Source organism: Gobio gobio (genome assembly GCF_949357685.1).
Source record: "Gobio gobio genome assembly, chromosome: 7".
Lineage (NCBI taxonomy): Eukaryota > Metazoa > Chordata > Actinopteri > Cypriniformes > Gobionidae > Gobio > Gobio gobio.
In genome coordinates this window covers 12,504,210-12,747,170 of record NC_137103.1, presented here as the reverse complement: position 1 = coordinate 12,747,170, position 242,961 = coordinate 12,504,210, and the positions used below count along the sequence as shown (strand labels likewise).

General features: G+C 38.7%; 1 protein-coding gene across 2 annotated transcripts; it reads left to right on the top strand.

The window, feature by feature from the left end:
* The first annotated feature begins 29,202 nt into the window (after positions 1 to 29,202).
* Positions 29,203 to 241,253, top strand: myo3b (myosin IIIB). 2 transcript variants are annotated; one of them, XM_079822057.1, is made up of 37 exons: positions 29,209 to 29,436; positions 31,807 to 31,990; positions 32,397 to 32,417; positions 33,850 to 33,984; positions 39,012 to 39,116; positions 39,341 to 39,440; positions 42,169 to 42,245; positions 47,380 to 47,525; positions 72,935 to 73,000; positions 80,316 to 80,471; positions 89,480 to 89,564; positions 89,849 to 89,965; positions 90,127 to 90,231; positions 91,574 to 91,657; positions 91,878 to 92,080; positions 92,435 to 92,533; positions 92,653 to 92,767; positions 93,630 to 93,756; positions 93,933 to 94,143; positions 96,523 to 96,670; positions 100,568 to 100,721; positions 100,998 to 101,086; positions 103,260 to 103,389; positions 142,951 to 143,030; positions 143,407 to 143,427; positions 149,324 to 149,401; positions 151,937 to 152,142; positions 161,873 to 161,984; positions 163,075 to 163,237; positions 164,602 to 164,682; positions 172,364 to 172,415; positions 180,917 to 180,968; positions 183,186 to 183,291; positions 216,203 to 216,303; positions 216,767 to 216,813; positions 218,332 to 218,519; positions 240,823 to 241,253. In XM_079822057.1, exons 1-36 carry the CDS (start codon positions 29,408 to 29,410, stop codon positions 218,477 to 218,479), a joined length of 3,933 nt encoding a protein of 1,310 aa, XP_079678183.1. In that variant the 5' UTR covers positions 29,209 to 29,407; the 3' UTR covers positions 218,480 to 218,519; positions 240,823 to 241,253. The 2 variants fall into 2 exon arrangements, with proteins under 2 accessions (XP_079678184.1, XP_079678183.1); XM_079822058.1 differs by lacking the exon at positions 32,397 to 32,417 and having other exon boundaries at positions 29,203 to 29,436.
* The last annotated feature ends 1,708 nt before the right edge of the window (positions 241,254 to 242,961 follow it).

Genomic DNA, 242,961 nt, shown 5'->3' with positions numbered 1-242,961 from the left:
CGGGATGTCATGTGCATGCAAATCCACACGATTTAATAATTTGTTCCCTTTATTCATAGATCGTGTGCACGATTTGGCATATTGCGGGAATTAATTAGTAAATCGTGCACATAATTTAGCCTACTATTTTTTCCTGCATGTCATGTGTGGGCTCTGTATGAATGAAATGTCGACCCAGGACGAGCTATAGTGCGAATCTTTGGTGGTGTTGATGGACTCGATCTACTCCATCTGTGTTTGATCATTGCTCTGAATCTGGATGTAGTCTTTGACAAAGCTTTTTGCTCAGAAGGTTTTTTTTTTTTTATGAAACTTACCCATATTCAAGTGTTGATAAAAAAAGGGGAAAAAAAGAATGAATGAATGATTTTTTAAAGCAGATTCTCTGTTCTTTAATTTGATATATTGCATGTTCAGATATTCATACAACAAAATATTCTGGGGGCCATGATGTTTTTGTGACGATCAAAAAAGCCTGGTGAGGAAAGAGTTAATAGACCAATTTAAATACGTTATAAACCGTTTAATGCACAAGTCAGTTGAATCTCTATATTATTGCGCTGTTTTCATTGAAGCGCGCACACACAGCGAGCGAAGATCGCGGTTGCGCGCACACACATTCAGGAACACCGAAACTTGTTCTTAAGCAGGGCTGGACTGGTAATCTGGCGTAACGGGCATTTTGCCGGTGGGCCGACGCACTTTGGGGCCGATACAAGGTTATTTATTTATTTAATTTTTTGCCACGGACTGGCCCGTCATGTAGGGACAGCGGCCCATTGGTTTGTCTTCTGAATTGACAGGCCAAAGCGAGAGAGACCCTACTGAGAGACCTTCCCTCCTCCATAGACTGTGTCCATATTCGGCGCTGTTTAAAAATGTGGGCGCATGAAACTGCAAAAGGGGAATATCCGCGCAACAGCGCTGCCGAACGTGCGCTGCGTTTGTGCTGCTCTATGAAGTGATGAACCGGCACTTTGACTCCGAATGTTGTTTTATACAATCGTGTGATATGGGAACATTAAAGGTTCTGTGGTGAATCAGCTGAAAACAGCCGCGGCCATGTAAATACATCACGAGGTAAATTGGAAAACAGCAATACACACAACTACAAACTTGTCACTCTAGCACAACCAAATTCAATAGTTTATTATTATTTATTTATTTTCGAAACCATATACCTATGGTAATGAGGAGCATGATTTTACCTGTTGACTAGGCCTACCATGCCCATACCATACCATACCATACCATGCCCATGAAACTGACCTACAGTTAAAATGTCATTACACTCTAAAAAAAAGGTTCTATATGGCACCAAAAATGGTTCTTGGCTCGTAATGATAGGGGAACCTTTTTTAGTGCTATATAGCACCAATTTTGGTGCTTCAGTGGTTCTTCAGCGGTTCTTCAGAGGTTCTTCACCGGTTCTTTGACGTAGGTGCTATATAGCACCTCTGAAGAACCACTGAAGCACCAAAATTGGTGCTATATAGCACTAAAAAAGGTTCCCCTATCATTACGAGCCAAGAACCATTTTTTGTGCCATATAGAACCTTTTTTTTTAGAGTGTAGGGTAATTAAATTATAATTCAACAAAACCGCTTTAAAGCCTGGATCCCATGCATTAAAGGGATAGTTCACCCAAAAATGAAAATTGTCATAATTTACTCACCCTCAAGTTGTTCCAAACCTGTATGAGTTTCTTTGTTCTGCTGAACACAAAAGAAGATATTTTGAAGAATGTTTGTAACCAAGCAGATAGAGCAACTATTGACTACCATAGTAGGGAAAAAAATACTATGGTAGTCAATAGTTGCTCTATCTGCTTTGTTACAAACATTCTTCAAAATATCTTCTTTTATGTTTCACGGAAGAGAGAAAGTCATACAGGTTTGGAACGACATGAGAGTGAGTAAATGATGACAGATTTAAAAAGCAGTAAATTCACTTTAATGTATCCTAGCTCAAAATCAGTGGTTTACTGATTAATCATCAGAGACATAAATCACCCTGCAAACTCTCACTTCACCCTGCTGCCATCTGGTAAGCGCTTCCGTAGCCTGATGGCAAAGACTGAAAGACTCAGGAGGAGTTTCTTCCCCCAGGCCATCAGACTCCTGAACTCAGTCACGTGACTTCACTTCACCCCGCACACGCATAAACATCCAGTTTATACATTAACATTCACATACTGCCATTGCACTGCACTTTACGTTCCTATTGTTACTGTGTAACAACCTGTAATAAACCTGTTTGCACATCATACTCCTGTTTGCACATTATACTCCGATTTGCAATTATACCTATTGCATGCACATCATACTTCTCTATATAAATATATATATATATATATATTATGTTAACCACTTATTTTTAAGTCTACAGTTTATCTCACTTATCATATCCACTTACTTTATATTTTTATTTATTTTTTTATTTTTATCTTATTTCCTATTTTTATCTTACTTGATTTATTTATAACTCTACTTATGTTAATACTTTTTATTCTAATTTTATTCTATTTCTATTTTAATTTCCCTTGTGTTCTTGTAACTGTTATTTGCACTGTCCATGGAGCGGACCTGTTTACATTTCACTGCCAGTTGTATATTGTGTATATAACTGTGTATGTGACAAATAAAACTCTTGAATCTTGAATCTGTCAAGTACATTTTTGTGTGACAAAAGTGCAATATTACGTTTGTTATCTGCATTTGCAGTAAATTCGATAATATCCATCATTAGTTGTCCCTGTCCTAGATTTATTTATTTACTCAAATTTAAGGCCCTAACCTCAGTTAAAACATTCAAGAGGAACTCATGGGCCGGATGGGCTGGGTTTGCCAGGGCTGAATTTTAGCCCCAGTCCAGCCCTGTTCTTAAGGCTGCCCCGCGATTTTTTTTGTATTACAATAGATTCGCTACTGGATCACTACATTATATTTCTCAGCAGGGAGGGGTTTACATCGCTATTTTGAAGTAATAAACGCACATCTTCATTGTAAGAGAGATGCTGAAAAGACGCAGGTAAGAATCTCTCTCTCTCATTCAAATAAATGCTGTAATTCCTTCATTTAAATAAATGTAACCGTTAATTGTACGCACGACTTTATCTCACTCTGTGCCTGATTCAAAGTGAACATGAATGCTAGATCTAACCAGCCGTAATAACTGACGAAAATAACTCAGTTTTACCCTTCCGGTCAAATATTGCGCTGCAAACATCAACAATAGCTTTACGTTTTCAATATTGACAAATGGCCATGGTATAAGCAGGCTAGCTGTGCATTAAACGATTTGATTTAGGCTTCGAAGTCGACTTCGAAGATGGCAAAGCGTTTGGGGTGAGTACAAATCAATCAAATGTCACTGATATTCATCGCCTGGCCTGTTGCCTGCCTTAAAGTATAGAGTATAGGGCAGCTCAGTGGATAGCCCTTCACCTCACAGCAAGAAACTCCTCAGTTTGGTCCTTGCTGAGCCATTAGGCCTTTCTAAAATTGACCTATGAGAGGGTCTGTGGCTCTGACCATTGGAGAAAGCTTTAAAGAAATTTCTAGGTAAAATCTAAGTTCCCAACGAAAGTATTGTTTAGTGTAAAACATGTTGAACGTTTGCAAACAGGCTGTCAATTCATTAAATGTTAAGCTATTTATTCTCTCACAAAAGCTGTTTATTCAGTGTAGTGAAGCCTCTCCTCCATTGACATCCATTCAAAAATAGGCCTCTTACTCCTTCCCTGCGCACCGCGGAGTGTTAGCTTTAGTTCACCAAAAAATGAAAATTAAGTCATCATTTACTCACCCTAATGCCCTTTTTTCTTTGTTGTATGCCCTTCTTTTCCCAAAGCCTATCGCAATGGTTCCCAAACTGGCGGCGCTATTAAAAGGGGGCCGTGGCAAAGGCTAAGGGATGGTGTATAGTCAGCAGATTATGCAACCAACCAAAAAAAAACAAACTCAAGATATAAGATTCCACTGCGAAAAGTGAAAGTATTGTAGAGTGTGACAAAATAAAAGGGGAGGGTCTCGACGAAATCTGAATGCAAGAGGTCACAGGAAAAGCATTTGAAGCACATGATGCCAGGTGTAAAGGATAATGCATCTTGGCTGACCATCAAAAAATCTTAATACTAGGTGGCACCTGTAAAAGTATATTTGCCATATTGTAAAAGTCTGGTTGCAAAGCCTACGCCGAAATTGCGACTGATTTACCAAAGAATCCACAGTGAAATGTACCGAATACAAATAAATAGGGTAAACGTACCTATTAAGCTCACCTAAATCTACATTGAGACGTTTTAGTGCACAGGGTATTAATGTTAAAATAAAATATTAATCTCTCACTCAATAACATTTTGACAAAAGCATTTAAATTAAGATATACACCATTAAATGCAAAAAGTCTGGCTGTCATCAGGGCTCGACATTAAGTTGGTTCAAGTAAATCTGTCACTTACTTGTCCGAGCAAAAAGTTTGCTTGTCCTTTTTTTTTTTCTTTTTTTGTGTGTGTGTGTGTGTAAATATAATTTATTCTGAAGCAATATTCTCACCAGTGTTCAATCAGCTTTGACATTTTTAAATCTGCATATTTGTGATATTTTTACCTTTATAAAGTGTAACCCCCCCCCCCCCATAATCTTATTAAATATAGGCTATGCTTCAGCTTTCATTTTATTTTTAATTTGATCTAGAAATTAAATTAGAATAAGACACTCTAGGGCTTTTTCCAATCAAATTAAATAATTTACACACACACACACAAAAAAATACAACTGCTTTAAAGGGGTGATGAACTGAGAAATCAACTTTCCCTTGAGCGTTTGATATATAAGGTTATGGTAATACAAGTTGTTATTTAGTTTTTTTTGGCGCACCAAAAATATTCTCGTCGCTTTATAATATTAATATTGAACCACTGTACTCACATGAACTGATTTAAATATGTTATTAGTACATTAATGTATCTTGAGAGAGGAAATGTCATTGCTGGCTATGCAGGCCTCACTGAGCCTTCAGATTTCAACACAAATATCTTAACTTGTGTTTTGAAGATGAACGGAGGTCTGACGGGTGTGGGACGGCATGAGGGTGAGGAATAAATTACAGTATTTTCATTTTTGGGTGAACTAACCCTTTCATTTAAGTACAGTTACTTCCGATGTAATTCCATTAAATACTGTATAGACCAACAATTCTGTGTAAAACAAATGTAATGTAACCTTCTCCCTTTAAAAAGTTCAAGTTCAAGAATAATTTATGCAATTTTATATGATTTATTTGAAAGAATTATTAAAGAATTAAAAGAGTTCCACGTCTATCTTTGAATTGTTCAACTGGTCGAAGTTATATGGGTAGTTGGTTAGTAATCTAATTACACTGTTGAAGATGTAATTTGTTTTAGAGAAACTTACCAAACACTGTGCATAAATTATGTTATGTTTTAAATATAACAGTTCTAATGTTGAAATCTTAATTGATTGAGAAAAAAAAGAAAGAAATATAGGCTCATTTTTAAATATTAATCTAAAAGCAGGGAACTCAATTTATTTCTACTATCTCTCAGTTTAATATTGGAGGAGTGTTTGGGAAACTCGTTTGGAAACAGTATTTCATTAGTTGCCACCAGTGTGAATGTGTGTGTGTTTGCTGCTTCTGGAGCTGCTCAGATGGTTGAGCTCACTATTTTGCCATCATAGTGGAGATTTCGTTCTGTCCGCTGTAAACTGCTGCTCTGACTCGGGTTTGCTGTTGGTGTGTTAGGAGTGAACAGATCGAAATACTTTCGAGACTTCTCTGCAGATATCGACGACAAATACTGAATTTACTTGCAGCGTTCAGTGTCCATAATGGCTCTGTTCAGCAGTGTATTGAGGCAACTATATGAGCGTTTCGCTCACTTCTTGCTCAGAAGGGAGACGCCTCAGAGAGCACAGCAGTGTGAGAAACCTCCAGAGCAGTGTGAGGCCTTCGACTACACCGCCAATGACAGGAAGCGCAGGAAGAGACGCCGCAAGGTACCTGAGAAGTACCCGCTCGGAGAGAGAGGAGACGTGCACCGTCTGGAAAAGTTGATGGAGGGAGGAAGTGAGCTTAGAGGAGCTGGAGAAAAGAAAAGGAAGAAGAGAAAACGGAAGGAACGAAAGATCACTTCTTGTGGAGGTCAAACCACAAGACCACTACAGTCAGATCTTCCTTCTTAAAGCCAATAGAGGGAGATCTACCAATGCTTCCAAGTGTCTCCGGATACCTCGCTCTACCAGCCGCTCACTTCAAACCCCTGCCTCCAGTGACCAAACCTGTGCATCCTCAGAAACCAGATCCAGCTCCTGAGGACGTGTTATACCTGCCATGTTCTTCACTTCAAGTGGATCCTCCATGTCTCGATGAAGATGTTTCCTCTTCATCCCATGTGCTTCCATTGGTGGTTCCTCCATGCCCCACTCCAGCACCCGATGAACTGTTTTCCATCCGATGCTCTTCAGCCCAAGTGCGTCATCCCAAAGGACTTCCTCCGAGCCCCACTCCTGCACCTGATGAAGTTGTTGCTCTGCGACGTCCTCCCAGCCGGAAGCCTCAGCCGCTCACTTCTTCCCTGGTTGAGCCACCTCCACAACTCATGCTGATTGACATAGAGGATGAGGAGAGCGAGTACGTGGAGTACACAGGGAAGACCATCCGGGCCAGTGACTTCCTCGAGTCTGAACGCCCCCAAACGCCAGAGGCTGAAATCAAACCGAAAAAGATGTTTGCTTGGTTGGAGGAGGACAGCGAGGTGCAGGATGAAGCGTGGGCAAGGGAAGTGGTGGAGGTCCAGGCTAGGGATGGCGAAAACTAAACATTTTCTTGACCGACCACCGAGCCTCATTAGCCGGTTGAAACCGGTTAACCGATTAGTTTAAAATATGCTGCGCTATTTGAAATAACAGCCGCGAGCCGCGCCTGCAATTTCGCAACTCTGTCGCATCTCTCTGCCGCTCTGCCTCCCGCTCTCAGCACCAAGCTTCAGCCACGCCCTCCATCAAGCGTTGACGCCGGAGCCCCGTGTGAATGCGGCGTCACACACACACTGTCCCGGCGCCGCCGCCTCCCTTCCACTCACGTCACTTTTTTAAAATCCCCTACAGTGCGAAACATGAGTCCCGCAAACGCGGTGCAGAGGAGCTTGTTTGTAATCGGAGGACAAATGGCTCCTTAGTTTCGAAATGGTTTGGGTACAAGGTGATCGCATTGAAAATAAAGGCATTTGTCTAGCGTTAGAAGCTCATTTGAAACATTGCCACGGCTCATTTAAGAAAATGACAGTTCCGAAGAGACTCCGCTTTAGTTCGAGGTAGTGCTAACAATAATAAAGAAAGATGATGATCAACACCTTATGTGTTACCACTGAAATGTAGAAGTAATATATTTCCAAATGTAAGCCCATCTTATGCGGAATGTTGTCTAATAGACTGCAACACGATAAAACCAATGGATAAAACAGGCACCTTCAGAAAGCGTAAAAGACGCACCGGCCAAGGCAGGTCTAACTCACTGTGTGCCTTCTAATTAAGCACTGTATCACACAAGTTGCAACTTACATCTGTGTCATTCTTTTTGGTGAAACGGTCCCACACACTACTTTTCTTTGCACGCTTCATACTGTCGTCTGCCCTGGCTCTAACCTCGCCTGTTTACTTTTTGCAAACCTTGTGAGCGTGCAAACCCAAACGCTGTGACCTCGCGCCAAATGTTTTTATTGGTTTATTAAGTACAAGCAGGCGAGTTATGAAAAATTGAGTGTGAGGGATTTGTTCACTTCACACAAAAAGATTTTGAAATGAGATGGCTAACTGTAGTAGCGTTTAGTCCACTGTCTATAATAGCCTAATTTAGAGATCACTTCTTTTTTTTTTAACCGACAACTGACAACTTTGATCGGTTAACGTTGATACGGTCAACCATCGGTCAAACGGTCATCGGTTAACATCCCTAGTCCAGGCATTTGAGGAAGAGGAAAGTGACCCCAGCGAAATGGGAGACTCCAAGCCCATACAAGGCCATTGGGATGATGCCTCTCAGATCGATGAGCTCTTCTTTGCAGCCTCTCCTGGCGGTCCCAAGAACGAGACCCAGCACAATGTGAACATCCAGAAAAAGTGCAAAAGAAAAGTGCCACTTGTTCTGTTCACCTTGGCAGAGGAGAAGGCCAAGAAAAAGCAGGAGAAGAAAATAATCAAGGAGAAGGAGCGAAGAGAAGAAGAGTTGCAGCTTGAACTCTACATGAACGACCCGAAACTGAAGCACTTGTGGATCAACAAGCACAACCACAACTACAGCTCCTCCTAATGCAGATCTTCGTCCCTCTTCACCTTTAACCTGTGTAAATAAAAAAGTCTGCATACTAAAAGTTGAAAGATCCATGACTCTTCCTGACTATTAAAACAAAAAACACGTGTAGGCCTATATGAAGTGAATCAATTTGAAGTCATTTGAATAACTGAGCAGCAGGAAGTGAATCATTCAGTGCAGTTCACAGCAGTGAAGTTTCTTAAGTTTCTTAAGTCTCAAGTCTCATCAACTTCAAGTGATCATAAATCCATTTGAGAAAGTAAATACATTTAATTTGTCTAAACAAAGGAGGACTAATAAAACTTTACATCAAAGTCACTGCCTTAATGATTTAAACCCTTCATTCAATCGATTCGTTCAAATAAAATAAAAAATGTAACTTAGCAAACGGCTGTATTTATGAATGGATAGCCTAACGGCCCGTTCTGGATGTGAAATTGTCCCTGCATAATAAAACGTGCATGTTTTCCTTCTAAAATGTTCCATATACACCCAAAACAATCTTTGTGTAGGCTATAGGCTACACAATTACAAAAAAGGACAACATTTTCTGTTGAACAAAAATCACAGGAATAATCAATATTTAATGATATCTCTTTTGGCATATAGAGCAAAGACATTCCATTCCCATTAGCAATGCAAATAAAATAATTGAGTCAGACGACACACACACTCATATATCTGTAGCCAGGGCCGTTTTTAGCCATTTTGACGCCCTAGGCGAAATCCTTATTGGCACCCCCCAGCCAGATCTTAAAAAGCAACATGGTATCACAGGTATTAATTTTAATCTTTATTAAAATACACACATACCATTTTGGAACTGTAATCCTTATTAACAAATACAATTTGGAAACTACGTATAACAGCTTGACCAGTCACATGAAAGTAACAAGAATAAATATTGATTCAGTGCGGTCAATAAACTTTTATTTCTAAAGACTTTTTAACACTGAAAATGGAAAGCATTTTAAATATCCACAATAAATGAACAAAACAACCAAAACAAAAAAAGCAATGGACTCTCAGTCTGTTAACAAAAAAAATGCACTTGAATAAACAGCTGGAAAACTGCAGCGGATGATTGTGTTTTAGATAGCGCTGGGAATCGATTAAAAAAATTTAACTATATAATCACATTTTTTTCTGTAATTAATCACGATTAATACATTTTTAATGTTTTGATATTGTAATAATTTCAGTTACTCTCCAAATTAATGTAGAAACAATTTATTGACAGCATATTTTAAATGTGTTGTATTGTCATATTTTTATGAATGAAGGCCAGTATCACTGATGTCTCTATGAAACATTAATGACGTTACATTACAGTATAACTGAAAGCTACCAATTTCAACATTTATTAGGCTTGAAAAAAAACAACTTTTAATTTAAGTGAACTTAAAACAATCTTTACATAAACCCAAAATAATAAATGTTATATTTACCTGTGGCCTTCCCTGTTAGACATATACAGAAATGTAATAGTTATCAAACACCTTTCTTAACTGCATAAATAATCAATGAAATATAGATTAGGTTCCCGTTGTTCTTTGATGGACATTAATTACAGACATCATCAGTGCTCCTGTCACTTTAAGATCAGCCGCTGACGAACATGATGCGGATCTGACGCGCTGTCCCGCGCATCTCATTTCCTCACAACTCTTTAAGTTAATTTAAGACGTTATTTAACTAATTTAAGACTCCTAATATGAGAATACTCAAAATTCTCTGTGTTGTTGTTATTGTTTGTTCATGAGCAAAAGAGAACTCGATGTGAGCAGAAGACTGACGCGAGTCTGTCTGTGCGTCGAGTGTGTGTGTGTGTGTGTGTGTGTGTGTGTGTGTGTGTGTGTGTGTGTGTGTGTGTCAGAGTGTCCCTCGATTAGCTGACATGAGACGCAGCCACACAGACAGGACACACACACACACGCACACACACAGACAGGACATTGACATACAGCGCGTTCTCTTGTGTCTTGTCGCGCTTAGAAGCATTGACATGTATAAGAGTGTGATCATATAATGTAACGCTCTGCAAAAATAGATTTAAAAACGGACACTGGAAGTTATCGCGGCCGCAAAAATTATCGAGCTAATTTTTTTTTGTGCGATTAATTGATTTATTGACTATCGCGACAGGCCTATCTATACTATGTTGCTAAAACTATCTTTTGGATTGAACTGTAATTATTTCCCACATCCAGGTTCCAGGTTATAATATGCAAAAGTCTAAACATATAATATATTAATTTTGCAGTAAGAAGTTATACTTATCGAAAATAAAGGCTTAAACATCTACATAAAAAAAAAGCACATTTAAGGGGCTCCTCTTTTGGTGAAAGTTTTCAGACGGCTTTCAAAATGGCCACCAGACAGTGAACACATGAAAACCCATATCTCAGTGTGCGATGGTCTGATTAGCTTGAAATTACAGGAGGTATATAGTAGCAAACACATCAATTGGTTAAAACATCAAGAAGGATGATAAATATTTTTTTTCTTTTATAATCTGAGCTCAAAGATAGCAGTGTGCTTAATGGGTACTTGAGCTTAATAGGTACGTTTACCCTAATGCTCAACTGAGACATTCACATTGTTGAAAATCAATAAATAACCACATTCCTAGCATTAGGATCCTTTGGAAGGTAATGTTATCTGTAGTCCGTCCTGTCTCGCTCTTCTCTCCTCATCATCTCACTAACACTCCAGTGGGCGGAGCCAAAGTTGCAATGATCGTTGATCTTCTTCTGCAGAGGCGGTCTTTCACCGATCTATTCCACAAACGAGTCGTTCTCTGGACTTGGTTACAATAAAAGCTGTTCTTGGACTAACAAGGAAGTTTTCAGTTATGAAACTTACAGAATATTCGTATAATATGATAACCTCTTATATCTCAGAAGCTCAAGGAAAATTTGATTTCCAGTTTATGACCCCTTTAAAATAGAATCAATTTCAAAAGTGTATCAGCAGTTATTTTGCTGGGGTTTGGTAACTGACCGCATCCTATTAATGAGAGTCTTGTCTTTTCTCACGAGGGTTAATTGTGGTCACTAGAGACTCGAGTTTATCTAGGCCGAGAGAGAACATAATGACCTTTTTCTGTACCAATTAGTCACAGCAGATATGGTGAACTCTGTGACATTTTAAGTTTTGCTGATTTATTGTTTGCTAAAGCTAAACGCATTTTCTCGTATATGCTATAGCTGATCACACATTCAAAACGCTCTTCGATTCACTGCATTAGTCTCACAGTTTGCTTAATGAATGCGTAATGGCTCAATCTTTGGTGATGATGTTGTGCTGCAGCCCAGAAACCAAACCCCTGTAAACATGTTTGTGCGCTGAATGGAAAGTGGGTTGGCAACACAATAGCTGCCTGGACGGCACACTGACCAATACACCGCCTACATTTGGCATGACATCATAGTGTTTGGCAAACTGGATTAGTCTGGACTTGCAGTTTCTGTTTATGCAGGTTTTATCCAAAAATGCTTTGTAATGGATGCAGTGAATATTTTGATGCCGCATCTGCAGTAGGTATTATTATCATCTGACGTAGTTTATCATTATTATTATTATTAGGACCATTGAGTTGTTTTTGCATTTTGACCTTAATTTCATGACAATTAAGTCCAGAATTCTGAATCGCGTTTAAAATGCTATTTACAGTATATTAATATTATTTAAATCATCACACATCTTTTTGTAAGTATAGAGTGTTATATTGCACCGTGCTTGAGCGGTCAGGTGTGCTGGGATTGGTCATATGTACACGCTGCTTCCTCTCTGAAACGCTCACACAGGAACTGATCAAATTCTAGTGAATTATTAACCTCAGGAGAGCTAGATAGGTTTGAAAATCACTTCGGGTATGTCAGGAGCCAGCTATGGCAGGTAGGTCTTCTCTAAATGATTATTTTAGCTTGTCGAATAATAATTATAATGGGAAAACAAAGCCTTTAGTGCAGTGCAAGGCCACAAAGTGAGACAAACATGACTTCAGGTGATGTGCTGAGTGATCCAGTGAGCTGTGATAGGTTATTTGAGAGTCCACAGAACAGCATCTAGAAAACCTGAGCTAGTGTGCACTGAACAGAAGCTTTTCTTCAGACTAATTATTCAATATCTTTACAGGAAATGCCAATGGAAGAACCGATGCGGTCCAAAGCAGGTAAGAAACAAAAACAAAAACGCATTATTTCATGTGAATAAAGGGAAAACTCATATTATTGCTTCATATTTGTTAGTCTTCAAAAATAATGTATCTAAAATGATTGATTAGGAAATATATTATAAATCATTACATAATTTACATGTAATTAAGTCTAAATGTTTATTGCATCAGATGTGTGATAAGTTCCCCTTGATGCCATTTAGACATTTTTATCTTCCAAATACTATTTCTGTTCATCATGTTTCCAAACTTACCCAAAAAGTTATCTGGTTAAAAATATTTGTTCCTCTTATATTGGCTCACCCTGCCAAAATGTAGTTTATTACTATGGGGAGGTGAATAGAAATGACGGTAACACTTTACATTAAGTAAAAGTCCCTTTGTAAAGGGTTTATAAAGGTGTTTGTTAATGACTAATAACTCATTTACAAATGCATTATAAATCATTGATAAGCAGTTATAACTGCATGAATAAAAAGGGTGACTTTAACACAATAACTGCAAAATAGTGAGCCTTTTTTAACTTGCATGTTATAAATACTTAATAAATGTATTTATTCACACTTATTTAACTCAATACCAGATTTCTGATTTATTTCATGATGCAGCAAAAATAGACTATGATAGTGAGACTGAAGGGTGTTGTATTTGTGGTTTTCTCATTGATATCTCATGACTGACACTTTTCTTGAAATGTTCCTTACCAGAGGTTACTGTCTTACCCATGATATTCCACAAAAGGCTCATGATGCCTATCCACAGCAGTGTATAAAACTGAATTTTTGTTTATCAAGATGAAATGATCAAACTTAATTTTGAAAAAACACAAGAGAACAACGATAACTTGATGAGATATTAATAATGAACATTTCAATTCCAATATTAGTTAATTGTGAACCTTAATGTAGGGTGGACACTTGCGGAGTTACAAACATTTATAACCTGTGAAAGTGAACCTTAATGTAAAGTGGAAACCTGTGAATCTGTTCACTTCAGGAATCAGGAATATGGTTTTGAGTTGAACAAGTGTGAATAAATACATTTATTAAGTATTTATAACATGCGAGTAAAAAAAGGCTCACTATTTGGCAGGTATTGTGTTAAAGTCACCCTTTTTATTCATGCAGTTATAACTGCTTATCAACGCATGCATTTGTAAATGAGTTATTAGTCATTAACAAACACCTTTATAAACCCTTTACAAAGGGAACCTTAATGTAAAGTGTTACTGAAATGCCTTTTGACTGACCTGATGCATATAATTCCATCTGTGTGTCAAGAAGACTCCTGTCTTCAGGAGTGAAATGTACGGTCTGATGAGTGCATGTCCAGTTAAAGCTCATGATGAGCGTGTGTGTGTGTGTGTGTGTGTGTGTATGTGTGTGTTTTACCCTGTGCCCAGAGGGCTGGATAACTCTGAGGAAACACAGAGGCCAGAGTTGTATCATCTCCATGGCAGGATATGGTGAGAGAGAGAGACTGGGGTTCCTCACTGTGCTGATGATGTTTAACATGCATCACACACAGCTGAAGAACATGCATCTCTGCACTGTACCAGAAATGTGCTTGTCAGTGGTTGCTTCCAATTCTCTGGTTTGCGTTGGCATTGGTAATCACATTCAGCTAGCATCATTTTTCATCAACCAAAAAAATCAAGAGATGTTTTCTTGAGCTAAGTTTCATCCTCCTTTGGTGTAATGCCTGATCAGAAGTGTCTGTAACCTACAGTCATAATTAAACAACACCCTGCTAAAATAAAATAAAATAAAGCCGCTTTAATTTCTAGTGGCTGGTCTCCCTGTTCCGCAGGCTAACTGCAAACACACAGTAAGAGTTAGGGTTATTATTATTATTTAATGCCATAGCTAATTTAGCTATTGAAGCAAACATGGATGCACATTTTGAAAATGCACATGTCAATAGAATGGTATGATACAGTATACGTACTATATGTCATAGTTTGTGTGGATGTTGAATAGGCCATTATTATTACTATACATGTTCTTTTTTATAGTAATTATACTATGTTTATATGTCCCATGACATGAAAATGTTCACTTTATGAGTTTTTTTTAACCTGTGTTCATTAATGCCTGATCTGTGATCAGTGATTTCTGACGTGTAGCTAATCATTCAAGTTCACACAGACTTTCTTTCTAAATCGTTTAATACTATTAATGCATCAGTGAATCAAGCCAGTGACTAAACCATCAACTTCACATTGTTTCTCTTAGTAGCATGAAACAAATCTGTTATTTAAACTGTGATTAAACTACTGAGAGCGATCAAAGAACACTCTCTTTATAATGTTTGGAGCTGTCAATCACCCGTCGCGAGTGTATCTGCACACTTTCCCAAACTACCGTTATAATGAATTACACTGTTATGCTGCACAATGAAGCTCTTACTGTATTCATATCGACGTCGTGTTTGCTGTTAGTTGTGGTGAAAGCATTTTGTGAGAGAAATAGTGTTACAATGACGAGACTATCTGACTATCTGTCTGACTCCATACTCATCACTGCAGCCTTTCATGTGATGGGAAAAGATCTCAAAATAATACTATAATCAACACTTTCACCATTCGTTAATCTCGACGGCTGTAATAAAAAGCGTTTCCACTGAAGTCTCACAGCAGACACGCCCCTTCAAACAGAGCATTCAAGCCAGAGGCTAAAATCAGGAAAGAAAAATGCCTTTTATTTCTAAATTATGACATTTCATGATGTAAAAATCATACTAACAAAATAAGTACACCTCAGGAAACATTATAAAATAATAAAAAAATCCACAATATCTTCACATAGAAAACATGTATTTTCTGTTCTGTTTTGTTTCCCCTGTTCTCATTCATTATTTGTTCCCTTGGTTTCTGATTAGTTTCACACCTGATCCCTGTTCTGTCGATCACATGAAAAGCGGTGAAAAAAATTTATGTTGTGGCCACGAAATCGTGTGCACAATATAATAATTGGTTTCCTTGTTTTACTAAATTGTGCGCAATATATTAGTCGTTCCCTTGTTTTAGTTCAATCAAATCGAGGGCAAATTAGTGCAACGTGGCCATGATTCACTAAATCAATGGAACAAAATATTATATCATGCACCCGATTTAATAAAACTATTATATTCTGCACAAAATTTAGTAAAACGAGGGAACAAATTATGTGCATGAGGGAATTCATTATTATATCATGTGCATGATTTAGTAAAACAAGGGAATTAATTATTATATTGTGTGGCCGATTTACTTAAAGCTGCTGTCCGTAACTTTTTTGTGTTCAAGATTTACAAAAAATGATAATGTTCTTCCGCAAGACGCTTGCAGTTCTGTTTATTAACCGCTAGAGCGCTAAACTTTACAGGCTGCAGCTCTAAAAAGAGGGGACGAATTATTATATTGTGGCCGATTAAAAAAAATAATTTATCAAATGATTATTACAACTTTAGAGTTATCTTTTTAATAGTTATCTTCCTTGGTGTGAATGGGTCTTAAGAAGAAAGGCATAATATATGCGTCCATCAAGCTTTGTGCAGTGGTGTGATGGTTCATGGTCTCAGTACGGGTCGATCTGTCAGTGGTCAGGCAGAAAGTGAGAGGTCATGCTTCTAAATCCAGCGTTTACCGGTGGACGGCACAGTCTGTCACGTTCCCTTAACGGGATTACAGCGGACAGGAGTCTGCTCCTCTGCCCTGAATGAAGTCAGGCCTCAGTGACTGTGTGAGAGGGCGGGAGAGAATAAGATTATCTTGTAAGACCTTCTTTCTCTCCGCCTGTGCTGCCAACTCTAATTTCACTTACACGCTCACCTGACCAGTTCAGCCACGCTTCTCTAGAAACCAAGTTGTTCAACTGAGAGCTATGCTCAGTATTCCTCCTTGTTCATTTCTGGGTTGTGTGGTGTTGTTGTGTTGCAGTGTGTGTGGCGCTGGCATGGTAATGTAAACCCGTGGTGTGTGTGTGGTGTCTGCTTCGCTCCACCGCAGGTTTCCCACACTGAGAGAGAGTGACAGGCCGTTGTTATGCGGTTGCTAAGGTGTTGTTGTGAGTGTTTTTAGTTGCTAGGGTATCCTAAGTGGTTGCTATGACAGTGCTCAGTGAGTGTTATGGAAAAGTAATAAACTTCTGGCTATTTTAAATATATATTTAAATGAAACTGAAAGTTATTGCTCAAGTTAACCCTGTAAAGCCTGGCATATGAAATAAGAGATTTTTTATGGACTAGTTTATTGAACCTTTAGACAAAATATGAAAGAAATTCTTGAAAGAAGATTGCATATGTGTTTTATGTTTTTTATTATATTTGGCTTTTATGGCTCATATAGTATGATATAGGAGAATATGGAGCTCATACTTGAGGATGGAAAAATAAAATTTAATCAAAGGCACAAACTGAGCAAAGGTATCTAATTTTTGGTGAAGATGCTGAAATTTATATGGTCAAAAAAAGATGATAGCTTGTTATAATCTAAATCAATTAGATATTTTTATGTCACTACTTACATGAAATGCATATACAGTCAAACCAAAATATATTCAGACACCCTCAACATTTTCTCACATTATCACAGTTTATTCTCTATAGTTTAGAAAATGGTCATAAAATATGACAAGATTTCAGAGTTAAACTGTCAGGATAAATGTATCTTGATAATGTCAGATAACTTTGATAGAGAGGTATGTAATGGATTACAATCAACCAATCAGCTGTCAGCTTTAAGTACACAATTCGATGATACCAATTCAGGCCAACCAATGACCAAGCAATGCTTCATTTTGTTCAGTCTGTGGTGTGAAAATTCACATTAGCAATTAAAGAAAAAACACTTCAGCAAAATATGCTCAGGTCAAAGTGTCGAATAATTTTGATCCCAAATTTGTATCAATTTTACTGATAGTCACTGTATGAATAATTTGTGGGTATAATATGTCACAGTTTACTTTATTTTGCTATCCTCACTTACATAAATGAACTATAGTGTCCTGCACACACTAGTAAAATAATATATCTGGTGTCTGAATAATTATTGGTTTGACTGTAAATATTAGTTGTCTCTCCATATCTCCAAATAATCTTAATAAGATGATATTTCAATGCTTAGTTTTAAAATCAAAGCTCTGTAGTTTTTATTGTGGGGGCAAAACATATAATGCAATGTAATATAACGATGAATGAGAGATGAACAAATAACCGTTCCTCAAAAGCCTGATGGATCATATTTCATACTCACATTTGAACATGATTAAAAAATACAATGTTTGGATAATCAAGTAAATCTAAGCTGCTTTAGTACAGTAGGTGTTTGAAATGGAAGTAATTTGACTTTATTTATACATTTAAGTACTGAGTAATAATAATAAACTACATGTACTTACTATAGGGTTAGGATTTTGGTTTGGTTTAGGGTTGGTTACATGTAATTATGCATAATTTATGTATATGTAACAACAACACATGTTAACAGTTATTCTTATATTTTCTCAAGGCATGTGAACCATGACCTGAAAGGGGGGGGGGCATTTACTTGTACTCATATGACAGAAGGGATGTAGAAGATTGTGTACAACAGGTTTTTGTCATGTTTATAGCAATTTAGAGGCCTCAGAAAAAAGAAAAAAAAAATAGCACACTCTAAAAAATGCTGGGTTAAAAACAACCCAAGTTGGGTTGAAAATGGACAAACCCAGTGATTGTGTTGTTTTAACCCAGTGGTTGGGTTAAATGTTTGCCCAACCTGCTGGGTAGTTTTACTTAACTCAACTATTGTTTAAAAATGACTATATTGCTTGCTTAAAATAAACCCAAATTTTGTTGGGAATTAACATTTTTTGTTGTGTAAACAATAAATAAATTAACATTTATAAAAAGTTTCATAAATAACAATTAAACAATAAAACATTTTCTAATTGCTTATTATATGTTGACCTTTTGATTATTATTTTAATTTCCAACCTGCAGTCAAACCAACAAATATTCAGACACCAGCTTTTCTTTTTTCTTTTTTACTAGTGTGTGCAGGACACTATAGTTAATTTATGTAAGTGATGGCAGCAAAATAAAGTAAACTTTGACATATTATTGTCACAGTTATGTTTTGTTTTCATGGACATTCAGTTTGTTTTCATTAGTCACATGTCTTTCTTTGTTCGATTTTCCCACCGCTCCTTTGTTACCATGGTCACGTAATTATGGCTGCGTCCGAAACCTGGAAAATGCTGCTTTCGGAGGACACATTTAATAATCGAATTAAATCTAATGTTAGCTTCACTTCCTGTCTTCATCTGATCGAGTTTTGAAGGCAGCATTTATGTAATCCTGTGCTTTCCATTCTGTAACAGTTGAGCTGGGGAAAAAAGATGGCGTCCGAAAGTTGCATTTGCTGGTCAGTTTGTGTGTAAATGTAAGTTTTTACCAACTTCTGATGTCATTTCTAGCGAGAAATTACTAATGTAGTAATTTAATATTTGTTTAGTTCTCACCAAAGCTCTCTCTATTTTGCTGTAGATCATTAAACGGTTACACTGCCTAAGAAGTCTGTCCGAAATTAGTTTTGTGAGGTGCCTTCATGCACAAACGCTCCCTTAAAAGCCATTGTCTGATAAGGCAGCGAGGCAACAAGTCACTGCAGCCTATGAGTTTGTTCTGTTCAGCTGCGTTTCATGAATTGGTCTCTTTTGTGTTTGCTATAGAAGTTCTACCCTCACATTCAGGGCCCGTCTTGCCTGGTTAAAACCAGACCATTCTCAGTAGTAACTGAGTTATGGTCTGGCAAAGCTTCATAGACAAATCATTTCCAAAGGGGCGTCACCAACGGGCGTCGCTCAAATGCCTCTCGGCGCAATTGGATAGACCTAAAACCAATCAGAGCGATGAGGGAGATGACGTATGCAGAGCGACGGAGAAACATCTGACTGGCCGTTTCTCAATATGCGTTCTTGTCTGTACTTGTGTTCTCAAATAGGAAATGTCCCCGGTTTCCATTTCAGAAATCTTTTTCAGAATCTGGTCACCTTACCTAAACCACATTTTAATGTTTAATATATTATTTTTAAAATGTAAACGAAAAGAGGCAGGGTATTTTATACTTCGTTTTATTATAAATATATAAGATAATCAGTGTAGGCCTAGCTACGCGTTGCCTGAACCACATTCGTGTGGCTATTATTATTATTATGTTTAATTTGTATTTTTTTATGAAATGAGGCAGTGGTGTTTTATGACATATTTACGCGAACTTACCAAGTTTGACTCCGGAGAACGAACTCCCGAGGACGGGAGGACACTAGTCCGCCTACTATGCTCTTGACAGTATCACTCAGTATATATTTGTATATGTAGTGCAGGCAATGCATATCTTCAATGCATGTTTATAACAAAACGAAATATAAAAAACCCAGCCTCTTTTCGTTTACATTTAAAAAAACACACACACATAATATAGGCTATGATTATCACTGTAATAAATTAAATATGACACAAAACACAACCCAGTCTCTTTTTGTTAAATGTCAGTTTATGTGTGATCATCAATAGCAATTATAAAAGTATAAGTAAAAGGTATAAGAAGCTATACAATAAAGTCAGCGCTAGGAGACTACAACGGTAAAGTTTAATATCTTAAAAATATAAAGTTATGAAACTTCACTTGCCCTCAGACAAAACGATCTGTCTAGGAACAAATTATAGATTAATGAGAGCAAAGATCAGCCGTTAGATCTACACAAGACGAGACGGTTTAACCACTACAGAGACATCAGAGCCAGCAGCAGACGGCAGAAGGACTGGCCGAGGAAAGGCGCCTCTCGTGGGCTCAATGATCGATTGAGCGCCGCTGAACCACTGGAACTCACAACTCCGAAAACGGCAGATCAAATTTTTAAAAAAGGCGCTCTCTTTATAAATAAACCACAGATTTGAGCTTTAAACAACTTAATTCACTCCTGAAAAGGACTTAAAACTATATTTTGTAAAACATTAACACTACCAGAGGGCTCTCGCTAAGACCCATTCGTTTAGCCACCAAAGGGCCAAGCTGGTTTCAGACTTTTGCCGAATCCAGTCGGTAAGACAGCGATAACATCTTTTTTAGATATAAAGGCTTCGAGTGTTGTTCTTTGCTCGGGTTTTAACGAAAAGGAGAAGTTTAAATCGCTTAAAACAGACGTGATAGCTGATTCGAACGAGTGATGCTCCACAGCAGCGGCAAATCTGCTTCAACGTCGCTGCGCTGTCGTCATCGTGTAAAGCCCGCCCCAACGTTTCTAATTGGTGCCGCGATTTCTAGGGTTTAGAAATGGGTTTGAATGGACTCTTTGCCAGACTACTTGCAGAGCAAATCTAAATTTGCCGGAAGTTGTCTGGGTTTTCCCAGGCTAGGGCCCGTCCACATGGAGACTCATTTAGCTGTAGGCCTATACTTAAAGATTTTGTATCGTATCTGTAACGTACTGCTCCGAGACACGAAGGTTGAGAATCCAAATGCAGCTTTAATGAAGGGTAATCCACAATCATAATCAAATCAGGCAAAAGGTCATACACAGGCAAGCAGTCCAAACAGGCAAACAAGGCAGGAGAGACAGGCAAAAGGGTAATCCACGGAACAGGCAAGTAATCCAAGACCAAGGGCCCTATTTTAACGATCTGAAACGCAAGTGTCAAAGCGCGAAGCGCAAGTAACTTTGTGGGCGGGTCTCGGCGCTGTTGCTATTGTCCCGGCGGGATAAATGGCTCTTGTGCCCGGCGCAAATCTAAAATGGGTTGGTCTGAAGTAGCTTCATTATTCATAGGTGTGGTTTGGGCGTAACGTGAATAAACCAATCAGAGCGTCATCCAACATTCCCTTTAAAAGCAGGTGCGCAAGTTCCATTATGGATTGCTATTATTATGGCGTATTTACCAGGCGCACGCCAGGAGCGGTTCACAGCCGAGGAGACTGATGTTCTTGTAAGAGCAGTGAAAGACAGAGAAGTGAAGTTGTAATGTTGTACATTATGGTAAAGGTGATTTCACAGTCTTTTTTTTTTTCAGTCTTTCAGTTTTTCAGTCGATTTTTTTTCCTGGTTCTTGATGGACAAACCAATTTGTCAGATGTCCTTATATACATATATGTCTTGCCACTATTGGGCAAACAGGTCTTATCCTTAATTATTACAATTAGCCTGAATCATTTGTAAGCTAGATTTATGCCTATTTTTTCACATCTTCGTGGCACACCACAATGATTTCCGTCATCTCATGTGTTAATATTTTATTAGTGGAACAATTTATGATTTGCAAAAATAACTGTTGCATCTGTGTAGATTACATGAGCAAAGTGTATGCGCGTTGTGCACGCTATACATTATGGTCAAGCATGCGCCCTTAAAATAGCATAATGAACAACGCGCAACGAGCCACTGACTTTAGACTAGGTTTTTTCTGGTCAGTGGCGCAATTGTTTAATGGAACAGCAAAATAGCACCAGGGATTGTTTGCGCCGGAACACGCCTCCTTTTTTGCGCTGAACCGCCCAGGTAGCGCAAGTTCATTCACTAGTTTAGCGACGTGCTTCTGTGGAGGGAAAAGCGCGCTTTGCGCGGGTGCAAAATAGGAATGACACATGCGTCGGTGTACAAAGTCAATTGCGCTGGGTGCAAGATAGGGCCCCAAGAGACAAGAAACCAGGGAGAATCTCAGAAATGCAGTGTTACAACAAACAAGACTTAGCAGTGAATGACAGAGTGACCATGGTATATATAGGCAGAGGTAATGAGACACAGGTGCAAACAATGAGTGATGATAAGTCCCAGCAAAGGATTATGGGTAATGTAGTCTTTGATGGAATGACAGTCCGGGTTGGAGTGCCCTTTGGTGGTGATCACGGGCACTCACACTGGTGAATTGTGACTATCAGTGTTTCGTCCAGACGGATCCAGCATTTTGGGACCCTGAAACCGGTATTTTTTTAAAACCAGGTCCCAAAGTGGATACGTCTGAAACCGACACCCTTGCGTTTTCGTTTGTACAACCAATTCGTATACGATGATGTCAACACCCCACGTCTCGCGCACGCTCCAAGTCTCCTTCTCCATTTTTAGAGTATTTCTGTGGCAGATTTAGAGCGCCACACACTGGTCTGGGATGTATACTACATCGTTTTGAGTTGGTTTCAGTGGTTTCGTGTGTACGCAGATATTTCTTGAGACGAGGGGGAAAAAAATGGATTGGATATGGAAAGCTCGTGGCCTTATTCTCTGTTCGGTCACGGTCACATGTGTGTTGCACAAGGTTACCTGCCTTGGAATCTACTTGACATTAAACTTCATTGAGAACTTTATTAATCTGTCTTCGTCTGTCTGCCTGTGTGACAATTATACCCACAAATTCTTCATACAGTGACTTCCAGTAAAATTGATACAAATTTGGGATCCAAATTATTCCGTCACTTTGACCTGAGCATGTTTTGCTTTAGTGTTTTTTTCTTTAATTGCTAATGTGACTTTTCACACCACAGACTGAACAAAACTAAGCATTGCTTAGTCATTGGCTGACCTGAATTGGTTTTATCTAATTGTGTACTTAAAGCTGACAGCTGATTGGTTGAATGTAATCCATTACATACCTCTCTATCAAAGTTATCTGACATTATCAAGAGACATTTATCCTGACAGTTTAACTCTGAAATCTTGTCATATTTTATAACCATTTTCTAAACTATAGAGAATAAACTGTGATAATGTGAGAAAACGTTGAAGGTGTCTGAATACATTTTGGTTTGGTTCATCTTAAGCCAGCCATATAGTCATTTTTAAAACTGCCCAGCACATTGTGCAAACATTTAACCCAATTTCCATTATCCATTTTCAACCCAGCATTCTTTAGAGTGTAGGCTTCAAAGGGTTAAATGACTAGGCTGTGTATTGTGAATACAGAATGTGATCTGTGTGTATTGGACAGATGTTTAACTGACACGTGCTCTAGCAGAGAATGAGAGACAGCGCTCTGTTAGCCTTCACTCAACTATTGTACTTGCTTGTTGTTTTCACTCAGGTCCTGCTTCACTGGCCTCCCGTTCCAATGAGAATACGAGCCATAGCAACACAGTCTCTGTTTATGACTGCAGAGTCACTGTCGTCCTGTCATTACCGTCTCAGATCTCGCGTTTTTCACTGGAACTAACATTGTTATATTGATACCTTTTAATGCATGTTTTTGTTTGTTTTCTGTGACCAGCTTTTATATTTCTGAACCCGTATATGCTGCTTTATATCAACAATGAATGGGTTCTGTCTTATAGTTTATGGCTCATACAATCCTTCGATATTAAAATAATCACAAGCCATCCCCTGTTACACGTGAACACGTAAAGTATCAAAACATTATGGGAGTTGTTCGAGTCACATGACAATTCACAAACAGTTCCCTCCCACCCATGTGCGCCTGTGTAACTGTATTGTACTGTAACTTACTGTCTTCCATATAAAGCTCTTTTATGAATAGATCCATCTGGCTGATGAATATTTAAAACAAGATCATATTACACATTACAACCTAATGAATAATTCACAGAGGCTGATTAGAATGATTTAGGCTTGTAGCATTGACCTCACAAACATTTCAGCAACTTGTTAGGAAGGTCTATCAAATTGAGGTATGTTCTCTGTTCATTTTTAATGTGTTTTTGGTGCTTTTTTCAGATGTATTACTCATAATTAAGACAGTTTAAGCTATCATCAAGGTTCTATCCTTGGAATTTAATTTCCACAGTTCCTAAAAGAGAAAACTTGTTGGAATTGCTTGTTTTATGATATGCCGTCATATTTGTGCTCTTTTATGCTGGATTTGAATATGATATCTGAGGGGATAGTTATATTTATGGCTATGTTTCAAAGTTTTGCATGATTAGGCTCTGCAGTGTCATGAACTGAACTGGTGATGGATTTTATTTTCTCTTTAGTTTGATTGAAAATGTAAAACTTGTGATCTTTAAATATGGAATATAAGTATTGATACGCTGTTATTGAATGATCTGGAGAATATATTAGTTGAGCTGAGTTGTGGCTTTCTATAAGTTACCCTGTCTCTCCGTGTGTGTGTGGGGGGTGAGGTGTGTAGAGGTGAGGGAGTGTCGGAGACGGTGAAAGTTAATATGGAAAAGAGCAGATCAGATGATACCTACAGGCAATTCAACTCCACTACACTGACAGATGCTTCAGTGACTCAAAACACATTTGGGCGGCATTAATAAACCATCCATGCTGTCTTACACACAGCAGAGACAAACAGCAAGTGACACACTCTCAATGCTGAGGGCTGTTGTGTGTTTCTGGTCAGACCTAGGACGTTTCTAGATAAAACCTCAAAGCAGCATTTAAGGAATTATGGGATGTGAGATTTAATTCGACACCTTAGTGTGTTTTCTGTTGCATTGTAACAAGTCTTTCTTTCAATTCATGAGTGTGAATGTGAATTGAACATTTGACAGGATGTTGAATTAGAATTTGAATTGAAGTACACTCCCCTAAAGGATTATTAGGAACACATACTAATACTGTGCTTGCCTTGACCCCCTTTCGCCTTCAGAACTGCCTTAATTCTACGTGGCATTGATTCAACAAGGTGCTGAAAGCATTCTTTAGAAATGTTGGCCCATATTGATAGGATAGCATCTTGCAGTTGATGGAGATTTGTGGGATGCACATCCAGGGCACGAAGCTCCCGTTCCACCACATCCCAAAGATGCTCTATTGGATTGAGATCTGGTGACTGTGGGGGCCATTTTAGTTCAGTGAACTCATTGTCATGATCAAGAAACCAATTTGAAATGATTGGAGCTTTGTGACATGGTGCATTATCCTGCTGGAAGTAGCCATCAGAGGATGGGGACATGGTGCTCATAAAGGGATGGACATGGTCAGAAACAATGCTCAGGTAGGCCGTGGCATTTAAACGATGCCCAATTGGCACTAAGGGGCCTAAAGTGTGCCAAGAAAACATCCCCCACACCATTACACCACCACCACCAGCCTGCACAGTGGTAACAAGGCATGATGGATCCATGTTCTCATTCTGTTTACGCCAAATTCTGACTCTACCATCTGAATGTCTCAGCAGAAATCGAGACCAGGCAACATTTTTCCAGTCTTCAACTGTCCAATTTTGGTGAGCTTGTGCAAATTGTAGCCTCTTTTTCCTATTTGTAGTGGAGATGAGTGGTACCCGGTGGGGTCTTCTGCTGTTGTAGCCCATCCGCCTCAAGGTTGTGTGTGTTGTGGCTCCACAAATGCTTTGCTGCATACCTCGGTTGTAACGAGTGGTTATTTCAGTCAAAGTTGCTCTTCTATCAGCTTGAATCAGTCGGCCCATTCTCCTCTGACCTCTAGCATCAACAAGGCATTTTCGCCCACAGGACTGCCGCATACTGGATGTTTTTCCCTTTTCACACCATTCTTTGTAAACCCTAGAAATGGTTGTGTGTGAAAATCCTGAGTTTAACTGAGTAACTGAGTAACTGAGCAGATTGTGAAATACTCAGACCGGCCCGTCTGGCACCAACAACCATGCCACGCTCAAAATTGCTTAAATCACCTTTCTTTCCCATTCTGACATTCAGTTTGGAGTTCAGGAGATTGTCTTGACCAGGACCACACCCCTAAATGCATTGAAGCAACTGCCATGTGATTGGTTGATTAGATAATTGCATTAATGAGAAATTGAACAGGTGTTCCTAATAATCCTTTAGGTGAGTGTATATTATAATTCAATTAAATTGAATTTGGGGTAAATTAAAGCATTCATGGAAAACAAAACATAATTTAACAACATTTAAAAACATAATTTATTCAATCTAAATGAGCTTAGTCAAGTCACATGTATTCATATACTGCTAATCGATGCGTTTGTGTAAGAAAAATATTCATATTTAAAACTTTATCAAATAAACTTTCGACCGTGTTGAATGTTGAAAGTGAAACTCAAGATGTGTTCGTGACGTCATGACGAGCGGACCTGGTCGCGTTAGTCTTTCGATCGGCAGGGGAACTTTCAACAATTTTTACATAAATTGAACAGGGAAGACGGTCGTCGAAAGTTTACTTGATAAAGTTTTAAATATGGATATTTTTCTTACACAAACGCATCGCTTCGCTTCAGAAGGCCTTTATTAACACCCCAGAGCCGCGTGGAACACGTTATTTGATGGACAGATGCACTTTTTATGGACTTCAAAAACAGAGCAACTATGAATCAAATTCTAATGCTTGGATAAACCTGGACTTTTGTAATATAACTCTGATTTTATTCGTCTGAAAGAAGAATGTCATATACACCTAGGATGACTTGAGGGTGAGTAAATTATGGGCTAATTTTCATTTTTGGGTGAACTATCCCTTTAAGACAGCTCAAACATGCATTTAGTCTGGGACTAACTTAAGCCTTGTCTGTGAAACCGGGGGAAACTGTTTCTATAAATGCATTGATTATCTATTTTTTTAATTAAAAACCATATGTGAATCGTCACTGGTCTCACAATTATCACTGGTCTCTTATGATTATTATATCAATGATTCGATTCAGGACGATGTGTTGCAATATTACTGCACATGGCTACATTTTAGTCAATGGACACAAGCAGTCAGATATAGTATGAACTCCCTTTTTATTTTATCTGCTCCATGAAAGTACTCTTCCTGAGTGTCGCAAACATCAAACACAACTTCCCAGACAACAACATAGTGTCAGCCCAGATTAGACCCACATCTGGTACGTGTTGAATCCACAGCCCAGCCGACACTATGTTGCTTTCTGGGTTAAGTCTGAACCCTGCAGACGACAGGACCATTTAGAAATAACAAACACTAGTAAATACTAAAAGCACATGCAGCCTCGCACACACACACACACACACACACACACACACACACACACACACACACACACACACACACACACACACACACACACACACACACACACACACACACACACACACACACACACACACACACACACACACGTGTATGCTTGCACACACGCTCAAACACTGTAAATGTCAATAAAATAGTGGGTGCATTTTTTATTATTCGCTTTAATGCTTCGCCTCCCTCTGTGATTTTACGCAAACGCGAGATTTGTGTACGTGACGAATGACGTCAGAGAAACGTCAGTAGGCTATAATCGATCCGATTAATTAGGAATGGGAGAAAGTGCAACACCCAATATGGCGGATAAGCCCCGCCTTCTAAATGAAAGAGCCAATCGTTGATTAGTAAAGTCATCGCGTCACTGCAGCTGCAGTTAGAAGATTTGGTTGCTATAGAAACAGGCAATGAGGTATGATTTTGCAGGTCCAGGTTGAAAAATGCAGTTTTTTGTCATGGTTCGGGCATTTAGGAACACAATTTATGAGACCGTTGTTGTCAGATTTCATTGGTGATTTCAAATATGACATTTAATCGTACGCTTGACGAACAGTTTCCCCATTCAAAGAGATCGGAGCTGTACTTGCATGCCCGAGAGGTGTTTCAAAGATGGCCGCCGAGTGAAATGACTTGTCTTAAAGGGACTTTGTTATAGTCTGTTACTGCATCGATGCAAAATCGACCACCACCCCTACTGTTTATACCTCAGTTCAAATTCACTTCAAATTAAGCAAATGTAATTTTCTATTTAATATTGAATGGTGCACTACCACATTATAGTATTAAGAGTATTATAAGCTGTTCTGGTTTCCTTGGGTGGTCTGTCAAATGTGTGTTTCATCCTAAAAAAAAAAAAAGGACATCAGTCAAAATTCAGCTGTGTTCTCTACCTCTCCAGAAAATAGATGAGGGGTATGAAATATCCATCTCACACGGCGCAGTCAAAGCATCCATCGGTCTAATCTCTCATGCTATTCATAATTCTGTGTGTGCAAGGCTCAGAGCCCCCACGGGCAGAACACCATTTACCTTTTCCACTTCAACGTGACCTCAAAATAAACGCTTCCCTCCCTCAGTCTGCATGAGTGGCAAAATTCATCACATGGATCTGATATATTAGACTCGGTGGAGCCATTACCATTTATTTAAAAAATCTTGTAAAGGTGAATATGAAATGCAAGCATGCAAAAGTGAAACTGTCTTCCGCAGTGTGATGGTCTAGGTACTTCAGTTTTTACCAGACATAGCCTTTTATTACAAAGGAATGAGGTGGTTGGGAGATTATTGAGACTCGTTATATGAGCAGAACACCATTTAATATTGACAATTACATTATTTTGATGAGGTGTCATAATTAAACTTAACAGCAACCATAATGTTGATATGGGCACATTCATTAAAAATAAGTCCGAAATAAAGTGCAAACCTCTGCTGTTCTAAGCACCTCTGGACTATTTTCTGATTTGCCGTTATGCTTTACCATTTAAAGTCAGTATTTCAGCACTCATCCATTCCATTGTTTTAAACTAAACTGGGAATCAGAGCACATTTTGTGCCTCGTTTATCATCGCCCTGTAGTGACGACAGACATCGGTCCACTGGTATTGCAGTCCCTGTCTGTGGTATCTCTCTCCATACCTCTCTAGATTGCGTTCAGGGATGTAATCAGGAGGGAAAGTTTTGGACATCTCGACTCTAAATGATAAATGAGAGAGCGGTAGTCCTGAGCTACATGACGGAGTTAATCTCTGTTAAATCCAATCATGGTGAGCTGATTGTGACTTCTTAGAGTGCAGTGACGGGAAAGTGGTATCTGAATCCATCAACGAATGCTCCCAGGCGCCAGCCAAACACGCAACTCGCTTGCTTAGAAAATAATTATAGACCTATTTTTCTTTTCTTTTACATTTTTGTTTTCCATCTGGCTGGAGTGCTATGATGGCATTTTGTACTCCTGAGACTATTTGTGGGTTAAGTGTTTGTTGTTAAGGGGATGAGTCAAACAGAGGTCTTGTTCTCCATGTAAGTACTTACACTATTGTGACCGTAATGTTGTTTTAAAACTATCTGCCCTGATGCACTATCCAGAGCAGTGAACTAAAGCTGATTATGAATATCGTTTTCACAGTCTTGATTTGTTTGTGTGTTTTGATCCTATCTGTCAGATCATTACCCCACTGTGTTTGTCTAACTGAGTACTCAAACAAAATGATCTAGCACTAATGGTGTACCACAAGGCTCAGTCTTAGGTCCTTTTTGATTGTTGCTTTGCTCTATGTGATATATTGTTACAAAATATAGCATTAGCTTTCTTTCTAATGCAGAGGACGTACAGACCTGTTATGGCAGTTCTCAATCTGGTATTTAATGCAATTTATTTAGAGTTGTATTTCTCCAAAATCAAGTATAAGATAATATGTGATTGTCATAATTAGCCATGTGTTATCAAAGCGTTCCCCAACCTGATGTGAGCCCTTAGCCTGTTTAACTTAAGCAGACACGTTTTTATTAGATTACCTAGTGTTCACATACTTCCAAAAAGTCTTCATTTACAACTGTGTAAAGTTTGGATACATAGAACAATAGTATCGTTAACAATCGTTCATAAAATTATGAAACGACATAAAGGATAAGAATTGTAGTGACCACAAAAACAAAACTGTCTTATATTTCTTCAAATCAAATTTTAAGCATTTAATGGACAAAAAAAATATTATAATTCTGTCATCATATATTCTTATACCCACACGTTGTTCCGAAACCTGAATGATTTCCCCCCCACCAAATACAAGAGGAATGATTGGCAGGATGTTCTCGCTCTCAGGCTGTCAAGCTTCAGAAAAGACTAAAATCTGGTCTTTCTTTTTAAATTTATAATCTTCCCTTTCTTTTTTGTGCTATTATGAATATGCGCATATTCAAATGTGGCACATTACATGTGGTTTCAAGGCACATGTTTTGCATGCTGATGCCAAACCTGGTGTGACACGTTTTGATGTGTGATATTTCAATATACTGTATGTGAACGTAAGTGAGATCTGAGCCCTCACTGTAAAAAAATGTTGTGCTATTTACTTTAAAAAAATATGGTAAAATATTACACATAATATTTTTGAGTAGGCTTGTTTTTAATGGAATCTACCTGAATAAAGCATGTAAAATCTCCTTAATTCATAAATAAATCATTTAGTTTATGAAACAATTAATTTAATATTTTTAGTGAAATGTGCTTATTTATTTTAAGTTGACTTTAAAATAAAGGGTATAAATTAGAGTGAATGGTAATGACCTGGAAATGATATTTGATTTTGAGTTATGTTATACAATTAATAGACTGAATGCCGCTAGCACAACACAAGCAGAAACAAACGTGTTGCTGCACTGGCATTAGCAAAGTTTTGCTCATTGAACAAAGCAACATGCTCTATAATATTAGTTTACTTGCTGTTATCCACAACCAAACCATAAGCTCTACTTTTCTGCACAATGGTAACGGTCAAAACTTCAACATAAAGAAACTCAAGGTTCAAAAATAACTGAACATTAAACATTAACAGATGTTTCCCTTCACTCAAAAACACATAAAATAACACTTAATTTCAAAATTAACTCTCCATTTCCAGCCATACGCAAAGCATGCTGGGAACTAACAATGGTGTCTCTAAATAAAACTGCACAATTGAGCTAATTCTCTGAAAATAAATAGGTAGCATTTTCCCCTTAATTTTATCAGCTTAATCGGTTCCTCAATTCAAGCCTCAAAATTGTTTAAATTTCCTTTAAAAAAGGAAAATGTATCTCTTGGTTTCATTAGTGAAATGTAATCAATATTTTCAAATATTATTTAGTGAAAATCACAAGACCCATGATTATTTTTTTTACAGTGCTGCAGCAGAGGAGATTGTGTGACTAATGAATTTCAAACTTTTCCTCACGGAGATCTATTTTATGACTTCAGAAGATTTGAAACATTACACACAATTCTTCATGTTTGTGGTGGCCAATTTCTTACCATACATTGTATGAAAAAGAACAGTGAACATTAAATGTGTTTTTAACTATATGCTAAATCATGACAGAGTTTTTATTTTGTGGTGCACTATTATCAGCATAAAGGTGCTGTAGCGTGTGAAATTTCGAGGGCAAAAAAGTCTATTGTCAATAACATAGCAAGCAAATTTGTGTGACCGACCTGAACTCGTTGCAAAATCTGCAGACATCCTTCCCCCTCTGGCAGAATTCCCAATTATATGAATCACTATTGAAATGACTTGATTTCGACCATGAAAATGTACCGAACAATGGTAAATGTATCCGTTCCTACATGTATAAAAAATGTGAAGAAATGTAATTAAATCTTTGCTTTGAATTACTGTTACTTGTAATGTTCAGGAGGTCTCTCTATGGACTGTATCCCTACAAGTCAAGCATGATCGGTTTAGAATCGCTGGCAGATCCGTCTTCTGAGTGGGACATCATGGAAACAATTGGGAAAGGAACCTATGGCAAGGTCTACAAAGTCATCAATAAGAAAAATGGAAGTCAAGCAGCTGTGAAAATTTTGGACCCCATTAATGTAAGTCATTTTTGGGCTTTCTGAGATTTTCTTCAGTTGTGGCATCTGTGTTTAGTGGAATGCAATAGTGTCCCCTTCCTGATGTGAGCACATGGAAACTGTTATTTCCATGAACTGTACTCTGTTTTCCTTGTGCCTGTCTTCTGAGCGTCTTAAACCTTAATTTTTACGGACTAGACCCAATAGATTCAAAAGGGGGCAGTGTGGCATTACTATTCAGTAATGGATCAGAAACATGTGCAGAAAATGTACTGTGAACATATGTAATTTGCATGTCAAATGAATTTATTTTAGCATGTAAGACTCCATTTTTATATATTTTTTTACGATGATTTGAAAATAAAACAAAAACAGAAAAAAATCTTTAAAGGCATTTCTTCTCCTCTCGTCCTCTGGCTTGTCTCAGAATTCCAGTCACACTAACAGAGTAAGTAGATGTTCTTCCTAAGTTTCCCCCACAGATGTTTTCTTATTATAGCGCTATTGATTTTTTTGCAAAACTACTCAGGATGTTTTATTTTTATGCCTAACCCTGATATTCCCCATGTAGTGTGATGCCATTAGTGCTGCTTGATCCCCCATAACCCCCTGCTGCACAGCGCATGCATGGCTGCCTTCACTGTACCCATCAAAAACCCTGCTGGCCATACAAGCACATGCACGTTTATACACCTTTTTCATTGTTATCATCTATTCTGACACATTTTCTTTGTATATGGTAGCTTTTTTTTTAATCAGCAGCAATTTTTCAATCATTTCTAGCTTCAGTTAAGGACAGTTGTCCATGATCTCATAAGAACACCATGTCATTACACTCAACAAATGCAAATTATATACAACCCCAAATCAGAAAAAGTTGGGACAGTATGGAAAACGCAAAAAAAAATTTTTTACTTTGACTTGTATTTCATTGCAGACAATATGAACACAAAATATTTCATGTTTTGTCTGGTCAACTTCATGTCATTTGTAAATATGCATCCTTTCCTGTCATTCAGACCTGCAACACATTTCAAAAAAAGTTGGGACAGGAGCAATTTAGGGCTAGTAATGAGGTAAAATGGTTAAATAATGATGTGATTTGAAACAGGTGATGTCAACAGGTGATTGTAATTATGATTTGGTACAAAAGCAACATCCAAGAAATGTCTAATCCTTTAGGAGCAAAGATGGGCCGAGGATCGCCAGTTTGCCAACAAATACGTGAGAAAATTATTGAAATGTTTAAAAACAATGTTCCCCAAAGAAAGATAGGAAGAGATTTGGATATTTCACATTCAACAGTGCATAACATAATTAAAAGATTCAAGGAATCTGGAGGAATTTCAGTGCGTAAAGGACAAGGGCGCAAGCCTAAGCTGAACAACCGTGATCTCCGATCCCTCAGGCGGCACTGCATCAAGAACGAAGAGCCCGTACTGTTGCCCACCTTAAGACTTGTTTGCAGGAAGAATGGGACAAAATTACACCTGAAACACTTCATCACTTGGTGTCTTCAGTCCCTAAACGTCTTTTAAGTGTTGTGAAAAGGAATGGCAACATTACAAAGTGGTAAATGCTTTACTGTCCCAACTTTTTTTGAAATGTGTTGCTGGTCTGAATGACAGGAAAGGATGCATATTTACAAATGACATGAAGTTGACCAGACAAAACATGAAATATTTTGTGTTCATATTGTCTGCAATGAAATACAAGTCAAAGTAAATTTAGAAATCACTTCTTTTTTTATTTTTTTAATTTGCGTTTTCCATACTGTCCCAACCTTTTCTGATTTGGGGTTGTAGATCCCCCACAAACCAGGGCTCTGTTCTGTGTACTAACATATATGATTAATGTGATTGTGCTAATGGTTATATCAGGATGTGGATGAGGAAATTGAAGCGGAGTACAACATCCTGCGCTCGCTGTCCAACCATCCCAATGTGGTGAAGTTCTTTGGCATGTTCTACAAAGCAGATGAGCTCTCTGGAGGGCAGCTTTGGCTTGTTTTGGAGGTACATTTCTTTATCAGAGATGGTTTGCATTTTATTTGCGTTGTCCACAGGAAATAGTTTCTAGGGCTCTGTTTACACCTGGTATTAAGATGCGGTTTGGTCAATCGGACCACAGTTAAACGAGGGGGACATAACCGTTTACACCTGGTGTTTTAGTCTCTTTTGTCCACTTTCGACCACTTCTGTCCTGATTTATTCAAGGGCGGGTAAATGTATAGGTTTTTGAAATCTTTCAATCTAATGGGCAAAAAGCTTACGCAATTTACGTAAGAACGCAAAAGTATACGACGGAAAAACATTCGGAGAGCAGCAGCTTTAGTTTCTGCTCTGACCAGCTGAACGCTGTGAGTGTGTGTTAGAAATCCGGAATGGTGAGAGAACATTGAGCTTGGTACGTTTTTCATCTTCAAACCAAACTTGGGTCTTCAGCCGACAAAGTTTAAATCCCGTCTGGCTAGCGCGCTTCCCATAATGTTTCTGCATTAGGTCAGTAGGCGGAGAGCAGGCGGCCTTTGTGCATTCGACCACATAAGGGTGTTTACGCTATGGAAGCAATCCAGTCGAATGTGTTTCCGACTACCTCTGGAAGTGGTCGATTGTGGACAAGCTCAAGTTTTAAGCTCAAGTGTCGTCCACTTGTGATCCAATCGACCAAAATACGAGGTGTAAACAGGGCCTAGGAGGTTCCCATGAAAGTGGCATTGTGAGTATCCGCTTGTTAAGTCGTGAGGCATCTTTCTGATATTACAGTTTATGGGTGCAAGCCTTTACTACAACCTCAACAGACGTTTTTGAGTACTATTCATTTAGAGCACACATTTAAGCTTTTAAACTCACTTTGTGCACCACAATCTCCAGGCTCACGGTGTCCCAGACGCCAGTATCTTAATGATTCAGAAAAAAATCAATCACTGTCTGGCTAACCAAGATTTCATTAAAGAGATGAAGGTTACAGGATTTTTTGATAGTCCTACAGTACAACGTGAGTGTATATTAGCACAGTTTGTTGTTTGCTTTTGGGATCTGAAGGAGCTTTTGGGCCAGGAAACAGTGATTGTTGACGTCAGACTTGAACAACTGAATTAAAGTAACATATTCCTCAAATCTGATGTTGTGGATATTGAGTTTTGTCAGTTTGACAAACAAAGTTGATTCTCATTTTATTTTCTGTTTATTCTCAAATTTAGGTTGCATTTAGTAGAGCATTTAGTTGCATTTAAAGACTTTCTTTTGAACAAAGGAACACAAAATGGATGGACTCACTTTAAGTGTCTTTAACCCTCTAAAGCCTGACATATGAAATAATTGTCAAAAAACGCTATATTTTTTGGCTCATGAAGAATATAAATATAGAAGAATATAGAGCTCATTCTCGAGGAGGAAAAAAACACCTACATTTTTTTCAGAGGCCCAAACTGCAGTTTAGGGCAGTTTCTGATATTTGTGGCCAAAAAGTTTAAATATTAACTTTTTAAATATATATATTTGTATTACTAGAATATTACTATCACTCTATATCTACTAATAATATGTCTTAGTAAGATGATATTTAAGTGTTTATGCATTTTATGATCCAAGCTCTAGGTTTTTTATTATTATGGGAGGTAAATGTATATAATGAAATGCAATACAATGATGATCGAGTGATGAACAAATAAACGTTCCCCAAAAGCCTGAGTATTATATTTGACACTCATACTCACAAAAATGATGTATGGATAATCAAGTAAACCTAAGTTGATTCAGTCCATTGTTCATCTCGAAATATTACTAACAATATAAAAGCTAATTTTACATTTAGTTTATGAACATTTTTAAAGATTTCACAGACAAGTTTTCACAGTACAAAGGATGTCCTAAAAGTGGACACATTTATAATTATACTAAAGCCCTTTTACATTCTAAAAAAGTATAAATGATCAGTCGGATTACTTAGTTGCTAAATTTTGATCATGTTGATAATTTAGAGGCTTGGAAATTTGGCTTGGGGTAACTATTATGTACTAACATTCAATTAATAATTATTTGATGCCACACTCTTATTATATACATACATTTTTTACATTGTACTAATATTTAAAAAAAATGGGTAACACTTTATTTTACAGTGTCCTTGTTGAATATATATAGTGCATGTACTTGTCATAGTAATAACAGTAAATTATGCCAAATTACATGCAACTGACCCTCAAACAAACCCTAATCCAACCTAACCCTATAGTAAGTAGTAGTACATCTTGTTAATTAATATTACTCAGTATTTAAATATATAATTACACTGTAACACTAGCCACGTTTCCATTACCCTTCAAATTGCGCAAATTGAAATTGCAAATTGAAAACAAGCCCAATGGAAACGCGTCAATTTCACAAAAACTCCCATATATCGCAAAAAGTTTTTATGCTCACATGAGGTGGTTTTTCAGGCAATTCGAAAAAAGGAAATTTTCGCGAAACTGCAATGGAAATAGTTTTTTCACATTTACAGGTCACCTGGTACGGTGACACATTGCTGCGACATAGGGCCTAACATTTTTTCCCCACTCAAGTATGTCGTAATAACGAGATGCTACGTTGTTAAAACGACATTTATTTTCTCCTAATAAGGACAGTGGTGTAATTTTAACCTAGTAATGGCGGACCCCGGTGCAGCTACAAATATCATAACTATCTATAGGCCTACTGTAATATGACATGTATTCAAGAAATGTATTAAAAAGAGAAGGACGCTATAGTTTCAGCCTTACTCAAAGACAGCGGAAACAGGCCAGTTACGCACGTCAATCCATTCCCTACGATCTTGGTTTGCTTCTTATTTATTAAATATACAGGTAAATAGTTGATTAAACATTGATCAAAATTCAAATACAATTTATACAAAACAAAATACATTTTAAAGAAAGACTTTCTAGAAAACTCAACGAAGTGCTCAAAATCATGTCTGACTCCACTTCATGTCCCCAGACAAATGCGCATCTGATTATGTCGCCTTACTCATGGTGCTCACTTTTCATAATCAACATATGAAATAAAAAAAAACATAGCCTAACTTTGAAACTAAATAGGCTAGGTTTTCTTTAACCCTCTATCCGGCGAAGGCGTCGGCGCCTTCTGATGGATTTTTTTCCCTTTATGACAGCGGAAACAACTCACAATACTTTTTACAATCTTTTTTAGCCATACAGATTAGTGCAAGACATAATTATTAAAAATAAACGGTCTACTTTTATTTGTGTACACTGTTGGGAACTCTTTTCCTCCTCGAAGAAGAGACCAGGAGACTTGGAAATAACTTCAGCAGGATTCTTTATTGAGAACTTGCGCTGTCTTTCGGCTGTGGTCGTCAAGTCTGACCAAGGGAGCTGTACAGTGGTATTTTATAGTTATTCAGTGGGCAGTCCTTAAAGGTGTTGACCTTACACACAGTAGGGGAGGAGACTATCTAAACAAAGCAAGGACCAGTTCTAATCCAATCAGTATAACAGTGCCATTCAAGTACATAGATGATAATCCAATCACTCAGGGGCTCCAAGAGCCATTAATCACAATAACAACAAAAGCCGTGGATTCAGGGAACAGATTGTTTTGCACTCCTCTCCAAACGCTGTCTTCATTTCAAAAATGTATTTTGTTCATTAAATGCAAAGTTTTTCATTTCAAAAGCATTTCTAAATTCAGTTTATATCTCCAACAAATGAAATTCCAAGCCAAGATAACGAAGTGGTAAAAAAAACTTTGAGTTACCACCATGCAAATTCAAACATTTCGCTCTTCTCTATATGTGGCAGCAATGCGTCACAATAACCTGGCGTACGTAAAAGTCGATAACTTGTGACAGATGGCGCAGTGTTTGGACAGAAGACGAGTTCTTTATTAAACTCATAAAAAACAATAGAATAGAAAATGCCACAATTTATCAAGACCTTGAAGCAGATAAGCGAGAGAAACACCCAGAGATACCTCATATGTGCCGCTCAAGTATAAGGTGATTTCCTTGCCATTAATGCTTGGATAAAGCACCTACGTCTCCTTCCATTAAAAACAATGGCGGTTGGTGCCAGGGAAATACATAAACCTAACAACATACATGGCATCATTTTTGGAATGACTTATCATGAGAGGAAAAAAAATAGTTTTAGTCGCATAACATCAGTTAATAGAAACGCCGTCATTTCGCAATATTTTTTTATCGACTTTTAGAAAATATTGCAAAAGTTTTGCGTAAATCTGTAATGGAAACGCAGCTACTGACACCTTAAAATAAAGTGTAACCAAAAAATGCCTGCATGTACTTATATCTGTAATTAATTTCTGTAATTACATCTATAATTACACGGTTGACCTTTCATTACCCATTAACCCATACCACCAAAACAGTCATAACCTTACCCGTATCCACCTCAATAGGAGCAAATGTGTTTAAAGGAGTTAAAGACATTTAATATAAAAAGTGGGACCAAATGTAGTCCCTATGCTTTGTGCACTACATTCCAAGTAAAAGTGCTAATTAGTGGAAAGTTCTCCAATGGAAGTTATTTACTACAGATCTTTTGTTCGCTCCCAAATCTCATTTAAGTATGCAGTTAGACTTAATGTTAACAAAACCTATTTAAAGCTATGAAGAATGGTAAGATTTTCACTAAATAACAGATTGGATCTCGTGAGGCCCTGGTCACTGCATGTTTTCACTGTATGGAAAAGTGCAGCACAAACATTCTTCTAAATATTTTGTTTTGTGTTCTACAAAAGAAAGAAAGTAATATGTTAGGAATGACTTATGTTGCTAAATAAAAGATGACAGAGTTTTGTTATTTAACGTGTGCATCCATGATGTGTCATTTGCCAAGATTAATATAAACACTGTCTTGTGTGTTTTGTTAGCATATGAATCATAAAAAGTGCTGAAGTCTTACTAATGTAGTTCCTGTTGTTTGGTTGCCCTTTTCTCTATAACTGCATTAATCAATTTTTTTCTTTCTCCTTTTCCTCATTACTTTCCCTCTCTGTCTGGTGTTTCTCTCTGTTAGTTGTGTAATGGGGGTTCAGTAACGGAGCTGATAAAGGGTTTGCTGATGAGGGAAAAATGTCTTGAGGAGCCCATCATCTCCTACATCCTGTATGGAGCACTTCTGGTGAGACACACACACACACACACTGAAGTAATCTGCTCACCCCAGCACAGGGAACGCTGTCTCAGCGCTCTGACCATGCCAGAGTAGTTATTTTGGGCCGTGATAGTGAGGAGAGACAGAGGGTGTCCAGCTGTAGACTTTACGGGCTGATCAGAGGCCGTCTGGCCTTCAGGCCCAACTTACTGACTTAAACTGGCTGAAAGTTTCTCTTGCTTTTTTCTCAGGGTCTCCAGCATCTTCACAACAACAGAATAATCCACCGTGATGTGAAGGGCAACAACATCCTCCTCACCACAGACGGTGGAGTCAAACTGGTGGACTTTGGTAATGGCTACTGATGTTTCCCTGCAGAGAGGAGGATTTTATTATAGAAAAAGGATTTTATTTTAAATTATAGATTTCTGTATACACTTTCCTTTCCATACTCCAACTGTACATACACAGATCAGGCATAACATTATGTTCCTAATATTTAGTTGGACTCCACTAGACCCCTGAAGGTGTGCTGTTGGTATCAGGCACCAAGATGTTACCAGGAACACCCCACACGAGCTGCAGTTTTGGAGATGCTCTGACCCAGTCGTCTAGCTATCACAATTTGGCCCTTGTCAAACTCGCTTAAATCCTTACGCTTGCCTATTTTTCCTGCTTCTAACACATCAACTTTGAGGAAAATTTGTTTTATTCACTTCACCTAGGTCATAATTTTGTGCCTGATCGGTGTATAGTGACCATGTTTGTCAAGCTCCAAAATGGACCACATACTAGTTTGGAATGACATTAATTGTAAATAATGACAAAATGTGTTATTTTGGTCATTCTGTTTGTTTTAATGGGACACTGAAAAGACATTTAAACCAAAGTAAATAATTTATTTATGGTCATAAACATCTTAAATATGTTTGGTTCATCTTTCACCAATTTAGAACAGCTTATATTCAAAGATAGCTTTAACATGCTCTTGATGGGCAATGGTGTCTATTAATGTCTAACGTCAGGTGAAAAATAATGGAAATATGGATATATTCTTAAAAATAATATATGTTAGTGTACTCTCCTTAAGTGGCCTTTTATTTCAGTAGTTTTTTTTTTTTTTAAATATAGCTACTTTTAAGACTTGGTTGCTGAACCAGTTTAGCTGTTTTTCTTTAGTTTTTTCGGAGTGTCTGTTCATAGAGTGCCGAAGTCATGACGTCACTTTGTAGGCCAAAATGCGGAAGTGAGTTAGCATTTTAGCCCTTCCGGTTCCCTCGCCCTAAAGTCTATGGGTTTTTTTAATGGGTTTTTGCTAAATCGCCTGAAATAAGGTCTGTGGTTAACAAAGCCTCTAAATATTTTCACGTTTTGATCTATGACATAAAACACATTAGTTAAAACCTGCTTGTGATTTTTTTTCAACTTTATTGTGTCTTAAAAACGGTGGTTGCTAACAAGTTGCTAAAAGGGACTACATCCTTTGGCGGGGACTTTAGACGTCATCGTGACAAACAGGCAATCTCTCACTAGCCCGCGTTTCAGCCTAAGAATGAAGAACTTATGTGGCGTGAATAAATCGCGCTATTCGCGCAAAGTTGGATGCTTGAACATTTGGAGTTTACTCTCTTCACATGTTCGTCTCGTTGAGAAATGGCTGACATGGGCTGTGTTTACACGTCTTTTTGTGTCAAAATCTACTGTTAATGTGTGACAAAACGTAGTTTTAAGACTTTTTCAGTCGATAATGTAGTTGTTTAAAGCTCAAATCTGTGGTTTATTTAAAAGAACGTGTAAGGGTCATAACTCTTTGTTGAACACAGATCTTATTTTTTGCAATTTTCCAAAAGTCTTTTCGATCGTGGGAACCCATGCGCCGCTAACTTCCGGGTTGGCCTACAAAGTGACGTCATAACTTTGGCACTCTATACTAAGTGCAAATAGCCCACCTTGTTGGCAGAGGCTATTTACATTAACTCCGCCCACTGACGTCTGGTTGGACCAGACAAAATGGAAGATGCTTGATTGTCAACAGTAGCAATAGGGTAATGCACGGGACAGAACGTTTTGATGTAAATCGACCCGAGTTTGAATCCGCCTTCTGCCGAACTCGCTCTACTCCCTTTTCCCATCACATATCAGATCAGAAAGGCATTTACTTTCAAAAAAAATGAAGAACATTTTCAAAAAGTGGAAATAAACGTGTGTTTAATAATATAGTGTTTATTGGTTAGGGGTAGGTGTAGGGAGGGCTTTATTGTCCCAATAGCGGGGCATCCATTTAATAATCGTATTAAATATAATCTTTTATACTCTGTTACTCTGTTGCATACCATTTAATGTACAACAACACTATTTGAAGTGCAAATAGTATCTGCCACTATTTATAAGTATAGCATCTAACTACAATTTACGCTTTCTTCCGCTGCCTTTTTTCTCCAGTGCTGAGTGTAAAACATCAAATATATTTGATTTACTGCATCAGTTTATTTGCAATTAATTTGTTGACCATACATGAGATATAAATTATATTATTATTATTATACAGATACACATTATATATTATTATTGCAGGCATAATAAAACGAACAGTATGCTAATGCTCTACCTCGAGCAAATTAAACGCTACTAAATTGAGGTGGAGCCGCTCTGGCGTCTGTGTGCTTATCAAACGCACCCTCACACATCACATGAATGGGGTTAAATGATGTCTGGCATGGAAAGTGTGTGTGAGGGGGAGAGGGGGGCATGTGGGGCCATTGATTCTCGTCTGCCTGAGGCGTGTTTGTCCCGTGTGCATGTGAGAAAGAAGTGGATCCCTGCTGGGAAGCAAAATGCCCTCATCACGTAATGCTGATTAATGCTAATGTCACGTCAGATTATTTGCCACCTCCTAAATGTCTGAATCCTTCAGTGTTATTCGGTCCTACTTGAGAAATATTTGTACAGTTATTGCTGTGTGTTATCACAGACGTTCACAAATTTCAGTTAAAAAAATCACATTCAATAAAAAATAATAACCTTATGAAAAGTGAGATGAACTATGATTCTGACACATGAGGTCTCTGATCCCTTGCAGGTGTCTCCGCTCAGTTGACGAGTGCCCGTCTACGGCGAAACACATCAGTGGGAACTCCTTTCTGGATGGCTCCTGAGGTCTGTTCTTTTATAAAATACTACCTTACTTTATTTCTGATCACTTTATTTCTAAATCTTGCTAGTCAACATCCGTCTCTTCCTATGATACAGTACAAAACCTTTTATTCTTAAAGCAACACAACACTTTTTTTGAAAATAGGCTCATTTTCCAGCTACCCTAGAGTTAAAGAGTTGAGTTTTGCCGTTTTTTAATCCATTCAGCCGATCTCTGGCTCTGGCGGTAGCACTTTTAGCATAGCTTAGCATAGATCATTGAATCTGATTAGACCGTTAGCATCTCGCTCAAAAATGACCAAAGACTTTTAATATTTTTCCTATTTATAACTTGACTCTTCTGTAGTTATATCGTGTACTAAGACCGACGGAAAATGAAAAGTTGTGATTTTCTAGACCGATATGGCTAGGAACTATACTCTCATTCCTGCGCACTAATGAAGGAGCTTTGAGCCGTCCCATGGGTGTAGCGGCGCAATGATATTACACAGCACCTGAAAATAGCATCTAACTTCCGTCAACATAACCAACATGACAACCAGTTTGCACTGAGAGCGTGCTGGGGACTATTTTCAGATGCTGTGTAATATCATTGCACCGCTGCACCCATGGGACGGCAGCAAGGTTTTTTTTTTTTTTTTGAGCGAGATGCTAACGGTCTAATCAGATTCAATGATCTATGCTAAGCTATGCTAAAAGTGCAACCGCCAGACCCGGAGATCGGCTGAATGGATTCGAAAACGGTAAAACTCAACTGTTTAACTCTATGGGAGTTGGAAAATGAGCCTATTTTCAAAAAATTTGGTTTGTTCCTTAAAGGGATAGTTCAGCCAGAAATGAAAGTTCTGTTATAATAGGACTTTATTACACTACCACGTTTGAAAAGCATAAGCCTCAAGTTGTAACGTAAAATATGTTCCACTGTAGCTTGTATAAATGGCAGAACCCATGGCACAGGATTATGATTTATTGATGTACAGTTCATCACAGATTCTTCACAGTTAACAATCTTTTACCGGGTATGATGAAAAAAAGAATATGGTGTCACGTTATTCTGGCTGTAGCATGTATGCTGCTTTCTGTGTCATTATGATTTTGTTTCAGTCAGTTGGTCTGTGTTCATGTTCATGAGTTAATTCCCTGATTTAGTTCATTATCCCGTTCAGCCGTTGTCTAGTTAATGATCTCATTTGTTCCCTTTGTTTGTCTCATGCATTTAAACCCTGAGTTCTCCCTTAGGGGCCGTTTACACAGAACCATTTTCAACTAAAAACGGAAAACTTTATATGCGTTCGTTTACACAACAACTGTGTTTTGGGTGTCTGAAAATGCTAGTTTTAACGTTGCAAGTTTAAACGATACTGTTATCTTCTCCATGTAAGCAACAAAATGCACGTCTATTACACTGAGGGCCCTATCATACACCCGGTGCAATGCGGCGCCAGGCACAACAAGTGTTTTTTGCTGGTTTCAGCCCGACGCAGTTCTCATTTTCACGTCCAGCGCCACGTTGTTTAAATAGCAAATGCATTCGCGCCCATCTGTTCACCCATGGGCGTGCTGGTCTGAAAATGAGGTGTGTTCAGGAGCATTGTTGGCGCTTTGCTATTTTGAGGAACTGAAAACGACTGCGCCATTTTTCTGTTGTTAAACTAGCAAAAGTGGATTCGGACACGCCCTAAGTGCGCCTGCGCCATGATAACTCTATACAGTATCAATTTGTATATATTGATATGTTCAGCTTTACCCACATTCGCCTGGCGAAGATATGAAAATATATTAAGATATTTTAAACATTTACATCATGATTTTCTGTAAAACTGCTTTGAAACAATGTGTATTGTGAAAAGCCCTACAAATAAATTTGATTAAAAAAATATATTTTATTTCTAATAGATACTTTTGTGTATAGTTTTATTTACTCTACTGAATGAAACAATCTGGGATCCTTTAACCTGTGAGTAGATTCAGTACAGCTTTATAAAAAGTATTTTAATGCCGAGTGTGTTTTTGTGTATGTATTAGTGAGCTGTCACGGTGAGCTGTGTGTGTGTGTGTGTGTGTGTGTGCGTGGGTCGTGTGAAGGTTAATAGCTGAGCGCCTCTCTGTGAGAGTGAAATAAAGAGAGGTGATGGGGCCAGTGGGGGAGGCCCCTCAGGGCCAATTAAAATACAGTCTAAATTAAACGCTCAGCAATATATGCCGATTGGCCACAGTGTGTCTGACAAACTGATTTAATGCTGGAAAACAACATACATTAATTGTTGTAATTATTAAGCAAGGCAAGGAAAGTTTATTTATATAGCACATTTCATACACAATGGTAATTCAAAGTGCTTTACATAGAAAATGTATTAAAATAATGATAAAATAATCACAACATATGCATAAGAAATAAAAATCCTGAATCACTAAATTCGGGGCACCTCTGTCTGGTATGGGAGAGATTGAGAGTATTACAGTCCAGAAATGATTTAACATCACAAATACTGGTTAACTGGAGCTGAAATAAAAGTAGTTTCATTTAGAAAAGTATTTGGCTAAATTGACATGGATATGCTGGGTAAATGAGCAGAAATTAAAGAGCTTATTAAATCAATTGAACCATATTATAACAAAACTGATATGAATCCCTCTAATAGACCATAGTCAGAGCAGAGCCATATTTAACTTCTGACAGGAATGAAAACGAGGCTGTGAGGGATAGAAGGACAGTGTGTTCGATGGATTGTACTGTTGTTTAACAGCGTACCAGTTGTTGAGCTGACAAAACGTATTTTCCCAGACAAAAAAACCCTCCACAAAGCAGTTTTGTGAGTTGGGATGCATTATACTGCGCGTGCCATCGTACAGAATATAAACCTATCCCTTACAGCCTGATTAAAGGGATAGTTCACCCAAAAATGAAAATTAGCCCATGATTTACTCACCTTCAAGTCATCCTTCTTTCAGACGAACACAATCAGAGTTATATTAGAAATGTCCTGGCTCTTCCAAGCTTTATAATGGCAGTGACAAGGGTTCAAGGGTCAAGGGTTACTCTTTCACCGTAAGTCAACGTGTGTACCGCTGACTGCTGGAATTCGAAGCTAGTTATTTTAGTCCATAAAGTTATGGATAAATATGGATATTTTTGCACAAACGCACCACTTCGCTTCAGAAGGCCCGGAGCTGTGTGGAGCAGTTTTATGATGGATAGATGCACTTTTATGATGGATAGATGCACTTTTATGATGGATAGATGCACTTTTATGATGGATATATGGATGGATGCACTTTTATGGTGGATAGATGGACTTTTATGATGGATGGATGCACTTTTATGATGGATAGATGGACTTTTGTGATGGATAGATGCACTTTTATGGTGGATAGATGCACTTTTATGATGGATGGATGCACTTTTATGATGGATAGATGGACTTTTGTGATGGATAGATGCACTTTTATGATGGATGGATGCACTTTTATGATGGATGGATGCACTTTTATGGTGGATAGATGCACTTTTATGATGGATGGATGCACTTTTATGATGGATAGATGGACTTTTGTGATGGATAGATGCACTTTTATGATGGATGGATGCACTTTTATGATGGATAGATGCACTTTTATGATGGATGGATGCACTTTTATGATGGATAGATGCACTTTTATGATGGATGGATGCACTTTTATGATGGATAGATGGAAGGATGCACTTTTATGGTGGATAGATGCACTTTTATGATGGATGGATGCACTTTTATGATGGATAGACGCACTTTTATGATGGATAGATGCACTTTTATGATGGATAGACGCACTCTTATGATGGATGAATGCACTTTTATGATGGATAGACGCACTTTTATGATGGATGGATGCACTTTTATGATGGATAGATGGATGGATGCACTTTTATGAAGGATAGATGGATGGATGCACTTTTATGGTGGATGGATGCACTTTTATGATGGATAGATGCACTTTTATGATGGATAGATGCACTTTTATGATGGATGGATGCACTTTTATGATGGATAGATGCACTTTTATGATGGATAGATGCACTTTTATGATGGATAGATGGAAGGATGCACTTTTATGGTGGATAGATGCACTTTTATGATGGATAGACGCACTTTTATGATGGATAGATGCACTTTTATGATGGATAGATGCACTTTTATGATGGATAGATGGATGGATGCTCTTTTATGATGGATAGATGCACTTTTATGATGGATGGATGCACTTTTATGATGGATAGATGCACTTTTATGATGGATGGATGGACTTTTATGATGGATAGATGCACTTTTATGATGGATAGATGCACTTTTATGATGGATGGATGGACTTTTATGATGGATAGATGCACTTTTATGATGGATGGATGCACTTTTATGATGGATGAATGCACTTTTATGATGGATAGACGCACTTTTATGATGGATGGATGCACTTTTATGATGGAGAGATGCACTTTTATGATGGATAGACGCACTTTTATGATGGATGGATGCACTTTTATGATGGATGGATGCACTTTTATGATGGAGAGATGCACTTTTATGATGGATAGATGCACTTTTATGATGGATGGATGCACTTGTATGAAGAATGTCAAATAAACCTAGGATGACTTGAAGGAGAGTAAATCATGGGCTAATTAACATTTTTGGGTGAACTAACCCTTTAAGGTCTATACGTAAATTAACTTTAGTTAGAATTCGAGGCCATTTAATTAAAAAAAGTTCTCAATTATGTTTCTTGTAGGTGTCAGATATTTCTGCTAAAATTCCTTTGGGGATATAAAAATAGACAAATTAATCAATAGTTGACATGCAGCAGGAGTATAAAATTAATGTAGATTGCATAACTCGTAATTAGAATTAGATAAGACATTTTTGAGTTTATATTAAGCTTGCTGGCTGTTGATTAGTGTCTTGAGAAATCTGAGCACAGTTGAGATCTCTTCTGAAACTCTAGAGGAGACACATATGGTCTTTTCCCCATTTATACTAACTACTGTCTCTGAGAAATACAGTAATTGAGACATTAAATATCTTATTTGTGAGCTTGGTTTCCTATGCAGAGTGATCATCATGGTTTGTGTGTGTGATGCCACTGTGTTTCTCACTCTGTGCAGGTGATAGCGTGTGAACAGCAGTATGACTACTCGTATGATGCCCGCTGTGATGTGTGGTCTCTGGGCATCACTGCCATAGAGCTGGCAGACGGAGATCCACCGCTGGCAGAGATGCACCCGGTCAAAGCGCTCTTCAAAATACCACGGTAAGAGACACCAGGGGGAGCTCTACTCACACAGCACTCACAAAGGACTAGGAAACGTGAGGACATAGAGAGGGATAGAGATGGACAGGAGAGATTGAGGAAAAGTGGAAAATAGGAGTGAAAGTAGCGTGAAAGAAAGAGGGACCAAAAGGAAATCCCCCAGCATTCTCATGCATATTGACGTCACGCACTGTCAGCAGATTGCAGAAATTAAAACCAATTAAAAACACTTATAGGAGAGTAAACTCAAATTCAAAGAAAGATGTTGGTTTTGTTTGGAACTGTAAAAACATGCTTATATTCACTGCAGGTTCTAGCTGAAATGAACACTAGAGGCAGTAAAACACCAACTACTTGCCTTTTGCCCTCTATCTTTTCTCACAAATTATAATTACGGGGGCAGATTATAGATTTTATGACCCATCACACCCATAGTGTGTGATTTGGTGTGTAAACTAAAATATTTTGAGATTTGCATCACATAACCAGCTTCATATGTGTGGCTTTTCTGATATAGTGAACTTGCTCGGTAGCTCACCTTTTACAGCATTACACTCGAGTCCTGTGGATCACGAGTCTCCACAGAAAAGACTTGTAGATGTTGCTCAAATGCTTTGGTTAGTAGATTTTGAATCTGACATTTTGTTAAATTGGCATGAAACAGAAGTTGCAATAGTCTTTTCTTCCCTTTTGTGATGTATATTCAAGTGAAACGGCTTCTCGTTTCATTTTCATTTCATTTATTTATAAAGCACAAATAAACACATCAAAAGTTGACCACTGTGCTGTACAGAGAAAATAATAAAAGACACAGTAATAATAAAAAAGAAGCACATCACTAAATTCTTGATTTAAAAAAAGACTTGATTTTGTCCATCGGGAATTGATTGGATCGTTGGATGGTTGTGGTTTGCTATTGCTGCGATCTCATGAGAGTGACAGGTTGTCCCGCCCTGGCTCCAGTAAACATGTCATCAGAGAAGAGAAGAGATGTTGTTGCAAGAGGGAGTGAATTTAGACATACTACTCTTTTCACATACTGTTTATCACCTACTTTTTGGATGCAGCCTGGTTGATTTTGCTACTGCACCTTTAAAGGGGTCATGAATTGAGAAATCAACTTTCCCTTGATAATACAAGAATATCCTGTAAGTTTCAGAGCTGAAAGCGAATGTTCTTTCCCTGTGACGTCAGAGAGCAGTGACACGCCGCCTCAAGATGAACACCTAATTCTGTAGCCCCGCCCACTGACTCGTGCCTGAGAGATGGAATAGATAAATAACATAGGCCTAAACCGGATCGAACTTCCAAGCAATACACATGCTGCATAAACTTCATTCAGATTCCAATATTAGGAATACATGGATGATCTTATCTATCGTATCTATTTGCGCTGTTGCTTGTAGTTTGGTTATCTGTTGTTATTTTCTTTATTTTTATTAGTGATGCACCGAAATGAAAATTCTGGGCCGAAACCGAAAATTTAGGATGCACTTGGCCGAAAACCGAGACTGAAGCTGAAAATGGCTTCTTTTAAAAATGTATAAAAATATATTTATATTTAAAAAAAAAAAAAAAAAAAATATATATATATATATATATATGGATCTGAAATGAAAACATCACGAACCAATAGAATAATCAAACTTTTATTAAGTTACATAACAAAACCTAAAATATTTTTAACAATAAATATAAATAATAATACCAAATAATATTATTCTTCAAATGTTATGTTCCATCATATAAAATAGTTTTTTAACAGTTGTGCAAAAAAGATCCACAATTATCTGAATAACTGCACACAAAATCACAGAATAGTTTTCATTAAGAACATGAGATGCTGCACTGAATCTCTCACTGTCTGTCACTGTTCTCCGGGAAAAATGGCATTTGTGGGGTAAAATGTGTGTTTTTTTGGCAGGGTTGCCTGCTAAAATTCGCATTCCAGGGTCTAAATATCACATAATTGGGGTCGCTTCAACCTGCGGACATGGAAAAACATCCCGCGGGAAAACCGCGGATGTGGCAACACTGCTTGAGGCAGATAAATACCTGCGTGCAATCCGCGCAAGCAATGGAAAGCGGCCTTCGTTTGCGCGCCAGTAGTCAAGGGGATTGTCGCTTCTGGCAATGGGTAGTTCAGCTGATACGTCTCTATTTGTTCTCATACCGCTGACATGCTTAATCTTTGATAGGCAGACGCGTCGCGTGATAACCGCTCGAACGTGAGTGAAACCTAAGCGCTTGTGCGCGGATGGGAGGGGCGGGTGACATTCATTTTCGGTTTACGTTTTCGGCTTTTTTTTTTATTTCGGCCCGAAACAGATAATGCCATTTTCGGCCGAACATTTCCGGTGGCCAAAATTTCGGTGCAGCCCTAATTTTTATATAATTATCACATACCGAACCGTACCGAAGCCGTGACCCTAAAATCGTGATGATAACCAAACCATGAGTAATTTGAACCGTTACACCCCTAGTGAATAGATGTGGATCAAGCGGCAACCTCCCCCAGATTCTCTTGAAGTCAATACAGAAGTGACTTAAACTGCAATTCATCGACTGGCCGCTAGAGATCTCATTGAGCGCCATGTTAAAATACCCAACTTTACAGCAGAAAAAAAAAACATGTTTACAGTCTGGTACAAATTGTGCTTTTGGTCTATACGGCTGATTTTGCCCTTCATGACAACTGTGATGAACATTTACATTATATAAAGTCTTAAAGTTCTGCATAATTAAGGGCGTGGCCATTTCGAGTGACAGGTGGATTGCCGTTTGTCTGCTGTCTGTTACTCATCACGTCACCTCAGCTCCACCCACGTTCCGCCTCTTTGCCCATTTTCTGTTATCCGGGAGTGACCCGCGTTTACAAGATGGCAACGGCCGACTTTGAGGCTTCAAAATGCTCTTCAGATCCCTATGGGTGACGTCACGGACACTAAGTCCATATTTTGTTACAGTCTATGGTGTGGATGTGGGGTCAATGAGCTGGTTGTGCTGTTATTGACACGTGCTGTGAACATTTATTTCTGTGATTATTTTTAGTATATGGTCTGTCTTGACAAGCTGGAGCTTTGCATAATGAATGTTATGAATGTGTGAAAACAAATCGTGTTTTCCATGATATGAGCTGTCATATTTTGTGCTTTATTCCATGGACTATTCCACTGTGCACTTCGTCATGCCTGGCTATATCCCAATTCACACTCATGTAGCTTTACTGTTTTATTGTCACCGTGTCATAATAGTCTGATTAATGATAAGCTTTGATGAGAATCTGACCTTCTGTCATCTCTGTGATCACACTATTACCTATAAACTATGTCCTTTGACTGCAGTTTTAATTTGTGGTTAGCCCCCCTCCCTTCCCCATTGTCTTTTAGATGAGGCTGACAGTCATGTTATCTGCCCTGCTCCAGGTCTGCAGAGGATGGGCCACTCGCTGTCAGGACACTGGTAGTGTCACACATACCTATGACACTGACACTACAGCGGTTAGCTCAGTTTTACAGAGAGGCAACTCATTGAAATGCAATACTAGCATGCTGCTTACTGCGCATTATGCAGGACATCCTGATAACTGCCTATTTTTCTAAAAAGGTCACACTTTATATTAGGTGTGCTTGCGTCAAAAATACGTACAACATACTGTTTTGATGTTGTATTGTAAAACTCTTTTGCTGCTGTTGAGGTGGATACGGGTAAGATTAGGGCAGGTTTGGTGGTATGGGTAGGTTTAAGGGTGGGTTAAGGTGTTTGGGAAGGTCATCAGTGTAATTATAGATGAAACTAGAGGCTAAAGTTTGAGAACAAACTTTGATATTGTCTTGTGAAGCCTGAATGGGCAGCCTGACGTCTGTTTGGTGTTCTGGAGCTGGCCCTTCCACACTGCAAAAAATACTTTTCTTAAGTTGCATTTTTGCCTTGTTTCCTGTTTAAATATCAAAAAATTCTTAAAGCAAGATGCATTTACCAGATCAGTAAAATGACATAAGATATTTTTATTTGTTTTATGGAAAATTAAACCAAAACAGAGTGAATTTTTGCTTAAAACAAGCTAAATGATCTGCCAATGGGGTAAGAAAAATAATCTTGATTCTGATTTAAATCTTGTTTATTGTTTCTGTCCCAAACAAACATTTTATTCTTACCCCATTTGCATATAATTTCTCTTGATTTGAGTAAAAACTCCCCCCCCACAGAAATCAAGAAAAAATATCTTATGTAATCTTTTGTGATCTAGTGAAATCATCTTGATTTAAGAATTTTTAGATATTTGGACTGGAAACAAGTCAAAAATACTTATTTTGTAGACTTATTTTTTGACCCATGCTATATTGTATTGTAATAAATAAGCTTGTTATAACAGCTAAATTATACATACAAGTTAAAGTTCACAATAAGCAAAGTACAAGCAATAGCACAAATAAATCAGGTTTGTACGTGTCCAGGTGCAGAAATGTTTTGCCCAAATGTCAACCTCAAAATTTGGGGCGGTAAATAATGGCACAAACACCAGTACATTGACGAGCGCAAACCTTGGTAAATCACTTTGCATAATTCATTTAAATACTCTCCTCCCATAAATTTTACATCTGAAAGGGAAACTCCTACAAATGCGTGTGCAATGAGGCCAGACACAAAACCCTGTCCACGTCTTTTCAGGCAAATTTGTGTCTTTAGTAAATCCTGACAGTAGTTTTTGCCAAAAGAGGGTTTGTGCTGGCATAGCGCAATATCATATTCATATCTCTGTGTTTTTTGGTTGAATGGTGATACACTGTAAAAATATACAGGTATTTTCTATGTTTTTCTATTTGGATAAAAAAAAAACAAATCTGTATTTATTTGAATAATAATTTATTTGATTTCATGATGTCCTTAAAACAATGCTGATATTGAAGGCTATAAACAAATACAGTGAATGTAATGTAGGCTATTAAATATATTATGTGCAAAAAGGGGGTTAAAATCACATTACATTCTAACATTTCAATCTAAAAATAATTCACAAAAAATAAAAAAAACAAAAGCATTTTAGCCTACATTTGATTTCCCCATTATAATGGTCACTTTCATAAAAATATACTTCCTTGTAGGTTTAAAATTCCACATATGGAACAACAAACAACATATCCAACAACAAATATTTTACAAATAATTCTATTTTAGTCAGAATTATTGCGTTCCTATTCTATTGAGCTCCTTCTGTTTCACGGAAGCCGGAATTTTAGCGGAGATTCACATGCAGAAGGCTCGTCCGCTCCGCACAGCAAAATGGACGTATTTGCCTGACTTTCTAACATTTACAGATGGAGAATATACCTGTGAAATGTAAGTTATGCACTGAGGAAAGCCCCACATTTCAAACGCATTAAACACAGCAAACATTTATCTGTCTGTCAGCACAAGTAGGCTATTTCTCAGAGCATGTGACAGGACAAGCTGATTTAAACTATACGTGTTAACTATATCTTACCAGTTATTTTGAAGCCCTTAATATAAAGCTTGTGTCATGTTGAGGACAAGTTGTATCATGCACTTTCCCTGCATCAGCTCGTTCTGCGTCCTCCGCTATTTTTCAGATGCTTGCCGCATTCCATATAGTTTCTAAATATATATATATATCGATATATCGTACAAACTCGATATACCGCCCAGCCCTAATCTGGCCCAAAACATGCAATATTATTAATATTACAGCCTGCGCTGCAAACGGGGCTGAAGACACACATCATCAAAGTCAGCCAACACAAACCTGTTTCTTGATTTGAAATATCACCCATTAGAACATGCAGAAACTAAGAAATTAATTGAGATATGTATTTTGTTAAGGAAAAATGACTATAAAAGTGTGAAGAATTTAAAAACGGGAAGCGTTTGTCATGTTCTGACAATAAAGAGTAGTTTAAAACCACAATAAACGGTCTGGTTTCTACAACTTTTTGCCTTTAAACTTGAAAGAAATAAAGATTTGACATGTATCATGATAATTATCAATATCGACTGATTTTATAGTAATATTTATTTTTGCCCATATCACCCAGCTATACCCAGAAACATTTTCACTCAGAAATTGCTGGTAAATTTCTCAAATAAATGACAAGTAACACATTGAATTAAACATCAAATTTTGAAGACTGAAATTGTATTTTCTTGTAAAATATACTCCAATAATCTTTGTTTAATTTACAACTTTGAAAAAAATTTTTTTACACTGTACTCAGACATTCTTTCTCATTTAATTGAATATAATTTATATATTATAAGGTACATTTTCAAGTGCAAGTGCACCATTGAATCCCACTGTATGTTTTTAAATACTGAGAATTTAAAGATTTGTGTGTTTGTACCGGTGTTGTGGCTGTGCTTTAATGCCGCTTGAGGTTTCGATTATGAATGCTGGATATGAGAAATGATAATGTTAGAATACTGTGCTTTTGCCTTTGCAGGCCCATTTGTCATATAGTTTATGCCTCGGTGCAATAATCATGTAGAGTATCTACACCGTCATGACGTGCTTTAAAATGATGTGCTCCCTCTGCTTTTTCACCCAGCTGTCTCCCCCCTCTACGGCTTGCCTCTACCTTCCTTTTCTTTATTTTATTTTTTTTTCAAATGAAATTAGATATTTGGACCATGGTGCATAAATCAGATGCGCGGGACCTTTAGCACGGCAGTGGGTGAATAAATCAGTGTTTCGTGTGTGTACTGGGGCGTGAAATGATTCTGTTAACATGTCATCTGTCCGGGGCGGCGTTCCCACCATCCGCCCGGTCTCAGACGGAGAGATTACGAGGGGGCGTGGAGCGATCAGAGCCTTTCAGTGCCAAATGTTTGACTCTTGATGAAGGGCATCAGGGGCTGAATAGCGGCTCAAACACAAGGCTGCACAATCTCCAACCTGAATATGATTATTGGAGCTCAAGCTAACATGTTTTTCTCACTGACTCCTGGGTTTTTAATTAAGGGTAAATCATTTATATTTACTGAAAATCTTCAAAGCCTGAGCTAGCTGTGGTGTAAAATGGACTGTATTATTTAATCCACTGCTCCGAATAGAGTTAAAGGCTCATGCTTAGCAATGACAGATTTTATTTTGATCAGCTGAAATGTGTATTTCAATTCTATCTTTTAGGTGCACTCACATTAGTGATATTTCAGCGAGGGGGAAAAAAGGTCCATTGTCAATAGAGATGTAGCACAGCTCATGCAGAAGTTACTTTCAATCCAAGACCAGCATACATTGGGCCCTATATACACCCGGCGCTAGGGTTGGGTATCGTTTGAATTTTAACAATTCCAATTCTGCTTATCGATACCGATTCTTATCGATTCCTAATTTCGATTCTAATAGGTTAAAAAAAAAAACTTTGATATCATTCACATTTATTATTAGGCTATTATTGCAAAAATCCCAAAAATGTATCTTGTCAGAATAAGTGTCTACTTTTGAATAGGACGCATTTCTGTAGCTTATTACAGCTCAGACAACATATACTTAAATGTTTATCACTTTTAGCAGTGTTTTATGTTACTTCAAAGTGTTTCCTGTAAATTTACACCAAAGTTGTGCATTTAGAGACCACTGTATGTGGTTACGGGAAGCTTTTCAATTTGGGTAGGCCAAATCCAGGCGGAAATAGTCCCAGAGTAATTTAGTGTAAATAAGTTACTTTGTGTAAAACAAATGCCAAAGTGATGCATGTCCCCAGAAAGTAGAGACTCCAAGCTTTCAACTGGTACCACATTTGAGGTCTGAGCTCCTCCACAAAATGTAAAGTATATACTTGATGATGTCATTCCGGACTCTGTGTACAAGGTCTGCAGAGTTTAAGAGGTTAAAGTTATGGAGTAACAGGATAAAAGTTAATCTTAATCTTAAATATAAATTAAATCCAGTATCAAAATGATGGTTTAAATGTAAACCTGCTTATTTTTAAACAAGGTTTAAAGTTTGGTGCAACAGAATTATTAGTTAAACCTTGATTTAATCTAGATTTAAGATTAATCTTTGTTGGTGCAACCCACCCTTAGTCTTGAAAGTGTACTCTCTTTAAGTACATGTAAGTGACCTTTCATTTCATGAATATTATATTATTCGCAAGTACAGTTTTTTAACATACTTTGAAGATTTTAGGCACACTACAACTACACATTCAATACAATTAAATGGACTCCTTTTTCACAAGGGTAGTCACATAGATTTTCAGCTCAGGTAACGAATGGGAATGTTAATGGATAGCTTTCTCTGTGTATTATAGACTCATTGGCCCCTAGCAGACCTCTTAACTAGCTCAACCATTACTAACAAGCATAAAACATCCTGGACAGGGACAGCATGGGAATTCACATTAGTCTCAATTTTGTCTATTTTTACCACAGTGGCAAATCAGTGGCAGTGTAGCATGTACATTTGAAACGTAAAAAAGACAATGTACAGTATATCACTCTTTAAGATTGTACGTCTAGTTTCTGTGTTTAGCTGGTGGCAGGACTTTGCCTTAATTTCCAATTATTCAATCAGTATGGCCCGGCCACTGGGAGGTTGAGAAATTGTGGAGTCTTTTGTATGTGGCAGATTAGTATTGACAAAATGTCTGCCATGTCATATATCACCAGAAACCGGTGCGGCCTCAGAGCTTGTGTTGGAGTCATGTTTGTGTGTCCATCTGAGGCTGATTTTACCTACTGCAGTGACATTAGATGACTCTAAGTCAACATTTATAGGACATGCAAATAGGTGTAGCGACTATGAGTCAGATAAAATAATAACTCGTAAGCACATAACACAAGAACAGTTATCTTTGAATACAAACGGAACTTTATTGATTACTCTAACCCATCAAACTAATATCTAACATAAACACACGCACTCGCACATTCACACACGTTGCAGAAAGGAAGAAGGTGAGGAAAAGAATACGTTTTAAGAGAGAGAAAATATGAAATCCCAAGCAATATATGCATTTATGACACATGACCTGAAGAAACCATTGATCAGTAATTTAACCTCCTATCATTTCTTAGGCAGGGTTATTACTTGGGATGCACCGAATCCAGATTTTTGGGGTTCGGCCGAATACCGAATCCACTGGTTAAGATTCGGCCGAATCCGAAACCGAATACCGAATCCTACTCCCATCCGCAGTCCATTATCACAGTAAACACATTAATGAAGTTAACAACGTCCACAGCAGTGTAGGGATGCTATTTACCATTAGCCTGACTGTTTTGGTCAAGTTTACTAAAGTAAATATTGTCGCTATTTCATGATGGTTTATTGAAAAATTACCCCGAGTCGTCCTCTGTCGTTTCAAAGAACAACCCAACGGAGAGCCATCGTGATGCCACGCCCCCGTTGCGAGTCTGTTGTGTGCGACACACACTAATCCTCTTCTATAGTATTAGTTAAACTAAAAACTTAGCAGGGATTGCTCTGTAAATTAAATTGAGAATGTAACTAATGCATATAGCCTATGCTATTTTAAATACTGTAGTCTATGCCAGATATATAGCCTACATTTTGAAATCATTTGAGGCTGAAACATCCATTAGCATGCGTGTTTATTTTAGCACTTCCGTCAGTGAAACAACACAGCCTATAAAACAAAAACGATTTTCAGTAAATAATGGTAACCTCAAGAATATATGAAAATGAAATATTAGTTAGAAAAATATTTGATTCATACTATTTCCCCGCAAAGATGCGTCATATAGGCCTACCGCTCTGCGCTTTGAGAGGAATGGGACACTGAATAGATACCTTCTTGAATATCTTCGTCTTCATGTGTTCTACTGATGTTGCAAAGCAACACTTGTTGTAAAAGGTCTGAAGAGCGGGTTTTATTTTCCACAGGGTCAAGACATTTAGGCAATGTTTGATTATTCACTGCCAGAGAAAACGAAACTAAAATCACCGGCGTGTGTTTTTTATACTTTCCCATAGTAAAGGATGTGAATAGTTATAATATAGGCTACTTAATTATAAGCAAACGAAAGGAAGAAACGTTTATAATCCCCTGCGAACAGGTCCGACGTGAGTGAAGAGTTGGGAAAAGAAACGAGATGTCCATTGGGATAAAATGGACTGGGCCTATTGTTCAAATTCACGGAAAATCGAGTGACCATATCCAGATTGCAAAACAGAATGAAAAAGTGCTCTCTGACCATTATTCCCTTTCTAGGCTAAACAAAGCTTTGTGCTTCACTCCTGTGGTAATATTCACGTGAAACAGCATTCACATACAAAACACTGGGTTAGTAAAATAACGAAGTTATTTTTTTTCAAGTAGAAAATAGTATTTATGTAAAGAGATAGGCTATATTCAAATAAAAAGAGCTCAACTCTTAAGTGGAAGGAACCTATTTTTTCCCCCTCACGTGCAACCTAGCGGATGAATCATTATTTGGGTTAGTAAAAATAACGAAATGATGGTTTTAAGAGAATAGTATTTATGTAAAGAAAAGAAATATAGTATATTATCTACCTATTTACCTAATTCCGGTTCTTCAAAGCTAACGGATTCAGTGTATTTTCGTTTTGTCATCTTAATTTGGTAATTATTTAAGTGAAAATTATTTAGTGTAGGCCTATATATTTTATTAATTTTATTTATATTTTATCTGATCTAGATCTATAGGCTGTTTGCATGGTAAAATAAAATACATTTTGGCTGCTGTCTGTAGATTCCTTCATGCACAACTCGTATTCTCTCAGATGTTTCATATGCAAATGTTTTAACAGCGGCTGTTGTTTAGGGTCCTTGTCATCTCGAGACAAATCGCAAATTGAACGCGTAGCTCAACTTGAATCGCCTTCTTTTGACTTAAAGTATACTGCCACGTTTTCTGTTCATGAGTTCCATTTTCACTTTCAACAGCGGCGTCATTACGTTCGACCAGCGGGGCGCGCATAGTGCAAGCCTAGGGTTCGGGTTCGGTGGAAATAAATTCTGAGGTTGGCAGAAACCGAACCCAGTCAAAAAGCCCAATATTCGGCCGAATCCGAACCCGAACCCTGGATTCGGTGCATCCCTAATTATTACATTTGATCTAATGCACCAGTTCAGCTCGGAATCTAGAGGTATTACTTGCGTTTGTGTGTCGTCTCAGGCAGGGGATTCTCTTTCCCCGCTGGAGAGGGGTTTTCCCGGGTCTTTGATTCGCTGATGGTTTGTCGTGTCTTTTGATCGATGTCTTGGGAAGCCAATCACGTGGCGTGTTGGCGGCTGGATGGAAGTCTTGTGGGCATTGTTTGAAGTTGAAGCGCGCTTTTGGAGACTCGTTGAGAAACTTTTGCGGCAAAACTTAACAGAACCCGAGACTTAATGGAAAGAAAATAAACTTTAAGTAAAAGAAAGGAAAGTGAGAGAAGAGCAGATGGCCTGAATGAAATCGTTGTTTAACCCATTTTCTCTGATCTTGGTCTGCCACGATCGTCAGATCGTCTCCTGGGAGCTCTCCGTTCAGAACTCAACTCTGGTCAAACTGCTAGGACTCAACTCATCTCTGAACTGCGAACTGGCTGCGAACTGGCTCAAACTGGCTGCGAACAGCTCAAACTGCTGGCTCTGAACCACTGTGAACAGACACTCTTCGTCTGTGATCTGAGATTAAAACTCAAATATTTGCCTATCCCCTGGATGGGTTCTGGCCAATTAGGGTTCAGGAGTGACTGTGTCTCCACACCTCCCATAAAATTGGGTTATCTATGGTAATTTAGTTTCCTGCTCTTAAGCAGAGAGTAAATTTAGACCTAATTTCTTACTATAAGGACATGATCCATTCTATAAAGATTTCATTCAGCTCATCTGTTGGATTATACCCATACGAACAAAAAGATATCAAACACGGTGCCTTTTCATCCACTCATTCAATAGTTACATAATTCCATGAATTGGGAGTGATATACATGCATAATAGTCACGTGTATCAGTTGTAAACACACTAACAAGCTATGTCGAAGGCTATTTGAATGAAAGTCCAATAATCAGTGATTTGATGCACTCCATATTTAACAGTTTCTGTGAGTTTGCTTGGAGTTTTAGCTGTGTCACGTGGAGTTCATTTACTGGTCATTGAAAAGACAGAGATCTGGTTTGTTTCTTTGTCTTGTGATCACAACAAGTCTTTTGTCCTCTTTGTCTAAGTTTTGGTCAAAAGTCCATAGGCAATCGAGTAATTATTATCTAAAACTAGTAGCTCTGGGCAGAATGGAGCCTCCATCTCTGGTGATAGATGGTCGATTTCCTGGGGTCTGGAGCTGAATTGGCTTTGTAAAGGGGATGTTCATTTGATCGAATCATTTGGAAGATTCATTCATCTATATGTCTGCGCCCAAAATTTCTACATAGGGCTGGGCCATATGGGCAAAAAATCTTGATAAAAAAAATGTCATATCAGTCAATATCGATAATTATCACGATAAATGTCAAATATTTCTTTCTTTCAAATTTAAAGGCAGATTTTTGCTCCTAAGTGAAAGTTGTAGAAACCAGACTGTTACTTGTGGTTTTAAACTCTTTACTGTCAGAACATGACAAACACTTTGCGCTTTTGAATTCCTTACACTTTTCCAGTAATTTTTCCTTAACAAAATAAATATCTTGATAGAAAAAATAATGTCTTAGTTTCTGCATGTGTTAACGGGTGATATTGTTTCATGAAACAGGTTTATGTTGCCTGACTTTGGCATATACAGTGGGGAGAACAAGTATTTGATACACTGCCGATTTTGCAGGTTTGCCCACTTACAAAGCATGTAGAAGTCTGTAATTTTTATCATAGGTACAACTTCAACTGTGAGTGACGGAATCTAAAACAAAAATCCAGAAAATCACATTGTATAATTTTTAAGTAATTAATTTGCATTTTATTGCATGGCATAAGTATTTGATACATCACAAAAGCAGAACTTAATATTTGGTACAGAAACATTTGTTTGCAATTTCAGAGATCATATGTTTCCTGTAGTTCTTGAGCAGGTTTGCACACACTGCAGCAGGGATTTTGGCCCACTCCTCCATACAGACCTTCTCCAGATCCTTCAGGTTTTGGGGCTGTCGCTGGGCAATACGGACTTTCAGCTCCCTCCAAAGATTCTCTATTGGGTTTAGGTCTGGAGACTGGCTAGGCCACTCCAGAACCTTGATATGCTTCTTACAGAGCCACTCCTTGGTTATCCTGGCTGTGTGCTTCGGGTCATTGTCATGTTGGAAGACCCAGCCGCGACCCATCTTCAATGCTCTAACTGAGGGAAATCTCGCAATACATGGCCCCGGTCATCCTCTCCTTAATACAGTGCAGTCGCCCTGTCCCATGTGCAGAAAAACACCCCCAAAGCATGATGTTACCACCCCCATGCTTCACAGTAGGGATGGTGTTCTTGGGATGGTACTCATCATTCTTCTTCCTCCAAACACGTTTAGTGGAATTATGACCAAAAAGTTCTATTTTGGTCTCATCTGACCACATGACTTTCTCCCATGACTCCTCTGGATCATCCAAATGGTCATTGGCAAACTTAAGACGGGCCTGGACATGTGCTGGTTTAAGCAGGGGAACCTTCCGTGCCATGCATGATTTCAAACCATGACATCTTGAGTGTATTACCAACAGTAACCTTGGAAACGGTGGTCCCAGCTCTTTTCAGGTCATTGACCAGCTCCTCTCGTGTAGTTCTGGGTGGATTTCTCACCTTTCTTAGGATCATTGAGACCCCACGAGGTGAGATCTTGCATGGAGCCCCAGTCCGAGGGAGATTGACAGTCATGTTTAGCTTCTTCCATTTTCTAATGATTGCTCCAACAGTGGACCTTTTTTCACCACGCTGCTTGGCAATTTCCCCGTGGCCCTTTCCAGCCTTGTGGAGGTGTACAATTTTGTCTCTAGTGTCTTTGGACAGCTCTTTGGTCTTGGCCATGTTAGTAGTTGGATTCTTACTGATTGTATGGGGTGGACAGGTGTCTTTATGCAGCTAACGACCTCAAACAGGTGCATCTAATTTAGGATAATAAATGGAGTGGAGGTGGACATTTTAAAGGCAGACTAACAGGTCTTTGAGGGTCAGAATTCTAGCTGATAGACAGGTGTTCAAATACTTCTTTGCAGATGTATCATACAAATTAATAATTAAAATCATACATTGTGATTTCTGGATTTTTTTTTTTTAGATTATGTCTCTCACAGTGGACATGCACCTACGATGACAATTTCAGACCCCTCCATGATTTCTAATTCGGAGAACTTGCAAAATAGCAGGGTGTTCAAATACTTATTTTCCTCACTGTATATCGATCCTAGATGCCTCATTCTACTGACCCGTGTAGGCGCTAATGAGGCATCTACGTATACGTCTATGACCACGCTCGTATTTTGACCAAAAGGTTGACAACAAGGTCTCTCGCTCCCCCTCCCTCTCTCTCTCTCTCTCTCTCTCTCTCTTTCTCTCTCTCTTTCTCTCTCTTTCTCTCTCTTGCTCGCTCGCTCTAGATCCCGGGAGATTTTAACTAATTTGCGGGCATCAGGGAGCCACTATCAATTTGCGGGAGACTCACAGAACTTCCTGGGTTCAGTACGAATACATGTACCGTTACACCCCTACTATTTAATCAAATGTCAAGGAAGGAAAAAAATTTTTTGGGACATAAGATGAAGTGAGAGCTGGGCCGGGGCAGCAGGAGGCAGGGCGAGTTCGGTTCGACATGCGAGTATCGCGGTTCGAACCGTGGGTGGTATATCGCATTTTTTCTGGTTCGATTTGAATCCATTTATATTTAGTCATTTCCCTTCAAATTTTTTGTTGTTATCCAGAAGAATGTTTTTTTGTTGAAAATGTGATCATTTGCGATAAAACTAAATAAATATCACAATGCAAAAATAAAATCTTAATGGTTCTAAAAATAAGCTTCTCTATGGGAGCTTGTTTCCAAACAATTTAAAAGATAATAACTTTTCTTGAGTTTATATCTCACAATTCTGACTTTATAAGGTAATTGCGACTTTTTATCTCTCTTTACATATAAACTTGCAATTGCAAGAAAAAAATCAGAATTGTGAGATAAAGTCGCAATTACCTTTGATATTTTTTATTCAGTGGTGGAAACAAGCTTCCATTTTTCTCTAATCACTCAAAGAATAATTTATTTCCTCCCAATTTTGGTAATATGACCTCGGCATGTTCCTGACAGGTTTTATGAGATTCACACTTATGTATATTAATCTATCTATCCCTCCCTCCCTCCCTCTGTTTGTGTCTAGCTTGTCATCTACAGCGTAACAAACTGATGTTGTGCGCAACATGGCTGACAGCGTGACTGTTTACCAGTCAGAGTTTAGTGGCTCCGCGGCTAGATTAGAATAAACCTAGCGTGTTTACATCCTGTTTGCATGTGCTCACAAACACCCAATGAGGGTGAATACCACGGCAGAATTTACCCAGCACAATAGGAGCGCCATCAGCGACATTGCCTTGACTTTGTTATGTATAAGCAGCTCTCTACAGCACTGCAACATCAAGGCGAGCGTGTGGCTGCAGGCACGCATTATATTTTGCATTGAAGGAGTCGGTTATTTTCCTTTGATGTGTTCTTCAGAGAGGACGGCCTGTCTGAATATCTATCAAAGCACCCAGTGACTTAGAGCAGCGCAGAATGACAGATTACCGTGGAGAAGAAAAAAAGAAAACTGTGTTTAACGGGGTTTGGTTTATATGCCTAATGCTTTGTTCTTGGTGATAGCTTCTGATGAAAGACATAGAAGATGTGTTTTTAAGGAGTATGCCTGTCCTTCGACCTGCACTGCTCTTTACGTCTATTTGAGACTTCAGTCAAGCCAAAACTAGATTAAGAGTCATTGAGAGAGAAAAAAACTGAGATCCTGAAGCAGAAGTAGAGGGAATATACATAAAAAGATGAGAGTGCCACATTCATATTTGCCTAAAAACAGCCCATCAAGCAATAAGACACTGCAGACAGGGCTGAATTGTGAATTTAATCATATTGCTATTCCTCTTCCTGTCCATTTCAGAGCTTTTACTGGGAAATGAGTATTGGCCATTTATTTTGCTGTCACCTGTGTAGATTCTTACAACATGGTATTACTTTAGACTTTAGAAGCTTCATTCATCAAGGTCAAAAGTAAAAGGAATCTCACATGGTTCCTGGGCCATAACCACCATAGATAGGGTTCTGTTGTGTATTTTAATGACTTTTCCATGATCTTTGGACAGTTTATTTTTGTCACATTGAATGAGGATTTTTACTAATTATTTAACTGTGCATTTTTGAGGTTGAACACCAGAGAGTGCCTCTTCATCTTACAATGTTTTGTAATTGCTCTGCATTGTAAGAATGCTGTCCCAATAAGCCTTTATTCCCGCTCTAACTGCATTATATAAATATGTGTGTGTGTGTGTGTGTGTGTGTGTGTGTATGTATACATATGTGTGTGTGTGTGTGTGTGTGTGTGTGTGTGTGTGTGTGTATGTATACATATGTGTGTGTGTGTGTGTGTGTGTGTGTATGTATACATATATGTGTATGAATGTATGTGTGTGTATGTATATAACAGACAAGCTAGTAAGAACCGTGAATTTAAACTTCACTTCCCTGGCTTCAAGCGGCGCATTAGTAACTAACACTAGACACTAGCGTCCTTGTTAGCATGTCTGCCTTCCATGCTGGAGACCTGGGCTTGAATCCTACTCGGAATGGGTAGAGTGGGAAAATTTGTGTTTCTCAGGGAACCCAAAACATTTGTGAGAGAATGCAAAAATTGAGAATGCATTTTTTGTCCCATTTCATATTATTTTTCCTTCACCATGTCCCTTTAAGGGCTTTGTACATTCAACAGCTGATGTGTGCCATTTTTCTTTGCTCTTTGCTTTAAAAGAGTTTTCTCTTGTTGAGTAAAATGTTTTGATTGCAATCTTGTTCTGCTGTCATTGTTTTCCTTAGATTTGCTTCTCAGTTCCATGCAATTTTAAGCTTTTCTCGGTCCATTCCATGTTTTATAGGCAACCTCTGTCATGCTAATTCAGTTGGTTTTAAATTAATTCAGGACTCCATAGTCCAGGTGTTAGTAATCTGTACTTAATCTGTGTTTCAGAAAGCCATTTTTTAAGTCACGCTTAACTATTCTAAATTAAGGCCTTCTCCTGGCTTAATTTAAACCCTGTCCAGGAAACCGCCCCTATATTGACAAAAGTATTGGGACACCCCTCCAAAACATTTAATTCAGGTGTTCCAATCACTTCCATGGCCACAGGTGTATCAAATAAAGCACTAGGCATGCAGACGCTTCTACAAACATTTGTGAAAGAATGTGTTGCTCTCAGGAGCTCAGTGAACTCAAGCGTGGTATTGGATAGGTGGCCACCTGTGCAATAAGTCCATTCGTGAAATTCCTCACTAAATATTCCACGGTCAACTGATAGTGGTATTATAACAAAGTGAAAGCAATTGGGAACAACAGCAACTCAACCACGAAGTAGTAGGCCACGTACAATCTCAGAGTGCGGTCAGCGCATGCTGAGGTGCACAGTGCGCAGATGTCTCCAACTTTCTGCAGAGTCAAAACCTACAGACCTCCAGACTTCATGTGGCTTTCAGATTAGCTCAAGAACAGTGTGTAGAGCTTCATGGAATGGGTTTCAATGGCCGAACAGCTCATCCAAGCCTTACATCACCAACTGCACTGCAAAGCGTGGGATGCAGTGGGGTAAAGCGCGCCACCACTGGACTCTAGAGCAGAGGAGACGTGTTCTCTGGAGTGACCAATCGCGCTTCTCTGTCTGGCAATCCGATGGGCGAGTCTGGGGTTGGCGGTTGCCAGGAGAACGGTACTTGCCTGACTGCATTGTGCCAAGTCTAAAGTTTGGTGGAGGGGGGATTATGGTGTGGGGTTGTTTTTCAGGGCTTGGGCTTGGCCCCTTAGTTCCATTGAAAGGAACTCTTAATGCTTGAGTATACCAAGACATTTTGGACAATTTCATGCTCCCAACTTTGTGGGAACAGTTTGGGGATGACCTCTTCCTGTTCCAACATGACTGCACCAGCGCACAAAGCGTCTGTCCTTAAATACATGGATGAGTGAGTTTGGTGTGGAGGAACTTGACTGGCCTGCACAGAGTCCTGACCTCAACCCGATAGAACACCTTTGGGATGAATTAGAGTGGAGACTGCAGTCTCTCTCATGAGAGCCTCACAATCACTTCTAGAAGATTGGTCAAAAATTCCCATAAACACACTCCTAAACCTTGTGGAAAGCCTTCCCAGGAGAGTTGAAGCTGTTATAGCTGCGAAGGGTGGACCAACTCCACATTAAACCCTACAGATTAAGAATGGGATGTCATTAAAGTTCATGTGCTTGTAAAGGCAGACGTCCCAAAACTCTTGCCAATATAGTGTAAATAAAAATGCATAATATAAAAATATATTTAAAGTCCCCCTGTAGTCAATAATTGCATCCCTTAAAACTCATTTCTGATCACCAAAATTACATGTTTAAATGTTAGTTTGTGATGTCAGAAAAACTGTCAATCTCTTTTTTTGAGACTGTTTTTGGTTCACTGAAGTTTTAAGGAGAAAATACTCAGCAATGGTGTTCCAACACATGACCCAGAAGTGAGGAGCTTTGTTTACAAGCAGAGGAGGACGCGCCGTTTCTAAGCTGTTGAATTCTACATTGATTATGCTTTTGGTCTTGGCGTAGTGGTCAAAATGTTGCTAAAGTGTGCATTTCCTGGAGGCTCGAACTGCCGGCTCTGTCCCCTTTGCAAAAAAGCATCCCCAAAGAATGATGTTTCCACCTCCATGCTTCACGGTTGGGATGGTGTTCTTGGGGTTGTACTCGTCCTTCTTCTTCCTCAAAACACGGCGAGTGGAGTTTAAACCACAAAGCTCTGTTTTTGTCTCATCAGACCACATGACCTTCTCCCATTCCTCATGAACATGACATGAATTTGCACATGGTTTGTCTTAAAGCATATTAAAAACACCACATAGACTTAAACAACATTAAAAACTTGATTTTCAACACTGGGTGTCTTTAAATATATATAATTTAGCAGTTTGTGTGTATCACAACATCTACAGATAAAGCCACAATAATGTCGTGGAGTGAACTTGTCAATCCATCTGATAGATGACACAGTGGAAACTCCGACCAATAACTGGACAGTTTTACTCACATGTGACTTGCATAAACACATTTTGGTACGTGTTGAAATGTTGCCTTGTGAAAGCGAACCAAGAAGAAAATGCAACATTGTAACAATTTAACTCCCTGTGTTGGAACAAAGCAAATTATCTAATGGTCTAAAAAAGACCCTAAACTAAAATGCTTAAGTGCAAACTGAATGTATTTCCATTTTCCAGATTTCCATTGATGAATAATTGCAATGAAATGATTTTAAATGTAGTTTAAATTTATATTAGCATTTAGCTGAACCGTGAGTGCTTTTTTGGCCCCCTTATGTAGGACTTTATTTTGGTTTGCTTTGCATACAGCTTTTTTACATTACTTTTAAGATTTGAAATACACTACAAGTGCACATTCAATATAATTAAGCACACTTCTTTTTCACAAGGGATTGAGCGAATAGATTTAAAACAATATATACTTTTTATTGTACAAATGTCTCCAATAGGTCAAAGAACATCCTGAGGCTTGAATGTACTGTACGTTGTTCAGGAAGACACATTTTCTCTTAAAAATGATGTTTTCTTAGATGTTTCCTAAAACTGTCCCAGAGTTTTCGGCCTCGAAGCATCACAGCCACTCTGAGCTGCTTGTGTGTTAATAAATGAGCCTATGAGAGTGTGTGTGCTAATATACGAGCATGTGAAAGTGTGTGTATGAGTTAATAGATGGCTCTGTCTGAGTGTAGCTGACAGAGGGATTATTCGCTCTCATAACTCGGCAGCTCTGCGGACAGATGTTGCCTGCCAGACACTCAGCAGGGCGGCTCGTTTGTCATCCAACAGCAGGCCGACGTGTCCCTGGCCCACACTCTGTGCCTTAAAGACTTAAACACTTACAACTCCACCTCACTGATATACAGCAGCTCATCTGAGATACGACCTGCTCTACTGAAGAGCTGAAGACTCGCTTAACTGCTTCTCTGCAGCAAAAACTCAAAACTCAAGTGCTGATGGGTTGTGGGGTTTGACATACTGCTATCATTATTGTCACTCAAACATGCATGCAAAAATGGAAGTAAAAACGAAATGGTGGGATAGTGGACAATATCCGCATAAATCCTTATTATTTCTTGGCGTATACAGTAAAATAACTTGCACTTTTCCCATTGATATCAATTGGAAAAATACATACATTTTGATTGCACTTGAGGCGAGAGGGCCCCAAATCGACTTCCTGACAGGTACTAAGGTACTAAAGACGTCATTACAAAGTCCATCTCACTACACTGGGCGCGATTGGGCTTGTTTTGGGCTAGTTTTAAGTAGCGATTGTGCGGGTTTTGTTGTGAAAACCTGCCAACCCTGGCTCACCTCATCATTGCCTGCCGCTTCCAGGAGTGCAACGCAGTTCAGCACTGAAAGCCCTCACGTTACACATTTAGATATTTTCTCGTTGACCACCAGCATGGTGAAGAGAAAGTCACAAGTATGGATTCATTTCCAAAGAATGAATGATAATGAAGCAAAATGTAACACATGTGAAAAGTAAATAACATGCAAAGGAGGCTGCACTAGCAATTTGACAAAACATTTGCTACAGCACAGTGCCACAGGGCTTATACCAGATTTATAGTGAAAGGCCTATATATTTATATATAGCTATATATATATATTTGTCAACCGTTGAGTCACCATGGTTTAGGTAAGCGTTTAGGCACAATTACCTTTGTAATGCTGAATTGCAATTTATTATTTACAAGTTCACTGAATAACTGAATTACTATTAAATTAATATACAACTAATTAATACATATAACTAATAAATATAATTTATAACTTGGTTTTATTCAGAGACAGAGAGATAAAATGTAATAAGACAATTTCAGAGGTGTTCATTTGAAAGAAAATGTGTTGCAAGAATGGCTTAATTAATACTGTAATATTAGTACAGTACAGGACTTTTTTGACATTGCCAACCTGTAAATTAATTTTAGAGCAAGTCATAAACACAAAATGGATTGTTTGAGTTGCGTATTGTGCCTTTTTCCTTTACCACTATTTGTTTAATAATTTTAATGGAACCGGAATCGTTAGGCGGAACCGGAACCAGAACTGGAACCGGAACCGGAAAATTTCTCACGATTCCCAAACCTACTCATCCTTCTTCTTCCTCCAAACACGGCGAGTGGAGTTTAAACCACAAAGCTCTATTTTTGTCTCATCAGACCACATGACCTTCTCATGTGAAGGCGGCAAAATGCATAGCGTTGCTCACCTCACTTTTATATTTTTGTTTTTTAACCGTTGGTTTTGTTTCTAAAGCTTCAGTACGTAATGGCACTTGAGTCTATATGCCGCAAATGTACTGCAATGCTCTAAAGAATGCTGAAGACAGAAATGAAGTTTACAGCTCTCTGCTTGCAGTATGTCAGTCACGCTCGTCAGGAAAATTAGTGAAACACACACAAACACACATTTTTATCAAATCATACGTCATTAATTGAGAATGAGGAGATGTCGTCACGACACAGCGCCCCGCCCCCCTTCCGCCATTTTGGGGGTCTGCCCGCCAGGTAATGGATTCGGATAGAGACTGGAGAAGAGATATTCTGATGATTACTATGTACATAGTTTTCCAAACTCAACTGAACATGAAGTTTTAATCCACCCAAGCCGATCTGAGAAAGCAGCGGCTGGTAAACGTACGCCATTATTTCACCACAGGGTGTCAGTCATGGTCTTAACTAGTGAGCGCGATGCTGAAGTGTGAGACACTTGATCAATACGAACCTTTATTTATTTGTATTAAACATGTTGATCACTATTCTGTCATTTTTCATTGTCAGTCATTTTACTGTATGTTATAAACATGTTTATGCCCAAAACGCTTAATTAATATTCAAGGTAGTTCTAGTTGACTGTAATTTTCCTCTACTGTGTGCGCATCACTGTTTAAGATTAATTCAATATTTAACATTGTTAACTTTACATCCATTTAAAGGTGAACTATGTAGGATTTTTGCAGTAAAACATCCAGAAATCACTAGGCCAGTGTTATATATTTTGTTCAGTTGAGTACTTAGAATATCCCAAATGTTTTCAACTATTTGTTAATCGTGAGAAAATTGCTATTTTAACCAAGGAGCCGGGACGTGTGAGCTATGCGTGTGAGGGAGTCGCCTGTTGATTGCGTCATATCTGCGTCACCCTCGGTCTCCGGTTTTATTCAGTGAAACACTTTACTCTCACTGCATTGTGAACAAGTGTCATAGCAGCCGCCGAGCGAACATCATAACTTCCTTTTCATCACACTCAGATATATCTAATACGATAAACAGAGCTGCGTTAATACCTCACACTCAGCACTGGAGAAGAGGAAGTGCCGCCGGCAACCGTGTCATAATAAAAGTCCCGCCGGCGACTATAACATAATAACAGTCCCGCTCTTCAATCGCTCCAGCGGCCTTGCTCAGCTCCACAACACTCGCTCCTGCTCTGCTTCACTACAGTAATGTTAATAATCGCATCCATGAACATGATTTCTGCCCGAGTCCTATCCTGACTGTTTCCCATCGGCTGTGAGGTGAAGACCACATGACCCAGGATTCTGCGCTCAAACGTGGCGTCATCAAACTACGTCTTTGTTTTGAACAGGCGACCTCTAGTGGACGGAAAAGTTACATAGTGTAGCTTTAAGGCACGTACCGAGCATTCATTCTACTTAAGAAGGCTGGAATAAAAGCACCGGCGCACACAAACGATCATTTAAATGTTTAGTCAAATTAATTTAAAAATATAAACTCAATAGGTATAAAATATTATCAGTAAGAGAAAAACACTGCTAATGATGACGGCACTGGACTGCTGCAGGATAGTGGGGAGATATATTTATTATTCAGAATGCACAGGAAATATATTTATAGAAACATTTCAGTGCAAGGTGGTTCGGAGTTCTGCCGTGGCAGCTCGTATGGGTCAACGTTTTTGATATCAGCCAGCTTCTCTAAATACCTCAGCTTGGCGCTGGTAGTACGTTTCTCCCTGTAAGAGACCTCTTCTTCTCCATTTCTTCTAAGTTTTCTCGTAATTTCTCCGCTTAAACGCCGCGATGATAATTCCTCGAGCCGTCTTTCCTGCTCTGATCTCTGTATCGCTCTTACAATGTTACCCCTGGCAACCGATAGCGTGGGATCCCAGAATGGTGTAGGGCTCAGACTCCGCCCACGACCATGACGTATCTCCTCATTCTCAATAGCGGTTCACTTCCGCGATTTATTACGATTGCGTTCACATCAGCAGCGAACCGTACCGGAGTTCACATGATTCGTACCCCAGACCATCCTTTTTAAGCGGACTCTGGTACGGTGCGCGGGTGCGCACCCGAGTTCGGAAGACCGTGTTCACATCATCCAAACGTACCGAACTCTAACTCTGACGTCAATCAAACCCGGGTGCGCACCAAAACTGCTAGTGTGAAAGCACCCTTAAAGAAAAACGAACAGGTCTGTGAGAGCCGGAATTCTTACTGGTTGGTAGGGGATCAAATACTTATGTCATGCAATAAATTGCTAATTCATTATTTAAAAAGTAGTTTTTCTGGATTTTAGATTCCGTCTCTCACAGTTGAAGAGTCCTATGATACAAATTCCAGACCTCTACCTGCTTTGTAAGTAGGAAAACCTGCAAAATCGGCAGTGTATCAATTACTTGTTCTCCCCGCTGTAGGTATGTTAAAAAACTAAAAAACATGATTATTAAAACTTTAAGCATATGCGTAAAAAGGTATTATGTTTTATTTAGCAAGCCTGTAACCACCTTAATCATAGAAGGAAAAGACCATTTACAGCCAAAACAGACCATTTACTAAGGAAATATATGTTTTAAAGCTCAGTTATCTAGGTTGACCAAAAAACCTAGGACTAGTTGGTGAAAGTAGGTTTTTGAAAGAATCTCCTATATTAAGCAAACGATTCGATTGACAGCGGTGGTCCTAGAGGCAAAGTTTCTCCGAATGAGTAGTTCTACCAGATGGTATGAATATTGTGGAAAAATTGTGTGATATACAATCCTTTACAGAAGTGAAAAACACGAAGGTGTCCCCCGGTGGCCGATTTCTTTAAAATTTCGATGAGTCAAACAGGCCCAGCAAGTTTCCGATCAGCCTCCGTTAACCTGGTCTGACAGCCGCTTGAACTTCATTGGCCGACGACGACTTTGTTTTTCGAGATACGTGAATGTCTTTGTAGACAATTGTGGCATCTTGGACGAAGACATTGCATGACACTTCAATAAGTCAATAAGGACTGAATTTTACGTAGCTATAGCCATTTTCGTGCTTTTTATTCATTTTATAGCGCCTCCAAGGCGCTGCATCCTTTTTCACGCGACCACACACTGAGCCCATAAATAGGTGTACCGAATTTGGTGAAATTAACTCATTTTGTTCCAGAGGAATAGCTGTTTTAGTAAAAGTGGCTATGCCCACTTCAAATGTTTTGGAGTGCTGTCGCAGAAAAGTAGGTTTTTCGAAAAATCTAAAAAGTTGAATCCGACCTGTGTCCAGGAATACACCGATATAAGACACTTGAGCCTGCGACAAACGGTTTAGAAGTTAAGAGCCATTACGTACTTTTAATCGCTGTAGCACCACCATCAGGCCGATTGGGGTGAGCCTCGGTGACATTGTAGATGGGATGCGTACTACCATCCCTCATAGTTTCAAGTCTGTACGACTTACGGTTTGGTCTGCCTGATCAGTTTTAGGGGAGAATGCTGATCCTACGTGCTTGAACCCCTAATAATAGTATATCAATGATATTAAAACAGCACTGCCTCCAAACAAACCAAACATTGTCAGAATATATAATAACACATAGCAGCAATATGTTACATTTATTACCTGAAATCTGCAATTAATGTTTGAAGGTTTTGGGAGATTTTTTGATAAAGAGAAGTTGAAAGAACATATTGATTTTTGTGCAGGACTGTAGAGAGGTAAAAGTATTTGATTCCTAGCCTTTTATCCTAGAGGAGCTGTTTTGAATAGCTGTTCTTTGGCACAGGTCTGTACCTGAATGACGTTTGTGTTTTCTGGTTTTCTTTGTGTAAGGAGATGAATGCGAACAGACATTTGTTCTAAACAAACACAGTTGTCCCTTTCGAGTTGTAATTTATGTACCATCACTGAATGAGGTCAGTCCAATACGTTTGCTTCTGTCTCATTCAAGCTTGTTGTGTCTTTGTGTGTTTTATCTGCAGGAACCCATCGCCCACCCTACGCCACCCTGAGCACTGGTGCAGGAGTTTCATTTACTTCATTGCTCAGTGAGTACAACAGCTTCATCATTCTGTCCCTGTACAGGGGAAACTCTCACTCTGATGTGTGAACTCTCACTAGCATTGGGTTTTATTTTTCACTTGGTTAAGCAGTGGTGGACGAAGCACACAAATCCAGTACTTGAGTTATGTACAGATGCCCTAATAAGATACTTTTACAGTAAAAATATAAGCACTCATTTTCAATGTTTCTTGAGTAAAAGTACTTGATTTTAAATGTAAAAAGTTTGAAATGTTTATTGTTTTTTTATTATTTATTCTAGCCAGCACTAGTCAGACTAGTCAGCACTAAGAAAGATAATTTAATAATCCAGATATTTAATATGTATTGATCTGCAATTTGTATTTTATTTTATTACCAAAACTTATTATACACTATCAAAACATTAAACTTTTGCGAACAAGTGAAATATTATACCATATAGTGTTTTAAAAGTTAGGAAAAACTAAATATTAACATTTTAAGATGAAGTCTATGCAAACATAGTCATTTTATGTCATTTGAGCCCTGAACATTTGAATTGAATTGTTTAAGCTATACATTATTTCATTTAAAAATGTTGACAAACAAAATTAGTTAACAAAATAGTTATAACTATATACTGTATATAATTCCAGTATAATTCAATTCCCATCAAATAATGTTTTTACAAATCTGCCTGGAAAAGGACTTCATGCAATGTGAGGAGGAGAGCAATGATCAAAGCTGGAGAATTCCAGAAAATAGTTGAGTCTTGGGGTCAGAAAAAAAAAAAAAGAGTTGTTTGGAAAGGTTTCGAGAAAAATCCTCCTCGCTCATCCTAAAACAAACTCCAGGATATTCCGTTTTCAAACACGACTGGGTCATCAAACGGGATCTGGTTCTGTGGTCAGATGAAACTATAAAAAGAGCTTTTTGGCAGTAAACCCACCAGATGGCTTTGGTGCAAACAAGGATATAAAGTACCCCCTGCCCATGGTTAAATATACTGCTGGATCTTTAATGCTGTGGGCCTATTTTTCTGCTGGAGGTCCTGGACATCTTGTTCAGACACATGGCATCATTGATTCTAGCAAATACCAACAGATAAACAATCAAAACCTGACGGCCTCTGCTAGAAATCTTATAATGGGCCGTGGTTGGATCATCAAAATCAACACAAAAATGTGTCACTGAGCACAAAATGAAGCTTCTGCCATGACCATCCCAGTTCCCTGACCTAAACCCTATAGAAAATGAGTGGAGTGAACTGAAGAGAAAGAGTTGGGAATCTGAAGGATCTGGAGAGATTCTGTATATAGAAATGGTCTCTGATCTCTAGTCAGCTGTTCTCCAAACTCATCATGCATTATTTGAGAGGACTCCGAGGGCCCTATTTTAACGACCTGAGCTCATGGCGCAGGTGCGGTTAGTGCGTGTCCGAATCCATTTTTGCTAGTTTAACGACGGGAAAAACAGTCGGCGCGCCAGGCGCATGGTCCAAAAGGGTTGTACCTAGTCTCTTAATGAGTCATGGGTGTGTTTTGGGAGTAACATGCAATAAACCAATCAGAGTCTCATCTCCCATTCCCTTTAAAAGCCAGTTTTGCTTGCACCATGGCGGATTCGCTGTTTACATGGCGGAATTTGTGAGAGGAAAGACTGAACGCTTCTCCAGAGAGGAATCCTTTTATTTTTAATATTTCAAAATGTTGGTGTGCTGCTGCGCATCCCTGTGTGTGTAGTAAGCAGAGTGTACACGCGTTGTGCACCCTTTTAAACGCCTTTTAAATAGCACAAAAATACAAAAACACAATGTGCCAACCATGTGCCTGAACACACCTGGTTTTCAGACCAGCCATGGGCGTGAGTGTATTTGCTATTTAAACAACGTGGCGCTGAATGTGAAAATGATAACTGCGTCGGGGTCAAACTAGCAAAAAACTTGACGCTCCGGTTATATAATAGGGCCCAGAGCTGTTATCATGGCAAAAGAATAAAAGGGTGCTGTTAATTGTGGCAAATGTGTATAGAGAGAAAAAACATTTATGTCATAATGACATTTCCCCCCATTTTCAATGATTTTACTTCAATGAAAGGTTAGATTTTTTTCAGGCTTCTTTGTTCATATTTACCAGGGGTGCCAATAGTTGACCAATTTCTTTTTTAAAGGGACAAAATACTGAAACTCAAAAGGCCCACACTATAGCCAAATGGCTGGGAACCTAAAAGCAAGAGCCATACATAAACAAAACACTAAACAAAACACAACAGACAAACTGTATCTGTATCTGTAGATAACCAGAAAATAGTGCTAGTCAACTGACACAGAGCAAGAGACAGGGGAAATCACGCTTAACAAACCAGAACAAGATTAACAAAGGGAAGGAAATCAGGTGACAAATAATCAGGGAAACAAGGAGATGACAGAGCAAACGAGGGGGAGGAGCCAAAACAGATTACACAGGAGGAGGAAAACATGCAAGGCCAAAAGAACAACCAAACCAAGATCTGACACAAAGAGCACAGACAGACTAGACACGATTGGAGTGATCCTGAAGCTTTAGTATTATCTTTTTATTATCAAATGACTTGATATTTTTGATGTCTCATGCAATGACATTCTGATATTTTGAGTGTCTAAATACTTTTTGTGGTTATTTACCTCTATTCTGTCCCTAGGCTCAGCTGTAATTACACTTGACAAGGCAAATACTTTGTATGAGCAAAACATGCAGTGAGAACTTCCCACAAGCGCTGCTTAGATATACGGTTGAATTCCTGTCAGAGAGACTGTAAATAAAAGAGGCCCAGCTTTGTGTGTAAAAAAGCAATGAAAAGCCGAGATTATTATTTCATTATTGAGAATGAAAACATCAGAGAGAGGGATGCTGTGTGCACAGCGGGAGGGCTGTGAATGCTAATTGACTCATTTATTTGTGTTAGTTGTTCATTTGTCAGTGTGGCGGGTCTGCTGGCCGCTCCTGATGAATTAAAAGCACAGACGGAGTCATATTCATAAAGTGTGTTTGTGTGTCTGAGCATGTATCTGTGTGCTGGTGGCTTTTGTCCTGACTGCTCTTTAAGTGCTCACGAGTGTCTACTGTATGTGCACCATCTGCCACACAAATGGCTGGTTTAGTGTTGTGGTTAAAACTCAAGGTTGGTTGTTCTTTCTGGTACCATAGTGGTTGAGCCATTAACTATCCCCATTGTGCCCTTGAGCAAAACACTTAACCGGTTTTAAAAGGTTTTGAAGGCTCAGTACTGTATAGCTGTGGAAGTGTAAACTGTTTTTCTGACATCCTCTCTTCATTTCCTTAGGTTTTCTTATATGTAAGTAGGGGGGCATCAAGGACGAAACAAAACGTTGGGAACCACTGGTCTAAATCGTTTAAATCAGATTTTCAATTTTTACAATGGAATTTACAAACAACATGTGGTGATGTAGGGGCTGTTTGATTTTTTGAGTTTTTCTGAGCCCAAGACTCGACTAATCTCTGCAATTCTCCATCTGTGATCCTTGGAGAGTCTTTGTCCACTCAAACTCTCCTCCTCGCCATGCATTAGGACGATATAGACACACGTCCTCTTGCAGGCGGATTCAGAACATCTTTAGTTGATTGGAACTTCTTAATTATTGCCCTGATGGTGGAAATGGGGATTTTAGCTATTTTCTTGCAGCCACTTTCTATTTTGTGAAGCTCAACAATCTTTTGCTGCACATCAGAACTATATTCTTTGGTTTCACTCATTGTGATGAATGATTAAGGGAATTCGGTCTTTGTGTTTCCTCATATTTATACTTCTGTGAAACAAGACGTCATAGCTGAACAATTTCATGTTCTTAGCCTGGTGTGCTAAAAATGGGAATATTAATGGGAATATGCCAATACGGACCACAACTGTAGCATTTTCTGAGATTTTATTAGAAGCACCCAGGCAATAGGCATGCATATAGTCTACTGTAAAGATGGGTACTGTCCACAACATGCTCTAGTGTCATTATTCAAAAAACATTTGTCTGTAAAAAATCTGTTTGTCTAATTATGATGTGATCATTAATTAAATACAGCTTGAAAAATCCTCATATACACACACACAAAAATTGCAATACATCACTCAGTGTTTGTGTTTGGCACAATAAATCTTCTTCAGCTCAGATGAGGCTGTTTATAGACATCACACTAAAAACTGGACCATTAGATCAGAAATAATTCTGCCGCATAAATCCTGTCTGTGTGTGTGGTGCTTCAGTAAGTGTATGGGGACATCGTGTTATCACGAGGTGCCGGCTGTTTGTACTCTGCCCGTGTGTATAACTGCACGCTGTTGTTGCAGTTATGAATGCGTCTGTAATTGTGCAGCTGAATGGCTTCCCCTCTGCTATCAGAGCCGCCTGCTGTTCAGACCCTCAGCCATGCCGTGCGCTAATGACAGACCCCTGGGCCTAATCTACTGCGTTTAATGGGGTCTAGAAGGGCTGGTCTCAGCCCAGCAGCAGTTTCAGTCGAGAGTAAAGCAGGCCACTGAGATTTAGACGGACACTGTGCTTAGTGCTTTACTTTCTGGAAAATAAGCAAAACAAGAAATGAAATCCAAACTTGACAGGTCGGACTGAACTGATGCGCTAATAGAGTTTCATGAAGACCAGCGGCCAAGGTCAGGATTTTCGTTAAATAAAACATTACTTTTCAGTTTGTTTTTGAACAAATCCTATCATATACCCCAGAACACTTGGGATATGTGATATGTGTTGCATGGGATCATTCTGTGATCCTTCTGCCTCTTTTTAAAAAAACTTGAGCTGGGCACTTTTCACTGCCATGATATGCACGAGTGCAATTTAGTTCATTATATATTAACTTCAATGAAAGTCATGAAAGTGTACTCTCTTTAAACACACTTAAGCTTGGTACATACTCCGCAAGAACAAATAAATGTGTTAGTTTTCTCGAGGTGGCAAGAACAAGAACAAAGTCCGGTTTGGGCAGGACACTTCATACTTCACGAGAAAAGCCGGTGCCGAACATTTCCGTTTGTCCACATTAACCCCGCCCACATACAATTTCTGACCAATCACACAATAGTTCTCGGACACCCACAAGAAAACAGTTCTGCTCAGATGATGTGTCGAGAACAAGCTGCGAGAACTCCCAAACCAGGGCTGCAAGAACAAAATGACGTTATTTTGTTCTCGCAGCCCTGGAAGTGAGAACTTTTTTCTCTGTTCTTGCAGAGTATGTAATGGCCTTTAGGCCACATCCACACGAAGTCAGAGCTTTCCCTATCCAGTCTTTTTTTCCCTCGTTTCAAGAAATATCTGTGTACACACGAAACCACTGAAAACCGACTCAAAATGATGTAGTATACATGTCAGGCCAGTGTGTGGCGCTGTAATTCTGCCATAGAAATGCACTAAAAATGGAGAAGAAGAGTTGTGGCTAGAAGGGGTACAGCAACGGTCGGAAGTGAGGCAAAATCTCAATAAATTTTGCTACTTTCCAGATTGTGTTTTATTAACGCCCACGCCTACCCCAACCCTAAACCTACCAATACAATAATGCATAAACAGTAATTAAATGATGCTATATGGATGTGCGCATGCCCAGTGCCCGTAGCTGTATCCCTTCTAGTCTTTCCCAATACGGGACGTGGTGTGATACATCACTGTTTCACAAAATATACGGATTGGCTGTACACACGAAAACGCAAGGGTGTCGGCTTCAGATTTATCCACTCTGAGACCCGGTTTCAAAAAATATCGGTTTCAGGCTCCCAAAACGCTGGATCCATGTGGATGAAACGCTGATACGATACAAAATGTACGATACTTAGCCCCGCCCACAACATTTGAGGTCAGGAAGTTCGGTCTGGACTTGATCCGTTGTGGAGCAACTATGCTCCAACCAGAGCTGTTCGGACCAATCAAATAGTCAGGGCGGGCTTTATATGATGATGGACAGATGCTCAACAGTAACCGTAATGCAGACTTAAAAATTAAGCTTTTCCCCCGTGGTTTAATTCACAGGACCGGACACCAGTTCTTTTGCCAAGAGATTTTCTTTTTTATTATTTTATATCAGACGTAGGAGAGAAAGACAATTTTCTGGAGAGATGGTCTTCATTCCAGCTTTCTCTGTCTTCCTGGACACCTGGAAAACTTATGCTACATATTCCTGTGTTCAAAATGATCCCCTCTCCATGTCTCTCACACTTCATGTGCTCACACTTACTCTGACTAAATAAAAATGCAATACAAATAATAATGAATGATACAATACAAATGATAATGAAAATTAGTAAAGAATAATACAGAAAATTATATAAAATAATAAAATCTTAGTCTTCAGTAATCATCCACGTCACCAAAGAGCGTTTGGGTCGAATTCGTTCACTAAACGGAGAACTTGTTCGTATACACATTCACCTTTACTATATCTCTCAAAAATGATGATCATGTTGGTAAGTACTCAACGTATCCTTAAATTCATTTTTACAACACCGGCAAAGATCGTTTACGCTCATCTTCTTCTTCTACTTCTTCCAGCGTGCGTGCAGTTAAGTTCTTGCAGTTGACAATTATGCATCTCTCCGTTGCTCTGATTGGTTGTAGGTCTATCCAATTGAGCGCAGAGGCATTTTCTTTCCTGGTTCGGTTGAAACACCCCATAATCACAGCCCAATGGAGCGATATCAGACTCATATTCTGACTAGAATTGAGTATGACGACATCAGGCTACAAAATGTTTACATATACAGCTAAACGCGTCTCCGTGTGGACCGGGCCTTAAGTGGCCTTTAATTTCATTAATATAATATTTTTTGCAAGTACAGTTTTTGAAAAATATATTTTAAAGATTTGATTTAAACTATAAGTGCACATTGAGAACAATTAAGAGCACTTTTTCACAAGGGTACTGCTACAAAATTGTGGGAGGAAATAAATACTGTTCGAAAGATCATAAGAAATATAAAAAGAATGGCATAAGCCGCGGTCAACAGGCCACTGTGCAGTCCAGAACAACAGACACAAGCCTGAAGACAAATGATAAGAGTGTTTGCACTGAATACTACGGTGATGAGAGAGCAGGGCAGAGCGAGGCGTCCGGTCAGATGTTCAGTTCAGACCTCAGAGAGGTTTCTGTGAGGCGTATCGGACACTGGAGCTGTATGAAGATGTACAGGTGACATGCTTTACCTTGCTGAAGGCCTTTACATGATCATACTCATTTTTCATGCTCGTTTTGCTGTCATATATGGAAAACTCTCTATTTGCTTGTTTCTCTGCTCTCTTTTTTTTCCATGTTATGTCATCTTCTTGGTCTCCTCTCGTATCTGTAGGTGTCTGATAAAAGATTTTGAGACGCGTCCATCAGTGACGCATCTGCTGGAGCATCCGTTCATTAAACAGGCTCATGGGAAAGACACGTCGCTCAGGCAGCAGCTGTCAGTCCTCATACGGGAGCAACAGGACGTGGGCAGCAAGACCAAGACCAGGTACGTCCTGCCCACAACACAACACTGACCTCTCAGCTCTTTTCTGAAATGAGATCGATATGTTCATGAGCTACAGAAAAATACATTGCGGCACATTTAATAATAGCCCACCGCTAGTTTTATAATAGCCTGTCAATCAAAGATTGTCATTTTCAAATGGTTTCAGGAGTTTTTGATTCCTCTCAGGGTCAGAGCAAAGATCTGGCAGCCTTGACCATGACAACGGTCATTGTGAGAGGCTTGACTTGCATTTATCACTGTCCTCTGGAGATGCAGAGCTGTCGCGGTGGATTTATCACGTGTAAATGTGAGACCGTCGGACTTGCTGTTGTGACAGCCTATACGTATCAGATTGTCGGTTATGAGTTTTTTATATTACTGTGTCATCTATCACCTGTGTTGAGGGCTTCCTCTTTCCAGCAGATGGCAGTGTTATCTGTGGAGGAATTCAACTCTTCAGGTTTCCTCTGAGAGCCTGGGACACAGGAGTATTAGATTGGCATCACATCGACCGCTTCTGTTAAGTCAAACGGATATCTCGGATGCTGTTATAGATGATACAGTAAAACTTAATGAAAGGAAACTCTTTCATTAAGTTTTACTGTATCATCTATAACAGCATATGAAAGAGTTTCCACTGGCTTCTCATCCAAAATTCTCATTCAGACCAGCAGATCTAGGCCTACAAAATTGTGAATTTAAATGACAGCCCTGCCTGTAGTATTCCTAGTACTTGAGTTATTACATTAACTCACATTCACCTTTATATATGTTTAAAAGTGTCCATTGCTGAATGTCAGATATGTAAGTATTGAACAATGTAAAATGTTTCTGTGTACTGTATTCAAAAGCTGGATCAAGTCTGGCCGTTCACAAGAAAAACAGCATGATTCTATAAATGTTTGTTTTTTATTTGCTTGGCCCAAAAAAAAAAAAATGCAGCACAACCTTTCAAATGTTCAAAAGTAATGCATTGCGTTACTTAGTTACTTTTTAAGAAAAGTAATGCCTTACGTTACTTTTGCGTTCGTTTTTCTCCCCTGGGATGTGCTTGGTTTTTTTTATAACGTAGTTTGTTCTATTTTTGGGCAAATGTAAAGTAGCCTGACTCCGCCCTCCTACGTACTTCCGCTCAATTTTCATTTTCCTTCAGTACTCCGTCTGGGACTGCGGTATATTCTTAGGTTTTCTCCGAACAAATTTGAACCGGTCCAATCAGCGAACAGAGGGAGTGGCTGAGAACGATGACGTTGATGTCGTGCGCTAGTTTGAGTTGTAGTTCAGTAATGGCGGTGGAGAAAGATGCGAACGAAACCATTAATTCCATTGAGGCACCGCTGCCGAATATCCAGAAGTTAAAGCCTTTCCAGCTCGCTCCTTTAGTGCTGAAGGAGTTGGCTGAAGCCCTATTCGGACGGTAAATGTTTCTCGTGGGGTCGGAGGTATTGTCATCATTTACAGGGGCTAGTCAGGGATTTTATTGCCGTCCGTCTCCCACCACTTGCAAATTAGCTACTGTTTTAGACAAACACCAAAGTCGTGTGGTAATGTAATTGCTGTCCGTTTTCAAGAATATATCACTTCAAAATGTACGGTTTATATCCTTTTTGACCACTGCAGAGCACCGTGCGGCTGCGCTTCGCTGTAATTCGGATGTATTTCTAGACTTGTATTTCTTTAAATGCTGGCAAGTATTTACAAGAGCAATATATTTCATCACGCTCAAAAAATAAAAAGAAGAAAAGCACGTAAACATTTGAATTGGGCCGTTATTTACAGCAGCATTTATTCTTCTCATACCAAGCATATGATCTTTTATTTACAGCATACCATCATGTTATGGACCACTTGAGCAGCGCGTTCCCGATCACAAAACTCTCCCCCGCTGTGAATAAATCACAATCAGAATGCACAAGTTTTAGGTTTTATCACTGAGGTGGAGTGCACAATCTGCACAGTTATTTTTACGGATTTCGAACGGCGCATGACATACGCCACGACCAAACGTTAACGATTGGTTATGGCAGATCCTATAGTTTTAAACTTCAATAGAGTACCGCCTTCAAGGAAGTGAACACTTGTCAATGGAGAGTGGCCAGACTCTTTGTACAAATGAAATGTACGAGAGTCTGGTAGGACTAGGCTAAATGTAAAGACCCTTTCACACCAAAATTGGAATAATAAGCCTCAGGCTGAAGGAAATGCAAATTCACGCGTGTACAGTAGAGGGCACAGCTTAAACAAACCTTTCAGCTGAGCTGCCGTTCTGGAAAATGGAAGAATAGGATGCAGGAGAAGAGAGATTAACACTTACTTAAAAACAAATAAAAACAAACAATACATTTTGCTTATGGTTTAACTGAATCATCAAAGGTCAGCAGCAAGTACATTGGTCAATAAAGTGAGATTAAATGCATAAAAAATATTTGTTTTACTCAACATATTTAATTATTGGAGGTTCTGATTTTGCATTTGACTGATTTTATTCATTTTGAGAAATACTGGCTGATTTGATGCTCAAGAAACATTTCTGATTATTATTATTATCAATGTTGAAAAGAGTTGTGCTGCTTCATATTTTTGTGGAAACTATTTTCAGGATTCTTTGATAAATAGAAAGTTCAAAAGAACATAATTTATTTGAAATAGACATATTTTATAACATTATGAATGTATTTATTGTCACTTTTGATCAACTGAATGCATCCTTGATGAATAAAAATATGAATTAAAGACTGCACACTTTGGTAAGCTGAAAAAAAAAACTACAAAAATGTTTATAAAAAACTTTAAAATGTTACTCTAATTTGTTACAGCCAAATGTAGTTTATTGTTTATTGTATTTATATTTATTAGATTTGTTTCATACCTTAAATTTTGATGTAATATAAATCAAAAATATTTTTTCCCCCAAAGATTATAAGGACCATATATTATACTTAATCAAATTAATCAATTTCTTATAGACATAAGCCAAAATGTTACTTAATGTTGCTCAATATAATATAATATAATATAATATAATATAATATAATATAATATAATATAATATAATATAATATAATATAATATAATATAATATAATAACAAAAATTGGGCTTTTTACAACTTGGTTTCACCATAAACAAAAACTAAATTATCTATTATATGGGAGTAGAATTTTCACTTATGATAAACGTAAAGTCCTGTTTATTGTGATATCATAATTTCTGTTATGTTCTAAAAAAATTTGCTTTTATTATAAAATATTATTGTATTATCCTATATTATTAGCTTTTAAACTAACTAAAGAAACCACGATTTTATATAAGGCCAGAATAAAAATGCACTTTAAATAAATAATAGTTCAATAAATGACAGACAGGATGACAGACAGGATGACAGACAGCGACCTTAATAAGCTCTCCGTTTTCCACACAAAAACTTGAGGAGAATCCTAAGAATTTACTTGCCAAATGTCATCTCCAATGAGCAACTGCTTCTCAGTGTGATCAAGACAACATTGAGACCATCATCATGAGAAAAAGATTGGGTGGATTGGACACCTGCTGAGGAGAGAAACTGAAAATATCCCTTCACTGGACACCAGAAGGCAAATGCAGGAGAGGCAGACCAAAGAACACCTGGAGACGGCCTGTAGAAAGAGAGCTGAAGAGCCTGAATCACACTTGGGGTATCATCCAGAAGCTGGCCCAGAACAGACAGGAGTGGAGGACTTTTGTTGCTGCCCTAAATGCCAGTAGACACAAAGGGCAATACATATAACTGGTGTTATGTTCATTGGGAGTTTATTTCTGGACAAAGATACATCTGAATTCTACCACTCTAGAGTGTTAGATTAGTACTCTTAACCCTCTAATCATCTCTCAGGGTTAGATGAGGACTCACAGTCCTGAATTAATCTAACCCTGATGAACTCAATGCGATATTACAACGTTCCTTCAGTTCCACATGACTGAGACGCACCAATCAGGCCAGGATATGCACTGCTCTTTTTCTTGAGTGTCTATAAAGCAGGGCTCCAGAGTGCGACCAAATGGTCGCATTTTGCGACTAAAATTTGAGAGTGTGCGACTGAATTTTACATCCAGTCGCACATGTGCGACCAGTAAATTTGCCTGCTGTCCGTACTGGAGAAATTAAGAAAATACACTTACTAATTATAATTGATAGACGTTATGTCTGGCAAATTTCTATCTTTGCCAGCCGTTTCTATATGAGAGAATATTAAACCATTTGTCCGTGATGCATTTTTGCCATTCGCAATCCAGAAGAGAGAGAAAGCGAGCTCTCTCACGTGGAGCTCCAGCGAACACAACACCACAGTCAGCTTAATGAGGGACGATGGCCAAGAACTAAACAAAACTTTAGTCTGCTTAAACTTTAGGAATGTGCTGTGATATTAATCTAATTTTATTTTCGATTTTGGCTTCCAAGAATTATAAAAAGATGGAATGAGGTAAAACTATTCCTATAGCCGTGTCCAGTCGGGCGCGACATCCTTCCCTTCGCAGCTGCTGTCATTTCTCCCTAAACCTAAACTAAACATGAGATTCAGTGATAGTTGTAAACTGCAGTCTCTACTGTTGCTAAACTGCGGGATGTGTTTGATAATAAAGAGCTATTAAATGCACAATAATTCGCGCAAGAGACGCTGTTTCCAACTTCAAGGCGGCTTATGTGTGTGTGCTGCGAAATGGACCGACTTGCACTTAATATTTTAGGCTTCGTGTGCGCGTCTAAACCATCAAATAAACAACAAATAGCCGGTGTCAAAATTACCGGATTGGAGAGTTTTTATCTTAAATGGGCGTAAATAGTTTGGAGAAATCGGAGAAAATGATATTATTAATTCTACATTCGATCGGTCTTAAAGGGGCAGCATCTAATAAACCTTTTTTGACGATTGAGCCATTCATTCAAATCGAACAAAAGGCAAATAGAAAATATTCACATCTCTTGAATTAATAACTTTAGCTTTTATAAGCATTAATCTATCAATTTATACAGTGAAAACTATGCAGTGTTATTTTACATTTCATTACTTTATTAGATTTCTTTCCAGGTTTGTTCTTTACTGTAATATTAATGTTAGCAGACCTTCCGAATGCCTGCACACTGGTCCATTTACAAATAGATGTTTTATATTTTGTTCAAACTTTGCGGTTTCTTTTGCTATGGATATTTTAATTTTCAGATTATAAATCCATGTTAATTATGTTCTTAATTATGTTTTTTTTTATAAAAAAAAAAAAATTAAGTATAATAAAAAGAACTGGTAAGAATACTGTTAAAGTACCGGATCGATAAGCAGTATGGGTAAGAGTAGTAATACCATTAAAACCTTAACGATACCCATCCCTATTAGTAATACAGTGGAAATTAGTAGATTTGGTTAGCATGTTGATTTACGGTGTGCGCCCCTAAAATTTCTGGTTGTGCCCCTAAAATTTTCAGTTGGGGGCCACTGTGCTCCTAGTGAAAAAGGTTAGTCTGGAGCCGTGTAAAGACAATTTTAACTTAGGGGTTGGTACGCTCTGTGATTGATTGTGAATAAACAGTCGTTGGGTTGCCAGATTGTAGCCCCTCATTCCCCAGGCCACATATAATCTGCCAGCCTGATAGTGACAGTGAGAGAGACGTAATGAGATTATGAGCTTGGCTGTGCTCTCTCTGTTTAGTCACTGATGGCAAATATCAGTGAAGTGATTACAGAGTGAGGGAACATTGATACACACTCAGAAACAGCGCCACACACACACTCAGTCTGTCTGTTTCTCTCACACATAAAGCGCAGTGCATCGTGTCTGTACGCTGTAAAGTCCCCGGGGCCCGATGGGTTTTAAGAGCTGTGAAAAGAGCAGCTGCTTCCTCATGATCTAAAGGTCAGAAATACAATAGAGGGTCAAACCCTGATGAAGTGCATTCATGACACGCGATAATAGCCTTTAAACCCCAGGGAATAGACCCTGATACTGCAGACTTTTTTTGTTTATTTTTGGTGTTTGCTAAGGCTAGCATCACTATTACTCTTCCTAATACTTATACTGTATAATAGGGCCAGATTTAATAAAACAGATCAAATTAGTGTGAGAGCGCAATTCCACAGAAACGCCGATGGGAGAGAGTTCTGCACGTGATCTACTGACGACATGCGAATTAAAGAACACAGACGCAGCCGGATCGTTTCCATAATGACCAGCACAATCTACCAAGAGCAGTGCAAATTAGCATCTGGTTTAAGACATGTTTTTTTTTGGGTGGTAAATAATGGCGCAAATACCAGTAAATTGACGAGCGCAAACCTTGATGATTCATTTAAATCCCATAAATTTTGCGTCTGAAAGGGAAACTCCTACAATATGCAATAAGGTCAGCCACAAAATAACCCTGTCCACGCCTTTTCAGTGCAGTATTAATTATACATTATGCATCATTCATGTTAATTATGAACCTGTATACAGTAGTTCTTAGTTCTCCGGGAGGTACGATAAAATAGTAGTTACTGATTGTCTAATAGTAGGGGTGTAACGGTACACAAAACTGATGGTTCGGTGCTTACCTCGGTTTTAAAGTCACGGTTCGGTGCGGGTTCGGTACAGCAGTTTTACAAAACTGCTTTTTTTTATTTTTTATTAAACAGTGGTTTGCTGAACATATTGTGTCTGTCCTTAAATTAATTCAATTATAACTAGTGGTGGGCTGTTATCGGCGTTAACGCAGCACGTTATCGGGCGATAAAAAAAATATCGCTGTTAATTTATTCTCAAAGTTGGGTTGGGAGCTGGGTCTATACTACGCAAGCTATGATGACTTTCACCTTGATATTTTAGCGTGGATGTATACCTCGCCGAATTGCACTGTAGTAGGGGGCGAGAGAACGAGTCATCGAACCTGTGTGTATGCCTACTAGTGTTGTCAAAAATATCCATATTTCGCTCTGTATCGATACTGAAATATCTGAAACGATACTCATTTTCTACAGTATGGATATCAGCTGCGCTCTCCTCTCCGACCGACAGTGAGTTGACACGCACCCGCCTCCTCTCATTCAGTCTGGTTAATCCTCTGAACATTGCAAACGCGTGTTCTGCTGGATTTTTGTTAGTATTGGTGTGACCGGTCTGAATTTCGCGCGGGGTTGCACATAACGTCAATTCTACTAATTCCCGCAGATTTCGCGCTCGCATCTGAAGCACACACACACATACCGTAAATAAAGCCGCCTCTGACATACAAGTGCAAAAATGAGCTCCTTTTTCCAGTTTATTAATGGTCAAATACACTCAAAAATGTCTCAATGCCCATCTTGGTGAGTTTTAACGTAATCACAGTCGTAACCAGCTCACAGGAACAGTGTTTGGGATCCATGCGTGCGTCAGGTCTTAAAGGGACAGAAGTTATTTATTATTCAAACTACAAAAAGACAAACAATCACTTACGAGCACACATATTCTGAATGCCTTCGGCAGAATTCAAATGAGCTATTTTAATCTAGATTATTCCAAGACTACAGTGAGATTAATCTAGATTAAAAAGATTAATATATGCCCACCACTAACTATAACTAAAAGTTTCTTAAAGATAATGCTGTAAACTATATAGGGAGCCCTTACTTGCATATTACTATAATATTAAAGGTTAACAACAGAGCTCAAACTATTAGCCTAAATTCTGCTATTTATTTTTAGATATAATAATCAACACTCAAATAACACATTGTGTGCAGACATGCATACATCACATAAGGTAGTTTTTGCATTAACTTCTATATCTAATAATAAAATAGTTTTTTCTCCAATTCGTTGTTGAAATATAATCATTTATACCCAGTGGCTGGGATTTTCATGACAGATTTAAACATACTTTATGTTCGTGTGGGAACTCGGATTGAAGTGTGTTCCGCGCTTAAAACAAGCCGACTGTTAACTGTTAAAGATTGCATTCGGAACCGTTCTGTACACACGTGCGCCGAACTGAAAACCCTGTACTGAAACGGTTCGCTACGAATCCGTGTACCGTTACACCCCTAGCTAATAGTGAACTACCACATTCAACTGAGCGCTATTACTTACTAATTTGTTAATCAGAGTTTCTTGGTGGTTAAAAGTAGAATGTTAATATTGTGTTGCTACTTTGTTTGAAACAGTATTCTAAAGTATTACCCTCAAATTTTGCAGCTTAATGAGATGTACTATTACTTTCGTTACATTTTTTAACCAGGCGGATGATAAAATGGGCAAAAAATCTCATAGACTTGCACTACCATTCAAAGATTTTTTCAGTTGATTCAGTTGATCAAAAGTGATAGTAAAGACATTTAATTGATGTTACAAATTATTTATATTTCAAATAAATTATGTTCTTTTGAACTTTCTATTAATTAAAGAATCCTGAAAAACAATATATCACATATTCAACATTGATGATAATAATAAATGTTTCTTGAGCAGCAGATCATCATATGAGGATGATTTCTGAAGGATCATGTGACACTGAAGACTGGAGTAATGATGCTGAAAATACAGCTTTGATCACAGGAATTAATTACATTTTAAAATATAATCAAATAGAAAACCATTATTTTAAATTGTAATATAATGTATTATCCCCCTTGGGGAGCAAAAGAGACAAACACATTTAAAGGTATTACCAACCCCAAACTTTTGAATGATAGTATACATCGAAGGTTTTGAGACCAAAATATCATAGAGATTTGGGGGCCAGTAAACCACCACTTAGAACAGGGGTGTCCAATTCTGCAGAGGACAGTGGCCCTCCAGGAGCAGGATTGGACACCCCTGACCTAGGACACCGCCACCCCACAGAACACCCTAGAAATTGCATATCAACACCCTGGCAACCTCCCACAACAGCTTAGAATTGTGCCGCTGAGTTTTGCATTTCCATAAAAGAAAAATAAATAAAATAAATGTTTATGATTGAATAGATCTTTGTTGTATTTAATATTCATTGAGGCTGTAACATCGCTGTATTGTCTTTTATAGGCATGAACGGATCAACACTCGGAAAACCCTGATCATTGAGATCTGTTCTGATGATGATCTGGTGAACCTGGAGGCTTTAGATGAGGTATTTAGATGATCTAGCTGGAATTTCAGCAAAGGCTTACGCTTTCTTAATCGGACAGATACATTTTCACCTTTAGATCTAGAGTCGTCATGAAATAAAAATGTATCAAAATCTATCAAATCTAAGCAAGATCAGTGCATGTTATTTCAAAGAAGATTAAAAATGCCTGATATTCAATTACAAACTAATACTAAACTCTCTGCTCAAATATTGTGAATTCGGTGACTCTCTGGTAGTGTAAACAACAGAGACACATTTCCATCTCCAGCGTCTCTCTTTTATAGGAAACCATCATTACACATCTTCAGAAGCGGTATCAGGAGCTGCAGATCTACACGTATGTTGGTGACATCCTCATAGCCCTAAACCCCTTCCAGAACCTCAGCATCTACTCTCCACAGGTGAGATGAGCAACATCCGGCTGTACAAAAGGGCATAATTGATGTCTAATGCACACCATTTTTGATCAAATGCGCAATTCATGTGGCAACCACTTCAAGTTGGCTCTCTGAATCAAAGCTTCCTTGTAGAGTGAACTAAGATTTCATGTCTCTGTTCTCAGTTCTCAAAGCTCTATCATGGGATGAAACGCTCCACTAACCCCCCGCACATCTTTGCCACTGCTGATGCAGCCTATCAGAGCATGGTCACCCTCTCCAAAGACCAGGTACTGCTTTCTGTGTGTCTGACCTGTCATTTCTAAAACAAGACACAGTGTATCTTGGTTCACTGATGCAGTAGTCTTAGTGTAATTCACCTATGGTCTCTTTTTTAACAGTTTACACTAGTTTAATATATTTACTAACAGTGTAATTCAAAAATTCGGGGTCAGTAAGATTTGATAAGTTTAGCAAGCTTTCCATAATTTTTTTTGTTTGTTTTATGAGAATCTAAAGACATTTATACTGTTACAAAATATTTTTATTTCAAATAAATGATGTTCTTTAGAACTTTTTAATCAAAGAACCTGAAAAAAGCATCACAGTTTCCACAAGCATATTAAGTGCTTTTCAACATTATAATAATTATAAATGTTTGTTGAGCAGCAGATCATCATTAGAATGATTTCTGAAGGATCATGTGACTCTGAAGACTGGAGTAATGATGCTGAAAATTCAGCCTTGATCACAGGAATAAATTATATTTTAAAATATATTCAAAGAGAAACAGTTAACCCTCTGGTACTGTTTGCGTGTCCTCAAATAACCGACTATATTTTAGTTTTTTTATAATGTTTTTATTTAATATTTTGTATTTTTATGGGTTTTTGGTACTAAATTATATTTCAGTAGTTATAATCCATTTATTCACTTTTTGAGCATGGACCTGAAAATGAAATTTTCAACTTAAAACTGTCATAAATCTTGAATGCTTTGGAGCACAGACTTCAAAAAAAGTTAAAGAAAAAACAAGTGATCTTTAAAAAAGTGAACTTGAAAAAAAGTTATATATGTTACATTTATTATGAAAAATACACAGAAATAAAAAAAAATATTTTTATATGAAATATAGTTTTGCTCTAAAACAAATCCATACATCCAAACAAGCTGTTTTCCAAATTTGAGATTGATATCAAGATTTTGTTTGGGCTCAGTACCTAATGTTTCCAACAGATGAAATTTGTCACCCATTCATTTCCAACGCACTCATTTTTTGACCGCGAACAATACAATTATTTTTAATAATTATTTTAATAATTATTTTTATTTTTGTGTAATCACACAGCAAGTGCCAAAACCTTACCAAGTTTCGTACCATTCCGGTGACATAAAGAAATTTCTAAAAAAACAAAACGTAAATTTTTTAATCAAAAATTATTGAAAAATTCCAGAGGGTTAAATTGTTAAAATATTTCACAGTATTACTGCAGCCTTGGTTAGTCACTTCTTTCAAAAACATAAATAAAATTCTTACCAACCCCAAACCCACTTAATAGTGCTTCTGGGTATGTTAATCTATGTAAGTGCTGGCTCTGTGCATTAATAAGTGTTTATATGTTTTCATTGTAGTGCATAATCATTAGTGGAGAAAGTGGCGCTGGTAAAACGGAGAGTGCCCACCTCATCGTCCAACATCTCACATTCCTGGGCAAGGTACAGTACTCACAACACTACCTAATATCATTTGTAAATACTCATATGCTTCAAAGAAATACTTCAATAACCGATCTATCATGTTTGATTATGGGATTCTTGATGATTTTCCCTCTAGTGACGTAATCAACTATGGCTGATATATTAGCAGATAAAAATCTGGGTCCGGGTCCTGGTCCTGGGTCTCTTCAAACATCATCTGTTGTTTTTTTATTTCAAGGCTAATAATCGCACACTTCGTGAGAAGATTCTTCAAGTGAATCCCCTGGTGGAGGCGTTCGGTAATGCGTGCACGGCCATTAATGATAACTCCAGCCGCTTTGGAAAGTACCTGGAGATGAAGTTCACACCCACAGGGGCGGTGATGGGTGCCAAGATCTCTGAGTATCTTCTGGAAAAATCCAGGGTCATCAAACAGGCCACGTGAGAAACCACTTTTCCTAGATCTGTGGCCATCAGAACGTTAAAGTCAACACGGAACAACATCACATCTGAGTGAAACATCATATTAATAAGAAAAACATGTAGGGCGGGACTTGATTTTACCCATAGGGGATTGATGGGATGGTGAAAAGTGGTCTTTGACAGGTGACATCAACCAAAAAAGACAATTAATTTCCGAGGGAAGTTTCCAAGACATTTTTCTTTGGATTTATAATGAGTGTGCCTGAACCGTTCAGTCGATTTTGATGTCATGTTGACTTGAAACTTTTTAACAATTCCCACATTTTTGGTTTACATTTATTACTCTTTCACATCTTATATTTTCTTTTGCAGGGGCGAGAAAAACTTCCACATATTTTACTACATCTATGCTGGTCTTTATCACCAAGACAGCCTCAAGAAATACAGGCTACCCAACAAAACTGCCCCCAGGTTCTTGCCTTTATTTCTAACAAACTCTTAACAAAGATGTGTAATTCTGAATCGAGTTAACGTATCTGCAATATTACTGACAAAGATCAGAGACTCATGTTAGTTTTCTGCTCTTTCAGATACATTGATGGTGTTAATGGTAAAGTAATGCAGGATATCATCTCTAGCAAACTCTACAAGGAGCAATTTGGTGCCATTCAGGACTGTTTCCGTATCATAGGATTTACTGAGGAGGTACAGCTGAAATTTATATTTCTTAATCATATGCAATTATGCAATAATTATTAAAGGAATAGTTCCATTAAAAAAAAGAAGTGAGAATTTACACACCCATATCTTTCCAAACATGTATTAATGTATTTCTTCTGTGGAACATAAAAGAAAATTAAAGGGTAACTCAACCCCTGATCAGAGCCTAACTCCACCCACTGGCAATATTTTAAAAAATGCTGGAATAGTGGGCAGAGCCGATGAACCGAGGGCGGGGCTGAGCGGGGGGCGTGCACCTGAGACCCGCAGTGACGGATTGATTGACAGCTGTCAGACTCACAAAGATGGAAAGTGACTGGAGGGACACCAGTAGATTTGCAACAGAGCGGTCATTCGAAGTAGAGGACTTTTCGTCCCCTTCACCTGAAATGGAGGAGGGTGAATTGTTTGTGGACACAGGGCCAGAGCTTTATCAATCGAGCCACTGGCTCAAACTGTGGTCTTTACTCCCGATGCAAACGATGCTAGTAAATCAGCAGCGCAAGAATGAATGGGACCACTGACCTAAAAATAGATCAGATACATGTGATGTATTTTCATTCAAATTAACTGAATCAATAGGCAGTGCAGGACCCTTTTAAAGTTTTAGGGTTTAATTACCCTTTAAGAAGTTTTTTGTTCATAAAATGAAAGTCAATGGGGTCCAAATTAGTTTGGATCCTAACCGTCCTCAGAATATCTCCTTTTTAATTCCACAGAAGAAAGGACACTAAGATGAGTAAATGATGACAGGATTTTTTGGTTGAACAAGAAACAATTCCGTCTGTCAGGCTTTCATCCATGTTTATTGCATACTTCAATATATGTTTTGTATTTTGATATACAGGAAGTGAATTCTGTGTACAGAATTCTAGCAGCCATTTTAAACACAGGAAATATTGAGTTCACATCCGCCAGCTCCCAACATCAGAGCGACAAGAGTGAGGTGCCCAACTCCGAGGCCTTAGATAATGGTAAGTGCCTTGTTTAAATGATTATTTTCATGGATGTCAGTTTCTAGGTTTGCATTTACAGAACCCACAATTTCCTCATGACATAAATCTCACAACGTTGTCATTAATAAAGTGGCATATGATAAGAGTTACAGATCCATTCCTGATGTTCTTCTCTCTGTATTTGCTGTGGGCAGCGGCCGCTCTGCTCAGTATCGGCTCTGAGGAGCTTCAGGAAGCTTTGACTTCCCACTGCGTGGTAACTCGCGGAGAAACCATCATTCGCACCAACACCGTGGACAAGGCCACTGATGTGAGAGACGCCATGTCTAAAGCCCTGTACGGACGCCTCTTCAGCTGGATTGTGAACCGCATTAATGCTCTGCTGCAGCCTGACACTAACATCTGGTACGGCAAAATATTATCACCATCATCAGAGTCACATCCTTCAGTTTAATGCTAAAATATAGCCAAGCCTACAATGTTAAAAAGCCCTTTAGCAGATCATTGGCACAGCTTAGACCAATTTGAAATTTTAAGATGGTCTTAAAGGAATAATTCACCCAAAAATGAAAATACTGTCACCATTCTTGTGAAAAACAAGTGCACTTAATTGTATTGAACGTACACTTCTTAAATCTTAAATGTATGCTTTCGAAAAACTGTACTTGCAGACAATATAATATTAATTAAATATAAGGCCACTTAAGTACACTTAAAGAGAGTACAGTTTCATGGCTATGTTTTTAAAAGTGTACTTAAAATAAAAGTGTGCTTTCAATAAAACTTGACTGTCTATGCATTAAAAAGGCAAAATAAATGTTTAAAATCGGTGCTCCCTGACTAAAGAAAAAAAATAGGTAGGAAAACACCCATAATGCACTGGGCATGTTGTCACTCCCACCAGTCTGCTATGGATACCCTTTTGCTTTAGTAGGACAAAGGTTTTTTTTGAACAAACGCAAATTTTCTTGCGAGCAAACTGCAAGAATCCCGTCCCCTACATTAGTAGTGTTAGGGTTAGGGTTAGTTTCAGTAGGCTTTTGGTACGGTGCATGTGTGTAACCAAACGGTTCTGAATGCAATCTTTAACAGTGATCAGTCGGCTTGTTTTAAGCGCAGAACATACTTCACTCTGAGTTGTGCTTTAGTGGGATATACTGCTTAGCAAACTTTTTGTATGGAGCCCCTAAAGGCATGGTGAGTGAAAAAAATATGAGATTGATGATAAAATCTTTGTCAATACTTTTGCGTTCACTCGCAAAACGCTTTGCGTTCCCCCAAGAAACATGGTGTTCTCACGAATGCATTCCGCCGGGAAACTTTAGTGTGTAAACGCAAAGTTTCTCTAGGGAACCGAAAGTCTTTTGAGAACAAACGCAACGTTTTTTGGGGAACGCAAAGGTTTTGCGGGAAAACGCAATGTTTCTCGTGGGGATGCAAAACATTTGTGAGCGAACGCAAAGTTTCTCAGGGGAACACAAATGTTTTGCGAGCGAACTGCAAAATTCCCGCCACCTACATTATAAATAGATGCTGAAACTGCGGCTGAAATCGGTCACTTGTTCACCCATTTACTATTTTCTACATGGTAAATGGAACATAGTGCACTATATAGGGGATAGGGAACGATTCAGGCAGTGTAAATATGCTTTCCATTGGGGCGAATGAAGTCTGGTTTCACCTTAGTGTCAGTGAACCGCCACAGCTCCAGTCCAGAGACACGATAGCACAGAGCGGATCATGTGATCGCGTCGGTGCAGACCAGAAAACGTTACGAATCCATTTGAATTCTGCACAGAATTCAGTATTTTAAAGCGATATGGAGGAGAAACAGTTAGAGATTAGGAGGAAACTGCGGCTTTACCGAGCTCAACAGCTCTGGCCGAGCTGTGATATTAGTGAAACGCTATTGGCCACTTTGAAAAAATGGGAGGAGCTGATCGATATGTCCCGTTCTGTCTTCCTGTTTCCATGGGAATTACGTCAACACATTGAATAATGCTTTCAAGGCACTTCAGTGGGACTTTAAGATGGTCACCAGCCAAACCAATAGATAAAAGCTGGTCCAGCCTTTTCAGCTGATTCTTTGTGGATCAACTTTTATATCAAGTTAATTTAACAATAACTTAAATGTAATTTCTAAACTTTCATCCAAATCTCCCTCCTTGAATCTCTCCGTTACGGATGCGTTTACATGCGCAAGCATCATCTCCAGCGATGACCTCCAGTCTTACCAGCTCAGAATATTAATATCCACAGCAAAAGAAGAAAAGAGCTGTAAAAAAGAGGTTTGTATAAATTTTTGATACAGAGGTACATTGAAAAAAATAATATGCAGATGATTAAAAGACTTCAGAGAGAGTGGAAAAGCCGCTCATTGATCCGAGCGAATCCTGTCAGGCTTCAGCCACGGGCTTGTCAGAGAAACTCACGTCTTCCACCTCTATACACACAATCCAAATTCTGCCATTTCCACTCCAATCAGCAGCGCATTCAACATTATTGCCACTAATAACCTGTTAGCGTGAGCAGAAGGTGACCTCTGGTCGCTGTCTGGGGAGTTTGGAGGAGATCGCGATTAGCTGAATGTTCGGAGACAAGTGCGCCGGCTCTTTGTAAACTGAAATGACATGCTGAGGCAGACCTGTGTTTTTAAAAGTCTTTGTTTTTGTGTTTTCTTGGTTGACAGCTTGTGAAAAATTTAGTTGTTTGGCTCATTACCGTGGTTAGGGCCTTAATGTGTTGTGACGGTCAGCTAATGTTTGGCTCTTTGTGTCTTTGAAGTGCGGCTGAGAGTGGAATGAACGTGGGGATTTTGGACATCTTTGGTTTCGAGAACTTCAAGAAGAACTCGTTTGAGCAGCTGTGTATCAACATCGCTAACGAACAGATCCAGTTCTACTTCAATCAACACATCTTTGCCCTGGAACAGGTAAGACTTTCTCTGTGCACAAACACCTTTAAGCAGGCGAATGCTCGTTTAAGTGGATCTTAAACCCACCAATATTTGTCCTACATCTGTATCAGTATGCATAGCAAAGCAAGAAAATGGACATTTCAAAAATCAGTGAAATGTGTAATGTTATTTTCTCCTCAGTAGATTCTCTGTGCCTCTAGAACCACTGTTCAGTCTATCTATCAAGTGGCCTGACACTTTCTTATGACAACTGAGATATTCGTGTCATATGTGGCATCAAACGAAAAAGATGAAGTGCACTTAAAGGGTTAGTTCACCCAAAAATGAAAATTCTGTCATTAATTACTCACCCTCATGTCGTTCGAGACCCGTAAGACCTCCATTCATCTTCAGACACAAATGAAGATATTTTTGTTGAAAGCTGATGGCTGAGAAAGGCTTCAGATAGGCCTCCATTGGCATTCAGTACATTTACACTCACAAGACCCATAAAAGGCACTTAAAACGCCGCTACAAAGTGCATCTCACCACAGTGGCTCTACAATAATTTTACGATACAACGACAATAGTTTTTGTGCACAAAAAAAAAATCAAAATAACACCTTTATCCAACTTGTTCTTGTCTTCCGCGTGTGCCTCCACGACGCATGCGCGAGAATATGACGTAGCGCCAGCGTTCGGGAATCCATGAAATGCACACTTAAGTCCGATTTTGAGCACTACAACGAGACCTAAAGCACGATCAATGTAGAATCCAACAGCTTAGACACGCGCGTCTTTCTCTGCTTGTAAACAAATCGCTTCTGGGTCATGTGTCCCAACGCCGGATGCCGCGTATGCGTTGTGGAGGCACACACGGAAGACAAGAACAAGTTGGATAAAGGTGTTATTTTGATTTTTTTTTGCGCACAAAAACTATTGTCGTCGCATCGTAAAATTATTGTAGAGTCACTGTGGTGAGATGGACTTTGTAACAACGTTTTAAGTGCCTTTTATGGGTCTTGTGAGTGTAAATGCACTGAATGCCAATGGAGGCCTATCTGAAGCCTTTCTCAGCCATCAGCTTTCAACTAAAATATCTTCATTTGTGTTCCGAAGATGAACGGAGGTCTTACGGGTGTCGAACAACATGAGGGTGAGTAATTAATGACAGAATTTTCATTTTTGGGTGAACTAACCCTTTAATTGACCTATCGGTAAACCCCTCCCCTCGAACGCAGATGAGCCAATGGCAGTTGAGTATCAGTTGCACTGGGACCGGAACTCGGACATCTTTAGGTTTCAGCACCATAGAGAAACATTGGAAGATCCCAAGCTCTCATCGGTTTGATGGAGTTTATGCTACAAAAATGGTAAAACGATGTTCCTGAGGTACTGTAACACTGATTCCAGGTATCCTGAGAGGATGGACAATGGAATTTATTTTACTCCATTTCCTAAACCCAAACAAGACAGAGTAGACTAGTGCATGATTGCTCATCTGCGGTACACAGCAGGTTCACATAAACACTAAATTTTTCGACTAAACATCGAAATACATCTAGATAGTAAACTGGATTGGCCATTTAGGCTGAATTGCTGATCAGATTATTGATCTGGAGCCCACACTGTCACTGTATGATACTTGAAATTTTTCCAGAATGGCTATACAGCTGAATAAAATTATGCTGCATTATTTTCCTGTTTAACACTGTAAAGCTGCTTTGAAACAATCTACATTGTTAAAAGTGCTATATAAATAAAGTTGACTTGACTTGAGTTGACTATTAATCCAGTGATGTGGGCGCAGGAACCTGGTTCCCTAAGGATTAAATCCTTCGGATGAGACGTTAATAAAACGAGTCACTCTGTGGTCATTAAAAATCCCAGGATGTCCTTCAGAAAAAAAGAGTAAGGGTGTGTGTAAGGGTTCTTCCATAACATTTTCAGGAGACATTCATAGAGCCATCAAAATGTTATTTTATTGAGGGGAAAACAATAATAATGTACTGGTCACACAAAATAAAAAATAAATGAATGCGGAAAAACAGCAAACTGAGTTCTGGGTCTCTTCAGGGATCCCTGACCAGAACTAACCAGCCATAGAAATTTATGTCATTTTAACAAACCAGACCAAAACATTTTGTTATTAAAGGGGTCTCACAAATATCTCAATTCAAATTGCATTACATATTGAAAAAATATTTACACAAATAAACTCCATAAACATATGAAAAATCACATTCACCATAAATCAATAATAAAAATACATTTAAACAAAAAGTTATGCAAAGAAAGTCAAATTAACAAATGTCTCAAACACGTTATCCCTAAAACCTACATTTCCCATAATTCCCATCAAAATATATCAAAGACTTCAGGAAATGCCATGTCCTTTTGATATCCGGCCTTCGTTCCTCCAGTCATGGATCCCGGCGGAACCACGGGGAAGAAACACAATCATTTAAACAAAATTAAATAAATAAAAATGTTAAACCCATATCTTTGTCTAGTTGTGATTTCATTCATTCACTAGCGTGCACTCAAGTAACGAATTATTGGCGCTGTAGCTCTTTGCTCTCTAATGCGCGCATAAAGAGACAACGTAGCACCTCTAGTACAACTGTTTGGGTAAATCATTTTAAAGAAAACAAAAATAATCCCACAAGGCCAATGAAATATCAAGTTCTCCAACAAATGTTATTTTATAACAATTCATAAAAATAAGAAAACTATAACCATTCAAATTAAATATTTATTATGTGTGGCCTTAGCCATCACAGGGTGTAACCCCGGCATCCTGGCCAAATTTTCCATCAGGACCTCCTAATCATCCCCATATACTGATTGGCTGTCTCCTCTCCACCATAAACTGGTGTGTGTGGTGGGCATTCTGGAGCAATATGGCTGCCGTCGCATCATCCAGGTGGTGCTGCACATTGGTGGTGGTTGAGGAGATTCCCCCTTCTATATGTAAAGCACTTTGAGTACCCAGAAAAGCGCTATATATATGTAACAAATTATTATTAAATAGCTTAACACGTCATAGACAGTTTAGGTCAAAAACACGCAAAGGTCAACATTTCAGTGCCTCTCCATTTTAAACTGGTTAAATGTAAATTAATTGAATCTTACCCTGCGGTACATGAACAGTGTTGAACCTGGATGTTGTCATCTGCGATTGTGACATGAGGCTTCTTCCACTTGCATTGTGATCTGTAAACCCCTTGCTTCCAAATTAATCTTGTTACCCACCATATTTATTTTAAAATCTTTTATATATATATATATATCCCTCCATGGCATATTTAAGTAAGGGACAAGGTTTTCACACTGTAAGACAGTTAGCATATGATTATATGATTATTTCCTGTTTGGCCCTCCATTTTATGGTAACATTTTAATTTGATGGTCCCATTTAAACATTCTGTTGACTATAAGTAACTTTGCAACCAGGCCTACATGTCAACTAACTCTCATTAGAGTATTAGCACTGTCTGCTTAATATCTGCTAACTCTTTATTGTGATGCTCCCCCAAAATACATTCTATGGACTATAAGTAACTTTGCAACTACTTGTCAACTTATTCCAACCCTAACCCTACCAGTTTACTAATACTCTACTCACACTCTAATGACAGTTAGTAGACATGTAGGTGCAACGTTATTCATAGTCAACAGAATGTGTTAAAAAGGGACCATCAAAATAAAGTGAAACTCATTTTAAACACAAATATTGGTCATATATAAAACTATAAAATGAGATTGTTAATATTTGTAGCAAATACATTGTTGATAAGATGATACAAGTGTAAGTCCTCCAGGAAATGTAATACTTAATGCTGTTTTGATTGTCTTTTAACAGCTGATGTTAAGGTACAGTATGCATTACACATTTGTTCTGAAATAGTGTGTCTGTGTGTGTTTGTTCAGATCGAGTATCAGAGTGAGGGTGTAGATGCCAGTCTGGTGGAATACGAGGACAACAGGCCCATTCTGGACATGTTTCTTCAGAAGCCCATGGGTTTACTGTCTCTGCTGGACGAGGAGAGCCGTTTCCCACAGGCCACCGACCAAACACTCGTTGGTAAGACTTTCTGCTTAGTGTTTCATCATTGCTGCATATTCACTGAGTAAACGCCACATTAGTCACTTATATGATGTTCAGTATACGTTCTTCTTAAATAATAATGCTAAATATCAAACCAGTATTAATGAAATAGTTCTCATTGTTTAATTTTTTATGTGTGTGAGATGACTATAACTATTCCAGTTATTTTGAACTGTTTTGTACCATGTTCTGATGAATGCTAAAGATGTGTCAGTTCAGATTCTCCACTCACCTTCTGTGTTTGTAATAAAGATAAGTTTCAGGATAACCTGAGAAACAAGTACTTCTGGACACCCAAGCGTGTGGAGCTTTGCTTTGGGATCCAGCATTATGCTGGCAAGGTAAAGAGCTTGAATATTATATTTCATAAAATCTCACTCAATCTCACAATTATATATTTTATTCATTTGTTCATACATTTTTAGATGCAATTTTACTAATGAAATACAATGCAGTATCAATAACTTAAATCAAATTTATAGCATTTAATCATTATTAATGCATCGTAAAGCAGTTTTTGAAATAATATAGATATACACTATATTGCCAAAAGTATTGGGACACCCCTGAAAAATCATTGAATTGAGGCGTTTCAATCACTTCCAAGGCCACAGGTGTATAAAATAAAGCACTAGGCATGCAGACGCTTCTACAAACATTTGTGAAAGAATGTGTCGCTCTCAGGAGCTCAGTGAACTCAAGTGTGGTATTGGATAGGTGGCCACCTGTGCAATAAGTCCATTCGTGAAATTTCTCACTAAATATTCCACGGTCAACTGTTAGTGGCATTATAACAAAGTGGAAGCAATTGGGAACAACAGCAACTCAACCACGAAGTGGTAGGCCACGTAAAATCACTGAGCAGAGTCAATAACTACAGCCCTCCAGATTAGCTCAAGAACAGTGTGTAGAGCTTCATGGAATGGGTTTCCATGGCCGAGCAGCTCATCCAAGCCTTACATCACCAAGTGCAATAAAAAGCGTGGGATGCAGTGGGGTAAAGCACGCCACCACTGGACTCTAGAGCAGTGGAGACGTGTTTTCTGGAGTGACCAATCACGCTTCTCTGTCTGGCAATGCGATGGGCGAGTCTGGGGTTGGCGGTTGCCAGGAGAACGGTACTTGCCTGACTGCATTGTGCCAAGTGTAAAGTTTGGTGGATGGAGGATTATGGTGTGGGGTTGTTTTTCAGGGGTTGGGCTTGGCCCCTTAGTTCCAGTGAAAGGAACTCTTAATGCTTCAGCTTACCAAGACTTTTTGGACAAATTCATGCTCCTAACTTTTTGGGAACAGTTTGGGAATGGCCCCTTCCTGTTCCAACATGACTGCATCAGCGCACAAAGCGTCTGTCCTTAAAGACATGGATGAGTGAGTTTGGTGTGGAGGAACTTGACTGGCCTGCACAGAGTCCTGACCTCAACCCGATAGAACACCTTTGGGATGAATTAGAGCGGAGACTGAGAGCCAGGCCTTCTCGTCCAATATCAGTGTCTGACCTCACAAATGCGCTTCTAGAAGAATGGTCAAAAATCCCCATAAACTCACTCCTAAACTTTGTTGAATGCCTTCCCAGAAGAGTTGAAGCTGTTATAGCTGCGAAGGGTGGGCCAACTCCATATTAAACCCTACGGATTAAGAATGGGATGTCATTAAAGTCCATGTGCTTTTAAAGGCATGAGTCCCAAAACATTTGGCAATATAGCGAAATATATGTAAAACAATATAGAAATAATATAAGTCTCCTTGCCTTACATTGTCAACTGTGCTTGTTCCTGTTGCGTGTCCTCAATCTGGCAACCCCTCTGAGCGTTGAGTCTGGGGAAACATCTATATTTTGTATTTGGACTGCATTTCAACCTCTAGCTGTCAATATTACATACTGCACCTTTAAATAGATCATCAACATGACAGGAAACTGGTGCGGACTAATTAGAAACCTTGACAACAAATGAATGTCTAGAACTCGAACACAGGCAAACAGTGACAATGAAAACTAAGACAAGAAACTAAAGACGAAACAGAACATGATCGGGACAATAGGTTGATGAGATTTTTAATGTTTCTGAAGGAAGTCTTGTGTTCGACAAGGCTGCCTTTACTAAATCAAAAATACAGTCAAAATAGAAAACTGTATATTATTACAATTCATTACAAATGTAGTTTATTCCTGTGATGGCAAAGCTGTATTTTCTTCATCATTACTCCAGTCTTCAGTGTCACATGATCCTTCAGAAATTATTCTAATGTGATGATTATTATCAATGTTGAAAACAGTTGTGCTGCTTAAAATTGATAGGGAAACCATATTAATTTTTTGAGGATGCTTTCATAAACACAAATACACTTTTTCATAAATACAAATTGAAATATTTAGGAAAGTTTTGCATGTCTTAACTGTTATTTTTCATCAATTAATGCATCATTGCTGAATAAAATAATATTTTTAACTAATCTTTTCACATGTCAAGATGTGTAATGATTCTGTTTATTAAAATAACTGTGTTTTTCTGTCAGGTTTTGTATAATGTCAGTGGTTTCCTGGAGAAGAACCGTGACACTCTTCCTGCAGACATTGTGGTGGTTTTGAGAACGTCAGAGAACAAACTTCTGCAGCAGCTGTTTTCCAGCCCGCTGACTAAAACAGGTACCAGAATCATTCGACATTCTTCCTGTGAGCTGTTCGCGTCTGCGGTGTCCCTTCTGACACCTCTCTAGCCAATCGGACTTGATTGTCAGGTCAAGTACTGTGGTGCCAAAGAGCATCTAGGAGTTTGGAACAGAGTGCCATTTTATTGGAAATATTCAGTAATGGTGTTAAAATCATCCCAATTGCTTGAGATGCTTCACAGCCCATTTTCACCTTCCAGAGGTCACCGGGTCATGTCAGGGCCAATAGGTGATGGGTATTGCTTTGCATCACTATTCCTGATGGTGGGTTGTAAAATGCTTAGATTTGTTGGTGTGAATGGTTGTTGTAAAGCATAAAGCAATCTTTTGAAAGTGATGATGTCCACACTTCAGCCCAGACAACATTGATTCTCTTTGTCATTGTGCCGCTCTTTACACCTGGTATTAATATGCGTTTTGGTCGATCGGATCTCAAGTAGACGAGGGAGACACATTTTAGTTTACACCAGGTGTTTTAATCTGTCTCTTTTGTCCACTTTCAACCACTTCTGTCCTGATTTCTTCGAGGGGAGGGTCTATGGGTTTTTTCAGATCTTTCAATCTAATGGACATATGATTTACATATGAACGCGCCCGGAGACGACAGCAAAACATACAGAGAACAACAGCTTTGGTTTCGGCTCTGACAGAAACACCAGCCGAACGCTGTGAGTGTGTCAGAGAACATTATACTTGGTATGTTTTTCCTCTTCAAACCAAACTCGGGTCTTCAACTGACAAAGTTTAAATCCCGCCTGGCTAGCGCGCTTCCCATAATGTTTCTGCATTAGGTCAGTAGGCGGAGAGCAGGCAGCCTTCTTGCATTCGACCACATGAGGGTTTACACTATGGAAGCAATCCAGTCGAATGTGTTTTCAACTACCTTTGGAAGTGGTCGAAAGTGGACAAGCTTAAAAGATTTTAGACCCCGTTTACACCTGTATTTGGTGTCTACTACTTGTGATCCAATAGACCAAAATGCATCTTAATACTAGATGCAAACAGGGCCTATGTGACCTATGCTCAGGGCCTATGTTTTTAAAGGTCAATCTGAGGTCCACAGAACTGCTAAGAGGTCACATTACTGAGGCTATGTGCGTTTCCATTTTAACACGGCATTGAAAATGAAAACAATCCTCATCCATACAGGCGTTTCCTCTGCGTTTCGGAAAAGATCTCTGTCCACACTGACTGAAAACGCATGTCACATGACCATTCATGCACACGGGGCATGCACGGCACTTGAAATGAGTTGCCGAATTTGAGAATTTGTTGCCGATTGCTCTCATAATAGCTTGCCTCTTGCGCATGTTGGCAGCTGCAGTATTATAAAATTTAGCGAATTAAGACAATGGCTCAGCGTTTAAAGGTCATTTCTGATGACTGACATCACAGAATTTACCAGTGTTTTTCTGCTGATGTGTGAATGGTGTCTTACCGGTAAAATGCCAGAACGCTGTTGCTTGTGTGAGCAGCCTATTTGTGTATTTACCTGTTAAGTCATTCTGTGTAACTTACAGTAATTTACCGCGATTGCTGTGTGAAAGGGGCCATGTCGTCTTCCGGTATGTGTAATGGTCGCATGATAGGGTCTTGAAGAATCAGGGAAGGATACACAATGATCCAAAAGACCCAATCAGGGAGTGAATGTGGGCAGCAAAGGCTTTGTTTGTTTTTTGGGTCTGCAATGTTTCCAAAAGTCTCCGTTTTTTCGAGGGTCGAAAACTCAGGATTAGTGAAAAGCTAGGTGTTTTAATATGAAAATGCACTAGTTTAAACAGGGCTAAAAATGCAATATTTTTTTATATGAAATGTATTAGTATAATAGTATATAGAAAATGCTAAGAATGGGTACCAGGGTTGCAAATAACAGGGTTGGAGATTTAGCCTAAATAAAGCTAGTTCAGAGCTAGTTTGGGACTAAAGGTTAATTTGTAGTTATTGATAAAAGAAACACATTTTAATGTTGATTGAATACATTTATGGGAAATATCAGTTTATGCAGTGGTGGGCCGTCAGGGCCCTTCATTTTCCATGAATGTGTGTTAAATTATTCCCAATAGTCTATTTTCTTAATTTCCTAGCTTTTCTCTTGGTTGTGCTGCCTCCAGTAGTGTTTGTTTATGTTAGAGCTTTTATCCAATCATATTTCAGCCATCATGTGTTGCCAAATAGCGCTTCAACCCGGTCACGTCCTCATGCAGCTTAAGGAGTTAAAGAAATCTGCCTTGAGGCCTTCAGAATCAATATTGCGGGCGCCAGGTTAAAATGAATGGCAATGAAACTGTGCTCTTTAACCAATCAGATTTCGAGATGGCGTTCCCGGGGCCATCTAGCAGGCGTAAAACAACGTCGGCATTTTCACGTCCTTTGATTAGATGGTCAGAGAGCGTACTACAGCTAGTCGGAATAACCAGCAAACCGCACAAGATAAAACATCTGTAGTTTTAATAGCGTTTTTTTAAAACCCCAATGGCTGACAGAGGAGAAGAAATGAATGTATTAATTAACATATACAAAGCCATTTTCTAAATTCCCGCACACAGCCTTCTCCTGCTTATCGCACACTCACAGAACACTATTCAATCTGTCCCGGCTAAAAATGAACTAACTGCCATCACTGATTTTGAAGTCCCGCGGATCTCCTTGATTTACTTGAGAGCATGGGTCAGCTGCACACATTGGCATGTTTTGTGTATGAATAACCATAGCCTATTTTGGTGAGTAAGCTATAATGCATTTTATTAAAAAAATGTGTATATATATATATATATATATATATATATAGAGAGAGAGAGAGAGAGAGAGAGAGAGAGAGAGAGAGAGAGAGAGAGAGAGAGAGAGAGAGATTTACAAAATCTTTATTTTAAAACAGCACTAAATTTTCAACAAATACACCTTATATGAAAAAAATGTAAAAAAAAAAAAAAAATGAAAATTACATTTTCAAAACCAGATGTCCATCAGAAACAACACACAAAACATCATTCACACACCACAGATCATTGAACCCCATCTCATTTTTTACAAAATTATAGTATGCAAATTCTATCCTTAATCTGCCAGCTACTAACTTCATAAACATAATTTCAACATTTATACTATTGAGCTGTAAACCAGGATTTTTCCGATTAGATAATTTAACAGACACATCTTCCTTCTTTTTGAAAAGTTATATTTCACACCCCCTATAAAAACTTCATCTGAGAAATCCTCACCAAAACTTTGAAACAACCTACTAAGAGCATCAAAAAGACCTTCCAATCTCTTACATTTTAAAAACAGATGCTCTAAACTCTCTTCTTCCCCACAGAACCTACATCCCACCCCTACTGCTGGGTTCAGGTGCGCCACATGTTTGTCCGTAGCTATTGCACCATGAATTATTCTCCATTGAAGATCCGCTGTTCTTTTCTCGACTGGAGGTTTATACAGAGTTCTCCATCTATCTCTTACAAGAAAATCTGGCTTTAGCAAAACTGGCCACCTCGAGATCTTTTGTCCTCTGAGTAAAACTTGATGCAGAACTTTTACTGCAGTGTTGTATATGGCTTTCTTTGATGTCATTTCAAACAAGTTCACCTGTGGAGTTTTAAAAGACAAAATTGAGACTACAGATTCATCCTCTTGTCCTTCACCGACGACAGCAGCAACTCTGATTTTTGGAAAGTCGGGTTCATTGCTTGAGTCTGACGGAAATCCTTGTCCGATGCTTTTCCTATAGCCACTTGGTAATGCATTGACTATTTCTTCCACCAGCTTCTCCGTCAAGCACAAAGATTTTAGTCCTGTCACTTCTCTCAGGGTTTCTACGGATTCCCATCGGTCATTATTTAAAAGTTGCCCCAACTTCACAATGCCATGTCTTTGTAAACATTCTCGCACGCTTACAGCTGACAAAAGTCTTGTCTGGATCAATGGGTTAAAAAACAAGCATTCCTCTCGTATCCAACTCCCAGATTCCTCAACATCTCTTTCCACTTTAAAAACAGTTTTCCAAGAGTGCAACATTGACCGATAAAAGGGTGTAATCTCAGACAGATTCACTTTATGCAGTTCCATCAAAAACAGATGCCTATTTTAGACCACCAGCTTTTTGTAGAATCATTTTTGCAGTCTCAGTCCAGGTTAAGTCCTTACAATACAGGAACCTCTGTGCTGCTTGTATTCTAAAAGCACAGATCCTGCTCCGCACATCCACCAGACCCTGACCTCCCTCGCACACAGGAAGGTAGAGTGCTGCCGCTCGGATCCAATGCTCTCCACTCCAGAAAAACTCCACAAATGTCCTCTGTATTTTGCAAATCAAATCCTCAGGTGGTTCCATTACAATGAGTCTATGCCACAAAGTTGAGGCAGCCAGATTATTCACAACCAGAACTCTTCCTCTGTATGACATCAATGGTGATAGCGATTTCCATTTAAACAATCGGGCAGACACCTTTTCCAGCATTCCCTCCCAATTCCTATTCTGAAACTGCTTATTTCCCAAAAAGCAACCCAACATATTCAGCCCATCTCTTCCCCACAACAATCCACCAGGTAGTTGTGGAGGTCCTTGCCCACCCTTCCACTGACCAATAATAAGTCCCTCACGCTTTCCCCAATTTACTCTTGCTGAAGATGCCTTTCCATAATTTCTCATTGTTTCAGTTAAAATATTAACATCATTTTGATTTGAAATAAAAACAGTAACATCGTCAGCATAAGCTGATATGGAGATTCCAAGCATTACATTGATTCCACTGAGGTCCCTTCTTAGCCTGCACAGCAATGGTTCAATAACAAGGCTATATATCTATATGGACAGCCTTGCCTAATCCCTTTTAGCACAGGTATTGGTGCACTCAATCCTCCACCAGCTTTTACAATCACAAAAACATCAGAATATAGCAATTGAATATATGATATAAAATTCTTCCCAAACCCAAAACTTTTCAAAACCTCAAAAAGATATGTATGATTGACTCTGTCGAAAGCCTTCTCCTGGTCTAGCGACAACACACCCAGGTCAACATTATTAAATTGATTAAGATCAATGACATCTCTTAACAAAAAAAGATTGTCCATAATTGACCTATTAGGAATACAGTATGTTTGATCCCTGTGAACTAGTTCCTCCAAAACATGTTTCAATCTATTTGCTAAGCATTTTGAAAGTATTTTATAGTCCATACAGAGTAAAGAAACAGGTCTCCAGTTCTTTAGAAGGCACAAATCCCCCTTTTTAGGGAGCAAGGAAAGGACTGCTCTTCGGCAGCTTACAGGAAGTAACTTGTTCCTTATACTTTCCAATAAAACTTCATACAAGTCACTTCCAAGTACACTCCAAAATGCCTGAAAAAACTCTGCCGGCAAGCCATCAATTCCTGGCGAACGGCCATTTGACAACTGTCTCATTGCCTCAGTGATCTCCTGGAAAGTAATCTGTCCATCCAAGGATTCCTTCTGTTCATTAGTCAATGTCGGTAGATCACTCAGCAAATCAGACGCACATTCAAGATCACACGTCTCAACATCATATAGATCCGTATAGAACTTAACTGCCAGTTTCCTTATTTCCAATGGATCAGAGGTTATGACCCCGTCAGGCCGCCGAAGATGATACATTAGCTTTTGTTTAACAGTTCTCTTTTCAAGATTAAAAAAATATGAGGAAGGAGCATCCATGTCCTTAATAGAACAAATTTTTGCTCGTATTAATGCTCCCTTCACTTGTTCTTTTTATTTAAATGATCAGTTTTTTATTTGTCCATCATCATCATTATTTATCATAAGAATATTCTCCAAAGCCTGTATATCCCTTTGAAGTTTCTGTATCTCTGCTTTCACCATGGAAGTAGAATGTGAACTATAATTTTGACAAAAAGTTCTTATGTTTGCTTTGCCAACCTCCCACCACATAAGCACATTTTCAAAAGAAACCTTTTTCAACTTCCAGTCATTCGAAAAGAAAATAAAATTCTCGCAAAATAAAGCATCTTGCAAAAGTTTAGTATTGAAATGCCAAAAATAGTTTGGTTTTGCAGTTCTTTTCATATTCAAAGCAAACAATATCAAGTGGTGATCTGAGAAACCAACAGGTAAGATAGAGACATCCGTTATTTTATTGTTCCATTCTTTACCTATATAGAATCTATCTAGTCTAGCTCCGCTAACCCTATTATTGGATACTTTGAGCCAAGTATACTGTTTAGTTGCTATATTCCTTCTTCTCCAAATGTCTATTAATTCAAACTTTCACATTTTTAATAATACAACACTTGATTCATGATGGGGTTCCTCTCCATTTCTATCAAGAATAAAATCAATAGTGCAATTCCAATCACCTCCAATGATAGTACAAACATGATCATCAATTTTTTGAAAAGCACTCCTTAATTGTAAAAAACACCTCACACGCTCAGGTCCATTATTAGGTGCATAAACATTTATCAGTATAAACACAGATCCTTCATATTCTATTTTTAACAGCAATATTCTTCCTTTTACAATTTCTTCAACAGCTAAAATATTAACTTTCATTCCTTTAGAAAACAAAATAGCGATACCAGCACATGTATTTGTCCCATGACTTAAAACACTTTCTCCTTCCCACCATCTACTCCATTCAGATTCATTGTCTAGACTAGTGTGTGTTTCTTGTAAGAAAGCTACATTTATTTTTTTCCTACTAAATAACTCTGATACCATCGCTAATTTATTTCTATCTCTACCCCCATTTATATTTAAAGAGGCAACTCTCAACAGCTCCATAGAAGAAAGAAGATATAAAGAGGATAGAAAAAGAAAAAAACAAAAGGAAAAGTTCACCCCGTGTAAATTAAACATTTGATTTGTTTTGAGAAGCATTCATTTTGTCCTTTCTTAGCTTTGTTAACATCTTCTTCAACCTGAACCTTTTTTGTTTGCTTAGCGCATCAAAGCTAACATTTCTCTGCAACAATTTAACTGTATGAATGAATTTATTCTCATCAGAAAAAAACTCCTTAACTTCAACAGTTCTGCCAAAGGTCTCATCCAGGAAGTTATTTATATCTTGCAATGTGTACACATCGTCCACACTTCCAGACTGTGATCCAATGTCAGACATATCAGAGAGAGCATCATCATCTCTCATCCCCGTATCAGCGACACCCATTTCGCCAGAATTAGACATTTCAGAAATTTCATTAGAAACCCTTTCAGTTTCAACACTAACCGCAGCTACATCATTAAATGCACTAGCGTCCTCCAGTTCAGAAATACCATGATTTCTACCAGAATCAACCATTTCATGAACATTCTCATTCTGACTTTCAACCACTCCATCACTGTTGATGTTCACCTGTACTCCAGTTTGAGGCTGCACCGCCTCAGGAGCTGACTTGCTGCTCTCACCAGCTGCAGAAGTACTAGGCCTAACTTCCACTTCACTATCCTGGGCTTTGTGCGGACATGCATGCCTTTTATGCCCGATGTCCCCACACTCAAAACATTTCATATTACCAGTGCTTGCATAAATAAAGTACGCTTTCCCTTCATGCATAACTCTGAACGAAATATCCAACTCTGGCTCATTTAAGAACATAAACACCTGTCGCCTGAATGACATAACGTGCTTTAGAGCAGCGTTTTTACACCCCAACGGGATCATCCTAATCTCACTAGCTTTTTTCCCACATCGCGTCAAAGCTTTCTCAATTTCCTCATTTCGAATAAACGGCGGCACGTTGGATATCGTAACTCTAGTTGTCGGAGCAACAAGCTAGAGATAATAAGAAAATCGCCACTTACCACGATTCCGTCGCTTATCAATTGATTTATTATGTCTTGCTTCTCGAAAAAAAACACCACTGCTTTATTCATCCTGGACGCTGTAGTAATGTTTTCATACCCAACTTTTTCTCCGATTGCCATCAACACGTCTTCGACGGTGACACCCTGAGCCGGTACGCACCTGATTCCATGGCGGAGCGACACCTGTGACACTGTCCCCGCAGGGTTAGACGCCATCCCGGTGCCGCCTCAAAAAAACTCACAAACACTCACAAAACAAACCAAATGCTATTTTTAGGGAAAAAACAAACATTCATAAACTTAGAAACATAAAAAAAAAAAAAAAAATAGCAAAACAAAAAGCGAAAAAAAACGAAATCAAATCGTTCTCTCCTCATGAGCACCCTCACACCACACGCACCCCAACACTCCCAGCATGCACCGAGAGAGAGAGAGAGAGAGAGAGAGAGAGAGAGAGAGAGAGAGAGAGAGAGAGAGAGAGATGTAATGCTGAATTACCATTTATTATTTACAAGTTTGCTGAATAAATGAATTATTATTAAATGAATATACAACTAATTAATAAATATAACTAATGAATATAATTTATAACTTGGTTTTATTCAGAGACAGAGAGGGAAAATGTAATAAGACAATTTCAGAGGTGTTCATTTGAACATATTTAATTTTAATGTCCATAAATTCCTTTTTTTTCATGAATGGCTTAATTAATACTGTAATATATGTTCAATACAGGACTTTTTTTTACATTGCCAACCTGTAAATTAATTTGAGAGCAAGTAATAAACACAAAAAGGATTGTTTGAGTTGTGTATTGTGCCTTTTCCCTTTACCACTATTTGTTTAATAATTTTAATGGAACCGGAATCAGAACCGGAACCGGAAAAATTTCACACGATTCCCAAACCTATTGATGAATGTGATTTATTTTTTTCTTGTAAATTTATGATCGAAATGTTTTATTATAATTATTATTTTTGTTATGAATATATTATTTTCAAAATTTTTATACTGTTAAAATCGCGAGTTTTGTTGAGTTTTTGCAATTTTAATGAAAAACTTTGTATTATATTTGAACCTCACCTGAAATAAATTTGTCATACTGTTGGTAAGATTTTTCAAGAACCATTTATGCTGTTGCGTTTTCTTTCCTTGTAGAATTTGCACAAAAAACGCACAATTTGGGAGAACTCAAAATGTAGCCTACTACAAAATGCACGGAAAACCCGGAGCGAATCGGTGCTTCTGTTAGATATGATGTATATGGCGCAGCTGTGGCTGCAGTGAAAGGAGACTTGTTGAAATGTGTCAATTGGGTTTCCTGCTTTAATAATTCTTAAATGATTTAATAATTCATTCTTGCTTCATGAGAGATGCAACGCCCTGTTATACTGCGTTTCTGTATAATATTAATGGTTTCTATAGCCGTGGCGTCATGATGATTTTATTAAGAGGTGAATTAATTCAGGTAGGATACCACTGAAGCCTAGTGAAATGCACAGCCCGCCACTGAGTTGATGTAAACACAGTATGGTAAATTGCATAAAATAATGCAGCACATCAAAGTAATCACACATTACCGTTCAAAAGTTTGGAGTAATAATAATAAAAATGTTACTAATAATAAAATAAAATTAACACTTTTATTCAGCAAGGATGCTTTAAATTGATCAACGGTGACATTAAAGACATTTATAATGTTACAAAAAAAATTTAAAATAAATGCTGTTCTATTCATCAAAGAGAACATTTCCACAGATTGTCAATGACTGAACAGAGCTTTTCTTGCTCTGATAAACTATAACGTTGAACAGTACTTGATCTAATATAAATCAATTCTCTCTCTAAACATTGCTTTCAAAATATAATGGCACACCAATTTGTACCCTTTTCATGAAAAGTGCCTCCCATATCGTGTGTTTGTGGGAGTATTGAGTTTATGGAAATTCAGAACCCATTTGAAAATGTGTGGTCTGACTTGCTGATGTTGCTGTAGAGCATGATTGCGTGAGCGTAGTGTGTGAATGTTCAAACTCAAATAAGTCAGCTGAATTCATATATTCTCGCCACTTTTTGCGTGTCTCTCTCTTTCTCCGTTTCTCTCTCTCTCTTTATAAATACAAATCCCCCCCCCCCCCCCCCCCCCATTATCTCTGGAGTGGCTGATCTCCAGGCAGAAGAATAGTGCAATAGAATGGAAGGATAGAGCTGTGGATGGATGTGTTTTCATTTCCTCTAAGCTGTCCGCTAGGCTCCCGCTGGTTCTCTGCTATCTACTGGAGTTTGGGATATTCCAGCGATAAGATTTTCAAATACCCAGAGGAAGAAAAGCAGCTATTTAGCCCAGTAAACTGCTTTTCCTCTGCTATCGTTCTGCCAGGCAGGTGCTTAATAAAGCCAAGAGTTGCCAGACGGTCACTAGACTTAGTAAGGTGTGAATAGGAGCATATTGGGTAATTATAAGATGTGTATTTTCATACATCTCTTTAGTTAAGCCATTATGTAGCTGGCCGCTGCCTACCTGTTAATGAGTGTGTATAGTGGGAACACAATGAAAAACTCAGGGATTTGAAGAACCAGAGTGTCTTTAAATTAATGTGTTGAGCTTACGATAAAATCTTGGTTAATTCGCTAAATGGAACGTGATCGTTTCATTGGTCACTTTTAAGGTGTGTGTGTGTGTGTGTGGAGAGATAAGTTAATGGTTGCTTCCCATTTCACATCCCAGATCATATATTTTTTTAAAGAATATGAAAAAGTGGATGGATGATTTACTATTTCAGTGTTTTTTTTCCAATTTATAAGTATAAAATAAACATTAAAGGGTTAGTTCACCCAAAAATTTTAATTCTGTCATTAATTACTTACCCTCATGTCGTTGGACACCCGTAAGACCTCCGTTCATCTTCAGAACAGAAATGAAGATATTTTAGTTGAAATCTGATGGCTCTGAAAGGCCTCCATTTGCACAATGCACAGTTCACTCTCAAGACCCCTAAAAGGTACTAAAGACGTCGTTACAAAGTCCATCTCACTACAGTGGTTCTACAATAACTTTATAAAGCGACGAGAATAGTTTTTGTGTGCAAAAAAAACCTAAATAACGACTTATATAGTGATGACCGATTTCAAAATAATGCATCATGAAGCTTCGAAGCGTTATGACTCAGTGAGTCGAATCATGATTCGAGATTGCGTGTCAAACCACCAAACTGCTGAAATCACGTGACTTTGGCGATTCAAACCACTGAATCGACTCACTGATTCATAACGCTTCGAAGCTTCATGATGCCTTGTTTTGAAATCAGTCATCATGATATAAGTCGTTATTTAGGGTTTTTTTGCGCACAAAAACTATTCTCGTCACTTTATAAAGTTATTGTAGAACCACTGTAGTGAGATGGAGTTTGTAACGACGTCTTTAGTACCTTTTATGGGTCTTAAGAGTGTAACATGCATTGTGCCAATGGAGGCCTTTCTGAGCGATCGGATTTCAACTAAAATATCTTCATTTGTGTTCTGAAGATGAACGGAGGTCTTACGGGTGTCAAACGACATGAGGGTGAGGAATTAATGACAGAATTTTCATTTTTGGGTGAACTAACCCTTTAATATTGAGCAATAATGAACTTGATATTTAACATTGCCTAAATGTAACCCACATCAAAAAAGTAAGATTACATTTTTTTAAAGGGGTGATGAATTGAGAAATCAGCTTTCCCTTGAGCCTTTGATATATAAATGGTCATGGTAATATAAGAATATCCTGTAAGTTTCGGAGCTGAAACCTGTCAGTCAAAGAAAAGCTTTTATTGACACCAGACCCAGCAAACGCTCGATCTCAGAATGTGCCAGGCTATGACATCAGAGTGTGGTGAAACACCGCCTCAACAGAAGAAGAACAACGCCTGATTCTGTAGCCCCGCCCACCGACTTGTGCCACTAACATAACACAGGCCTACATGAAGCTAAAGCGGATAGAATTTCTAAACATGCCGCATTAGCTTAATCCGGATTCCAATATTAGGAATGCATGGATGAACTTTATTTTTAATGGATATCCAGCTCACGTGGGGAAGACATTGTGCGTCTGTTCCTTCATTTAACCACGGATTTGTTTGTAAACAAGAGACTGGATTTGAGATTTACGTTACATGAATGAATGATGCAACACACTAATGTGAATAAAACATGTTTTTATATGTGACAGTATTGCATTGTTACAGATTGTTTGATATCTATTGATTATGTGTACGTGTCTAACTGAACATTAGCACGCTGCCACAGGCTGAATAATCCTTTATTTGTGGTGTTAGGTTCATTCATTGCGAATCGAGATCAGACTCGGACATGTATGGGCTAGGGCTCGCAAAGCCCAATGTCCCGGGGCTATGTGTTTTCCGGACGGGCTACCAAAACGTAAGTCCGGCCTGCCGACGGGCTATCTTAAAAAGTGAAATAACATTCCTTTCTTGAAGTGCGATGTTCACTCTCTTGACTTTATATTTGAAGGAAAAATACAATCGCGGAAGTTTTGATCATGCAGTCTGCAACGTACTTGGTGTGTGTGTGTGTGTCTGGGTAATGCACGGTTTGCGGTTATATCCACAGATCGGGCGGGCCAAGTAATAAAAAAAATAACATTCCAATCAATTGCAGGTAGATGAGAGATAAATCATTGTGTTTGCTTGATAAAGATATTTTGCGAGCCCTGTGGGACGAATCATTTCGTTTGCCGTTTTTCACAGGCTTTCAAAACAATCCCTCGTGTAGCCTACTCACATGGGAGCTGAAGCTCATTAAATATGAAAAACTGTTATCCAATCCTATCTGTAGGCGTTTACTTGTTTCCTGAGAAAGCCTCAAAACCAAGGCAGAAAATAGCTTATTACTTATTCATTATGATGTTTTTGAACGTAAAAACCACGCAAACGTCAGACAACAGTATAACAAAATAAAGAAATTAATACTTTTATTCAGCAAGGATCCATTAAATTGATCAAAAGTGACAGTAAAGACATTTATAATGTTACATAAGATTTCAGTTTTAAATAAGGCAGCGGCTATTTGCATTAAGTGAAAATAACATATTTTCTTTGCGATAGATGATATTTACTAAGTGAAAATAGTGATATATTCTACTGACACCATGTAAAAGCAGTTCTTTGCAATATGTGTAAATAGTTATTAGATGCTATTTATACTTTATTTTGACAGATACATAGGCTACTATTTGCACCTCACATTAACAGGATACAATAATACAATTTCAATTGATTAAAATTATTAAATGGATGCCGCCTTAATGGGACAATAAAAGCCCTCCCTACACTGACCCCTAACCCGACCCAATAAATGCTTTTATTATTATTAAACATTTCGTAAGGCACTTTATTTCAAATGTTGGAACATTTTCTTAATTTTTATAGAAAGTAAATGCCTTTCCGATGTGATATGTGATGGGAAAAGGGAGAAGAGTGAGCTCGGCAAAAGGCGGATTCGAACCCGGGTCGATCGCGTCAAAACCAAGAAGCCTTACGCTTGACTGACTGCACCACTGAAGACTTTAAAATATGTGTCTTTTTGTAATCTTGTTAGGCCCAACCAGGCGTTGTAGGCGGAGCTAGTGCGAATAGCACTTGCCAACAAGGCCCGCTATTTGCACTTGGTGTAAATAGACACTCTGTTTAAATAAATGCTGTTCTTTTGAACTTTCTATTCATCAAAGAATCTTTTGAAAAACAGTTTCCGCAAAAATATTAAGCAGCACAACTGTTTTCAACTGTGACAATAATAAGAAATGTTTCTTGAGCAGCAAATTAATTAGCATATAACATAGATTTTTAGTGAGCGGAGAACCACAGAGAACCAAAAACATTTAATCTTGAATGGTGGCGTACTCTTCCTTTTAATATAAATTAGATCTATAACTAAATATAAGAATATACATTTAAGAATTAATTAACATGAGCATAGTTACCTAGAAATACACTGATCTGAAGAACCTGTAATGAAACTTTTGTAATCCTCAAAGGACCATTTAGCAAACCCAAGAAACCCATGCAGAAAAAAAGGTTATTTTTTTAGAAATGGCTTTTTGATTAATCTAATATGCTACAAAGAATCACTGCACCTTTTTTATATTGTAGCCACAATCTTCCTTATACTTAAGTAACCTGATCATTTTAACCTGCAGGGTAAAGTACTTGGTGGGTTTAATATGCATATATTTTCATGATTCTCTGTTTTTGCTGTTATCTCTAAAGTTCCGGCAGAACCTGATTTAATCTGTTTGTCCTTGGTGATGTTGAGAAGTCCTTCCTCATGAGAGTGCAGAGTGAGCTCGGGCCACTAGGGGTCAGGCTTGATGATTCAGCCACATCTCAATCACAGATCATGCCTGTGTTGGTTATACATGCTGTTCTGATGATCATAAGACCTGCGTTGAATAAACAATATTTGTGAAAGTGCTGTAGAGGTCCATTTTATAATTAAATACTTATAGTGTTTTCATTTCAATAAGAGGTGATTTACAGATGGGTAACCATATTTAAATGTATTTTACTTATTTATTTAGAATTCTACATGGTACAGTTGTAAACCCTTGATATTTGTATGTACATATTAATGGTACTGACGCATCAATTTAGATTACACAAAAAGTTTGATTTAAAAAACTACTTGCAGATAATATAAGATTAAAGATTCAAAGTCAATTTAAGTATGCTTAAACACTTTTCTGACAATGCAATACTTTTGAAAGTTTACATTGTAATAATGTCAGATTAAAAGTTTGACTTTAAAGTACATTTTAAATCGTTACATGTTGTTGTGCTTTTATAAAAGTACACTTGTTTATTTGAATAAAACTTTATTTTATTAAATAAAAAGGAATGTGGACAAAGTTTTCCTTTTGGGACATTTGCAGTTGAAAAAAGGTAGTACATCACAATATATCCCGTTATTGCAATACTCAGCATATCGCAAAATGTTTCAGTAAAATAAAATGAATATTTTACGAGGCAAGCGTTGTTTAGTTTATAATTGGTTGTCTGTTGTGGATTTACCACTGTACTATTCTGGCACTGCATTGCTTCACACTGCATCTAAAATCTAAAATCTCAAAAACATCCAAATCATAACACCCTTTACCTTACCCAGCAGTTCAAATTGACCCACCGTTAAACATAGTGTGAAAAGCCTACAAGTTACCCAGGCCGGAAGAGTACCGGCTATTCTAGTTTACTCAGATCTTCAGGACGATTAACGTTTCAGAGAAATCTGTTACTCTGAGATTGAGTGGCATGAACTCCTCAATGTTGTTATATTAACATTCAGCATTGTAATGAGTTCCACAGAGGTTAGACGTCTCTTCAAACCTCTGAAGCTGCAGAATAAACACGGACGCCCATTAGAAGACCATGCTCTTGAGGTCTGCTTTGGGTCTGGGGTCAGCCTGCAGTCCACCCATGTGGTGCTGTTTTGTTAGAGGAAATGGATTATATTTGCATGAACAAATTCCCCTAAAGCCAGAGCTCTTGTGTGGATTTGGAGGTTTGGGCTGTTTGGCTTGGCCCGGTTCTAGAAAACTCCATGGGGCTTTTACTGCAGGCCATGTATGTGCTCCTCTGTGCGGCCTTCCAGTGGATTTGCATAGAACATCTGTGTGTTAGAAGAGAGCCGTATGGTGTTCTGGTTACTGTCAGCTAGAGATGGTCGCTCTCATGGTCTCTGGAGAGGAACTGCTGGTGTTTTTGCTGTATAGGAAACTGCAGAGTGCAGAATGGATTGCGGAGCAGTTTGTACATATGGACCGAATCGAGTCAGACTGGCATATTGACATTTGCATGTTTAAGCTTACAGTTCAACTCTGTGAGGTCTGAATGTGATTAGACTCGTGCAGCTGTATTTGGAAACTCCTTTGCATTTCTTTATATTAGATTAGGTCCAGTGAAACATACAGGATTTTTATCCATGAAAAACAAAAAATAGTTTCAGGTTGTTTTGTTGAGCCTTAGTACCATTAAAGGGATAGTTCATATTAATAAAACCCACACAATCATCATTTCTTAGCCTCATGTCATTCCAAACCTGTATGACTTTATTTCTTCCACGGGGAAGAAATGGTTTAAAGAATGTCACGTACAGGGCCGTAGGCAGGGTTGTATAATCAAAGAGGTCCCAAATTTGAGTGAGTTAGGGGGATTTGGGGGCATGGTCCCCCGAGAATATTTTTATTTCTCTGATCTACAAATGTGCATTTCAAGACGTTTGAAGGCCTAAAAATGGATAAGAGCCTTAAAACCATGTCAATGGGCCGTAGATTATTTGTCAGTACCTGCTCTCTCCTCATCTCCATCACTCTTTCTTTTTCTCTCAGTCTCCTTATCTTGCCCTGTCTCTTCCCCTCCTAAAGCCGGGCTCTGACTGATAGTCCTTTCACTTTCGTCTGTGGCAGTGAAGAAAATAATAGGGTCAACTGATATTTAGCCTGTATATTTTATTAATCATTTTCTTAGACAAGTTAATTAACTGAAGGCTACGAACGCTAGGTAAATAAGTTTATTAAATACACATTCATTATTAATCTTATGCCTAATATGATGAAAACAGCTTTGTTAATGTTTCTTGTCCCATCACATTGAGAGTTACTAATTATAACATTACATCACATCACATTAACCCCTTACCAGACCCTCCAATTTTGGCAAGTGGGTCATTTTGACAAACCCAAAATGAAAAGGCTGCTGCTCATAAGACATTCTGAATAGACACATAACCAACATATATTTAGAAAGCCAACACTTGAGAGTTTAAAGCTGAAGACTCAGAATTACTGTTATTAATATGGAGATATAAAGGCTCAAACATAAAAACAAACAAAAAAAATATTAACCCGAAGCTCGCGCAGCCCATCATCTGCAGCGGCCATAGCTTATTTCACATAGATCGCTCACAACCCGCGAAAAGTTCAAAAAGCTGATGACATCGGCAGGGGGTAGCGCCAACACATTGCTGGGCCTCTGGGATGTTCCATCACTACACATCAAAATTTGATTGGCTGATGACTCACGTCAGTCAAAGTTATGATCCAATGGAAAATGGCAGCTTCAACGGAAGGCTAGCTATCCTACAAATACAGCTCAGCCTCACAAAAAACATAAAAACAAACAAACAAAAAAATATTAAGAATATATTTTTAAATGTATAAAAATATTATGTGAATGTAGTTTAACAACTAACCACAACTAAAGTGAAACCACAAGTGTGGTCATACTTCATTTCAAATCTGAGGATGATTTCTCTAAAATTATGAATTCTACTAAGCATTTTGTAAGACCTTGTCGGGAGTTTTTACAGAATGCTGATAAAGATGCTAATGCAATATGTTATTGCCCTGTAAACACCCATTTGCAGTCTTTTGTCTAATGTCTGGCGAGGAGAACAGCTCAATTCATGCTCTATTGTTCTCAAGCGACAAACATTTTACGAACATTACACCTTTGTCGGTATGAGACTTAATCCTCATTATTCTTTTGTTTGTATTCAGCCATTATAGCCTTTATTCTGAGAAGAAGGCTTGCCCATTAAAACCACATACAGTAATCCACATATAATCTGAAGTCTTTCTAGAAAACAAACAAAAAGCATATCCTTGTAACCTTATGTGAATTCTTGCAACAAAATAGATCGTGAAATCGATATAGCTCCTGGTCAAACCGGTGCATTAGAGCTACAGTTAGCATCACGCTACATAACACAATTTAAAAGATTAAAATTACACTTTCACTCAAAATTTCACTTTAGAGCACCATCCAGTGTTTGTATTAGCTTCCATTCATATGATGAAGTTAAAACATGTTATATTTACATTTTATATGGAGCTCATCGCTATACCTGCTTAGCATTTATAATGTAAACATCCATTATTGATATAAAATAGCCGAAATCACATGAAAATCACACAAAAACCTTATGCCATAGTTATTGTGTGTTTATTAGATTCATATTCCACGTGTAGAAATGTAGAACTTGTTCGTTCTTCACAGAGACAGAATGAGGAAGTGTACACTGAAGAGCGTCATGCAGGAGGGCAGTATTGAGTCACGTAAGATGATTGACAGCTCCAGATGATGAATAAGCGTGCTATGACTCATATCTGACAGAGATCAGAAAGAGGAGACACAGAGTTCGTTGTGTACACTGGTTCAGCTTTTCAGATCGGATAATTCAGTGGGAAATGAATAGAAATTATATTCTATATGACAAAATATTTTGCAAACGTGATAATGAATCAATATTTCTCCAAATATGCGCATTTTTGAACTAAGAGCCACAGCAAACGCTGTTCTTTGCAGCTGTGTGGACACAACTGAACTGCAGCAGACAAGAGAGAGAATTAATTTGCGTGTGATATTCTATTCAAAATATTTATTTTGCACTCCTGACACAAATTAATAAATTGATATCACTGCAACCCAGTTTTCTCATAAACTGTGGTCAAATACCATAGCTGAAATGTTTAATCTTGTGAAAAGGAAGTTTGTGATGTTTTAACGTGCAGTGAATGTTGAACCACAGTAATCTGGGGCCGTCAGCGATCCTTCAACCTAAAGGGGTTAAGAAAATTATAAGCCCATTTTTAATTCAAAGGGGCAAAACAAAACAAAATGTTTATGAGTTTGCCTGATTATTTTCGTCTGCCTTTTAATATTTAAATCCTAAAACAGCTGTCAAATATGAAATGTTTAGTTTAGCTACTTACATCTTATCTCGCACTTCATCCCCGTTTACTGAAGCGCTAATTTGTGCAGAAATTTAGCGCTCAGAAGCTTCTGTGAACATAAAGCCCGCCTACTTTGATTTGATTGGTCATCTCAAGTATTTTGACATTGACTAGCGGTTACTGACTTTTGAGGTAGCTCAGATGAGAAGATCTTGGTGCTGTGCAGTATCCATCCAAAGACACTTATTTTGATATTCATGCACTCTGAATTTTCATTCAAGTTTCCCTCTATGTTTATTTCCTGTTTATGTTAGTTACCTTGGTTTCTAAGTATGTTCTCATCTTATTCTCTTGGTTGCTCATTTTGTTCATCTGTGTCTTATTTAGTTCCTTTCTTACTCCGTGTATTTATAGCCCTGTGTTTCAGTTCAGTCTTTATCGGTTGTTTTTGTACCTTTATGCAAAGCTGTTATCTCTCTCCCTGCCAGCATTCTTTTTTTTTTTAAGTTGCCAGCCACCGCCAGCATTTTTTATCATTTTCACAAAATTTTCATGGCCCCCAGAATATATTGTTGTATTAATATCTGAACATGCAATATATCAAAAGAAAGAACAGACCCTCTGCTTTTAAACAAAACAAAAAAGTTTTATTCTAGCTTAAAGCATTCTTTTGTTAATCAACACTTGAATGTGGGTAACTTTCATTAAAAAAAACAACATTTTGAGCAAAAAGCATTTTGGTCAAAGACTGTGTCTGGATCTGATTCAGAACGATGATCAAACACAGATGGAGTAGATTGAGTCCATCAACACCACCAAACCTTCACACTATAGCTCGTCCTGGGTCGACATTTCATTCAGTAGCCTAATGTTACTGAAGGAAATGTCGACCCAGGACGAGCTATAGTGTGAAGGTTTGGGGGTGTTGATGGACTCAATCTACTCCATCTGTGTTTTGATTATCGATTTATATGCTGCTTAATGTTGATGATCGCTTATACAAATGCTTACATATGCTATCACTTGTACATCAAAATAGTCATAATTTAGAAATAAAAGGCATTTTTCCTACCCTGATTTTAGCCCTCTGATTTGAACGCTCTGTTTGAAGGGGCGTGTCTGTTGTGAGACTTCAGTGTAAACGTCCGCTGCTGTGATTGGCTCCTGTGAGACTTCAGTGTAAACGCCCACTGCTGGGATTGGCTCCTGTGCGACTTCAGTGTAAACTCCCACTGCTGTGATTGGCTGCTGTGAGACTTCAGTGTAAACGCCCACTGGTGTGATTGGCTGCTGTGAGACTTCAGTGTAAACGCCCACTGCTGTGATTGGCTGCTGTGAGACTTCAGTGTAAACGCCCACTGCTGGGATTGGCTGCTGTGTGATTTCAGTGTAAACGGCCACTGCTGTGATTGGCTGCTGTGAGACTTCAGTGTAAACGCCCACTGCTGGGATTGGCTGCTGTGTGATTTCAGTGTAAACGGCCACTGCTGTGATTGGCTGCTGTGAGACTTCAGTGTAAACGCCCACTGCTGGGATTGGCTGCTGTGTGATTTCAGTGTAAACGGCCACTGCTGTGATTGGCTGCTGTGAGACTTCAGTGTAAACGGCCACTGCTGTGATTGGCTGCTGTGAGACTTCAGTGTAAACGCCCACTGCTGTGATTGGCTGCTGTGAGACTTCAGTGTAAACGCCCACTGCTGGGATTGGCTGCTGTGTGATTTCAGTGTAAACGGCCACTGCTGTGATTGGCTGCTGTGAGACTTCAGTGTAAACGCCCACTGCTGGGATTGGCTGCTGTGAGACTTCAGTGTAAACGCCCACTGCTGGGATTGGCTGCTGTGAGACTTCAGTGTAAACGCCCACTGCTGGGATTGGCTGCTGTGTTATTTCACTGTAAACGCCCACTGGTGTGATTGGCTGCTGTCTTGTTTCACTGTAAACGCCCACTGCTGTGATTGGCTGCTGTGTGATTTCAGTGTAAACGGCCACTGGTGTGATTGGCTGCTGTGAGACTTCAGTGTAAACGCCCACTGCTGGGATTGGCTGCTATGTGATTTCAGTGTAAACGCCCACTGCTGTGATTGGCTGCTGTGAGACTTCAGTGTAAACGCCCACTGGTGTGATTGGCTGCTGTGAGACTTCAGTGTAAACGCCCACTGGTGTGATTGGCTGCTGTCTTGTTTCACTGTAAACGCCCACTGCTGTGATTGGCTGCTGTCTTGTTTCACTGTAAACGCCCACTGCTGTGATTGGCTGCTGTGTGATTTCAGTGTAAACGCCCACTGCTGTGATTGGCTGACATCTTTGCATATGAAATAAGTAATGAATGTTTAACTCTCGCGAAAAATTTTTTGCCATGTTTTTATTATTACAGCTCTCAAGGTTAACTAATCATGAAAAGTGTTGATTATAGCATTATATTCAGATGGAAGGTTGCAGTGATGAGCATTGAATGCTAGGGCTGGGTATTGACACACATTTCACAATTCGATTCGATTTCGCTTCACAAGCTTTCTATTTGATTCAATTCAATATCGATTATTTTGGATATATATCACGGATTTCACCGATCTATTAGACACATTCCACAATGAGTCGTTCTCTGGAGTATTATGACATTTATGTCAAAAGCTCAAGGAAACGTTCATGACTCCTGCATTAGTTCCTAATGACTACGTTCTCCTCAAAATTTTTCTAGATCATGATAACGTTTTCTTTTACCCCCAAGTGAAGAACGAATTATATCAGGGCCTTTATTTTCAATACTTACTTTGTTGTATTCATTGTAGCGTATATGATCTTAGATCAGGGGTCCTTTCAGTGTTGTATTCTCAGAAGTATTGCAATCTTTCAAATAGGTTTGCCACTTTTCAACATTAGCTTGACCTCAGGGCAGCGCTGTGTTAGGCCGACAAAATCCCTTGCTGCTTTTCCGACTGTGATATTGGGTCTTAGTCACACTAAACCGGCCCAGCAGACCATCTCCTGATGAAAGTGGCCCACGTAGGAGAACCCAAAGCCCTTTAAAGTGGACAGAACTAACACGACTCTCAAACCGCCTCTGGTCAAGAGGTGGGCAGGGCATCTCGGACTGGAACGATCACATTTGCCTTTTTACCATGCTGAGTTTCAAGAATATTTCATATTTATTTAAAAGAGCAGAGAGCGTCTGAATAAGAGATGAAGTACAAGGAAAAGCCAGGAGATAGGAATGCGCTTTCCTCAGCAGAAGTCAGCTCGTGTAGACTGCTGTCTGACAACTTTGATTGTCCCCTGTGCCGACAGCTCGTTCCTGGGCTTCACACACATACGCTGGGATGAAAGGTGTCATACTGAAGCAGGGATTGCTTTATAATCCAGGGCACATTGACTATTCTGGTCAATAGAAAGGCAACACAAGTGGCAGCTTGGGCCGCTGTTCTCTGTGAGAATCTTGCTGGGCTTAATTTTCAAAGTGAATGCACAGGGCTTTCTTTCTCTTTTTTTCCCCTGTCTCTCATTCGGCAGCTTGTGTCAGAAGCACATGTGAGGAGAGATGCTGGGTGTCATCCTTTTTCACAGGCCTGTGACTTAACAGACAGATTGACCTGATGGGAAGAGTACACACACACACACACACACACACACACACACACACACACACACACACATACACATTTCCTTTCATTCATGTCCTGACCTCTCTTGGTTTCTGTGCTCTCTCTGTAGAAATGTACTGCTGTACTGAAAGTGTTTTTTTTTTTTTTCACATTTAAAATTATTTTAATAATTTCTCCCCCAAAGTTAATGTGCATTTTTTTAAGTAGACATAAAACATAATTTTGCTGAATGTATTTGAGTTAGCTATGTATGAAATCCTATTGTTTGAGTGAATTTTTACCACAAAAGTGGTACACAAAATAAGGCATGGGTGATTATCTGTAAATGGTGTTATTTATATTCCCTATTCACACCCCATAGCTGGATTCACACCAGACTTTTATCCCGGAAATGTCCAGAGAGCCTTGTGTGTGTATGTAAAGTACTTGATTTTACTGTAGTGTCATTGGATATTACATTTAAAGTTTGCAGCTACACTATACGGAAAGCTCTGGCAGTGATTTGATAGCTTTAATTAGTAGTGTATATTTCAAAACACATTTTAAAATGAACAATTAAAAGTAATTTTATCAGAATATCTGTCAATTTGCATGTCTCCATTCGTAACTGTTGCATTTTAATGGGTCAAATAGAATACAAAATAGCCCTATATTTTATTAGGGTTGTTGATTAATTAAAAAATAACTAATCAATCATATAGGTTTCTGTAATAATTCACATCATAAACATATTTTCACATTGAATCTCCAAATTAATGTAGAATCAACATAAAGACAGTATTTTAAATATGTTTAATTGAATCTTTAAAGTAATATGAATGAATGATACTGACACCTCTTCTATTTATTTATTGGGATATGGGATCAAATGTGTAATTATAGCCATTCAACTTCACTGGATAATTGAAAGCCAGGTCTAAAAACATTATTCACAAACCAATTATAATACATGTCACATTTATCTTTGCCTTCCTTCGGTGAGACGTTAAATGAGGTCCTGACTCTCTGTGGTCATTAAAATCCCAAGATTTCCTTTGAAAAAAAAAAAAAAAACGAGTCGGGCATCCTGGCCAAATTTGCCCATTGGCCTCTGTCCATCATCATCATATCTCCTAATCATCCCCATATACTGATTGGCTTCATCTCTCTGTCTCCTCTCCACCATAAACTGGTGTGTGTGGTTGGCGTTCTGGCGCAATATGGCCGCCGTCACATCATCCAGGTGGTGCTGCACATTGGTGGTGGTTGAGGAAATTCCCCCCTTCTATGTAAAGGGCTTTGAGTGCAGAGAAAAGCACTATATAAATGTGACAAATTATATACAATAATCTATCAGCTCTCTCCATTTGTTCTATCAGCTCTCTCCATCTATCAGTTCTCTCCATGAGAACTGTCACGTAGTTATACCCACTCTAAAGATTAAGTATGTAAGATTTTCTTATGTTAAAATACATTCTCTTAAAAAACACAGTTTATCGTTCATTGACTACTATTAGTATATGCCATTCATGGGTTTATCGCCTCCAAAGTGTAAACACTGAGCCTCCCAGGTACCACCAATACATTGAGAGCGGTCTGCTCACATCCGTCAATCTCTTTCCAGTGTGAGACCATGGCTGATGCGTACCGTGGGGAAGAGAAGTGCGGAATTTGCTGCATTTAAACATTTATACATTAAACAAGTCATAAACATTGTGATATGTACCCATTCAGAAAGACAAATGAACCAGTACACCAATCAGGCATAACATCTTGATCACCTTCCTAATATTGTGTTGGTTCCCCTTTTCCTGCCAAGACAGCCCTGATCCGTCGAGGCATGGACTCCACTAGACCCCTGAAGGTGTGCTGTGGTATCAGGCACCAAGATGTTAGCAGCAGATCCTTTTAGTCCTGTAATTTGCGAGGTGGGGCCTCCATGGAACGGACTTGTATGTTCAGCACATCCCACAGATGCTTGGATTGAGATCTGGGGAATTTGGAGGCCAAGTCAACACCTCAAACTCGTTGTTGTGTTCCTCAAACCACAAACCATTCCTGAACCGTTTTTGCTTTGTGGCGGCGCATTATTTGCTGAAAGAGCCACAGTCACCAGGGAATACCGTTTCCATGAAAGGCTGTACATGGTCTGCAACAATGCTTAGGTAGGGGGTACGTGTCAAAGTAACATCCACATGGATGGCAGGATCCAAGGTTTCCCAGCAGAACATTGCCCAAAGTATCACTGCCTCCGCCGGCTTGCCTTTTCCCCATAGTACTTCCTGGTGCCATGTGTTCCCCAGGTAAGCGACACACACGCCACCAGCCATCCACGTGATGTAAAATAAAATTTCCATTGCTCCGTGGTCCAGCTCTGATGCTCTCCTGCCCACTGTTGGTGCTTTTGGCGGTGGACAGGGGTCAGCATGGGCTCCTGACCGGTCTGTGGCTGTGCCGCCCCATACACAACAAACTGAGATGCTCTGTGTATTCTGACACCTTTCTATCAGAACCAGCATTAACTTCTCGAGCAATTTGAGCTCCAGTAGCTCGTCTGTTTGACCACACGGGCCAGCCTTCACTCCCCATGTGCATCAATGAGCCTCAGCCGCCCACGACCCTGTGGCCGGTTCTCCACTGTTCTTTACTTGGAGCACTTTTGATAGAGACTGACCACTGCAGACCGGGAACAGCCCACAAGAGCTGCAGTTTTGGAGATGTTCTGACCCAGTCATCTAGCCATCACAATTTGGCCCTTGTCAAACTCGCTCAAATCCTTACGCTTGCCCATTTTTCCTGCTTCTAACATGTCAACTTTGAGGACAAAATGTTCACTTGCTGCCCAATATATCCCAACCACAGGTGCCGAGATGAAGAGATAATCAGTGTTTTTCACTTCACCTGTCGGTGGTCATAATGTTATGCATGATCGGTGATCTGTGTATATGAATGTGACAGGGTTGAAAGGATGTTGTGCTTCAGGGTTAAGCTTATAGAGTGAATTGGAGTTGGGAGTGATAAGAAATCGACCATTGAAAACCCTGTCATCATTTAACACTGAATATTGGGGAGTTGAGAATTTACAATGAAATATTAGGTGGACGTGTCATGAACTGGTATGTGGGTGTCAAGAAATCAAGAAGTCATTATGTGATTAATTTACATGCGTACAGACGCTCTGCTCCACTCCACTGTGTGTGTGTGTGTGTGTGTGTGAGACACAGATACTGTATGTGTGTGTCAGTGTGCGTAGGTGCGTTATAAGCTGACTTCAGGGTAGATCCCCTTCATCAGACCATGATGTGTGTGTGAAAAGCGTGAAAATGCTCTTATGCATTGCATGCTTGTTCCACTTGCACTAATTCATTTTGACAAATGTCCTTTAATAATCTGCACTGCGAGATGAGAGGGAGGGAGGAGGAGAGCGTCTCAGACAGACAGGCAGGCAGGACTAGGAAGAGAAAGAGAGTGGTGAGGGAAAATGACAGGCTGAGAGAAGCAGAGGTGCTTCTCATTTGTGTTTAGCATGATGTCGTGTGACCTGACAGACACAATATCACGGCAATTAGACCAGCAGTACCTGAGACACAACTATCTCAAGGATTCCTCTTTTACCATCAAAAATAAATAAAAAAGGTCAACATATACAGCCTTTCTTGGAAAATATCATTTTACCATTTATAGATCATGTGTGATCGAAACCTATTAAGAATTAGCGTTGAATCAGTTCTGACAATTTTCCGGGTTGTGAAAGTATATTACAGCAAAAATGCATGTTATGGATCTTGTTGTGAATAATTCATCCTCATGTACGTTTTATTTATTTTTTAAGTTGTTCTACAAGCTTGCATTTAGTTTTCCCTTGTCAAAAAAAAATCCCAAAGGATTCCAATAAGAAACCTGTACAGGATTCCATGTATAATTTCTACATAATAAATATACATATACATATATACATAAATATCCCATAGGATAATTTCTACAGGATGTTGATAGGATCCAATTGGGTCTCTCTCTCTCTAACACACACACACACACACACACACACACACACACACAATCTCTCTCACCCACAATGTTACTCTAAAAAAGTTAAGTTACTCTAAAAAGTAATAATTAATTAATACTTTATTTATTATAATAAAAATATCGCAGGACAAAGTGAAATAAAAACATAATGTCCAATAAGATTCTAAGTAAGATCCTACAGGACAAAGTGAAATTCCATTAAAATAAATCAGAATGTCCAATAGGATTCTAAGAATCCAATATGATCCTACAGGATAAACTGAAATTCCAATAGGATTTTTTGGCAAGGGGTCCATCCAGTCAACAACGGACAGACAAAACCAAGTCCCCACCCTACATTTTTGTCTTTTTTAGTATTCTGCGACTTTAAAAGTCATTGGCATGGCAGAGTTTAGTATTTTGGTGCTAATATGTGAATGGCATCTTAAAGGGATACTCCACCTAAAAAAAATAGGGACCCACTTTATATTAGGTGTCCTAAACTACTGTGTACTAACATTTGATACATTGCACTTATTGTGTACATACATGTTTTTACATTGTACTTACATTTTTTAAAATACATTCATGTAATTACATCTGTAATTCATTTCTGTAATTCCGTTTGTAATTACACTGCTGACCCTTCCCTTACACCTAACCCTACCCTTAAACTTACCCATACCAACACACCTGCCCCTAACTTTACCCAAATCCACCTCAATATCAGCAAAGGTGTTTTCAATACAATATGAAAACAGTAAGTACTTATTTTTTTGATGTAAGTACATAGTAGTTAAGGCCATCTAATATAAAGTGGGGCCAAAAATATTTTTCATTTATTCACCCTCATGCCGTTCCAGATGTACATGACTTTCTTTCTTTTAGCATTCATTCGGTGGGTTGGTATTAGATTGTAAAAATTGGGATTCGAATATTTTGTTAGTTTTTTCTTCCGCACACCTGGCATCCCCCTCTAAACCGTTCTCATTCGCACTTGAATATGTTAACATATACAATCTGGCGAAATCGAATACTCTTCTTTTTTTTTTTTTACAATTATCTTATATCTTATTAGCGCATGAGCTTATATGGAAGAAGCTCATGCTTGAGCTTGCATTTTGGGTTAAGCTGCATTGGTTTGACATTGTGGAAAATAGAATAATAGAATCAAAATGTATTAACCTTTAGGGGTGTGACTGTGAGAACGTTTTCCCTCACTATCACATTACAGTGCTTGTGGGGCCGTGCGCATTTTAGTTTCGGTTTAGAATTAGTGCCAATTGATTGCTTGAATGGTGGGTTCATTAGCCTATTATTCTTAATGAAAAACACAACAACAAAACAGTACAATGACAAACTCCCTTAACCCTCTGGGGTTCTTCATTTATGGGTCACACTCAGGACCTTCGGGTCAAAAATGACCCGGAGGGCGGGATTAAGATAAAAAAAGATTTGAGTAAAATCAATGAAATATATTTTTGTTCAATAATATTTTTTCTTTTCTTTTTTGGTGTTTTGAGATAATTGTATGATTAATAATTCATATTTATGCAATAATTATGACCCATTTTTTCCCATTGAATATAATAAAAAAAATTATATATATATATATATATATAATTTTTTACATTTTTTTAATTAAAGCTGTATTTTATTTTAGAGTCAAGCCTAGGCCTCATGAAAGCAATTTTTTAAATGAGATCGGTGCCATCCGGTGGACACGAGCATTTTTATCACACAATAGCACATTTTTACCACTATAGTGGATCTTGCGTTTTATAAAAAAAAAAGTAAAATATCGTAGCTTCATCGGAATGGTCCGAAACTTGGTGACTTTATTGGTACTTGGTATATGAACACCCAAAAAAATTGGGGAATGGATTTGAAAAGTCTAAGTGGTTGTAAAAAAAAAGTCACATTCAGGACCTTCGGGTCAAAAATGACCCCCATAGGAAATGAATGGGAAATTAGTTATTTTGTGCATACAATCTACAAATCAGCCAGGATGCAGAGAAAAAGGACTCAACAGTGAAGGGGTGAATCTCTAAAACATCAAGAGTGCAAACGACTAAAAAACTCACACACACACACACACTTATACACACAAAAACACACCCACACACAAATTAACGCGTGCCATTCCAAAATCTAATTGTGTTTTTGTGTGTGTGTGTGTGAGAGTTTTTTTGTCTGTTTTGCACCTTTGATGTTTTAGAGATTCACCCCTTCACTGTTGAGTCCTTTTTTTCCTGCAAGCTGGCTGATTTGTAGATTGTATACACAAAAAAACTCTGTATTTTCATATTTGTGCCAATTTCCCATTCATTTCCTATGAGGGTCATTTTTGACCCGAGTGTGACTATTTTTTTTACGACCACTTAGACTTTTCAAATCCTGTCCCCCATTCTGATGAAGCTACGATTTTTAACATTTTAAAAAAATAATTGTCAGAAATGACCGAAGACCCCCACAGGGTTAAATAGGCACTTTTCACATTTCGCTTAGAAACCAAATCTTCTGTGATCATCTTGTCATTCAGCTCCTCACTCTCTGATGAATGAGATCTGACCCGTGTTTTTAATTGTAATTAATCTGTTCTCTAACTGAACTAAATGATTTTTACTACTATAAAATATCAAAATGAAGATGGGTGCGGTGTCGCGGTGGTCAAGTGATGTAACCAGTGTTATGCCTGAACACCGGTAACACCAACTATCGCAGCAAGCCTATTACCTGTTATGAATCTACTGTGAAATACACGAGCTTGTACTGGGACGTAACAGACCTGTGTGTTCTGAATCACTAGTGCAGTGTCCGTTCTCTGAGCATAAGCCCTGCCCGCTTTAGGCGCGCCGCTTCGCCAGATTCCTGCCTTTATTAGAGAGAAGAATATGTTCAGGCCCCCTCCCTTCGAAGCTTCGGTAGTAATCAACACCGAATATTCGAAGCTCAAAAAATTGTTTTCGGACCTGCCCTACTTTCTTTAGATTAAGTTTACTTTGAGCGAGCACTCCTGAATCTGCTTTTGATAGTCCAAAAACAATGGTTTATAGTTTAAAAAGTTTAAAATGTTGTCGTATAGATTACCGTCGTGTTCATTTTGTGTGGTTTTTCTAATCTTCCACTTTTGGGTTACTATGCACTGGTATTATATTGACTCACAAAGATTATTTTTCTAAAAGTCAATGTTTGTGTTCATCTGAAGAAAGAAAGTCGTATACATCTGGGACAGCATAAGGGTGAATGATGTAAATGATGAGAGAATTCTTATTTTTGGGTGGAGTATCTCTTTAACCATAAAAAGACAGTAAGCCATTTCTGGTGTGAACAGCTGGTGTACATTTAGCAGAGAAGGCGATCCAACAGTTTAGCAGGTTTAATGTGTGAAAGCAGCTTATGTTACTGCACCACATACAAACATTCCGTATCACAAGTCTTACTTCTAGATTAGTGAACATTTTTAACAAAAGCTACAAGCTGCTTTTTATATAATGGTCAATTATTTTAAGCAAATATATAGTGAATAAACTGTACACCGGGTTCCTCAAATCCAGCCCTGGAGGGCCACTGTCCTGCAGAGTTTAGCTCAAACCATGATCGAACTCGCTTACCTGCAATTTTCTAGTGGAAAACACCTTGACTATCTTGTTCAGGTGTGTTTGATCAGAGTTGGAACTTAAAGCCCGGGACACACCAAGTCAATGTCAAAGAACTAGCGGCGACGAAAGCTGACCGTGTTGTCGCCTCTCATCGGCTGTGTCTCGGCCAAAAAGCTGCTCTTGAACACGCTCTGCACTCTGCACCTGCGTGTAAGGAGATAACTGTCTATATCAGCAGGTATCAATAGTCTATTTTCGTCATTCAAAAAGGGAGACCGAAAGCAGAACTACTCATTTATGTACCGACAGATTTACAAACCATAAACAAAGCAGCGCTTGCTTTTAAATATCAATTATGCTGATCACTTTCTTCATTCCAGTCGGCTCATGTTATTATGAAAAATATTTGCGCATTTGAATGCTCTGGTAACATGACTTTATTATTTTAAACTTATACAATATGGAATCTGTGCCTGCAGATTTCCGCAGATTAGTGCCCTTCATTGAGAAGCATGTGAATGCTTGAATGCACGTGTGCAATTTTTTTTTTTTGTGAGAGAGTGATATTTTAAAATGACAAATAAAATTGACCGTGGAGGAGTAAGGAAATATAAAAATCTGCATAAATTACTTATTTATAGTTATTAAAAGTAGTTTATTTACTTAAGCCAGGTGCACACTGTGTGATTTTGTGATTTGGCCGTCTGAGACAAATTTAGCAAATCCTAAAAGATTCCTCTGATCCTAGGCTAAAGTCTGAAGTCTTTGTCGTTAGTCTGGTAGTGTCAGAAGATTTGGCGAGATTTATATTGATGATATAAAACTCTGGACGAGTTTTCTTCTGTTTTAAGCGCGGCTTGACTATCGTACAGTCTGACTTTAATGATAACTGAGATCTTACAGTGTGACATGGCTTACCTAAAGGACTATTATAAATCACAGTGTGCACCCGGCTTTGGGTAGGTTTTTTTTTTTTCTCTATTGTTGAATGATATGAAATAGTTTTTTTAAGCATTTGTGTACAATACAATTGATAAAGCAATATTTTCTCCGTCTTTTAGTGGATGTACTATAAGAGAGATCTAGCTTTGTTTAAAAAACAAGGTGTTTTTTTTTTATTTGGATTGTAAACCTTAAATAAAAGTTAAGAGGTGTATATTTTATTTGTAATGTTTTCAGTTCAGTTTCAATTTAACACATTTCAAAAAACATACCGCATAATTTCACAGCGCAGAAATCACAAAAAAAGTCAGCCGATTCCGTGTGGCCCTGCTTATAACCAAGGGTGCACATACATTTTTCCATCTGGTTCTCATGAGATCACCTGGACATTCGGTTTGGTGCTCACACTGCACATAGTGTGACCCATTAAATATAACTATAAAAAAATAAATATGCACTTTATCTAATTTCTTTTTGAAATAAAATTATAAATATAGTATGATAATACTATTATATATATATTTTTTAATTATTGAAAAAAGTACACTTAAAAATACATTGCTAATATTTTTTTCTTTTTATATGAATTTTCAAACCTAAAATCAGCACGCTTTTATTTTGGCGGGAAGTAAGTATATGCACTGCCAGTTTTAGCCGTGTGAAGCGCGTCAGTGAATGTCACAGCTTTGCGTTTTGCTCTGAAACTGGGAGATTTATTATGCAGTCAGTTCAAATGGAAATCTTATACAGTATTACAGTAAGTCCATCTAAAACGGTGATTGTGCATTAACAGCTGTCAACCATATCGGAACATAAATGAGTGGTCTGAACTTAGTTATTTATTTTTTATTTTGGTCATGCACCTGCACACCACTTATGTGCAGCCCTGCTTATAATGTTGATGAAGTTATTATTTTCAAATTATAACATCCTTCTGTCTGTACCGTCTTGCCTTCTTAGCTCGCTTTCGTCACTTTTGCTTTTATTCTTGTGCACTGAGTCTTTCGCTAAGCTGAACAGTCAATCAGAGTTGTCTCTCTCACTGACAGTTGACATTCTGAATTGTGTGCGTGTGTGCCTTGTAAGTCAGAGAGCATCCTGGGGCCAGTTGCATAAACTAAGCCATTATGTTAAGACAGTGTCTTAAGATCTAGTATGAGCCACTAGCAGTTAGGCAAGTGGCATTCAGTCTTACTTTTCGTATCAAATTAGGCCATTCTATGTTTTTATGTAACTGATTTTAAAAAGTTATGAACAGTCTTAAAGAAATAAAAATGTATGTCTAACTTGTAAGACTAGTCTTAAAGGGGTGGTTCCGTGGTTTTTTTCTAGGCTTGGTTGTGTTTATGGGGCGCAGTATAACATGTCTTAATACTTCATATTTTTCTTATATTTTACCTTTATTCCACACCGCTGTCTCCACTGTCCTTTGAACGGCTCGTTTGCTTCCTGCTTCTGTGAAGCCCATCCCTCCGATAAACCCAATGGTCTTAGATTGGTTAGATGGCCAAATGTAGTTTGTAGTCCTGCAACAGCTCTCTCTCTTTCGTAATGACTGCGACGTGGCCACGCCCACTTTGTTGCGTGTTCGCGGGGGCAGTGTTTATGTTAATAGCAGGTGTTTATGATGTCACCAACCTGGGAAGAAGCTTGTTGGAGTCCAAACCGGCCGTTTTTGTAGGCAATATACTGCCATAACTTTAAAAGACAATATCTCCGTTTGCATTGAACTTTCAGTGCTGTAACTTTACAGTTACTGTTTATGCTCAAGCAGCAACATTACACACTAACTAAAGTTTAAAAAGTGAAATCGCATGCAACCACCACTTTAACAGTTTATGCAACCGGCCCCAGATTGGCCTGTTTCGGTAAGTCAACCAATCAATTGTCAGTGTGGGCAGGCTTTTATCTCTTCTCCGTCCCGAACCGAGTTAAACAGTTCAGTGTATCTAGAAATTGGGGATGGGGTGGAAGGGGGGTGCCTCCCTGAAATGACTTTTTGCAAGTTGGGATGTCTGTATACCAAGCAGTATTCATAAAAAGTACTTTTATTCCAATTGAACCGGGAAAACATGTGGCTTGAGTAGCTGTACAGCATGAAACAATAGCATCAGGGTTATTCATGTGTAGACAGAGTTTTTAGAGTATTTTTTAAACTCCATTGTTGATTTGAATTGCAAACGACTCTTACTGCACGCACCGCAACAGACTTTTAGGTTGGAATAAAATGCTGCGTGAGCTCAACCAATCAGCATGTTCAGTGCCCAAGTCCCACCCCCGAAAGTTCCTGAACTTTGAAAAAGTACTACCTCGTGAGCAGGGTCATTTTGAGGGGGAAATCTTTACCCGGAAGTTCATTTAGACCCCGGTTCCTGCGGTCGAAACACACCGAGTACCACCCCAAAGTCGCTAATTCCTGGGGAAAGTTCCCGCGGTGGAAACTCGGCTTTTGACACTGATTTGAGCCGGTTTTTCCTTTTGGAAATGCACAGGATGAGAGCGAGCCCCGGCTCCAGCACCAGCCCCCCATCAGTGGAAAAGAGTTACGCAGGGAGCCAGTTTCCAGTGCTGTGTCAGTGTTTTGACTACAGCAGAGACAACATTAACCAGCAGCCTACACGTATAATCCCATTGGAAGGAGCGTGGGATTCCTGAGCTATGGTTAGATCTGAAACAACTCAATTAATCCTTGACAAATAGAGCAATTAAACATGATCTGCTCTGAATGCAGGGAACCATGCGTGCTCATTCACACGAGACGGTCATTACGAAACAAGTGTGGCGATGGGAAGAAAAACGATAATTGTTTTCTTGACTTATTGTTTGTTTGTTTCAGCCTGTGACCCTTTCTAATCTGTCATCTGCTGTATTACTGGGGCGCAGACTACAAGAACAACAGATGTTTCATTTCCCTAGATTCCTCCAGACTTCACACACACACACACACATTGAAGCGCTGCAGCTACAGTTGCGCTCCGCTCTCGGTTTCTGCGGTGGGTATTTTTCTAAAGGTGTGTGGCACATCTGTGCTGCCATTGTTTATTCATGCGCCGGAGCCTTTGAAACGTGCTAAAATGCTTCCCACTCATTATAAAACTCCTGCCACCCATGGATTAGCACTTTGATGTCACCAATCCGGCTTCAAAGGCTCCTTCAGTACCATTAATCAGAGTTTAGTCTCTGAAGACCCAGCCAGGGAAAACATTTGGACATCTTGTGCAGAAACTTTTGAATAGCTCAGACGGTGCTGCATATGCAACAGTGGGGTTTCATATCCCAAAGACGTGTGTGTGCGTGTTTAAGAGGAAGCAGAAAGAGAGTGTATTAACGCTAGAGAGAAAGAGAGATGATAGACAGTGATGCCTCGCTCTGATCCTGAACGCTCTCAGCACTTGGATATTAGACTGTGCATAGGTCACACGGTCAACGCAGCTCCTTTGAGACTGTCTGTTAAAGGTGCACTTAAATTTATTTCTGTCATGTCAACTCTTGGAGAGATTGGCATGTTAATGTATTTGGTCTTGGTGGAATAGATCTGCTATGCTGCTGCTGTGAGCGTGTAAGACGCAAGTGTGTGCATGCTGCTGCACATATAACATACATGAAATAACCCCATAGCAGATCTATACAGGTGGAGCTGGGGAGGGTGGAGGGTGAATGGCAAGTGCTTGTTGTGCAGCAAGCTCATTGGCTGCTTAGGCAACATGACAATGTGATCGCTAACAAATTTAGTCCTATCATAACCCATACTGAATTTTTCCTTTGTATTTGTGACTCTGGATCACAAAACCGGTCATAAGTCGCACGGGAATATTTGTGGCCATAGCCAACAATACATTGTATGGGTCAAAATTATAGATTTTTCTTTTATGCCAAAAATCATTAGGATATTAAGTAAAGATCATGTTCCATGAAGATATTTTGTAAATTTCCGTAAAAGGTATTGTAAATTGACCCTTATAACTGGTTCTGTGGTCCATGGTCACATTTAACCCATCCAAGTGTACGCACATTAGGGGTAGTGAGTAGTGAACACACACACACACACCCGGAGGAGCAGTGGGCAGCCATTTTTGTGGCGTCTTCGGAGCGATTGGGGGTTAGTTGCCTTGCTCAACGACTCCTCAGTCATTTCCTGCCATACATGGCTGGCCCAAGCCTTTACGGGGCCCTAAGCAGAATTTTATTTGGGGGCCCTCGGTGTCACCAATACGATTGACTATTGTCAATTATTTATAATTCGCACACCCATTATCAATTGTATTAGTTGCAGCTGTGTTGCTTACATCATGTCTGCTTGTCATGTTTTACCCGGTTTTTAATTGTAACAGTAGCAAACCCACACAAGTGCTCAGGTGTTAATTTACACTTTATTATTCAAAGTCTTACAGTACTACAGTTCAGACTGGGATGTGTAAAAAATGTTTTTAAAAGTAGTCTCTTATGCTGAATATGCTCACGTTTCCCCAGGATTCTTTGATGAATAGAAGGTTCAAAAGGTACGGTGGCCCAGTAGTGCACAACACAACGCAATATAAAAAGCAAACATAAGTTCACAACACAACGAAAACAAGCAAACGCAAAGAAATCAAGCCACAACACAACGGAAATTCTCCCAACCACTCGAGGGGGCACTCTGAGCGCAGTAAAGATAGTCTTACAAAGATATCAAGACAACAATTAGTTTTAACAGTATGTAGGCTAACCATTGTTTATCGACATGAAATATTAATGCAAAATCACCTACATGCATTATAGCTGCATATTTATGCTCGAGAATGCTTTGACCCGATACCTCGGCGCATAATGCCTAAGGGAACGTCTGCCAATTCCACCAAGTGATTGAAACGTATAATTTGTATGAATTAAAATGACTTTTAACATTTAAAAACAGACATGTTAAAATTCCACAGCTTGATTGCATTGGTAAAACTGGCTTAGTAATGCACAACACAACATTGGAATTTGAACATTCAAAAAATATATATATATTTAATTCATACAAATTAAATGTTTCAACTTGGTGGAATCGGCAGATGTTCCCTTAGCGCTGTGGCAGCGGGTCAAAGCATTCTTGAGTATAAATATGCAGCTATAGGTGTATTAATTTTACAGCTCTCCGAGAGCCCCCTAGTCATCGGGAGCATTTCCATTGGGTTGTGGCTTGATTTCATTGTGTTTTGAACTTATGTATGCTTTTTAAATTGTGTTGTGTTGTGCACTACTGGGCCATTGTACAAAAGAACAGCATTTCTCTGAAATAGAAAGCTTTCAAAGAATCCCAAAAAAATGTTTACACAACTTAATTCAACACTGATAATAATCAGAAATGTTTGTTGAGCAGCAAATCATCATAGTAGAATGATTTCTGAAGGATCATGTGACACTGAAGACTGGAGTAATGCTGAAAATACAGCCTTGAACACAGGAATAAATTACACGTTCACTATATATTCACATAGAAAGAAGCTGTTCTACATTGGACAATATAACTGTTTTTACTGTATTTTGATCAAATAAATGCAGCCTTGGTGAGCAGAAGAGACTTATTTGAAAAACAAGAAATGTTGATGGATTTCTTTCAAACGTTAAACAGAGCTTTTATTTTGGAAAGACCTTAGTGCTTCTTTTTGTTGACAACAACAGATTTATAAATGATTCTCATTTTACATTTGGGAAGATGTTTGACGCATGTTGTGTTCCCAAATTATAATTGTAAGTGACTCAAACATATAGCACTTGCAGAGAAGCATTTACTGAGAAACTGGAAGCTATGCTGTACTCCTTCCAAAATATTAAATATTAAAGACTGTTTATTTCTCTGAATCTCTTACTTTTTTAAAGGGCACTACAAGTGCACATACAATTAAGTACACTTCTTTTTCACAAGGGTACACTAAAGACACAAAAGTTAAGGCCCCGATATTCTTCATGCGGAATCTAAGAACGAACTGGTGTGATGCCATTTCAAATTAGGCCAAAACAAAGTTTGTTTTGTGTTCATTTCGGGAGTTCGAAACAACTTGCCAAAGCAAACTTTCCAGAGAAGTTCGCTCTGGCTGATATACACGTTCGAACTACCATTGGTCCGTGGCGATTACATAATAGGTAGATGTTCTCTGAACCTCTGCCTTCTTTGACGGATATCTTCACCAGATGACCTCGAGGACGGATCTCTGTGAGAAAAAACATGAACACACTGGAGGGCTGCTTTATAGAAGAAAATGATGTTGTAATTCTAATTTAAAGAGACACTGACACTTTTTCATGTACTGTAAAACTGCTTGCTTTTAAACAATCTGTTGTATAAAGTTGTGTATAGTTAAACTTTACTTTATTAGAGTGTCGAATCGCAGGGCCTGTGCAAACATCCACATCGCTATGCTTTCTTAACGACTGTTTTCTCATCACTGTCATTTTTGCTGTGTGTTTCAGGGTACCCGCGGGATCTTAAAAAGTCTTAAATGTCTTTAAATTCAAAATCAAAATTTTAAGGCCTTAAAAGTCTTAAATTCGCTGAAGTATTGAGTTCTAGGTCTTAAATAATTTTAAACGGGTCTTAATTTTCCTACGTCCATGTAACGCTACTCCATTGCTCATTGAAATGCTCCCGCAATGTTTTAGAGAGAGAGAGAGTGTGTGTGTGTGTGTGTGTGTGTGTGTGTGTGTGTGTGTGTGTGTGTGTGTGTGTGTGTGTGTGTGTGTGTGTGTGTGTGTGTGTGTGTTGTTAGTTCGTTTTTTCGCTAGTGAGAGACCAACATGCATCTTGTATTGCAGCCAATCAGCTTTCGTGTTATTGGCACGAGGCTCTTTCGGATTGTACCACAGACACATCAAACAGATTTTATTCTTCAGCTTCAGTTCTCCAGTTCTTCCAGTTCACGCGATCGTGATAGCACAGGCGAATCTTTCTCACCTGCCATCTCGTATAATGACCAAATAAAAGTATGATATGCCCGATAGCACTAAACAAAGAGTTTAAAAAGCGATGTAAACCCCGAACCCATTCGCTACTGACACACGGACTGATGTCAGACTGGCCGCAGATTCTGCACGCGTTTGCCGCCTCAGCGCTCGCGCGAGTGAACCGAATCTAGGCTCATTCATAGAGATCCATATCTATGGGCTCATTACTGTAGGTCTTAAAGTGAAAGCAACCCAATATAGCCTAGCCTATACCCCCCCTCCTGCCTGTGTGCTTAATATTAATCAAACAACAACAACGGGGAAAAACAAACAGTAGCCTACCTACACTTAAAGCACTGTTTGTATCTGTATATTTAAGTTGTATTTATTTGTCCTATTGTCAAACAAGATTCATGCATTTTGTTTGTTTTATTGCCATGTGTGACTATTGTGCATCTAATATAATGATATGGTAAATGTGGCATCCTAATTATGAAAAAAAAAAAGCACATTTCTGAAAATGACCATCACAAAATCAGTAATTTTGATCTCACAAAAAAATGTATATACATACACACACACACACTACCAGTCAAAAGTTTGAGAACGGTTCGATTTTTTAAATGTTTTTTAAAGAAGTCTCTCCTGCTCACCGAGGCTGCATTTAATTGATCCAAAATACAGCAAAAACAGTATTATTTTGATTTTTTTTTTAATATAACTATAACTATTTTATATTTCAATATATATCTTAAAATAGAATTTATTTCTGTGATTCAAAGCTGAATTTTCAGCATCATTGCTCCAGACTTTAGAGTCACATAATCCTTCAGAAATCTTTTTTTTTTTTTACTTTTTTTTTTATCCATCAAAGAATCCAAAAAAAATGTTTTACACAACTGTGTTCAACACTGATAATAATCATAAATGTGTGTTGATCATCAGATCCTCATATGAGAATGATTAGTGAAGGGTCATGTGACTCTGAAGACTGGAGTAATGATGATAAATTCAGCTTTGATCACAGGAATAAATGACACTTTACTATATATTCACATAGAGAACAGTCACAACAGAACTGTCACAATATTACAGCTTTTTGTATTTTTAATAACATAAAGGCAGCATTGGTGAGCAGAATGTAAAAACATTAAAAAATCTTACCGTTCTCAGACTTTTGACTGGTAGTGTGTTTGTATATTAATCCTGGTGGGATTGAGCTATGAGGAAGTGCAAGATTACTAATACTTTGTTCAATTTGAATAAATTAATTTTGCAAGTAATTTTGTGATTCTGCATTTCCTTTTGTACGTTTTTTTTAATTGCGTTATATAGGTCTTAAATTTAATTCATAATGGTCTTGAAAAGGTCTTAAAAAGTCTTAAATTTGACTTGGTGAAACCTGCAGATACCCTGGTGTTTATTTTGTTACTGAGAGAAAATTATGCGGCATATATGTGACCCTGGACCACAAAACCAGTCATAAGGGTTCATTTTTTGAAATTGAGATTTGTACATCATCTAAAAGTTGAATAAATAAGCTTTCAATTGATGTATAGTTTGTTAGGATTGGATATTTGAAAAATAAAAATGAAAGTGCATCTTGTAAATCTTCCCCTCAGAAAAAAGCTGCTTAGCTTGGAGTTTTAAAACCAGAGATGAAATGACACAAGTGGGCCAAACCAGTCTTTTCGCCATTTCTGCTTGCTCTTGTATAATTCGCAATGTCTCAAAGTTGAACAGAGGGAAACATAAATTCCTATATTCCTAGCTAGCTGTGGTATTCTTGCAGACACTGTGGTTGAATGTTCATAAGGGTAGAGCAATCTTGATCAAGATCACAGTCTTTGTAAATCTAGTCTGGTCTTTGGGTTGATCTCTTTCAGTGTTTGGGTTGCAAGCCCAGAGTACTACACTGCCATATTGTTTTATTCATTCATGCTTCAGAGAGGGAGGATTGACGTGTCACTGATCGGTGTTTCTTCTTTGCTGAGCAGGTAACCTGGCCACATCCAGGGCAAGAGTGACAGCAGCGTCCAGATCTCTGCCTCCACAACTGAACAGCGGAAGAAATAAGGTCTGTGCTGCTCAGCTATACTATCTTCATCACATTCAGATGCTCATCACAAAAAGATAGTTTATCAATTCCAGTTTGTTTAATCAAAGCTTAGTCATGATTTTAGACTTTAATCAATGTTTTTGTGTTAAAGATGTGAATTGTTATTTTACGGTCCACTGCAGTACCAGTCACTTCAGGCACATGATAAATACCTTTGCATCAACTACAAAATCTGAATGAATATATTACAACTGATGAGGCTTGTGATGTAATTCTTTTGCCAGTGCATTTGTTCCAGAACCTCTGAAATCTTGTGTGTTTTCACTGAAAAATACACCTGTTCTGTACTTTTGATCTATTGTCTGTCTGTCTGAACTATCCTTTCTCCTCTCAGTCTCCTAAATACCTGCTAAAGGTAAGAATTTCTCCATTAGCCTCCATTTCTCCGTCTTCATATTTTCTGATGTTATTTCCACTATTTTATTATTTCTGAGCCAATGGATATAAATCTATCTAAAAGCTATAATTATTTCATAATTATTATTTTTTTAATTATCCTGAGACTATGAATCAATGTTTTGAGAAGCAGCTCTAAAGGAGATCAAACGTCGTATGCATCCTATCCTTTTTAAGTCCACTTGTTTTTCACAATCATAATCTTCTTTTCTGGCTCTCTATCTCTCTCTTTTAATTTTGAAGCTTTTAGTTCATGCCTTTAGATTTGAAAACATTTAAGGCTAATGTACACCTAAAAGAGTACTGAATTCACTTTTAGATACTATATGCATTTCAAATTTACAGTCTCTCTTTTTTTAGGAAAGTGGAACACAAATATGAATAACTCTTATCTTGCAGTACAGATTTTTGTCCAATCAAATGCTCTCGAAAATGAGATTGTTCCTCCCCCTGATACCACCTGCAAATAGTATAGCAAAAAAACATGTGCTGCGTTCTCGTCATGTCGTAATTACATAGTGAAGACAACATGTGACGTTCTATTCGGCGCTGTTCACATCAGTTATGCGTTTCTATGACTATCAATGTCTAAACCGAGATGCTCTTGTTATTGGGAGATACGAGGGTCCGTGGCTCTACCATTGGAGAAAGCGTAACAGCCAACTTGGATCACGTGTGCCTTGACAACCAATCACATTACAGCCTCGACGTCATTGAATTTCGTTCAGAGTTGTGCGGCAGTCAGTCACTGTTTGCGGATACCATAGAAAATAAAGAGAAGTGCCGTGAACTGAAAACTCATAAAACAGCATTTTTTTCCCTGGTGTAAACTCTTAAAATAATTCAAACCAAAAGGTATGTTTAAGAGCAAACATGTTGAATAGTAGCCAAATATTAGGCTGTTGAATCATTAAAGGTCCCATGGCATGGCATTTTTCTATTATTTTATAATGTTTCCTGAGGTGTACTTATATTGTTAGTATGATTTTTACATTAAAAAAAATTCATAATTTAGAAATAAAAGGCGTTTTTTCTATACTGATATTAGCCCTCTGGCTGAATGCCCTGTTTCAAGGGGCGTGTCTGCTGTGAGACTTCAGTGAAAACACCCACTGTTGTGATTGGCTGACATCTTTGCATTTGAAATGAGTGTTAGATTATGTTGCGGAGGGGGCGTGGTTTAGCGAGGCACTGCAAGCACTGCACGCATGAGAGAGAGAGACTGACTGGCCACTCGTGAACCACGGAGAGCTGGAGGAAGTTTTATTGTACTGAGTTGTTGAGAGCGCTGCTGTTAGCGCGAGCTTATTTGTATCTGAGAGTTCTGAATAAACAGTCCCAGTCACGTCCACTCTGTCGTCTTCCACCTTATTCTACGAATTTTGCAACACATGTAATGTACCATTATAGCCGTCGAGATGAACGAATCGTCAAAGTGTGGATTATAGCATTATTTTATGATCTATTCCTATCACATAAAAGGCTGCAGTGATGAGCATTGAGTACACAGACAGTCTGTTGATCGTGTGAATGTAGTGATCTCATTGCAATGCGTTTTCTCTCACAAAATGCTTTGACCACAACTAACAGCAAACACGACGTCGATATGAATACAGTAAGAGCTTCGCTGTGCTGCATAACAGCGTCATTCATTATAACGGCAGTTTGGGCAAATGTGCAGATACACTCGCGACGTGTGATTGACAGCTCCGAACATTACAAAGAGTGTTCTCTGATCGCTCTCTGTAGTTTAATCACTTAAAAAACGGATTTGTTTCATGCTACTAACAGAAACGATCGTTTTAGTCACTGGCTTGATTCACTGATGCACTATGCTTAGGGCATCAAGACGGCGATCATTAAACGATCTAGAAAGAAAGTCTGAGTGAACTTGAATAATTAGCTACACATCAGAAATCACTGATCACAGATCAGGCATTAATGAACATTGTTACTCACTGTTTGTGGCGGTGCTGTCGAATCCATATCGTAAAGTCTGTTTGTAAAGCCTGTGCTGACATAAACCGAATCCATTTTCTCCGAGTGCTCTGGGCGGGCAAAGCAGAGGAAGGGGAGGGAACCGTTCCTGGTATGACATCATAACAGGAGAATTCCAGATCAGCTCGTCTGAGCTGTCATTTTTTCAAGGGCAGAGAAAGACAGCCAGAACTCGGTTTACACCCACCACAATTTCTAGCCACTGGGGGACCATATACAGGCTAGGGGAACTCATATTAATGTTAAAAAACCTCATAATTTTCATGCCATGGGACCTTTAAATAAGCTGTTTTCCCACAAAAGCTGTTATTTTAGCATAGTGAAGCCTCTCCTCCCTTGACATACATTCAAAATAAGGCCTACGGTCTCCTTCCCTGCAAACCACAATGTTATGCTATTTTTTGCTAACCGTGCTTTGTGCTGGGCTTTAGAAAGGATAAATTAATCTGGAGTGGTCACATGGTACAAGTAGGAGCTGTCAGACAATTCCCATCTTACGAGCTCTATGAGGACGCTTTTACACGTTGAAATCTCGGAATTACGGAATTCACATATATATACAGAGTAATGAACCAAACAGGAAACCGGTGTGAAGAATAATCAAAAACAATAGAAATCAATGCAACAAGGAAAGTGGCATTGGGGACTAAAAAAGACTATCAGAATAAGAGTCCTGATAAACTAAGGAAGGGAAATTTAGGCACTTAAAGAAATGCCATCAAAAATGCGTAATATCATGTCTCCTTTTCCAGTTTGGTAATTATATTAAATATATAATATATACAGTAAAAGTATAATATATTGTATTATATTAATAATCCTTGGGCTAGCGTTACATTATATGATCAAGCTTTGATTCATGCAAATGCTTTTAAACCATTCAAGTCTGTCACTCACAGAAAGACGCACACCAGTATCGTGCACACAGACAACACGCCAGAATCGAGTTCTCTTTCACGCTTGAACAAACAATAACTCACAGAATGATGCCAAAATGCCCGTTTTTCGAGCATTCTCATAAGAACAGTCTTAAATAACGTCTTAAATTAACTTAAAGAGTTGTGAGATGCGCGTCAGATCTGCGTCATGTTCGGCAGCTGCAGATCTTAAAGTGACAGCAGCCACTAATTCTGTCTGTCATTAAAGGGTTAGTTCACCCAAAAATTTAAATAATGTAATTTATCCCTCACCCTCATGCTGTTCCACACCCGTAAGACCTCCATTCATCTTCGGAACACAAAATATTTGTGTTGAAAGTCAGTGAGGCCTCCATAGGAAGCAAAGCAATTTCCTCTCTCAAGATCCATTAATGTACTAATAACATATTTAAATCAGTCCATGTGAGTACAGTGGTTCAATATTAATATTATAAAGCGATGAGAATATTTTTGGTGTGCCAAAACAAATAAAATTAACGACTTATATAGTGATAACCGATTTCAAAACACTGCTTCATGAAGCTTCGGAGCGTATCGAATCAGCGAGTCGATTCAGTGGTTCGGAGCGCCAAAGTCACGTGATTTCAGCAGTTTGGCGGTTTGACACGTGATCCGAATCATGATCATCGACCCGCTGATTCGATACGCTCCGAAGCTTCATGAAGCAGTGTTTTGAAATCGGTTATCAATATATAAGTCGTTATTTAGTTGTTTTTGGCGCACCAAAAATATTATCGTCCCTTTATAATATTAATATTGAACCACTGTACTCACATGAACTGATTTAAATATGTTTTTAGTACATTAATGGATCTTGAGAGTGTAAATTGCTTTTTAAATTACTTTGTATGTATTCGTAAATGCCGATTTTTATATTTGAAGCGTTTATTGGCCGATTCCGATGTCATACCGATAATATCGTGCATCCTTACCATCAGTGTTGCCATAGTTACTTTGAAAAAGTAACTTAGTTACTTTACAGATTACTTGATTTTAAAAGTAACTAAGTTACTTTACAGATTACTTGATTTTAAAAGTAACTAAGTTAGATTACAAGTTACTTTATTAGTTACATTCATCAGTTGCCGACAACACCTCTGCAGCCTCAACATAAAAATGACAACCGTTTTTGCCAACACTTTATTGGAAAGTGCATTTTTAACAGTAACGTCAACATTGTATCTCCTGAAATTGTATCTCCAAAAAAAATCTTTTGACTAATTTTATAAAATCTAAACATGTTAATGAAAAGGTACAAATTACTTTGTGTTCTTATTAAATACATTTATGAAAAACAATTTATATTTAATTTTTAATTTATATTTATATATGAATGTAAATAATTATATGGGCCTACACAAATAATATAAAATTACAAGATTTATATTTTATTGTAAACGTAATGTGCAGCTCTGTAAAGGGACAACAAATATATGATCGATACGTGAGAACAATATATTTTTTAATAATCTTTAAGTGCACAAAACTATGAAAATATATGAAACGCTTCAAAACAGAGCGGCAACAAAGCGCTTATGCGCATCCCGGGTGCAGAATGATGCGCTTAAAGCAACATGGAATCAGTGTGTGCAGTGCAGAGCGAGTGTACATTGAAAAGTTCACGGCATAAAGAGAAGATGAGTGTTGAGCCCACAAATCCTAGTCTACTATGTAGCCTATATCGGTCCAAACATTCACTAATTATTTGTGTCTTCACAGTTTTAAATTCCGGTTATTGTGAGGTGAGGACCACATGTCCCAAGATTCCGCACTCAAACTTGGCGTCATCAAACTAGACCTTTGTTTTGAATAGGCGACCTCTAGCGGACGGAAAAGTTACATAGGGCACCTTTAATTGTATTGCAAGTAATCATCAGCACAAAATTCATGATCGTGACAGGCCTAAGGTGAAGTTTACATTTCTTTAGGTCTAGTAATGTGTCCAAACTACAGTGCTGGGCTACTGTTCCCATGAAGTAACACCCTGGATAATTATTCCTCCCTTTCCCTCTGTTCCGCGGGTAAGATTAAAACAGTCCTGCAGACCACCTGCTGTATCAGAGAAATATAATTAGACACCAGTGCACAGAACCCAATTAATTGGTTCCGGTTAATATTGCAGATACTTTTAAACTGCTTCAGTCACAGATGAGACGCTTTACAAAGCCCTGCTTGTAAGCAGAAGTGGGACAGATGTCTTATTAAAACACTGGGTTAGTTCGATTGTCTCCCAGTCAGGGTTCATGTCCAACCCTTCAGCTTCTCGTGAAGATCACACACACCTGCCTCCACGCACTCAGATGAAATAGAATATTAAGACACACTTTGCTGGTATAGACCTGCTCTAAATTATGTATCGCCTTGATAAATTCATGAGGTCTGTTGTAGAGATGGCTGTTATACACATCATATCTTGTACTTGTTAGGAACAGTTGGAAGCGTGAGGTTCATTATGAAAGCACGTCTCTGCCGTATTAAACCAATCACGCTCAGGGATCTTTACTTGGGTCGTGGTGTGTTAAAGTTTTGTGTCTTTACATAAATATGAATTGATCATTGTCATCTTCCCTATAAATAGTATTGTAGACTTATGCAAATGTGTTGTTTTTATGTGTTTTTGTGCTCATGCCAAAGCTGTGCTGTCTGTCTGCTCCTGCGACTCCTGTTATTTGGGATTATCTTCTTTGTTTTTGTTTATAGATGAAGTTATATGGCTGCTTTCAGATCCATCTCTCCATCTCCTCTTTATTTGCCTGGCCAGACTTTACAGAAACCTTACTGTAATTGTGCAGTGTTATAGATAATTCATCCTTGTGCTAAAGTGGATGTTGTTCTATGTGCCCAGTTCTGTGTACTTGTATATTTGTGATGTGTGAATGCAGTCTAAGCTACAATAAGTGTGTGTATGTGTGTGTTTAGGTGGACACCATGGAGATGATGCGTCACCCTGAGGAAACCACTAACATGAGGAGACAGACAGTGGCGTCTTATTTCAGGGTGAATCCTCTGCATGTCACATTTACAGTTTTGTATTTTATTGTTCAGTTCTGTCACTGCTGCTTCATCAGACGATTTGTCTGCATTTTGTGATTATCAGCACTTGGCTAATTAACTGTTAAACTTTTCTGTCAATATGTATGTATATATATATATATATATATATATATATATATATATATATATATATATATATATATATATATATATATATATATATATATATATATATATATATATATATATATATATATATATATTGACAGAATAGTTGAGCAGTTAATTAGCCAAGTGGACAATTTTTTTTAAATTTTTTAAAATTTTTAAAAAATTCTGTGGTTGCCAGAAATTCATTGTAAAATATACTGTGACAATGTTTCTGGTATTATCATGGGATGGCAAATTGGTGCCTGTATATTTTATAATGTATAACCAAATAAAGCCCTGTTTACACCTGGTGTTAAGATGCGTTTTGGTCGATCGGATCACAAGTAGACGAGGGAGACGCATTCCCGTTTGCAGCAGGTGTTTTAATCTGTCTCTTTTGTCCACTTTCAAACACTTCTGTCCTGATTTCTTTGAGGGGAGGGTCTATGGGCGGGTAAATGTATGGGCTTTTTCAAAATCTTTCGTTCTAATGGACAAAATAAGCTCAAGCAATTTACATATGAATGCGATTTCTGCTCTGACAGACGCAAGACCAGCCGAACGCTGTGAGTGTGTGTTAGAAATCAGGAATGTCAGAGAACATTGTGCTTGGTACGTTTTTCCTCTTCAAACTAAACTTGGGTCTTCAACTGGCAAAGTTTAAATCCGTCTGGCTAGCGCTCATCCCATAATGTTTACGTGTTATAGGTCAGTAGGCGGAGAGTGTGTAATGAGCATTTAAACTAAGAAAGCAATCCGGTCAAATGCGTTTTCAACTACCTCTGGAAGTGTTAGAAAGTGGACAAGTTTAAAACGTTTTAGACCCCGTTTACACGTGTATTTAGTGTCGTCCACTTTTGAGCCAATCAACCAAAACGATGTTACAGGGCCTAAATGATATAATATTAATATACTGGACCAATCTACTTGAACTAAAAATTTAAATACCAAAATCAGCTTCTTACATTAAAATGTACTGATAACCATCGTAATAGTAGCACAATAGAGTAGGTGGCACAAGTAGGTGGCACAATAGAAAGCCACACGATGGATCAGAATTCACTGTTAGTGACCTGCCCATCAAACATGCACATGCAGTCCAAAATGTAAAAAAAAAAAAAAAAACACTCAATTTATTCAGACACCTTCAACATTTTCTCACATTATCACAGTTTATTCTCTATAGTTTAGAAAATGGTCATAAAATATGACAAGAACTCAGAGTTAAACTGTCAGAATAAATGTATCTTGATAATGTCAGATAACTTTGATAGAGAGGTATGCAATGGATTACAATCAACCAATCAGCTGTCAGCTTTAAGTACACAATTAGATAAAAAACAATTCAGGTCAACCAATGACCAAGCAATGCTTCATTTTGTTCAGTCTGTGGTGTAAAAGGTCGCATTAGCAATTAAAGAAAAAACACTTCAGCAAAATATGCTCAGGTCAAAGTGTCGAATAATTTTGATCCCAATTTTTTAATAAATTTTACTGGTAGTCACTCTATGAATAAATTTGGGTATGATGTCACAGTTTACTTTATTTTGCTATCCTCACTTACATAAATTAACTATAGTGTCCTGCACACACTAGTAAAATATTACATCTGGAGTAATTTTTGGTTTGACTGTAGATGGTGCACATGGTCAAACACACAAACATGAAACACCATCTGAGTAACACACCTGACACTAAAATAATGCAATAAACATTAACCAAATTATTGAAAATATATCACAAAACACCTTAATGTACGTTACTGATGACAAAAATAAGAAGAAACAAAACTTATTGAAATAAAATATTATCATGTGATATGTCATGCTGGGTGATGTGTCAAATCATAGGTAGTTAGTGTATTTTACGGGAAAATTACATATAAAGACAAAAGGAATTATCAAAATGTAAAATTTGCAATTTTCCATAAAATCACTGGCTGTGAAGTTTAGCTGCAATATTATGTTTATTTCATAAATAATTAAGATTTGAATGGGTCCTCTTTTTACACTAAAAGAAAAAAACAGTAATATAACATATCTTACAATTGTGCATCAAACTACGTAAAACACTTTAAAAAGTGTAAAGAAGTTTTTTGTGTGTGTGTGTGTGTGTGTGTGTGTGTGTTTGGGTGGGTGGTCCTGGTAAACCAAAACATTTTAAACATTTTGGGTCCCCATGAGGAAAACAGCTTATAAATCATACTAAATTATGTTTTTTGAAAATGTAAAAATGCAGAAAGGTTTGTGTGATGGGTAGGTTTAGGGGTAGTGTTAGTGTTAGTGTAAGGGGAGAGAATATACAGTTTGTCCAGTATAAAAATCATGAGGTCTATGGAAAGTCCCCATAAATCATGAAAACCGAACGTGTGTGTATCTTCCTTCTCAGTACTCTCTCATGGACCTGCTGTCTAAGATGGTGGTTGGCACACCTCATTTCGTCCGCTGCATCAAACCCAATGATGACCGCCAGGCTCTGCGATTCAATAAGGATCGTGTAATGGTTCAGCTGCAATACACCGGCATCCTAGAGACTGTCAACATCCGCCGGCAGGGTTATTCTCACCGGATACTCATCGAGGAGTTTGTTAACAGGTAGAAAACATCCACAGAATAACATAACGCTCGCAGAATGAGTGTTGTGCCTGTCCCGCAGGGCCTGAGAAACAACGAAGATCACACAAAACAATGAGAGCGGGAGGAGAGAGATTAGGAATGACACAACACGACTGACAATTCACACAAAGTCAGGGAGAATACTGTTGAGTTACATTTTTGATGCACTTCATTAGCTGTTGTTACATGATCTACTTAGATCTACTTTTCATTTATGCTTCATTTAATAACTGATGCTTGCTGATATCGCTCATATTTAGGGTTAGGGATCTAAATAAACACCTAAAATATAAGTTTACCCTAAAATGGTGTTCCAAACCCATAAGACTTTCATTCATTTCAAAACACAAATTAAGACATTTTTAAAATTCTTTCATTTGGCATGTTTTACCATATTTGATGAGCTCTATGCGTCGATGAATGTTTATATGTGAATAAAAGCCAAAATTAAATCTGTTCATCATATAAAGCAATAGTGTCTCCTCGGAAGTCAATGAATCATGATTCTATCTTCTGTCGATTCGCAAATTTAAAAAATCGATATTCTAAAGTGTTATATTTCTTAAACTTCGCAGTCCTACTTAAAGTTATTGACAAACTAGAGTCTTATTAATCACAATAAGCTGTGAAAAAGGACAGATGCCGCCTCTCAGATGCATGTGATCCCGAATTCAGTTCTCTTTCACTGCTTATTGCACTTAAATTGTCAAACACACACACAATTATATCAAATTGCACATATTGTGGAGTATTCCCATAAACAGTCTATGTCCTACAGTACGTGAACATAAAGAGTTCGGTGCGAGTTGAATGTGTAACAGTACATTAGATCAGTGCATTTGTTCTTAAAGGGACAGCAGCCTAATAAACTGCCATCCATTGCATTAATGTTAAAGGGTTACTTCAGCGATTAGCATTAAGCTTTGTATCAGTAGAAACCCGGTAGAATATTCAAATGACCTTGCTTCCCTCCTAAATGTCCCCCTGAGACGAGAGATTTCTGTATTTTTTGTCTGGAAAAAAAACTCAGATGACGCAAATAAAATCATTTTGTGTCATCGGAGGCTTTTTTTGGCCAGAGGCTAGAGACTACAGCCAGTAGTAGGAGCTGGTTCTGCATGTTTTCAACCCGCCCATAGGGGTGGGATCTCACTCACAGAATGTAAATGAGCACAGCCGCTCGGGCATTCATTACGGGGCGGTGCGGAGCAAAGTGAGTGTTCTCAATGAATTCCTATGAAAGTTAAGCTTCCATAGGCATCAACTGAAAACGCACCAGACTGGACATGCACCGGGAATGACTGTGAGGCCGTGAATGAATGACAATGCGGCCATGAATGAATGCCAGTGCGGCCGTGCTCATTTTAGTTTCGGTTTAGAATTAGCGCCAATTCCGGGGCGTGTTGCTTGAATTGTGGGTTCATTAGCCTATTATTATTAATGAAAAACACAACAACAAACTGGTACAATGACAAACTCATTTAAATAGGCGTATTTCATTTGAAACCAAATCTTCTGCGATCATCTTGTCTGTCAGCTCCTCACTATCGTGATGAATGAGATCTGACTCCTGCTGGGATTGTGCGGCGACTCTCGTTTGGCTCACGCTGCATCGAGCAGACACATTCAGTTTTTAATTGTAGTGTCTGTTCTCTAACTGAACTAAATGATTTTATAGACCCTTTTCACATTTCCGGGTTTCTCAGAGCGGAAGTCGTCATAGTTGGGTTATCTTTTATAGCGGTGAATGAGAAAATACATTAAATATATTTTTTTGTGTCCCCATTTGCTCAAATAGCAAAAGAAAAACTCCACAATAGTGATTTCACAACTTTCAAAAAGAGGGGGAAATAGAGTGAGATTGATAACGCCAGTGAAAAGAGAGAAAGATGTTAATTTTACCGTCATTCCCATAGACGCTGTATAAGAAACACCCTCACAGTAGCGGTAACTTGTTTTTTGATGCAAAAGTAATAAAATACAAAGTATTAGTGTTATAAATTTACATACATTTTTGAAGAAATGAAAATACAAAAAACGTTGCAGGGTTTACGATATTGATGACCGTTAAAACGCATCATCACAGTCTGTGAAAAGGGTCTATTACTATAAAAATCAAGTGATGTAACCGGTAGGTGTGGCCTCGTAGGGCAGCGAAGCAAGTGCATTCTGGGAGTTGTTGTCTTTCATCCACATGAGCCAAAAATAAATTTTCTGGCTTTTCTCAGTCTAGAAGGCACCAACTTCTAAAAATAATTTCACATTTCTTCTACATAAATGACCCAATTTAAATACACATTCATCTTTCCAGCAGTGAAGTACACCTTTAATACATTTTTTTTTTATCTGAAAATCACTCACTGAATTATTTGACTGAATCACTTTTGTATCTTTATTATGAATCAATTTATATTTAATTCATACAGTGAAGACTATACAGTGTTTTATTCTTAAATATGATTATTACATTTCTGTAGTATTTCTTGAGACATGGTAAATCAAACTAGGCTATTGTACTTGAAAAAAACTTTTTTTCTATTGTATTTGTCCTATTGTTTATTTATTTTCATTTTATTTACCTGTTTTAAATTGGCAAACGTTTTTTATTTTTGTATCAAGGAATTTTATTTATCTACTAAATAGTTTTTCTCTTTGTCTCTGGGCTGCCTGGATTTATCACAGAAGACTGTAATGATTGCAGTCGTCTTAAAAGGCATTTGTTTTATAATGTTGGGTTGACTAAAATGGGAAGAAAAACTAAAAACTTTTCAATTAATTCAGTGAGGTTTTTTTTTCTTCTTCTAGACGTATTAAACTTTCAAACAAAAGTAACACAAAACAGTAAACTACAATCAAATATATGCATATATTGAATCGAGAATTGATTATTAATCGAATCGTGAGGTATCAAAAGATTCCCACCCATAGAATAATATTATTTTTACAATGTCTTTATTGACTTTTTGAAGCTTGAAAATGTCGTTTGGAGTTTCAAAGGATGGGCAAAAATAATGAGAGAATATTCAAAAGATCTTCATTTGTGTTCCGAAGATGAACGACAGTCTTATAGGTTTGGAGTGAATGATGACAGAATTTCCATTTTTGGATGAACCAACCCTTTAATCCTGAATAGTAATCTTTGGCATGTAACTTATGTGGGCTGTTAAGTGAATGGACTTATGATTTTCACCCGGAGAGCAATAAAATCCCATAGACTTATATTGAAGGAAAAACTCTGGAGTTCATATAATATAATAGACTTAGGATTCTGACTTGGGTCAAAAAGAAACCACCCAGAACACCTTTCCTGCTCCATTTTACAGAGGTTATGTTAATAACGGTGGTCATAATAATTTTGTTATCCTGCAAAGAAGAAGAAAAAAAACAACATTCTGACTCCGAGTCCAGGCTTCATCAGTTATGCAGTCAAAATGACATTATTCCGGGCGTTCCTGTTGGACTACAGGAATTTTATTAGATTTAATTAGCAGGAGCTCTTGGGCTTCATGAAAAGAAGGAAGAAAGACAGACAGACAGACAGACAGTTAGAGAGATCAAAGCTTAGAGACTGCTCCATGAGCGCATATTGAACATACCCACCTCCTCTAGTGCTCCCTAAAGCTCCTGGGAAACTCACATCACAGGTTTATTATCTCTATATTTTGATAGTGCTGAAAGAAGAGCATAATCTCATCAATAATAGGTCATTAAGCCTTTGAGAATACAAGTGATGCTAAATTAGACTCTGGTTGAGTAATTAGTGGTGAAATGGTACTTTGAAGGGGAGGAGTGAACCGGCTGAAAGTTTCTCAGCGCCCAGAAAAATTCATGGTCCACATTTACTTTTCCAAGGCTTAGGGAATCGCACTTCATTTTCCATAAACTTTTCGCTTTCTCGCGTTTTCTTTCAACCCATCCGTCTTTCTCTCTCGTGGGCCGTGAGATGGTGGACATGTAGGTCATCTCTTTTACATAAACATCCCAGACAATTTCTCCACACTCAGAGGAGCCGCTCAAATGCAAGGCTCTCTCTGGCTTTTTTTTTCTTTTTTCTGTCGTCCTTTTGATCACAGAAGTGTCCTGATTATCCGTATTTTCCCCAGACTTCCCCAACCAGTTTGCATGAAAAAGAAATACTCTGTGACCGTTCTGTTTGCATGTCCTTAGTCGGACAACGTCTAGAGCTCTTCCTGTCTGAACCACACTGACACACCGGCTCTGTAAAAATAACAGCTTCTATATGAAGAAATCCTTCTCTGATGTCGTGAAGGAGTGCCTTTTTGTATTTTCTACTAGAGACATAACAGCTATCAGGAGCATAATTATGAAAGACCACGGTTCAAGTGGAATCAAAGGCAGTGTTCGTTCTTAAACACAAAGGCTGATAGCTTCCTCTTCAGAGTGAGTAAATACCCAGGATCAACCGCAAGCTTCAGATGTTTCGACTCATTTATGAGATTCATGGCAGTTTATTTATGGGCAGGTATATTCAGAAGTATAACCCAAGCCCCCAGACAATAACAACAAAGCAACAAAGGCCCCACGTTTATCGATTTATCAGCGAATCAGGTGACGCTTTACCTCTCTGTCCTGGCTGTCAGAGGTTTTTGTAGCAGAGAGATGCTATCATAGAGAGATCTAGAAAGATAGTCTCCCGTGCTCTTTTATATTGTTCTGTGTAAAACAGTCTTAAAGGTGAGGTGTGTCATTTCTGCTCCACTAGCGCAAACTGGATTGCAAAAATAATGTGGCTAGGTTTAGTATATAATACTTAATTTAGTGAATGGTGTCAAGTTAACATTAAAATATTAAAAATGTTTGAGTTAAATATAGAATGTTGTAGGGATAATGTATGTTTGTAGGCCAAAACATGGAAACAAGTTAGCATTTTAGCACTTCCTGTCAGGGCTGTCGCTAGTGGGGTGAAAGGTGGTGACAATTACAGGCAGTGGGGGCCCACTAAATCCAGTAGTTATTTTATATATTCCCCTATTCAATATACTATAGCATCAGCTTGTATGCCTGACTGTGCGTTCACACCAGACGCGACTTGCGCAAATAAATCGCGTTATTAGCGCGTAGTTGGACGCTTGAACATTTTGAGTTTACTCACTTCATTCGCGCATGACATTCACTTCACAACAGACGCAAATTTGCATCATGGAAGGGGCTTCTGCCAGGCAGCCCCAGTCTTGTTGTGAAATGGCTGACATGGATTGTTTTAAAATACGGCAAATAAGCTCAATTTGCCTAGACTGGGTAAACCCAGCCTGATCTGCCCGCGATTTGATTTCACCCTGCCGGAAACCTGTACATTAATTTCTACTGCTTCTGTTACACTTTTGCGGGAACCAATCACAGACTGGCTTATCTACTAGGCACGCTATTGGCGGGTTTAACACGATGACAGATAGAGAAGCGATGGGTTGTTGCCCGTTGATCATGCCTCTTGTGGTATGATTGGTTGAAGGACTATCTAATTGCATACAGAGTCATTTGAATTATGCTTGTTTATCACGCCTCTTGGTTTGATTGGTTGAAGGACTAAACAATTGCGAATAATGCTCACCTCTTGTGCAGTAGAAAATACAGAGCAGACTGCCCAGACCAATGTTCAATCTTAAATTGAGCTTGGTCTGGTGATAGCCAGACAACAATTTGCCTTCTTTAGCTAGCTTGTAATCTCAATATATATATATGTATATATATATATATATATATAGCTCAAATTGAGTTAGGAGCGCTTTTTACAATTTACCAGACTGTCTGACCTCCTCACTCAGTTTCTTCCAAGCAAGTTTCTATAAAGTATGAAAATGTATAGTACAGCTCTGGGTATCCACATATGATTTTGTCCTCATTGTTGTCACTACTGGAGCAAGCTCCTGATTGGTTAATGTGGCGCGAATATCCGGCAAAGTTCAGATTTTCCAATCATGCATTACGCTCGTCAAATGCCCGAAACCCTCGATTCACGGCGCCTCATTCGCACAAATTGTGCTGCCAAATGTCTATTTGCGTCTGTGCATTGACTTAACCTGTAAATCACTCGCGCGAAACACTTCAGTCGCGTCTGGTGTGAACGCACCATGAGAGTTTAATGAGAACCACAAAAACATGCAATAGTTAAAGAAGTTTTCCAAATATCTCCTGTTTCTCCCCTCCATAAAAATGGTTTAGTCCAATGTTTATTAATTATTTCAGCGCAGTCAGCGACACACAGCGCCCTCCTGCCGGTACAACTCATTACTAAATACCTTTGTGCGCCGAACGAACGATTACCCGCTCAAATTCCCCGTCTTTTTGCGCTATTATGTAGTTTGTTTGATTGTATAACACATGGAAAAAATGGATATGCATGTCAAAAAGGATTACAGACTTGCCGGCTGTTGATGTGATATGTTTAAGAGAATAGTCAAGAAAACGCGAATACAATTCACGTGAGCAGAGAAGGACAGGCCTCATTAGATTCATTTAATAAAATATAATGCAATAGCATATTATATTCATCAAAAACAAAGAGAAAGAGAAATTTAGGCTGTTTTGTTTTATATTTGACTGCATTATTTAATTTCTGGATGTTTACCTCAGTTATTATACACGAGTCACGACTGACTGGAAATATATTTTATATTATATTGGTGGTAGGACTGGGCTACTTTAAAATGTAATATTAAAAATGTTTATTTTATTAGTTTATTCATTTATTTCGGTGTTATTTTATTAGTTTGTCTTGAATACTTGCTTGATGACTTTAAGTAATGTTTCACAAGAAGTTTTTGAATTGCTTAATGCCATTCTGGTGTAATATTTATATCAACTTTGTATACAAATGTATATAAAATAAGTAAAAAGTAATATTTATATTTATTTATTTATCTGTTATTTTCTAAGAAATCCCTATTAGGTTACATGGTACCAGATGTGGGCCTCCATGTCCATATCTTAAACCATATATGATATGAGTTGAGGGAAGTGGTGGCCCACATCAGTGTTTTTTTCAGGGGCCCAGAATTCCCTAGCTACTGCCCTGCTTCCTGTTACATTGTCCCGAAGTCAGTAATTGTTTTATACTACAAAAATACGTCAAAAAAACGTTTTATTTTTTGTCTAAAATACATTTACATTTACTTTTATTAGAGGTTGTCAGGACATTAAGCCAACAGATAAACTCTTCTACTCACATAAACGCGGTCTTGCAACATTTTGTAACAAAACTTTCATGGAAATATTTGGTAACATTTTTCTTGAAGGCTTTATCTATTAATGCATTACAAAGGTATGCATAATGTACATCATAATGCATTATATCTTTTCATAAATTATTGTAACCAAAGTTAAACTGCAATATAATATTCACAGATACCTTGTTACTAGGGGTGTAACGATACATCGTTAATCGATATATCACGAAACAAAAATGCGACGATATTTATCGTTGATGTAAACGATATGATTCGGGATATAGAGTTGTTTTATCCAAGACTTAACACGTTTAACTTCCAAACACAAAAGATATTTTTTCATGAAACCTGCACATATGGTAAACACGGATGTTCAAATGCTTGCGAGACATGAAAACAACATGTGAGTAAATGCAGAATTAACGTTTTTGGATGAGCCAAACATCGTTACATCCCTACTTGTTACATCTGAAATTGGTTGTGTGTCGTGTTTTAATGCATTATACATTCTAAAGTTGTATTATAATGTACTGTATTATAACTGCAGTTACAATTATTCATGAGACCATACAAAGCATTATAAGATGCATTACAAGGCATAATTAATGCATTAAAATACTTTTAAAATGTATTATACATAATGGCTTTAAGTGAAATGTTACCAACATTTTTTAAACTAAAGATTGAAAGAGTTGCTGGACGCTTCATGATGGTGATGATGAAGTCATGTGACCGTGGTGTTGTTTTTTCAGGTAAGAGCGGGCGTGGCCATTTGTAATTTTAATGTGTCTGGCTGTACAAAACAGCTTATGCTGCTTGCTTGATGTTGCAAACTGGTATTTATTACCACATTATTTTAATGTATTGTCTCATATAAACAAGCTGGTTTGTGCCGAAAATAGTTTTACAGTTTACTGTACTTTGATTTATTCTCCTCTTTCTTTCCCTTTGGTGGCTAATACATCTGAAGTCTCGCACATTCACAGAAAACATTTTACTTCTCCGTTGAAAAATAAGGTGGATAGCCTATGTTTTGCTTTTTACTTCTGATGGTTGTGTTTAGGCTTCCAAATTAATAAAAGTTATGTTAATTTATGAAGATTATCATCATGAACAAAACATGTAAGAAACATGAACTTTTGGTCACAGAGCTCTTTAATAATCCAAAAGCCAATGTAAAACTCCTAGAGGGATTCAGGGTGATGCTAATTTCCGGGTTGGCATACAAAATTATGTCATCACTACGGCACTCTATTTAACTATTTATAACTAAAATACTATATTAAAATTAAAATGTGCAATCATATAGACACCCTGGTCACAGCCTGTAGCCACCATGAGCAATTCTCCTAGTGTTATATACAGTAGACCACCTTGAGTGCTGTGTGTTCTGGTTGTATGCTGCACATTTTGGCAAATGTAGTTGTGAACAAACGTTGGTGGAATTGTTGCGTACTGTGTACAGCGCACATACTTCAGAAATAGTAATAGTATGGTAGCATGATATTCTGAACATTGCCATTGTTTCCCAACTTACATATACTTACTTGCACATAAAACTGGTATAGAAGAAAGCATCAAAACAATTACATATTTCTAGCCTTGCGTGGCCATACTCAATTCTAGTCAGAATATGAGTCTGGTACCGCTCCATTGAGCTTTGATTATGGGGCGTGTTTCAACCGAGCCAGGAAAGACCTCAATTGGATAGACCCACAACCAATCAGAGCAACGGAGCGACGCGTAACGTTAGTGGTCAAATGTCAACAGAACTCAACTGCACTGTGTTGCCAAGTCCGTGTTTTTCTCCATGTCCGCGGGTTGAAGCGACCCCAATTATGTGATTATATAAACCCAGGAATGCGAATTTTAGCAGGCAACCTTGCCAAAATAACATATTTTGCCAACCAAACGGCATTTTTTTCCGGAGAACTCCCCGGAAAGTTATAGTTTTGGGCTATAGTTTTGAGTAGCAATTGCAACAACACTTGGAAACCCTGTCTGCACGCACGCTGGATTAAGTAACGTTACAAGAAAAAGATGAATGTAAACGATCTTTGCCAGTAATAAAATTATTTAAGGATACACAGAGTACTTACCAACACGATCATCGTTTCTGAGAGAAATAGTGAAGGTGAATGCATATACGAACAAGTTCTCCGTTTAGGATAAGAGCAAATTCAACCCAAGAGCCTTCGATGACGTGGATGATTACGTTACTGTTTATCATCTGTCCATCATCGTCTAAAGCCCGCCCTGACAATTTCATTGGTCCGAACAGTTTCTGTTCGGGCATAATTACTCCTCTATGGAGCGAGTCCAGACCGAATTGCCCGAGCAAAAAAAATTGTGGGCGGGGCTAAATTCGGCTGGCATCCAGGCTAACATATTTCCCCAGTACGACTTACAATATGATCAGTCGAGTTGAATGAGAATTTGAGCTTGAGAAGAAACCTCTAAGTTTGTTTAACACTGTGCATTTCTGACTGGTGTAATTTGAGTCTGATCATTTTGTTTTCTTGTAGGTATTACTATCTGGCCTTTCGTGCCCATCAGATGCCAGAAGGCAGTAAAGAGAACGCCATCGTTATACTGCAGAAAGCCAAACTGGAATACTGGGTCCTGGGCAAGACCAAGGTAGAGTTTTCATCATATGTTCTGTATTTTCTGTTGATTCTCTTTTTATTTCTGTCCATCAGTGCTCTAAGTACATGAACTAAGTAAATTATAATAATTAAAAGAAGAGATGAGCCTATTTAAGCCGCAGTGGCTCTGGTCCCAGTCCAGGGACCAATCCTGATTAGTGGTGTGGTTGTAGATCTGTTTTGTCAAGGTGTATAGGTTTGGTCAATGGTTCATTAGTTTCTGCTAACACAGGGAGAGAGAGGCTTTGGGATTTGAAAGTTAGTACACTGACAAGAAAAAGGTGTAGAAACAATTTTCACTCAAAAATTTCACAAGTTATTACAAACAATTAATTAAACTTGATTAAACAACTTTTTTTTAATAGTATATGACTGATATATCATGGCCTTTGATTATTATGCTCCCAACAGCTGTTTGAATGTCTGATAGAATTTAAATAGAGCTGTGGATCAGGCAGGAAGACCTCTAGACATTGTCCAACTAAATAAACAAGATGTCTGACTTTCTGTCTCAGAGAAGGTTAAGTGTCATGGCTACTATAGATATATATATATGTAATATATTATTAATTTACCTTTAATAACACAGAAAATTAAGAGATTAGAGATTAGCGTCCAATTATCACTATTAAATAACTATTAACTGCGACTTTTGCCTCAATAAACTTCTAATTACTGCTTATTAATAGTTAGTAAGGTAGTTGTTAAGTTTAGGTATTGGGTAGGATTAAGGGATGTAGAATATCGTTGTGCAGAATAAGGCATTAATTTGCACTTAATAAGAACTAATAAACAGCCAATATCCTAGTAATATGCATGCTAATAAGCAACTAGTTCATGGTGAAAATTGGACCCTAAAATAAAGTGTTACCGAAAACAATTCTAACTTTCTCTTTTAGTGCAGTTACTGTCAGACCAGTGCTTCCAGGTCATAGTTTCTTTCCTCACATTCTTGTGTCCTTTTTCATCCCGAACCCATTGATTGTGATTATTTAATGATCCAGACAGACTCATGAGTGTTCACTGTGAGGTAAGAGCATGCTTCCCTGCATCTGCATAGATGTGTGTATGTGTCATTGCAGGTGTTTCTGAAGTACTATCACGTGGAGCAGCTCAATCTGATGTTGCGGGAAGTGATCGCTCGAGTGGTGTTGATGCAGGCCTACACCAAGGGCTGGCTGGGAGCTCGGCGCTACCGCAGAGAGAGAGAGAAACGAAACAATGGGGCGATTATCATTCAGTCAGGTTCTTGTAACTCAAACTCATTACTGAACAACTCTTCTGATAACAGATGAATGTGCAGGGCTCAGAACACATTTGTGGCATTTTCAAGGACAAATCCTTAATTCTAAACAGGAGTAGTCTGCACTTGTGTAAAATGTGTTTATAATTGAATAACTGGCTTTGAGTTACACACACTACCTTTTAAAAGTTTTATGGTTGGTGCAATATTTTTATGGATTTTAAAGAAGTCACTTATGATAACACGGAAGACTCGGGAGGCACAGCTGGATCCATGTGCAGAGTTTTTATTGGGCAAATATGATGACAGGGTCAAAAGATATGCAAGTTCAATCCAGCAAGACAGTCCAACCAGGCAAACAAGACCAAACGAAAGTCAAAGGAGTAAACACAAGAGAAGCAAGGTACATGGAAAACACAACAGTGGAAAAAACACTAAGTAATGCACTAGAAATATACAAGACTTTTCAATGTAAAGGGGGAAATACAGGTTCTTAAATTCAGTGGCTGATGAGGGTGACATGGTATTAAGGTATATTTATCGCATTAATTTTCGCGGACGTATCGCCTGTGATAATCAATGCAATATGGCTCAGCTGTCAGTGAACTACGGCTCTGTGTAGTAAATGCTGCTCCATCTGAAAGCAGGTGATGGCGATTTACTACTAATCAAGGAACCGGCTTTACTGACGAGATGCGCCTAACAATGTCATGCGATATATCGCCCACTATACTGTAACAAGCACCATCTTTCCAATGAGATGTTAAACCGAGGTCCTGACTCTTTGTGGTCATTAAAAATCCCAGATTGTTCCCATTGACCTCTGTCCATCATGGCCTCCTAATCATCCCCCTATCCTGATTGGCTTCATCGCTGTCTCCTCTCCACCAATAAGCTGGTGTGTGGTGGGCGTTCTGGCGCAATATGGCTGCAGTCATTTTTGCCATATTTTTGTGAAAACAGTGATGCATATTTTTCAGGATTCTTTTATGAACAAAACATTTTATTGAAATAGAAATCTTTTGCAACATTATATTACTTTAATGTTGATTAAAATAATTAATTTCATTAAAAATCTTCAAACTTTTGAACTGTAGTGTATGTGTACTAAAATGTACAAAAATGTTACTAAATTGTTACTAAAAATAACTTTCATATACGATATATGACCGTTTATCCAGGGAAAATATTGTAAGTAAATATTTGAAGTGAACTACTTGTTGGACTTGGGCCAACAGAGAAAAAAATGATTTGCTCTATGATTTGTATTACATTGCTTTGACTGCTAGAAATTGTTTACCAGTTTACTAAATCAAATTTTTCTGTGTTTTATTCCCGTCATCTCTTTCTCTCTTTCTCTGTTCAGCCTGGAGGGGTTACACGGCCCGTCAGAATCTGAAGCTGGTAAAGAAAGAGCGCGAGCAGGCTGCCGTGCGGATCCAGTCAGGTACACATCTCTGAGTGCTTTGTTGAACCCAATGAAATTCATGTCAAATTGTGGAAATATTTAATGGAGATTTTCTTCTATTTTTTCTCTCTCTGCATGTCTACCAATTTCAGTGTAGTCTGATTTATTGGTATGAAAATTACACTCATTTATAATGCTATTTGTATATGAGCTGCAAACAATGAAAAAGTGTTGAATAACACTACTAAATAAATGTAGTCATTAAAAGAGTCATATTATGAGACCCTTATATATCTATACTGATCAGCAACAACATTAAATCCACTGACAGGTGAAGTGAATATCATTGATTGTATGATTACAGTGGCACCTGTCAAGGCGTGGGATATATTAGGCAGCACAGTCGGTTCTTGAATTCACATGTTGAAAGCAGGAAGAATGGGCAAGGGAAAAGATCTGAGTAACTGTAAAAAGGGCCAAATGGTTTGAGGAACATGACATAGTTCAAGTTCAAGGTGTTGCCCTGGCCTCTAAATTCCCTAGATCTCAACCCAATTGAGCATCTAGGGGATGTGCTGGACCAACAAATCCAATCCATGGAGGCCACAGCTTGCAGGAATGAAAAGATCTGCTGCTAATGTCTTTGTGCCAGATTCCACAGAACACCTTCAGAGGTCTTGTGGAGTCAGTGCCTCGGCGGGTCAGGGCTGTTTTGGCACCTACACGATATTAGACAGGGGGTTTTAATGCTGCGGCTGATCAGTGTATATATCTGTATATTTGTCAGATATCAATAATCCAGGGTGATCTTTCAGCACAGATGAATCATTTCTGAACCTGTCTAGTTAAAGGTGGGGTAAGTGCTTTCTGGGAACCGATGTTGACATTTCAAATCACCAAAACAAACACGCCCCTATTTTGATAGCTCCGCCCCACACATACGTATGTAACCCAGGCAACGACTATGGCGGAATCTGCTGTGCCAGCCAGCCAAGGGTATGCTGTCATCAATAAGTGAAAGCAATGTGTGTTACTATGGTAATCCAGGTCGAATGTTCAGTGAAAAAGTCTTCCCTTATATCCCAAAAACACAAACACAGTTCTCATGAACAACTCGATAGCACGAGCACGACAGTCCAACTAACCAACATATTACAATTATGACAAGATTAAAGGGGTTATATTGATCACGAAAAGAGGAACAAAAGGAAACTGACATATATTAGGAGTTTATTGTATTACTTTTCGGACACACTGCGAGCTGACGCTTGAAACAGACGCTTGGTTTATAGGATGTGGAAATGAATGGGTCTTTATCATCGCTGAAGTGAACGAAGATACGATTGCAAATGGACAAACAAGCGAACACGACACACGAGCATATTCAAGCAAAAGCCAGCATACATTGGTTCTGTGAAACATAACAAAACCAATGTTACTCGCCTACTGAGAAGAAATAAAGCAACCTCTGCGTCCGATTGCAGGCCTAATGCCGCCTTAACGTGCTATCGGAAATTTGATAATATCCACTTCTGAAGTCGTGATTACGAGCTCACTGCATTCAAATTTTGAAATGGGAGGGGATTCATGTGCCATTTTTACCTAGGAAACTCATATGTATATGTGGCATGCAGCGAGGCGAGGGACCGTGAGAGCAGGCTGGTGGCGAATGTTAATGAGCGCCAGCTGTGCGCCACACCGGGCTCGTCTCACGGCGGAGTGACGGGGGCATAAAAGGAGAACACAACTGGATTTTAAGTTGTGTTTTATTTATGTTTGTTTTGTATGTAGGCGGTAGTCGTCCATGAGGGGCTGCCGCCGGTATTTTATTTTGTGGATTTATTTTATTAAAGTTGTTGTTGATTGTTCGCCGGTTCCCGCCTCCTTTTTCCCTGAACATCCGAACCCCGTTACAGTATGATAATTCCGAGAGCACGTGAAGGCAGCCTTAGCGCTCCTTGAGATCTCTCCAGTGCTGGAAAGCTGATCGAAAATGTTTATTGTTCCTTAGACATTTTCCACATGTTTTTATCTGCCATCTCTCTCTTTCTGTCGTCGCTCGGCTAATGTCCGTCTTGAAGTCGGCATGAAACGGAAGTTGAGATCGTCTTTTTCTCCTTATTGTGACGTATATCCGAGTGAAACGGCTTCTGAAATTAGAAAAAATGTAGGGCGAGGCTTGATTTCGTCCTTCGGGAATTGATTGGATCGTTGGAAGTTGGGCGTTGCTAAGAAAATGGAGGCAGATTTGAAGTTTGCACTCAGTTGTGGAGAAAAACTCGATCTATCTCTTAAATAAATGTATTTTCTCTCTAAATCTTTTCTATGTTACTGAGCATATTTCCTCACTTTTCGCTGGTTTATGCTACAGATTTTACTTATTTTAAGCCTTTTATGGCTTTATTTCTGTAAAACTTTTTTCTCAGCTCTCCCTTATAAGTGCGAGCCGTTGTCACCACAACCTGTTCGTCCGACTATATTGAGAAATTTTTACATAAAAAAAGCTTTTATTTCTCATATATTTCTCTCTTTTTGTCTCAAGTCCTTCTTGAAGAAGGTATTGTGTACACTGAGACACCATATTGCTACGATCAGTGACAGGTTTCTGAGGGGCGGTGCAGAAACGAGACAGGGGGCGATAACCCCGCCCTCACGCCATAGCACATGACCGGGAGAGAAGAGAGGTCGTTTCGATGGGGGAGGGAAAGTTAACATATTTGATTAAAAATTATAAGGGTAAATTAATTTTTCAGTGCACAGATAAATCAGTTATAGTAAACCCTACAATATTAATATAAAAATACGAATTGTTAAAATTTGATTTCATGCTGCCTTTAAGGCCTGTTCACACCGGGACGATTTTTGCGCGCGTTTATCGCCGACGTTTAACGCCTCGTGACTAAACAAAGGGCACCAATGTGAGTCTGCACACCGACGCGCAAAACGCCAGGCGTAAAAGCGTCATTTAAAAAAGAACGCCTCGGGTTCGTTTTTTTTATTTTTGACGCGGCGCGTTAAAAACTGGCCGACCAATGAGATCAGCGCTTTTGTTCACGTGCCTGGAGCTGCTGAAGTGACAGTAAAACACCACTTGGTGGCGCTCAAGCACAAAACGGTCTTGCCGAGCACACGTTGATACGACGAAGAAGTAGTAAGTAGACAAAGAAGATGAACTGCTAATGCTGCTTGCCAGTTATTAAAAAGTGTGTGAATGGTTTTGGCCATAGACATAATATATCTGTGGTTTTGGCAAGCACGTAAATACTGTCTCTCTTCTTCTTCTGTGTGACAAGCGAGTGTCAGAAGCGTAAGTGCCGCAGCACCACCTTGTGTACCGGGAGCGCATCTACTGAATGTGCACGTTCACTCGGCGCATCGCCAGTGGAAATCTCTTGGGTGTGAACACTCAAGACGCGCCGAAAAACGTCACGAAAAACGCTGGCGATAAGCGCGCACGATATTCGTCCCGGTGTGTACAGGCCTTTTTGTTGTGTATTTTGAATAATGACGTGCACAGAGCGCTTTCTTCTCCCCATCATTAGTAGACACGCCGCTTACTGCTGATTGGCTACAAGTTTGTTTTGGTTCACAGCCCGAGACACTTTACTAAAGCACTTTTGAAACAACACTCACCCCACCTTTAATGCAGCTTTAGAAAGAGGCTATTATTGATGCATGAGGCAGTTTAAAAGTTATTACCAGTTATCAGCTCATAATAGCACAGCTACTATAACATGACCAGTTTAATTATAAGTCATACCAAATTAAACAGTGATTGTTTTTGACTCAAACTAAACTGTTATTTAATATTATATTAAAAAAAAATATTTAAAATTATACAAAAAATATGAAATGACCCCTTTGGGATCAGTAAGATTTTAATTAAATGATTATTATTATTTTTTTAATATATACTTTTTTTCAGCAAGGATGCATTAAATTGATTTAAAAAAAAAAAAAACATTTATAATGTTTAAAAAGATTTATCTTTCAAATTAATGCTGTTCCTTTGAACTGCTTTCTATTCATCAAAGACTCCTGAAAAAATTAACAGATTAACAAAAATATTAAGCAGCACAGTTATTATTCAACAGTAATAATGATAATAATAATAATAAATGTTGTTTAGCAAAAAAATCAACATAGAATGATTTGTAAAGGATCATGTGATGATTTAAATACATTACATTTTAAAATAATATTCAAATGTTTTAAATTGTAGCCGTTTTTCCACAATATTTATAATTTTAAAAATTCTTTAAAAAACATTTAAAAAATCTTACCGACTCCCTACCTCTGGAAGGTAGTGTAATTAAACTTAAAATAAATATAATTAGCAAGATGACTGGCGTATTTGGAAAAATAAGAGAGCAAAATAAGGAGCAGTAGTAAAAATGTAAATAAGTTTAGTGAATGAGACAAGAGCTAAGACAGCTCCCTCTTTCTGTCTTTCCAACTTGCCATTTTCTTCATCCAATCATAATTTTCAGCATTTTCACAAAGTACCTTTTTTGATCTCAACAAACAATCCCATGAAACAGTGCTGCTAAATTAATAATGTGTGGAGCCAGCGTCTCTTTTGAAAGTTTGGGTCACAGCATTTGGTCCCCATGTTTCAGTAGAAAGCTGCATTTTGAGCTCTCTTTGCTTTCATCTGTTTCCCAGTGCAGGCGACAGAGGAGCAAAGAGAGAGAGAGAGAGAGAGAGAGAGAGAGATTGGGGAGGTTGGGGGTTCCCTGCCACTTCCTCGCTCACATTCCCGGCCCATTACAGACTCTCACATACCAGAAACAAGATGGCTTTTTATACTGTCACCCTTTTCATCTGAAATGTAAATGAATTCTTACTCGGTGTGGCCTGACGGAGATCAAAGCGGGCATATTAACCTTCTCAGGGCGCATTTCCATCGCCACACTCGTCTTCTGAGGGCGTGAGGAGGAGGCAGGGGCGGAGGCAGGGGTCCAGGGGGAGGAAGGAGAGGGAGGAGTGATGCTATTGTTCTCCTCCACTCTTCTGGAGTACTTCAATTCCCCTTTTTGGCAGATGTCTCTCTCTCTCTCTCTCGCTCTGTGCTCACAGTATGTCCACTGGTGCAGGTGGTGCGGTGTACGGCACATGTTCAGAGCCGTGTAGAGGTGTGTGTATCCACTTTGAGGTGGGCCGCATTAGCATTTCTAAAATAAACACTCGTCTTTCAAACGTTTGAGATCCATATGCAGAGAATATGCTGAGCACAGTATGCAGATTAAAAAAAAACAGGCTTTCAGGGGGGTAATGTTTTCCATATTCATAGGATAGCCATACACTGTAAAAAAACAAAAGTGGTGACCTGTAATAGAGCTATTTTTACCTTATATTTAACCCATAACGTAGAGTTGTGTTGGTATAAAAGTTGATTCAGCTATATTGAATCATATTTTTGTTAACACTTTATTTTACAGTGTCCCTGTAACAGGAAGAGGTCGTCCCCAAACTGTTCCCACAAAGTTGGGAGCATGAAATTGTCCAAAATGTCTTGGTATGCTGAAGCATTAAGAGTTCCTTTCACTGGAACTAAGGGTCCAAGCCCAACCCCTGAAAAACAACCCCACACCATAATCCCCCCTCCACCAAACTTTACACTTGACACAATGCAGTCAGGCAAGAACCGTTCTCCTGGCAACCGCCAAACCCAGACTCGTCCATTGGATTGCCAGTGAGAGAAGCGTGATTGGTCACTCCAGAGAACACGTCTCCACTGCTCTAGAGTCCATTGGTGGCGTGCTTTACCCCACTGCATCTGATGCTTTGCATTGCACTTGGTGATATAAGGCTTGGATGAGCTGCTCTGCCATTGAAACCCATTCCATGAAGCTCTACACACTGTTCTTGAGCTAATCTGAAGGCCACATGAAGTTTGGAGGTCTGTAGCTGTTGACTCTGCAGAAAGTTGGCGACTTCTGTGCACTGTGACCCTCAGCATGCGCTGACCCCACTCTGTGATTTTACGTGGCCTACCGCTCTGTGATTTTACGATATATTATAAAGTACATGTTAATTAATATTGCTCAGTACTTATTTGTATAATTATACTGTAACTGGGGCACCTTAAAGTATATTATTTTACAGTGTCATTGTTACACGTTACATGTAGTTACGGTAGTAAATTTTGCATAATTACATGTAATTAACCCTAAACCAAATCCGAATCCTATAGTAAGTACATGTAGATAATTATTATTACTTGGTAATTAAATGTACAATTACGCTTTAATACTGACACCTTTAAATAAAGTGTAACATAAATTAAAGTGTAAACATTTTTTTACTAGGTAATTAACTAAAATTGAGGTTTTAGGTCAAATTGAGCCAACCTTTTTCCTCAGTGTAAAAACTTTTCTCTGACCATTCTGTTTTCATCTTACACAACCCAAGCTGTATTTTAATAAATGCCAGCTATATTAAAGATTTTATGGGTAAGCCTTTGTATAATGCAATATTCATAATGTACGTAATGCTTTATTTATTTTTTTATAAATAATTGTAACCAAAGTTAAAATGCTTTATAATATTTACAGATTCCTTGTTACAGATGAAATTGGTTATTTGTCATGTGTTTTAATGCATTATACTTTCTAAGGGTGTGTTCAATGAAAAGATAAATATTATAATGTATTACTACTGTTGTTACAATTATTGATGAGAACATACATTACAAGACATAATTAATGCATTCAAATACTAATGCATTATATATGAAGCCTTTAAGTGAAGTGTTACCATTTTATGAAGCCTGCATTTATAATGCATTATATGGGTATTATGAGCCATTATAATATATGCATAATAGCTTATAAATAAACTATGTTGTATCGTCTCACACATAATTGCAACAGCAGTTATAATACATTATAATATAATATATTTGTGGTTAAGATTTATTACACACAATGAAGACTGTTATATCCACTTAAGTTATAATGGATTATAATTATAATGGAGTCTATTTGTCACTTAACAGACATACCACTCATAAGATAAGTATTAAGATATAGTGCATTATAAATACTGAAGGTTAATAGTCATGATGCTAATGCTTCCGCATCTGAACAGTCACAAAAACACATGACAAACTATCCAGTCCCACGCTGTGTGTGAGTATGAGTTCACACCCTCTGCTCTGATTAAAGCGTGAAGTTTTAAGTAGAGTTTTAATTGGGCGTCTCGTTGAAAGTGGAATAAATGACTACTTTAGCATTTTAGAGCAGGGCTGCTGCTTTCATGTGCGCTGAGATTTACACTCATTTGTATGTGTGATAAAGTACTAATTACTAACTCAGAGCTCATTGTGCTTTTACCCTACACATGCATTAGAGTATCTGATCAAAGGAAACTATTTATCTGAATGTATGTAACAGAATCAAAGTCAAAGCTGCTTGAATGAAGTAAGAAGCTGTTACATTACATTTGATAAAACCCAGCAATATACACTATTAGTCATACTCATTTTTTTTTATTAATGGGGTTTTCAAAAAAATGATTGCTCAAACTTAGTAGGGATTTGAACAAACCAACTCTAGAGTTGCTTAATACCATTTGTGCTATAGGATCCTCAACAGATGTGCTGTTACATTTCTGAGTGATCAGACTTATGGTTTTCACCTGTAGTCAACAAAACTAGCAAACCGGTATCTGATATTATGTCATTGTATTCATTGTTTGACGATTATATGTGTTACAGCATACAGAGGCTACAGAGTAAGGAAAGACTACAAACAGAGTCGACAAACAGGGTGAGTGTGGGTGTGTTCATTGTGTTTGTTTCCTTTGTATGTTATCATGGTGTATTTTTGCTTGATTGTGTGTTTAGGTTTGTTCTATACAGTAGGTTCGCTGCAGTGATGTTGTGTTAGAGTGTGTGCAAGCATTGTATTCATTCACCTGCCTTAAAGCACAACTTATGAGCGACCATCCACAAGCTCTCTTTCTCTCTCTCACACACACACACACACGTTTGTTTTTGTGAAATGTGAGGACATTCCATAGGCGTAATGGTTTTTATACCGTACAAACCGTATTTTCTATCCCCTTACACTGCCCCGTCCCTAAACCTAACCCTCACAGGAGACTGTACAGTTCACTTTCTGTGAAAAAAACCTTGTTCTGTGTGATTTATAAGCATTTTGAAAAGTGAGGACATGGGTAACGTCCTCATATTTCACCCTCTTTTTGTAATATCTATGTCATACCCATGTCATTATACACATTTGTGTCCTGATATTTCACGAAAACATGCCCACACACACACACACACACACACACACACACACACACACTTGTCTGGTTCACTATCTTTGTGGGGACTTTCCATAGACACTAACCCTACCCCTAAACCTAGCCATCACACACACACACACACACACACACACACACTAACCCTACCCCTAAACCTACCCATCACTCACACACACTAACCCTACCCCTAAACCTACCCATCACTCACACACACTAACCCTACCCCTAAACCTACCCATCACACACACACACACACACACACTCACACGCACTAACCCTACCCCTAAACCTACCCATCACTCACACACTAACCCTACCCCTAAACCTACCCATCACACACACACTAACCCTACCCCTAAACCTACCCATCACACACACACACACACACACACACACACACACACACACACACACACACACACACACACACACACACACACACACACACACTCACACACACTAACCCTACCCCTAAACCTACCCATCACACACACACTAACCCTACCCCTAAACCTACCCATCACTCACACACACTAACCCTACCCCTAAACCTACCCATCACTCACACACTAACCCTACCCCTAAACCTACCCATCACTCACACACACTAACCCTACCCCTAAACCTACCCATCACACACACACTAACCCTACCCCTAAACCTACCCATCACACACACACTAACCCTACCCCTAAACCTACCCATCACTCACACACACTAACCCTACCCCTAAACCTACCCATCACTCACACACACTAACCCTACCCCTAAACCTACCCATCACACACACACTAACCCTACCCCTAAACCTACCCATCACACACACACACTAACCCTCATTTGTATGTGACTCACTCACACACACTAACCCTACCCCTAAACCTAGCCATCACACACACACACACACTAACCCTACCCCTAAACCTACCCATCACACACACACTAACCCTACCCCTAAACCTACCCATCACACACACACACACACACACACACACACACTAACCCTACCCCTAAACCTACCCATCACTCACACACACTAACCCTACCCCTAAACCTACCCATCACTCACACACACTAACCCTACCCCTAAACCTACCCATCACACACACACTAACCCTACCCCTAAACCTACCCATCACACACACACTAACCCTACCCCTAAACCTACCCATCACTCACACACACTAACCCTACCCCTAAACCTACCCATCACACACACACTAACCCTACCCCTAAACCTACCCATCACTCACACACACTAACCCTACCCCTAAACCTACCCATCACTCACACACACTAACCCTACCCCTAAACCTACCCATCACTCACACACACTAACCCTACCCCTAAACCTACCCATCACTCACACACACTAACCCTACCCCTAAACCTACCCATCACACACATACTAACCCTACCCCTAAACCTACCCATCACACACACACACACACACACACACACACACACACACACTAACCCTCATTTGTATGTGACTCACTCACACACACTAACCCTACCCCTAAACCTACCCATCACACACACACACACTAACCCTCATTTGTATGTGACTCACTCACACACACTAACCCTACCCCTAAACCTAGCCATCACACACACACTCACTCACACACACTAACCCTACCCCTAAACCTAGCCATCACACACACACTCACTCACACACACTAACCCTACCCCTAAACCTATCCATCACACACACACACACACTCACTCACACACACTAACCCTACCCCTAAACCTACCCATCACTCACACACACTAACCCTACCCCTAAACCTACCCATCACTCACACACACTAACCCTACCCCTAAACCTACCCATCACACACACACACACTCATTTGTATGTGACTCACTCACACACACTAACCCTACCCCTAAACCTAGCCATCACACACACACTCACTCACACACACTAACCCTACCCCTAAACCTAGCCATCACACACACACTCACTCACACACACTAACCCTACCCCTAAACCTACCCATCACACACACACACTCACTCACACACACACACTAACCCTAACCCTAAACCTAGCCATCACACAAAACTTTCAGCATTTTTACATTTTTCAAAAAAACTAATTCTGTATTATTTATAAGCTGTTTCCTCATGGGGACCTCAATTTAGGTCCCTACGGTGACACGAGTCCCCATGAGTCAGTGTGCATTCAGTCCCCACCGGGATAGAAAAACATGTACACACACACGCAGTTATTTTTTTGTTTGTTCTTTGTTGTTGTGTTTTGTGCGGTTTTGTTTTTTCAGACATGACACAAACTGCGCTCAACCTTGTATTGGCCACATGAGCACACTATCCGCTATGCCATAGCTTTGACATCATTTTTAAAACATAATTTTAAATAAAAAAAATTGCCCATTTTGAATGTGAATCCTTTTATCTTGATCTCAGTTAAAATGAGATCCCTGAGTTGTGCCCTATGTACAGCGCACAGATTTATTTTATTTTTAGACCTATATAGCACAAAGATTGCTGACAATCATATCGTAATAACTCGTTTTAACGGATTTCGTAAAGAAAAAAAAAAGTTTTCTTCCACCCTCCCACATCTGAGAGTGTTTTGTGTGGGTGTTGTGTATATGTTTGTGTGTGTGTATCCTCCAGCCAGTTGGCCTATCAGAGGGGATTCTCAATGCTTGTTTATATCAGAAGTCTCAGTGGTGAAACTTCAAACCTCACACTTTGCTATTCTGTTTCATCAGGGCTGGAGAGAAACGTTATAGATTTATTTTGACATCAACTGGCCCAATTTTCTCTTGTAAAGTTCATAAACTTACCTACATGCTCATTAGCTGTCAGGAGTGTTATCACAGGGTTTGAGTACCAGCTGACGTCAGTGTGTGTGTGTGTGTGCATTTAAAGCATATATGTTCCAATGCACATCAGAGTTACTGCAATAAATAGTTATGTCACGGATGCTCCCTGGGAGAAACATGATGATGATGTCATTGATGTTGTGGCAGTCACATGTACCCAGAAGATCATCTAGTTGTCAGAGTTGCTCTTTCATAGCTCAGGAGACTTTATGGCCTGTTCACTCCAAACACAGATATTTATTGAAGCTATAGAGCTGTTCACACAGGGGAAAATAAATCTTTGATTGTTTCTGTTTTATTTTATATTTATTATTTTACTCATCGAGCTATGAAAACGAACTGACCAATGTCTAGAACAACTGAGCATGCATGTTTCATTTGAGCATTAACTCAATATCAGGTGTTATGTCCTAAAATTCCTATACATATACAAATAATTAACTTCAAGCTGCAGTCCGTAACTTTTTTGGGTTAAAAATGATCCAAATACATTTTTGAGCAAGTACATAACCAGCCAGTGTTCTCCTTACCCGATTCACAACGGTAAGCTTGTAATCATGTGTTATAGTTTGAGTGGTACCGGAAGCTTTCTGTGGGAAATACGAGCATGGCGCCATTCTTCTTTGCGTCATTACGTTTGTATACATAGAAGAGTCCGGCTAGGCTATCGCATGTGAGGATGCTGCAGGTGGCGGATCATTTATAGTCTTTTCTCACAGCAGCTGGAATAATTAAACGTCATTTTGATGGCGGATTGTAATCCAGAAAGGTCCAAATGACAATCATCAGTGACAACTGGAGATTCACCTGTAGTCAAAAGCAAAAGATTAGACTGGACAGAAATCTACAGGTAACGCTAATACACACTAAATACACATAGGCTGCGTTCACACTGCAGGCTGAAACGACCCAATTCCGATTTTTTTGCCCTTATGCGACCTGTATCTGATCTTTTCATGACAGTCTGAACGACACAGATCCGATCTTTTCAAATGCGACCCAGGCCACTTGGGTATGTGGTCCAAATCCGATACATATCCGATCTTTTGAAATGCGTCTTCAGTCTGAACTGCCAGGTCACATGTATCCGACCCGCACGTCCTTGATACGCGACAAACGTCATCATTGTACGTTGAAGTAGGCGGGAAGGAGAAGATAAACAACTATAAATAAAAGAAGTACGCACCTGTTGCTAGCCAATACACTCCAACTCCAACGCGTTTCTGCACTGTTATGGGCCGCCGCAGACGTGTCTCTTCCCGTGACAAAGTTAGTTGAAGGCGCTCACAAACATAATTGAAGGTGGATCTGGTCATTTTGAAGTTACTGACGAATTCGGTATCAGTAAAGCCACTCACATCAGTATCCCACCACTCCTGGCTGCGACTCACACGTTTCTCTGTACCAACGTTGCTACCACTGCTCCACAAAACGCCATGGCCAAAAACCTTGCTCTCCTCCTCTTTTTTAATTTTCTTCTTAACATGAGAAGGTTGTAATGGTGCTGGCTCCGTTGCGAAAATAACTTTAATAAAGCTAAACGAACTCCAATGCTGACACCCATATTTGGCTACTTCCGTAAACAACAAGTGATGTCGTTGACCGTTGAGTACTCTTCTGCGCATGCGGGTCACTTCTGGGTCATTTCACGTTCACACAGGAGATCACAAAAGGTCGCATTTAATTGGAAATGTGAACAGCCTTGCAAAAAAATCACATTTTTTCGAAAAATCGGAATTGAGCATTAAGCCCTGCAGTGTGAACACAGCCATAGTCACGCAATGCTGATGTTAACATTAAAGGGGTGGTTGCATGCGATTTCACTTTTTTTACTTTAGTTAGTGTGTTATGTTGCTGCTTGAGCATAAACAGTATCTGTAAAGTTATAGCGCTGAAAGTTCAATGCAAACGGAGATATTGTCTTTTAAAGTTATGGCCTTTAAAGTTTATTGCCTACAAAAACGGCCGGTTTGGACTCCAACAAGCTTCTTCCCAGGTTGGTGACATCATAAACACCTGCTATTAACATAAACACTGCCCTCGCGAACACCCAACAAAGTGGGCGTGGCCACGTCGCAGTCATTACGAAAGAGAGAGAGCTGTTGCAGAACTACAAACTACATTTGGCCATCTAGCCAATCTAAGATCATTGCGTTTATCGGAGGGATGGGCTTCACAGAAGCAGGAAGCAAACGAGCCGTTCAAAGGACAGTGGAGACAGCGGTGTGGAATAAAGGTAAAATATAAGAAAAATACGGCGTAAAAAAAAAAAGAAGTATTAAGACATGTTTTACTGCGCCCCATAATCACAACCAAGCCTAGAAAAAAAACACGGAACCACCCCTTTAACAATTTGAGAACAAAGTATAACAATAATAATGATTAGCACGGTTTGATGTGATATGAACTAGTCGATAGATTTAATCACTGTTGGTAGTGTAATTTATTGTAATGCTTTTTATCTCAGTTGGTTAGAACAAAATTGACAGACTTACTTGTTCAGATGACATTTTCCAGTGAAAACTCTTATTTTGGTCATACTTCCAGGCGCAGAATCTGTGATTCTGAAGTACCGTATCCACATACCGGTGCGGTGAATGACAGCCACACACACTCCTCAAAACATTAGATTCATCTGCGCTGAGGAGCCGCCATTGCACAACTCGCGTAAAGATGATAATGCCACAAATAAGTGCAATTGCAGGTTTCAAACAGAGATGGCAACAAAGAGGCAAAACTTACAGACTGCAGCTTTAAATTTGACAAACTATTAAACAAATTTATAACTGATGTAATTGGTCTTTGAAGAATTTGAAAATGTTTCAAGTCATATTGAGATTTCTGACTTGTGATTGCAGAATTTGTATTTTATTTTGGCAAATAATTGTTAAGATCTCTTCTGAAACATTTTCAGAGAGAGATATGTGTTACTTCTGGGTCTTCTCTGAAGAAATGTCTGAGAAGCAGAAGAAATGAAAATTTTGTCATGACTTACTCCTTTCCTTTCCATACCATTCCAAACCTGACTTACTTTTATCTGTGGAACACACTAGAAATGTTTAAGAACGTTGGGGTCAAAATAACATTGGGCCCAATTGACTTTTATTTTGTGAACAAAAATAAATGAATCTTCTGTGGTGTTTCACAGAAGAAAGTAAGTCACACAGGTTTGATATGAAGGTAAATGATGACAGAAGTTTCAGTTTTAGGTGAACTGCTCTCCAGTTCATATAATTTGCTGTCTAATAGAGAAACAGTTAGGATTTTAAAGGTATAGTTTGCGATTTCAGTGGATAATCAATGGATTAGAAATGTCTTGTTAGTATTTAGTAAAAAACCTTCATTCCCTGATGGAGAACGAGATGTGGTGTCAATGACTAACCCTTGGGAGCCCCACTTGGGAGCCCCAAACCCCTCTGATACTATGAGAGAAGGCCAATGAGAATTGGCAAGTGGAATTTGAATGCCACTCCCCCGGACATACGGCTATAAAAGGGAGACGCGTGCATCACAGTGTCCCGGCCATTGTAGCGGGCAGTTCAGCATTGTGGCAGGAGGGACACCACATCTCCTTCCCTCCATCAGGGAGCGGAGGTTACAATAGTAACCAAGACCTTCTCCATCTGTCATTCTCTACGACTTGGTAACCGTGCCATCATCAGTTCTTCCTTTCGTGTAACAAGGCTTGGTCTGCCTCATCCCGCATTTATCCTCTGAGGAACCTGATTATCCTGTCCCTAAAGACTTACCATCCACTGCATTATGTTGTGCCGCTATGGCAGGCACATACCCTTTCAAGGTGGAAGGAGACAGGCGGCCCTCCAGCCTCTCCTGCAGGAAGGAAGACTGCTCATCTCTGTGGGTCTTCCCTTTGGGCAGCACACTAGATAGCGAACAGACTCCACTTCAAGGCATAGGCCCGCCTCGTAGAGGGGGCTCAAGCCTGTGTGAAGGTGTCTATCGCCCCTGGTTATAGCCCATTCAAGTCTTCCACGCCCCGTTCAGGGGCCAGACATGGAGGTTCCAGAGCATGGGAACGGGTGCAAGATTGTGCCCTGTCCCTGAGATAGGAGGTCCTTCCCTAGGCCGATTCGCCAGGAGCATGAGCTCCGAAGACCATGGACTAGTACGGCATAATCATCAAGACACCAGGTCGAAGTGACTGACAGATAGGGAACTTAATTTGGACCTTTATATTGGGTGTCCTTAACTACTATGTACTAACCTTTTTAATTAATAATTTGATACATTGCACTTACGTGTACATACATTGTACTTACATTTTTAAAAATACCTTCATGTAATTACATCTGTAATTAATTTCTGTAGTTACATTTATAATTACTCTGTTGCCACTTCCCTTACACCTAACCCTACCCTTAAACTTACCCATAACACCACACCTGCCCCTAACTTTACCTGTATCCCATCTCAATATCAGCAAAGGTGTTTTGCAATACAATATGATCACTTATTTGTTGATGTAAGTACATAGTAGTTAAGGCCACTTAATATAAAGTGGGCCCTTAATTTTGGTTAATTCAGAATAACTGAGTTTACATTGACTTTTTGCTGAATTTCTTGGCAAATCTGAGCAAACTGAGGCATTGTTGATATCTCTTCTGAAACATGAGATATTTAAGGGTTTTTTCCTCATAAGAAATGCAGAAAACAGCGTTGTCATGAACAACAAAATTTATAATGAAAATATACAACATACGAAATAAACAATCATTTAGTATATCATTTAGAATAACAACCAGGACCAGAATAAAAATGCATTGATATATACAGCGTAATGGGAGGAAGCAGCTGGACCCGGTGGAGAACATGAGCTGTTCCTCATAATGTTCTGGGCCTTTCTTCTAGTTCGCTGGTCATAGAACGAGACTAGACCTTCTCAGTGTCACACAGTGATTGTAGAACAGATGTTTACAATGGTTTGAAGGAGAGAGCGATGTAAACCAGCAGACAGTGTAGAAACACAAAACACAATAAAAGTGCTGTAGAAAGTAACGCCGTAATCTGATATCAATGATCTTGTATTTAACCGAATAGTTTTCTCAGAATTACAGAGATAAAACTGCTCAAATGCTTGTGAGGAATTCTGATTGTTTTCTGATTATTTTTGTCCTCAGACAATCCACACATGAAAGAAGATCTTCCACCAGTCTCATCTCAGATGAAAAGGTCAGATATGATCATTCCAGAATTTAAAGGGATAGTTCACTTTAAAATGAAAATTCCCCAATGATTTACTCACCCTCAAGCCATCCTAGGTGTATATGACATTCTTCTTTCTGATGAACAAAATCGGAGTTACATTAATAAATATCCTGACTAGGCCTGTCACAATAACTACTTTTTGTTTCGCAATATATCGTCCCAGAAATAATTGCAATAAACAATATTATTGTCATTTTAAGACTATTTTATGCCACCGAATATATAATCCTAATATAACAGCATAATAATGCAAGTAGACCTACACACTTCCAAATGACAACCTTTAAATTCTTTAGATCATGGAAATGAAGGGTAAAAAATATATTATCCTAAATAAAATCAAAAGAAATTGAATGAATAGTAAATAAACATTTTCCCTTGTGAAACGTTGACATTTATATATGCACCAGAACAGGGGATTGCGGCTTTGAAAACGAGTCAATTTGGGATTATTCTTCCAAACTGTCAGTAGTTGTCAGGAAAACACTATAACGCCTCAAATGGCACCTTTTTTTCACCTGTCGATAACCGCTCTGTGTATGAAGGAACTGCCAGAGAACCACTTTCGCCTCCGTCACGGAAAACATACAAGATGACAGCACAATGTAGTGAAATGTTGGTGACATTCATTATCATGTAAACATAATGGGCAATATATCGATATATTGATTATTGCGACAGGCCTAATCCTGACGCTTCCAAGCTTTATAATGGCAGTGACGGGGTCCATTGAGTTTGAAGCTCAAAAAAGTGCATCCATCCTTCATAAACGTACTCCACACGGCTCCAGGGGTTAATAAAGGAATCAATGGAGTTTTGTAGTAAAAATATCCGGACCCACTTTATATTAGCTGGCCTTCACTACTAATTAAATATCCATATCTAAAACTAACATCTATTAAACTAATAACAAATATATACTAAGCTAAATATCTAACTTCTGCCATACCGCCTTCCTTATTCAACTTAGAAAAAGCATAATTGGCGTGACGACGACGTCGGGCGTCGGGCCTTTAAAGGAATAGCGTTTACTCACTCTCTTATGTATAATTTTCTTCCTTCCGTGGAACAAAAAAAGAGACGTTTTGCAGAACTGCCATGCTACTCTTTTCCAGGCCACTCAAAAAAAGCACCATAAAGGTTTCCCCTGCTTCTATGGTGCTTCTTGTCATTTTTCCCTTGGTCACTGTACGCTTTTATGCTATGGAATAGTGCAGTATGACCAGCCTCAAAATATACAAGTTTGAAAAAATTTGAGTGAACTATTCCTTTAATTGCACGTCTGATACGGCTCATGTTAATACGAACTCTACTGTCACCTAACTGCAGTGAAAATTACACAGAGCAACCCTCAGATCAAACAGCACAGTGCTTGAGACAAAAGAGACAGTTCCCTCATAGAGAATTCACTTCTCCGCTGAGAGAGAGAGAGAGAGAGAGAGAGGAACCCAGGGAGGTAGAGAGAGAAGGAGTGAATCAAAAGGCTGGAAAAGCGTGGTAGAGAGTAAACGCTGACTTCTCCCTGAGGTGATTTGTCTTTTCGCTGCTCTCTCTACAGATGTTGGAGCCCCTTTTTTCCAGTAAAGACCTGAGGTTCTTTGCTAGGACTTTGATATCCTACTCGAATTCAATATGTGAAATAGTAGAGCCACTCTGTGACTTGGAGCACATCGCTGAGCTTTGAAGTCTGATCCAATTTTTGCTGCTCGCCATTTGATGTTGAAAGGATGAGATGAAGAAAACGTACAGTTTTTGCCAGTAACTCTGCTGAGCATATGTAAGATTAAAACAGCCCGCTCCTTTGGAGGGTGTACTTAGAAATGTTAAGCAGATTAATTCTTTCCTATAGCTCTTTTATTCAAAGATAAAATTAAATGTGTGTGGAAGTCTGCGAGGACGGCCTCCGTTATTTCCTGCATTACAATGAGTGTGACGAGCGAGAGAGAGAGAGGGAGAGAGAGAGCACTCTGGTACCAGTGCATTAGCACTTACTGTTGCCAAACATTGTGTGTTAATGGATGCTCAAAACCAGCCTGCTCTTAATAAATCACTTCAATTAATTCACACAAAAGACTGCGTCTGTTTTATTCATTATGATGCGCTTGTTTGTATTTGTTCGCTTTGTTCCTGATGTGTTTTCTGTTGACGTGGGTGTGTGTTTGTGTGTGCGTTTCTTTTCAGGTTGTCTCTGTCAGCAGAGAGGACAGCTCCAGTGACGCGTCTGTGCTGAAGACAGACAAACGGAGTGACAGTAGAGGGAGAGAGCGACCGGCACTGAGCAAACAAGGTGAGTCCACACACACACACACACACACACACATGTCAGCAACATTCTCATAGTCCCGAATGCACACATACAAGTGCACCTTTACAATGACCAATAAACAGTGACACACATTATTCCTCATTTATTCAACCTCATGTTGTTCCAAACAAAAAAGAAGAAATTTTGAAGAACCTCCAAGCTGCCTTTTTACCATAAAATGAAAGCATGACCAATCATCACACACGAGATAATTACTGAAATCAAACCTGGCGCAACACGTCTTCATGCCAAGTTTGAATACACTGATTTTTAAAAGAAGCACACTTCTTTTAAAAGGAAGAAATATAATTTGCTCACCCTCGTGTCATTCCAAACCTGTGTGAGTTTCTTTCTTCTGCTGAACACAAAAGATGTTTTGAAGAATGTTGGTCACCAGACAGTTGACGGTAGCCATTGACTCGTATTTTGTTTTTTTTACACTATGGAAGTCAATGGCTACCGCAACTGTTTGATAACCAACATTCTTCCAAATATCTTTTTTTGTGTTCAGCACACTCTAAAAAAAAAAAAGGGTAAAAATTTTACCTTTTAAGGTACAAGTGGCCGTCACTGGGGTGGTACCCTTTCTGTACCTCTAAGTCAGGGGTAGGCAAGTTCGGTCCTAGAGAGCTGATGTCCAGATTAGTCACCATAGTATAAAACTCATGGCTCCCAGTATGCATTGCAGCATTAAGTATGTCACCTTTGTTGAGATTCAAATGCTGATTCTTGATATCTGTGTGCGTCTAAACTTTCCCCCCCTAGAATGTATTTAAAAATCAAAATTCAGAATGTCTGAACTGTGGCAAGAAAGTATTGTTGGTGAATATTATTTATTAATATTTTTAGCCAGTAGTGAGTTTAGTCAAACATTTTTCTCCATGACAATTTTTGTTTAGGGCTTATTTTGATCTGTTTTGTTAACAATGTATAAAAAAAACAAAAACAAACTCACATAAAAAGCCAAGAGTCAACGAAACACTGATCACCATCATGGCGACCAAACATTTTCAATAAAACATCTACATCTAAACCTCTGTTAATTCTCAATAATAGCTTCTATAGATGTCTTTCAGGGTTGGAGCCAAACTCTGCAGCGGCTCACTAGGACCAAACTTGCCTACCCCTGCTCTAAGTAGGGACAAAACTGTACCTCTATTGTACCTTTTTTTCTGAGAGTGCAGAAGGAAGAACTCATACAGGTTTAGAACAACTTGAGGGGTAAATGATGACCGAATGTTCATTTTTTGGATAAAATAACCCTTTAATTGCAATTAAATTAATATGTATAATAGTTTAAATTTATTACCTTTAAAGCAATTAGCTGAACTGAGCGTCAGTTTCAGAACCTGGTGCGTTTCTCCCTTGGTTCGGTTCATTTAGACGTGTGAAAATGAAAATGGGATCCGCACCAAAACAATCGCTCCGAGACCGCCTGAACGAGGTGTTCTCGGCCCAATTGCAAACGAACTCTGGGGCGGTTCACTAGAGGTGTGAAAGCAATCCGACCCAACGGACCAATTATAATTCATAACGAAAAATGTGCTGTAAAAAAATCAGAAGTGTCTGATTCTGTGAGTGAGCACATTAGTTATCACAGTTGAAAACCAAAAGAGCACCTCTTCATCTTAAAATGTGTCTTCTCAGTGGGAGAATGCTGTCCTGATGAAGCCTTGATTCCTGCTCTCGCTGCATTATAACATTCGTATAGTGTTTGCGTGTGTCTTGACGGTTACATGCAGGGCCGTCGCTAATGGGGTGAATGGTGGTGACAATTATAAGCGCCCCCACTGCTGAGGGGCCCACTAAATCCAGTAGTTATGCTATTTATTCCCCTACTCTTATGAATCATTATAGTATATACATTTGTATGATTGAGTGATAAATGAAAACCACAAAAACATGCAATTTAGTTAAAGAATTTTTCCAAATTTCCTCACTCTCCCCTCCGTAAAAATGGTGTATTTCAATTATTTCAGCAGAGAGACCCAATAAGATCACAATCACCCCAACTAGTGAACAGAACCAATCAGAGTTGATGCTGCTCTGAGAACAGCTGAAGTTAGAAAAAGTTACAGTGGAAGTGAGACTGACTGAAAATGTCGGGGGAAAATCTGGGTACCAGTAATGTCATGAAAAGCAGAGGGAGGCCCGGAGAACTGTTTAATCAGTCTTTCAAACCGTTCTTTAACAGGACAGGTTAGTGCACTTCAGCAAGGGAGTCAATGTGATGGGATGGGGTCATTTTGCTGGCCGATTTACTTCCGCACATCCCTGTATAGCAGCGCGGCGATCACCACTCTGACAATTACACGCTCAAAGCCCTCGTCTTCTTGCGCTTTTATGTAGTTTGTTGGTTTGTATAACATGCAGAAAAATAGATATGCGTGTCACAAGGATTACAGACTTGCCGGCTGCTGATGTGATATTTTGAACAATACTGTCAAAAAAACGCAAATACAACTCATTGCTATTGATGGATATATGTATTAGCTTTATTTAATAAAATAGCACATTATCATAATCAAAAATGAAGACAGTGAGAAACTTAAGTGGTTTTATTTTAGATTTGACTGCATTATTTGTCATTTCTGAATATTGATCTCAGTTGTTAGACGTCATACTGACTGACATTTTATTGGCCTATTAATTTTACCTTTTTTTAAGTTTATGTTATAATTGTACTAATTTCTTGTCTTTTGTTATTTTTTTAGTTTGTCTTGCATAATTGCTTGATGACTTTAAACTAGGGCTGGCAAAAGATTAATCGCGATTAATCGCATCCAAAATAAAAGTTTGTGTTTACATAATATATGTGTGTGTACTCTGTTAATTATTATTTATATATAAATGCACACACATTCATGTATATATTTAAGAAATATGTGCATGTATATACTGTATATACATTTATATAATCTATAATATATATATAAATGTTTTATATATAAAAATAAAAAAAACTCTTAAATATATACATGCTTGTGTGTGTATTTATATATAAATAATAATTAACAGAGTACACACACATATATTTTATGTAAACACAAACGTTTATTTTGGATGTGATTAATCGCGATTAATCTTTTGACAGCCCTATTTTAAACATAATAAGTTATTAATCACTTAATGTCATTGTTTGATATAATATTAATGTACAACTTTGCATATAGAATAAGTAAAAGCAATAACCTTTATTTGCATTTATTTATTTGTCTGTTTTGTTATTTTGTAAGAAATCCTTATTAGGTGCAGGGCACCAGATGTGGGCCTTCATATCTTATCGGCCGACTGTATATGATATGAGTCAATGTCATCAATGTTTTTTCAGGGGGGGCAGAATTCCCTAGCTATGGCCCTGGTTACACGTAAAACCACAATAAACTCATGGAGTGAACTTGTCAATCATCTTGATGGATGACGCAGAGGAAACTGACCAATAAGAGGACAGTTGTACTCACATGTGACTTGCATGAACTCAAAGTTGCCTTGTTAAAGCGAATCAAACCAAGAAGAAAATGCAACACTGTAACAAATTAAGTTCCTGTTTTGGAACAAAACAAATGATCTATAGGTGTGAAAACATAATACGATCGGACACTTCTTTTTCACTACATATGAAAGAGATTTGAGATTTGATTTTTAGTGAATAATGGCTTAAGTCAGTTCCAGTCAAATGGACTTCATGGTGATTTTTGAAGCTTGACACGAATGAACAGCTCAAAAGTTCTGCTAAATATCTGCTTTTTTGTTCCATGGAAGAAAGAAAGCCACATGAGAGTGAGTAAATGATGACAGGATCTTCATTTGATTTTGGCTGAACTCGTCCTTTAATACCAGAAGTACCTGCCTTTCACTCTCTCTCTCATATTCATGTCCTGTCATATCAGCTTATGGTTTGGCTGAGCTTTCAGTTTCGAGCCAGGCAGTGGATGAGAGGTGTGTGTCTTTGTAAAGGTTTTTGTTTAATTTTTTTTAACAAAACACACCAATCACATCAAAGACTCACACACACCAGTGACTCTATTAAACACTCCAGTTACAGTGACACAGAGACCAAAACACACATATTTGCTGAACATATGTTTGCTTTGTGTTTCGCCCTGGGCTGTGAATTTCATTAATGAGAGCTGCCTGGGAGGTGTGTGTGTGTGTGTGTGTGTGTGTGTGTGTGTGTGTGTGTGTGTGTACACAGAGAGGGAAGGTGTGTCAATCAGGGGCGGGAGGGGCGGCGCTGCTGGGATCAGTTGCCGGGGGTCCATCATTAGAGTGATTACTGGGGAAGGTGTGTGTGGGGGTGGGATTGAGATTAGCTGTGTGTCCGCGGATTACCGGATTAAGACAGATAATGTAACACACACTCCGCACTGCAGTGGCTCCGGATTACTGTCAGATCACCACAGCACGCCTGGGTTAGACAGCCGCGCTAACTCTCTGAGACTGAGAACAGGTGACCCCACTCATCCTGTCTGTCTGAAACACACACACACACACACACACTGGAGATGACATGCTGATCATATTCTCACACAGACTCATAAACACACTTAAAGGTGATAGTTCACCCAAAAATGAAAATTAGCCCATCATTTACTCACCCTCAAGTCATCCTAGGTGTATATGACATTCTTCTTTCAGACGAATAATTTCAGACGGAGTTATATTAAAAAAATCCAGGCTAATCTAAGCTTTATAATTGCAGTAATAGTTGCTCTGTTTTTGAAATCCATAAAAAGTGCATCTGTCCTTCAAATAACGTGTTCCACGCGGCTCTGGGGTGTTAATAAAGGTCTTCTGAAGCGAATCGATGCGTTTGTGTAAGAAAAATATCCATATTTAAAACTTTACAAACTGTAATCTCTAACTTTCGCTATCTGTCGTAAGCGCGTTCACGAGAGACTGGCGTTCCAGTGTATCTCAGAGCACTTTTATGATAGACAGATGCACTTTTATGGACTTCAAAATAGAAACAGCCATTCACTGCCATTATAAAGCTTGGAAGTGGCTCTTTTTAATATTTTTTAATACAACTCTGATTGTATTCGTCTGAAAGAAGAATGTCATGTACACCTAGGATGACTTGAGGGTGAGCAAATCATGGGCTCATTTTCATTTTTGGGTGAATCAACCCTTTAATGTTTGTCACCAATATTAATAGAAATTCTCACAAAATTCAAGATATTGTTGCAAAAAAGTACTGAGATCTGAGAATGAGATCTGAATTTTTGTATTATAACATGTGATATAATGAAGCAATATCACAAGAGAGCTGTTTCACACATTTGAGCATAACTGCAAACATTATATTGCTTTTACACAAACATTGAATTTTCTTTTTAAACATTATTCTCAACATTTATGCTTTTATAATTGACCAATTCAGATGCATCTTATGTACCACCTCTGCAGTGCAAATATATATTTTTTTTGTTAACGATTTCATTTGATTGGTAACAGCTAAATATAGTGTCTTATTCTAATTATATTTTTTTATTAAAAATAAGTAATTTCTCAGGCGATAATGTGGATCTTTATGAATTTAAGAAGTGCTGGCCTGGTCTTGGTTCTTTACTCGGTCTCATCCTGCTTTGGTCTTGGTCTTGTCTTGGTGTCAACCCCTCAATATCTTGGTGTTGTCTTGGTCTCAACACACACTGGTCTTGACTTGGTTTCGCCCTGCTTTGGTCTTGGTCTTGTCTTGGTGTCAACCCCTCAAAGTCTTGGTCTTGTCTTGGTCTCAACACACACTGGTCTTGGTCTTGTCTTGGTCTCAACACACACTGGTCTTGGTCTTGACTCGGTCTCGCCCTGCTTTGGTCTTGGTCTTGTCTTGGTGTCAACCCCTCAAAGTCTTGGTCTTGTCTTGGTCTGAACACACACTGGTCTTGGTCTTTTCTTGGTATCAACCCCTCAATATCTTGGTGTTGTCTTGGTCTCAACACACACTGGTCTTGGTCTTGTCTTGGTATCAACCCCTCAATAACTTGGTGTTGTCTTGGTCTCAACACACACTGGTCTTGGTCTTGACTCGGTTTCGCCCTGCTTTGGTCTTGTCTTGGTGTCAACCCCTCAAAGTCTTGGTCTTGTCTTGGTCTCAACACACACTGGTCTTGGTCTTGTCTTGGTCTCAACACACACTGGTCTTGGTCTTGACTCGGTCTCGCCCTTCTTTGGTCTTGGTCTTGTCTTGGTCTCAACCCCTCAAAGTCTTGGTCTTGTCTTGGTCTCAACACACATTGGTCTTGGTCTCGACTTGGTCTCGGATTAGGTGCTCTTGAGTACAACACTACTATGTAGACAACATCCGTATATAGGTTTCATGTTAATGCCAAGTGTAAACATAGCCACAGTCACACTGAGGCGTTCCCCATAGCATTGACGTCAGACGCAGCATCTCTTCCCCTTCTCAGGGAACCAACTATTTATATTTAGTATAAATGTATCTTTTCATTTTTGATGTTGTTTCCCTAACTGGAATTGTTCACTCACAATGATGTAATTCTAAATAATATTATTGGATAGAGGTGCAGAATAGGGGTTCACCCTAATCCACAAAGATCCACCCACTTGGAGTTTTTCAGCCTTACCACTGCTACTGCTACAGTAGTTTTCACTAGCATTAAAAGTGTTGATCAAATAGTTGCTCACCAACACTGTTGTCCACCTCTAGTCGTGCTGTGTGCACACAGTTCAGTCTGTCACTCACTGCATTTACATTCATGCGGTGCTGGAGGATAAAGATCTCTCAGCATGACTCTTTCTCGCTGTTTAAAGCTGTTTAAGTCAAATTACCTCACCTTGAATATGCAAAGAACAGAACTGCTGACTGGACTGCCCTGAGAGAAAGCGCACACGCACACACACACACACTGACTGGTTTTAGATCACAGTTTGATGCCTTCATCAGAGGAGCTGTTGGCTAAACTAAAGGCTTGATTCTGTCTGTGAGGAGAACACGTGTAAGAGTGTGTGGATGCTATTTGGATGTGTGGATGTGTGTGTTGTGGAAGAGTAAGCAGGGCAGACTTTGATCGGAGGAGATCAGAGTGTGTGTGTGTGTGTGTGTGTGTGTGTGTGTGCCAGGGGAGACGGCAGTGCCAGATGTCTGGAGTTCTGCTCACTTCCTGCCTCTCATCCTGCTGCTGTCACCCTAGAGACACACATACGCACACACACACACACACACACACTCACATTATCCCTGTCTAACCTCTCCATATCAAATGTTCGGGAGGTCATGGCCAGTGTGTTACTCTGAGACCCAAACACTCTTCTGCTGTCTTTATTGGATGTTAAGTGCACCGCTGAGTCTCTGATCTGATCCCAGCTGTGTTAGAATGTGGTGTGTGCTTCTGACTGATCAGAAAATCTATCAGCATTTCACATGCTCTAATTTGATCTCTACGCTACTGCTGTAGGTTCAGTACACACACTAGAGCCTATTCTTGATTATTCACATCTTAAATAGTTACTTCAGACAAAAATATTCACCCCCAAGACTTGCATTCATCTTTGATATGGTAACACTTTACAATAAGGTTCCATTAGTTAGCATTAGTTAAAGGGGTCCTATTATGCCCCTTTTTACAAGATGTAAAATAAGTCTCGGATGTCTCCAGAGTGTGTATGTGAAGTTTTAGCTCCAAATACCCCCCAGATATTTTTTTTAGCATATTAAAATGGTCACTTTTTGAGGACGAGCAATAATAAGCAGTTTTTGTGTGTCCCTTTAAATGCAAATGAGCGGTCTAACAGCGCTCGTCAATGCCAAAATGATTGAGATGGCCAATCAAATCAAAGAAGGCGGAGTTTACCGCTCACAGAAGCAGAGCGTGAATTCCAGCCCGAAGGGTCAGTTTAACGTCGAAAGAAAGTGAGGCAAGCGAAACATTTAATACATGTGAACTGTTTTGCGACAGAAATGTTAAATGACCGACAGTAACATCCACTGATGCAAACTTCTCAACTTTTTTTGTCAAATATGGCCATTTTGAATTTTGGGCCCTATTTTAACGATCTGAAACGCAAGTGTCAAAACGCGAAGCGCAAGTAACTTTGTGGGCGGGTCTCGGCGCTGTTGCTATTTTCCCGGCGGAATAAATGGCTCTTGCGCCCGGCGCAAATCTAAAATGGGTTGGTCTGAAGTAGCTTCATTATTCATAGGTGTGGTTTGGGCGTAACGCGAATAAACCAATCCGAGCGTCATCCAACATTCCCTTTAAAAGCAGGTGCGCAAGTTCCATTATGGATTGCTATTATTATGGCGTATTTACCAGGCGCACGCCAGGAGCGGTTCACAGCCGAGGAGACTGATGTGCTTGTAAGAGCAGTGAAAGACAGAGAAGTGAAGTTGTAATGTTGTACATTATGGTAAAGGTGATTTCACAGTCTTTTTTTTTTTTCAGTCTTTCAGTTTTTTCAGTTTTTCAGTCGATTTTTGTTCCTGGTTCTTGACGGACAAACCAATTTGTCAGATGTCCTTATATACATATATGTCTTGCCACTATTGGACAAACAGGTCTTATCCTTAATTATTACAATTAGCCTGAATCATTTGTAAGCTAGATTTATGCCTATTTTTTTATTATATATATTATATATATATTTTTTAGTGTAACAATTTATGATTTGCAAAAATAACTGTTGCATCTGTGTAGATTACATGAGCAAAGTGTATGCGCGTTGTGCACGCTATACATTATGGTCAAGCATGCGCCCTTAAAATAGCATAATGAACAACGCGCAACGCGCCACTGACTTTAGACTAGGTTTTTTCTGGTCAGTGGCGCAATTGTTTAATGGAACAGCAAAATAGCACCAGGGATTGTTTGCGCCGGAACACGCCTCCTTTTTTGCGCTGACCCGCCCAGGGAGCGCAAGTGCATTCACTAGTTTAGCGACGTGCTTCTGTGGAGGGAAAAGCGCGCTTTGTGCGGGTGCAAAATAGGAATGACACATGCGTCGGTGTACAAAGTCAATTGCGCTGGGTGCAAGATAGGGCCCTTTATGTGTTTTTATTATGTCAATCCTAACCGAGTGTGAAGAGACAAAAAAAAATTCACGTTTTCAACATTCTACAATAAATACATACAAATAAAAGTACACACACTCACCTAAAGGATAGGAACACCTGTTCAGGTTCTCATTAAGGAAATTATCTAATCAACCAATCACATGGCAGTTGCTTCAATGCATTTAGGGGTGTGGTCCTGGTCAAGACAATCTCCTGAACTCCAAACTGAATGTCAGAATGGGAAAGAAAGGTGATTTGAGCAATTTTGAGCGTGGCATGGTTGTTGGTGTCAGACGGGTCGGTCTGAGTATTTCACAATCTGCTCAGTTACTGGGATTTTCACACACAACCATTTCTAGGGTTTACAAAGAATGGTGTGAAAAGGGAAAAACATCCAGTATGCGGCAGTCCTGTGGCCGAAAATGCCTTGTTGATGCTAGAGGTCAGAGGAGAATGGGCCGACTGATTCAAGCTGATAGAAGAGCAACTTTGACTGAAATAACCACTCGTTACAACCGAGGTATGCAGCAAAGCATTTGTGAACCCACAACACGCACAACCTTGAGGCGGATGGGCTACAAAAGCAGAAAACCCCACCGGGTACCACTCATCTCCACTACAAATAGGAAAAAGAGGCTACAATTTGCACAAGCTCACCAAAATTGGACAGTTGAAGACTGGAAAAATGTTGCCTGGTCTGATGAGTCTCGATTTCTGTTGAGACATTCAGATGGTGGAGTCAGAATTTGGCGTAAACAGAATGAGAACATGGATCCACCATGCCTTGTTACCACTGTGCAGGCTGGTGGTGATGGTGTAATGGTGTGGGGGATGTTTTCTTGGCACACTTTAGGCCCCTTAGTGCCAATTGGGCATCGTTTAAAAGCCACGGCCTACCTGAGCATTGTTTCTGACCATGTCCATCCCTTTATGACCACCATGTACCCATCCTCTGATGGCTACTTCCAGCAGGATAATGCACCATGTCACAAAGCTCGAATCATTTCAAATTGGTTTCTTGATCATGACAATGAGTTCACTGAACTAAAATGGCCCCCACAGTCACCAGATCTCAACCCAATAGAGCATCTTTGGGATGTGGTGGAACGGGAGCTTCGTGCCCTGGATGTGCATCCCACAAATCTCCATCAACTGCAAGATGCTCTCCTATCAATATGGGCCAACATTTCTAAAGAATGCTTTCAGCACCTTGTTGAATCAATGCCACGTAGAATTAAGGCAGTTCTGAAGGCGAAAGGGGGTCAAACACAGTATTAGTATGTGTTCCTAATAATCCTTTAGGTGAGTGTATGTGCATATTTTCATGCAAATTAATACAAATATCATTTGCAAATAGTTCAAAATGATTATTTCCCAACTAAAATTAGACCTAGAGTTTCCTTCACTGTTCTGTTTCTATAGGCTTTATTAAAAATTGGTCCCACCCAATGTTCAAGACATGGTTACGGCCTTGGTATTTATTATTTCAGTAGTAAGTAGTCTTTTTAAAGGTATTCTAAAGTCTACTTCTTTTTCACAAGGGTATAGTGCATTAGGCCACGCCCATGTGTGTGTGTGTGTGTGTGTGTGTGGGGGGGGGGTTATCCAGCCGTCTCCATTGACTTTGTATTTCAAGAGGCTGCCTCCTTGTCATTTCTGACTTACAACAAAAAAACAGAACAATGTCTAAAAGCTGTTATAAGGTGTACAGCAAACAAACTAAAAAACCCAGAACTACGTTTTTATAAGCTACTGGACCGTAAAAGCCAACCTTTTAAGGAGAAAAAAGTGGATACAGGCAATAAGAAGTGAAGCTTCAGCAGGAAGAATGGGTACATTTTGGGATCCTGACTCTGAGTAAGCCTATGCGTGCAGTAAACATTTTGTCACTGTTAAGTCAAATATCCAAATGTCAGTTTTATATATGATATTTCCTGTCTCTGATTACGTTCCCCTCCAGTGGGTGTAGTTCTCAGAGTTATATAACATGCCGCGCTCTGTCTCAATTGCTGTATCCACTTTTGTGTCCTTAAACGCTTGTTTTTTTGGGTCAACAGCTTATAAAAAAACTTGTTTTTTCATCTTGTTTGCTGTACACTTTGTCACATAGCACCTTTTAGACATTGTTCTGTTTTTTCATCGCTCTGTCTCTATGCCTTTCTGTAAACATGTTTTATGTTTGTTTCTATTGAAGAACGAGTTGAAATGATTTTCTGTGGTAATCGACAGCAAGTGAAGCATAGACATTTAGTTTGGAAATAACCGGGATAAGTAGAGATCGGGAGTTAAGGTCTCTCTCTTTCAGCCCCTCAGCATCATAATTTACCTTTCTTGTTTTCTCACTACTGACATGTATGTTTACCAAAAGCATAATCTTTATAAAGCGGGTTAACATAAGAAGCTCAGCTTTCATAAACCATGAAGTCTGATCCTTTTTAGAAGAGGGAGCAACAGAAGAGAACTAACTTGCACTTATGAAGTATGGACATATAAAGACAATGATGTGTTATTCCACATACATAAGTGTCCTTGAAAGGCATAAAGAAAATTCTAGAAAGAAACACTTTATGCTGCCTTCTCCAATTTATTTGCGTGCGGATGGCAGGCCTGCACATTGGCCTGAAGGGTTCTGGGGAGTGGGAGTGTTAGAATAGTCTGATCTGGGCTTTACGCAGTGTGTTGGCTGTGAAACACACCTCTGAACATGTCATTTGAATGCATCATCGAGTGCAAGATCAAAAGTTTTACAGGATTAGCGCGAATGAGTAACAAAACAAATTAATGTGTGCGCACCAACAGATAGTGTCATCCCTTGTTAGTGTGCCTTCACTCACTTTGGTGGATTAAGTTCAGGAAGTGCACATTTCCTTTCGGTAGTTTGTGCCCAAATGAATTTAATCTTGGTTTGGGCTGAAGCCAAAATCTTCTCTTTGATTTGTTCTAAAACTGTTACATAAGTAACTGTGATCTACATGAAGCCTTGCCATCGTATCCAAATAATGAGATTTTATGGTAGAACTTGCAATCATTGTTATATTAATATTTAATGGATCATAGGGCATTAAACACACACACACAGTGGGGAGAACAAGTATTTGATACACTGCCGATTTTGCAGGTTTGCCCACTTACAAAGCATGTAGAAGTCTGTAATTTTTATCATAGGTTATCTTCAACTGTGAGAGACGGAATCTAAAAAAAATCACATTGTATGATTTTTAAGTAATTAATTTGCATTTTATTGCGTGACATAAGTATTTGATACACCAGAAAAGCAGAACTTAATATTTGGTACAGAAACCTTTGTTTGCAATTACAGAGATCATATGTTTCCTGTAGTTCTTGAGCAGGTTTGCACACACTGCAGCAGGGATTTTGGCCCACTCCTCCATACAGACCTTCTCCAGATCCTTCAGGTTTCGGGGCTGTCGCTGGGCAATACGGACTTTCAGCTCCCTCCAAAGATTCTCTATTGGGTTCAGGTCTGGAGACTGGCTAGGCCACTCCAGGACCTTGAGATGCTTCTTACAGAGCCACTCCTTATTTGCCCTGGTTGTGTGTTTTCGTGTCGTTGTCACGGTGGAAGACCCAGCCACGACCCATCTTCAATGCTCTTACTGAGGGAAGGAGGTTGTTTGCCAAGATCTCGCGATACATGGCCCCATCCATCCTCCCCTCAATACGGTGCAGTCGTCCTGTCTCCTTTGCAGAAAAGCATCCCCAAAAAATGATGTTTCCACCTCCATGCTTCACGGTTGGGATGGTGTTCTTGGGGTTGTACTCGTCCTTCTTCTTCTCTATATATATATTTTAGTGGTGGGCCGTTATCGGCGTTAACGTGCTGCGTTAACGTGAGACTCTTATCGGGCGATAAAAAAAATATCGCCGTTAATCTATTCTCAAAGTTGGGTTGGGAGCTGGGTCTATACTACGCAAGCTATGATGACTTTCACCTTGATATTTTAGCGTGGATGTACACCTCGCCGAATTGCACTGTAGTAGGGGGCGAGAGAACGAGTCATCGAACCTGTGTGTATGCCTACTAGTGTTGTCAAAAATATCCATATTTCGCTCTGTATCGATACTGAAATATCTGAAACGATACTCATTTTCTACAGTATGGATATCAGCTGCGCTCTCCTCTCCGAGCGACAGTGAGTTGACACGCACCCGCCTCCTCTCATTCAGTCTGTTTAATCCTCTGAACATTGCAAACGGGTTTTCTGCTGGATTTTTGTTAGTATTGGTGTGACCGGTCTGAATTTCGCGCGGGGTTGCACATAACGTTAATTCTACTAATTCCGGCAGATTTCGCGCTCGCATCTGAAGCACACACACACATACCGTAAATAAAGCCGCCTCTGACATACAAGTGCAAAAATGAGCTCCTTTTTCCAGTTTATTAATGGTCAAATACACTCAAAAATGTCTCAATGCCCATCTTGGTGAGTTTTAACGTAATCACAGTCGTAACCAGCTCACAGGAACAGTGTTTGGGATCCATGCGTGCGTCAGGTCTTAAAGGGACAGAAGTTATTTATTAATCAAACTACAGTAAGACAAACAATCACTTACGAGCACATTCTGAATGCCTTCGGCAGAATTCAAATGAGCCATTTTAATCTAGATTAATTCCAAGATTACAGTGAGATTAATCTAGATTAAAAACATGTATCTATGCCCACCACTAATATATTTATTTATAATTTTTTTCAATTTGAATATATTTTAAACTGTAATTTATTCCTGTGATCAAAGCTGAATTTTCAGCATCATTTCTCCAGTCTTCAGTGTCACATGATCCTTCAGAAATCATTCTACTATGATGATCCGCTGCTTAATAAACATTTATAATTATAATCAATGATTCTTTTTTTAGGATTATTTGATGAATAGAAAGTTCAAAAGAACAGTATTTATCTGAAATATTAAGCTTTTGTAACTTTGTACTACATTTCAAAAGTTTTGAGTCGGTAAGAATTATTTTACATTTTTTGGGGGAAAGAACTTTAATACATTTATTCAGAAAGGATGCATTAAATGGATCAAGTGACAGTACAGACATGTATAATGTTGCAAAAGCTTTAAATTTCAGATAAATGCTGTTCTTTTGAACTTTCTATTCATTAAATAATCCTGAAAAAAATTGTATCAACTGTTTTCAACATTGATAATAATAATAAATATTTCCTGAGCAGCAAATCATCATATTAGAATGATTTCTGAAGGATCATGTGACACTGAAGACTGGTGTAATGATGCTGAAAATTCAGCTTTGACCACAGAAATAAATTACAGTTTAAAATATATTCAAATAGAAAAAAGTTTTTTTTAATTGTAAAAACATTTCACAATATTTCTGTTTTTGCTGTATTTTGGATCAAATAAATGCAGCCTTGGTGAGCAGAAAAGACTTCTTTAAAAAACAATCCAAACTTTTGACTGGTAGAGTATATACACACACAAACATCTGATCTCTATTGACTGCACTTTATTTTACAGTAAGTGTACTAGGTAGGTAATATAATGTAACTACATGGGTTAAAGGGATTGTTCACCTAAAAATGTAAATGTGCTGTTATTTACTCCCCCTCAGGCCATCCAATATGTAGGTGTCTTTTTTCTTCAGTAGAAATGTAAAGAAGATGCTGAAACTGTGTTCCTTGGTGATTTATATAATGCAAGTCAATGGCTACCGTTACTTTGAGAGTCAAAAAAACAAATACAGGCAATGCAAAATTGATACCTGCGGCTCTTGATGATACATTGAGGTCTTATGAAGTGAAATGATTGGTCTGTGCTAGAAACTGAACATTTGCAGAATTATTTCCTGTAATCCACAGCCTCTGTAAACGGCCCGGAGCGCGTTCACGGCAGTCAGAGCTTCCCGTCACATAATGACGTATGCACAAGAGATCAAACGTTGGGAATCTGTGAAAAGTCAATCGTCCCGAATCGTGAATGTAATCTTAATTTGTATATAGGTTGCGGCATCCAGGATAAGCACAACACGCAAGTTCTCCCTCTCTGTTGTAAACAAACACAGCGTCAGCTCGTGTGTGAGTTTACTCGTACACATACGTTATCATGTGACAGGAAGTTCGCGCTCTAGACAGAGGTGAACGCGTAAATACTGTTCAGTTTCTAGCACAGACCGATTGTTTCACTTCATAAGACCTCAGTGTATCATGAGGAGCAACAGGTATTAATTTAGCTTTGCCTGTATGTTTTTTGACTCTCAGAATTTCTCCATTCTGTCACTGATGGAGTTTGGGTTCCTTGCCACTGTCGCCAGAGGGCTTCCTTAGTTGGGGACACTTAATATTCAAAAATATTATTGATCTGCCTGCATTGACACCAGTGTATGAGAACTGAACTGTGAAGGACGATGACATTACTGTTTTCTCCACAGCTGCTGTATAGATAAATTAATAACTAATGATTTTTACAACGGAAATGAATCAACACTGAACGTACTTAAAGGGTTAGTTCACCCAAAAATGAAAATTCTGTCATTATTTACTTACCCTCATGTCGTTCGACCCCCGTAAGACCTCCGTTCATCTTCGGAACACAAATGAAGATATTTTAGTTGAAATCTGATGGCTCTGAAAGGCCTCCATTGGCACAATGCATGTTACACTCTCAAGACCCTTAAAAGGTACTAAAGACGTCGTTACAAAGTCCATCTCACTACAGTGGTTCTAAAATAACTTTATAAAGTGACGAGAATAGTTTTTCTGCGCAAAAAAACCCTAAATAACGACTTATATCATGATGACCGATTTCAAAACAAGGCATCATGAAGCTTCGAAGCGTTATGAATCAGTGAGTCGATTCAGCTTTGAATCGCCAAAGTCACGTAATTTCAGCAGTTTGGCGGTTTGACACGCGATCCGAATCATGATTCGACTATAAGTAGTTATTTAGGGTTTTTTTGCGCACAAAAACTATTCTCGTCGATTCATAAAGTTATTGTAGAACCACTGTAGTGAGATGGACTTTGTAACGACGTCTTTAGTACCTTTTAAGGGTCTTGAGAGTGTAACATGCATTGTGCCAATGGAGGCCTTTCAGAGCCATCAGATTTACACTAAAATATCTTCCTTTGTGTTCCGAAGATGAACGGAGGTCTTACGGGTGTCAAACGACATGAGGGTAAGTAATTAATGACAGAATTTTCATTTTTGAAAAATGAAAATACTGTAATTTATTCCTCACCCTCATGCCGTTCGACCTCCGTTCATCTTCAAAACACAAGTTAAGATATTTGTGTTGAAATCCGATGGCTCAGTGAGTCCTTTATAGCCAGCAATGACATTTCCTCTCTCAAGATCCATTAATGTACTAAAAACATATTTAAATCAGTTCAATATATATAGTAATATTATAAAGCGACGAGAATATTTTTGGTGCGCCCAAAAAACTAACCGTTGATTTGATACGCTCCGAAGCAGTGTTTTGAAATCGGTTATCGCTATATAAGTCGTTATTTAGGTTATTTTGGCGCACCAAACATATTCTTGTCGTTTTATAATATTGATATTGAATTTAATGAAGAGAAAAGCAGTTTTTCTCATTTGATTTGATGTTTAATATCTAATGCAATGCCATTTTTAACTGTGACTTAAGTGTCCGAATACTTTTGTGGGCCACTGTACATCTTCTGCCATGGTTCCTGTAGATCAGATCATTTGATAGACACAGGCTGCCAGTGCAGGGCTGAAGTCATTGACTGTGTCTAATTGGCTGCTCTGTTGACTGTTTCGGCCGCAGGGAACACGTCATGTCATGCAAGACAAACACAGATCTGGGATTTATTTTCTGGGTCTTTTATTGTCACCACCATCATCTGTCACACCGACCATCTGGAGACCAGCCAGACTCTCTCTCTCTCTCTCTCTCTCAGGCTCATTCATGCAACATCACTCCCCTCCTTCCTACTAACTAGGGAAAACTGCAAATGTTCATAATCAGCTGGTTGGGGGATTGTCTGAATGGTTTTTCAGTCTCAAGATATAGCCCTGTATAGTTAGTCAGTGTCATGTCCACTGCTCTTGATCAGGGATATATAAATACTCAGTGCAGCCCGTCAATAGGGTAACAAGCAGATATTCAACTAATGAACAGATCAAATAAACTTGTATTGCCAAACAATATTCAAATCATTATAAGAATGCTCCAATACTTGGGGGCACAAAACATTTCGGTTGCAGAACGATGCACTTCCATCCATGTATCCTGACTCGCTGAAAGTACTGTCAGGTCAGAAATATTGTGGCTAGTTTGTGGGATCCAACTATTTGTTGAGCTTTTTTCTTCTATAGCAGCTATTTATTAAAGCAGCCACCTGTTGTGACAGACACGCAGGAGTGAGTAGCTCACCGTAATGAATAAGCAACAGACACTGTGCTTTAATCTCACAACTAAACCTGTGGATTCTGCATATTAATGGGAAAATTGCTCACAGCAGGGGTTTGAAGTCCGATAGTGATTGTCTTAAAATTCATTGTTGAAGTGAATTTGCACATAAACTTTAATCAATAAAGATGCATTAAATGTATAAAGAGAATGTTTTACTGTGCTGACTGGAAAAGCACAGTATGCTTTACACAACTTGTGTGTCTGAATCATTTAAGAATTGATTCTCTTTTTAAAGTGCCCCTATTATGCTATTTGAAAGGCTTCTAATTTTGTTTTGGAGTCTCCAACAACAGGTTTACACGCATCAAAAGTAAAAAAAAAAACACTTTAATTTTCTCATAATGTACATTGCACATCACCACAGTGTTCAATGTTTCTAAAACGACTCGATGGATGAATCAGTCTCTCTAAATCAAGTCAAGTCAAGTCAACTTTATTTATATAGCGCTTTTTACAATGGCGATTGTTTCAAAGCAGCTTCACAGTGTTGAGCAGGAAAATAATGCAACAGAATGTGATTCGGCTTTACAGCCGCTCTGGAGAAAGTGGTGATGTCATCAGCTCATTTCAATTATCATACAGTGACATGCGGGCAGATCAGTAATATAGTTTATATAGTTCATTTAGTTTACTAATTAGTTTTATTTGGATATTTAGTTGAAAATGTAGTGTCCCCAACTGAGCAAGCTAAGCCAAAGGTGACAGTGGCAAGGAACCAAAACATCAGGTGACCTAATGGAGAAAAATTAACCTTGGAACCAGGCTCAGTCGGGGTGCCAGTTCTCCTCTGGCCAATTAACAAACAGTGTTTGATTATTATTCTGGTGACCTTACAGGTCAGAAGTCATATTAGATCAGAATATTCGAAGGATCGGGGCCAACACGCCGGAGACGGGTTTAATGAGGATGACATATCGATTAAATCCCTCCTTTCCGCAAGCTACTCTAATCTGATTGGCCAAACGGCCCAGTCTGTTGTTATTGGTCTACCTACAGTGCATGTCGGAAGCTAAATGCCCATTCCCATGACTGAACTTCAGCTCTGGAGGCTTTCTAATGCTGCGTTCACACCAAACGCAAATAGAGCGTCAGGAGCGAGTGATTTCAATGTTAAGTCAATGGAAAGGCGCGTCTGTAGGTCCTGCGATGGACGCGATTCCGCCTCATTTGCGCGAATGATACGAATTGAGCGCCTTGCGCAATATGCGCGTTATGCGCAAGTGGTGCTTTTTGTGCATTTTGCAGCGAATTCACGTCTGACGCCCGAGTTGAAAAATCGGAACTTTGGCGTCAATTCGCGCCTCGTTAACCAATCAGGAGCCTGCTTGCTGCGGTCACGTGGTAAAGTGACGTGATGAGAAACCCTGCATAATTTTAAAAATACTACTATTGTGTCACAAAATGTAGTTTTAAGGCTTTTTCAGGTGAGAATGTAGTTGTTTAAAGCTCAAATCTGTGGTTTATTTATAAAGAGAGCGAAAAAAAATAATCTTGTGTTTTTGGAGTTGTGAGATCCAGGCGATCACCGGGCGCTCAGCGCTCATTAACCCCGGCGAGAGCAGCCTTTCCTCGGCCAGTCCTTCTGACGTGTGCCGCTGGCTCTGATGTCCTGTAGTGGTGCGTCTTGTGTCGATCTAACGGGCGATCTTTGGTGTCATGAATCTATAATTTGTTGTCTGCCAAGTCGTTTTGACTGAGGGCAAAGAGAAGTTTCATAACTTTATTTTTTAAGGATATTTAAATATACATGCAGTGACGCAGATGCAGTTTCCAGGACCCCATTTGTGTGGTTATTAATGTTTAATATAAATGTTTAATGAAAATGAAAAGAGGCAGACATATTTCTCCTGGAGCGCCTTGAACACGCGTCTATTTCGCTTCAAACGCTCGATTTATATGCGCGTCCAATTCGAGAATGGATTTAAAATGTTCAAGCGTCCTAGGCACGGTAGACGCGATTTTGACCCTCTATTCGCATTTGGTGTGAACGCAGCATAAAGCTCAGCGATTGTACACACTTACCGTAACCGTAACCGTAACGATGACGTCGATTTTACCATATCAATCTGAGCACAAATCTGATGACGACACATTGGAAGAGCTAGTTATTCAACCCGAACTCCATCGCAGGAACGACTTGAGCAGGACGTTTTCTCAGTGATACGCTACTTGTTTTGAGGAACATTATGAGATGCTGCATCTGTAATTCCTCACGTCAGCATTAACAAGAGTATGTCCATCAACAAACCCATGTGTGTATTTCTAATTTATTACAGTGCATATGTGGGAACTGTATCAATGACAGCGCATACGTTAGCCGAGCACTAACGTTTGTTAATCAGATCTTGCTCCATCCTTTATCTTTACTCAGAGTAGTAAGAACGACAGACAGTCTGCATTTATAGACACAGTTTTAGGTAATAGTGGCCCAAAGCTGTGTATTTCAGTTAGACGTAATAACATGAGTTAGCCAGAAACTTACACAATATTAAAAAAAAACTACATATTTTTGAACACCCGGTAGAAAATATATACATTAATGATTAATAATACTTACAGGTGATGATTCTGAGGAGCAGCTGGTCCAAATAATCTGAGTACTGACCCATCTTTCACGAGAAAGCGTTTGCGAATCCTGCGTTAAACTCCGAGATTTGAGAAGCAGTCGCCAGTAAAATAAAATGACGTTTGAATGCGGGTCAAGTTGTTCACGGGCAGACGACGCACAACATAGGCGAGAATTATGCAAATGTCTTTTCTAGTGACGTAGAACCGTCACGCATTACGATTCAAAATACAAACGACTCCTATAGGCGGTTCAGAGTCGTAACTTTATTTATCATGCACTTTCGACTACAACTTTGCAGAAAGTTTACAATCACAAACAGCTCTATTACACACTGCATGAAGGGGAATATTCAAAAAAACATAATAGGGCCATATTTAACCATAAATGCACCCCCCTAAATATGTTAAAATTACTATTTGACTTTGTTTATTGTCTAGTTGGTTCATTATAAAAATAAAAAAAATCCATAGAAAAACAGAATAGGTACTGGTAATCTGCCAGGGCATTGTCCATTAAGTTTACGGACATTTCCTTTTACTATAAAATGTTCACATTACAAGAAAAACAACAATAATATGGAAAATTACATCATATTAACAGCTGTTTTCACAGACTATTTTACTGTCCTGTTCCACATGAACGTACTTTGTACTTATTATAGCAATTAAAGCTACACTGTGTAACTTTTTTAGTTTATTCTTAGCTAAAAACACTTAGTTCTTTCAAAAATATATGTGCTCATTAATGTATATTTACTTCTTTCAAGTAATAAAGTATTCTCGTAAGTTTATAATATGCCATTGAAAATACATACGGGTGAGGGGTTCGAATGTGGGTCGCCATGTTGCCCCTCCATCTTGAAAGAACATTAGCCAAAGAGGGACATACCCGTAAATTCAAGCTTCGCCTTTCGCGTTTTAACACTCAATGGCACCGTGTCGAATGTGGACGAGGTTGAACTGGAAGCCATGTTAATCTTGGACTAAATCGGCCACCGTAGGAGTTAAAACGAAATCGGAATTTAGAGGAACAGAAACTAATATTCACTGGATGCTCATATACCTTTTCACCGACAGATGGGGGAAAATATCACACAGTGTAGCTTTAAAATAACTGGTTAATATGATATTAACCCTGAACCTACCCCTAAACCTAACCTTAACCCATGTATTTACCTAATATACCGGTACTTTCTTATGTAAGTACACTGTAATTACACTGTAAGTACACATACTGTACAATAAAGTGTAACAGACTTTTCCTAGAGTGTTGTTGGACTTTATGCCCTTTTACATTTTCAAAAATATGATTTATAAGCTGTTTTCCTCATGGGGAACAAAAAAATAGTTTCTGGAATTTCCATCCTTATACAGACATTTTTGTCCCCATAACATTCCCCATATCTAGTCAACAGCCCTGATACTAATTTTACTCAGCTGTTTTTGTAAGAGTGTAGCTTTTCTAGTATAAACAAATAGTAGTTGCAATATAGCATGACGAAACATTACATCAGTGTTTTGTCTGATTCATTAATCCATTATTAGCTCAAGTTTCTATTTCAGTAACATAAACTAAAATGTTGTTGAATCATAATCTGATAATTATATGATTTAAAACATAATCCCCATAGTAGTTTGTTCCTTTGATTAGATGCTTTCCAACTCTCGCTAAACATCGCTCCGCAGTTCTCCACCTGTTTCCAGGAGGTGAGATTTGGCTGACTGACACTGTATCGTGGGAAAGTCTAGTTAACTTGCTGCCAACTTTTTGAAATCCTCTTAATGTCAATGAGAAACAGAGTAACTTTAACAGAGTTTAACAGGATGTACTTTCACACGGGACAGTAACAGACTGAGACTTTAAAATGATACTTAAACTGTCCCATCTATTAGCATATTAGCATCAGTGGTATTATGGTTTAAGTCTTGGTGATGAGTTGGGTGGATTTCCCTTCATCCTCCTGAGGTGTGAGTGTTGTGAGTTAAAGACTCTTCTTATCAAAGTCAGGTTTCCTGTGACCACAGACACTATAGGGATAGATGTGTGTTACATGTGGTTTCAAACCAATGAATAGCTCTTCTGAATAGAAATAATCCAAAAATAAAGTATAATGGTCTCTACAAAAGTATGAAGCTGCACAACTGTTTTTATCATTGATAATCATAAATGTTTCTTGAGCAGCGGATCATCATATGAGAATGATTTCTGAAGGATCATGTGACTCTAAAGACTGGAGTAATGATGCTGAAAATTCAGCTTTGATCACAGGAATAAATTACATTGTAATATTTATTTCAATAGAAAACTTAAATAAATTGTAATAGTGTGTATTTTTATATTGCTGTTTTTACTGAATTGTTTAATAAATAAATGCAGGCTTGGAGAGCATAAGAGTTTTTAAAAAAATGACCGACCTCAAATTTGGTAGTGTAGGTTTGTAAAGTACAATTCATAGAATACCTATTGTGCTAGGTTTTTTATGTTTTGTTTTTATTCATATAAAATTATTATTGTATCTATGATTTGATAGGACCTACATTTATATAGAGCCTTATTTTCTTTATGCATTTTTATTTTTAAGATGATTTTTTTTAAATCCCTGGTATGTTTTTATCAAATTGACCTTTTAAGCAATATCCTATTTTGTTTGTGTGTGCACGTGTGTGTGTGTGTGTGTGTGTGTACAGCTCATAAATAATTTTAAATTAAGTTTTTTGAAGAATGAAAAAAAGTTTTTGCAGAGAGTTTTCTGTTAGGGTTGTGTTTAAGGATTACAAATCATTATGGAAAGTCCCCATAAAACATGGAAGCCCAATGTGTGTGTGTGTGTGTGTGTGTGTGTGTGTGTGTGTGTGTGTGTGTGTGTGTGTGTGTGTGTGTGTGTGTGTGTGTGTGTGTGTGTGTGTGTGTGTGTGTGTGTGTGTGTGTGTGTGTGTGTGTGTGTGTGTGTGTGTGTGTGTGTGTGTGTGTGTGTGTGTGTGTGTGTGTGTGTGTGTGTGTGTGTGTAGATCAGGTAAAACCCAGGTATGTGGGGACAAAATGTCTCCAAAAGCAACATCCTATTTTGTGTGTGTGTGTGTGTGTAGATCAGGTAAAACCCAGGTATGTGGGGACAAAATGTCTCTACAAGGATGGCAATACCAGAAATCATTGACCTTGTGGGAAAAAATTTTGTTCCCCATAAGGAAAACAGCTTATTAATCATATTAAATTATGTTTTTTGAAAATGTAAAAATGCAAAAAGTTTTCTGTTAGGGTTGTGTTTGAGGATAGGGCATAGAATATACAGTTTGAGTTTGTACAGCATAAAAATCATTGTAAAGTCCCCATAAAACATGGAAGTGTGTGTGTGTGCGTGCGTGCGTGCGTGCGTGCGTGCGTGCGTGCGTGTGTGTGTGTGTGTGTGTGTGTGTGTGTGTGTTTGTTTGTGTGTGTGTGTGTGTGTGTGTGTGTGTGTGTTCTTTGTGACTTTCCTGCGGTGTGTGTAATTTTAGGCACATTGGGATTAGATTTTAACAAGCCTGTTTCAATTCCAATCATCACATGTTACTGAAAGCCTGATGTCAGAATAGTTCCAGATTGGCCTGGAAATCCTCCCAAGTGTCTCACTTTAGTTTTGTTCAGTAGCTTTGTTTGGGAGGGTTCAAGAATGCCGTCTGCATATACTCTTGGTGTCTGTGTGTATATTGTGTGTGTGTGGGTGTGTGTATGTATGTATGTGGGTTAGTGTTTGTCTCTGTGTGCTTTTATCTGTGTGTGTGTTGTTTCTCAGCATCTCTGTTCAGCAGTGTGTGTGTGTGTGTGTGTGTGTGTGTGTGTGTGTGTGTGTGTGTGTGTGTGTGTGTGTGTGTGTGTGTGTGTGTGTGTGTGTGTGTGTGTGTGTGTGTGTGTGTGTGTGTGTGTGTGTGTGTGTGTGTGTGTGTGTGTGTGTGTGTGTGTGTGTACGGTCTGGTCTGCACATGCTTCATTTAGACATCAAAGAGCACTGCTGATGATTTTGCCTTACAATCCACCCCTTCTCCTCCATCTGTACAAACAAACCCCGACGGCTCGGCCCAGCCCGAGACGTGTCAGGTGATCACGCACGTGAGCGACGGGAATCAATACGCCTCCCGCGTTTATACGGCTAAAAACCCTTTTAGCATCTCTTTTATGTAGTTTCTGAAGCGCGTTCTGATTTTCAAGGGATTTAGAGGTGCTTTTTAACAGCCGGCCTGAGTCTTGTCAAATTAAAACCTCTCTCCGAGAAGAATTCTCAGCCTTTTTATCTATCAAATACAAACATTTACCAAATGCAAGGCAAATGGTACAAAATAAACCTCAACCCCTTAGTGGTTTATTTAATTGCTTTTTCTTCTTTTTGACACCCAACAGTCTATAAGACAAATCAATAAGTCCTGAATAAAGAACTATATTTGTGCAAATCTTCAGATACTGCTGTCGCTCCCAGCACAATGAGAAACATGCTATGGTCATCGTTAATGGATGTGTGTGTGTGTGTGTGATCCAGTCAATGTTTCTTGCCATCCAGTGACATTACATATACAATACTTTATACACTGAATTATCAGTGTTTTGTGATGTATAGCCCTTATGCAGCCCTGGCCCATCGAGGCATGGACTCCACTAGACCCCTGAAGGTGTGCTGTGGGATCAGGCACCAAGATGTTAGCAGCAGATCCTTTTAGTCCTGTAAGTAGCGAGATGGGGCCTCCACGGATCGGACTTGTATGTTCAGCACATCCCACAGATGCTCGATTGGATTGAGATCTGGGGAATTTGGAGGCAAAGTCAACACCTCAAACTCGTGCTCCTCAAACCATTCCTGAACCATTTTTGCTTTGTGGAGGCGCATTATCTGCTGAACTTGGCCTCCAGGGAATACCGTTTCCATGAATGGGTGTACATGGTCTGCAACAATGCTTGGGTAGGTGGTACGTGTCAAAATAACAGGCACAATGGCAGGACTCAACAGCAATCCATGTGATGTAAGAGCGGATATCCAGCCCCATACACAACAAACTGAGATGCTCTGTGTATTCTGACACCTTCTATCAGAACCAGCATTAACTTCCTGAGCAATTTGAGCTCCAGTAGCTCGTCTGTTTGATCGGACCACACGGGCCAGCCTTCACTCCCCATGTGCATCAATGAGCCTCGGCCGCCCATGACCCTGTGGCCGGTTCTCCACTGTTCCTTACTTGGAGCACTTTTGATAGAGACTGACCACTGCAGACCGGGAACACCCCACAAGAGCTGCAGTTTTGAAGATGCTCTGACCCAGTCGTCTAGCCATCACAATCTGGCCCTTGTCAAACTCGCTCAAATCCTTACGCTTGCCCATTTTTCCTGCTTCTAACACGTCAATTTTGAGGACAAGATGTTCACTTGCTGCCTAATATATCCCACCCACTAACAGGTGCCGAGATGAAGAAGTAATCTGTGTTATTCACTTCACTTGGTCATAATGTTATGCCTGATCAGTGTGTATCGCTTCGCTACATCACAATTATCTGTCTCCCGATATTGCATCAATGCTCAGAAACTGCCATTTCTCAGTGCAGTTAGAGCCACTTCTAGATGCAAACTGTGCAAGGAATTGTCTCTTCTCTACATGCTGAGTCTCTGTGTATATTTACATAAGCACAGACTTCTGTATCTATGCTTGAATAATGCCTGATTAATAGAAGGTTCATATAAATGCCACGCTTTCTATCATACTCATACTTCATTTTTTATATAAGATCTGGCCAGTTCAATAAACATTTCTGTGTAACATTTTTCTAAGAGAAAATGTTACATTTGATCGTGATTTTATGGAGTGGCGTCCCCTCTTTGTCTCCGGCGGGATTCTCTGCTCCAGCAGTGCGGTGCACTGGCCCTAGGCGGGATGAAGAGCGTTTAGATGGCTTTTGACTGCTGCTGTGCTGCTGGTCTATCAGAGGGAGAGCAGCAGCCCTGAGGGAGAGCTCTGGATCAAATGCTGCTGATTTCCCAGACAAAGGGGGAGGATCAGGCACTAACCCACATGTGTGTGGTAGAGGGACTTACATATCACTAATAGCTCAAGGTCAGACTACTTAAAGGCTGTGTTAGGAGAGTATCCAACTGAAAGGTATTGCTCTCTCGCTCTCTCTCTCTCTCTCCCTCTCTCTCTCTCTCTCTCCCTCTCTCTCTCTCTCTCTCTCTCTCTCTCTCTCTCTCTCTCTCTCTCAGTGGGTTTGACTGCATTTACTTGACTTCAAGTTGCAAGTTCGGTTGCACGTTTTTACATGAAAACATGCTTTACTTCCGTAGCACAACTTATTAAGGGTGACAAAGGATATTTAACAATAAAAAGTCTTTATTCATTGAGAATTGATTGGATGTTGGATGACAGTTGCATGCTTGTTAACAAAAATCATTTTAGAGGATGAGAAATAAATAAAAACAATAAAACAACAAACCTTGTTGTTGATTTAAAGATGTTTCAGATGGGTCCGATGCGTTTTGTGTTCTGCGCCGACTCACGCATATTATCCGCTCTGTGCTATTGTGTCTCTGGGCCGCAGGGTTGCCAGGTCTGTGCAACAAAAGTGTCCCAATGGCCAGTCAAAAGTAGCCCAAAATTAGCCCAATGCAATTTTCTCCATCGGGCGGCCGAATTCTCCACTGAATTTGTACGTCTGGGGGGTGTTTTGGGGGGTGTTGGAGCATCGAAATGTACTTAAGGGTGTGAAAATCAACCCGCGTAAAAATGTTGGATGACAGCTGCCTGCTTGTTAACAAAAATCATTTTAGAGGATGAGAAATAAATGATTACAAATATTTTGCCTTAACTTACTTTTATGCACTGGCAGACGGTTTTATTCAAGGCAACTTACATTACCTTGAAAGTATGAATTTTGATCAGTTCATGCATTCCCTGGGAATCAAACCATTGCTAGTGCCATGCTTTTACTGTCTGAGCTACAAATCTGAACCGATGTATGGTTCACAGTAAGACCTGGCATATGTTAATAAAGTAAACAGAGTCAATTTTGATTTTATGTTGACTTTAATCTAAAGCTTTTAGGGTATGTTTACATGACAACGATGTACTAAAAACAGAAACGTTTAGTTTGCGTGTTGGCTTGCTTTACTCATTTGCAGCGATGCGTGTTGCATACGCCGTCCTCTAAACACTGAGTCAGTCTTGACAGTTGCGGACTCGCGATATCATGGTCCCATGTTGTTTCCACCAGCGCAGCACATCTCATTGTTTCTATTAATTATTGAATGTCTAAAATATAAAATGAAGGAGAAGCCTAAAAAGGCCCGAAGCCCGGCCTGCGTTTGAGGAATGACGGGAAAATTGTCCCAAAACCCGGCCCTAGGGGCGTAAAAAAGTCGGGGCCCGTCGGGCTCAGGCAGAAATGCAGGGCTCTAGTTTTGGGAGTGTTGGAGCACCGAAATTTACTTAAGGGGCGTGAAAATTAACCCACGTTTAAAAAAAATTACTCGCAGCAACAACTTAAATGTAGCCCAATTCATGGCAACATTGCTGGACCGGAGCAGACTGTGTGCGTGTCTGCGCACATACGCATTGTTTTACAGAACAGACTCGTGCCAAATATAGGTCTCTGCAGGACAGTAATAGGAGTTACCAGTTCAATGGGCGAGGCCATAAACAGAGGGGCGGTTTCGACCGCGTTACCTGATTTGCCAACACCTAGGGTTTAGGGGTGGGGTGGGGTCGGGTCGGGTTGGGTGAAGGGCATCATTTATATTGCATGATTTATAAACACCCACCAGTTTAAAAACACCCACAAATTTAGAAACGCCCACTTTTCTCCCATATTCGCCCAAATGCGCACAGCATTGACTAAACATGTAATGCATGTGCTTGATGTCAGCGTTTTCACAGATTCACGCTTTTGTTGTTTACACAGAGACGATAACATGCTTTTTTTCCCAAAAGTTTGTGTTTTCAGGCCCCCAAAACGCCCTTGTCATGTAAATGAACAGCAGATACACATAAAAAGTTTTCTGTTTTTAGTTGAAAACGGTCTAATGTAAACGGCCCCTTTGTGAACAAGTTTCTGATATAACTTTCCTATAATTATAGCTTATATTTCAATTACTAATTAATTATTTCTATATTTTTATTAATTTAGGTATTAATTTTCCCAGTATTGTATTCCATATGATTTCTGGGAGGGAATAGTCTTCTGTGTGTTTAGTATCTGGATGAAATTACTGGATTGCTGTCAGAACAAATTTGTTCATGAATGTGCTTTTCCAATTTTTCATCTCTTATTTTTTTTCCTAAACAGCTATGCTCTCTGTTTGATCTCCACTCAATGGGCAAAAATAGGGTTTCTGTCCAAACCGGTTTTGATTTAAAATCGTGAAACGACTTGCAGATCAGTTCTGTTATGCGGGAAGGTTGCAGGTCCTTAAGCAGGGGAGATGGGGAAAAGTCAACTTTTGCAGAAAGAAAAATTGAATTTAAAGCAGTTGCTGCGTGTGACACTGAGTGCTCTTGACCCATTTGGAGAACTTGTGGACCAGAACTGTGCAGTCATTACAAGTGCATCAACGTGCGGCGGTAGAGCACATCACCCGCTCTTTAAACATTTTTGAAGCAGCAGAAAGTCAAATCTATGCAAAGCAGAATTACAGCCAGCGAGAGAAAGACTGAACCTCAGCGCTTTGAAGTGTTGGAAGGATAGAGATGTTCCTCGGTCTGTTCAAAGCCATTCTGTTCCAGATCGCTCTGCAGAACGACTACATGACTGAACTCTGTTTTAGAGACGATTTACTGAGGATCTGGAAAGATGATGAGTAGAGGAGCTCTGCCTCGTCGAGATGAAACAGGCCCAGATATTAAATATACATGCTGCCGTAGAAAGGTGTCCTGGATTTCTGCTCATTTTGTCATGTTTGTAGATCTGAAAGGTTACCAGTGAACATGAGGAAGCAAGACTCTCTTTCGTTCTCCTCTTCCTGACATGCTGTTTGATCTACGATAATTGTAATCCGACTGATTTCTGGTGGATCAGATGGTTGGCACTCATGTTTGATTGTGAAAAGTACACACTGCATATTTAAACTACTTGAGCTTTTATGTGATAACTGGAATTCAGGTTTATACAAAAATATTGAACTGTTTTCAACATTAATAATAATCAGAAATGTTTTTTTGAGCAGCTAGTCAGCATAGTAGAATGATTTCTGAAGGATCCTGTGACACTGGAGTATATATTACAAAATTTCAATAATATTTCACAATATTACTGTTTTTACTGTATTTGATCAAATAAATGCAGGCTTGATTACTTTTAATGGAAAAAAATAGTTTAAACAAAACATTGTTTGTGCTTCAGTCATGAATGTGGATGTTAAAAAAATAGAATTGACTTATAGCGAAGAGGTCTAAGGCCCTGTTTTGCGTTTTGGTCAATCTAGGGACGGTGAGGGAATTTTTCCACCGTTTAATCGACGTGTGACAACATCGGCAATACCTGGTTGGACGTTGGAGTTCTTCCCTCTTTTGCACCTCGCTTTTAAATCGCTAATTCAAATTGGTCCTAATTCAAGAAAGCAAAAAGCGAAAGTAAAATGCGCACGTCCGCACTGGCATTCATAACAGCACGGAGCAAAGTGAGCGTTTTCAGTTAATTCTATGGAAGTTGAGCTTACATAGGAATGAACTGAAAACGCTCACTTTTTACTTTCTTGAATTAGCGCCAACTGCTTGAATTGTAGGTGTATTATTATTCTTAATGAAAAACACAACGAAACAGTACAATGACAAACTCGTTTTTGTGCTTTTATCGTCCTAGACTGGGTAAACCCAGCCCGATCTGCCGGTGATTTGATTTCGCCCTGCAGCTCAGGCTGAAAACCTGTACATATTTCTATCCTGCGTCTCTTACAAATTTGCGGGGACCAATCACAAACCGGCTTATCCACCTGGCGCGCTATTGGTGGAATGACGGATAGAGAAGCGATGGATCGTTGGTCTGATTGGTTGAAGGACTATCCATCTGAACGATGCCCGTTGATCACGCCTCTTGTGCAGTAGAAAATACAAAGCAGACTCCCCAGACCAAAATGTTGGTCTGGTGATAGCCAGACAAAAATTTTCCTTCATCGTCTAGCCTGGATGCCAGCCAAATTTAGCCCCGCCCACAACATTTGAGGTGGGGAAGTTCAGTCTGGACTTGATCCGTTGTGGAGCAACTATGCTCGAACCAGAGCTGTCGGACCACTGAAATTGTCAGGGCGGGCTTTACACAATGATGGACAGATGATCAACAGTAACGTAACCATCCACGTCACCAAAGAGCGCTTGGGTTGAATTTGTTCTACTCCTAAATGGAGAACTTGTTCATATATGCATTTACCTTTACTTTTTCTCTCAAAAATGATGATCGTGTTGGTAAATACTTAAATTCTTTTACAACCCCAGCAAAGATCGTTTACTCTCATCTTCTTCTTCTACTTCTTCCAGCGTGCGTGCAGTTAAGTTCTGTTGACAACTATGCGTCTCTCCGTTGCTCTGATTGGTTGTAGGTCTATCCAATTGAGTGCAAAGGCATTTTCTTTCCTGGTTCGGTTGAAACACACCCCATAATCACAGCCCAATGGAGCAGGAGCAGACTCATATTCTGACTAGAATTGAGTATGACGACGTCAGGCTAACAAACTCGCTTAAAGAGACGCTTTTACATTTCGCTTTGAAACCAAATCTTCCTTCATCATCTTGTCAGTCAAGAGTGGCAATCGATGTAAACGGTGTTGTGGCTGAACACCGGTAACACCGACTATCGCAGCAATCCTAGGTCGATTGGATGACAAGTGGATGACGCTAAATACAGGTGTAAACGGGGTCTAAAACATTTTGAGCTTGTCCACTTTCGACCACTTCTAGAGGTAGTCAAAAACGCATTTGACCGGATTGCTTCCGTAGTGTAAACGCTCATTTGGCGAATATGTGTTTGAACAGCCATAAAAGACCGCCTACTCTCCGCCTACTGACCTAATGCGTAGATATTATGGGAAGCGCACTAGCCAGACAGGATGTCGGCTGAAGACCCAAATTTGGTTGGTGTTCGGCGTGGTTATGCAGCTGTCGGAGTAGAAACGAAAGCTGCTGCTCTCCGTATGTTTTTCCATCGTCTCCGAAGGCGTTCATATGTTACCCTGGAACACAAACCACAGTCGTAAGGGTCAGTTTTTAACATTGAAGCTGAATAAATAAGATTTCCATTGATGTATGGTTTGTTAGGATAAGACAATATTTGGTCGAGATACAACTTTATGAAAATCTGGAATCTGAGGGTGCAAAAAAGTCTAAATATTGAAAAAATCACCTTTAAAGTTGTCCAAATGAAGTCCTTAGCAAGGCATATTACTCATAATAATACATTTTTGATATATTTACGATAGGAAATGTACGAAATATCTTCATGGAACATGATCTTTACTTAATATCCTAGGGCCAGTTGTTCAAAGGTAAACTGATCGGATTTCAGTTATCGGATTGGATCAAATCTTGAAAATGGGTTGTTCAAAAGGGAAAGAAAGGATCTGAAATCAGATTAGATCACGGAATCCAATCCTAGTTTTAATCTGGATCAAACCTTTGGTTTGTGTTGTTCAAAACTTGTCAGTAGGATTTGGATAACTTTGATCCAAAAAAACAAAACAGGATCATCTTGATGCCAACAGGGGGTAGAATTTCAAGGTGGATTCCAGGAAGAAAATGTAGTAAAACTTTAAAACTGGTCAAAAAATACAAAATTTGTATCATATAATACACAAAAATATATTATTTTATTTTGCTCTTGATTAGTTAGGCTAATTAGAAGTAGACATTAGGCTAGCCTTTCGGTAGCCTACAGTCAAAGTAAAAAAGATTTAGTCATATAAAATAATCCCCAAACAGCTGTAAATATCAAACAAAAATATTATATTACATTTAAAATGTTTTTTTATCACTTAAAAGACTTTTTACTTCTTATCAATTATAAGAGATGAACCAGTCAAAAGGTTTCTCGGGTGAACGCTACGTGAAACTTTTCTGAGGGAAAAGCATTTGAATTTTTTTTTCCCAACTCATATTTTTCCCATCACAATGTCCCTTTAGGGGCTCCGTAGAGCACTAGTAATCCAGATTTGGTGATCTGAAAAGGTATGTATCTGGATCAGGGTGATCCAATCCAATTTTGCTTTGAAAAACTGGTACAAAAGTAAGATCATTACCTGATCCTGGATAACAAAACATGGGATTTCAAAATCCAGATCATTTTGATCCAGATTAAATGTTTTGAACAACTGGCCCCTAATGATTTTTGGCATAAAAGAAAAAAATATTAATTTGACCCATATAATGCATTGTTAGCTATTGCCACATATATACCCGTGCGGTTTTGTGCTCCAGGGTCAAACATGTGATTTGAACAAGTTTTGTCCTTTACATCAAAAGATCTGAAAAAGACCCGTCCATAGACCCTCCCTTCGAAGAAATCAGGACAGAAGTGGTTGAAAGTGGACAAAAGAGACAGATTAAAACACCAGGTGCTCCCTCGTCCACTTGTGATCAATCGACCAAAACACATCTTAACACCAGGTGTAAACAGGGCCTAAGAAACCACCTTATTACCAGTCAGATCATTTTGGCAACCGCAAAGCAACACCCTCAGCATCTTTTGCACTGACACCACTCTCATTTTCTTCCAAAATGTCAAAATCTCGCAGTGTACTATTGTTTAGCGCGTACATGTGATGTATTTATGTTGCAGCTGTCAGCTTTATTTGCGCTGCTCTGCTTATACAATTCCTTCAGGGCGACACAATGGGAGACGTGTCACTGATCCGTCCTGTGTGTATGTGTGTGTGTGTGTGTGTGTGTCCCGCAGGTCCAACGGTGAAGCTGCATCACCGTTCCCCTCGGCGTAGAGGACAGCAGCCCAAGCTCCTGAACAGCCCGGAAGACAGTCTTTATTACAACCATCTCAACGTGAGTTCAAAGCCTTTCATGGAAGCCTTTGTCTAACTTTGTTTCCAGATGATAATACAATTAAAGCTACCTGTGCCAGACCCCCGAGCCCCCACCCCCACGCCGCTCTGCCGTTCTGTTGTCTCCACCATGTGCTTTGGCGCTTTATCTGTTGCTTTCATGTGAGGATGTCTCCCTTCACGGTGAATAATTGATGTGGTTTATCAAAGCCGAGCAAGATGCCTGCCTCATCAGCCTCAGCCCCACGCGCTTTGATCAAGAAAAATTATGCTGTGACTTCTGATATTATCAGCATCTGCACACATTCAACACAAAATCACTTTGAATTAAAAATTAATGATTCTCTCGCGCATGTTCCTTGCTTCGCGCTTGTCTTTTCTGAAGCTTTTCTAACTCTGTGTGCGTGCGTGTGTGTGTTTGTCTGCGTGTGTTTGCGTGCGCTGGTTCTGTGTCCTCTCTGCAGAGAAGTCTGGATTATCAGGGGAGCAAGAGGAAACCCAGAAAACTGGGGTAAATAACAGCTTTCCTTCTTCGTATCTAAACACCCCACCAGCTCAGGAGGGGAGCCGAGACGACCACGGCTCTGTTTGCTTCTCATGCAAATTTGCAGCTGAAATACCAGCTATTTAAGAAGCCTTTTTGTGTGTGTGTGTGTGTGTGTGTGTGTGTGTGTGTGTGTGTGTGTGTGTGTGTGTGTGTGTGTGTGTGTATTATTTTGGGGAGGAGAGAAGACGCGGTATAAGAATGCATGTATTAATTGTGAGATATGTGACCTCACAGTCTGTGAAGTTAAGCCTGGCTCCTCTAATACCTCGAGCAGGCTGGATATCAGCGCTCTTTATTAAAGGATTAACCGCTTCTCGCGGTTTCTTTTATTTATTTAATATTTTTAACCCCTGCGACAAAAACCTTTCTTTTTCTTAGTTTGTTACTTTAGTTTGTTACACTGTTAAAGAGTAGCTAATGAAATACTAAATAACAATAGGGTTTTATTAATTTAGCGCCTGTAATTTTTAGAGGTTTCAGAAACAAATGCAACTGATGACATGAGACACTCGTGAGGGAGAGAGAGAGAGAGAGAGAGAGAGAGAGAGAGAGGAACGGTTGAAAGGTCATTGAAGTATCTCGTAATAGAATGTAATTAGGGGATTTGACGTCTTCATGTTAAGAGTATTTTGCTAATTGTTCTATAATTATTATATCTTGTGTTGGATGAGAGATTATGCTCAAGTATTTTAATTTAATTCATTAATTTGCCTCTCCATAAAACCATTTCATTAAACTACTGAGAACGCAATACAAACACACATTGAATTACTATTAAAATATGTACTGATACAGGCACAGATTCATTCTTAAACTTATTTAATTCACTATGTGGAGCTCTGTATCTTTTCCCAGAAGGAAGCAGTTCATACTGTTAGTACAAATAATGAGATGTATCACTTTTCTTCACCTGGCTAAATATGCACTGCTCATATAAAATCGAAGATTGTTGTGTTCTTTCCTCCACATTATATGGTACTCGGTGTATCAACTTCACAGTAGGATTCTCAGGCCATTCAGTTATACAACGCCTACAATATATTCTATAAAAGAAAACAAAAACAATTTTATTATCAAACCCATAAAAGTGCAATCTCTGATGTAGTTACAGCACCTAAAATGTACTCTCTTCCTCATGTTATACAAGGCAGGGCTGGAAATTGTCCCCAACTAGACTAGATTCCCCCCAGTGAATCTTGGCCATTTCCACCACTGCATATAATTAACAAGTTTTAATGTAAAAACTTGATATTGATTTTTTTTTTTTAAAGCCCATTTACTTAGCTCCAGAAACTACCTTATCGCCCTTAAAAAAATTACTTATTCTTGTAACCTTGCAGTTAAGTTAATTCAGTTATATTAATTAATATTTTTGACTTGATAAATCCAGTTAATTTAGATATTACATGAAGCATATTTTTACAGTGTAGTTTGACTTTATGCGTCTGTGACTCTATTATATTTCTCTCTCTCATTTCTCAGGCAAATCAAGCTCTTGGATGGAGAGGATGAATATTATCAATTACTGTCCACAATAGAGTCCGTTCCTGAGGAGGAAGATTTGTCTGGCCCCTCCCCAAACCCTAAGTCTGCCACGCCTACTGCCCCTCCCACCATCTCATCCAGATGAGCTGTGCTCCGCCCACCACTTTGACTCATTCTGGCAGCTGGTAAGAGCTCCACAGACAGCAGACCACTGCCTCTGTACGCAATTAAACATATTACATCATGATTCTAAGTATTTAAAGAGATAGTTCACCAAAAAGAAAAGTATTCTGTCATTAATTACTTACCCTCGTTTTGTTCCAAACTTGTATGGATTTTTCTTCTGCGGAACATATAAGAAGATATTTTTAGAAATGGCCCGTTTAAAAAAAAAAAAAATTGTTTCTTTGTCCAATGGAAGTCAATGGTCACCTGTTTGGTTGCATTTCTCAAAATATAAAATGTCATGCAGGTTTTAGAACGACATGAGGGTGAGTAAATGATGACCGAATTTTCATTTTTGAGTGAACTACTTCTTTAAAAGCAAAAACTATAAGCCATTACAGGTTGTTCTTTACAATGATTTTACCATGATTAAAGATGACATGAAAGCAGTAGATTTGATGCCATCTACATCTCTGTGAAAAAAGTACACTTTAACACTTTGTACTGTCTTTAAGTGCACTTTAGTGGCCTTTTGTTTCATTAATATTATCTGCAAGTAATTTTTTTTTAAATATACTTTAATATATTTAAGTACACTTAAGTACCTACACTACAAATGCACATCCAATACAATTATGCACACTTCTTTTCCAATTATTCTACCCCTATTGGTATCCCAACCCAATTAAATAAAAATTTCAGACGGACATTTATGCAGTCTTTAAGGGGTATTGATAAGCTTGAAGCGTGGTTCAATAATGCTCGGCCTAAAGTTGCTTATTACTTTTTTTTTTTTAAAGAGCAACAGAATAGGATACCAGTGTTTATTAAAATGAGTCATATTTATTTAATAATATTCTTGTACCAAGTAAGTTTGTGTATATTGTAGAGAATTAACATAGAATTAATTGCTATATAGTTTGTATGTGGTCCCAGGTAGACTTGTATGTATATCAGCTCTTGTGAAATTGACACTTCCTTTCCGTGATGCTAATTGGTCAATCCAGCGTTCAAGCGTCCAGCGGTCAATCCCACCCACAGACGCCAACTAACCTTCGTTTACATGTCCAGAACTATATCTTCTAGTGGAAAAAGAATCATTGAGAATGACTGAAATATCATGAATTTGCTCAGTACAATACTGTTTAAATGAAATATAAATGTTTTATATTAAGAAAATAGTTACAGTTGAAGGACCCTTTTTTTACGTTTCAGACCCTTTTAGCCTTGAATATGATCACAATGGAGAACAACTTTACACACTTTATTGCTTAATTAATTTGGCTTCAGAACTGGGCCATCCAGTCAGATTTTAGACCTGAACTATCTGTTTCATAAAGATGAATTTAGGACACTTACCTGGCAACATTTTGACAATGGTACACTTGGCACAGGACTGGCGTCATTGTCTCTCTCTGTACTCAAACACAGATAAATGAGTACTACTAAAAAGTAAAGCAAAATTGCTCTTCATGTTTCAGTCTTCAGTAACTCCCATCAAGTGCATCATTACATCCCTCCAACATGAACAAATCACTCACAGACTGCGTTGTTTGTCTCTTTATTTCTGTGTTCTTTTTCCACCTCATTCTGTGATTGTTGTCCTGTTTGTTTTGGCAGACTGTCAGATCAGACACGTTTCGCCCTAATACACATGACAGACAGTGCAGATGTCACATAGCATGAATGAATGAAGAATATAATGACAGAGCTCACTGAGTTTGGAGACGTTGATGTCCTGTGGTGTCATAATAGTCACTCAGGACACAACAGCAGTTATTTTGCAGAAACCCTGACTTTCTATTGACTTTCTACCCATATACGTACAGTGGCCCCAAAAAGTACTTGGACACTTATGACACACTTAAAAAATAGACGAATTTCATTGCTTTATCAAAGAAAGTGAATTTTTTTTACAGAAAGATATTAAACACACTTTTAAAGGAAAGCATGGACAAAAATTAGTTTGAAATGAAGAAAAACAGCAAAACAGTCATGTGACACTTTGCGGTTGTGAAATATTAGTGCATCATGTTGATGGTTAATGTCTCTACACCTGTGGTTCTTCTGCTAGGACAGCTGTTACTTCTTTTCCACCGGCACAGTTCCGGTGCGGGTTCCCAAACTCGAACCGTTCCACACATTTCCACTCCAGCCCTAAAAAACATGCTTCTCTCGAATGGAGCCGGGGGGGGGGGGGGGGGGGGGGGGGTTCAATTCATATCCGAAAAAGATAGAAGAGAACAGTTTATGCGAGTTGGTTATAGTTGTCACGTTAGGCTGCAAAAATGCACCCAACACATGAGATTTGGTGAAATAAACTGAATTTAACAATATTAAAGAAGGGCTAGGAAGGTGCGTCCTCACGCTGTAAAAGTCCGACTGAGGAGGGCGGGCGGGGCTCTGGAGGAAGACGCAGAGCAGGAGGAGGAAAGGAAACCTGGGGAGATGACAGAGGGTTAGACCAGGTTGGTGACGGCGGTGGGAGGAGACAGGAGCAGGAGGAGCCAAGTGTGGACTTGGCTGACAACTCCAAGGGGACGACTGATGAAGACGAGGCAAATGGAAGTGGAGCCCTGGGCGCAGATTAAGAGCCAGCGAGACCAGGCGTCATCGATGATCCTGAAGGCTGAAGCGGAGTGGGACTGAAGCCAGTGGGACTGAGGACCAAGGAGAAGCCGGAGGGAAGGCGGAGCCCGACAGAGCTGAAGGGATGGAGGAACGAGCGTAGCTGAAGGCCTGTAAGTCTGTGGCACAAGCAGAGCAATATCAGGCCAAGGAGGAGCCAGAGGGACAAGGGAGCCCAGTGAAGCTGTAAGGACAATGGTCCCAGGTGGAGCCGACAGGTCAACGGGCCGAGGTGGAGGGATGGGATCAACGGCTGGAGGCAGAGCCAGGGGATCCTCTTGATTGGGCGGAGCTGTAGACCAGAAGCCCAGAGGAAAATCCACACAATAGTGTGGTATCAGAGGAGGAGCCTAAGGGCTGTAGGGAACCAGCAGAGGCAGAGGAACTGGCTGAACTTGGAAGAGGAGGTGGGAGAGGGAGGCTGGGTGGGAACTCTGGAGACAGAGGAGACTTTGAGCTGGGTGGAACCAGCAGGGGCACAGGAAACTTTGAGCTGGGCGGGTCCAGCGGGGATGGGAGAATCAGGGAAATATCCTTTTCTAAATCCTTATAAATTTTTGCAGAGGCCAGCTGCAGCTCACTCACAGCTGCAGGAGTGTGGACGGGGCTTTCCCCTATGGCCTCATACTCCATAAGCAATCCCTCGTTAATGCACAGTGTTGCCAACTCACGCACCTGGTTAGACTTTCTGTGGGGCTCGGGCTCGGGCTCCGGGGCAATGCTTGACTCAGTCTTCTTTACTGGCTCATGCCTCGCGGCAGGCTCACGGTGTCTGCGGTGGGCTCTGGCGCTTGCTCCATGCAGTGTGTGGGCCGTAGCTGGCTGGACTCTGGGTCTGGAGTGGGGCTGGGGATGTCCTCTGCTGGTGACACCTACCAGTGAATGCAGAGAGGATTTCGCCGCATTTGTGGAGTGGGTACTGTTGAACTCAGATCCATTGTTCACCAGCACCCACTGCACAAACACGGCTAAATCCTCTCTGGGACTGTTCACTGGAAGGTTTGCCAGATAGTACATGCCATATCTAAAAAGTCCCTTGTATGGTCCTCCAGTGACCAGTCCTTCTACTGCAGGCAGAGTAATTGGATATTAATGAGGGGGTAGGGAAAAATAAGCAAAAAAAAATCTCTTCTAGGTTCGGTCTTCTGTCACAGCGTTCGTTCCTCAAGTCTGTGGAAACATGTAGCCAGTTCGCGACAGGCTCCAGTTCGCCTGGCCGAGAACAGACTCTGGCTCCAGAACGCAAACCAATCTGGTGGAAAAGGGCTGTGTGTGAACTTAAGAAGAACTGACTTCTTGACCATTTCTTTGATATTTTAAATCTATTGCAATGTCATTATGAAATTTTAAGTGCGATTTCGGTGTTGAAACTCTTCTTGAGGCCACGGTATTATTAAATAATACATGAAGATATTATTATATAAAGATTAATTGCATGTAAAGCTTTAAGGATAATTCACATAATCCATCTTTTGAATTATAAACTCTGAAAGATCAAAAAATTAATTTTAGTTTTTAAAGGTCCTATGATGTGGATTTTTATTTTATTTTATGTTTCCTGAGGTGTACTTATATTGTTAGTATGATTTTTACATCATAAAATGTCATAATTTAGAAATAAAAGGCCTTTTTCTTTCCTGATTTTAGCCCTCTGGCTTGAATGCTCTGTTTGAAGGGGCGTGTCTGCTGTGAGACTTCAGTGGAAACGCCCACTGCTGTGATTGGCTGAGATCTTTGCATTTGAAATGTGTATTACATGTGGAACCCCTCTCGAATACTTTGACTACGTTTTTTTACTATTACAGCCGTCGAGATTAACGAATGGTGAAAGTGTTGATTATAGTATTATTTTGAGATCTTTTCCCATCACATGAAAGGCTGCAGTGATGAGTATTGAGTCAGACAGATAGTCAGATAGTCTCGTCATTGCAGTGCTATTTCTCTCACAAAATGCTTTCACCACAACTTACAGCAAACACAACGTCGATATGAATACAGTAAGAGCTTCATTGTGCAGCATAACAGCGTCATTCATTATAACGGTAGTTTGGGAAAGTGTGCAGATACACTCGCGACAGGTGATTGACAGCTCCAAACATTATAAAGAGAGTGTTCTTTGATCGCTCTCAGTAGTTTAATCACAATTTAAATAACATATTTGTTTCATGCTACTAAGAGAAACAATGTGAAGTTGATGGTTTAGTCACTGGCTTGATTCACTGATGCATTAACAGTATTAAATGATCTAGAAAGAAAGTCTGTGTGAACTTGAATAATTAGCTACACATCAGAAATCACGGATCACAGATCAGGCATTAATGAACACTGTTACTCACTGTGTGTGGCGTTGCTGTTGAATCCATATTGTAAAGTCTGTTTGTAAAGCCTGTGCTGACTGCGATTAAAATAAACCATTTTCTCCAAATTCTCTGGGCGGGCAAAGCAGAGGAAGGGGAGGTAACCGTTCCCTGAATGACGACATACAGGGAAGATTTCAGATCGGCTCATCTGAGCTTTTATTTTCTCAAAGGCAGAGCAGGACACCCAGGGCTTGGTTTACACCAGTCGTCATTTCTAGACCATATACAGGCTAGGGGAACTCATATCAATGTTAAAAAACCTCATCAAGTGAAATTTTCATGTCATGGGACATTTAAGTGTTTTTTTATGGTCCTTATTGCCTTAACCTACTTTTTTTAAGGCCAAATATTGAACTGCCCTTTTGAATATTGTGTGATGTTTAGGGCAGCCCTGCACCCTCGTAGATAGATTTGACCTTATCTCATGGCGTCAGGCAATATCTGCATTTCAAAGCCTCTCGCGGTTTTGGAAAGTTTGAGGAATACTCTACAATGTCTTTCTTATTTTTGATTCACATCCTTGATATAATTCTTTCATTAAACACAGTTTATCAAACCAATAATGATACAATCATTAATTTGAATTCTCCTCAAGGAGGCAGATAACATTAGCACATGAAAAGTGATTCTTTGCTTTTGATCCCCCCTCACAGAAACAGAGACAAAAAGACATGAAGAGAGCAAGATAAGACTGTTATGAATGCCTCGCATTTCAAATTGTTTTCAACTTTGTTCTTTTAGCATGTCTTTTTCTCTAAATCTTTTATTCAACACCTCCACGTTCGAGGACCAGCTGTGATGTTGGTGTAAACGTGAGATTCTAGATGAGAAATTCTGGACAAAACTCTCTCTCTCTCTCTCTCTCTCTCTCTCTCAGATGAGAAGGGCCGCACAGCGCACACAAGCCAATTTGTGGCACGGTTTAATGAAATTTGCATATCATTTGGTTCATCTGAAGTTGTTGACCCCTCAGGGCCCAGAAGAAAATCTGATCTTTAGTGAAGATGTAGACGGATCTTATTCTCTCAAACTCGCTCCATATCTTTCCGTCTCTCTCTTTCCATTCCTTTCAGGTCAAAAACAGCCTTGTTAGCATGCTTGCCTTGTTGGCATTGGCAAGGTTATACATTTCCAATATTTTCAAAAGAATGCAACTCAGTGAATAAATATTGTACACATATTTGTACATGGAGGTTTCGATGATAAAATATGGATATCAAGTGATGTGTGTGGCATATCTTGTAGCCATACTTTCAAGTTGCAGCTAGATTTAACTTGAAAATGATTCTGGTGGTTTGATATTACAGTTCAGTAATGGCACAATCTGTCTTCTTTTGGTAGCCCTGGTTTGTCTGTTTATGGCACGTTGTGTTTGTTGAGTCTGTACTTGATCATGTTCTCATCAGTTCATTGATTCATGCATTGCAGTGAGGAGATCTGTGTGTTTGTTGCCAATTGTAACAGTAGTTTATTTTAATTTGATGAGGTTCCTCCAGAACTGCTGTCAGTCATTTCGATTTGGAGAATCTCATGCCAAGGGTTTTTTCTCTGAAATCGGTGAAGCAGAGGAAGATTTCGCCTATATTTTGGTTGATTTGTTAATCAATTACAGTCCACAGAGTGTATGTAGCATCTGATGTGTGACATTTTTGGTAAAAAGCCAATTTGGCATCTGTTCAGTATATTTCTGTCATTAAAAAAGTGGATGAATTTGCTCATGTATTTTACGCAAGTTTACACATATCCCATATTATTAATTAGAGTCAAGTACTATGTTTGGGTAATAAAACATTGCTCTCAGATGCTGGGAAATGTACTTGTGCTGAAGAGATTTTGAGAATAGCTGGTCTAAATGTGCAACATTTCTAATGGTCCGTGCAGATTCACATTCTGTGTTGTTTTTGTTATAGTAGAGGCTATAGACATTGGTTTTCCTGTTAGCTAAATGTTCATGATGATGTTTAGTGTGGTCCAGTTTCCCCTTTTTTCGCAATTAGTGTCCTCATTTGGATCTAGCTGATAGCCGTTTTCCTTCCTCAGAGCATTCTGATAGGTGAGAAGAAGTCCTCTGAGTTTCTTATTAGCTTCTCATCTCTTTGCTTTCCCATGCGTCATAAAGCAGTTTCCCACTGAACTAGTAAGTCATTTTATGTGATTTTGAGGTTAGATGGGTACAGCCACGGCTCATCTGTAATACAGACCTCTATATTAACTGAATCAATAATAAATTGTAAATGTGTTCAGCATTCTGCAACAAATACTTTTCGGATTTTAAGTTGGAAAGTGTGCAGGATATATTAAAATTTGACGTTTGACTTTGGCAGGCGTGTATAACAAGGCCGTAACCATGTCTTGAACATTGGGGGGAAGACCAATTTTTTATTTTTATACAGCAAAGAAACAGAACAGTGAACGAGATTCTAGGTCTAATTCTAGTTGGGAAATAATCATTTTGGGAGTATTTGCAAATAATATTTGCATTAATTTGCGTCAAATATTCGTTAGTCTCAAGATTCTTCACGACAGTGAATAAATATATAGATCTGCTGATAGCATTTGAATTCCTTAGTTGTCTGGTGGCAGAACTTTTGTAAACCGTGTTGAAGGTTACAGGTTCTAATCCACCCCTTATCATTTTTTTTCTTAATAACAATGTTCAATGATTGTAAATTAAGAGCATGGACACGTTTGTGTGCATTTTGTTGTGTGATTTCACCGGAAAGAATAGATATCCCAGTAATGACATTAAAGCTACACTGTGTAACTTTTTTTGTTTATTCTTAGCTAAAACCTCTTAGTTCTTTCAAAAATATATGTGCTCATTGATGTATATTTACTTCTTTCAAGTAATAAAGTATTCTCGTAAGTTTATAATATGCCATTAAAAATACATACGGGTAAGGGGTTCGAATGCGGGTCGCCATGTTGCCCCTCCATCTTGAAAGTACATTAGCCAAAGAGGGACATACCCGTAAATTCAAGCTTCGCCTTTCGCGTTTTAACACTCGATGGCACCGTGTCGAATGTGGACGAGGTCGAACTGGAAGCCATGTTAATCTTGGACTAAATCGGCCACCGTAGGAGTTAAAACAAAATCGAAATTGAGAGGAACATAAACTAATATTCACTGGATGGTCATATACCTTTTCACCGCTAGATGGGGGGAAATATCACACAGTGTAGCTTTAAGCGATAGATTGACGTTCTCGTCTGTGTGAAGACTTAGCCTGGTCCTACCAGACTCTCGTACATTTAATTTATACAGAGAGTCTGGCCACTCTCCATTGACAAGCGTTAACTTCCTTGAAGGCGTTACTCTGTTGAAGTTTAAAACTATTGGATCTGCCCAGAGCCACTCTGGATCTGCCATAACCAATCGCTAACAATTGGTCATGACGCATGTCATCTCATACTAGCTTTTTGTCATCCTAACATACAGAGCACTGCGCAATGCAGTGCAGGAGAGCAGTGCAAGAATTTCACATATTGGGGGGGGGACAATTAGGCCATTTCTAATTATTGGGGGGGACTTGTCTATGGTGGTTACGGCCCTGGTGTATAATGATACTAAGCGTGGCAGAGAGTGCATGAGCCCTGCCCAGCTCTACAGCGGCCCACAAATTTCCAATGTAAATCTGTGGTGAAAAATGGAACTGCAGTGCACTCTAATTGAGAGCCATTGGGGCAGATTTCACTTTACTTTTCACTTTACCTTACGTAAACCTCGCTCCAGACCAAGATGACATCAGTCCGCTTCAGCTATGTGTATAATTGGAATCTGCATCAGGTCTGTAACTAGTTGGCACGTCTAATCTTCCTATGTGAAGTAGCGTATCAAATAAATGAAAGTGTAAATCCTTTAGTTTAAATGTGCTCATGTGTATAGCCTTTTTATAGTTCTGTTGTGTTTGTTTTATGTTTGAGAATTGACATGGCTTTCTTTGCAATTCTAAGATAGCATTCTATGCATGTGTCGTGTGTAGCTACTTAAAGGTGCAGTATGTAATATTGACAGCTAGTGGTTGAAATGGGTACTGAAGTCCAAATTCTAAATATTGGAGAGAGTTGTTCCCCCGCCCCCTCCTCCTCAGACTCAACGGGGGTTGACAGATTGAAGACACGCAACAGGAATGAGCGCAATTGACAATGGAAGGCGAGGAGTGTTACACACTACACTGTTAGTTGATGAGTTGATTTATCCACGTTTCAATACACCCGTTCATAGAGATTTTTTGATGGATGCCAAGGCTTTAAGGTTGGGTAGAATCTACGATCTCTGACCCAGTTTGTTTGCTGACTTCCATGGCTGCAATGCACGCTGTTTTCTGTCAACTGGCAACCTGTGATGGCGAAATACTATTGGGTAAATTATCGATGTGCATCGCCCAGACCAAAACAAAAAGACATTCTGACGTGGGACGCACATTTCAAAGTAAAATAACTGGCTGTAGCATTGGTTTCCTGAGAAACGACTATGTGAACTTAGCATATTTCCTAAATATCTGCAAATATCTGGTATCTGCATTAGTAGAGTGAAAAAATTACATACAGCACCTTTAAAGCCTGCCAATCAACATTGGAGCGCCACCCTCAGGCTGAATAATGCAACCTCTGCCAAAAGTGTTAAAGCTTACAAAATGTTTATCATAAACTAGCACTAAGACCATAGACCGTAAAAAAATATGGACCGCTGAAGAAAAGTGAAGCCTCCGGAGGTCCGCATATGACGCTGACATCTTGCACAGATTTGGGACCGGAGTCTGCGCAGTAGAGAGCAGGAAGTAGAGCTGCGATATCAAAAACCCGCCCACACTCTCGCAAATGCAGAACAATTCATTATGTTGGTGTGAAATAAACAGTTATAGAAAATGTAGAAATTAAAGCTAAAGCTCCAATATTCTCCCGAAAATCCAGAAAAAAGTAAATTAACCTATCGGTAAGCCCCGCCCCCCTTAGTTACTGTTGCTAACTCGGACAGACAAACGGAGTTGCTATATCTTACAATGTACAGCTGTCAGTGTGAAAACCTTATCCCAAGATGTTTTTGGACACAGAATGTAGCGCATACCCCGTCCGAATGATGGCTAAACTTTACTGATGGTTTATCAAGTTTATTATGTCCTTTTTCACTCCAAAAAAAGCATCGTAAGAGCTGAACAAACAAAGCATAAGAAGTGCGCATTAACGTCTCATTCACAAACTATCTCTCTCCGTTGCATTTCCATTAACATACACAGCAAATTACACAGAAACACTCATACAACTAACAGTAAACAAACACATACACAGAGCGTATGACTTTTCAGGGGTGCAGTTAATAACTGGTAAACGTTGTATCTGCAAAACAACTCCGACAAACTGCGAGTGCAAGCTCTTCCTTTCACTACGTTATCAGTAGACTATAATACCCATCAAAATAGGAGTTCTCCTTAGTAGGACAGATAATGTAGACCTTAAACATATCTAAAATTAAATTAATTTATATATAACCAGTTTAATATGGAGAGGCACTAAAAATGTAGACCTTCGTGTTTTTGACCTACAGTGTTAAATGACGTGTGAACAGTTAGTTATTTCGGTTTGTATGTTAGCAGGGACTTTAATCGTAACTTAACGTGAGTATGACAAACAGAAAATCCCCTCAGGATCCCTGGAATCGGTGTTACAGTACCTCAGGCACGACATTTTAGCATTTTTATAGCATAAACACCATCAAACCGATGAGAGCTTTGGATTTTCCAATGTTTCTCTATGGTGCCGAAACCTAAAGATGTCCGAGTTCCGGTCCCAGCGCAACTGATACTCAACTGCTATTGGCTCATCTGCGTTCGAGGGGAGGGGCTTACCGATAGGTCAATTGGTGCCTCAGTGACAGCTTCACTCAGAGAAGCCGTCAATCTCAGCTGTCAATCACGTTTTTATAGCATCAAATAACTAACTAAAACCAAACTTATCTAAAGAATGAACAAAAAAACTGCCTAAAATGACAGAAACCAACTTTGGGAAAAAATAATTTGAAGTGTAATTTGATAGTTTAGTTTGTCTCATGTCCATTAGAATACTCGGAGGGGCGGGGGTTATGAGCTATTCTGGGACCAACCACCTCGGGCCGATCGAGACGCTTTGGCTTCAGTTTTTAACACGAGTGCGGCAGGCTTGACTAAGACCCAGAATCTGCCCTACCTAAATTTACAGTCAGGAGCCGCTACTGGATGGGTACACCCCCCCCCCCCCCCCCCAAAAAAATTTTTTTTTACAAAAGCTGTCAATGAGACGGTACCATTTAAAAAAGTTCTATTATATACCATTTAGATACTAATATGTACATTTTGGTACTAATATGTACATTTTGGTACCAATATGTACCTTTGAGGTGCTAATTTGCGCAGACTGTACAAAACATAGACTGTAAAAAAAAAAAGATGGACGACACACCTTCACTCTCTTCCATTGTAGAAGCCACCAATGTCCAAATATGGTGTTGACATATTACGCTGATTTGGGACCCAAGTCTGCGCAGTATTGATCAATATAAAGGCCCCGCCCACACTCATGAAGTATCTGTTAGTACAGTTTACTGCCGAACAACTCATTATGTCAGTGTGAAATAAACAGTTATGGAAATGTAGAAATTAAGGTTGAAGCTCCAATCTCCTCCTGAAAACCCTGAAAAAAAGTATGTTGGTGGCTCAGACAACTTAATTTAGAGAAGCTGTCAATCATGGTCACACTCCTGTTTTTATAGCATCAAATAACTAACTAAAACCAAAAACGAACTCTTAAACTTACATCAGCGTTATTAAAAACTTACTAAAATGACAGAAAGTATTATTTGAAGTGTAATTTGATTGTTTTACTTTGTCTCACGTCTCCAAATAACGTGGAGAGGGCGGGGTTTATAACCTAAACTGGGACCAGCCACCTGTGAGCGAACAAACCATTTTGGCTTCACTTTTCAGGACTTGTGCGGCACACGTGGTACAAAGGTGTACCCTTTGAAAGGGTTCCGCCCCAGTGACACCTTTTGTACCTTTTTTTCTGACAGTGTAGGTTCAAGAGGCTTTCAGAAATGTTCATCTTTAAATGTATGCCAAGTTTGTGACATATTTGGAAAACATTTTAAAGACAAATATTACTGTGGGTGATTTTCAAGTGGGCACATTATGCACACTTCTGTGAATGCGTTGTGGGCATGAGTGCTTTCCCATGTACTACAGTGAATAAAGAACCTCCTTGTTCATAAATGGCCTATACTCACTCACAGCTTCCATATATGTCTCATAACAAAGGTCAGATTTTGGTTTTAGAATTCATTTTTATGTTTAACCAAAAGTGTCAATTTAATACTCAACTTCCATGCGACCTTCCAAAACACTGAATAAAAATGAACCGATTACCAAATTTACGTGAAGCGTAATTTCGAATGACAGTAATGCTTAAGCCAGCAGACCGAGGCATACAGATGCTCAAAAGTTTACACACCCTTGCAGAATCTGTGAAAATGTGAATATTTTTAACAAAATAAGAGGGATCATACAAAATGCATGTTCTTTTTTTGTTATTTAGTGCTGTCCTGACTCCTGAATAAGATATTTTACATAAAAGATGTTTATAGTCCACAAGACAAAAAATTACATTTATTCAAATTACCCTTGATTCTTAATACTGTGTGTCGCTCCCTGGATGATCCACGGCTGTGTGTGTGTGTTTTGTGATGGTTGTTCTCGGGTCTCTTGTTTGTCCTGAGCAGTTAAACTGCCCAACATTCTTCAGAAAAATCCTGCAAATTCAGTTTTCCAGCATCTTTTGTATATTTGAACCCTTTCCAGCAGTGACTGTATGATTTTGAGATCCATCTTTTCACACTGAGGACGATTGAGGGATTCAAACACAACTATTAAAAAAAGCTTCAAACATTCACTGATGCTCCAGAAGGAAACACGACGCATTAAGAGCCGGGGGGTGAAAACTTATGAATAGGATGTCCAATTTGTTCTTATTTTGTTTAAATGGCCATTTCTTTTTCATTTAGAGGAAGAAGATACGTACATGTTTCCCGAAAAACAAATTACCTTGATTTTCAAATTCAAAAAGTTTTCACCCCACAACTGTAAACGATCATCACATAGTTCTGTCAATAGCAGATTTGCTCGGTGTTCGTCAGTGTTTGTGTGTCAGTGTGTGCATACTGACTAGTTCTAGTTCTAATCATAGCTGGCCGTGTCCAGTTTTCTTGCGCTTGGATGAGGCGGTAATGAGAATATTCTGCGAGCATTATTCCCCGTCGGAGAATATTTAGTTCCTCTGAAAAGCGCCGGCTGAAATAGGTCACTCTAACACCCGCGAGTGCCTCTTTAAAGAACATCGAATCCATTAAGAGAGATCTTGTTCCCTAGATTATTTTGGCCCTGTTTTGCCATGGAAATCAATTTTGAACAAGCTCTCTAGTTTTTGTGCTTGCGAGAACCCTCTGAAGTTTGCCTTCACGGTGGGGACTGTTCTTCAGTAGACACCCGAAGAAACTGTATATGGCGTAAGAAGTTTAATATCCGGAAGTAACCAATCTGTGGAACTGTCCAGCACAATTCTTTTATTGGCTACACGGATGATCCCTGATCTTGTGTCAGAAGCTCAATGTTGGCCCTGCACCTGTGCTCTTTAATATCTCAATAACTCTCCATAAAACCAGGACGGCCTATTCTTTGCGCTCATTAAAGCGCCCTCCGCATCTGGAGCGCCTGACGATCTCTTTTAATGTGGTCCGCGCACCGCCGAAGAGTTTCCCCCCTCGGTTTTAACTGTTTGTTCTAGGCCGTGTGTTTTCTTTCCCAAGTATGCGGAGCAATGTGGCACCTTTCAGATATTCTGCCGCCGTAATCTTTAGATAGAGGAGTATTTATTGTCAGACAGCACACTCTCTCATACTAATAGACAGGGTGGACTTCAAAGGGGGAACACAAATAGACTGGCATTGTCCTGTCTCTATATCCTCTAGAGTTCAAAGGAAGACTTTTGAATAGCAGTGTTTCCAAAGCCTCTCTTTCAAACCTGCTGGGATGTAAAGCAGGTAACCTGCCATTGATACACAAGAACACACACTGCCGCACTCGCGTATATGTTCGTTTGCTAGTAAACGCTTCCCGCGAGCGGCGTCTCGTAATCGTGCCGGGATAATAAAGCTGGGAATGAACGTAAACACTTTATTTTGCCGTCTTTGCTTGCCTTCGCCTCTACGAATAAACAGGTACTTTAGGATATTTGCAGATTAGCACGGCGACACTTTTACGCTGACTGATGTGTGACAGACAGACAGACAGACAGGCGTAAGGGCCAAACAGATGTCGGGTACAGGAGTGGGCGCCCTCCCTAAAGACTGATTTAATGAAGAACCGCGGAAAGAGAGAGAGGGTTACGAGGAGAAAGACAGAAGGAGAGAGCGAGCTAGCGTAAGATGTAGAAAGAGAAGGGCTGAGAGGGGGAGAAGGAGATAAAAGAGTGAGTGGAGTACGCACATCAAAGACTTGCTAATGATGGTGGATGCCATTAGGGCTTGTAGTGGCCTTTGTTTCGGCTTCCTAACACCTGCAATTTGTTGAGGGCTTTCTATGCCCCGCTGAATTACCCACATTTGCATGAGCACTGAGTGAATACCGAAGGGATAAAAGTGGGAGATTTTACCCCGCTGCATTTGGACTTGAATGTGCCCAAGTCTTGCCAACGTTCGTCATGTGTCTCGGAAGTAACTGAGCCATTAGCTCAACTGAGTCTGAAAGAAATAAGATTTACCAAACCTTTACTTTGACAATCGATTTCCGTGAACTTTAGAGTGCTTCCTCAACTACAGGCTCGTTTACGTTCCGGGACGAGTTGATTTTTAAAAAAACTTTTTACTTAAACTGCTTTCACTGCGGCTTCTTTGTTTGCTGCATTGAAAATGACTTGCTTATTATTATACTCCGATTTTTTTGCTCCTAAAATCTGAAAATCATAAAAAAAATCTGTTTTTATAGTTAAAACTATGATAGTTTTTGAAGTCTTTTATGCTCTGCAATGCTGCATTTATTTGATCAAAAATACAGTAATATTGTGAAATTTTATTGGATTATAAAATATCTGTTTTCTATTTTCTTATATTGTAAAATGTAATTTATTCCTGTGATCAAAGCTGATCTTGATGCTCAAGAAACATTTATTATTATTATCAATGTTGAAAAGGTGCTGCTTCATATTTTTGTGAAAACAGTGATACATTTTTAATGAATAGAAAATTCAAAACAACAGCATTTATTTGAAATAAAAAATATCACATTTGATCAATTAAATGTGTCATTTGTATGTGAAAATGACTTCTATCTGATTTTACACATATATATGTACTCTTTATCAAAAAAGCTGTAATTTTGTGAAATTATGTAAAAAAGGGTTCAAATATAATGTATTTGTGTGTATATATAGCATAAATAAAATACAATCTGTAAAATTATCACCAGAGAATGCTATTAAACACAATGAGTGACATGTGACAAGACAAATTTCTCCTCTGATGTATGCAAATCTACTTTTAGCCACTGATAGTACAAAAATGTAATAGAGAGACTGTTTTAAGAGAGTTTATTTTTCACAAAATTGCCCATAAACAACTTTCAACGTGAATTGCTGTAATCATGGGGTATGTGCTGAACACTATCCCGCACACGGCCATATGGAAGCGCACGTAGCCCATATCTCCTGAAAATGAGCTAAAGTTTCTTTTCCTGCGGGGCTTGGATAGAGGTCTGGGGAAAATCAGAGCATGAAATTGCGATTAGCCCCTGTTGTTTGTGCAGACCAGGAATAGGCTACAGGACTTGGCATGGCCGAAGGTGTAACCTGTTTTGTTTGGCCTTGCTGAAGCCCTCCCAGATGGTGCTCGCAGCTGCCACTGAGTAAACGCAAGGAGGGCGAGCGCTGAGAGAGCTGGCCAGGACCTGCTTACATTCAGGAGGCTAAACAACAAATCAGCAAGCAATGCAAAGAAACTCGGTGTAGGCGGCTTCTTGCGCCTCGTCTCTTGTATACCGACTGCGAAAGTCATTTACCTATTTCAGCTTGAAGCATTAGCTTCTCTACACTAAGCGTTTCCTGTTTAGCATAATATGAGTTCTGGCATCATATATATATATATATAAAGGAAAAGATCTGTAAGGACATACATTACCAGTCGAAAGTTTGATTTCTGAAGGATCATGTGACACTGAAGACTGGAGTAATGATGCTGAAAACTCAGCTTTGATCACAGGAATAAATTACAGTTTAAAATATATTACAACAGAAACCAGTTCATTTAAATTGTAATAATATTTCACATTATTACTGATTTTGCTGTATTTTTGATCAAATAAATACAGCCTAGGTGAGATTGAGACTACTTTCAAAAACATTAAAAAACCTTAATGTTCCTTAATTAAACCTTCATTAAAAACCTTAAACTTTTGAGCGGTACTGTAATGAGGAAAGTGAAATCAGGTATTTTAGCATCATTGAGATACTATTGTCAGTTTTAGTCATTTTGTTTAGTGTTAGTTATGTTAGTACATCAAGTTAAACGAAATGAAATTGAGTAATATATCCTAGGCAACTAGCAGAAATAAAAGTTTAAATATTTATGTAAAACTAGTTTTTATTTCAGTTATTGTTTATTTTATTTTGAGTAATGAAAATTTTTTTATGGTGTTAGTTTTAGTTAACTTAACTAACCCATGGGTTGGACAACTAATGGGATATAATATAATCACCACCAAAATGCAGTGTTTAAGTGTCCACCAAAGCATTTTTTCCTGAGGCCAGAATTTTTTTTTTAATTGTTTCAATGGCAATGCCGCACATTTAAAAAAAACGGCCGCAGCGTGACAATGTGCTCAGCGTCTTTTTAATGCTAAGTTTTTTCCCAGACGCCAAGAGTTGAAATTTTTTTTCAACTTTGAGTAAAACGCAGCATCATCACTGTCACTTTTTACCCAGTCGTCCAATCACAGTGGAGGAAGGACGGGACAAATAACGAAGCGACCAACCGCCAGGGCCAGAGCACGCACTTTACATTGTGTCGACATATATTCAGAAATAAGCTATCTGCGAAATCAGATACTAGTAGCGCACAAGGCCAAAGTGTACTTTACTTTTTACGCGTACGCGAGGGTCAGTGCGCAAATTCCGTCATCAGAAGAGTACAAGCGTACTGAAAGCACATGCGAGGTTGCACATGCGCATTTAATTTTTGTTGCAGTATTTACATGGATTGTAACTCGTGGCAAGAGATTGCTCAAAACTGCGCATGCATCGAACACCTGTGTACGCGTACGAGTCAAAAGAAGTATACTTCGCAAGACTGTGCGCATACACTCGCGTACGCGTATAAAAAAGCAAAGTAGACTTTCGTCTTTAGCAACCAAACGTCTCAACTGAAAAAAACATTGCACCGCCGAAGCCTTCTCAAACGCCGTTTTTAGCTGGCTAAAACCACTTTGGTGGACACGGCCTAAATGCACAAAATGCTAAACTAAACTCTCTTTAATATCTCAATTGTGACTCAAACACAGATGAAATGAAAATCAAATGAAGTCTATTGCTCAAGTCTCTTGATTCACCAATTAAAATATTTGTAAAATGATCTGAGCTGCCTTTGCGTTTACTTTATAGCTCTGACTATTGACACATTTGAGTCTATATGCATTTCAGGAGAAACATTTGAGTTAAAGTTTATTCTTAAGCACAGCTAAGAACTCAATGAAGTCTCCTGAGCTCTGAGAAACACTTTGTCCTTTGGGATTTGTGGATTTAGCATCTCTTTTTTCCATCGTTCAATGGATTTAACAATCTCTCTAATTCCATTTGGCCTACCATTGTTTAATATTAATTTGCCTGCGAAAACTGTTTGTTGATATGAGTTTTTAGTTAATGCTAATTATCCCGCTCTCTGCACTCAAACTGAAATGTTTGATTAATTCGGCAACAAAAAGAGCCTCAATTGTCCCAAGGACAAACATCTGCACAGAACTTCAAACCCCGTCAGACGGAATCCAAAATTAGTAAACATCCATGAACTAGATGTCCTGCCCCTGCGTATAATCCGAAGCCTCTGATCACGCTGGAGGAAGCCAGACGTGACCCCAACAATTACCACGGGCCGGCGGGAACAGAGCGGGTCAGAGCCACACACAGCGGCGAGCGGCTGTTTAAGGGGCGACCTCTCCCTCATCTCGTGACCCGAGGCCCGTCAGCGCACCGCTCCAGCGCTGCCTTTTAAACGCGCAGCCCGAGCACAGGCAACAGTATCAGGTTTCAGGGGAAAATGTTGGAAATTAGCAAGAGCCGAGTCAGGCTACACAGCGTCGAGGGCAGAACACAATGGCAGCTTTCTGTCAGGGAGAAACTTCAAAGGGCCGCTGAGTGACTACTCTGAGTTGGACTTTGTTGTAGATCACTGAGGAAATTCACAGATGTTTTCTCATACGAGACACCATTACAGAGGCTCTCGTAGCCGGTAGCCCCGAGCATTTCTCCGGCTTTCCATCTCTCCTGCTCTTGTGTGTGAGACAGATGTGGAACCCCTTTTTTCTTCTTTAGACTTTTTTCCTTATTTTCTTCTGCTGTCTGTCCAAAGAACATGAAAAGCCAGACACGGCTCTGACCTGTCCGAAGAAGACCTAAAAATGAAGAAACTCGCACTTTTATCAAAAGCGCGCAGACAGTGCCGTGATCTTGTCAAAAGACGTTGCTTAAAGTTGTGTGTCTTCACCGAACTCTTGATATTTTACAATATTTACTTATGATTTGATTAAGCTCTCCCATTAACCCTTCAAAACCGACTTTTTCTTGGATCTCTAAATTATTAACATGATAAAAATCTTCGACATGCCATCTGTCATTTAATTGTTAGTTTATACTTTTTTTATCAAGTAAAAGACATAATTCCCTAATTCTCCCCTTCACATTGTGGTCTTTTTGCTGTGAAATCCTAATAACTGGTAACACACACAAAGTATTTCAGGGTACCTGTTACCACAACTGAAATAAACACATGGTTGCAAGTTAATAATTCAAATTTATTGTTTTAATTAAACCTTTTAAGTTGCAAACATTATTTTGTAGAGTTCTGTTGACATAATAGTGTTGATCATTACATCAACTTAATATCGTCTGTAATTTCAACTCAATTGTTCTGTGTAAGTGGCTTTTTTCATTAGGTTGTAGTAACTTAATGAAACTTCAGAAATGTAACATGTAACGAGATTACATTGAGCAATGACTGCGCTAATGCCAGTGACATCTTACTTGTTCATTAAATATACATGTTAAACAAGTTCTGTTAGCATGTGCTATGATAGCTGTTGATTTGAACTGAAATAGGCAAGATTCATTGGTTCCAGGCAGTGTTGGGTGTAGTTACTAAGTAATTAGTTACTGTAATTTAATTACTTTTCCCTTGAAAGGGTAAAGTAGGGGATTACTCTTATTTTTCTGTAATTTAATTAGTTACTTCTAATGTAATTGAACTAAATACTGTGTATAGACTGTAGACCAATTATATATAATACAATAGTGGAATTAACATCAACATTTAAAGTCTAACTTTAAAAAGCATGTTTTTATGTATCCTTATCACATTTGTAATACTTTGGTCAGTTAATAAGAATAATTGATGTAGTTTTATATTATTTATTTGAATGAATTAAAAGCCTGTTCATGTTGAATCACTTAACTAGTCGAGGTTGATATAGGATTTGGAAAGTAATTAGTAATAAGTAATGAAATACTTTTTGGAGAGAGTAATTTGTACAGTAATCTAATTAGACTATTGAAGATGTAATTAGTAACTAGTAATTAATTACTTTTTAGAGTATCGCTTTCCCAACACTGGTTCCAGGGCTACAACTCTGGTAGTTGGAGCGACTTCATTTCTTTGAGTTATCAACTTAAACATTTTGGTTTATGCTACAAATTATTAAGTTCCTCTTAACTCAATGTGGCTTGTTGGTTGAACGTAAATTCACTCAAAGTTGTCATAACTCTTTTTTTTAGAGCGCACTTCATGATGAGGTCTCATTTGTTAACTAAAGGTAATGTATTAAATAACATGAACAGTGAGCAATATATATATATATTCCAACATTTATTAGTCTTTTTTCACGTTAGTTAATAAAAATACAGTTGTTAGTTGTTCATGTTCACAGTGCATTAACTCGTGTTAACAAATACAACTTTTGATTTAAAAAAATATTTTAGTAAATGTAGAAATTAACACTGATCAAGTATTTTTCATTTTTAGTTCATGATAACAGTTAACAAATGAAAACGTATTGTAAAGTGTTAACAAATAACTTTTATATTGTTAGTAATATTTCAAGATGAAGACTTAACCGGACTGAAGCAACTTAGGTTTACTTGATTATCTGTACATGTTATTGAGAGACGAGATTGACAGCTGATATTTATATGCATTTTATGGAAATCGTCTGCTATACTGTTATAAAGATCTCATCGATTTACATTTCAAGACATCAGAACTTTACATATCGGCACCTTCCTAAAATAATTGCCCAGGTCATTTTTTCAGGTTTTTCAAAAAAACTGCACAAATAACTTCAGAGGTTGAGTAGATTGTCGTTCTTGATGCAGCTTGTAAAAAGTCTCATTGTCTTTTGACTTAGGCTTAATAAAACGGCCTATAAGTCACACTCTTGACATAGGCCATTATACTACGGGGGTAGAATTGCGTGATCTGTTCAACTGAGGATGTGGGTGATTTTACCAGAGGTGGCCAGCATCATGAGGAGATTACTTTATTTTTGTCAAAAAATGACTTAGGCGATTATTTTAGGAAGGTGACAATTAGGCCTGTCGCGATTGGTCGATACAGTCGATTGCGTCGACGCTGTTAATTAGTCGACGTCTATATATTTAGAGTACTTGGTAAGTTGGGTACGATATGAAATTGTATTCGTTCTGGTACTTTGACAGCCCTCTAATAAGAGCAGTATTTCTTAATGTGCGTCGATGTGTGACAGCAGGAGTGAGGACGTGTGTGTGAGCTCTGCTTCCACCGTTCACTAAACAATGGAAGCAGAGCAGTCAAATATATACGCGCAGCTCAGGAAAAAGAAAGCAACAGAAAAGTGCGCCGCGGCCGCCTTTCACTCAGACAGATCGCAACGCCAGTTTCGCAGATTATTGGGTTTGAATGGTAAAAAAATATGTAAAAATGCACGTCCTGGCGAGTATTCGGGTAAAGGCATTCGGATATGTCTTTAGTGAACGTATACAGAGTTGAATGAGAAATCGGGTGTTACAATGTACAAATACAAATATAATACAAATATCCTGTGTGAAGCAGGACAGGGCAGGATCCTGGCAGGAACATGCCGGCCAAGTGAATTTTTTGAGTTTTTTAACTCTAAAACAATGATAAAACAATGAATAGTAAGTTCTTATTCAATTACTTTTACTGTTTTTTGCCATGGTATCGATTCAGTATCGGTATTGAGGTATTTTAGTCCGGTATGGTATCGAAGTCATAATTTTGGTACGTGACAACACTATTTTATATAAAAAGTATTTGCTTATATTCTCTTTTTTTGCTATGTTGGTTTACAAATTTGTACCTTTTCATATTTTTACTCTTTTAGTTTTACATTTTGTCACGGGCTTGTTTACATGTAGCCTATACTTTTTCTTATAGTACATACTGAAGGCCAACGGTACAAGTTAAATGAAATGTTTTTAAGTAAAATTGTTGGAAATTATTGTGATAAATTAATCGATAGATTAATCGATATAAAAATAGTTGTTAGTGGCAGCCCTAGTGACAATATTCACTATTAACTACGAGTTTTGCCTCAATAAATTCCTAATTGACTGCTTATTAATAGTTAGTAAATAGTTGTTAGTTTAGGTATTGGGTATTAGAGATGTAGTATATGGTCATGCAGAATAATATGTGCTTCATAAGCAGCCAATATACTACTTATATGCATGCTAATAAGCCACTAGTTCATAATGAGAATTGAACCCTAAAATAAAGTATTATTGAACTTTATCTAACTTTTTGGCCATATAAATATCAGTAACTTCACCAAATTGCATATTTTTGCTCAGTTTTGGCCTCTGAATAAAACTGAGCCGCGACAAAAAACACGTGCATACTTTCTTTTTTTTATGTTTGTTAATATTTGGTCTAAAAAGTTTGATAAAATTAGATTTACCTCACTTAGTATTTAATGCTTTACAGGTTTAAATGTGTGCATATATGTTTTATGTAACTGCTCAAATCTAATCACCCTCTTTCTTTCTTCTTTTACAGTTTGCCTTTTCCAGTGTTTTGCTACGAAATGTGCTGTACATATGAAATAATGAGGGATTATTATTTATGTATGCTTTATTTTCTCAGTATTTGGATTCATGTGTTTATTATAAAAGGCTATTTATCTGTTTTCTTAGAACAAAAAGGAAAAATACATATTCTGGTTAATTATGTGGAACTGTTCATATTTCAAATAATTTGTTGCCAAACAAATGTTTTTCCCTTGTTTTTTAAAACTGTTTTGTCTGAGCTATTTATGAGCGACTGACCATAAAACAAAGTGTGCACATCCTTGTTCTCTGAATCCCTGATATTTTAAAACTCCCTTTTCTGGTCATACAGTAAAAAAGTAACGTGAGTTTGGGAGAAGTTCCAGTCTCGCTGGCTGTTTTGTATCCTAATCCGTCTGTGAAATAAATTCGACAAAATCAAGTTTGTGCTTTTGTCATTTATCGTGTGCTGCTACTTTTAAAACTCTTTGCATGCACTGTGTAACCTGAATTGAAGTTACCAAAATATGTGGTCGTTTTTAACCTGCCTGGACCCGGGAATAGCCTCTTATATAAAGACAGATATTTCGTTAAAACAGTAAACACCTTATTACGAAGAATAAACAGAATTGTGTCCCCTCTGCAGGAAAACTGAGACCTCCTCCCTGTGGGATTCCCCCTCCTCCCCCCATTACTATGTGAGAAACCTTAATCCCATCAAAAGAGCTGATCTGCTTCAACATCAAGCACTCCAAACGGCTCGAAAGGGACAGTTTAAAAAGTCATAGATTAGAGCCATCTCTCTCTGTGGGTGTTTACTTGCCTTGTTTTTATTTAGTCTACTCCTCACATTTGAAGCTGCTCTGATATGACACTTGCCTGCAACTGCAAACTTTGAAACCACCAAACTCATCCTTGAGCGCTTTTCATTTCAGCACTCTCTTAATGCTCGATTCCTGGGATATTTGTGGAGGCATCATGTGTGTTGGAGACTGGGTTGCATTGAAGGCTTGACTGGTTCAGGGCGGAGCAGAGGGAGGAGAACTGGAAAATGTTCAGACTTTCTCCAAGACTGAATCTCCTCCTCTCGCCAGCCTGCAAATCTCAGAACTAAGACATCATCGTGGTCGTCATCACCTCCACACCTTGATGGGCCGACGTTGGCTTGCACGGGGATTGCTCTTTATTAAATAATCTGTCTTTTCAACCATGCACACAATAAGCAAGCGCTTGTTCTTGAATCACAATCAATTAGTGCAAGTGATTTGAGAGCCGTTCTGTTGACTTGTGCCAGAAACAAGCAGGTCTTATTTATATTTTTTGTGGGAAAATGTGTCTTGTGTTTTTAGATCTGTTGATCACAGGCATGTGTTTAAGACTTGTTTAAAAAGTGTTTAAGACACTTTTGTTTAGGGGCCAATTCTCACTACACTGTAACTGGTAACACTTTACTAAAAGCCTTTATGTATAATGCAGTATTAAAAGTATTTTGAATGCATTAATTATGCCTTTATAATGCATTATATGGTCTCACAAGTAATTGTAACCACAGTTATAATACATTTAGAAAGTGTAATGCATTAAAACATGACAAACATGTCAGATGTAACAAGGAATCTGTGAATATTATAATGCATTTTAACTTCGGTTACAATTATTTATGAATAGATATAATGCATTATAACGTACAGTATGAATACCTTTATAATGCATTATACATAAAGGTTTTAAGTAAAGTGTTAACAAAAATTGCATGATCAATAAGTTTTGACTACATATGTTTTACTCATAAAAATAAGTTAAGCAGTTTTCAACTTTTTTAATAAGTTGAATACTAAAATACTAAATTCAACTCATGTTTTAATGTCATTTAAGTTGAAATGACTTAATCAACTCAAATTAAGTTGCTGCCTTCAATTTTTAAGTACAATCAATGAACTTAAAAATGTAAGGCAGCAACTTAATTTGAGTTAATACAATAACATTTGAGAATCAACATCACCCTTTATTCAAATATTATTAAAAGATTTTGTGAGCATATTGCGTAATTATGTGTTTTATTTGTAATAATGCAGTGAAACATGCAAGATTGATTTGATGATTTATCACAAAAAAAATAATTTATGTGGTTCAGATACAATAATATTTT

What these genes read in the sequence shown, in the direction of transcription:
- myo3b (XM_079822057.1), top strand. Translation starts at nt 29,408, where the DNA reads ATGAGTCAAACAGAGGTCTTGTTCTCCAT. An exon ending in CTTTCTGGATGGCTCCTGAG is followed by an intron (nt 42,246 to 47,379) that starts GTCTGTTCTTTT and finishes CACTCTGTGCAG; the next exon opens with GTGATAGCGTGTGAACAGCA. An exon ending in TGCCGTGCGGATCCAGTCAG is followed by an intron (nt 164,683 to 172,363) that starts GTACACATCTCT and finishes TATGTGTTACAG; the next exon opens with CATACAGAGGCTACAGAGTA.